At 41.3% G+C, this 250303-nt stretch overlaps 1 protein-coding gene across 2 annotated transcripts; it reads left to right on the top strand.

The window, feature by feature from the left end:
* The first annotated feature begins 81498 nt into the window (after positions 1-81498).
* LOC121496136 (synuclein alpha interacting protein) lies at positions 81499-231318 on the top strand. Of its 2 annotated transcripts, none has more exons than XM_041764428.1 (12): positions 81499-81959; positions 156046-156149; positions 169017-169089; positions 191050-191918; positions 193560-193739; positions 199529-199642; positions 207470-207595; positions 211314-211483; positions 217285-217371; positions 218175-219237; positions 220519-220589; positions 230756-231318. In XM_041764428.1, exons 2-12 carry the CDS (start codon positions 156093-156095, stop codon positions 230838-230840), a joined length of 2895 nt encoding a protein of 964 aa, XP_041620362.1. In that variant the 5' UTR covers positions 81499-81959; positions 156046-156092; the 3' UTR covers positions 230841-231318. The 2 variants fall into 2 exon arrangements, with proteins under 2 accessions (XP_041620362.1, XP_041620361.1); XM_041764427.1 differs by lacking the exons at positions 81499-81959; positions 220519-220589 and adding exons at positions 82287-82470; positions 96529-96557.
* Positions 231319-250303: the final 18985 nt, after the last annotated feature.

Here is a 250303-nt window from a genome sequence, read left to right as displayed (position 1 = left end):
AATGAGTAGCTGTGAGCAGGAGCACAGACACACTGGGGGCCGTGTCACACCCCATCAGACAGAATTACAAGTGGGCTGCACCTCATCTGGGCTGGCATTGTTGTCTCCAGGAAATATCAGAGCCAACTGTTGCTGTTTTTGTTCCATTCTCTTTTCCTGAGCAAGATTTTGAATTTCACAATTAGCACCATTATTATTTGGGGAACAAGAGGTTTCAGGTGGCAATTTCAGGCAACTCCTTAGTCTCAAGAAAAACTGGATTCCTTCCCATCCCTGTGCTTTCTGAAATAATGTCCCACTCCCTGCTTCCTCTGACCCAGGGAGACGTTTTTAATTGAGCTGTTGATCGGGAATCTTCTTGTCTCTATAAAATCACCACACAGCAAGACATTAAAAAAAAAAAAGCTAAGGAGTTAAAGTACTAGGACCATGTCTAACTCATACTCCCTTACCAAGAGCAGGAAATGCTACAGAGAAATTTCAGAACTGGTGCCAGCCTCATATGTCAGAAGATTGTTACAGTGCGATTCATCAAATGGGTGGAGGGTAGCTCTTTCCTTCTATAGGAGAAGTCCAGAGACTTCTCTATGTCCTCATAGGGGCTTATAGATGTTTTATTGTTGTAATCTAAAAGCCTGCCAGGAAGTTCTTTGCCTCCCCACCCATTGCCCAGGCCATGGGTTGTGAAACTGCCCTGTATTTTAAACCTTGAGTGTGCATTCATAGAGGCGAGGCTCTCCTGGGAGGATGCCAGGGTCAGGGAGGTGCTCTGCCCAGGAAATTCTGCTCCCCTGGGCAGTGCTGCTTTGCCGGCAGCTTTGCTTGAGATCTTTGTTCATTTTATGGCTGAAGTTCAGAGCCATCCTGGATCCACTGGGTTTCTACAAACCTTGAATCCATGATCTAACAGCACAGTCAGCTCCAAATTATACAAGCAAATTTATTGGACCTAATATTTCAGTCACACATCTCTGTATTATAAAAGGTTAAGTTAATTGCACTAATCATTCCGGTAGTTTTTTTTTTTTTTTCTGCCCTTTCCAAAGGGAGAAGAGATTAACTTTTAAAATGGTCTTCAGATACCCTCAAAAAAGGTTATCATCTTGAGAAAGACATAGCATCTAATAACCCATTGATGATTCAGTCCTTTTCATTTTGCTAGCAAAGATGACAGCATCGAATAACAGAGGTAGTGTACTGTGTGTCAGACACTGTGCTTAGAGCTTCCTATACTGCTGTGTATATAAATCTCACATCAACAGACAAGGAAATGTTATCTTTATTTTACATCTGAGGAAACTGATATTTAAGTATGTAAAAAGCTAACTTGTGGTCATGCTGAGCTCGAATCGAGGGATGAGATAGGGAGGCAAACTTGCGACTGTCGAGATCCCAAACTCCCTCTCTTCAATGCTATTTGTGTGCTACAGCTCGTCATTACCCCAGTGAACTACATGAACGAACAATCTGCCAAATGTGAACTGCCCTGTCTTTCAACAGCCATGCTGCATCCCGCCAATGTTCAGCAGGCCAGCAGGGGATATAAAGCAAAAATGTTGCCCCTGACTTTGAAATGAGTTGCTGGTTGGAGTCATAAAAAGACACTCTTATACCTGTTCCTTTCAAAGCGTAACCAAAAAATCCAAACAAACTCCTCCATCTGTAGGAATTATCAGGGGTGTGAGTTCTAGAAGTGGGAAACAACCAGCCCTTGTAGGAATGGTCACTTCTACAGGGAACCTTGTGTCACCTGGACGTCCATCATGGTGCTGATGGTGGAGACTCCACCCCCAGCTGACCTCAGCGGATCTGCAAGTTTTCTGTGGAGTTAAATCCAGAACAAGCTCATAGTCACAGCATCAGTCCAAGAGTTTCCGTCTATTAGAAGGCAAGTGGTCAAATCTCCCCATTGACAGGAAGGAGCTCACCTGTTCTCTGCCAACTGCCCTCCTCCCAATTAATTCACTTCAGTGCAGATATTTGTACTGTCAAAATAATTTCTTTAATGGTAGCTGACACCTCCGTGAGCTGTGGTCTCCTAGGTGATGACTAGCAGATACTCGATGAAGTCACTTGGTACTCTTATGCTTACTCTTCTCTGCCCACCCAGGCAGTTGTTGGCCCGGGGTGCATTATTATAGGCATGGGCAACAATGCACTCCCCCCAATGCTCTGTTAACTGCTGCCATAAACTTTTCATTAGATTCTCCTCTAGGAGGGGAAGTGGTGGGGGTTGGGGTAACTAGGTGATGGGCATTAGGAGTTCATGTGATGTGATGAGCACTAGGTGTTATATGCAACTGATGAATCACTAAATTCTACCTCTGAAACTAACAATAGGCTATATGTTCATTCATTGCATTTAAATAAACAAATACATAATAAATAAAACTTTAGGAATTGCAAAAAAAATTCCCCTCTCAAGGCTACAGGGAGAGTTTCAGGATTTCTTGATGCTCATCTGCACATTCGATTCACATCAGAGTTGCAGGGTATGTCTCCTATCAGCAGGGAACACTGGGGACCAAACCAGCGTGTCCTAGTAGAGGTGTGGAGAGAAAGAATCTCCTACGGTGAATAAGCATGGAAATGTGCTAAGTGCTCCACGATAGGGACTCTTCAGGCAGCCTCATCAGAATATCTGCTGACAGACAAGTATTTCCAACTGCGGTCTCGGGGATGGCTACCAGGTGACACCGCCTCGGCCTGGGGAATACTGACCGGAGTCTCTTCATGAAAGAAAGAAGATGCTATGGGCAAGCAGACTCGTTTATGAAGCAGGGAAGAGAGAGTAGAGCAGATATCCAATATCTTCTACCTGCTGCAAACAGCCCTTGGTCTTTCTGTCCCTTGTCCATTTGTGACATGAGTTGCATTTCGTCTTTACAGCCCTCCCTGAACCAGCCTGTGTGGCTCTAATCCTGTATCAGGTCAGGATTGGAAGTTCAGCCCCATGCCTTCTCCAGTCCTGAAGGATCCTTTCTCTCCTGTGGCGATGGCCCACCTTCCTTTATCATTTATTACTTTCCTAGTGACCCTCCAGCTGACCCGTATGACATGGTGCACTTGTCCCCCTGGTGCTACCCAGGCTCTGTGCGCACTGCATTCAGAGATGAGAAATGAGGTTTTCCTGCACTTGGAGGAAACAAACTCCTTGGAAAAGCAGGTTTCCAGTGGGGGCTAAACTGGGAGGTATAGAGAGAATATATACCAGGAAAAACACTTATCCTAAGATGGTACACCTTTATGCTTAGTCTTGCTTACATTTTGTTATAAAAACACTTAAGTAAACACAACACATAGAAAAAGTATAATAGGGGGATCCCTGGGTGGCTCAGCGGTTTAGCACCTGCCTTTGGCCCAGGGTGTGATCCTGAAGTCCCGGGATCGAGTCCTGCATCGGGCTCCCTGTATGGAGCCTGCTTCTCCCTCTGCCTGTGTCTCTGCCTCTCTCTCTCTCTCTCTCTCTCTCTGTGTGTGTGTGTGTGTCTCATGAGTAAATAAATAAAATCTGAAGTCTCATGTTCTCTACACCCAGGTAAAATCTATTCCTGACATCCTACTGGGGTTGCGCTTGAATGGTTTAAATTTTACCTACTAATTTTGGGGGCAAAAGATGAAGTTGGAGTGATAGAGATTGCTGCTGAGAGTGTAAGAATCCAGAGTATGTCTGATAACGCCTTTCAGTTCTACTTATGGAAACATGAGATCAAGCCAGCAATGGATACAAACTTCAAGTGTGATTAAAAAAAAAAAAAGAGTAAAACCTGATCTAGGCATTAGGGGGCCAGGTGCTATCACTGATGCACATTGATTACCTACAGCTGATGGTTTTCAGATGATTCCTAGTTGTGAGCTTGTTAGGCAAAATAACAGCTCCCAACATTACAGGTGCCCAGTCCCCCAATCCTCCTGAATATGTCACCTTACATGGTACAAGAGACTTCGCAGATGTGATTAAGATTGTAGACCTCGGGCAGGAGATGATCTCACATCATCTGAGTGGGTCCAATCTAAACTGCATGAGTCCTTAAAGGCAGAATAAGAAGGGAAAGAGCTGAGCCCGAGAGGCGGCAGTGTAAGGACTCATCACCCCGCTGCTGGCGGAGACGTGGGTAACTCTGTGTTGGGACCAAAGTGCAGCCTGCGTGGGCCAAGCATGTTCCCAGCTGACAGCCAGTAAGCAAACTGGAACCTCAGTCCTATAATCACCTGTTCCTGGATTTTGTCAACAACCTCAATGAGCAGGGAAACAGATTTTCTCCTGGATTCTCCAGGAAGAAATGCCACCCTGCCAACCATGTGTTTTTATCTGGTGAATCTTGGGTTCAACCCCTGATCTGGAGAGCTGTAAGGAAGTACATGTGTATTGCTCAAGCCAGTGAGTTCACAGTGATTCATTTTGGCAGCAACAGGCAAGGAATAGAAGCATCTATGTGGCATAGGGTAGGACCAATGAAACTATTGATCAGAGCTAAAGCTCTTGCATCCGTAAGGGATGCTGGCCACCTCCATGGCTTGCCTCATGACAGGATGACACAACCGACATTTGGTCGGGGCAGAGCACCCAAGGAAACTGGCTCCAAGATCTGCGACCCCTGAATGCCAGCTGTTTAGCAACATGTCACATTCTAGATGCAAATTTTTAATGCTCTACTTAATCACTGTTAATTTTAATGTGATGTTAATATGTTTAACCACAAAATCAATTGTCATATGCACATACTTGTTTTAATAATAATAATAGGGGCACGTGGGTGGCTCAGTGGTTGAGTGCTCTTGGCTCAGAATTGAGTCCCGCACCAGGCTCCTTGCAGGGAGCCTGCTTCTCCCTCTGCCTGTGTCTCTGCCTCTTTATTTGTGTCTCTCATGAATAAATAAAATCATTAAGTTTTAAAAATAAAAAAAAATAATAAATGGACAGGTGCCCCTGAATTATTTGGTCATTGACTTTTGGTGCCAATAAGCCCTAATGGCCTTGCCCTGCCCACCTGTCTATTCTTTCCACGAGTCACAGAGAGAAAAAGAACTTCATAATCTGAAATAGTAGTCATTGTTATAGGAATCTCTAAGGAAAGTACTGAGTGAAAAAATAGTCAAAAGATTCAAATTCTGAAAGTGCGGGTATGGTTTGAACTAACCCCGAAGTTCACTTTGGACTTTCCAAAGGGCTCTCCTGAGGGGCCATGGGCACTCTAAAAAGTGGGTTGGGCCATCATAGTAACTTGCTTAAGATGTAGGGAAAAGGTGGAAAAACTGATCTGAGGACCAGTATTCAGCCAAATGTTCGAGCAAGAGATTTGCCTTCAATGCTTTCCTCTCCCTTCTTTGAATCTTCTGGTTCTCTCTCAAAGTTTCTCCAGAATTTTATGGTGCCACATCACACCCACTGCTGTCCAGGCTTCTGTGTCCATTGATGCAAAACCTCAAGTGCTCCATGGTCCAGATAGCCCTCTACCACTCCTTCATTATTCTGCACTCCCACATTTCACAGCCTGTGCCCCTTTCACAACTTTTCACTAGTTTCAGTAAAACAAATTTGAGAAAGTCATTTCTGCAAAGATGCTCATGAAAGGTTATAGTTTTATGTGCTCTTTCAGGTGATGTAGTTTTTTTTTCCTAGTGTAGTTAACATTAGGTGATATAATTTTTTTAAGAGAAGCTTCTGAAAAATATTGTCTTTATCCAAATTAATGAAATCTATGTGGCAGGATTTCAGACAGAATGTCATGATAGGGGGTACCTGAGTGGCTCAGTAGTTGAGCATCTGCCTTCGGCTCAGGTCATGATCCCAGGGTCCTGGGATCGAGTCCCACATCGAGCTCCCCACGGGGAGCCTGCTTCTTCCTCTGCCTATGTCTCTGCCTCTCTCCCTGTGTCTCTCATGAATAAATAAATAAACTTAAAAAAAAAAAAAAGAATGTCAGGATGGAAGTCAAGAAGGCGTGGGGGCAGGCCTTTCCTTGACCATAAGGCTCCCTCATCATACCACACAGACCTCTGCTAACAGCACATCTCAGCAGGAGCATCTCTGACGTATCCATTTATAGCTCGTGTTTAGAGTAAGCTAACTGCTGTGCTAGACCCAAAATATGATGGCTGAAATAATGCCAAGGTTTATTTCTTGCTTTAGAAGGAGCATTGGCCAAGGGACAATCTCCCTTCTTCAAGAAACCACTCAGGGCCCCAGGCTATGAAGTTTCTGCCATTTTCAACATGTACCCCTCAAAAGTTGCCCTGGGACAGCCACTCCTTTCAGCCCAGTCGCAAGGAGAAAATAGCGCAGAGTCAGCTATTTGCCAGTTTTGCAGGATCAGACCTGGAAGAAATGCACGTCATTCTGCTCACATCCAGGGGCCACATCTCACCCACATGGCTGTGCCTAAGTGCAAGGGAGGCGGGGCATTGTTCTCACCATGACAGCAGGAGGAAGAGGTAAACAGAGATTTAGAGGAACAAGTGTGTGCCGTGCTGCTCTAACATAAATCTATTTCTGGCTTCTTGTTAGAGACCACTTTCCCGTTGGGAAAAATTGACAATATTTGGGTACAAACCCAGGAAAACCAGGCATTGTTCGTACCATCAAGGCTGATAAGTATGGCAAATTCAGGCCTTTTCTGAAAGGCCAAAGTTTTAAAAATTTCAGTCAGGAGTGCTTGGCTGGCTCCGTTGGTCAAGCATGTGGCTCTCCTCGGTGTCGTGAGTTCAAGCCCCACGTGCAGCATGGGAATCCACTTAACTTAAAAAATAAGCAAAGGGGCACCTGGGGGGCTCGGTTGGTTAATTGCTTTCAACTGAGGTCATGATTCCAGGTCCTGGGATGGAGTTCTGCATCGGCTCCCTGCTCAGAGGGAGCCTGATTCTCCCTCTCCCTCTGCCCCTCCCCCTGCTTATATATGCATGCCCCTTTCTCAAATGAATGAATAAAATATTTGTATTTAAAAAAAATTTTTTTTAAAGATTTTATTTGAGAGAGAGCAAGAAAGCGAGACAGAGCATGAACCAGGGGTGAGGTTGGGAGGTGGAGAAGCAGGTACCCTGCTGAGCAGGGAGGCCTACCTGGGGCTCAATCCCATGACCCTGAGATAACCATCTGAGCCAAAGGCAGACGCTTGGAAATGACTGAGCCACCCAGGCTCCCCTTAAACAAAATATTTACAAAAATAAATGAAATAAAAAGTTTCAGCCATATTCACACATCAGGAATGCCAGCAGCATCATTTAATACTGGAAGGAAAGATTTTTTTGTTTGTTTGTTTATTGTCTGAGGAAACTCCTTAAGGGGCACTTTTAATATACAAAGCTTAGCCTGGCTTTAGTCTTACGATGGTGGTTGCCACGATGAAGAGAGACACAGTTTTGTAAAGAAATGGGAATGGCTGCCTTCATAGAGGACAGAGCTCCGACTTTGGGGAATTTTTATTATGTTTCATCCTCTGGAGCTAGAGCTGGACAAAAATGAAACTGAAGTTCTGGACTCAGAACTGGGTCCAGGGGGCCTCCCACTTGTGTGAGGAGGGACTGAATTCATAGCATCGTGTCCGCAAGGCAGACAGAGGTGAGAAACAACTGGTAGGGAACTCTGTGCATTGGGAGATGGCTGCGGGATGCGGAAGCAGTGGTCACTGTTCCTAAGTTCTAGAGACTTCTTGCACGCATTTTCATTCCTATTGTGTATCTCCAGGCCTTCCTGCTGCCTTGTTGTTGGCTCTGATGGGGGGTGGGGTGGAGCTGTAAAATAAGAGAGGAGCTGATGTCCATGCAAACAGAGCAAGGAAACCCTGGGGCCTGCACAGAGCGTGCCCAGCTGCGGTTAGGAGCAGCAGCCGAGGCAGGTGAGTCTCTCCACTAATGCTCTGGGTCAGCTGTGAGGAGGTCGAGGATTTCTGACATCATCTAATGAGGGCTTAGATCTTGGTTATTCTGGCCAGCAAGGGAGCATGCAACCCTGAAAGGCAGGAGATCATGGGTAGAGGATTAAACATGCTCCAAGGAAATGGACCTGAACATCCCAAGCCTGCGTGTCGTCATGCAAACAGTGGTGTTCAGGCTCTGACTCCTGCAGCCGAATCAGACCAGGGAGCTGGCATGGTTAGGAAGACCTCAAAGCCGGCGGACTCTGGAGCTGGCCCTGAGAGAATGAACAGGTGGAGGCAGTGAGGGCCCCGAAGAACACCCCAGGAAAGAAACCCACAGGAAGCGTGGCCCGCTCCAAGAATTGTAGAACTCGATATGTTCTGTTTGCATTCACAGTTGGCTGGTTTTTCCTTGTTACTCCCTGGAGTTTGTCCCCAGGATTTCCTGATAATGTGATAAGGCTTGCAACTTTGCCTAAATCTGGTGCATTTTCTAGACCACAGCTTTCTAACCAGTGTGCCCGTGACTGGCGTGCCAACTAGCACGTTTCTCCCTGTGCCGCTGCAGGCTGTCTGCCTGGTGGTGGTCACCTCTGGCCGTAAGCAGCCTCGGTGGTTAAGGCTAGTGTACACAACCCGTGTTAGCATCCCCTAGATGTGCCGCCGGCCGAGCGCGCTGGGGAGCTCGCAGCCTGTATGTTGGAAAGTGACATCGACCGTGATAAAGGCGACTGCAGGGCCGTTAGACGGTGGCATCAACTATAAAAGAAGTTATCAAAGTTCACATTTTAGTTACTTGCTCTGAGTAAAGTGGCTCTTTCTCTTCCTTTTTTAAACATGCGTCCTTCCCAACTCCTATGACCAGTGTGGGCTTTTCTAGAGAGAGGACCCCTGATTCAGCAGATGGCAAAGCAATTCCACCTACGTTTCATTTTTTTTTTTTAAGATTTTATTTATTTATTCATGAGAGACTCACAGGGAGAGAGGCAGAGACACAGGCAGAGGGAGCAGCAGGCTCCATGCAGGAGCCCCACGTGGGACTCGATGCCGGGTCTCCAGCATCACGCCCCGGGCCGTAGGCAGGCGCCAAGCCGCCGAGCCGCCCAGGTGTCCCTTCCACCTACCTTTTCGCAATGAGGGACAGACGGCAGAGCCCTGGTGCCATCAGGGAAGGCTCCCGGGGGTTCAAGAGCCCCTCTGCTGCGTGTGGAGGTTCCGGGGACAGGGGACAGCAGCAGGCACAGCGGTCAGAGCAACAGGGGAAGCAGGATGAAGCGCGCGGGCGGGAACCCTGCGCGAGGGGGGCGAGTGGCCCGGGCGACGGTGCCTCGGTGCCTCGGTGCTTCGCTCTTCCAAGCCCTCGGCCGGCGGTGGTGCGAAAGCAAGTCGGCTGAGTGGCCTGGCTTGCCTGGTTTTCTTCAGGTGGGCTCTGGACACGACGAAGGAGGCACGCGGGGTGAGCGGACGTGGAGGTTAGGGAGCCGCGGCCGCCTTCTCCCGTTTGGTTCCCGCGCGTGTCTGGTCCCTAAGCAGGCTCGGGCCCGCGCCGTCAGTGCGCGCTCTGGCCAGCAGAGGGCAGTATTTGGAAGCCCTGCGCGCAGGCCGGGCGGCCCCGGGTTGTGCTTCCCGCGGCAGCAGATGTAGAAGGGGCATGCATGCACTTTCTGCTGAAGTCCTGTCGATGACTCCGTCATCTCCTCCCCTTGCCAACTTTTAAAAGGAATCGTAAATATTTAGGGTATAAATACCAACTTGGCTCCGTAGCAAGGCCACGTTTTGGCCGGTTCTCTGACAAAACCTACACAGAGCACAGAACGCAAACATCCAGGTCTTGCGAGTGATGCGGGCGGGACGGCCGCTTGGCTTAAACTGTGCCTGCTCTTACGGTGCAGTTGGCAAGTCGAATTTGTGTTCTACCCAAGTGTTTCGTTCTGTTTCCAAAATGCACACGAAGTTGATCGACTTTGGGGGGCATCTATTTGGCGTCCTGCCCTGGCTGGACAAAGAGGGGAGTATGCAGAGGAGCTCAACAAGGAGAGGCAGCAGGTGATGTGGATGGATGGCACAGGTTTGAAGGAAACCAGAGTGTCGTGGGATTTTTTTTTCCCCAAAGGTTTTTATTCATTTATTCATGAGAGACACACAGAGAGAGGCAGAGACATAGGCAGAGGGAGAAGCAGACTCCCTGGGGGAGGGGGGGGAGCCTGGTGAGGAACTTGATCCCAGGACCCTGGGATCAGGACCTGAGCCAAAGGGAGACCTCAACCGCTGAGCCATCCAGGCTCCCCAGACACCAGAGTTTTGTTAAAGGAAGAGAAAGTTCTCAAAAGCGAGAGCAGGGGGAAATAAAGAGCCAGGCGCCACAGTAGGTAGGCTTTGGGAATCTGGCAGTGTCCTGAGGAGACAGCTAAGAATGAGTTGGAGAATGAAGAATTCTTTTCAACATTTAGAGAAGAAATTGAGGTTACTTTTTGCTGATAACAGACTATGAAGCAATAAAGGAAGGGTTTGGGGACAGAGAACACAGTCTCATGAGTATATAATCTACATAAAGAAGGGACCCATGCTTGCCTTAACGTTCACTGTTAACATAAAATCCTTACTCATTTTTTGGACAAGGAGCCCCATGTTTTCGTTTTGCACTAGATTCTGCAAATTAGGTAGTGGGAGGTCATGGATACGTGGAGGTTTGTTAAAGTGCTACTAAGGAATATCCGGATCTGTCTGTGGATAAGAGTTTCCATGATGCATGGGAAAGCTTGGGTTTCTGGATAAAAATGTATCAATAAATGGATATCATTCCTAAGGAGATTAGTACTGATGGTCTTTTAGAGAATGGCTGTTCCCATTTCCAACTAAAGAAGGATTCGTGTGAGGGGAGGCAGTATTCCAGGACCACTTATTGTTTTGTGGGTCTGCCCTAGAGCGTGTGGGGACTGCCTCACTTAGGTTTAGGGGCACGTGGTGCTCAGTCCTTTCCTTTCTGCACCATAGTGTCAAGTGTTGAGGGAGGTTAAAGAGAGCTCTGTGGGCCTCCTCTAAATCCTGGCAATGCTGTATCTGGAAGAAAGACATCTTATCAGAAAGCAGTTAAACATCTGAATGTGGTAAAGTATGCTAGACTTTTCCTTTATGCTTTCTGAATATGATGTCAAGCTTAAAAGCCCTCTCCACTCCCCCTGCCCCAAGACTACACTGAATCTTAAATTTCTTTTTCTTTTTTTTTTTTTTTTTAATAGGCTCCCTGCCCAACGTGGGGCTTGAGCTTCTCTGAGATCCAGAATCACATGCTCTAGAGTGTGACTGAGCCAGCCAGGTGCCCTGACTCTTCAATTTCTTCTAAAAACATTTAGCTTTTCTATTTGGCCCTCAAGTCACCTGTGATTTCATGATTATATGGTATATAGTAAGGATCTAACTTTTTCTTCAATGAAGTGTTCCAGTATCATTTATTATTTTATCTCATCTATAAATGTGTTCATTTTTGATGTGCCATTCTGCTGTACTGACCTACTTTGCTATCTCTGCAACATTTTCATGCTGTTGGAAAACTATGCATTTCCAGTATATTCTGATGTCTGGCAAAGACTTTCTTTTCCACAATTTTTCCAGGTCTTCTACTTTCTTTTTCTACATGAATTCTAGAATCAAGTGTGTCAAATCGCATAAGTAATTTTGCTACGATATTAATTTGTATCGAATCGAAATGAAAACATTCTTTCAGGAAGAATCCCCATTTTTACAATACGGACTCTTTCCCAGAAACACGGTATGCAATTTATGTTTAAAATCACAAATCTTCAACTCCGAACTCCATTCACCCCCCCATGCTAATTTATTTTGCCAATAAAAATCTTTTTGCATGTTTTCTACTTTCTGCAGAACCCTAACATCTTTTCTCACAGCCATGTGTTTTCACATAACCGAGGGGCAGAGAATACAAAACAAATTAAGAGTTTGAAGCCCATGAAAACTTCATACTTAGAAATTTTCTAACTACTATGAGACTTTGTTCATTTCATAGATCTGTCTTGTTAAATTGTTTATTCTCTTAAGCGCTATGGAAAAGATTTGGAACGTTTTGCATTAGAGCCCAAGGACGTCCTTATCAACATTCCCTCTATAATCAGATAGTTAAAATATAAAGCCAGATGAAATTAAATGCCAAACATTGCAATTCAATATAGATTTGGAAAAGCACTCACTATACGTAGTGCACCGTATTGTTCAGAAAACCAAGACTTCCCCCAATACTCTTCTTGTAAAGTGAGGATATCTGGAAAGAAGCAAGTCATTTTTATTCCGCCAGTCGCTTATTCCACTGACCAAAGCTAATCAAGGCATGTGATTAATAATATTCCCTTAAAATTGCATCGTGGGAAGTGTTTTCACTTAGGCTTAATGAAAAACACTTGGAAGCAATTGAGCGCCGTGGAGAAGTGGTTAGTGATTATCCTTGTTTATGAATTAGCATGACGTTGAAGGCTAAGGTTTTTCTCTCCTTTTCATAACAATGTTCCATTGAAACCTAAACAGAAAGACTGACAAATGTCACAGGGCATCTAGCCTGCGAAAGCAGCCAGAAAGAAGCCAGAGATTCGGAGTCAGAGCTGGAAGACTGCATAGACGAATGGAAACGTCGAGCCCAGCAGGGGGCAATAGAGCCTCTTCTCTCTGCCCCCGAGTGGCAGGCACGTCCAGTTAGCCAGCTTCCCAGCCATCCTTAAGACAAACCTAATTTCAATCATCCCTGGTCTCCTCGTTGTTCTGGAAATGAAGGTGGGCAGAGTTGACGTAGAAGGGGAGTAATCGAAGTTGGTACAGAAAATCCGAGCCCTTGAGAAGGACTTTGCTTTTCCAAATCACTGGAGACTCCTATTCATAAAGAACATGGATGTTTCAATAGCCTCCGGGCGTGTTATTGTGAGGACTTTTCTTTCTTTCTTTCTTTTTTTTTTTTTCAGCTGGGAAGGGACAATAAAACTTTAATCAGCAATAGTTTTCAGTTTAATAGCAAGGCTCTTGGCAGACGAGTATGGCTTTATTAGTTCAAAGGGAGCTCTTTGAAATGCTTGAACTACTAATGATGGTTCGAAAAAGCAAGAATTAAAAAATCCCAAGTGTTCTCACGCAGAGCCCCTCACTGTGATGTTACTCACAAGAAGAAGAGGGAAACTTCTGGAGTGGGTTGGATTCATATTTCCAAGTCACACCAAAATAAAAGAAGAAATTATCCTATAAGTTATTTCTCAAAGATCTGCCCTGAAAGGAGAAAAGGCCTTTCTTTTACAGTCTTTGTGTGTTTTTTTTTAATTTTTAAAAATATTTTATTTATTCCTGAGAGGCAGAGAGGCCGAGGGTTAGGAGCCTGATGTAGGACTCGATCTCAAGACCCTAGGATCATGCTGAAGGCAGATGCTCAACCACTGAGCCACCCAGGTGCCCCGTATTTTTAAAGTATAGTTGGTGGAAACAACATTGACTTTGGAATTTACGGGAGTGAACGCAAAGCTCACCTGCACCAACTATTACCTATTATTATTACCTATGGGATTCTGGGTAAATTACTCCTCCTTTTTGTGCCTCAGGGTTTTTTTAACCTGTAAAATAAAATTAATATTAGTATTTACCTCATAGGGTTGTGAGTCATCAATGTGAAGCACTGCAATATTGTGATTTATAATAAGAAATATATACTTGTCCTTTGTTTTTGGCACAATGGTCATAAAACCTTTGGAATTTCCCAAGGGGTGAGAGGCCACAAAGGTGTCTCTTATTATGTTAACAAGGTGACTGGGTGGCACTTAAGGATGAAGGTGGTTGCCAGGAGAGCCAACCAGGTGATTAGAGGATTGGAATTATTGGTCCCACCACTTCCACCTTCTGAGAGGGAGAGAAGCTGGACCTTTATTTGGTTGCCAATAGCCAGTGATTTAATCAAGCCTGTTTATGTAACGAAGTTTCCATGAAAACCCCAAGGAACCGGTTCTGAGAGCTTCCTGGTTGGTGAACACGAGGCAAGTTGGGTAGAATGGCACAGCTGCCCGGGGCCTGCAAGCTCTGAGCCCTTTCCCCCACCTTCTCCAAAGCGTTTCTTCCATCTGGCCGTTCCTGAGTTCTATCCTTTTATAATAATCCAGTAATCTGGTAGGTGAAATATTTCTCTGAGTTCAGTGAGCTTCTCTAGCAAATGTATCTGACTCAAGGAGAGGTCTTTGGAACTTCTAGCTTACAGCCAATCACTCAGAGGCGCAGGCAAACTGGACTTGCAACTGGCATTTGAGTGGGGGGGGGCCAGTCTTCTAGGATGGAGCCTCTTACCTGTGGGATCTGACCCTGTCTCCAGGTAGATAGTGTCAGAATTGACTTGAATCGTAAAACACCCAGCTGGTGCCTAATAATTGGTGGTGGTGTTGAAACGACCTCCCAGCGCCACCTCAATCCCCTGCCCTTGGGGAATTGGATGTAGCCCGTGTAAGCACTTAGAACTGCGGGGAAGTCCTTAACAGACACTGACTCTTGTGGCAGAGGCCATTATTGCTCGATACCTATTTATTTTGTTCCACTACATTTCCCGGTCTCCTCTCTGCATTTATTTTAAAGGCCATGTGCTTAATGCAGCCCATGAACTGGAGCAGCAGGACTGAAGTACTTAAGAGCCAATAAACTGTTAAGGGTGCTTTCCTGAGGAGGAAAACTAGGAGGCTACAGATGGTAGAGCTCCAAGATGGAGGACAGCTGCCCCACGCCGTCGAGGTATGATGAGGTCCCTGAGATTTCAAGGTTAACTTGTTGCCACAACGTAAGGAAGACCTAAGATCCGACTATTAGAGTTCTTTATAATTATTAGTGTTAATTCTAGGTGATGACTAATAAAATGTTAAGGTAGAAGAAGTAGCGCACTGACTTTCGGTTCTTAATAAGCTGAATGTAATCTTCTGGAGAGTCAGGCCTTTTTCATAATTACCATTGAAACCCCAGTACCTGGAATAGTGCTTGGCCAAATATGTGCTAAATACAAAGTGTGAAGACACTGCATTTTCCAAGTACACCGCACTCTTAATATGTTGTGTAGTACACAAGAAATTAAAACCAGGTCTTGGGTGGCTCAGCGGTTTAGCGCCACCTTCGGCCCAGGGCGTTTGACCCTGGAGACCCGGGATCATCGAGTCCCAGGTCAGGCTCCCTGCATGGAGCCTGCTTCTCCCTCTGCCTGTGTCTCGGCCTCTCTGTGTCTCTCATGAATAAATAATAAAATCTAAATAAACAATAAAACCGATCTTCATCCTCAAAGAATATATAATCCAAATGGGAAGACAAATATATCTTCCCTTCCTGTTCCCACCCGCCAGGTACACAAACCAGTGACATTGCTGCTTCAATTGAGACACCATATTTAAATACTAACCTATGGAGGCCGAGAAAATTAAGGCCATTCCACCTCAAGTTTAGCATTAGCACAAGTACAGCCATCTTAGGCCCCTGTGAATAAGAGCTGAACTTTACCTTACTTCAGTTAAGCCCCATATTAGAATGAGAACAAAGCTCAGAATGCCCTTGGCAGGAAATCCCATATCAGAAAGACAACAGAGCTCAGAGAATCCCATATCAGATCTTAAGAAACTCCCCCACCCTTTCCCCCCCATATTGGATTGGGAAAAAAAAAATTCCTCCACCCCTTCTGAAAATCCCCTAGACCAGCCCATAAAAAACCCAGCTATAACCCACTTCGGGGTCCAAGCCCCTGTTCTGCTGTGTGGAGTATACTTGGACCCAAGCTCGAGCTTATATATAAACCCTCGTGTACTTGCATCGGTGTCGGCTCCTTGGTTTCTCGGATTCGCAATCTTGGGCAGAACAATGCCACAGACTCGAAGACATGCAGATAACAGTGCTCAGCCAGGGCAGCAAAAAGAGATAATACCTCAAGAGATTAGAGAAAGGCACCTGGATTAGAAAAACAGGTTAGCGAAATAGTTGGAGGCAAGATGCAGGATTCTGAATGGGAGGCTACACCTGCTAATGAGGGAGGACCAGATTTGAAGAATAACAAGTGTTGGAGAGGGGCAAGAAGGAAAATGGATGCTGGATGCCACGGTAGACCACCCAGATCCCTACTCTAAGACTAATGTAACTGTTCCCCAGTCATTTGGACTGTTATCTGCTGAATCTCTCAGCTGAGATCCTTCCAGAAATTGCCTTCAGCTGAAGACAGCCCTCTGGACCAAGTTATTTCTCCAATGACTGACTGAATTTAAGATACAAGCGCTGGGCCTCTTGCCTCCATGAAGAGGCAGTTTTGTGGGGCCATCCCAGCCCCACACATCCCATGGGAGAGCAAGAGGCCTCTGCTGTGATCGTATCATGGCCTGATGTCTCTCACTGCTTCCTGCGTCCTGTCCAGCTTCCCTCACTTCTCCCAAGATAGGAATTCCCAGAGTAGGCTCAGTACTTCCTGGATGCAAATCTCCACCTCAAATTTTGCTGTGCAACAGATGGTGTGGGTGACACAAAGGTACAGAGGGTCAAACAAGCCAGGAGGAGACTTGTTGCAGTAGGAAAAGAGAGTCCCTGGGGAACTCTGAGGAGGAGGAGGAAAGCCTGGGAAGAATTTGGCCTGTTAATGGAGGATGGCTGGAAGTGAAGATCTTCTATTTGGAAAGGCAAAAACCACTTTGAAGAATTCTGCTGAGTTATCCATGGAGCCCTTGAGTGCACTTCCACTGTCTAGACCCCCAGAATACTTGTTGGAATGTGTCTAGTATTTTGAAGTCCACTTAGGAATCTGAGCTGCAAGTCTAATAAAATAAAGAAATGAAATTCCTTCCTTGGCTCCATTTCCAATAGGATCATTTGACTGAAGATGAGTTTGAGGAATAGCCAGAGTTAAATGGAAAGTCTTGGTTTCTTGAAGAAAAATCTCACCATTTTGTGACCTTTCACACTGTAGAATTAGGATTCTGAGAAGGAACAACTATAAGCAAGATGACATCCTTATCTGGAGAGCTGGCCAGAGCTGTCTCATTCATCCTGGTCTGATCTTAGGGTTTGGTGGTGGCATTGGCCATAGAATAATAAACCAGCTGATAGCACTAGTCTGTCAGGAGACACACACACACACACACACACACACACACACACACAGAAAATCAGGGCAGATAGCCAAGAGTAGCTAGGTAGACTTAAGCTATGAAAAACATTTATCAATTAATATTGTAGATTGATTGTGGTAGCATTTTCAGACACACTTATATAACATTTAGGACATTGTCTCTACCCAAGACCTTTTTTCTCAGTTTTCTTCTTAACTCTTATCTCTTGGTTAAAGATGGCTGTGAGATGCTGGCCATACCGAAACATGGTGTCTTAAATCTGATCACTGTGAGAATGACGTTCATTTGACAGAAGCCACATGCAAATCTAATAAATGTTATCAATGGGGTTTTGGAAAATGACTATTTTGACTGGAGTCGTTTCTAGAAGTGTTGATTGAATATTTAAATAAGAACTTTGGGAAAAAGCTTTGCCTTCTAAAATGTTTTTATAACAGGGCCATTAGCTCAAGTGTGTTTGGCATGGTGTACTGGTGATCCCAGACTGATGGAGCAGATGTTATAAGGTGTAAATGAGGGAATTTATGTATTCAAAGGGAAAGAATAAAGGTGGGACATCCTTAGGACAGAATGTGTGCCATGAATGGTTTTGACGCTAATGAGCCCAGGAGGATGGGAATTATCTGCCTCCTAAACTCATTCAGCAAATACTTCTGGAGCCTCCATCTTGTGCCAAGCACTGCATGGGAGGGTATTGGGCAAATTTAGAAAGAATTAAAACTGATAAGGCTTTTGGAATTCAGAAAGACGAGAGAAAAGGCAAAAGAGATGAAGGGTTTGGGGAGAGGACAAAAACTAGTATTTGACAAATGAAGAAAGCAGGAAGTGGACGGAGTGGCCCCCCAGGGAGGAGAGGTTGCCCAAGTTTGATTCCCTTGTATGTCCCAGGTGTCTGCAGCTGCATTAGCAATCCTGTGATTTCCAGAACAGAGGCCTGTATGTCCTCATGGATTGGTTAGGAGTCTACCCTGGAAGAAGGCTGCCAGAGTTTACATCACAGATGGGCCACCACAGCCCTAGGACTTGGCTGGGTTCCTCCATCCTCCATCCCTCAGGTCTGCATCTGTATGATGGGGTCAATAGCAGCACCTGCTGGGATTGTTACTAGAACTTAACAAATGATTCATGTAGAGGGTTCTGCACCTTGCCTTGCATTCCCACAAAGTCCTAGAATAAAGGCCCACCTGTGCCGTGACAGCGCGCATACAGTGTATGGGGAGAGAGGACCCTGGGGGAAATGAAAGGCTACCTGTCCTTGAGATGCAGTCCTTCCAGAAGTCCTCCCTAAGTTCCCCAGGGGATGCGAACAGAGAGGTCACCCAGCCCAGCAGCATAAGGAGCAAAGCTGGGATACATTCTCTTTGGACTCTTCCGTCTCCCCACAGTCGCCCACGCAGACGTGTAATTTCTCTTCCTGTAAGTTTATAGCTTATAGGACGTCTTAGCTTCTGATAGACTGCAGGTACCTTCTGGAGAGACTGAAGCAATTTTCTCAATTTTTGCTTAATGAGAATAATTCAGCCTAAGTGCCGAGTCTGCATAAATACTTTCTGACAGATAAAACACTTTCTAAATCCTCAAGAGCTTTTTATTCTGCTTGAAAAATCCTTTCCACTATATGTGTGCCCTGAGAGCCTATTGTATGGGAAGGCCTCACCCCTTAAAGAACAAAGGCAACGCCTTGTTTTTTGAAAAAATAAAATAAAAATAAAACCAAACAAAAAAGACCAGGTTTAATTGTCCTGGGGGCCTGAGGCTCCCTCTGACTCAAATCTCCCCAATCCTGTCCACTTGGAGCATAAACGCATTAGCAGGAGCAGGAGTGAGCCAGATACTCAGGATTTCCCTGTCAGCACTGCTGGGTCTGTGCTTGACAGGTGACAAATGGCTTTTCTTCTTTCTTTCACCCTCGCAACCTCTGACATGTCTGAACTCTTGCTCTTGCGTCTTCTCTGGCCTTTGAGGGTGACAAAGCAGCTGCATGTTAAGCAGAGGTAAAGTAGCCTTTGAAAGGGTTATTTTGGCTTTCATACGTTCCAAATAAGTATAAAAAGAAGTGATTTAACTTGCCCCAAATGACAGTATATTCTGACGGGGGAGAAGAACAGCATATTTGGGGCTTTTCTCATCATCGTTTTTGGCATCGTTCCAGAGACACTAAAGCCCAGGGAGGGTAGGGGTGTTGGCCTCCTGCGTTCCCTTCTGAGTGGGGCACTTGGCTCTCTAACTCTTCACTCCTCTTCTTCCAGCCTCCTGACATTAGTGCGTGTGCGGGTTATGGACAATACTCGGAGAGATCTTGGTGTATTTCTTTGTGCGTGTTTTTATGTGTCACTTACATTAATAAAGGCCCCGGGGAAAAAAGCCTTCCAGAGATAAGACATTGGGAGACCATTCTCCACGAATCTCTGAAGTTTCTGCCCATCTTGCAAAAACTACTAACTGTCCTATCTTCTGGGCTGCATCTCTAAGGATGTTTGTAGACTGAACAGCCTTGGACAATATGGTACCTGCCTCTAAAGCAAAGGGCGGACAGGCTCGCTGCCCATTATCAAAGATCCAGGTTACCTGAGCTCAGGTATAACCACTGTGGCATAACCCAGTGCATGTCCAGGTGTGTTACGGCTTTTGTCACAGTGCCCCGAGGGACCTGGGGTTACAAGCACAGGAAAGATCCTGGGATTTCTGTGTTTAATATGCTGTTTATTGTCTCTGATCCAGGAGTCTTGTGTCTTCTGCCAACGTCCATGAAACTGTGGCAGGCTAACTTGTTTGTAAGGTACACCATCAGGCTCTTCCCAGTTCTTGATCCATAGTTCCAAGTTTAAAATGATACAAGGAGGGACGCTTGGGTGGTTCAGTGGTTGAGCATCTGCCTTCCGCTCAGATCGTGATCTCAGGGTCCTAGGATCAAGTCCCACATCGGGCTCCCCGCAGGGAACCTGCTTCTCCCTCTGCCTGTGTCTCTGCCTCTCTCTGTGAGCCTCTCATGAATAAATATATGAAATCTTTTTTAAGAATAAAAGTAAAATGATACAAGGAGATTTACTAACATACAAAACCCCTGACAAGGATTCTTAATGTGTAGATGCTGTCTCAGGCTGCTCAGGATGTCCCGGTGTTTTCTCAGATTCTCAGGAACTTACCTTGTGTGTGTGCGTAACAGGAGATGCATTCATTCACTGTTCTCCTTGGATCATTATTTCAGGAAACTTCCTCAAATTAGTAAAAACAGCATTCAACTTTTAAACCACTCTATAAATGTTATCACATCTTTGATCCATGCACTGAGGATGAAGTCCTATAAATGGCTAGAACACTTTGTGTTCACTAAGAATACAAATTGTGTCTCTGTTCCCAGTTATTCTGGTCCAGTTATTCTGAGTCACTCACCTATTCAAATCAATGTATGCATTTACTTAAAAATATATTTCACAGAAGTAAGACAGGCACACTCCTGCCTTCGTGGAACTTGTAGGTAGGTTAATGGGAAATATGATATTAAAAATAGTTACATAAAAATTTTTAAATAAGTTAAAAATAGTGCAAATGAAATAAAGACTAGGAAGTACTCTGAAACATGATAGAGGGTACAGTGGGTGATTTTTTCTTCATTATCTCAGATTTCAAAAGAAGCATCGGTTAGCAAAGAACTACACTGTGAAACTACAAAACTTTAAACAGTTGAAATATTTTTCTTTCCTTCCTTTCTTCCTTCCTTCCTTCCTTTTTTTTTTTTTTTTTTTGCCTTGGATCTTACAAACAAGAAATAAGAACTAAAATATCTATATTCTTCATTATTTTACCTAAATAAAGTAACATTTCCACTAGGTAAAGTGGATTTTTCTAAGATTTCATGAAAATCTCTTTAGAGAAAAAAGACATGACTTCATCAATCACCTTTGAGGAGAAGCTAAAGTTTGTTGGGCAGTTGTGTAGGGATTAGAAGCTGCAGTGAGTGTGGGAAAAGAAGAAGCACATTTCACTTCTCAGAACAGTAGGGTAGATTTAATACTTGAAAGAATATTCTCATCTTTCTCAACAATGTTTTATAACTATATTTAGGTGACTACAGCCTGTGATAAGCACCTGATCTGTTAATTAAGTTAATTGAAATACTAAGGAGAAGGGGAATGCATATAAAACAATAGCTAGTTACAAACATTATAAATTAAAATTCCAGAAAAGGAGAAACTTGTGAAATTTTCTAGTCACCTCTTGGCTTCATTAGATTCACAGTTCAATTTGAACAGAAAAATGGCAAAGGAGCTAAATGAACTGGTATTCTAGAGCCATAGGGAATAGTCTATGCATCCTATTTGTCTCTTTCTGTCCTTGTCTCTTTCTCTTTCTCTGCATGTATGTGAAGTATATTTATCTCCTCAGTTTCTTGAATAATTCAAACATTTGTGTTTTCATTGGAGAATTATTCCAAATTATGCAGATAATTTGCTAAAAATCCATTCTTTTGCCTAGTGTTGGTAAAGTTGAATCATAAAATCCAAGAAATAAAAGCTATTTTTAAGTGGGAATGAAGAAAGCATGGGGTAGGGAGGGATTTGATTGAGGGATAGTTAAAAAAAAAAAGGTATTATTATGTTCATCTAGATTAAAGGAACCTAATCCACTTGAAATTATTCTTTTAAGGCGGTGCCAGAAAGGAATTTATTTTTCTTTGTAGTAATGCTAGGACTTGAAATAACTTAACCAGTAATTAGTTACTTCATGGGAAAGAAAAATCTTATTTGTGTTTGCGTTACTAAAAATGAAGGCAAAGAAGCCAAGCTGTGGTAGACCAGTTGTCTTCATCTGTGAGCACTGGTAGATGTTTATCTGTTTTTCCTTGAATGCCACATATATATCCAGATGAGTCTGAAGACTAAATGCCAAAGCATACAGACTGACCCTCATTATACCCCCATCTATACCCTCACTCCCGGCTTTGCGTCTGGTTTGATGAAACCAAACGCAACTGTACTATACAACTCATTTTAGACAGGGATCATTCAATATAGAGTGTCGCTTGCTCCTAAAAATAAGCATCTCACAAACTGGTGTGAGATTTCTGGTTTGATGCCAAAGCATTGTTAGATAAGTATGTTTTCTCTAACAATTAGTAGCACAAACACTCTCTCCTCCAGCATTTCAATTTTGTGAGACTTTCATCTCCATCAGAGTCAGAGAAAAGTTCAAAAGGCTGCAACCCTTTGTTTCATTTCTTCAACACTCTGAGTGAGGGAATCCTGAGGGGAAGTATTAATGGGGGTAAAAGTCTTTCTTGTGCAAGAGGCTCTAAGACTTCATTAAACTGCCTGTGCAAATATCCATACGGTGTTCACTTTCTCTCTTCACATCTGATGTTGGCACCTAACTATAAAATTCTGCTGTTTCCTATAGGACTCCTGGTAGCTGTTATTACTTTGTCTGAATTATAACTTATAAAATGACTTTGTCTGAATTATAACTTATAAAATGATATAAACAACCAATCCCTGTTGTGATTTAATAAAGAAAATCCTCCTGCTGGATCCAAGTCAGTCTCACAGTGCCTGAACAGAAAACAATTGTCCTGGGTGTGTGTGTGTGTGTGTGTGTGTGTGTGTGTGTGTGTGTGTGAAAATGATTTAAACAACCAATCCCTGTTGTGATTTAATAAAGAAAATCCTCCTGCTGGATCCAAGTCAGTCTCACAGTGCCTGAACAGAAAACAATTGTCCTGGGTGTGTGTGTGTGTGTGTGTGTGTGTGTGTGTGTGTATTATAAAAAGATTTATTTATTTGAGTGAGAGCAAGCAAGAGAGAGTGAGAGAGCACAAGCAGGGGCAGGAACAGAAGGAGAGGGAGAAGCAGACTCCCCACTGAGCAGGGAGCCCGGCACAGGGCTCAATCCTGGTACCCTGAGATCATGACCTGAGACAAAGGCAGATGCTTAACCAACTGAGCCATCCAGGTGCCCCAATTGTACTGGGTTTATAATGGCATTCTTAGTACAATCTATCCCTACAAGAGTGAATCAAAGAGACACTACCTTGAGAATTTTGTATAGAGTAAACCATTCCCATTTAATGACAATTAAAATTAAAGCAAATGTTTTCTTCTTTATAAAGCTAACCTACAAAAATTTCCGTTGACAATTTATGTGTTGCGAATCGGTGAGGCCTTATAGACGGTACACCTTTGGATGCATTTTTAAGAGAGGTAGAGTACAGGCTCTTGGTAGGCTCTTGCTGTATTCCCTGTGTCTCCTCGGTTTATAAATATAGAGACATGTCCCTCAAGGATGGGTTTTTGGACCAGCTATATCAGAATCAGTGGGGGATTTTAAGAAATACTACAGATTGGAAGACACCATTTCCAGGGATTCTTACTATGAGGCACAGATTTGGAATCAGCACTATTTGTATCGCTTATTCCATTTCAAGATATGCCACATTTGGGAAACAGTGTTTAAATCCCTAAGATACTTCAGTTACTTTTTCTTAGAATGCTTTTTCATGAAAACATGAAGAAATAAAAGAACTTTTAACCATGCCACAATAAATGTACCATTGCTCTTTTGTTTGATTGGTCTGTATTTTTTCAAAGAAAATGTTGCGGTGGCAAAGCACTAGGTAGGAAGAGGCAGCTTAGGCAAACTTAGGTAATTTGTCAAATATGTTTTAGGTCCTCTTGGGCCCTCTCTTTGCCCGTGGTTGCCTAGGTGTCTCTACCAGTCAGGATGAATTAGGTTATACTGTGGAAACAAACAGCCCCCAAATCTCAGTGGCTTAATACAGCAAAGTTTATTTACTGTGCATGCCACAGATCCATATGATCGACTGGGGCTATGCTCCACACCATTTTCTCTGGGGCTCAGACTGACAGAGCAGCCTCTGTCTAGAACATTGCTGGTTATTATGGCAAAGTGGCAAAGAGGACATGATGAGTCATGTGCAGGCTATTAGGGCTTCTGCCCTGGGAGGGTCACACAGCCATGGCTGCATTCCTTGGGGAAGGGCATGTAATCCCCCAACAGGAAGAGACAGCAAATATTTGAGAGTGCACCACAATATTCTACGCTCAAGTATCTCAGAAGACTCTTCCTTGATGACTTGAAATACAACTCCCTATAAAACTCTTACTGCTCTTACTCCTTTCTTTTACTTCAAAGAACAATACTTAATTTTACTTCCTCTCAATGCCTTCAGTGAAAATCCCAAGAGTTCGAGGATTTTGTATTTTCCATTTACTATTGCACTCCCGGTGTCTGGAACATGGTAGGTACTCAATAAATACTGGCTTTCGGTTTAAGACCAGCACTACTTATTTTCTAGAAAGAATATTGAGCGTAGAATTTGAAGAAGAGAATGAAATCCATTCCAGAACCTGGAGCAGGAGACTTTGAGACAGCAGCAATTGCAAAGTCTGGAGGCAGGAACATGTGTGAACCAAGAGAAATCCCAGAAAATCCAGAGTGGGTAGATCCTTCCAGTCCAAAAATGAGAAAGAGGAAAGGAAGAAAGGGGTAAGAGTTCCCAAATAAGTCCAACCTTCAACAAAGTCCATGAGTTCTTAATGCTCAAGTATCATCCTTGGTGGCTTGATGTCTACCCTCCCGGTCCAGATGGGGCAGAGGCCCCACCTTCCAGGCACACTAGGGCTGAAACCCCACTTGTGGACCGACTAGGGGAGCAATCTTGCCACTGATGCTTTGCCAGATTGGAGTGGGACACCTCCCAAGGCTCTGAGAAGTCCCACCCCGCAGTTTGGGCTGATGGCCTCCCCTTTTGTACACAAGGAGATGGTGGCAATCATCTCTGAATCACTTTCAGGGTTATTCTTCCTTTGTCTTGAAGAGTAGTGCCCTGTCACTATTAAATGGCTCTTGGGTTTGGTCTCATAAATCCCTGAAGCCCTCATCCTTTGAATCTTCCAATTTCCTTCCCTTTCTTTTCAAATACCAGTTGTCTTGTTGAGGCAGCTGATTAAATCCTTGGTGTTCAGATAATCTAATCTTTTTACCAAAGAGATGGGCCACACCCTTGCTGTTCTCATATTTTGCAACTTGGATAGGCTGAGCATTTCTCAGATCTTACAGTTCTTCCTTCCTGCCTAACAATTCTGTCTTTATGTCACTCTAGTTGTCCCACATTACTGTAAGCAGTCAGGAGACAAGCCATACCTTCGCCATCTGGCTTGGAAATTGCTTCAGCTAAATAGGCTATGTCATTGCTCACAAGTTCTACCTTCCACAAAACACCAGAACAGAAACACCATTGAGTTAAATTCTTTGACACTTCATAATGTGGATTGCTTTTTCTCTGGTTTTCATAAACATGTTCCTCATTTCCTATTGAGACCTCATCAGAATGGCTATGATAGTCCATATTTCTATCCATATTCTGTTCAGGATCACTTAGGAATTATCTAAGAAGGTTAAAGATTTCCCTGTATCTCTCCTTCTCTCCTCAGTTCTTACCAGAGTCATCCTCAGTGGTCTGTTCAGAGAAATATAGGGTTTTTTTTTCTAGATGTACCTCAAAACTCCTCCAGCCGCTGTCCAATGTCCAGCTCTGGAGCTGCTTTGGCGTTTGCTAAAGTAGTATTTTACTCTCAGTACCAATACTTGTCTTAGTTCATTCTCACAATTCTGGAGGCTGGGCAGTCCAAGATCAAGCCATCAGCAGATGCTCTGTCTGGTGAGGACCCAGTTCCTGGTGGTTCCTGGACTACTGTCATCTTGCTGTGTCCTCAGATGGTAGAAGGGGTGAGGGAACTCTCTGAGCTCTGATTTATAAGGGCACTAATCCCAAGAATGACCTGATCACCTCCTACAGGTCCCATCTCCCAAGACCATCCTCTTGGGGGCCAGAATTTCAACCTATAAATTCTGGAGGGACACAAACATTCAGTAGAGAGGAAGTACATTGGTTATTTTCGCAAGAGAGACTTAAGTGAAGTGGTAAGGATTAAAAAGCTTGACTTGAGTGATAATGGAACCTGATAATTTGGAGAGCAAATACAAACTCTCTTAAAAGATTTCATTATAGGGGCTCCTGGGTGGCTCAATCAGTAAAGTGTGTGCCTTTGGCTCAAGTCATGATCCCAGTGTCCTGAAATAGAGCCCCGTATGGGACTCCCTGCTCAGCGGAGAGCCTGCTTGTCCCTCTCCCTCTGTTGCTCCCCCTGCTTGTGCATGTGCTCTCTCTCTCTCTGTCACATAAATAAATAAAATCTTTTAAAAAGAAAATAAATTAATTAATTAATAAAAGATTTCATTATAAATGGGAACATGTAGCTAAGGCCCGCTGCTTATTCTTTTCTATTGTAATTGTATCATTTTACATATTTCACAGTATTTTGAGAGTTCCACTTTTTCCACATATTTATCAACACTTGGCATGGGCAGTTTTTAATTTTAGCCATTCTGATGAGTATAGAGTTGTTGTTTTTAAAGATTTTATTTATTTACTTGACAGAGGGAGAGGGTGAGAGAGCAGAAGCAAGGGGAGCAGCAGAGGGAGAGGGAGTAGCAGGCTCCCTGCTGAGTAGGGAGCCCAATGTGGGGCTCTATCTCAGGACCCCAGGATCATGACCTGAGCCAAAGGCATACCTTAAAATGACAGAGCCACCTGGGTGCCCCTGGAGTTGTATCTTATTGTGGTTTTAATTTGCATTTCCCTGATGACTAATGATACTGATCATCATTTCATGGGCCTATTAGCCACTTGTATAGCTTCTTTTGTAAAGTATCTATTTAAATTTTCCACTTCCTTATTAGGTTTTTTTTTTTGTCTTTATAATTGAGTTACAGGAGTGCTTTATGTATTCTGGATACAAGTCCTGTGTCTGATACCTGATTTGCCAGTAGTCACCCATCATCCATGGCTTGCCTTTCTTTTGTTTTCTTAGTGATGTCTTACAGTAAGAAAATGTTAGCAGTTTTGAGGAGCTCCAACTTACTAATTTTTCTTTTATGCTTCATACTTTCGATATTCTGTCTAGGATAGAATCTATCTACCCCAAGGTTGCAAAGATTTTCTCTTATGCTTTCTTCTAGACATTTTCTGCATTTGGTGTATTCTATTTGTGTCTAGTATCTTTTTTGAATTAAATAGTGGGTATCATGTGATGTGAGGATTGATGCTTATATTTTCCCCCATGGATATCTATTTGATCCAACAATATTTGTTAAAATCATTTTTGTATTGAATTGCATTGACAACTTTGCCAAGACTCAATTGACCATATATACATACTGGCTTTACTAAACAGTTGGGCAGTGATCCTTCTTCCTCTTTATAAAAAATATATTTGAAGTAAGATGGGTGTTATTTCTTCCTCTACTGCTTGATAGAATCCACTAGTGAAATCATCCAGGCGTGGACTTTTTCTTCCTGGGAGGAGTTTGGTAACAAATTAAATTATTTTAATAGGTATAGAGTTACTCATTTGTGTTTTTCTTATGTTAATCTTGGTATGTTGTATTACTTTGGAAATATATTCATTCATCTCCATATTCCAATTTTTTAGCATCAAGTTATTTATACAATTGTCTAATTTTTCTCTAACATCTGTAATATTGGTAACCTCTTTAATTAGTAATGTTGGTGATTTGTATTTTTTTTTCTTGATTAATCTTGCTAGAATTTTGTCAATTTTGTTGACCATGTCAAAGAGTCAATTTTTGGTTTTGCTTTGTTTATTGACCATTTTCTATTTCATTGATTTGTGCTCTTACCTTTATTATTACTTTGCTCTTTTTCTAGTTTCTTCAAGTGAAACTCAAGTCAGTGCCTTTAGACCGTTCTTCTTTCTAATATAATCATTTAAAGCGGCATTTTCCTCTAACCCTTGTGTAAGCAGCATCCTACAGATTTTGAAATGTTATATTTTCCTTGTCATTCAAATCAAAAATATTTTTGGGTGGCTGGGTGGCTCGGTCAGTTAAGCATCTGTTTTTGACTCAGATCATAATCCCAGGCTCCTGGACTCCAACCGTATATTGGGCTCCCTACTCAGTGGGGAGTCTGCTTTTCCCTCTCCTATATTTCAAATCAATCAAAACAAATAAAAAATAATTATCCTCATGAGTTCATTTTTAACCTATGACTGTTATTTAATTTCCAGATATGTAGGATTTTCCTAAGATGTGTTATTTTTATTGACCTCTCATTTAATTCTTTATGGTCAAAGAACTCACTTTATATAGTTTTGATCCTTTTACTTCTATAAAACCATGCTCCGTGGCCCTATGTCTGATCTATTTTTGTCAGTGTTCTGTGAGCACTTGGGGGAAAAAGTATATCCTTTAGTTTTTGAATGTAGTTTTCCTTAAATTAAATCAAGGTGGTTGATAGTGGTGTTCAGGTCTTCCTTATCTCTAGAGGTTTTTTGTCTCACTGCTTTATTAGTTGCTGCAAGATGGGTATAAAAATCCCCCATAGCTCACAGCTGCACTTGAGATGTGCATGGGTTCATACTAATAATTGGGGCATGCTCCTCTCCAGCTGTCTCCCTGGGGTGCTTGTCACTCTCCAGGCCCAAGAGACTTGTTTTCCTCATTCCCCATCCAGATATATGGAGTATTTCTTGGTATTTTAGCCACTCATAGTTATCACTGCTGCAGTGCTCCAGAACCAGCTGCCATTGGGGCAAAACAAGAGAAAAGAGGAAAAAGGAAAGATTCATCTCTATACAGTCACTTCTTCCAGCTGCCTGCTTTTTTTTTTTTTTTTTTTTTTTTCCTTTTCAGGTGTCCTCAAGTAGTGTTTTGTTGGTTTTGTTTTTGTTATTGTTTGGATTTTGTAGTTTTTAGTTATAATCTGTGAGAGAAATGGGGCATGTGTGGATGGAGATTTTGTACCATGTCAATATTGAAATCCCCAAAAAGCTGTAGATGGTTTATATAGAAAAAGTTGTCTTTTTCACCAGGGACTCTGAATTTTGTGGCTTTTTTCCCTATAATATCTTCCTTTTCCCCCAAATATATAAAAATGTGTATATTCTATATTGTTTCTCTTAGCACCTTCAAAGTTCTTTTGTTTGTTTTTTGAGCATACTGCCTAATCCAACTAAAATTCATTTTGTGAATTTTTGTCATGGGCTGAAGTGGAGATCTACCTTTAATTTTTTTTCACTTTAAATGGATAGTTGTTCAAATACCATTTATTATTAGTATATCATTTTCTCGTAAATTTGTTTCTAGATTGTCTTGTTCTCTTGATCAATTGGATTACTAATTTCTGGATTGTCTGTGTTCTCTTTATCAATTTGATTATTAATTTCCCAATGTCTAGCATTATTATTTTAATCCCTTTTTGGTCATAATGTTTATTATTATTGCTTTATACTTACCAGGTATTCTAATTTTCAAAAGTATTTTTGTCTATTACTTTTCCAACATTTAGTAACTATATTAAACACTTTGATTATGATATATATTATTCTTTTAATGAAGTTCTAGTATTTTCTGTAACTATGGCAACAAATGTTAATGAGCCTTATTCTGGTGATCATTTCATGATATATGCAAATATCAAATCATTATTTTGTATAACTGAAACTAATGCAATGTTATGTCATTTAACCTCAGTAAGAAAAAGTGCTAGTATTTTATTTAGGGTTTTTGCATCTAGCTTTACAAGAACGGGTCTGTTGTGTTCTCCTCTTTTAATCTTCTACTCTGACTTTGTAAAGTCTACCCATAAAATGTTGTGGTCCTGGTTTTTTATTGTATTTTCCATTTTGTCTGTGTTCCTGGTCTATTCTGTTTTTAACTTCTTGATGTAATCTTATTAATTTATAGTTTTCTAGGAAAGTCAATCATTTCGATTTCAAAAATTGCTTCGGATAAGAATGTTCTCTTATTTTTAGAAGTTTTGATCTCTTTTTTTAAATATTTATTTATTTATTCATAAGAGACATAGAGAGAGAGAGACAAGACATTATACTCGATCCCAGGACCCCAGGATCACAACCTGAACCAAAGACAGATGCTCAACCACCGAGCCACCCAGGTGCCCCTAAAAGTTTTAATCTCTTTATCATTCCATTGTTTTTTATTCTTGGTGAGGTTACCAAAGTTATATTTATTTTATTAAAATTTTCAAAAAGGCAACATTTGAGTTTACCTGTATATTGAATTTATATATACTCTGTTGTGCTGTTCTTTTCTAGTGAATTAAGTTCTATTTCTATCTTTTAAATCCTCTTCTAGTTTCTTGGGATGTATTTTCTTATTCTTTTTCTAGCTTATGTTAAGTATTTGATTCATTTATATTTACTTTTTTATTAAATATTTTAAATACTATTTTTGGTTATGTCTATCATTTTTTGTGCTTTTAAATTTCAAAGTGAATAGATGTTCCTGTCTAGGTTTCTCTCTTTTTTTCCTATCCTTTAAGGGTTTTGTTTGTTTTGTTTTGTTTTATTGAATTTTTGTCTACTTCATATATATATTTTTTGTCTACTTGTATTTTTTAGAAAGGTTTGTTAGTCTTCCAAATCAGAATACTCTTTTTTTTTTTTTTGCTGGACTAGGCCCAGAGCATATATCCCAAATTACCTATAGATTGTATTTTTTATGGCTTTCCATAACCTCTGGAACTAGCTCAGAGTTCCAGGGGGAGAGAGCTGAAAAGACAATACCCACAGGTCCTTAACGCAATGCCTCTTCCATCATGTCTTTATCTCCCTAGCTAGAGCCAGATCAGCAGTACTCCTGGCAACCAGACCTTCTCTCTGGAGGTAACTGTATGTAATTAATGAGCAAAGCAGCCTCTCCATATAGAACATTATTTATAAGATTTCCTTGATGAGATGAAGGAAATGGGAAATTCCCTGGGGAAGGTCTTTGTATCCACTCTAAGCACTTCCTCACTTCTATAAGATACAAATGTCTAAACTGCTAAATACCAAATAACTTTGACAATAGGACCACCTCTTCAAAGGAAGACAGTTTGACTTATAAAAAAGGTTAAAAATGTCACGGCTTCAGAAAAGTTGTTCCAAAGTAAATTAAAATTCGAGTTTATTGTAGTTTATGGATTATTTTCATATGCACTGGATAATTTTGTACTAGCAACCATCCTGCGACAAAAGTAAGAAAGGCACAATTATCATCCCATTCTGATGAATACCATTGAGTACTAGGGACCAGCAGGGACTCGTTCAAAGTTACACATCTAGCCCAAGACCAAGTCAGTATTGGAGTGCCCATCTTATGCCAGCAAAGGTCAAGTTACTTTCATTTTACCTTAGCAGTGTTCTAAAACCTAGAGGTTCAATTTGCATGGGAAAGTTCTCCTTGGATTCCAATCTGTGCAGATGACAGAATTTTGGAAATGAATTACTCAAGTGTAGTTGTTGAATAGATATCAGTTGATTTTTTTTTAAATTTACTAATCAATTTTTTAATTGAGTACAGTTGACACACATGTTACATTACTTTCAGGTGTATAACATAGAGATTCGTGAACTCTGTGTGTTATGCTTTGCTCACAAGTGTGGCGACCATCTGTCGCCATACAACACTATTTCAATACCATTGACTAGATACTGATTGGTTTTAATAGAAAGGTGCTAGATCTCTTCCAGCTGCCCCTTCACGCTTTCTGCCATGCTTTGCACTCCAGGAGGCCAACTAACACTCAAAGTTATGAGCTCCCTTGCTCTTGGAGATTTAGTAGGATTGCCCAGTGGAGCACCAGCAGGATACCCAAGGGAAGAAGATAGTGAGGTTCAGGCTTTCATATCCATTTCCTCCCTGCAGTTTGATTTAAGCTGGCAAGGGAACTGAAGATTCCAGCCTTCTTCACCTAATTTTTTTTTTCCCTCTTCAGGTAGCAATTTCCTCCCTTTGACTTCTCAGGCCTATGTTAAGTATTTGATTCATTTATATTTACTTTTTTATTAAATATTTTAAATACTATAGGTATTTTAAAAAAGTGCTTTTTTGTTTTTTGTTTTTTGTTTTTTGTTTTGTTTTGTTTTGTTTAAGCAGCATTACTTACCCCCAAGTACTGCACCATCTTCACACTTCACTCTTCAAATCTTTGCAAAGGTCTCTTTTTAAACAATCCTCCAATCATCTAATTTGAATGTGCCAGCTGTTTTGGGGGTTTGGCTTAGTTTGTTTTTTGTTTTGTTTTGTTTTGTTTGTTTTTTTGCAAAGACCAACTGATAAAGAAAACAAATTACTATTACAGTTTATAGCTTAAGTTTAAAAAGATGGGGTAAAGGAACAAGTTTCCTGCCCAAGCCAAAAGCTATTCATATACTAACATCTGATTACTACAGTTTGGGAAAGGAGTTGGCTCTTTTAATATATATTCTTCTTTGGGGATTACACATTTTTCTGGACCAGAATCATAATCAAATCCAAAAGATTTCTATTACTTTGTATATTGTTAATAAAATCTAACAATAACAGGGGAAAAAATAGAAACGGAGACAACCTTTCAGTTTCCAAAGCAGAGTGAAAAAATAGTACATTATTCCTCATTCTGTTGCCCTGCAAACTTTTTTGCCATACCACCCTAAGAAATCCCTTGGAAGGGACACCTGGGTGGCTCAGCAGTTGAGTGTCTGCCTTGGGTGCAAGACATGATCCTGGAGACCCGGGATCAAGTCCCACATGGGGCTCCCTGCAGGGAGCCCGCTTCTCCCTCTGCCTGTGTCTCTGCCTCTCTCTCTCTGTGTCTCTCATGAATAAATGAATAAAATCTTAAAAAAAAAAAAAAGAAATCCCTTGGAAGATTTAGGTCCTCCTGATCCTGATTCTTTGGGGAGCTAAAGTAGGTACAGGGCACTTAAATGACTCACTCTGCAAAATCAGTATAAGCAGGGAATGGGAATATTGATTATATGTGAACAAGGGGATTGAAAGAATACATTTTTAGCAGGCATATATGTGGCACTTGAAGATCCACACATACACACATATGCATACACATCACACACACACACACATGCACACACACACAGCGCTAGAAAGGCAAACCAGCAGAGGAAATGTTATGATTCTCAGAATTCAGTCTGGAGCTTGGGGACTAGATGGGAATGGAGGCTATTACTTTCCTTCTGAGCCAGAGCAGGGTGATATGCTGACATGTTTGGTATTTTCTGCCAGTTGGCCACAATTTGGGTGGGTGGGAAAATAAACTTCATTCCTATTCTCCTCCCTTATTCCCCTGCCATGGGTTAATTTTGAATATAATGCCACAAGGAAGATTATAATTCAAAAAATAAGAAAGTAATCAAGCTACATAATTGCTTAATCAATAGAGAATAGATTTCCACTGTCAAAATGGAGTAGAGCATTATCTTCTAGTGGATTTGTTTTCCTGTTATTTGTACTAGAGGAAGACTGACTACATTTCCCTCTGTCGCATTTTGATGATAAGCTAGCAGGAGTGAAATCTAAATTATAATAGCCATGCAGTCACTAAAGGGTGTGAAGTCAAACAAAGCAAGAATGATCATTTCTGCTAACCGTTTTCAGTTTTAGAACAGTCTCTTTGTTCTCATTGAAGGTAATGAGATATAGTGGTCTATCAGAAATTTAAGTTTTAAAATTTGTCCTCAAATAATTATAGTTGCAGTTGCTAATCCTGTGGTTCCATTTTTAGCAATGCAGCAGATAGTACTCTGGACCACCAACTTAGAGGCACAAGTGTGGCATAAATTAATAATAAAACAATTTGTGTACCAGCCCTTTCAGGTTTGGAACAGGAAAGACAATGAGCACTTAGAAACTAAAGTTGTGATTGCCCAAATGAGCATTCTTTTCCTAATTTCTCAAACTCAGGAGAAATAGCTATGCTTTAATGAAAATTGGTACTTTGACAGCCATAGGCTTAAACATATTATTTAACACTATAACTACAGTTGCTATTTGAACCTAAAATACTTTTTTTTTTTCAAACATTAAAGGAGAAGATAGCAAAGAAAGGAGACACAAGGTGTAAAAAGCAGAAAAGAACATTCATATAGCAAGAAGTCTACTCTTTGGCTTCCCAATAAAGTAAACAGTATAATCTACTAAATAAAATGGCAGCTGGAAACTTCATACTAATACCAAGAAGAAGGCAGTTCAAGCTGAAAAAAAACATTTTATCATTTAATGATGCAGGTTAAAATCTACAGAGCAGTTATAATTCTGTGTTTCTTATGAGTAAAAATATGAATAAAATACACAATTACAGAAGATAAAGGATATTCTTACAGAAACATAATGATAATGGAAAGTAACACCTCTCTCAATTCTTTATGATAAAAAAGACAAAACTTAAATGCAGAAGATTTAAATAGTAATGTGTATAGCAGCAATTACAAACAGGCATTTGTCAAATGTGAAATTCTAGAAACAATAAAATGCATCTTTTTTTCAAGGACTAATAGATATTCATAGATATTTATCATATTTTTGAAACAGTTCCCAAAAGTAGAAATACTGTTAGGCAACATTCTCTGACCAAAATGCATTCAATGCTAGAACCAATTAAGAAAATTAGAAATAAAACAAAAACTTACCTATTAAAATTATTCTCAGATTAGAGAATCAGAGGTGCCTGGGTAGCTCAGATGGCTGAGCATCTGCTTTCAGCTCAGGTCATGTCGGGCTCCTGGTTCAGCGGGGAGCCTGTCTCCCTTTGCCTCTGCTTCTCCCCCTGCTCATGCTGTCTGTATCTCTGTCTTGAATGAATAAATAAAATCTTTAAAAATTTTTAATAAAATCACAATTACAGAATGTCAGGAAAATGCTAGTGAGAGAAAAACATTTTGAACTGTATACATTTATATTACTGAGGAAAAAATGGAAATACATAAATAAGATGCCATTTGTTAAGTGAGAAAAATGAAAACCAAAATAAACTCTAGGAAAACAGAAGGAAGGAATTTTTAAAAATAAGTAAAACTCCATGAAGAGGAAAGTGATAGAAATTATAAATGAATTTAAGATTTGGTTCTTGGGGGAGAAAAAAATCAAATACAATTAAATAAATTTTTACCAGTACTAAATATGAGTGAGAACAAAAGGGAAAGGAAAACACAAATTCATGAAATAAGGAATGAAAAGGGAAAATGACTACAGATGATGGGAAAATCATCATATGAAAATACTTTAGTGGCGCCTGGGTGGCTCACTTGGTTGAGTGGCTGACTCTTGGTTTCAGCTCCGGTTATGATCTTAGGGTCATGGGATCAAGCCCTTTGTCCCGCTCCTAGTTCAGTGGGGAGTCTGCCTGGGATTCTCTTCCTCTCCCTCTGCCCCTCCCCCGAATCAAGCTCCCTCTCTCTCTTTCTCCCTGTCTCTCAAATATATAAATCTTACAAAAAAATACTTTACACAACTTTATACTAATAACTTTAAACTCTGGATCCTTTTTTTTTCAAGAAGAAATAAATAGACCGCAAACTGTGGGAGAAATTGTGAATGTTGTCAAAATTTCCCAAAAAGCTTCTGACACAGAAGGAGTCTTTGGTAATTTTTTTCATTCTTCCAAGAAATAGATTGCTCCAATATGATTTAAATTTGTTCCAGAGCAACACAAAATAAGGAATTCTCCTCAAATTCTTTTATGACACCAGCATATGTGTGTGATAGTAACATCGAACAGATTCTCTCCCCCTCCCCCTTCCCTTCTCCTTCTTCCACACAAAAATTCTTAAATCATATATTAGCAGAGAGAATTTAGCAGTACATTAGAAGAGTAATACAACAGAACCAAGTGGGCTTAATTCCAAGAAGGTATCCAATTCAATATTAGGAAATACATTGATTTTTTTTCAATAAGACAAATCACAGTACATGCAAAAGGGTATTTGATTAAGGACCCAGTCCTGACTTAATGAAAATGTTTTTCATCTCCCAAAAAATTGTAAATAAGAAGATCGCCTTATTACAGTAATAATCTAAATTTGGCAAGAAAGATAATATAAGAAAGGTTGTATTCAAAATAGTAATAAAAACACTACATGAAAATAAAATACACATGAAAATAAAATGATTAACCAATGTTCTGGAGGAATGTAAAAGAAAACTGAAAAATTCTATGAAGGGACATTAAACACAATTTCATAAGTAAAAATACGTGCCATGTTTCTGTTTAGAAAAAGAATTTTAAGGCTATTCATTGACTCACTTTTTTCAGAATGAATATTCCATAATACACTTGTATTTCTGTTCAGTACTGAAGCAATGTTTGTTTAGAAACTTGTCAATTTTTAAAATTAATCTTAAAAATAGATAAAGCTAAGAAAATTTGGAAGGATCAAAAAATAACTATGAGAATGTCCTACTAAGATATTAATATTTATAAATTATGTTATCTAAAGCAGCACTGTTACAAGAGACACAGAAGCAGTCTGAGATGAAACATAATAAAGTAGCCAGAAATATACCCAAAGATATTTGGTAGTCAAATATATAATAAGGATGGCACTCCAAATTGGTGAGAAGATAAATAGAATTTCCAACAAGTAACAGCAGAATTACTGGCTAGGCAATTGAGTGGGGATTTGGGGGCAGTTATTGAATCCCTTATGGGAAAATAAGTTCAAAATAAATCAGAAGTTTAAATGTATACATAAAATTTTAAAAGATAAAGGGAAGAAAGGGAAAAAGCATGAAATACCAGAAGAAAATATGGCATGATGGATAATTTTATAGTCTTAGAACAGGGAAATCTAAGCAAAATAAGTAATTTAAGATATTTTGATAAGTTTGATTACATAATAATGTAAAGTTTCTGTATCATGAAGTAAGCTTTCAAAGTGAATCCAAAAACAAAATAGAAACTGAGAAATTGATGAGAAAGAATGAATATACTTGGTATGTAAAGAGCTCCAGCATATCAATGAAACAACCCTTCCAACAGAAATATGGGTTAAAAAGAAAACCCAGCTCTTTCACAAAAGGAGAAATATAAGAACTGATAAACATGGAAAATAGTTACTCTCACTAATAGAAAAATGGAAAAGAAATTATACGTATTATTTTTTTACTCATGAAATTAGCAGATGTTTATGTGACTGTAGGGAACACTGAAATGTCCCAGTCTGATTGGTGGGAATGTAATTCTATAGATCTCTGGGAGGCAGAGCAGTTGTATAATATCTTAAATTAGTTAGATACCTTTGGCCTAAAAACTCTACTTCTAAAAACTTTTCTCAAGGAGACCATTGTTTAGGTTAAATTAATATATTTGTGTGAGGATTTTCTTTGATGTGTTTAAACAAATCTATAACTGTTCCTCAGGAAATTGGCTCAACACATATACAAAGTATAGAACATTATATATCCAATAAAATAACAATGTATTGTTGTATATACATGTATATACAATGTATATCTGAATATAATTATCCCAAAAGAGGCTCATGATATATTTTTTGGTTGAAAAAATCGGGTTAAAAATACAAGGTAAAGAATCAAGTGAGGGGACACCTGGTGGCTCAGCGATTGAGTGTCTGCCTTCGGGTCAGGGTGTGATCCTGCGGTTCTGGGATCCGGTCTGCATCAGGCTCCCCACAGGAAGCCTGCTTCTCCCTCTGCGTGTGTCTCTGCCTCTCTCTGTGTCTCTCATGAATAAATAAAATCTTTTTTAAAAAAGTAAGTATGAAATTATATATAATAAAATCAATCTATGTAGATGTACACATAGAAATATACAAACATTTACAATCATGTATCAGTTATATTTCCCTTAAATACAAGTGACAGAAACTCAGTGCAAAGTGACTTAAGCAGAAGGGGAACTTTTGGGCTCAGCTGAAAAGAGCAGAGTTTTGGTTTGGTTTCAGGGTTATCAGGAAGAGACAGTTTTTCTCTGTTTCCAAGTTTCTGCCCAGCTTCTTCTCTGATGGTTCTGTTTTCAGAGCCTTTCATGGTGACAAAAGGGCTGCCACAGGTTTTTCCAGTACTCTCAATTTATCACTAGCATGAAAGAGAGATGTCTTTTTCTGATTACTCAGTTGACAACTCTAAGTGCATTGGGCCTGATCCACTAAGTTGGGATATGCGCCCACACCAATCAACTTTGTGTCATGTACTCCACCACGTATCCACATGTATATCCATATAGCCATATATTCATATGTCATAATACCTACAGCATGCAGCTTGAGAGTTGGATGGGATGGGGGTGGGGGAGAAGGAGAGACTCTAAAAAATATTGATGGTATGATTACCCGAAGAAGGGTAAGTAGGTGCTGAGTTACTAAAAGAACAAAAGAAGTTTACCTCCTTATGATGATGTTTCTGGACATATTTTTTTCTTCCTACTTTGGTGTATCATTTGAAAATTTACCATTTTTTTGATTAGCACAACAATGAAAACTATTACTATGTATCGTTTTTATATTTAAATAAACAGTAAGTCTATCTTTGACAGAAATAAAATATGCAGATATTTCTCTGATACATGCTATCTTTGCTCTTTTATATATCTGCCTTGTCTTTCACTTATTTACTCTCTTCCTATGAATCACTTGATATTCTTTCTGTTACCTTTCCATTGCCATTACTCAAGCTTCCAAGGCACATGCAAAAAAAAAAAAAAAAAAAAATCTTCACAGAAAGTAAAGGTATTTACCCTAGGAAGTATTCCAGAGAAATATTGGAGAAGTAGAGAAATAGGTGGAGGCTCCAGAATGTTTAAAGGGAGTATGAGTGGACTCATTTTGAGTTTCTATACCCATAGCAAAGGTTATTTTCTACTTTGCTCGCAAATGGATGCGTATTTGGCTGCAGGAGGGAAGGGTAGCCTTCCAAAGCGTACTGCATACTGACTTCTGTGAATGGTTTATTTGCATCAATGCCTCAAATACTTTGTGTGCACCTGAGTCACCTGGAAGCCTGCTCAAATGCAGATTCTGATCCAGTTTGTCTGGGCTGGGGTGCAAGATTGTGGACTTCTCACAAACTCCCAGGAGATGTCAATGCTATAAACCTATGTGCTGGACTTTGAAAAGGAAAGTTTGGATGACATTTTCCTATCTGTGAAGTAAAAACTCAAGCCAGCCATAGTCTGCATGTTTTTTTATTTTTGCTTTTGTTTCATTGTTGTTGTTTTTTAAGCAGGCTCCACCCCCAGGATGGAGCCCAACATGGGGCCTGGACTCAAGACCCTGAAATCAGGACCTGAGCTGAGGTCAAGAGTCAGACACTTACCTGACTGAGCCACCCAGGCCCCCTCTGCATGTTTTTTTTTTTTTTTATTAAAATGAGAAATATATTAGAATATACTTTTACCTATTCCAGGTTTATTTGTCTATGCTAGTATTTTTCTGTTTAGGGTTAAATTGTTTGAAAAATCAACAAAATCCAATTCTATGTTACCTCATTTTAAAGTAAGGTAAATACTTCGATGCACTCCCCCAGTCTCTAATGCAAAATCCCAAATCTGTTTTTACATTAATTCCATAAGGGGAAAAAATGCTTTCTTGCCATCTTAAATGCTATTTTTCTTGTTCTGGAACCAAAGATTACTCACTTCAACTTTGAATTACTCTGGGGTTATGGAAAATCCTTTCTTGCTGGAGATTTCAACAATGTGCTCAGTCAAGGGCAAAGTGAAGAGCTTAGTTTATTGCTGCCAACCAGCATGACTTGTAAGGCAAAAGGAGCAAGGTGCAAAGAACATCCCTTGGAGAAAAGAGTATTTTAAGATGTAGATTCCCACTTGTGCAAAATTGTGACCCCCTCCTCCTCACTCTGAATCCATGTGACCTTGGGCAGCAGACACAGCCTGGACCTGGTTTTCAACACCAATAAGGACTGGAGGCCCAAGCCATTTAACCTGTCAGAGGCAAATTTCTGCGGCTGCATGTGAATTCACTTTGGGTTACAAACATTTTTAATGATTTTTAATGATGTTTATGTTTTTAAACTTCACATACCCTCTCCAACTCCAGGCCTTTTGCCAGTCCCTCTTGGCTCTGCTGAGATTGATGGAATCTGGGAATCCAGATCAAAGGGCAGGAGTCTGCTTTGTTCAAAAGGAATGTGTGTGTGTGTGTGTGTGTGTGTGTGTGTGTGTGTGTGTGTGTGTAAAACAGAAACACCACTCTCCTATGCCTCCATTCGTTCATGTGCCTTTCTTTCAGCTTGCCCCAGGAACCAAATTTGCTTTGGGAAACTCCAGTAAGCAATTCCAAAATGGTAGCTGTGTTATAGTTTTAACCTAGGTTTAAGCCTCTCATTTGCTCTTGAGTTCCTGTGTCTGTTTTTGAATATGGCTTTCCTGCTGGGAGGGACCTCCCTTGGGACCTTGGGGCTATACAGACTGCATAGCCAGGTAACTTGGATTTTGGAAGCTTAACTGGACTCCCAATCCGTACTCAGCACCTACAACCACCTATGTCCTACTCTGGCCCCTCTAAGGCCACTGGCTGCATAATTTTCACATCCTTACTTCTTTAGCTGTGCCTCTGTGACAGTTACTGGCATTTGCTAATAAGATAGAAGGATGCAATAACAGAATTTGTAACAACAAAACCTTGTTGATGAAGAAAAACATCACCACCACATATATTTATATTTGCCAGAGACACAGAGCTTTTGGTAACCCAAAACATTTCCTTTTTCAAGGCTTCTACACAGTAAACAACTTCTTTTTTACTAGAAAATCATGACACTTGTTTGATAAGGTATGTTGAGTTGGCCATTGGTGCAGACAGCCAAAATCCTAACATGCAGGTTTATTTAGCCATTAGCCTTGCCATCATGATGGTAGGAACAGAGACACCCAGGGTGCTTTCCTGCAGCTTGCAAGTGCCCCTCTCACTTCCTTCACCCTGCCTCAGGCAGCGTGGGGACCTCTACAACTGCAGTTGTAGAGTTAATGCCTCCCGCATTGTACATAGAAGGAAAAAAAAAATCTTGCATAGGGATATGACTGGGTTTCAAGTGTATAAGAAGAAAATTATGTTTTAAGTTCATCGATCTTCGGGCACAAAAGTATTAAGGCTTGGGAGAAAACAAAAAAGATTCAAGTATGTTTCAAATAATCATTTATTCTAGAGCATCTGGCAAACATAAACTTGGAAGTATGGAGGAGCCTCCATGTTAACAATGGACACTTTCCAAAGAACAATAAGGGACATATATTTAAAAAGCAACAACAGCAAAGCGCAAACCACAGTCGTCTGCCACAGAAGTAATGAGTGCAGGAATTGTAAAGGACGGTGATAATAAGCGGAAGGTTGTGCCTTTAAGTCTTGCCAGTGAAACCCAATTTAATGAAATGAGGGTTTAATTATGAAAACAAAGATGACTTTCACTTCTATTTTTAATTTTATGGATGAGAAGTAAGCCTCAGAAATATGAAAGGACCAAATAAAGGCATCAAATGAGAATAACGTAAACTCCTTTTCTTGTCCTGGTTTGGGGGGGTGGGTGCTGCTGGGAAGTTTTAGAGCAGAGGATCCTTTGGCAAGCAAGAGATAAATAGAAACAAACTACAAGTCCTTGACTTTGCCTTTCGTGGCAAAACGCATGACAAAAACACAATTGAACGAGTCTGAGTTGATAAACAAGGAGGCAATTATTGTTCTTATGTGTTGGCTTCTGCAGCACATCTTGCTTAATAGAAGGTGCTGGGCAGGGAAGCAGAAAGGCCATTAAAACCCCAAAGTAGGGATTCTGAGAGTTGAAGTCCCACAGAGTATTTTTGATGACTTCAGGAAAGAAAATAACGTACATAGAGAGCTCTGTGCATGACAGAGATTCACTAAATAAGGATCATGATTCCAAAATGAATGCTGTGCCCTGTGCTGGACTGGCAATAACATGGTGAATCTAAATAAAGATTTACGGCTGAAGCCTTACAGCAAATTAAAATATTTAATACCAAATTTATTATTTTTCTGATATTATTTTAAAAGTGTTTTGGCGGGTGTGGGATGGTGAGGAGTGGGAGGAAGGAGGAGGGAAGAATTAGAAAAGAAAGATAAATGCTACAACAGTTCAGCAAAAACTGGTTAACGTAATTCAGAGCAACTTTGTGGGAGGTCTGTATCATATTTTTTACATTTTGTAATAAACCCCAAATTGTATTGGTCTTCTTTTTTTCTAAACTGGCAACTTTATGTGGCTATGTTCATCTCTACCCAGTCTGAATGGGCATCCACACAAAGCCAAAAGTTTTCAAAAAATTTTGTCTGTCTCCGGGATGTTTTAAAATGAATTTATTTTACTTTACATCATCATTAAGGAAGATTATTTAAACAGAGGCACAGTCAACTTTTTGAATGTTCTACCCTGCGACTAAAATTAGCAACTAAGCCCTTGAATTTAAACCATGCCAAGTTTTGGATCCAATCGTATTAACCTTTCTACCAGTTTTCCTGCTCAGTTTAATCTGATAGCCCCAAGAGATGGGTTCTGAAGGAGGGCCTGAGCTATTGGGGAAGGAAGTGGTTAAGAAGGAAGGAGGACATTTCTTGGCAGAGTGTCTGAAAATGCAGGGACTTTACTCAGGGCTGAAATAGATAATGCCTCCATATCACTGCCTCTAAGAATGTAATTTGGAGTTGTCAAAAGGCTTACCAGCTCTAAAATACCTGAAAGTCCTACCATAAGTTTAGTCCATAAAATACATTTGTTAACTAAACATTTTGGGGAAGGGAGAGAGGGGACCTATTATATGCAGAGTTTTGTGTTTTATATTCATGTATGGCTAGAGTAGGTGTAAAATAAGTCTTTGATTTCAAGAAGAGACCCACCTCACGTTTTCTAGACCATGTCAAGAATGCAAATGGAAGCCCACATACCATATGTGTAAATATTTTAAAGCCATAAATTAAAAATTTAAACAACTTTATTGAGATATCTTCAACAAGAAAATTGTGTGTACTTAAGACATACAACTTAATGTTTTTTTGTTTTTTTTTTAAAGATTTTATTTATTTATCCATGAGAGACACACAGAGAGAGACAGAGACACAGGCAGAGGGAGAGAAGCAGGCTCCATGCAGGGAGACTGACATGGGACTCGATCCCAGGACTCCAGGATCACACCCCAAGCCAAAGGCAGGCCCTAAACCGCTGAGCCACCCAGATGTTCTATAACTTAATGTTTTGATATAAGTATACATTGTGGAAAGATCACCATAGTCAAGCTGCCCCCATCTTTACATTAACGTTACATCTTACATAAAACGTTAAAATTGTGTTTTGTGTGTGTGTGTGTGTGTGTGTGTGTGAAGATTTAAATTAAGATCTAGTCTTTTAGCAAATTTCAGATATAGAGTATGAACAGGTATTGTTAATTATTATCATCACCATGATGTACATTATATCTCCAGAACCCATTCATCTTGCAAAACTGAAACTGTTCTCTTAGCCCCTGACAATCATCATACTACTTACTCTCTAGTTCTATGAGTTTGACTACTTTGGATTCCACATGGAAGTGAGATAAGTAGTGTTTGTCATTCAGTGTCTGCTTTATTTCATTTAGCATAATGCCATGCAGGTGTTGTTTTTTTTTTTTTTTTAAGCTGAATAAAATTCTTAATTTCCTTTTTGTGTAGCTCATTGTTAGCATATAGAAATGCCACCAACTCTTTTATGTTGGATTTGTATCCTGCAACTATACTGCATTTGTTTATTAGTTCTAACTGTCTTTAGGGTTGAATCTTTGGGGTTTTCTACATATACAATCATGTCATCTACAAACATTATTTTACTTCTTCCTTTCCAATTTGGTTTCATTATATTTCTCGTCTAATTGCTCTAACTAGGACTTGGAGTACTATCTTGAATGAAAGTGGGTATTCTTCCCTTGAACCAAATCTTAGAGGGAAAGCTTTCCATTTACCCCTATTGTTCATGTTGTTAGTTGTGGGCTTTTCATATATGGCTTTTATTGTGATGAGGTAATGTCCTTCTCTACCAGTTTTATAGAGTTTGTATCATGAATGGATATTGAATCTTTCTCAAATATTTTTACTGTACCTATTAATTAATCATGTGGTTATCTTTTATTTTGTTAATGGAGCATATCATATTTATTGGTTTGTGTATTTTGAACCATCCTTGCATCGCAAAGATAGATCCCACTTGGTCATGGTGTAGGATCCTTTTAATGTGCTATTGAATTCAATTTGCTACCATTTTATTGATGATTTTTGCATCTATGTTCATTAGGGATTCTGGTTTACAGTTTTCTTGAAGTGTCCTGTCTGTCTTTGGTGTCAGGGTAATTAGCAACCATAAAATGAGCATTCCCTCTTTTTCCATTTTTTGGAAGAATTGAAGGATTAATATAAATTAATTTAAAAATCAAAATTACTTTAAACATCAAAATTAAAGCTGAAAATGTTTAAATTTTGAAAACAGTGAAGTGTCGTGAAATAGTTTAATAAAAATAAAGGTATTTGCATTTTTAACACTGAGTATCTCTTTCATTCTCATTGTAAAGAATTAGTAACATGTTGCATGGTTGTTATGTCTAGACCTGTATATGTGAATTGCTTAATATTTCATCCACCATGGGCAACTCTTGTGAATATCGCACCTCCAGAGACATATACCAGAACACAAAGAGAAGCAAGAAGAGAGACTCTTGGCACCAAAAAGAAATGACCATAATACAAAAACCTACTGCATTCATCTTGTGTACAAGACAGAATTTGACAGACAGTTGATAACTTTGTCCTTTCTCTTTCCTAAGCAAATCTTGTCCTTACTTCAGAGAAACATTTGATTCTGACATGGGCAGGGGCACAGGCAACAGCCTTTCCCAGCATTCAAGAGCAGTCACCTTTGTTTTCAGGACACGAGCCAAGAAACATGGACAAGATGGACAAGTCCAGGTTCCCTGGACCTGAACAGTTTTACTATAAGAGCTGGTGATTAGGGTGACAGGCTACATTATGCCAGTCTTCAGGGTTAAAGCTCAAATGACTAAGCACCCACAGGTTTCTAACACAAATTTAGCATTTTGGTGTTTATGATATATGGGGCTCAGTAAAGCATAGATGCTGAGATGTGGGCTCTTGCCCAAGTCAAGGATGATCCACCACAAAGCCTATAATTTAGCAAGAGAAATAGACACACACGTCATGCATTTTATTCAGAGACCAAATGAAGGAATGCTGTCATAGAGGAATAGCAGTAATATCAACTATTACTGGCTCCCTGGGTGCCACTCTCACTAGTGCTTTATATATATTATTTCATATACACCTCACAAAACAGTAAATGAATATTGAAAAATACAGAATACAGGTGCAGAAGCACTAGGTGACTTACCCAAGTATGTATCAGTCAGAGGCTATATTTTTCTGTAGAAGTTTGCTAGATATAATGTTGTGCTAAATTTTATTTTAGATTGTTTAATACACATTCATAAAAGGCATCTTTTTTACCATTATGTTCTTGGCTGGTTTTGCATTCTCAATTTTAAAAATTCACTTATGTGTGTATTTATGTATGTATGTAAGTATGTATGTATGTATATATAAATAAAAATAGCTAAATCAAAATGTATCTGGGAATGTCAAAGACCAAAAATAGCCATGATAATTTTATGGATCAAAGTTGGAAGATTATAGTAGTGGACATTAAGACATATCATAAATCTGTAATTACCAAAACATTTAGAAAAGGGAAAACAAATCAAGGAAAAATTGTAGAGAATTCAGAAATAGGCCTAAACTCAAAAGGACATTTGATTTATGACAAAAATTGTCTTGCTCAGAGTGGGAAAAGGACAGTCTTTTCAATAAATTATGATAAGCCAATTGGATATCTATATATGAAAATAAATGAAATTTCATCCTTGGCTCATGTTGTACCCAAACATCAGCTCCAGGTAGACTGTAGTTCTAAAAGTAAAAGGTAAAGCCTCAGTGCTTTTAGAAGATAGCGTGGGACCTATTTTTCTGACCTTGAGGGATAAAAAGATATTCATAAAACAGAGCATAAAAGCACTAACCATAAAGAAAAAGAAAAACAAATTGGATAAGACAACATCAAATTTAAAATGCTCTTTTAGCAAAAAACAGTATTAACAGAGTGAAAAGCCAAGCCAGTATGTGTAGAAGACATTTTCAATATATATATATCTTTCAAGGATTCATAGTCAGTATGTATAAAGAACTCCTACAAGTCTCAATTACACTGTAACAAAATGGGCAAGAAATTGGAGGAGAGACTTCATAAAAGACAATATTCAGGGCACCTTGGTGGCTCAGACAGTTAAGCAACTGCCTTCAGCTCAGGTCTTGATCCCAGGGTCCTGGGATTGAGCCCCACGTCAGGGTTCCTGTTCAGCAGGGATTCTGCTTCTCCCTCTCCATCTCTCCCTCCCTCCTGCTTGTGTTCTCTCTCTCTCTCTCTCTCAAATAAATAAAGTCTTTTTTTTAAAAAAAAGATAATATCCACATAACCAACAAACAAGAATGTATGCAAACCCTTATTAGTCATTAAGGAAATGCAAGTCAAAAACCCAATGAAATATAATAACACATTTGCCAAAGGAACTAAAATTGTTTATATGGTGATTAATGCCAAGTGTTGGTATGGATGGGGACCTCTTGTATTTTAGTGGTTTGAATGTACATTGGTACAACCACTTTAGAATACTTATTTACAGTCTATATGAAACTGGACATGTTCTTATTCAAAGACCTAGTAATTGAATTTCTGCATATATCCAGGAGTAATGCATAAACTTGTACATCAAAACAATGAACCAAAGTGTTCATAGTACCATTATTTGTAATAGTCTCAAATTGTCCATTAGTAGTAATATGTATAAATATGTGGTGGTATAGTTATACAATGAAATGATGTGCAGCCATGAAAATGAATGAACCACAACCATATGTAATGACAAGGCTGAATCTAATGAGCATTATATTGCACAAAAGAAGGCAAAAAACACATTCTACTTCATAAACTTATTATTTTATTTTTTTGACACAGAGAGAGAGAGCATGCATGTGACGTAGAGGAGGGGCAGAGGAAGAGGGAGAGAAAGAATCCCAAGCAGACTCCCTAATGAATGCAGAGCCAGAGGCAAGGCTCCATCTCAGGACCCTGAGATCATGACCTGAGCTGAAATCAAGAGTCAGACGCTTAACTGACTGAGCCACCCAGGTGCCCCATCTACTTCATAAATTTAAAAACACACACAAACTAATATAACTTCATTAGGGTTGTGACTTCCTTTCGGGAGGAAAAATATAAATGACCAAAAGAGGCCATGAAGTGGGCCCCAGGGATGCTGGCAATGTTCCACTTCTGGACCAAAGGAGATCATTGTATAGAAGTCTATCCAAAGGGAGAGTTACAATTTATGTACTTTTTGGTAAACACTAAATATTTGAAATCCAAGTGTTTAAGTGCTGTGAAGGAATAAATATTAATGGAATAGGCAATAGGGAGGGAGTCAGGGAAAGGGTTATGAGGAGGTGACACAGGAGGGAGTCCTGGAGGATAAGAAAGAGGCTCACAGCTGGGAAAACCAAATGCCCTCTGCAGAGCTGAATGCCTTACCTCACTTACACAGGACAGAGGGTAGTTGACTGCTTAATTCATTACTGCTCCTGTCATCCATCACGGAGCAAGTCCCTGTACCACAAAATAAATGCATTTTTGATGGACTTCAGGACCGGGAAAGATTGAGAAATAGGAGAAGCTGCCTAGGAGGGTATATGTGGGCAGGGAAGACATTGCTGAACAGAAAGAGACTTGGAGCACAGCATGAGGCCACTAAGTGAAAGGAGGGAAAGGTGGCAGAGATGCCAACAACACAAAGGATAATGTTGAACCCAATCTTGACCTTCTTCACAACTTCGCCTGTCCTTATCTCAGACACCAAGGGGTAGAATTAGAGCCTAAAATATCAAGAAAAAAATGACCAGGTTAGAAGAAAGCATCTAAAGTTAGTCTCAAAATATTGAGTTGTGGGTGAACAACACACATGTGTAGAACGGTCCATGAATTCACACGAGCAAACCAACATGAAGGAATTGGACATACATCAGTAGGGTTTAGTGAGGAGAGACAAAGATGAAGTGCTCCATGAATAAAGATAATGTGAAAAGTAGATACTTTTGTTTGACATCATCTGGGAAAAAAAGAACCATTTTATTGACACTTCTCACCTTATAACAAAATTATTACATGCATAGAACTTAAGAACTGATGGGCCAAAAGAGGGGATGCAAAGAAAAAACCAAAAAGCCTGTGGAACGCCTTTCTGTATACTTGTCATTGATAATCTGAAGGCATGAACTAGGATCGTATTCAGAAATTGGACAATGCCCACATTCAGTGACATTTTTGCATTATTTCAAAAGCCCCAGATATGTTACTCCTCGGCATAAATAGGTTTTAGATACAAATCTTGAAGGTAGGTTTGCTCGTGCTCTTAGGCTAAAAATTTGGTGGAGTGAAGACTGAACATTCCAAGCTTCTGAGCCTGACAACAACACAAAGACTCCCGCATTCACACACAGCCAACTCCGGTGAAGCATTTGCGAGAATGCCACAGGGCCATTTGTCTCCTTCCCTCTGCAACTTTGACTTCAGGGGTTTGCTGTCCACACAAAGACTCAACACAGTCAAATGAAGTTTTGGTAGTAGAAATAGCTGAAATAAGGAAATATAAAATCCAAACACGATTCACATCAGAGATCATAGTGCGAAACTATAAAATTTACTTTTCCAGGTGTGAACCAGATGCTTTAAGATTATTTTAAGGTACTTTCTCTTCTGCAAAGACCTGCCTTTCAACATACTCTTAAGGATTACATATCGATGATTCACACTTGTGCTGAACACATTCCAAATTGCTTAGATAGGAGTTACTTCTAACGAAAACCAAACAGGGGCTTTTGAAGATTTATTTAACTGGTGTCTTACTGGGTGTCACTTATTTTCTAGCATTTTAGGAGAAAAATCTGACAACAAATTCAAAATATAGTGTAATATTACAACTATTGAAAAGTACTCAGTGATGTTAACTTAGAGTTAGTAAAGCAGGAAGAAAGAAGCACAAGTCTTGAGATATCTTTTGATGTATAGAATCCTTATTATACGTGATAATAGCTCATTATAAAGACTTCATCTTGGGACAAACAGGTGTGAAATAGTTGGCAAAAGAAATCTGATATGGTAATATATGCAAATGACAAACCCCAGTATCTTCAGTAAAAGTATACAGAGCCCAAACGTAAGGAAGAGATGTATAGATATGTAGTATACATATTCGGGTCAGGTTGAATAGAAATAAATTTAATTTAATTGCACTGTAAGTAAAACCGAGAAAATATCTGGTCCTTCCTCCAGAACTTTCCCACTAGGCCTATGTCATAAAAATAAATATTGGAAAAATATGGTATACGTCTATCATACAGAGAATATAAAGCTGCGAGCAGGACTGTGACAGACACCTTTGAGTCACAAAAGGAGACTGGTGTCAATCCAAAGCAGGAGAAAGCCCTCAGTGTGCATTGGCATGTCCCGCAGCCCCTGAACCTTCAGAAGAGCCGGGGAGGCATTTTTCTAGACTAATTGGGACGTGACATACCACTGCAGAATCCTCCTCCTGTCTGTGCGCGCTAGTTTCCAACGCCTGCCGCACAGCGATTGCACCCTGTGGCTTTGCTTCCTCCGGGAAACAGCGGATCTCAGGAGAGCTGGCTCTCAGCTCACTGCAGCCATGCCAGGGATGCATTTGCCAGACATGTGCCGGCGAGAAGCTTCTACGGGCTGTCTACCATGCAATTATCATGACCTCATTAGACAAAATCGCCAGGTCCACACCCACGAAGACCCTCCCAAGATAAACACCCGCCCCCCCCCCCCCTTGACCACTTCCCGGACTGGCCTCCTCTCCATCTGGGGCTCTGCCTCAGACCCCCATTTCCCACCTCTCACTCTGTCTGCCTTTTATTTTCCGCATCTTGCGTTCTCCTGCCCATCTTGTTTTCTTCCTCTTCTCCTCTATTTCCTTCTCCATGTTCTCATTTCCTCTCTTTGTGCTTTTTTGTTGTTGTTGTTGTTGTTGTTGTTAATCCTCCCTTCCCTTCTGTCTAGCTCCCTTGTCTCTCTCTCTCATCTACCTAGGTGATTCTTTGGGGATGGACGCCTCTCTGAGCAAATTCTCTGCAGTACGTTTTCACAGCTGACCCCAGTGTCCCATCCTTTGTCCCACTACATACCTCACCCTTGGCCCACACTGACTCTGTGTAACCCAAATGCAGTCATTCCCTTTGGGAAGGTAGAGTGTTTAGAGCAGTAAATACCCTTGGGAAATAAAAATCCTACTGATGTATTGCCATCAGCAACACCTTTAGGCCAGATTTTTTTTTTTTTTTAAGATGTAGTTATTTGAGAGAGAGAGCAAGGGGAGACCCAGAGAGACAGGGAGAGAGTCTCAAGCTGACTCCCCACTGAGTGCAGAGCCTCACATGGAACTTGATCCCAGGACCCTGAGATCATGACCTGAACTGAAATCAGGAGTTGGATACTTAACCCATTGAGCCACCTAGGCACCCCTAGGCCAGATTTTCAAGGGCCCTCCCTTTTCAGAGTCTCCTATACTTAAGGCTTCTGTTTGATTTATGTTTAAAGCCATGTGATGTGCGGTAAATTGTTTTCTGCAAAATAAGAGGCAGCAAGCCAATTTTATCTCATTAGAATGGAGACTGTTCCTTTGAAAATATGGCCAGAAATGTTGGTGCGATTGCTCCATTGTCAAGGTTCAAAAGACCAGGAGGTGGCACATTGCTAGGAGATTAAACATGACAGTACTGTGCCTATTGCAACCTAATGGTTTGGATACAAGACGTGAGAGCCAACAACTGATATCACTGCAATGGGTTACCAGGGCTTGCATATCAGGAAGGAAATGGTTAAAGTAAATTAAATCTAAATTGTGTGAAGGCATCATCTGCCCACTGCTGTTAAGTTGTTATACAGTCAGACTAGAGGAAAGACTACCTTGGAGCTCTCTGTAGTAGGTGCTCTGCTCATAGAGCAAATGCACACAGGGCCCCTACATCCACAAATATATGATGCCCATCCCTGCCCCTCTGTAATATTAACAACTGTGTGATAATAAATACTAGTATTTATTATCTAATAGAACTAATCTGTTCATTCTATTAGATAATTAGATAAATACTAATATTTATTATCTGATAGAACCAGGAAGTTAGAATTAGTTCTGTTAGGATAGAACAAATTATTATTGAAGAGAACCCATAGATTAAGTACCCATCATTTTCCCTTTCAAAATGCAAACTCTTTGATTTTTACTTTGTGAATTGTCTCGTGATAAAACAAGGAATTAAAAACAGTGCTTGGCTGTGTTAGTCCTGACCAAATTTCAAATGAAGCCAAATGCTCTCACTTTGCTTGAACCAGACAAGAAGTCAATGCCTTTGTGTTTTTTTCTTGAGTCCTATTAGCTGTTCTGCGATTCACAGCTAAGGATGTGATCATGGCATTCTTTTCTGTGATTAAACCAAATTAAAATTTACATTGCCTGCTTTTATTTTTCTTCAGATTTTGTTTTTTTTTTCCTTCAGATTTTGTAATTAGATAAAAAGAACATGTTTAGCATTCAGGGAATTATGATAATGAAAATGACCCCAGCCAGCCATGATGGCACTAAAAATATGTGGTTTGCTAATTACAAGAGGAAAAAAAAAATCTATCCTGTCAGATTAAAAGCCTCATTTCTTAATGAGCAGCAAGCTCAGAGTTTCTTTGTCTGAAGTATATCTTCAAATCAATTGTTTCCTTTATATCAGAGTCCAGAGAAACTGCTTTTGTTACTTGAAAAATTCAATAGAAATTTCTAGCAATATAAGAAATATTTTTAGGGGCGCCTGTGTGACTCAGACAGTTAAGCATCTGCCTTAGGCTCAGGTCATGATCTCAGGGTCCTGGGATCGAGTGCCACATTGGGCTCCTTGCTCAGTGGAGGAGTCTGCTTCTCCCTCTCCCTCTACTGCTCCCTCTGCTTGTGTGAATCCTCTCTGTCAAATAAATAAAATCTTTTTAAAAAATAAATATTTTTAAATGGTCAAGGGCACTGTCTGAAATTAAAAGAATGTTATAGATACAGGTAGATAGATACAAAATCTCAAGACATTTAAATATTTCCAAATCAGTGTAGAATGTTCACAGTGAAGGGTGGTTCTCAAATTTAGCTCCACAATACCCGGAGGGCTTATTAAAACACAAATGGTGGGCTCACGCCCAGAGTTTCCAATTCAGCAGCTTGCATTTGTTGCAAGCACAGGTAATGCTGATAGTGTTGGTCCAGCGACCACACCATGAGAACCTCTAAGCTAGGCCAACTCTCTTGATCTATGGACTAGGAACCCGCCATTTGAAGATGGCGCCAAAGGCTGCACAGCTTGCAAGTGGATGAGGTAAGGAAGGAAACTGGCTCTTCTTGCTGCTAGTTCTATCCTTCGTCTTCTCCACCAGGGAGTTTCTAAATTCTCCTGTGCATCCACCATGACTTGGGGAACTGGTTAAATCACAGACCATGATTCAGTAGGTCTGGGGTGAGCTCTAGGCTTCTGTGTTTCTAACAAGCTCCAAGGTGCCCATCCTGCTGGGCCACAGATTGACTTTGAGGAGCAAAGTCTTACGCTGTGTTTTGCAATAGTGTTGGCTTTTTTATGTGAATCACTTACCCTCCAAAAAAGGTAGGATACATTTTTTCTAATATAATATATTTTAGAGAAGTTTTAAGTTCAGAGCAAAATTGAACAGGAAGTTCAGAGATTCCCCACGTACTCCCCACCACTACACACAACCTTGCCCACTATTAACATCCCCAGCTGGAGTGGTACACTTATTATTGTTGATGAACCTACACTGACCCATCATTATCACCCAAAGTCCATCATTTATATTAGGGTACACAGTTGTTGTTCTAAGTTCTATGGGTTTTGACAAATGTGTGATGGTGTGTATCTGCTGTCATTGTATTACACATAACTCTTTTGATGCCTTCAAAATCCCCTGTGCTCTGCTCATCCATCCTCCCCTAACTCCTGGCAACTACCTCATCTTTTTTACTGTCTCTATTGTATTTGCTTTTTCCAGAATGCCATATACTTGGAATTAGACAGTATGTAGACTTTTCAATATTGACTTTTTTCACTTTTTGGTTCTTCCATTTTTTTTTTATGACTTGATAGCTCATTTCTTTATAGGCTGAATAATATTCAATTATCTGGATATACCACAGTTTATGCATTAAAGTACTGAAGGACATCTTGGTTGCTTCCATTTTGGCAATTATGAATAAAGCTGCTATAAACATCACGTGCGGGTTTCTGTGCACACGTTTCATCTCCTTTGGGAAAATACCATGAAGTGCAATTGCTGGAGCATATAGTAGGAATATGTTTAGTTTTATAAGAAACTGCCAAATTCTCTTCCAAAGTGGCTGTAGCATTATGTATTTCCACTAGCAATGTATGAGAGTTCCCATTGCTTCACGTCCTCACTAGTATTTCATGTTGTCACTGCTCCAGATTTTGATCATTCTAATATGCATCTAGTGGTATCTCATTATTATTTTAATTTGCAATTCCCTAATGATATATGATGTTGGACATCTTTTCCTATGCTTATCTGCTATCTGTATATTTTCTGTGGTGAGTTATCTGTTAAGTACATTGGCTCTTTTTAAAATTGGTGATGCTTTTTTAATTCTTGAGTTTTAAGAGTTCTTTCTATATTTTGGATAAGTCTTTTATAAGGTATGTCTTTTGCAAATGTTTTCTCCCAGGTTATGACTTGTCTTCTTGAATTGTTAAAAGTATCTTTTAAACTACCTTTTTATTACATCAGAAAAAGGAAGAATACTCTGAAAATGTTGAGTATTTTTTATGGATGCGTTTTATTAAATAGCCATTTGTCACTAGCTTGTATATGTATCCATTCACTCAAGAGCCTCTATTATCAAGTGCTCTCTCTGTGCTAGGAATTTGGAACACCAGAGTCTTAAGGCCTAGTCTCAGGCGTCAAGTCTAGTTAGGAAGACAAGTATAAGATGAGAAACAGAGTGTGCACTGTTGTAGGTGTGACCACAAGTCATGTATATAGGAATGGAATGAGTACTGGAGGGAAAGAGTATTTAGAAACAATTTTCGAGAGGAGGTGACTTCTGAACAGAATTTAAAGGTCCACATGGGAGTTGAACAGATATTGAGAGGGGTATGGAAGAGAGACAGACATTCCAGACCGACACGTCACAGAACTTAAGAGCAGAAGAGGAAAGGTCTGAAGACGAAACACTGACTAAGGTTTATTTACATCTAGGGAGACCAGGGAGAAAGATACAGCAAGACTGAGTTAGGGCATCTTCAGAGACTTGGGAGATGCTAAGAGCCAGAGCTAAATTTAAAAATAACATAGAGTTGGGGTGCCTGGGTGGCTCAGTGGTTGAGCATCTGCCTTTGGCTCAAGGCATGCTCCTGGGGTCCTGGGATTGAGTCCCATATCAGGGTCCCCACAGGGAGCCTGCTTCTCCCTCTGCCTGTGTCTCTGCCTCTCTCTGTGTCTCTCATGAATAAATAAATAAATAAAATATTTAATAAATATAAAAATAAAAATGACATAGGGTTACCTATTGATTGTTCTTGGACTACAATAGGCATAAACAACAAGCATCTAGCTTCTTATCAGATTTGTAGTCTATAGAAAACTCAATGCACTATAGCTTAGTGGACTGATTGTTAAGGCAGACATGCTGGCTATAGACCTCAGGGACTCATATACATTTAAAAGTTGCAGTTTTAAAAACACTTTTCTTTTAAGCAATTAAAACTTTAACACATGAACAACCATTTTAAGTGAAATATACTTGAAAGCAATCCAATGAAACAGACTCAACTGGTCAGATTGCAAGCTTTAGGAGGGCAGGAACTGTGACTTAAATTCATAAGCTCCTGAAGATTAATTAACTGGGATTTTTACTTCTACTCTTGCCCTTTATTTACTTCTTTTAAAATGTTATATATGTGTGTGTGTGTGTGTGTGTATGCATATTCAGATGTGTATATATGTATTTATTACCTATATTTATATTTATCCAATTTTGTATGTATATAAAATATACATAGATATTTTTTGAGAAAGGTCTTGTTTTCTCTCTACATTTATTCTCCACTTAGCTCAGTTGCAAACCTCTGCTCTTTTTGGCAGCTCTCTTCTCTTTAGGGAGCGATCTTTCTCTGACTCAGACATTTCTGCCTTTCCCCCTCTCTCCTGTAAGACCTCTACCTAAATTTTCCAGCTATATTTCAGCTAAAATATCCCTTCTTTCCTGTGTGGGTTATTCATTTTTCTCCAGTTTATTTTCTGCTCTGCAGTTTCCCTACCCTTCCCTGGAAGAAAGACCTTTTATAGAACTTTTTTAGTTTTCAACATATCTATGCACAGTGATTTAGAGTTATGTTGCAAATTGTCCTCAAATATAACTTTTTAGTTGGAGATAGAATACTTGTAAATACCCCTCAGATGGAAACTGAAGTTAGGTGTGAACTTACTCCATGCCAGTGAAATGATTTTCCTGTTTTCTGTCTAAACTTTGTGTGACAAGAAACACTTAAATGCTAAACATTGTTACCAATTTAAAGAATATTCTAACACATTTAAAATAATATTTACAGACTGGCTATTGTGTCAATTCAGAAACTGTTAGCTTTTAATATGTAAAATATAAATATAGAAAAATATACTGTTGCAACTATCCAGCAGAGGAAAGAAATAATGAAGATTAGAGCATTAATCAGAGCAATTGAAAACAGGGAAACAGTAGAGAAAAATCAATGGAAAAAAAAGCTAGTTCTTTGAAAAAAAAAATCAATAAAACTGATAAATCTCTAGCAAGACTGACAAATATAAAAGGAGAGAAAAGACACAAATCACCAATATTAGGAACAAAATGGGGACTATTGATAAGATCCTGCAAACATCATGATAAAGGATTACTACAACCCACTTTATGCTCATAAATTTGACAACTTAGAAGCAATGGACCTGAAAATCACAAGGTACAAAACTCAGCCAAGATGAAATAGGCAACCCGAATAGTCCTACAAACATTAAATTGAGCTGGTAATTTAAAAGCTCTTGAAAAAGAAAGTTCTAAGCACAGATGGTTTCACTGGAGAATCCTATCAAAAACTTAAGTAATTAACACCAATTTTACACAATCCCTTCCAGGAAATAGAAGAAGAGGAAATATTTCCCTGATCATTTTGTGGGACTAATACTACCCTCATATTAAAATCCGACAAAGACAATACAGAAAAAGAAAATTATAGGCCAATATCGTTCATGAGCTTCAGTGCAAAAATCTTCAACAAAACATTAGCAAATCAAATTCTGCAATGTATAAAATTAATTATGTATGGTGACCAAGTGGGATTTATTCCAGGTATGCAAGGGTGGTTCAACATTTGAAAATCAATATAATTCACCATATCAACAGGCTAGAGAGGAAAGATCATATGATTATATCAATTGATGCAGAAGACGTACTCGACAAAATCCAATACCTGACTGTGACAAAAAGCCTGGGCAAACTAGGCATCGAAGGAAAACATCTTCAGCTTGATAAAATGCATTTTCAAAACACCTAGAGCTAATATCGTTACTCAAGGCAAAGATATCCATTCTCACTGTTCCTATTTGATGTAGGACTGGAAATTCCAGCTGGGAGAGAAATGAAGGGAAGAAGGAAGGAAAAAAAATAAGAGAAAATCTTTGGTAATAGATTAATAACAGAAAATCTGATAACAGGTGTTACCAGGCAAGAGTTCTGAGACTTGATACCAACGTCACAATCCAAAAATGGAAAATTAATAAATTGGACCTCATCAAAATTTTAAAATTTTGCTCTATAAAAGACTGTTAAAGGGATGAAAAACAAGCTATAGACCAGGGGAAATATTTTCAGAGCATCTATCTGAAAAACGACTGGTATCTAGGATATGTTGCAGCACTCAAAACTCAATGTTAAATAATCCAATAAAAAATAGACGGGGCACCCGGGTGGCTCAGTCGGTTAAGTGTCTGCCTTCGGCTCAGGTCGTGATCCCAGGGTCCTGGGATCGAGTCCCACATCAGGCTCTGTGCTCAGTAGGGAGCTTGCTTCTCCCTCTCCCTCTGCCTGCTGCTTCCCCTGCTTGTGCTCTCTCATTCTCTGTATGTCCGATGAATTAATAAAATCTTTTTTTAAAAAAGGATCAAAAGACATGGAGAAGTATTTCACCAAAAGGATATAGAGATGACAAATAAACATGTGAAAATATATCGGCCATTAGGGAAATGCAAATTATAGGCACACTAAGATCACTACCTACCCATTAGAATAACAAAAATAAAGAGCAACGACACCAAATGCTGGCAAGATTACAGAGACTCTGAATTCACCCGTATGTCACTGATGAGGATGGAAAATGCTATTATTACCCTGGAAAATAGTTCGACAGCTTCTTACACATCTAAATATGCAACTAACATATGACCCAGCAATTGCCCTTGGGCAATCCCAAAGACTTGAAAACTTATACTCACAGAGACACATTAATGGGTGTTTTAATAATGGCCAAGAACTGGAAATAACACACATGCCCTTCCACCGGTGAATGGTTAGACAAACTATAGTATGTCCATATCATAGAATACTACTCAACAATGAAAGGCATACCCTCTGAGAACACGGATGAATCTCTGGGGAGTTACGCTGAGTGAAATAAGCCAATCCTAAAAGATTACATGCTATATGATTCCATTTATACGACGTTCTTAATATGATGGAATTATAGAAATGGAAAGGATTAAGTGGATGCCAGTGTGAAGCAGTGGGGTAAGTGGATATGGCTACAAAAGAGCAACCAACAGGCTGTTTGCCTGTATTAACAACGGTATCCTGGTTGTGATTTTGTACTATAGTTTTAGAAGACGTTACCACGGAGGGAAACCAGGTAGAGTACATGGGACCTCCCAGATTTATTTCTTACAACTTCATATGGACCTCCAGTTATTTCAAATTAAAACTTAAAAAAAATCAGTTCTAATCTTTTCCTATTTTCTAATCATTTAATGAATTTTTCAGCAATGCAGAAAAGACCTAGGAATCAAATTATAATTCTATGGGGAGGCAAATGGGACTTATTAATCTGTTTTATGGAATATTGACTAATGCTTATGATACTAATGACATACACTGTAAACATGAAGCTCTCCTTATGGGGTCTTGCAAGACAAACAGAATATGGCATTGCTCCCCCAGATCCCATATGGAACAATGTGGTGTGAGAGAAACCAAAAGTATATTGGGAGTGAATACAATCTCAGATTCTCCGTGTGAAATATTAACAAAGTGGCATTTCTATATTAATCTCCTCCAAACTATGGCTTTACATGATGTTTCTTCTGTCATTACTACTCAGGCTTATTCATGAGGATTTTTTTCTTTGATGATGGCACATTTACCAACAGTAAGATAGTTAATGTGGGATTGTTTGTTAATTGGAGTGATTCTATAATGCAAAATGAAAATCTCATCATTTCCACACAAGGAAAATCACACTCGGAGTATCCAGTCTAGGAACTGAGGTCTAGGATTGGGTGCTGCCACCACAAGATCTTATTTATTCTTCACACCATCACATATGGACCTTGACATCATAGATAACATGCCATTTGTTTATTCTGTTATCCCTTAATTTATTCAATTTTATGTTCACATATTCAACTAACATTTCTCAAGAACAGAGCATATGCAGAAAATCATGCTGGACACTGAAGTAGAGCAGAAAGGTAAATAATGCTGTGCCCTCAAGCAGACTTCAAAGGAACACACATCCAGAAATATCAACAGTGCAAAATAGAAAGTCTTAAATGCCCTAAGATACAGGCTATATAAGCAAAGAGCAGTCGGCGTTCCGAGGAAATGAGTCTTTCCAACTCATGGAAACTAGCTTTACAGAAAGAATGATGTCGGGTGGAATTTTTAAGGAGGCTAGGTTAAACAGACCGAGAGTGAAGGTTTAGAACAGAGCAGGAGTCAAGGCCGTCTGGAATTGCCAAAGAGGAAGGTGAGGCCACCTGTGCTGGAAAGGGATGGACTTGATTCCATCTCTGACACTTGTTGCTCAAGCTTGCTTGGATTTGCAGGGACACGTCTGTGACTACCGTGCAGTGATGCTTCTTTAGCCATCCAGTGGCTTTCTTACAGGTACCTAGTTCCTTATCCATAAGATAAACTTTACAGAAATTAAAGAATGACAAAACTTGAGTACCTAAATAAATACATCATCTTAGCGTTTTCCCTGGCAAGAAGATAGAAAAAGAGAAAGTGGGTGCAAAGTGTAGCAGTCAGGAGATCAATGACAGGCATGGATTCTGTGTGTGATGGTGGGGATGGGTGTGGCTAGGCTTTAGGAAGGTACTGAAGTACCAAGGGAGGTTGTGCTGATGTCCACAGAACAAGAGAACTGGATACTCCTCAACATAGGGTATTACAAGGAGTAGATCTTTGCCAAAGTCAGTGTGATTATACATCGGTTGTAAATTTTTTCCATGTTTGTGGCTGTTTGGACCCAGCGAAGTTCAGGTAGTAAATAATTTAAGTACATATGTCGTTTACTATTAATCCTCTAAAGAGTTTAAGGGGGGGCTGGGGTTTTTTTTCACTTGTATATTAGTTCATTGAGGACTTCTTTTCTTCTTTTTTTAAGATTGTATTTATTTATTCATGAGAGACACACAGAGAGAGGTTGAGACGTAGGCAGAGGGAGAAGCAGGCTCCTGGTAGGGAGCCCTGTGGGACTCAATCCAGGAGCCTAGGATCACAACCTGAACCGAAGGCAGACGCTCAACCACTGAGCCACCCAGGTGTCCATGGGGCTGTCTTTTCTGATGCTCATCTGTACACTTTCATATTAGATGCTTAGTAAAGTCTTAACATCAGTGTCTCAAAGTCTTAACAAAGTATCTGCTCACAAATTTAAACCTTCTCTTTCCCTGCCTCCCCAGAACCTGGCCATCCCCCAAATGTGTGTGTGTGTATTTGTGCATTTATGTATTTGTGTGTGTGTGTGTTGGAGTACAGAAGGAAAAAGACATAAAGGAAGGAAGGTGATCGTACCACATGTGAACTATTGGAAAAGTGATCTTAAATTTCATGGAAACTGTAAAGAACCACTTCCAATAACTGGAAAGTGATTCCTATCTTAGTAAAAAAATAGCAAAATACAATGTAATGAGCCTTACAGTTGTGAAGTTATGTGCGGTTTGAGTGTGTTGATCAAGTCCCAGACAAAACTGAGTGATTCCTTTCTTCAGATACTTTTAAAAACCTCAGGTTTTGATCTCGAAAAATTTTTTAATGTTAAAATAGTTGGCTTTTCTTCTGCTCCACCTCTAATTTGACTAATGGGAGACATAATAAGAACAACCTATAAGGAAGGTCTTGAAATGTAAACACAAAAGCCCTGCATGCCCCTTCCTGCTCCTCCCACTTTCTAATTCCATAGAGATATTGTGAATTCGTATAGCAGACCTGTTTCAATCAGCACACTTCAAAAAAAAAGGAAAATATTCAGATCAACAAAGAGTGTTTTTAATTTAGCCTGATGAGCTGTATTTCCAACAGCCATGTAGATAGGAGGCTTAAGAGGCATTTGCTTACACACACACACACACACACAGGCACGCACACAAACCTCCCCGTCTGAAGCAAACTCTTGTAATCACAGGATTGCAGGACTGAACTTCTTGGGAGACATGCCATCTAAGAACCCACAACTTCACAGAGAAGTTTAATTACTACATTGCCCCATGGAGCTTACCCTCAACTCTGATGAGTGGATTTCATGTTAACCTTATAAACAAAATGTCTAAACTCTTACTGCTCAGAATAAAACATGGCTGTACATTTTCTCTAGCAATCAATCCAACATGAAGAACCTCCAAAGAAAACAATTGCTTATGCGCTGATGTGGTAATGTCAAATACCACATCCCATGCAAAGAGATCCAATATGAGTTTTTTTCCTTATGTGAAGGTCTAGTTCACTCACCTGAACCAACTGGCCTCTGATATACATTACATCATGAGCATGAGATCAGAGTTTTCTTCCATAGATAATACTTTATGCAGAAACATATGAAGACTGTGGTTCTCTGAATAGCTGGAGTTACAATTATTTTAAAGGGTGCATAACTATTTGAGTACAAAGTTTTAAAGCATTGGTTCCAAATTATGAAGTGTTCCACATCAGACAAATCACTCCATATGATGATGCGTGACAATTATTTTTTTAGGGACTATATTGGTGACTCTTATCCTGACACGTAGGTTCCTCTTAAAATCTGTAATTACCCTGGTGTCCAAGTAGGAACTGAAAGGTAATTAAGAACAATAGTTAGAGTTCACACAGGAGACTAAAAAATCCAAGGAAACTGATTGTTTGGTATCTTTATCTTTCACAAGTGTTAACAGATTGGAATTGTGGGTTTGTAGTTCTTGGCAAACATGTTTATTTTGTACTGATGGAAATATTTGGCTCTGCAAAACGTGTTTTGGTCAGGTAGACTCATAACCCAGGCCATCCATCACTGGGGTACCATCAGGACTAGGATTGTTTGGCAGGTGGAGGAGAACATGAATTCCCCAGGATTTGGAGCAAAGAGCACCCCCTGAATGAGCAGGCATCTGGGGTGGTACAATGTGGCCCAGGTGCTGACAGCAGCTGTGGGCTAGTTCCTACTTCCCTATCCGAAGGTGTATATCTGCACATCACAGAGTGACTCAGACCTTCCCCTCTGTGCGCAGGACCACCACTACTTTGAAAAGTGGGAAGAGGGACGCCTGGGTGGGTCAGTGGTTGAGCATCTGCCTTCACCTCGGGGTGTGATCCTCGGTCCCGGATCGAGTCCCACATCGGGCTCCCTGCATGGAACCTACCTCTCCTTCTGCCTGTGTCTCTGCCCCTCTCTCTCTCTCTCTCTCCCCCTCTGTGTGTGTGTGTGCCTCTTATGAATAAATAAATAAAATCTTTTAAAAAGATGAAAAGTGAGAAGAGGCCCGCTGCAGGTCTGAGGGGTTCTTGAGCACTTAGGGACACCCTGAGAGGGTGGGCCATTCTAACTTGTGCCATGCTGGGCAGTCGGAGGTCTCAGCGGACTCAAGGGCATGCCCTGGACCTAGAGTAAGTATCTCCCCCAGTGGTCAGGCCACACCATCCTCACTCCCCTGACAGGCATGGTCTCTGGGTGGCCCACCTCTTCTTGAATCTAGGACAGCCCAGTGCAGTAGATCTGACCATGTAGTGGTTGTGATGGGGATGGGGGTAGATGATAACATTGCTACTCCTGACGTGGATGAACACAAATTTTCCTCTGTGGGTTGCACTCAATGTAAATGACAAATTTTCCAAGTTGTTCTCTGCCTACCACAACTCACAGACCCTAAGACTCCTGTCTACCTGCATGTGCAAAAATCCTCCCTCAGAGGGGGAGACAGGGGAGATGCAGGCAGCCTGAGGAGTTGGCTGGATGTGAGGCTGCAATGATGCTATGACAGCAAACAGGGATACAACGTAACTGCTTGTTTGAACTACCTCTTGGACACCTGTCCCAGGGTCATCTGTCTCCACCCTGACTTCCATTCAAACTATACAAACTACACAGCCCGGAAGGTGAGCAACCAGCTGGTACATCTCTGTGGTAACAGCCTTTTGTGGTTAGATCAAACGTGACAATAGCTAAAATATCTTCCCATTTTCTTGGCCCTGAAGGCGTTCGTTATGCTTAAAGCCCTCTTTGCCTTTCACGTGCATCCCGGTACTATTGGGGACCAGCTCCTGATAGAATTTCCCAGCTATTTTGGCTCATGTTAAAATCCTTTCACCAGGTGCTTTGCCTGTTCCAAGGATATTTGTTTTGGAACTGCCTCACTGCTGACCCATTAGGGCAGATTTGTATTTTCACAGTTCGTGGATTTATGCCTCTTCATGATGATCTGTGCACATCCAGGCACCTAGTCATCAAAGCACAAGAGAATAAGGATTCTACACTCTTCCTTGGAGACTTAGGCCCCTTTGGTGTGAGCTGGAGGGGCCATTCCTATTAATAGATGAAAGATGAATTTGACGGCAAGACTATTTAAAGATAAGCTCTTGCAGTGTACACATAAAGCTGGCACTTCAGTTCCCAGTTTTGGACTGTCTGGGATGAGGAGGAATGCTGCAGCCCCAGCTGCTTCTTATTTGGCTCACCATGAAAAAACGCCCCCCCTTGGAATGCCTTCTTTATAGGTGTCACATGGTTCCTGCAGCTGAACCACTTTTTCTCTAACTTGGCTGTTTCACATGCAAAATATTTTGAGTCAGATACACATGAGCTCAGAGTACCTTAATTTCAATTTTCTAAGATAATATTTTCAAAAAGAACTTAAAAAAAATAAATAGGGAGAGGCTGCCTGTAGGGCAAAGGGGGTCAAATGTTTCATGGCGGCTTCATATCGAGATCATCACTGTGATGGTTCCACAGTTTTTCTGATAATGTTGTTTTCAAGGTCTAGGCAGTTTTATGTGTAGGAATCAAGAACCTAAACTGTTGTTGAAACATTATGCTAAGAAAGAAAGGAAAAGGCATGTGCCTTTGTAAAACCCAAATACAATGATCCTAGACTGATTTTTCCTCCTAATTTCTCAGACTTTTATTAAGAATGAGAGTATTTAATTAAAGTTCATTACATACATATTTTAAAAAAATATCTTGGGACACCTGGGTGGCTCAGCGGTTGAGTGTCTGCCTTCGGCCCAGGGCATGATCCTAGAGTCCTGGGATCTACTCCCACATCGGAGTCTCCAGACGGAGACAGTGACAGAGATTGTGAGAGAGAGCACAAACAGGGAGGAGAGGGAGAAGCAGACTCCCTGCTGAGCAGGGAGCCTGAGGAGAGAAAATGAGTGGGAAATATTAGTGAGGGAGACAGAACACGAGAGACTCCTAACTCTGGGAAACGAACAAGGGGTGGTGGAAGGGGAGGTGGGCGGGGAGTTGGGGTGACTGGGTGACGGGCACTGAGGGGGGCACTTAATGGGATGAGCACTGAGTGTTATGCTATATTTTGGCAAATTGAACTCCAATTAAAAAAAAAAAAAAAAAGAAGAAGGACTCGATCCTGGAAGCCTTAGATCATGACCTGAGCCAAAGGCAGATGAGCCAGGCACCCCTGTTGCATAGAGTCCAGGGCTCATACTTGGGTATTTTGAGTGGGAGAACCAACACTCTAGACTTTGAAATATGCTAAGATTAATGAAAAGGAAGAATTTGAGGAAAACACATTCCTTAGCGACTCCTCTCGCACCACCCCTGGGTTTTCCTTCCTCTATACACATAAGCCGAGTCTCTTTATTCTGCATCAGCTCTTCTAGGAATAAGCTCCTTGAGGATCCCAGATCTGTGATCCATTTTGACAGCAGATGCAGGGAGGTGTGTACTTGTGGGGACAAATTCAAAATGCCTGCCTTCAGGTTGTCCTCAAGCCTTCAGGAGCCACCCTTCTCTTTCATACCCAAATACCTTGGGTCAACATTCCCCATTATTTTCACAGATTTCACAAAAGGATTTGTTTTCCAGAGTATCCCTTTCTCTGAATTCTTGTGCCTCTGTGGCAGCCTACCCCCTTTTATATTTCCTCAAGCCATTCTAGACAGCCCAAGCGAGGGCTACCTTCTTGTACAGAGTCTGGGGTCACTGCTCACTTTGTAGTCTATGGTAATAACATCCTCTGGAGCACATCTAGGAGTAAATGGTATTCCTGACACTGGGCAACATAGCAGCTGCAAAGCTGCAAATAATAATAATAACAATAATTTTTTAACTTTCAAAAGTACTATTAATGCAAGATAGAAGTCAACGGAAAATGTTCTGGCTAGTAATAATTATGTCACAGAGTGGAAGACCCTTTGAGGCTAGTTGGGTGGAAGAGGAAGGGCTCCACTCTCATAGCCAAATAGATTCAGGCCATTAGCGTGTTTTATTGAAAAAAAAATTCTTGATAAAATTCTGCCTCCCTCCTAAGCCTTTGCTTCAAAATGCTAAAATGACAAGTATTTTTATTGCCTTGCCAGATGGTTTGAAGAGAAAGGAGGGAAGCATGATCTGAGACCATTGGGATGATTTAGGACTATGGCAAAGCCCCAGACTGAAATCCCTGGATTCATCTCCTGCTTGCCACTTCACATTATAAATTCAACCTTTCTCAGGCTGAGAGCAATGGGGAAATGCAGCTTTCAGAAACAAGTTTCTCTTATCTATCCAATGTCAGCCAGTTGTTTACTCTATTGATTTAAAAATCTCCCTCCTGCCCTAGGTCTTTCTTACATTGCCAATTAGCTTGTTCCTAATGTCCTGTCACCAACATTAAGATCCTCCGATCAGGGATTTATAACTGCAATATTATTTTGGTTAAATTTCTTGAGATGAGAGGTTTTCCCCTACTGTGTCATTCTTGTCTTGAACGTGAACATATTTAATTGAGGGAAAGGCAAATAAATTTTTATTTTATAACTGATATATGAGAGCTTAATGCAAGCTAAATCAAAGTCTTCAATTATTTTTTATCCTTCAAATAGCTACTTTGTTGAATATAAAATTGATGTTGGACCTATAAATTTCCTTTATGTTGTGCTGAAGCTATACAAATTGAACAAAGGCCTTTGCCTATGGAAAAATGAGAAAGTTCTGTGTTTAGGTATAACCATGTCCGAAATAGTTAAGTAGCCAGGAAAATCTCCCCTGGTAATAAGAACATCAGTCAGCTATTTCAAACTACCTTATAAAAGGACTTAATGGAACTATAAGGATTGACCAGAGATTAATCAATTGAATTTAAGTACATATTTAGAGGAAACATAGCAGTCTGTGAAGTGAATTTCTACTGATATTTAAGAAAAACAAATAGATCACCTTTTTCCTAACAATCTTGGATTAAATTCTCTTCCCTAGGATCCTAATCAAAAATCACTTATATGACATACTGCATTTTTAGTTGCTGCGTGGGAAATAAGATTGAAATCCTACAGAGTCTAGAGAGCTTCCTCAGCTTCTGATGGGGTCACATCCCAATACACCCATCATAAATTGAAAATACCGGAAGCCAAGAATGCATTTAATACCTAGGTTGTGGCTTAGTGTAGCCTACCATAAATGTGCCCAGAGCCTTTACAGTAGCCTACAGTTAGATAAAATCATCTCACACAAAGCCTATTTTTATCACCAAGTGCTGAATATTTCATGAGATTGATTGAATACTGTGCTGAAAGTGAAAAACAGAGTGGTTGTATGCTGATGGAATGGTTGTCAGTGTGTTGGCTGTTTACCTTTGTGACCGCATGGCTGACTGGAAGTGGTGGCTCCAGGGTATCACTGGATGACAGGGTATCACACTGCACCTCGCTGCCTGGGCAAAGATCAAAATTCAAAGTACCACTTCTACTGAATGCATATTGCATTTGCACCATGATAAGGTAGAAAAGTTGTGAAGTCAAACCATGGTATGTCCAGGGCCATCTGTATACTGTTTAAAGAAAAAAACAATCATAATATGAAACAGGGAATATAAAGGTATAAGAAAATATGGGACTGAATTGAGAAGACAAAAAAAAAAAAAAAAAAAAGCCATGGCTGGATGTTTTATTCAGTTGGAACAATGCTGTCTTCTTCATCCCAATTTGACTCATGTTGTGAGGTTTTTTGGTTTGTTTTTTGTTTTTAGCTCCCTTGCTGAACATAACACGGTAGGCATCTAAGTGAGGTTCTATAGAAGCAGTCAGCACACCTAGAAACTCATGTGCCTTCGAAAAGACAGGGGCAGTTCAGCCCTGACAGAGTGAGAGGTAAGTGTGAGGAAAGTCATCAGTAGAATCCACGCATTGCAAACACCAAGATCTTTCACTACCCATCTCGTGGACCGTCAAGAGGCTGACTTATGTGGGAGAATGTTCCCTGGCAGAGGTCTCTTCGTCTGCCGTGGGGACGAGTGTAATGACTGCTAAGTTATAGTTGCAGCTCTGTTAGGATATTCCATGAAGTTTCCTGTCAAAACGGCAAAGGCAAAAGGCCAGCCTAGGTTGGTGTGGTAGGGAGCTGACTCTTAATGTACTTTAAGGAATTTCTGAAAGCAACTCTGTCCCCGACTGCCTCTCACAAGAAAGTGCCTGAGAGCCTCACCACAATATTCATTTCTTTTACACAAAGGAGATTCTAACCAGATTTATGAGGAGCCTGTTAACTACACACATGATCCAAGAAATGTACCCACAGCATCCTGCACTTATGTGAGTTTATCAGCTTTACTCCAGATTCCATTAGGATCCAGATGGAATGGGACACAAGACAAGTATGTTTTGGTGGCATGTGTTGGTTGGAGACAGAAAAGTCTGGAAGGTAGTATACGGTCCCGATCTAAGAACAAAGTGTGGTCCCAGACAGACCAGCCCAGGATGAGGATAGTGGATTTCTAGAGGTAAGAAAGTCAGGACCTATTTTGACAGACAGAGGGTAGTTGAAAAGTGAAGTGAGGTGGTCCATTTACTTGACATAAGCTTTGCCTACCCCACAGTTTTGCAGCCAAGCACTGGCCTTGAGTAAGGAAGGGACCCTGCTTTGACAGCAGCCATTTACGACTCATTGATGATTGCCAGTGAAAAACAAAATAATAACCCAGAAGTCTGGTTGACCTGTGCTTCCAGTGCCATTCTACAGTTTAGTGGGCGACAGGACTCTGCCATCAGGAATTGTCTTCCTCATCAGCAAAGAGGCAGGCCTTCCTGTTTTTACTGGCTAGCGTTCATTGGCCAAATCATCTGCTAATATTGGAGATTTCACTAGAAAATCGTCTCATGTTATTTTCTTACTTTGGGTAAGAATTGAAGAAAATGGAATAGAAGTGTAAGTGGGCCCTGCTGCCTCTCTGGCGCCTCAGGGGAGGTACCAGCACATCCTGGGCAACTCACGTTGTCTGAGAACAAGAGGTACACATCAGTCAGTGCATTTTACCTCCCAGCTTCAGACACGAAAATGCCAGCATAAAGAAAATTAAGCCAGATGATAACCCACCCCAAGAAGGGATCGCTTTTTCAACTTCCCCTACCTGGGGAAGCTAGAGGAAAATATTACAGGTAATTGACTCAGGCTTCAATCGTGTGAAGTGTCATAACCCTCCCTGCCCCCCTCAAAAGAAGGGCTGATGCTGTCTGCAGGTTTAATAATGATACAAAAGTGGGGATCCCTGGATGGCTCAGGGGTTTAGTGCCTGCCTTCAGCCCAGGGTGTGGTCCTGGAGTTTCCGGATCAAGTCCCACGTCAGGCTCCCTACATGGAGCCTGCTTTTCTCTCTCTCTCTCTCTCTCTCTCTCTCTGTCTCTCATGAATAAATAAATAAAATCTTTTAAAAAATAAAATTTTAATAATGATACAAAAGCAAAAAGGGTCTAAACTATTTTTAAACCTCTAGAAGTTTCCTTGGAGAAGAATCCAAAGCGGAAGATAAAATAAATGAATCTTGTCCACTGGCTGATTGAACAGTATCAACTGAATTGTCAATCCTGCCCTGGCAAATGGCCCTACAGAATTCTGAATTGGAAGTACTTATAAGCCTCTTGATCTAGACAAATGGATAACAGGCATCTGCCCAAAGGTGAAGAGCTGTTTTCCTAACTGTCTTATGTGGTCATTGATGGAAGCTGACAACAAAAAATGGCAGAGATGTAGGTTAGGAGGTCAGTCATCTGCCAACATCTGTAACCCTAGGGAAGGCAGCTGCACACGTGTGGTTGTGAGTGTAGACCTCATCCATCCTGGGCCAGATAATTTATATCCATGTCTCTCTTCATGTCACACTTCAAATCATGCCTCACTGCTGTGTATTTCATGAGACCCAGTGTGTGTGCACACAAGCATGTATGCAAGATGAAGATTTTTTCCTGATCACTAGTTCATAGTTCGTAAGAAACTACTGTAACAATAATAAAAGTAATCATAATTTAAAAGAGGGAACAGTATAATAGATTGAAGGTTGTTTTATCTCTAGTTCTAATAGCAAAAGCAAGCAAAAAACTAGAGACAGACTAAATGTCCATCAATACATTGAAATATTTGTGAGCCACTAAATATAAAACGAGGTAGACCTATACATTTTACATGAAAAGATGTCTGTAAGATGTTTTCAATTAAAAAAAAAAAGTTAAGTGGGGAACAAGGTGCCAATTCTGATTCAATTTTGTATTAAATGGAAAAGAGATACTTTTTGATACACGCAAGGAGAAGGATTGAAAGGGTACATTCAAACACACACTTGAAGAAGAGGTTTGAAAAGTAAGGTTTGGATTTTTCTTTTCTAACGAATTGACTTCTTTACTAATATTTCTTTAAAAATGAGCACATATCAGTTGATTGATTCCTTAATAGTCATTTTTTATTTAAAAAAGAGGGAAGTGGCAAAATAGAAAAGCAATATGGAAAGAACTGAGAGAGACGGTTCAAAAACGTGCACTTTTGCCTGCAGAGCACCTTGTATGCCAAAAATTGTCCATTTCATTGTGATGATTTAGTCAGTGTTCAATTCCAGTGGGTACGATAAGATTGATAGTCTCTTTAGAATTTCTGACTGTGCGTGTGTAATTTATGCTAACTCATTGAGAGAAGGAAGGAGAAATTATGTCATCATTTCCACTTTTCCTCTTTCTTTTCTCTACTTTGGGAGGCCCGTGTTATCCTTTTTTGTTTTTTTTCCCTCTTTTCTTTTTCTTTTTTCTTTTTTACAGTTTTTATTTGCTCTTGAACTTAGGGTACTAGCTGTGAGTCTTTTGACTTTTGATTACTCGTGACAGAAGTCCAGCTAAATTAACTTACGCTGAAAAGGAAAGCAGAGTGGGAATTTGGGGATCACGTGAGTAAGAAATCCAGGGGCTTACATTGTTTTCTTTCTTGGGATGCCTGGGTGACTCAGTGGTTAAGAGTCTGCCTTCGGCTCAGGGAATGATCCCGGGGTTACAGGATCAAGTCTCACATTGGGCTCCCCACAGGGAGCCTGCTTCTCCCTCTGCCTATGTCTCTCTCTCTCTCATGAATAAATAAAATCTTTAAAAAATGTTTTTCTTTCTTTTTTACCCCTCCCAGTAGTACCTTTCTCTTTGTTGGCTCCATTCTCCATTAGGCTCTTGGGGGAGCAGAGATGGCCAACTTGGCTGCCCTAGATTCATGTCACTCTGACAGCTAATAACCCTATAGAACAAGAGAGAATGCCTCTCTCTCAGTCGCTCAACAAATCTCCCATCCCTCTGCAAGCTCTAGGGCCACTAGAGAGTGAGAGACTCTGATTGGCTAGTCTTGGCCATGTGCCCATCCCTATGGTGAGGGAGGTAGGTCAAGTGATAAACAGATCTGTCCATTGAGGAAGGATGAGTTCTCCCTTTTCTACCCCAGAAGAAAAATAGCTCTTACTAGAAGGGAGAAATTCTGCTAAGTAGGCAAAAACTACAGATACACACTAAACATGGGGTTTTAAAATGTGTCACATTCCAGAAGAAGAAGTAATAGAGCCTCTCTCATCTTCTTGGTCTTCATAAATTCTTGGATCTCTTCCCTCCCTAGGCTTCCAAAAGTTCTTTAAAACTCTCTCACTGGATGAGAAGACATGATTGCCAGTGATTTTCTTCCCTTGTGTATCTTATTTCGAGCAAAAGGCTCTTTCTCTGTCTTGCCCAACTATCCTGTCACTTGCCTTCCAGTGATTTATCTCAAAAGGAAACTCTGGTAAAATGAAAAATTCAGATTTTTAAGATTTCCTATTTGATTACAGGGGAAGAAAATACAGTCTTTCAGATAGCCGTTTTAAAAGTCTTGAGCTGGTGAGTTTTGCATAAAAATAACTTATGTTCTTTTCCCTGTGCCAGCAGTCCTTTAAAAAAAAAGCAGGTGTTCCGGATACTGGAGATGACAAACGGCTTTATAACTAACACAAGGAAGAGCAGAGGACAGTGAACTCCTCTGCCAAGTGTTAGAGCCAAGGGCAAAATATTCCAAAATGGATTTTTCTAGAACTATTTCAAAACAGGGGAAGCCAGAGGATTAGTAAAACAGTGAATATACAGTCTGGTCACTTTGAAGTCTGATGTATTAGCTAGTTTGCTAATGGCGTACATTTACACAGATCTTTTCAAGGGAAAAGACTTTTCCTTCAGCCAAATATGAAGGTAGGAAAGTTTTTTCCTCTGTCCTCAGCTCATGCTAAGCATCATCAACATCTGTTACATAGTCCACATGGAGTAGAGCTGTTGCCATGAAATTTTCAGGGTATATATGGGGTGTCTTATAGCTCACTGATTGCAAAGGCTTATTTTGTGCTTGTTCAGTTGTTGTTTTGGAGGGAGGGATGGGGAGGTGGGGTATAGGTTTGGAGAATTATGCATGCTCTTTTGTTTAAAAATACTCAAGCAGAGATGCCTGGGTGGCTCAGTGGTTGAGCATCTGCCTTTGGCTCAGGTCATGATTCCAGGGTCCTGGGGTCTAGTCCCGCATCAGGCTCCCCACAGGGAGTCTGCTTCTCCCTCTGCCTATGTTTCTGCCTATGTGTGTTTCTCATGAATAGGTGAGTTAAATCTTAAAAAAAGAAAAACAAAGTGCAAGCAGTCAGAAGGACCCTCAGTCACTGGGCACAAGGATAAAGTACTCTCTTGCTTTATTTTGCTTTTTTTTTTTTTTTCTGTTCCTGGTTTCCTTCTTTGGAAGCATCTTTAGAGCACCTCAGTAATTTCCTTCCAACCCTTATTGATGAGTTTTCTACCAAGCATCAATTTTTCCGGTACTGTATAACTGTCACATCCTTCTGTTACCTTCCACCTAAACCTAAACCTGGTTAGCCACCTGTTTTTTTCCTCTGACAACACTGCCACTCATTTATGATAAATGCCATTCATTTTGATAAAATGGTTTAGGATGGATGTTTAGAGAACAGGCATGGTGAGGTCTGTTCCTAGAACAGAGCTGTCCAATAGCAATAGAATGTGAGTGGAATGTGCAAAGTTAAGGGTTGAAGTATTGGGATTTAAAAAGTTTATAATGAAATTAATTTTCAGTATTTTATTTTAATCCAATATATCCAAACATTACACGGTGATTAGTGGGATGTTTTACACTCTCCTCTGTACTGAGACTGTGAGATCTGACATATATATCACACTTACAGCATGTCTCAATTTGGACTAGCCACAGTTCAAGTGCTCAATAACTACCTCTGGCTAGTGGCTGCCGTACTGAAACACGCAGCCCTACAGGGACCCTGTAGCCTATACTTAAAGTATTTGCTGTGGGCTTGTTATGCTTTTTATATAATACTACATAGTTCTGGGTAGTTCAGGATGCTGTGAACAATAGATTGGGTTTTTTCAAAAATGCTCATTTCCTCAAATCTGTACCAAGATTCCAAGTTCTTTTCCCCTCGTCAGTCTCGCTTAGTAAAGCCATTGCCAAGGTCATGACAGATGTTAGAAAATGTGGAATGTTAGAGCTGAGGAAACATGCTCCAAATTTCTAAGTCACAATTCTTAAATTCCACATTAGAGACCAAACATTTTTAGATGAGGTCCTTCATTATTTATGATTCTCATAGACCTTTTCAACCCCTGCACGATTTCCTGCTACCTCACTTGCTCTGGAAAGTATTTTGTGTTCCAGTCTCAACTGTTTATGGTTTTGGAGCAATTAATCTCCTTCCCACCTCAGCTGCACACGTTCAATAGATTGATCTTCATGACAAAGAGGATGCCAGAGGAGCTTCCACTTTCTCTGAAGACTTGCTGTCTAGGGATGAGCAATATGCAGTGATACTGTCCTCACAGATGCTTTGCAAGCACTTTTAATGGGTCGGCATTTCTACTTGTGTTTCCTGAATGTATGGTTAAGGGTGTTGTTGTTTTTATATGCAAGGGGTGCCAGTCCAAGAGATAGATTACTGTGTCCCTCCTTAAATCACTTAATTATTTGAGAACTACTTTGAACACTCTTTTGGTTGCTTAGTAGTTGCTTGGATGGGTGCTCTTCAGTTCCAGCTGGTTTCTCTGTCTGGGACTCTCCTCTCACGGTTCATAGGGTTGGCTTCCTTTCATTCTTCAAATCTCAGAGGCCTTCCCTGACCACCCAGTGTTATATTAGATCCTTTTCTTTTTAAAAAAGGTTTTATTTATTTGAGAGAGAGAGACAGAGAGAGAGAGAGACAGAGAGATAGAGAGACAGAGAGAGAGAGACTGAGCACAAGGAGGGGAGGTGTAGAGGGCGAAGCAGACTCCCTGCTGAACATGGAGCCTGATACAGGGCTGGATCCCAAGCCAAAGGCAGACGCTTGACTGATTGAGCCACCCAGGTGCCCCAGATCCTTTATTTTTCTGCCACAATAATCTGTTTTCTGCCTTCATAACTCTTAGCAATACTGAAATATATGTGTTATGAGTATCTATAAGGGCAGTCTGGTGTGTCTGTTCTCTTCACCCCCAATAAATCCTAAACAACTAGTACATTTCCCAGTGCACAGCAGGTTCTCAAAAATATTACTATGCTGGATAAATGCATAACAAGATACTTCGCATTTTTCCAAGAACTATATTTTTCCATTTCTACCACATTAATGGTAAACACATCAAAATCATATTGTCAGCCCTAGAGTTAAAGATACTGACAATGCTTCTCTCACTAAAGATGTTTCATTTTTCAAATTACTTCTTCATCCATTCCTGATTTGTGCATCAAATCGCCAATGGAAGTCTGGGAGAAATATTAAATGTCATTTAGAATCCAAAGTTAGATATCAAATTACAAGATCCGCATTAAAAAAATAATCTTAAATTGACAGAGTACCAGTGACAAGACTTAAACCCAAACTGAAAGGTTTCCCAAATAACATTTCATGTAATCTCAGTGATCATAATAAAAGTAGAGTCGTGGATAACCATACACATACTGCATAGGAATCCAAGATGTACTTCTATTCTGGTTTAAGGAGCAAAGAATCCTAGTGCTATTTAATGCCATGACACAAGCAGAGAAGTAGTGAACTTCACAGCCAGCTAGAATAGCAGTGGGCTTTAGAACCCACATTTCCAGGGAATTCGCGGAGGTGCTATTGGCTTTCCAGAGTTCATTTGACAAGTACCTATTAATATTCTTAGTGTGTTCAACATTAAGTTCTCTTCGCATGTTGACTTAATCAATTATCGTAACAATCTGGCGACAGAGACACTCCTAGTGTTCCATTTTGTAGTAGTGGAAACTAGGACCCACCCACATTAACCAGCTTTGAGGATGGTACGAGATGAAGCTAAGATTTAAACTCAGAGAATTTAACACCCAGATCAGTGTGCTCAACCTCTACACTCCAGGGTTGCCCTAGACTTTACATTTAACAATACTTAGTCTATCAACAATGACATCTTTTTCTATTCTTCCCACAAACCACCTTTAAAACATTTCCCATGATTTACAAAGAAGATTTTTCATCAGCCATCAGCTATCCTCATCCAGTTCAATAGAATTTAACTTTTCTCCCCTTGTTTTCTCCTAAGGAAGACCATATGTCCCCAGGCTGAGGACTTGGGAACCAAAAGCTATAAATTTAGAGAAAAGAGTAAAACTCACAACAGAGTCATATCTAAGAAGGCTGAAAACCTTGCTTCATTTTCAGAGTTCTTCTTTCCCAAAGCTGTTTGGACATAGAATTTATTCCAATTTAGAACAGAAAGGATTATAATTACTGATGCATTCCTTTCACTGATGGCTTTCTTCTGCAACTTAGAGGTAACCAGTTCTAATGTCTTTGCATAGCTTATCCAAGGGGAAAAGTTTTCGTTATATTAACCCACCAGAAGCTGTTTAGAGACAAAGCCAAAAAACCAGCCCATTACAGCTTTAATCCCCATGGCATCTAAATCCCTTTGTTGCCATTGGTTGGGATGAGCATCATCTGTAAGCCTATCCAAACATCACCAAACACCTGGGTTTGGTCTCAAGGTACAATAGGTAAGAAAAAAGGTGAATTACTTACAAAGACAACAGGAACTCTGAATCCAAGTGGATATATATCACAGTAATATTCAAAGCAAGATTAGGTGCTATAGTAAAATGATTATCAAAATGAAGAAGACGACTGTGTAGATGCCCAGAGGACCAAGTGTAATTAAATACACAGTGCAGTAACAATTGATAAGTAATCAGTGGAACGCGTTTTCCTCAGTCTCACATTCTACAACTGGGGCAGGTTCATGGGAAAGTGGCATGGTGTTCGGAAGTTGACCTGCATTCCTCTTCAAATCATTTAACCACACTCGCTGACCTGCATTCCTTTTTGTAACCATCTAATCAAATTCATTTCAAATACCAAAACCTCCAGTTTGAGATTTAATCGGTGTTTATGCACACGTGCAAAATCTCTAGTGTCTACATGTGCCCTTGAGGACGAAGAGCACACGTTTACAGAATTTCGCAAGACCTCTCAGCCATAGTGTTTCATTCTTTTTTTTTTTTTAGTGTTTCATTCTTAAATTAATTCCTTCTCTCTTCTCCTTTCCCTCCTCCCTCCTGCTCTCTCTCCCCTCCCATTCTTAAAGAGGTCTTTAATCTGTAGTAATTCTAATTGTTGAAAGCTCCCATCCTGCGCCTAGTTTAGGAATTTCTCTCTCCGATTGTTGGAAAGTAGTGTAACCTGGTAGGCAAGTGACTAATGTGGAAGTTGTGGAAAATATATTAATCCCATGGCAGAGCATAAAGAATCTGGCTGAGTATTTAATAACTAAGATATTGTTATGTACAGGTGTCATATTAGGAAAGCAATTATGCTGACCTATGCTGACTGTTTGGCAACTTACACCATTTTCATTTATCCCTAACTAAGTTGGATGCTCTGGTGTAGGAGGGCTATTCATGTCACCAACAGAAAACACAGACCTATGGAAAAGTTGAATAATGAGACCGCACAATTTGAAGGATTTAAAATACTCCTCGATTATTGTTGTAGAGCATTAGGAATTTCCCTTGCAGACAAAAATGTTGGATGTAAAAGTTTCCTTCAAAATAATCATCTTATGGTTAAATAACAAGTCTTTGGCATCCATTCATGTCAGTGACTAGGGTAGCTATTCATGAAGATAAAAAAGGCAGTAGAATCCAAAAAGGACGAGGATGGTATCAAAGCCAAACACAGGCAAATAAGATTGATTTTATTCAGGTGCTTGCAATAGGCTCAGCACCCTAAATCTGAATATAGGAGTGTTTCTGCAGGGGAATTTTGTGTTAGACTTTTGTAGGGAGGGAGAGACCAGTGACAGATGGGATGACTTACAGTTGGGATTGTTTTGAGATCAAGGAAAGTCTAGATCAATTAGCCGAACAGGAAATGTTTTTTTCTATGTCTAGCAAATTTCAGAGGGACAAACAATTTAATCTCAGCTATTCATTCATGAGACAAAGAAAGGGAAGTTGGAGGGTCTGTGTCTAGTCTTGTCAGCACGTTCAGGCAAAAGGGGAAAAGTCTGTGTTTAGCCTTGTCCTAGGTAAACAAGGGAGCCACCTGCAAATCTTAGGGAGTCATGAGAGAGAGGGGACCATGCGTTTTATCAATTGTATGGGGGAAGTGGCTCTTTGGGGTAGCCATTTCTGGGAACACAGAAAGGTGGGGGCATTTCTCATCCCCTGCTGATTTCTGGGAGCACCAGTCTCAGGCACATTTCACCATTGTCAGTAGCAGCCTGATTCAGACTGGAGGCGCCAGCGGACAGATAAGGAGATGGGATACAACCCAGGGGGAGTCTGCTCAAAGAGATCTGAAGGCAACAAGCCACCATGAGAGGGAAAAGGCTTTCAATAAAAAGTACCAGGGAAAAGGTGACCTATTAATAAAGATGATGTGAATGGAATCCCTGGGAAAAGAGACCAGTCCTTTGGTTTGCTGAGGAAATAACACTTTTAAGTTAGAACTGAAGGATTACGGATGAAGCCTAAGAATGGGCAGTCTCTCCGGGTCGTAGGTGAAGCATGAACCCAAATGAACCTAGGTAGAAGCAAGCTCTAACCTCCAAAAATCTGGCTATTGAGTTAAAATAATTATAGTTAAATCCAGTTATGAAACTTTCATACTGCCTGCCTGAATAGAGTCTGGATGCAGAGTTCCTCTAGGCATTTCAACAGCTTTACAGATTCAGGTTCTCTCTGCTGGTAACTCACTCTGGAAAAGGAGCACAGAGGAAAGATCGTGGCCCCAAATCAGCTGATTTACCAAAAAACCCTTAGCCGCTGGCAGAGTCTCTGTATTTTTGCCCCAGGCCGCCTCCGAACCACATGTCAAGACACACCTTCACCTGATCGTATTTTTGCACGATTTAATGGTTTCCATTTAATAACACCAACAACGAAACTTCCAAGGATCTGTAAGAATAGATAAAAGCGTAGCAATGGGATTAATCGAAATCCCAGGATAATCTCAGAGAATCAGGTTAACAATCCATAAACTTCCTTCTACACCAAATCTTTTATTAAAGCTGCTATATTATAAGCAGCTAAGCTGCAAGACTTGAATTTCATCTCCCTTCCAATTCTAACTGTATTAGAAGTCTAAGATCTAGCAAAAGGCTAACAGAGAAAAGGAATATTGAAGGGGGAAAGAAAATCACTGGAAAGTGAAGAAACGACCATAGAAAAGAGGTCAGGTGAGGAATGCCAAGTTCCTAGTCACACTCCGCGTAGGCATGCAGACACACAGGAGGATGCGGCAGAGATGAGCACTGTCTAAAGAACATGATGACGATGATGAGGGGAGTGGGGTTTGTACAGGAAAAAGGAAGCGGGGAGAACCAAAATAAGTACGTCCTATAACCATTCCTTTCTCTCTGAAACTTCAAAAACTGGGTTCCGGGACCCTTGGGTGGCTCAGTGGTTGAGCATCTGCCTTCGGCTCAGGGTGTGATCCTGGAGTCCTGGGATCGAGTCCCACATCAGGCTCCCTGCGGGGAGCCTGCTTCTCCTTCTGCCTATGTCTCTGTCTCTCATGAATAAATAAATAAATAAATCTTGAAAAAAAAAATCAGAGAACAACTGGGTTCCTCATCATTCTTTGTTGTTCACATTTCTTTACTGTGGTTTTGGCAGTTACTTTCTGAAGAAAGTAAAACTGTTATAGCATTTACCTTTCTGTTCCACATCTATTCCCCTAGGTAAATGCTATGGCGTTTAGGTAAAATATACAGAGTATATTTTCCTGTTTCATCTACAGTGAAACGTAACATGTTCACACTTCCTCATCCTATTATGTACCAAATATTCTGGATATGTTGTAGGATGTATGTCCTTGTTCTCTTGTGGTTGGTGGAGCCATATGACTAGTTCGGTCCAACGAGTTTGTAAGCAGCAATGACCTGTCTGACTTCTAAGCTACAGCATATAATTCCTGGTTAAAGACACTCTGGAGTTCTCTTTCCTCATCACGTAAGTGATATCGCTGTTTGCAACTTGCTCCATTTGGTTGAAGTCTTAAAATAAAAAAAGATGTGAAGCAGAGATGCAGCTAACCTGGACTTGTCCTGTAGGGAGAGCAAGAAATACATTTTTATAAATCTATGAAAGTTTTGAGTTGTTGCATGATTGTTACCACGGCATAACCTAACTCATCCTGACTGATAACAATCGCATTTACAGGAGAAGTATGGTCCTGATTCTCCATATAAATACTTCATAATTTACTTACATAAATTTGTACAAGCACATGAAACAAACTTGACTCCAAAATAAAATGATAGTCTGCCCCAACCTATAGTTCTCAACCAGAAATCAGAAAGGACTTCAAGCAAGACTTCCCTCGATGACCCAGACTGTGCAATGAAAATTAAAAATCTGAGCCTTTAACAGGGAGTTAGAAGTTTTAGTAAAGTAAAATCTACATTTAAAGAATAGGGAAAAAAAGAGAATGGTTTTCTGCTTGATCACTGACAGTGTTATAGCAGGTTTATCCAATTTTTGTCACACAATAAAGATATATTATGAAAACTGGGTAAAAGAAAAGAGGCAGATGTTTAATTGTAATAATTGAATGAACAATTAGATGTCAGCTCTTTGGCAGATGATATACAGTGAAATGCACTTTGTACTAATTATTTTCAGTAGCTAACTCTTGAGTATAAAAATGTGCTCAGTGTTGATGATCCACATATGAGTAATATGAACTCCCTGGCATCTTGATGGGTACTGACAGTTGAATAGTAGGGGATGAGAAATGGACATGAGGGGCGCCTGGGTGGCTCGTCGATTAAGAGTCAGACTCTTGATTTTGGATCAGGTCCTGATCTTAGGGTCCTGAGATGGAGCCCTGCGGGGGGCTGGAGGGGCTTTCCACTCAGCAGGAAATCTACTTGCCTCCCTCTACCCCTCCCCCACCTCCACCCACCTCTGTGCAGGCTCTCAAATAAATCTTTTTAAAATTTTTTATGTTTTATGTTTTTAAAGATTTTATTTATTTATTCATGAAAGAGAGAGAGGCAGAGACATAAGCAGAGGGAGAAGCAGGCTCCTTACAAGGAGCCTGATGTGAGACTCAACCCCAGGACCCTGGGATCAGGACTGGAGCCAAAGGCAGACAGACGCTCAACCACTGAGCCACCGAGGTACCCACCCCCTCTTTTTTTTTAAAGAAGTGGACATGAAGCAGAAATATGCTAACTGCTCTTAAAGGTGCACATCCTTTAAGGTGCAGTGGTAGGCATGGGTGGAGAGTACTCTTTAAAGGGGTAAATGGTCCAGTGGCTGTGGTTGCTAAGCCATCCCATTGGTACTAACTAGCCTACCCATGCAGCTGCTTGGTTAGAAAACTGCGTATCAGAGACTGGTTGATAATAAGAAGATAAAGGACTAGGCCGAGTAGTTTATGAACTTGATAAAAAGTCAACATGATGTTGAGAAAGCCGGCTTTCTTGGCATCCAATCTAAAATCTAACAAGTCTGTTCCAACCCAACAATTTCACTACTTCCACATTTTGGTCTATCAATTTGTGGTTTAGGATTTAGCAACAGATTGCACGGAAGAAGCAACTAACAAACAATCCAAGCAAAAGCAAACTTGTAGACTATGTAGGAAAGTATATATATAAGCATAGGTTTAAATCACAGTGTAAAAATAATCACGCGGAAACAATGGTAAACATGTAATCAAACACATGTTAGAAAGAGAATAAACCGTTAAGAAAAGCACTATTAAAAACAGGGGGAGATATCTGAAACAACATCTCAGAGACTGCTCTTTTAAGCTTTGGCATGTTACTCCTTTCGCTACACAGAAAGATAATTTTTTTTTTTCCTGGGACAACCCATTTTCTGTACAAGCGACACCATCGGTCCCCTTCTTGTTGAACCATTTAAAGTGTGTTCACACTTGGCTCATTGTTAGAGCTAGTTGATGTTCAGGGAAGTGGGGAAAAGATGTGTATTTACTATTCTTCAACAAATTACTCCTTCAATAATTAAAATCTGCTTTATCAAAATGGGTGGTAAATACCAAAATATTTAATAGGATGGCAGTAGAACTATGCTCTCTGTAGATCTCGTCAAGGATGACACCAATTTCCATCCATATCTACTGGATGGAAGCAAAATGTGCTTTTCTCAGAGTTTATACTAGGCAAAAAAAAAAAAAAAAAAAGGAAAACACAAAAAACAGTATTTTTATTTTAACCAGATGTGAATGAATTAAGCCCAATATTTTCAAGTATTTTTAGTGCCATATGATGTCATCTGACTTTATATTTTTTTACGGAGGGATAATGTGTGTTTTTAAAATTGTGAAGCCACTTTCCACGCATGTACTTAAAGTCTTATATATGATGAATTACAATACACAGATTACAGCACTGCAGGACACACTTCTGGCAGTTTATGTCAAAGAGCAGAGAAAGAGAAATTTAATTTCTTAATAGGAAATCAAATTACAAGCATGTGAAATGTCTTCTGCTGGCCTTTAAGGTAGTCCTCATTTCTGTAATCGTTGTACTTGTGCAAACAGGTCCAGAGCTGGGCTGCGGCCCTGCTCTCCCAACCCTCCAGTCTGCCTGGCCCCTGCCAGCAGAGCGGCCCCCGGACTCCGCAGGCACCGTGTACGGTACTGCCCTGGTCACGGGGAGAACTCGGTTTTGCACAACCAGGTCGTGTCTGGTTGCTATGTATTAAATATATATCAACATTAACATATGTAATAATACGCTCTTCTAGGCTATTACTATCTACTACGTTATTCTACGCGGCAAATACATTATCGATGATGTATTTCCAATGACAGGCTCACACATGCTACGCATCCCCAGTGCCGTTAGCCCAGATAAGCGCAGAGTTTCCCGGGACCGTGGCGCCACTCCCGCTGCCTGGGACCTGGCCAGGGAACAAAGAGGCTGGAGGGACGAGAACTCGCTTCCTCACACTTTTCTCTGGGGCAACGTCAGGCAAGCGGCCACACCCGGAGCCGCGCCGGAGCCGCGCCGGAGCCCAAGCCGAGCCGGCGGCCCTCCGGGGCTCTGCGGAGCGAACTTCTCCGAGTCATCTCTCCTGGGAGGGAGAGTCCGTAAAACCATTTAAAGCTTTCCAAAGGGCAAAAGAGAGACGGTCCTGAGCCAAGGTCACCATAAATGCTTCCACTCTCCCTGATTTCATTTCGGAAATAAGGAGGGAAAGAGGCGGTCACCGCCGCGGGCTGGCCACACGCCCCTCCAGCCCCCCGCCTCCGCCCCCCATCAGGAGAAAGACGCCGAAAGTCAAGTTCCTAGGACCGTAGGGCCCGCGGCAGATGGAGCGTCGTCGAACTAAAGAGCCATTCTTTCCGACCGAAGTCTCCATCCAGCACCCACGCTCCAGCAAGGGACGTCCCGGGCCAAGCCCCCTTGCCGTCCCGCCATCCACCGGCCGGCGAGGTCCGGGAGGGGCGAGCCTGGGGCGCGGGGGGCCTGGGGCGGGGACCTGGGGCGCGGGGGCGGCGGGGGCGGGGGGGCGGGGGGGCCTGGGGCGGGGGGCCTGGGGCGCGGGGGGGCCTGGGGCGCGGGGGCGGCGGGGGCGGGGGGGCCTGGGGCGCGGGGGGGCGGGGGCGGGGGCGGGGGGCCTGGGGCGGGGGGACCTGGGGCGCGGGGGGGGCCTGGGGCGCGGGGGGCGGGGGGCCTGGGGCGGGGGGACCTGGGGCGCGGGGGGGCGGGGGCGGGGGGGCCTGGGGCGCGGGGGGGGCCTGGGGCGCGGGGGGGCGGGGGCGGGGCGGGGGCGGGGACTCCGTGCCAGCGCCGCAGCCTCTGCCAGGGCTGCTCGGGCTCCGCGGTGTCCCAGGACCGTGCCCACCTTCCGCTTCCCCTCCCCGGTCCCTCTTCCCGGTTCAGGCTGCACCGCCGGACCGTTTGCGGGACCAACGAGGTGGCAGCGGCTGACGCGTGGATCCCGGTGAGGGGCGACTGCATTTCCAGGGGGAGAGGCCGCCGAGCGGGAGGGGGAGCGCGGGGGGCGGGGGAGACAGAGGGAGGGGAGCGGGGGCAAAAGTAGGAGGGGAGGAGCGCAGCCCCGCTGGGAGGCTGCAAGGGCGGCCGAGGTGAGCGGCCGGAAAGGTGCACGGGGAAGCGCAGGTTCGCGGGCCGGAGCGGGCCGGAGCGGGCGGGCGGGGGCCGGGCCGGAGGGAGGGTCGCTGTCAGGGGGCGCGGGACCCGCGGCCCGGGGGGGGGGGGCGGGGACCCGGGGCGCGCGGCGGCTCCCGCAGCCCGGGCGGTGTGGCCGCGCCCCGCCCCGCCGCCCCCTCCCCCGCCCCCCCGCGGTGCGCCCCCCGCGCCGGCCGCGAGCCCGCTCGCCCCGGGGCTGCCCCCGCCCGCGCGCGCCCGTTGGGGGCCGGGGGAGCGGCGCCGGCGGCCCGGCCGCATTGTGACGTAGCGGGGCCGCGGCAGCGCCTCCGCCGCCCGCTCCCGCGCCCGCGCCCGCTCCCGCTCCCGCGCCCGCTGCGGCGCTTCCCGCCGCCGCCGCCGCCGCCGTCCACCCGCGCGTCCGTCAGTCGGTCCGCGCTCCCGAGTCGCCGGCGCGCCGGGCGCCCCCGGTGAGTCCCGGCCCCGGTGAGTCCCGGCCCCGGCGGTCCCGGCGGGCGCGGCGGGGAGGCGGGGGGTTTCCAAGTTTGCAGCGGGCGCCCCGGCGGGGGTCGCCCCGCAGCCCCGCAGCCCCGCAGCCCCGCAGCCCCCGGCCCCCTTTGTGCCGCGAGCCCCGGCGGCCCGGGCAGCGGCGGCGGCCCCGCAGAGCGGGTTTGGGGGCAGGTCTCTATAGTAACGGCGGCGGCGGCGGCGGCGGCGGCGGCTCCACTCCGGGGAAGGGGGGCAGCCCCCGCCCGGCGGCCGCAGGATTGTTCTTCCTCTGCCGGTGCCGCGTGCTCGTGAGCCTTGCCGCCGCCGCACGTCGCCTGGGAGGCAGCGATGGGCAGTGCCCCGGCTCCCGAAGCCCAGTAGCGAGGGGCGAAGTAACTACCAGCGCCAGTAGCAAATAGCGACCCCGAGAAACGCGCCCGAGGGCCCCGCGGTTGCTGCGGCCCAGGGGAGCCCCCGCGCGTTCCCGGGGCTCGCGGGCCGCGGTGCAGCCGGGCTCGGAGCTGCCCCGGGCGCTGTCCCGCGTCCCAGGCTCGTCCGCGCCCATCTCAGCCGGGAATGTGCCTCTCTCGGCCTTCCCCGCTGCGGATGACTTTCATCTGCAGGTGGTGAGTGAGGTGAGCTGGCATTTTGGCTATTGTCAAATGCCACGTTTTGTTTATTTCATTTTTACGAAAAGAAAAGAGGGGGAAAATTACGAGCCATTCCTGGCAGCCATACAGTTTCCACAGGAAATACTAGCATTCTTTGAGGAGCACGCTACTGCTTGCAGCGAAGAAAGTCTTGACGAAACAAAAAGGCAACAGCATTGTTGCTCATTTTCAATGGGCCGCTAGGAGGGCGGGGGGGGGGTGGGGGGCGGTGGAGGGAACGTGTTGTTTTTTCCTGCGGGGACGTTGCTTTCCTTGGGAAAGTTCATTGAGGAAGCATTACTGTCGGTGTCCGTTTTTCCCCGGCCGGCGGCTGGGCCTCCCCACTCCTCCGGACTATTACTGACAAGTGCCCATCAAAGAGCCTGGAGGCAGGCGAGAGCCCAGAGGAAGGGAGAGCCGGCCGCTCGGTGCAGGACAGGCTACCCACACACCACGTGCTGTGGAGCCCGGCCAGGGTGCAGTTTGCAAAAATGAAATAAGGGCTGCCTGGGGAGGTTTATGAGGATTACATGTGTGCAGAGTATGTCAGTTCTCCAAGGTGTCACTCTAAACACGTAATTCTCAAGCACCACTTTCCTTGCTGAATCTGCAGGAAGGCAAAAAACCTATTTCTCTTATTACGGAGCAGACATCCCAATTGGGAATGGGTTGAAATCTGTATTTCATTTGTACATATTGAAATTTTAAAAGGCAAAGAGAACAAGGTCTAGGAAAGCAGTATGCTAATGTGTTCACTTTGGTGGGGGGGGGGGGGGAACATCTACTGGCTACTCCTGTAGCAGCTGAATGTTAATTTAAGTTCAGTGTGGTCAGAGTGTAGGGAGACAGCTTTAAGGGCTTCTTAAAACTATTTGAAGGAGGTGTGACATTTTGCTGTCCATCACAGAAGGCTCTTCAGGACGCAGTTTTAACTGAAGATCACCCATAACCAAATACGAAGGAGTTCCCAGGTCTAGGTTCGGAAAGAAGATGATGGTGCCTCTCTTAAGGATCGTTTAGACATCTCAGAAACGATATATAAAAAATAAGGGATATTACCTTGAATGAATACATTCAAGCTTACAAGCTTCATTTTTTCCATAGGAAGCATTTCGTGAGGAAAGGCTACAACAGAGTAGATTCCAAGTGATGCTACATTTATTGATTTGACATTTACCATGTGTTGATGTCCGAAAGGAAGTGACCAGAGCAAATGAATCTCTCTCTACACCATGTCGCAGCTTTGCTAATTCCAGGCAGCTGTTCTGCTGCAGGTGTGGGTGGAAATGTAGAACAGAGGCCAAGAAACTTTGTGCTGTTGTTTTGGAAGGGATTGTAGTAGTACTTTACTGCTCTTAAGAGGAGGGAAACCCACACAAACGTCTAATACAAACAAATGATCTTTGATATTATCAGAGAAAGCCTGGAGCTGTTTTTCTTGCCAGATTTAAGGCATTGCTTGTCAAGAGAGGAAATCTCCCAAGGAGCAGGTGCACTATTATAAGAAACACAAGGGAAATTCTCTTTTAAATGCAAAATCTAATTGAACAGCAACAAGAGAATCTGTGACACTCTTAGAAGAGAAGCCTTGTTTTTGGCAGTCTGTCAGGTTATAGTTGCAAACCACATAGGAGAAATATGTGTCTTGGGAGAACAATAATATCCTGGTGAAAATGAAACAATTGCTTCTGTGAAACTTTTACCCTTATATATTTGTTTACTTGTGCCCCCTTTAATTGATATGCAGATTTAGCTACAAGGAGTAATTTACTGAAAATGAATCAATAAATAGGTTACTTTTGTGATATATGCTTTGCATGATTTTGCACTTCACGTGGATGAGATAACTAGATTTCCTGTTTTATGGTTTGCGTCTTCCCTCTTTCAAGCTTTAAATGTTAATGATCAAAATATGTGTTGAAATGATGACTAGGAGTTGATAAGACCGATGGCTGGGCCCTGGAAAAGCACTGTTTGATTCCTGATTAGTTACAATGTATTCCCTTTGTGCATTTGTGGCATATAAAAATACAAAATGCACAGTCTCTTCACAAGGCACTTGGAAGACATAGGAAACATGAAAGATACTTTATGATCCAGCCCCCAAGATGCTAACTAGTAATTGGAAAGGAATTCTGAGGATAAAATGACCTAATCAGCTCAGATGTTTTATAAGTTATGTGTTGCTGCATAACCAATCACCCCAAAATGCAGTTGCTTAAAGCGACTACTAAAGCTCATGATTCTGTGCTCAGCGGTTTGGGTTGAGCTCAGCTGGGTGGTTCTTCTGCCGATTTGACAGGGTTGCCTCAGACATCTTCAGTCCACTAGTGGGTGGGCTGATGGCAGGATGATCTAGGATGGCTTCACAGTTATATCTGGCAGTTATGCTGTTAGCCACGTTAACCGGTGACCAGGACACATACCTCCCAGTTTTTAGCAGATTAAGTTGGACTTCTTTACAGAACAAACACTGTACCAAGAGCAGCAAGAGAGCAAGTTTGAAGCCTATGTTACTGTCCCATTGGTCAGATGGGATCACAAGGTCACCATGCCTTCGAGGGGTCTAGAAAGACTCCAATTAAAATGAGAGGCAGCCACAAAAAACTGTAGCCCCCCCCCCCAATTTACTACATGTTTGAACCCTTGTTCTGCCAAATGTTTTTTGTTTTTTTTGTTTGTTTGTTTGTTTTTTTACTAAGGAAGAACATACTTAGAAGACGGGAGAGATTAGTGGAGCCTACTTGTGGGCAGCCCAGAATTTAGGTTAGGAAATGACCTGTACATCATTGTCCCATATTCTCTGTTCTGTAAACCTTAGGTAGTTGAGGAATAATGCAAGGATGGTAAAATTTTAGTCACAGCCTTCTACCAGTGGCATCAGGATTGTTTGGAGACGGTAGACTGGTGGCAGAATCAGCAGACCGTTGTTTGAAGGTGAGGAAGGCTCTGGCAAAAGTAGAGGCAGAAACAATGGAAAGGAAGGCATCACTCTGGGAGATCCCATATTTTAGGATTAGGTGACTGATGACAGGGCATTATTGAGAGCCTCCAGTCAAAATCATTCTGAGATTTTCAAAAGCTTAAGTGGCTGAAGGAACAAGTGTGCCGTCGTGAGAAATAGAGAAATGAGTAAGTGATTTATTTGGGGGGAGGAGAAAAATTCAGTTCCAGAAAGGCTGATCAAAAGAGATAAATTGAATGTGAAAGTACTTTATAAGCTGCAGAGTATGCTATGAACGTTAGCTAGTGCTTAGTGCTTAAATTGCAGCGAATTGTATAGACTTGAGTTTCTCTCAAGAAAAGCAGCAGAAAACAGAAGACAACCTGGAGGACACCCCCACGGGTCAGAGGGAAGTCAGAAGAACCACTTTCAGGATGGAATCGGAACTGCTGTGGGGTCGCGGGAGTAGAAACCCATGTTTGTTTTTCTGCAACCCACAGCTAAAGGTCTGCCCTTGCACTTGGCAGACCAGCAAGGAGAGAACCTTTAGGGGTGCCTGGGTGGCTCAGTTGTTTGGGCGTCTGACTCTTGGTTTCAGCTCAGGTCATGATCTCAGAGACCTGAGATCGGAGAGAGAGAAAAAAACCTTTGGCCCAGTTTTAAAGGCACTCATACTGCTTGGCTGGGCACGTTGTTTGGCAGAAGGGGGCACACGATGGGCAGTCGGTAGATGCTTCCTCAGAGAACAATGGAGTACTGATCTCAGAGGTGGGAATGGATGCAGGGTAGCAAAACCAACAAATGCCCACCAGAAATAAACCCTGGACCATTTATTCCTAGCCCCTGAGACTAGGGGACAGGATTCAGGCATACTTATGTAGAGCTGTGGGTACGTTAATAATAGCTAAACCCATGCTGGTGTCGGGGTCTTTTCATGGCAGGAGAGTAGAGAAAGAAGGTCCAGTGTCATGCCTCATCCAGGCTCCTCCATAAATGTTTTGGTTGTTTTATTAGAGGGGAGAGGAGTTCAAAAGACGTTCACCGCTTTTTCACCTAAGGGCTCAGTTGAGGTGCCGCTTCGCCAGCCTTGTTTTATTGATGGCCAGTCTGAAATTCAGGTGGCGTCCTTACCATCGAGCGCAGCTGTGGGCCAGACAAACACCTGGCCTCTCTAACATCGCACAATTAGTCTGAACAGCACGCACAGCTGCTCGTTACAGCAGGACCTTGGATGGACCAGCTCAAATCCAAACACACACTTTTATAGTTTCTTTTGTACAAGTCTGAGAACCCTGAAGATATTCAGTAAATGTTAAGTTAATGAGTGAGTGTGCCGTTATCTGGTGCAGTAACATTTTCTAAAGCAGTCTGGTTTGGCCTTTCATTAGTCACAGTAGAATTTGCTATAAAGTCCAGAAATGTCTTTCTTAGATTCAGATGTTTCAAGGTACAGTTGTCTCAGTAATGTGGGTTTTTATAAGCCATCATTCACAGAAGTAGACTCTTCTTTTTTGAGACACAATTTTCTTCTTATCTTTATCAGGGCTCTTGGCTGCAGGTCACAGAAACCCGGTTTATACTTGCTCCAGCCGGAAGGGGCATGTATTGGCTCCTGTCTGGGAAAAGTTCAGAAAGAATCCAATTCTGATTTGGGTGGTGGCAAAATGGTGGTAAAATGGCCATCAGCAGCTTCAAGCTTAACCCCTTCAGGAAAAGAGAATAATTTGGGATTAACTCTAATTAGTGGGCACATGCCCATCCCTGAACCAGCTTCTATGGCCGGGGATTTGAAACATATGACTTGGCTTGTCCTTGATGATGTGCCCAGGCCTGGAGTCCTTGGGAATGGGAGGAGCCATCTGTGTGTGGAGGCCAGGGGGCAGATGGGGTGATATAGGAGCTGCATGGTAAGGTGGTCAGCAAAACCTGCACTAAACCAGCTGCCCTCAGAGCAGGAAAGGGGTGGTTCTTAAACAGAAAGTATCGAATAGAGTGGGTGCCATGCAAGCAAAAGAGTAGATGGCTCTGCCATCTGTTTTTCCTGGCGGACACATCATCCTCTTACTCTCCCCCCAAGCCGTGAACCTGGGAAAGGTCCTGATCTCACCTCCACCCAGTCACCGGGACTTCCTCCTCTGTCTCTGTCTTACTCTTTCCCCTGTCAGTTTAGAGTTAGAGCCTCATTGTTTCACCCTGCACAAGTCCCCTCTGATAATTCCACATCCAGTCTCTCTACTTCAATGCCTTCCTCCCCACCATGGCCGGAGTGCTCTTTCTAAAGAACAAATGGATAAAATCGAATCAAGGAAGTGCCTCAGAGCAATTCATAACTCCATAACCCTGGGGGGTGGGGGAAGACCAGGCTCCCGAAACTGAATTCCATGGTTCCTGTGGTTCCCCATGGTTCCTGTGGTTCCCCATGAAATGGGGACCCTGCCTCCTGTGGCCAACAGTGGGTGAGAAGGAGGGAGGTGTTCAGCAAGGTTTCTTCCAGCTGCCCACATTATCCTGGAGCTGAATTGTGCCACCTGAAGGTCCCTCCGTGCTCCATTTTTCTCTCATTATCATGTTTTTGCCTGTGCTTTTGTCACTACGGAATGAATCTTTTCTCCTTTCTTGACTTCCTTGACTTTGAACATCCACTCCTCCTTCCACACTCAATCCAAGCGTTGTTCCTGCAAGAAGCCTTTGCTGAACCCCCCCGGGGGCCTGCCCAGCCCTGCATCTACTTTGCTGTGTGGTTCTCCACTATGTGTTACGACTCCCTCTCCCAGGGTGCTGACTGAGACAGCTGCACGGTGCTCCGTCTTTCTGTATCCCTGAGCCTAGTGTGGGGCTCTACACCACAAACGTGCTCAAGAAGCTTTAGAGCAATGAATGAAAACTCTGTGCTGAGTCATTCATCTTGGTGATTTTCAAGGTTTCTTCTGTTTCCTTTAGCCCAATTCCTAAATTTGCATCCCAGAATGTTGGCTACAAAAGCAGGTTCTCTTTGAAATTGCTGCTCAGACACTTTTTAACGGTTTCCCCGGAACTTGGTATGCTCATTGCCTGCTTGGTCTCTAACAGTTACCTCAAAGAAGACACTGAAAGATAACAGTGGCCCAAAGTCAGTCTGGAAGCTAGAATGTGTGGCTCAGAGATCAGATGAGGAATACTTTTTTTTTCCAGCCATAAAAGAGGTTATTTAATAGTTAATATTTATGAGGCACTTACTCTGCATTGGGTGCTTAACAAATGACTTACAATTATTTTCTTATTAATTCTCACAGCAGCCCTAGGAAGGAGGTATTACCATGATCCATCCTTTTTTTGCATACAAGGAAATTAAGATTTACAGAGTCAAACAGGCTTGCTTACCACTATAAGCCCTCGTCCTGGAGATTGCCCATCTGTCAGACACTTCTCTAGGTTGTTGAGGAGTACAATCAAACTTTGATTGGGCTCTTCCAATTCATTATGATTTTTGTTATTATTGCTCTAACATGAAATGACCACTTCCTAAGAATAAAACATGCCACCTGCCTCCCTTGGCCTTTGAATATGTCAAAAAGGCTTTGGAGAAATATGTATTTAAAGCATTAAAGGGGCACCTGAGTGGCTCAGTGGTTGAGCATCTGCCTTGGGCTCAGGTCATGATCCCAGAGTCCTGGAATCGAGTTCTGAATCAGGCCCCCCCACAGGGAGTTTGCTTCTCCCTCTGCCTATGTCTCTGCCTATCTCTCTGTGTCTCTCATGAATAAATAAATAACATCTTATAAATAAATTTAAGAAGCAGTGAATATTCCAGTCCTGTAGGTGAAATTAAAATGAATGTCTACTTTAGAAGACATTCTATGATTCTGTAGTTGCCAGATAATAAAAGCCTCCTATGAAGGTTTCTGCTATGTATAATAATGCAAGCCTCCTGAATAGCCAGATTGAAGTCTTAGTTCTGAGGTTCCCTCAGAAATGAAGTCCATAGGGGATCTCTGGGTGGCTCAGTGGTTAAGTGTTTGCCTTCAGCCCAGGGTGTGATCCTGGGGTCCTGGTATCAAGTCCTGCATTGGGCTCTCCACAGGGAGCCTGCTTTTCCCTGTGTCTCTCATGAATAAATAAATAAAATCATTAAAAAAATGAAAGAAACGAAGTCCATAGATAGGTAAAAGTAGCCATAGCTTTCATCAGAAAGTTTCATCAAAACTTTCATTAAAGTTTTGGAAGCCACATAAACTCAATGTTTTATTTTTTTATTTTTATTTTTTTTTACCTGTTTTTAGTCTGGAAGCCTGTTGAGGTTTAGATGAAAGCTATGGGTACTTTCCTTGAAGAAAATAGATGTGCACCCACACATCTGAATTCAGGGGTTTCCAGGATCTGTGGAAGCCCATTTGTGGATTTGCTGTGGACAGACACCAGGTTAGAAACCTTATTTCAAAGCTGTGATCCAGAAGAAAGATACTAGCCGTTGTAGTACATTTACCTTGTGCTGCAGGCCACTACTTAGGGAGTTTACCCCGTGCCAGTCCTTTCTGAAAGTACAGAGCAGCTAACCACCCGTCTAAGATGTGGATGATGAGCCCTGTTGGAAGGGAGGTGGGGAATGAAGTTAGGGGAGGAACTCAGTTCCCCCAGCTACCAAGTGGCGAGAGCGCCATCAAAGGCAATAACTTGCACCTGCATCACCTGCATCACCTGCTACAGCACGTAGCCTCCAACCTTGCTCCTCTTACCTCCCTGCACAGAGAAGCTGGGCCCCAGGTAATTCCGAGCCTTTGTTTGCCCTGACTCCCTGTTGGAAGTGGGTAGTAGGGCCACTTCTGCTGCAGGAGCCTCCGGGACTCACCCAAGCCAGAGCCCACAGGGTGGGCAAGGTCTTTGCACCTCTCAGCCTTCCCCTGTGATGACAGCTCACACACTGAGCGGACACCATCCTCTGAGATGCAGCACTGCTGCCAGCCCTGGCCTAGGTGAGCTCCTTGCCCATTGCTGAGGGCTCCTTGCGCACTCGGAAACATTAACTGCATGGGAACTCCACCGCAAACCCGGCTGCAAAGTCTTCATTGGAAAACCCACCCCCACCCCCCATAGACAGTTATTTTGAACCTGCTGTATGCTGGGCACCTCTCAGAGCTACGGTCACAGCAGCAAGCACATAGATGGGGTTCCCTAGCTCATGGCATTCCCGTCTAGTCTATATCTAGCCGGGAACAGGGGTCCTCATTTCCAGCAGCTTCCTTTCATTCATCGAGTACAATTATTTTAGGAACAAGGAAATGTAAAGGATTGATTCTACTCCACTTTCCATTCTTTGTAGCTTTACATCTCTAGGCACATAGGTGTCTCCTTCTGTAGCACTCTCCTCCTTCCTCTAGGATGTAGAGAGTGCTTCAGATTTCCAGAGACTTCGTAGACAGAGTAACAGGGACCCCGGCACACCCGTGCATCTTAGCCCCCCCTCCTTCTTTGCAGATGAGAGGCAGAGTGACCAAGTGACTGGCCAGATGGGGTGCAGCCCAAGCTGGCTAGTTGGTCTGGTCCCCAGCAGAGCATGGCTCCCTCTAAAGCACAGTCTGCTTCTATTTTTATTTGTGATGTGATTATTGTCATTTTTGGTCTTTATGTTGCAGTCTTGCTGCTGCAAATGAATCTGGCAAGTATGTACTGCTCAGGAAGCAAACACACTGCCAGCCCCTGCTCCGTCTCTGCAGCCCCTGAGAGGCACCCCTGGGTGCTCTTTCCGGCACTGTTCTTTCTCCCTACTCACCCACCTGCACCCCTACTTGCCCCCCTACCCGAGCCAGCCTCCCAGGTTTTTTCCTCAAGAGTTGTGGCTGCTTAGAACAGAACCGGCAGTATAGAAATAATAGATCCGTGACTGTGAGCCACTTAGGTAATTTCAGACTTTCTAGCAAGCACATTAAGAAAAGTAAGAGGAAGCAGGTTGAAATTCATTTTAGTAATATATTTTATTGAACCCAGTATATCACCAATATTAGCATTTCTACACATAATATAAAAAAAAATTCTTAACCAGATACCTTTCAGTCTTTCCATACTTTTTGAAATTTGGTGTGTATTTTATTTTTAACTCAGACACTGGACACACTTGTGATGCTCCGTAGCCACATGTGGCTTGTGGCTCCCATAGTGGACTCCAAGCTTGGGCTCTGAGGAGGCGTGGGGAGTCCTAAGGGCAGACTCAGCGACTGCGGCCTCTGGCTCCTTCAGCAATTAGCTGGAATGGCCTCTGTGGCCCCTGTTGGCCATAGCTGACTGCGCCCCCGATTGTGGGCTCCTAAGGGTAGGGAGTTCATCTGTCATCTTCCTGCCCCCAGTGAGGAAGGCAATGTTTAAGTGGTCCAAGGTTGGCATTCCATGCATTGGGAATTAATTCATTAGCAAATGAGGAAAGTCTGTTACCCTAGGAACTGCAGGCATTGGTGTGTGAGGGCTTGCCTAGTGTGACCTCACTTTGCCTGTCACCACCTGGCTCTGTCCAGTGCCCCAAAACTGTGTTTGAGTCAGACTGGATGGATTGGAAGCCTCTACAGAGAAAAGGGATGTCCCAGCCTAGAATTCTTCTGAGCTTCTGCCTGTTTGGTTTAGCTTCAGACTTCACCTCTTTTAATGTTGAGCCCTAGGGCAACTTGCACACAGCCCAGTATGTTAATACTTAAAGGTTTTATTTAACAGGATAACACAACAACAACCACCCAAACCAATAGGATAGACCAAATACAAAAAAAAAAAAAAAAAAAAGGCCAACTGATATCCAGAACATTCAATATCCAGGGAAAAATTGCTGTGTCAAGGAACTGTAAGAGTCATCATCATGAGAGCTTTCTGTTTCCAGTGGTTTCAGAGTCATCATGCCTCCTTGGGGAGAATGGGAGAGTGATATCCTGAGTAAATTAGCATCTGCACACACAGTTTTTAAATTTTGCAAGTGCTTCAAACCCACTAATGTGCATGTGCGTGTTTTGTCCACTTTACCCCTAACGGTAAATGTCACTTAAAATAATTCATATAACCATGTCTCAAAGATTGGCACTCCCATAAAGCCATACTAACCACATATTCAAATAAATGCATGGTTTGAAAATGGAAGAAAATATTACTGCTTGATCTGTTAAGTCATATAAGTATCTTACGGGATCCTTGTTTCAGAGGAGAGCATGGTCCAATTAAGGAGCGCCTTGAAGTAGAAAATGGAATCAGGCATAAACTGTTTTAACGCTGATGACCGGTTTCAACCTAAAAAGCTCATTGACCTGCTTGGAGGTTTTGTTTCTCAGAGCTCACCCAGGAAAAAGTAAATCCTGCTGTGACACACTATGAGGAGGCGGGGCGGGGATGAAAGAACCTTAGAAAATGTTTGAACAATTCCTCAGCTAAACTATTTGGAACAGTTTGAAGACAAAGGTAGCTTGCCAGTATTTTGTAAAGTAGATTCTAGAAAAGTTAAAAAAAAAATCATAGCCTACTTCATATACGTCATATGATAGATAGCTAGACACTAGCCACGTTTAAGTAATTTGAAGATCCCTTCCTTCATAAGTCAAGGATGGTTCGAGACAGACAAGGCTTTACATCTGCTGGCTCCAGTTTTGAGAATGCTGCTTTCATTTGAGTCTCTTAAAAAGGAACTTGTGCCTCTCAGTGACTGTAATGTACTTTGTCCAACGCGACGGCTCTGGTGTGCTGTGTTGGTGTAATTGAAAACCTATAAAAAGGCTGAGAGCTACTTTTGAATTGGCTCGGTGTACTTGGACTGGATCTGTCAAAGTGGTGAAAGGTTTAAAGGAATTTTCATAAATGAGGTCTCCAAGCTGTGTTTTAACCATCGAATTCCAATGAACTCCAAGTCCTGTGAACTCAGAGAATAGCGCCTCAGAGAAGAGCAGTCATATCAAGATGGAAATAAATGATTCATTTTCATTCCCCGGGTTCTGCAGACATAAGCACACTTAACTGCTGATCATCATAATTTAGCAGTACTGTTGTGCACTAAAAATACAATTTAAAAGTCTAATCTTTAATTAAATTGAGTACTCACAGATTAACATGGTTACAAATCTTGGGAGCTGGATATAGCACCATGTTTACTCATGTTGCTAGGAAATAGCAGAGCTCTTTGTAAGCTGCTGATTGATTTGGTAAGGAGAGGGATGTGGGCTTCTCCCAGCATGGACTTGATGGCTTCTTCTCAGTTTCTGTTTCATGATGTATGTAAATGAATGTCATATAGCAGAAACCCTGCACGCTCAGAGCCTTTTTTGGTGACAGAAAACACAGGTGTGTGCACCTGAGTAAACATTTGGGAGATGTTGAGAAGGGTGATTTTACCATGAGCTCTTAGATGAAATAAACATCATCAAGTGTTTGGGTTTTTAATGAACTGAATTTTTTCATTTGTTAGAATTATCAAGAAAAGGAATGGCTCTTTAAAATATAATTACCACGAGGCTAATTGACAGTTTTGCATTCTTGCCATTTGTGGGAAACTGTGAAATTAGTACAGAAATTTGATACAGGTTGATGTTTTCCAGAGTCATTAAAACTTGCATGTAGGAAACCAACTCCGCTATTCTTTTTTTTTTTTTTCTCCTTTCTCTCCCCTTGGCAAACCTCACTGCATGACACATTGTACAATAGTTTTTAAAAATGCAAAGCTAATGCTTGCACAGCATGAAAGGGAGTTGCTGTGCCAGCTCACTTGCCTTGTCCCTGAAAAGACGAAAGACTTCTATGTGCTATTTCAGTCCGGATCAGGCAGCAAAGAGTGGTCTCCTCAAGCTCAAAAGTAGAATTGAGAAAAAACCCACAGGGAAAAATTACTAATTGATCTGTTTGAAGCAGGTGCTTATATATGAAGCCAGAATTTCAAAGCAGAAGCCCTTTTTAAGAGATGGAAAAATAGTAGAACACTTGATTGTCTCCAGGAACAACATCAGGGTTAGGATACGTATTATAGAGTTTCAGCCTGTATCTAAGTTCTCCTGGGGAAAAGGAAAGGAGTGTGCTGCCAAGGGACAGGATCATGACTGTAATCCCAGATGTGTGCCCAAGACCTCTCAGTAATTAACACATTTTTCGCTTCCCTCTGTATAACTGTTGACTCATTACTATACGAAGTAGTTGTTGATTTTGGTAAGAATTGTTTTCCAGTATCTAGCATAGTCTCAAGTATGCACTGTGTGACCAGCATATAGTATGTTGGCTGAATAAATGAACCCTTCAACGTGTCTTGAAAGTAAATGTATTAATATTATGAGACATACGCCTTAGTCTGTTGCTGTAAATAGAGGCCAAGGACTTCTCTCAAAGATAAGCATGAGTCACTTGTGTTACATATACTCAGAACATCCTTCCAAGGCAAGACACTATCAAACGAGTGGGCAAAATGCCATGGGATGGAAGGTGTCACTGCTCAACCACTAGTTGGAATAGGTGATGGATTTGTAAGAGGTGAGAGACCTGCTATTGCACAACTTTTCTTGCAAGAAAGGAATTTGGGGATTTGACAGTAATGAGATAGAAAGGTGAAATGAAACTAGCATACATATTACAAGTTTCTTGGGGGTGGCAATTATTTACAACCATCCTGTTTCCCCTGACACCCAATAGCATGCTTATAAATGGTGTGGGATAAAGATGGTGGATAGGAGGCAGCATCCCATACTGCTTATGAACTTGAAGCTTTTCCCTCAGAGCAAGGCTTGGCTCAGTCTCTTACAGTGTGTGATTACAGTCTCTTACAGTGTGTGATTTCACAGGCTTACTGAACTTCCTGACATTTTGATCTTATTTCTTCTTTTACTCACAGATACTTATTGATTGCCTCATTTATCCGAGGTAAGTTTTGGGTGCTTGGGATAAATGGGAAGAGAGGATATCAGGTTGATTCTCTTCCTTTCTCCACCTGCTCTCTGTGCTGAGATGTTTGAACTAAATCAGCAGCTCCTTTATCTCTGGCTTCTGGTTGGGTCTGGCCAGTGGGAAGCATCATCAGGACTGGAGCAAGCCAGTGGGAAGAGAGTTTGAACTATTGACTTCCTGGATTCTTTACCAGGTTACCTCTTGGTCCTGGCAGGGAGCCAACTCCCTCAGGTACTTTCTGAATTCTGGTAACTGTGCCCTCCTGCAGATGCTTCACGCTGGTAATCACTGTCCTTGACCCTTACTAGCTCACTGTGCCATCTCTTAGAGTGACTCCAAGCCCTGCCCACACCTTTGTGCATGGCTTCTTTATTACACCACCCTCACATTGCATTTGTGTGTGCCACCTGTGTGCTGTTGGGAACCTGTCTCAGAGGTCATGTGAGAATGACCTGATTTAGGTAGAATTTAAAACAGTGATGGGCTCATTGTAAGTACTCAACAAGATTAGGTATCATTATCATCATTATGTTTTTTCTTTTTCTCTCTCTTTTTTTTAATGGAGTATTGGGTTTGCCATAATAATTACTACTGCATTGTTTTAACATCTTAAAAAGGTGAGAAGAAAGCAAGTATCATGTTGCAAAGTTTAAGAATAGGAAAAGCAAAAGAGAGGAAGATCAAGGCTTAGTGTCAGCAAGCACTTCAGTGGCAGAGCTAAAAAGTAAATTAAAGATTTTTGACTTGGTTTCACTGTAAAGGGTACATAGTTACAACATATCTGGAAAAGAAAGTGACAACTTTGAAGTATTTAGTCACTTAAAACATAACCTACTTGGGATAATTGGGTATGCTTAATGTAGCAAACCCTATTTGTGACCACTAAAGAATAATTGGGCTGAATCATGGATGTCTCAGCCTTTTCAGCTTCATTACTCTAAGGGCTGGGACTGAGCGTTTTCATACTCCTGCCCTCCTGGTAGTTTCAAGATATATGGTCCTCAGGACTGAATTTCTTTAGGCCCTTGGGTATAGATGTGCATCTCTATAATCAAAGCTGAATGGGAGGCCAGCATTGTGATACTCATATAGTAGCTATTATGCATATACACATTTTTCTGACTTCTGTCTTCGAGTTCTTCTTAAGTCACATAAAATAGGTCACCATGATATTTAGAGTCACCTTGTCTATAACTTAGAGTGCACTCTGAAACTGTTGGTCAATAATGAATACTAACAAAATCCCTGAAGAGTGAGGGGCCCAGTTTGAGAACAAAACTTCCTGTGACTCCTTTCCATTTGATGATAAATCTGTCGTAGTTGTTGAAATTTCAGACTGTATGGATGTATCTCTCAGTGGCTTGGAAAAATTGTGTGAGTGTTCTCAAACTAGAGAGAATGAATTTCAGAAATGTCTCGTTTTTACAATTAAGTAGAGTCAGGGGAGGAATAGCAATTTGAAAGGCCTTTTGATGTCAGTCCAAATAAGGATTTATATATTGTCCCTTTTGTTCAGGGGGCTGAGTAGGGAAAAAACACATCTCCTGTTGCCAGAATTGCTGATGCTTCTAGAAGGAATGATTGCCACTTGAACATTTGAATCACTTTTTATGCTTTCACGTTTGCTTTCAAATCAACCCCCAGGTAGGCTTCCTGCCTTCTTTCATTATGAAGAATATACTTTTCACCTATTGAGCACTTAGCAAATACAAAGTTTGCTAACTGTTTATCTATCATCTGTCTATTTATTGTCTTTAAAGTGTTTTTTCAAGGTGAGATCTTACATCAAAGTGCCATCACGATCTCCTGGTTGATCCTAATGAAGCTTCCTACTGCTTCATTTCAGCCTTCTACTTGTGCTTAGATTCCATCTCTGGCTACTTTTTTTTGCCTTGAGTAAAATACAGTGGCATTTTGACTGAGAAGAACCAATGTATTCATAGTAATCATTATTCTAAATGATTATACTGTTGTCACCACATCAGTTGTGTTGACATGAGTACTCGTAACGTGGGAATAAAATTAAATTCTTAGTCGATCATACCAAAAATATCACGTTACTGTACCCAAAAACCTTCTGTGGCTGCTCGCCAAACAGAAGTAGTCATGGGTTCTTTAAAGCAGGGTAACTGATGGTGTTTGCAGATGGAAGACACATTACACAGTCATTCTGTAAACATGCTTTGGTATCTTTCCCTGTGTAGATGCAGTCTTTTCCTTCTGTGAACTTTCTGCCTACTGGAGGAGAAGCACTTGAATGTCTGGAGTAGAGTTGTGAGCAAATTCTACATTAGGAAGGAGGAGGGAGCCATGAACTCCACCTAAGTTGGGCAGGAAGGTGATCAGATTATCAAGGACTTCCCAGGCAAAGTGACATTTGACTGAGAGTTCAGGGCCAAATGAGGGTTCACCAGGCAGAAAATTTAGGGGAGGGCAATGGGTCTGACAGACTTGTAAAGTTCAAAGTATTTTGATGTGACTTCACAGTAAGATAGATGGTGTGGAGTAGCAGGACATAATGTCAAAAGGATGACTGGAGCCAAATCTCAGTCTCTTTCCCACTACATACAAAGGGAGTTTACGTTTCTTTGTCAATGAGTGATACTAAACAAATAATCCTACACAGATTCTTGTGTCATCCATTCTGAAGGTTGTCACCTCACTATCACCTGTCTTGGTGACTTCCAAATTTTTCTCTCTAGCCCAGGGCTAGAGATCCTCTTTGTCTTCTGGTCACAGACAATGTGATGTTTCATCAGCTCTCAGAGTTTATACCCCCAAAGTAAATTCAACCTTTCCCTCAAAATCTTGGCTCTTCTCCCATTTTTCAGTTTATTGAATGGGCCCAGCTTTCAAGGAAATTATCTGTAATACTCTGTTCTTTTAAGCCCCCCCCCCAGTATCTCCCAGCATTCCAATACTAAATAAATCTTGCCTTATCTGTTCAGTTACTCTCAACATCATTGACTGTTTTCTATCCACATTTCTAGTATCTTTATTCAAGGTGTCATCATTGTTCCTTTTGGTTACCATAGCAACCTCTCAACACTTCCCTACCCCTTTCTGATCAGCTCCCACACTATTACCAAGTTGATCTTTCTAGAATTGATTATATCTGACTGTGCCAGTAAATTTGTAGTAGGTTTTCATTGCCTATGGATAAAATAAAAAATCCTTGGCATGATGTCCAAGCCCTCACAATTGGCCCTGCACACCTGTCCAGCCTCATGGGTCCTATGGCTGATCCCCCAGCCCCCTCTAGACCGACTCAGTAACTTGAAGCTGCTTGTAATTTCCAGTCTAGTAGTCTCCTAGGGGTTGTCTTGTTCTTGTTCCCAGACTTCTTACCCTGTGAACTCATTTCCCCTGACCTCTGCCTCCACCCAGATTGGGGTGAGGTGTTTCCACAACTGCGTAGTGGTAGATTATTGACTTCTCCACTAGACTCACAGCTCCTTAATGCTGAGCTCCATCCATATCTCATGCATGTCTGCCCTGTTCTCAGTGCTTACCTTCATGTCTGGTACAGAGTTGTAGCAAAACTAATAGTGTTTATGAAGCACTTATTATAGAACAGGCAAAGTGTTAATTTATTTACATACATTATCTCCTTTAAAGGGGAAGAACAAGAGCAAGCTATGTTTTAGTAAGGGAATGTGGCAGAAAAGTGCAGATTGGGTAAGAGATTTCTTACAGGGAGTCAATTCAGGGTGATATTTTAGCAATTGAGAATTTAAAAGAAAACTATATTAGTGTAGAAGCAATAAACATTAAGTGGAGAGCACTTATAGTGATTCTTATAGATGATGGATGGATAGATGGGTGGATGGATGGAGAGCTCAGCACATGTTTCTTAGAACTTAACTTTAGGGCAGCCCGGGTAGCTCAGTGGTTTAGAGCTGCCTTCAGCCCAGTGTGTGATCCTGGAGACCTGGGATCGAGTCTCACATTGGGCTCCCTGCATGGAGCCTGCTTCTCTCTCTGCCTGTGTTTGTGCCCCTCTCTCTCTGTATCTCTCATGAATAAATAAATAAAATCTTTAAAAAAACCCTTAACTTTAACTTACGAGTCTTACTAATTTTGGTGTGATAAGTATTAGGACTAGAGCAGCAACTCTCTGATGAAGGTACAGAAGCAGCCTGTATGGCAACATCCTGGGAGGAAACCAAGTCCAAAGCAGACATGTTGTAAGAGATGTAATATGGGATGGCTTTTGAAAATAGATATATAAAACTCTATGTATTAGGTTCAAAATAAACTGTTCAAAAAAAAACTGTTCAGGTGGATGTGAGAGTCTGTTATATAATTTAGAATATTTTTAAATAAAAAATGAAGCTTCAAGAAAAGGAATTGTAAACTTAGAGATTGTAGGCAGAGGATCATGGTCAAAAGCAGGGACCCCGGAGTCAGAGTGCCTGGTTTGAATTTTTGCTCAGACATTACCAGCTGTAGATCTTGGGTCCAGTTCTTATTCTCTGAAGTGACAGTACCTTCTCTGTTGGGGTGTTGTGGGATGTGGCGGGTGCTCACTGGTGTCTGGATTTACCTCCTGGTACAAACTCATTTCTTAGCACTAGTGGGAAAGGAGCATTTACTGCATTTGTGCTTCACTTTATGTTTTCAACTGGCTTCAGTTGTGTTTTGTAGATGAGTTAGAAGAAATTTTGCACGTTTTCTATTAAGAATGGCAATTTTATATTCTAAAATACCCTGAAAAAGGACCTTGTTAGCATGTAGCCTGAGTGCATTTGGCTCTTCCACACAATTCCTGAAAAAAGTTGTAGTGTGGACAAATGTTAGTGGTGAACATTTACTGCATACAGTGTATTGGTCCCTAGTGTATCTAGTTTATTCCTGTTTGACGGGATTCTCAAGATCATTGGTTTTAAATGCTCACTGAGCCCTGGTTTTTGCCATTTGTTGTTTTGGCTATTTGTCAAACATCTTAACAGGAAGAACCCTTAAAATATGCCATATTCCAAATGTCCAGAAGACTAATTAGTGCCTATATATTTCAAGGGGAAAATATTAGGTCCTTAAGGAGATTTGCCAGGGAAATCAGAATGCCTAATAATGAATGAATGAATGAATGAATGAATGAATGAATGATAAACCCCTGAAGTACAAACCTAGTGAGGTCCTTCTACTCTCTGCCTTTTTGCTTTCCCTGGTTTCCATACATTTGGCATCTTTCCTCAATTCTATTGTTCTCTATACCTTTACCTTGTATTATTTTTTTCTCCTTTAATACTTACCCCAACTTATCCCATGTTTATTTGTTTTTCTTACTGTCTGTTGTCTTTTCTTGCTGTCTTGCTATTGTCTCTTCTTACTTATTGTCTTTTCTTACTGTCTACACCCCCACCTGAATGTAAGCCAACATGTGCAAGACTTGCCTTTGTACACTGCCGTGTTCTCCAAAGCTAGTAGAGTGGCTGGCCCATAGCAGAAATTCAGCAAATATTTATTGAATGAGTACATGTAGAGTGAGAAGCCTGTGTTTGGTAGAGAGTCTTCAGTAGGTTATGTGGGCACATCAGTGTGTTCTTATAAATATGGTTTGCTGAAATTATTGGGATGCTTGCTCATGAAAACATAAAACAGAACTTGGAAAACCAGAAGTACCAATGGAAAAATTTCTAATAACTCTCCAACTATGAGGCAATGATTTCAGATTTTGGTGTGTTACCTTTCATGTATTTCATAGCATAATTATATGTTTTCTTGGATATCTTATTTTGTACCCTCCATGTTTCAGTTAGTACTGTGTCATCAGTATCATTTTATGTTTTTGTGAAAGTGTTTGTAAATGTTCCTGTTTAAAAATGATGAAGTAAAAGTACATTTTTTTGCCACCTTCCAAACAACAACAGGAATAGTGAAATACAGAGAAAAAAAATTCATCTTTAATGAAATAAGTCATTAGCAACAACCCCAGAGCACTTGAAGTACACCTGCAAAGTGTGTCATGTTCGGGTACAGGTTAAGGAAGAAGACATAAGAACCCATACTTATCTTATCATCTTAGACCTTGAGCAAGATGCAGATTTCCTTCAGATTCCATGTACTGCTGTAAAGGACTTCTCTAGAGTCCCTGAAGTACGTGACAAGACCTAGATCTGTGGAGAGACTGTGGGAGAAGTTGGGAATGGCTCTGTCAACACCCAAGTGCCACCACTGAAAGGCAGGAGGAACTGGAGGAGAAACCATTCTGATGTGCTATTTTAATTTTCCTACCCCTGGCTTACTGGCTCAGGGAGCCTGGTCAAAAGACATGCAGAAAGGAGAGAGAACAGATAGCCAATGCCCGTAAGGTCTTTGCTACAAGCCACCTTGGAGCATGCCTTGGATGGAGCTCAGGACATTCTGGAAGAGCCAGCCCTGGCTTTTAGGGAAGTTCATTACTTATTTTAGACTCTGAGAACATACTAAGACACTAAATAGTATTTTGTATTTAGACAATTTAGACACTAAATAGTTTTTCCCTGACCTATTTGGTAGAGAGACACTGCCACTAGGGAGAAAAGAACCCATTAAGATTAGAAGTAAGAATGAAATAGCTGAGCCTGTACAAACTCTGTGTAGTTTACAGAAAGAGGTTAGTACAAAGATAGGAGCCATAAATCAAAGATTAAGCAACATGGCACAAAAGGGCATGTGTTTCTGTAATTGTAAAATGAGCTTTGCAGCAGAAGGTGAAGGCAAGCTTTTCAAATTTCTGGAATGTCACTGTTTATTTATGAGCCAAGATAAAACTCATTTTTAGATAAATGACTAAATTGAAATACTATAATGCATACCATTCAAGCACTGTTATGGTTTAAAAATGTGACTATAAAAATGTCACATTATCGCGGAACCTATTTGTTGGTTAGGTATTTTTCGAGTCCCATCTACTCTGTTTATCGACTCCCACTAGGTTTCACTACTGCCTGCTTTGGATAGCCAATACACAGTAGCTGTTGTAAAAGCCAGCTACAGGCTTTTCTACTACACAGTCTGGAAGATCTCAGGACCTCGTGAAACCATAGCTAAAATTGTTGACCATGATGTTCAATGAAGAAGATATAAGAACTCTTCATTGACAGAGACCATTTACCGTAAAGCCATGGGCTCCTCAAAATTCTAGGTCAAGTTTGATTTGAAGCTTTATTTATTTATTTTTTATTTATTGGATTTACATCTTGCATTCCAGTTTTTCTACCACTGCCCTTGAGCGCTCAAGCTATGATGACATCTCCCTACCATATTTAACCAAGGCAGAGCTTATTCTAGAAGAGCACACGTCCTGCGTGTTGTGTACTTTGCAGGATATGAGTTGAGATCCACCATCAGTATTAGTAAATTGCATTTTACATGTTCTCTGAGGCTGCAAATGAAATGTTTACAGGCAGATGACAATAAGAAGTCAGAAATACTTGGAGATGGAATCTATGATATGGTGGGCAGGAGGAGATGGCGGCCCCAAGAAGGAACTGATCAGCGTGGAAGATTCGAGCTTTGTGAAGAGGAGAGGAGTGAATCACAAGGATGAGTCAGGAAACACCATGAGAGGATGCTGTAGCATGCTCACATTCTCCAGGGTAGTTACAAGAAGAGGAACTCCAGGAAAATGAAATTAGAATGGCAAACTAATACTGGCAAAAATATACATACGCCACATGCATGTATAGGTCAGCAGATTTCATCTTCAGGGTAATTAACCCAGTGATGGTAGGAATGATTAAACACCTCCACTATATAGATTGAAAAAAAAAATAGCTTAGAAAAAGTTAAAATAACTTGCTCAGGTCACACAGCTAACAAGAGGCCCCGCTTGGGATTTGAGCCTGGGGACCTTAGATCAAATCTGTGCTCTTGACCATTATCCTGTCTGGTCTCTTTCAGACATGGGTGACTCAGATGATTTATCAAGAGTCTAACTCTTTAACTGTTTATTGTATGAATGGGTTGGCAGGCAGATCTTTGTTCAAGGTCAACACCTGAGTAATTCATACTCATGAAAGGTCCAGCAGAGAGGTGATGAGTTAGAGAGGGCACATGAGTTCCTGTCAGTAGGATTAGGTAGTAAAATTGAGGGAGGGAAAACATAGGGCAGATTACAGAAAATATTTTAGTGGCAAAGCCTTATCTGGAAAATGTGGATTCATATTAGAAAAACTATTTCTTGTAAAAGTTCTATTTTGTGATTGAAAAATATCTGATTAAAAACCATACTAATGTTATGTACCTCTGTAGTCTGGATTAAGTAGCATATGGAATATTGCATTGTCACTGCTATTCGAATGTATAAAACACTGATTTGGGGTAAGTGTTCAGTAATTTGTCGATTATTCCCTCAAATTAGGCCCCTTTGGGCAAAAGGGATACTAACCCTAAAGGTGTGGATTTAGTTATTGCAGTTTCCAGGAAATGTTATTAAATTGCAAGAGATATTATTAAATCAGTGAACATTTGGCTGGAGGGTACTTTTAAATGCATTTGACAAAATGCCTTCACTCTAAACAACTAACTCAGTTGAAAGGGAGGAAGACTTCAAGGCAACTCAAATACCTATTTTCAGGCATTTTTTGTTTCCATTTTCTTAACAACCAAGATACTCTTGAATTTTATTTCCAGTTAAAATTTTAGGCTTCATCTTTTAGTGGAATATCGTTATTGGGGTGGAGAGGGAAGGAAACAGTTCTGTAGAGAAGTTTAAGTTGACCGATTGCCAAGGACCCAAAAGATCGGCTTCCTCATTGGTCATGTCTAAGCATTTGTCTTTACAATATCAAAATAATCGTTCATTTCTACCAACCACTCAATTTTGTGGACACACAAGCAAAACTAATCATTGGGCTTCTTTTCTCTCATCTATTTCAACCTAAAGCACCCATTTGAGGTTGTAGAGACCACAGATACCCCAGCTCTTAGGAAACATAAAAGATGACTATGTGATGATGGTATAAGATATCTGATCGCAGAAAACTTTAAAGCATGCTGAGAGTTGGCAGATGGTTCCTTTGGACTATACTGTTGCATGTCAGGTGTCTTGGAAACAAAGTCTGAGTAGGAAGTTGATCAGAGAGTTCTCTTGAGATCAACCCCTGTGGGAAGTAGGGAGGGAAGCAGAGGTGAGCAGAAGTAGGCGTGCTCAGATCCAGCCAAAGGCCTCAGTCCATGGGTAAAGCACTCTGAAACCAGGAGGGTCCTTCAACAGGGCATCCAGTTGGGGCAGGAAGGCCTGGCCTGTGTAACTCCATGCCAGCCAGTCATTGAAGGCAGACTGCCTCTGGAGAGTGGCTCTCTCCAGCCAGGGACAAGTCCCAGAGAAAGCAGACAGTTGAGGGCAACATCCTTTCTAGCAGCCAGGGAAGTTAAGTGCTCTGGGCTATAATAAATTATATAATAATTAATAATTATTAGCACAGTCGTGCTATCGATTACTAAACTATGACTATTATTACTAAACTATGGCCACTTACCAAAATATTTTGAAATTTTGGGAAAACACTGGAAATAATTAAAAATAATATGTACATTTTATTCTTGACATTTAGGTTATATATAGTGTTAACACAGAAACCTCATTTTACAAAGAAAATCTCAGAGGAATTTTGTTACTTGAATAAGTCCGGTTTTGCTTGGAAAAGGGGAGGAGGCCCTATCTTTAGTTACATACTGGTTATCACAAGCATTAGTGTGCATGTGTGCATGAGCATGTGTAATAGATAGAGCCACTTTTAATCTTGGGCACCTTATGGGGAGCTCAGTGTATTTCATCTGTGTGACTCTCCTGTGAGGAAGGTACTAGTGTCCTGATTCTACTGATAAATAAACAGACTCACAGAGGTCAAGTGACTGGTCCAAGATCACACAGCTAATTAGTTGTGTAATCATGACTCTAAATCAAATTCACCTAAATCAAAGCCCTTTTTATTGGTCCTTTGCTCCCTAGTTAGTTCTAATCCTTGAACTTTGGCCAGAGATTTTCTGCTTCAGTAGATAACTTTCTACCCTTGTTTTAATGATGTCTCATCTAGGTTTTTGTTCTTCCTAACTGCAGAAATTTGATATTTAAACTGGGAGTGTTTATCACATTTGACCCTTGCCACAACCTCTGTAGATAAAAGGCAAGTATGTTTATCCCCACCTATCAAGACTGTAGAGTGGATGCAGTAGCCCAACATCCTGTGAGCATGGTCACTTCTGGGATGGCTCTTGTCCTGTGCTTGTGCCCCATTTAATAGATGAGTTAGCAGGTAAGGGAAATTCATGATGCTAAAATGTGGGAGTCAGAGGTAAAGCTGAGTATACTGATTCCAGAGCCCATGCTTGATTTCTCCTTCAGTGAGATTAGCCTGGGAAAGACTCTGTGTGCATGTCAGTGTGTGTAGTATGTGCAGAAACAAACCAACCTTTAAATGACCCTACGTTATAATAACTTCATTTATGATGATGTTTTGGAACTAGTAAAAAGAAATTATTGGAGTGGCCACTAGGAAAAATAGAAGCATATCAACTTGAAGTATGTGACTTTGGGAATGAATTGAAACCTTATTTAAATTAGAGTAACTTCCTGTGGGCTTCTCATTCAATTAGGATGCCTGAACTGTGTTGTCTTACACTGTGTTCTATATTCTGAGAAAAAAAGTTCCTGCTCCCTACAGTTGCATCAGGTTACAAATGATGCAACATTTCTTTTGCTCTGTGACAGTCGGCTTCCTCCAGTTGGTTTGACAGCACAATTGAAGTAGACAAGGTTCTCTTCTTCCTTTGCTTATTTTAATAGGGTACGGCTCGTGTCAGATAATCCAGGAGGACTTTAAGACATTCATCAGATTTTCATATAATTTTTCATCTTCTATAGTAAAAAAAAAAACCAGGAATGAGAGTCACTGTAGTATTTTTCGTCACATATATTCTTTGATGTAATGAAGTAAATGACATAATCTTAATGTGAGGTATTTTATGTCTTTGCTCAGGCAACTGTTACTTTATTCATATGTCTTTGGTTTCAGCTCAGACCTTAATTTAATGGAGGATTTCAGGAACAGCTGGATGGAACAGACATTTTTTCCCATGATGGATGCAGTGTTCCATATATATTGTGTAATTCTGCATTGGAAATTATTAGGGATTTTAGTATTAAAAACAGGTGATAATATGTTTGCTTTTTGAAATGCAGAAAGGAGGATATTTTTACATAAACATACAGAGATTTGAATATATCATGGCCCTATAAACACACATGTGTGTGCATTAACAACTGCGAGTCAGCCTGCTGAAAAATACACATTCACAATTTATCTATATTAATCTAAACGCCTGCAAACTGGATTATCACTACTAGCAGTCAAGGCCAGCTAAGGATTTATTACTCATTTTTTACTATTCTGGGTATTAAAATGGTCACAGAACTGCAATAATACTGTTTCATATTTATACATGCATATTATCAAGTTATGCTGACACTGACAATTTATAAACGTTTATGAATGGGAACCACATGAAAGATATTTGAGTTCTCTTTTTTGTTTCCTACAGTGAAGTCAGAAATCAAGGACTAATAAAATACCTTGAATTCATATATAATGTACAACAATTTAATAAAGACTTTTGGGTCACAATGTTACTTTAGATTCCTATAGTATTTGAATGAGGTTTTGTGTGTCATTTGAGTCTGTTGGCCCAAGTCTTCAAGGGAATGCTCATTTCCTAAAACCTCTTTATCAGCTAAACATAAGAGTTGATAGCAGGACTCCCATGCACCTCTGCTTCTAGGGCAGGCGTACTGAAGTCTTCTGAGTACAGAGTCAGAAAGAGGGAAAGGGAGAGGGGCTCAGATATCATACAGTGGGGAGTGGTGTTAACTGGCAATTGAGTGGTGTAGGTATGGTCTGAAGGAGGCAGCTGGGTTTGTGATCACTTGGGAAGGTAGTGCCAATTTTTCCACATCTGATTTTTAAGAGAAGACAAAAATATGGTTGTTTTTGTAAAATGCCTTATTTTTAGAAGACTGGAGTAGGCCAAATCAACCCAGTATGTGAGCTACATGTGGCCCAAAGGCCTCCAACATTCATATCCTCCCATTAGTCATAAAAACTGGAATCCTGAGTTGTCTTCCATTTTATATACGTGGGGTGCCACTATAGTTTTTGTAGGAAAATAATCTCATAGAATCTTCAAAATAGAATCAAAACCAATTTTGGATAGGCTGAAATTTTCTTCTTCAAGTATTAAAAAGAAATCTCCCCAGTTTTCTTGTTTAAGCCATGGATATGTACTTTTCAGCCAAATAGAGAAGGAAGGGGTGGGAACCTGTTTTATTTGGGATTTTGTCTTTTACTATTGATTGGTCCAAAATAGGATACCAAATTTCCTTTTTGCCATTTATATCTCAGCAGGAGATTTCCTGTCTTGAGTCAAGCCTTTGTGGCCTGTTTTTTTTTTATCTGATCATTTGTCCATCTGATAGCCTTGATATGTTTTTATAACATTTTTTTTTTTTTACAGAAAATGTAAGTGCTATTTATGGAAAGCAAGCCGGTCGGCTGTGAAGGGTCTCTGGTGATTTCTCAAGTTGTTTTCACGTTCGACTGATACTGGCTTCTAGAACAGAAGTCTGGGAACTAGCCCTGAATGTGAGATCCCCGAACATGGGTTTCTTTCCTTTCCAAGTCTGTCTTCAGGGGCAGAGAGAAAAGATGAATGAGGATGGAAAATAGATGCGTGTCGCTGAGCGGGAGGTTAATTATATTAATTTCAGCCTCAACCCAGCATGAAGACCATATAATAATCTATAAAAAATGGAATGCCAACAAGGAGCCAAACTACGATTACCTTTTTTTTTTTTTTTCCCTGAGAGCACAATATGTTAGAGTCATCAGGAGCTCATAAATTGCCCTTACAAGCAGTTTAGAAAAGGATGCTGTATGGAGCCTACTTCAAATTGGAAACTGTGGGGAGATTCTTTTCCCTGTTGCACTTGAGGTATTTTTTCCATGTGTTGAGTTTCATTTTGGTGGTTCGTTGGAGAGCATGGGAATTCTGCTGGGCTTCTCCAGCCTGTGATAGATGAGGAGGGGTCAAGATGCAATTGAGTTATTTTAAATACTGAAGAGCCAAATGTAAATAGTACTCTGCAGTGCTGTTCCCTCCTTGTAGATGTGAATACAGGGATCCATCATGGTTCCCCCTCATTTGCGCTAAGTTACCTGGTGAGAATTACATGGTGGATGAGAATGGGAATCCGTAGAAGGAGTGATGAAACATTCCAATTTCTTCCAGACACCAGCCTCTCCCTTCCCTCATTAGGGAAGCTCTGGTTCTCTCCTTCATCAGTAAGAATTACTGGGCTACAGACCAGTGAAGACTGTCGACATCTTGAAGCAGAGGAATAGTTTTCAGAATATTTACAGCACTCGTGAAAGTAACTCAGAATGTTGGGTGATCTGCCCTCAAAGTATTTGACTTTGTCCATTGCGCGTATTATCTTCCCTACTTACTATTACTTTGTCTTACAAATGTAATTTCAATGACCCCCTTTGTTGAAACCCGGGAACACTTCTATTTCATTCTTCCAAAGAAGCGCATGATCCTACAATGCCGCGGAAATCTTGAAGCAAATTTTACTACCTCGTCACCTGTGTCTAGACAAATTTATTAGGCACTTGCTGATGGTGAGTAATACCTGTTTATTAAGCTGATTTTCAGGCTGCTTACATGAGAGCTTCCATAAATTAGCTTTAGTACCTTAGAACTTAAGCTTAAACAGAGATTAGGCATTCATAAATTGAACCAAGTGATCATGGTCTAAGACGGAAGAAAAATGTCTTTTAATGCATTTTTGGCCCTCCACTCCTCCCTCTCTTTCAACCCCAGGAGCCTGCTTTACCGTAGGAAGGACATATTTAAAGTTAAAATCTCTAGTGCCAGAAGTTTCTACGTTATGTCTTGGCTAACCAGTGAGGATAATCAGCACCTTGTCTCTCTTAAAACTGACAGGATACATTTTTAAAGTGTTGAAAGAGAGGTACACAGAGCTTGCAGGTTGAGCAGTCTCTTCCCTGGCCTCCCGGAGATTGTGAAACCTTAGTTGTTTTTAGTTGTCAGGGTAATGAACTATGGTCAGTTAAATAAATGGGGCTACTTTAATGATTGGCATTTTCTAGCTAATACGGAAGAATCTGAAGTGCACACTCTGAACTAGAAAAATTGACATTATTCCTCACGGTGTTCATCTTGTTTGGTTTTATGGTACCTTTTCTGAAAGGAATAATCCTTTTCCCAGTTGGGTAGACTTGTCAGCTGTTTACTATGTTAAAAAGGCAAACCATATAAGGACTCAGATTTTACCTTTTGGAAATTAACCCAGTCTTATATTTTAGATGAATGTTACTTAACCTCTGTACTCCAACAAATGCAATGACCCTCCCAATTTACTTGGCACTTACATTCAGAAAACAGTAGCATTGTGTATGCCTCTTGTCGCTTTAAAATTGTGCTGCCTTCAGGACCTCTTCAGAAGAGCAGGAAAAACCTTTGTCTCTTGGAGATCTCTGGAAACCATTGTCTTTGGACAGGGTCCACCACTTGAAACCCACCCCTACTATCTTGGAAATGCTGGATAAGAAGAGATACGTGGTGGTGCAGTGGGAATAGCCAGCACTTACGTAAACAATACCCCATCCTGAATTTCCAAAGTCCTTTGTCTCTCATAAATTCACTTCTCAATTATGTCATAGAATCAAAAGTTCAAGGATTATAACATAAACTTTAAGACCACTTCTCTAGCAATTTTAAATACAACATGCTTTCGATCTGCAAGCCACCTTTCTTTCTCTCTCGGATAGAGGGACTAACTTCTGTGGATGGAGATGCTTGGGGTGTTTTGGATTTTAGCTGTGTATGCCCAGCTGCATGTTCTCTGCACCACTACTCTGGTTGTCGATATTAATACACTCCCAAGTAAGCAGTTTTTGGGTTTTCCTTTCCTCTTCTTCTACTCTTCTCTTGAATGGTTGATCCACTCTTGTCTGGTTGCCCAAGTATTTACATCAAAGGGTGGAGAAGACTGAGCTGGGTGGTTTTGGGGAGGAACCAGCACTGCCCTGTTGCCTCCTGGTGGGCCTCACTGTTCCCAGTACATAGGTCCTTATGTAGTGTCCGCAGGGATGACAATTGCCGGCTCCCAGTGCCTCCAGCAAGGTAAGATCTGGTATCTCTTGGCCATGATTCAGATTGTTGGAAATGGATTTAGATGCTTAAAGAAAAGGCACAATCCTCTCAATCCACGTGCACCTGCTCATCATAATTGAAACCTATGGAGTGCCCAGTAAAGCTCAAGTGTTCTCAGATGATGTCTCATTTATCCTCATAATAGTCCTACAGGAAACTTTGATGACCACTATCCCCAATTTACGGATGAGTTATGAGGCTTATAAAAAGTCATGGAACTTGCCTCTAGTTATTCCTCAGGTAAGTGGACTCAGCCCTGACTTTAGAGCCCAGGCGCTTACCACTGCCCTGTGTCCTCCCAACTGTCTCTCTCACCGACACGTAGATACCTTCCACAGTGTTAGCTCCTCATCCTGTCACTTGTTTTCATGGCAACAGGATGATAGCACGCCTTGCTCTTTTTCCAGTGGCAGAATGTTTAAGATGCGTTGTTCTTAGAGATGGCTTGTAAGTGATTTTTTGCAATGGATATGTGAAACTCTATCTCCATATTTGCCTTAAGTAAGAAACAAAATAGAATCTCTCTCTTTCTTCCTCTTGTACTTGTGATTACACTTGAATGGTAAGAGATGCCAGGGCAGATGGCATCTTAAAATAGTGTTAGCAAATATGTTCGCTAGTTAAAATTATAGAAGTTTTTCATACCAACCAAATTTGCCAGTAACACAATGAAAACTGAATTTTTAACGCTAAAACCTACTTGGGCACTTAGCTCTTAAACTCAGCCAACAAAGTGTTATTTTCTGCTTGCTTCTTAGGTGTAGAGCGCAAGTACTTAGAGAACTAAATTCTTGCCAGACAAGTCATTTTCTTGTGTTCCTCTTGATCTTCCCTCCTCACAATTAGTGCTGTCAGGTCTTTCATTCAATTAGAAACATATCATTAGAGTAGGAATACGTTTTTAAAAATTCAATAATTCGGACTGGGGGCTGTTGAAATAGCACCATGTTCAGTTATGGGGTATTTGAAAGAACAAGAGTTTGGCTTTTATGTGGAAGCAGTTATTTTATGTGAAATAGTGAGATGTTAGTAATTTTATCTTGCTTTAATTGACTACTGAGACTGTTAATGTAAATAAGCTCTGCGTGGATATTCTTAATGGATCTTCTGCCCTTGTTTTCTCCTAGGTAGGTATAGTGAGGCTTTCAGAGAGGCCAAGCGTGCCTTGTCTTCAGTGGCAAGATTTCTTTCTCCTGACATTTCAGTTCTCCTGACCCTTGGGGCGATCATTTGCTGTTGTGTGGCTATCCTGCTGTGTTGTAGGATACTTGGCAGCAGCCCTGGCCTCTACCCAACACCACCTTCCTCCCAGTTGTGACAGTCAGAAATGTTTAGAGATCACCAAGAATCCCATAGGACCACATATTACTCCACATTGAGAACCATAGTTCTTTGGTTCTCCAAATGAGAAACCACAGTTAGGGATCGAAATATCCACTCTTTAGATGACCAAGCTGAGGTGGAGAACATGCATAACATCTAAAGCCAAATGGATTTGTTTTGTCTTTTCAGACATCTCTGCCCAGCTGTCATCTTACCAAGCCTTCCATAACCACTCTGTTGTGAAGTAGTACAACTCTGATGACCATCACCATCACCCTCGCCCTGCTCTACTCATCTTTCTAGCTTCCTCCCCAATCCAAAGTTCCATATTTAATGCTCTGTTACGTTTCCCCCCCATCAAAATGCAAGCTACAAGAGAGCAGGAAATTTGTGTTACATTCAGCACTATAACTGCACCTAATTTGCAACCCATGAATAATTACTGGATAAATGAGTTGATTATTTAGAGACGCTTGCTGCAAAAGGTAGAGTCAGAATATTAAAGAGCACAGATACAGCTTGAAATAAATTGAGAGAATTTTTAATGAGGAAGCATGGCTTCAAGTATGACAGTTCTACCTAATGGTTTTATAATTAATTATTCTACAATTGAGACTTAGGTTTTTTTTTTTTTTTTTTACTTCATTTGATGTCATTAGTTACACTAGAGTCTATTTTTCACATCAAGAAAACAATGGCTTCAGATAAAAGAAAGAGCTGTAAGGGAATGAAGGAAAGCCCAGATGATGCATGAAGTGGGAAGACACTAGGAAAATCCCGACATTTCTTACACAGTCTATGAAAATATATCAGTAAGGAAAAGGCAGTTAGGTAGTTTCCCTGGAAGGAGTAAAAAGACCAGTACAATATTCCTTTGAACGCCTGTTTTGTCGTCACTGAACTCAACAACCCATGTTTGGAATAGAAAGCAAATAATAATTTCTCCACTGAGAGTTTAAAATTTTCATTCTTTTTTTTTTTTCAAAACTCTTCTCATTTCATACTTTACTTTTTCAGCTCCCTAAGTGTAAGCAACTGCAGCTATTTTTAAGTACTGTTACACTCAGCCTTTCTTTTGAATTAAAATAGTTGCTTTTAATAGGAAATCTGCATTTCATCATAAAGATGGAACACAAAATCCTGGGCTTAGCTATAAGGCCCCAAGATGAATGGGCTAAAATGCTCTAAGGGTAGCAAAGAGTAAAGATACACACTTGACCAAATGTGTTTTAGTAGTGAAAATTATGGACATGTATCCTGGCAAGGTGAAGAAAGCAGCCCATTCAGGCTGTGCCCTGAACACCATTGAAATTTTATATAACAAGAATGACCACCCCGGCTCTGGGCAGACGCCAGAATTCACCAGATCGTCCACAAAGGGGCTGTGATCATTTATCTTTCCAAAAGTGTTTTTATCAAAGCTCTTGTTGATCAGAATGCCCTGGGGTGTTTTGTAATTATGCCTCTTTAGTTCTTTCAAAGAAGGTCATATTTCTCGCTTTTAAACAAAGGATGATAGAATTATTAAGAATCCTGGATTTGTTTTGTTTTCCTTTCTCCGTATCTGCTTCCTGAGATAGATGTGAAGTCCTGAAGAGTCCAAGAGGACGGCCCGAGGGCTGTGGCTTGGGCACCTGTTTGTTGGCCATTTCTTTTATTTGCTGAGACTTGGAGGGAGGTTGACCCACCGTGTCTCACACAGCGTGTTACTGGCAGATCTGTCACACCTGACGCCTCACGATCTCTGCCCAGTGTTATTCCCATCATCCTCTACTTAATGGTATAATGTGATCCTGTCTTATCCCTTGTGGATTATAACTTCGCTCAACCCCTGGAGTCAGGATTTTTGGTAGAGTTTGATAATGATGATAAGACGAGTGGAGGTGGTGGGGAACAAAGAAAAGAGAGAGCTGCTGTTCCCTTAAATTCTGACTGATAGCAGAACAGTTTAGGAGTCTGTGCACTCACCAGATGTGCTAAGTTTCCTTTCGGTGCAAAACATCATAATAGGTGATATGGGAGATACAGAGATGGATATGATCTGGCCCTGCCCTCCAGGAAAGCATGCCTTCTAATTATTTTCTTCCTGGAGTCCGTCCAGGGCAGCCCATCGCCAAGGACCTTTCTGGAAGTGGTAGAGATTCAAGAAAATCATGCTCCTGTGACTTTCGAATACCCAATAAAATTATACTGTATGGTTTCACTAGTAGCATTTTTGTAGGTCTTTAGAATCCAACCTCTCAGAGACTTTTTTTAAACTCAAAAATGCATTTCATTTATCCCACGATTGGGTCTGTGTGGCTTTTTATTTTCTAAGTACATTAACATCACTAAATGAGGTTAAAAGTGGGATTCCAGTGTTAGAGATGAGGAAGAGACCTTGTCTCAAATAGCTGATGTTTTTTCCAAAACTGGAATGAAACTTCCTCCTTTCTCTCTGTTGTAGTAGAAGGCATTTTGACCAATAATTTGCAACTATATCCTGTCTCCTGTACAGCATAGATTCTTTGACTAAAACAGTGTAAGAGCTGTAAAATTGTTAAAGATGCCCTAGACAGCTAAAGCAGTGGCCACTTAAATACATGTCTTCCTTCTTGCCATTGAATAATAGGACTCTTGCATTCTTTCTTAAAAACTTGTTGGAATTTGGGCGAGTGAAAGTAGGGTTGATATGGCCTATTTTCAGGCCTTCCAACATGTCTGGTTCATACTAGTATAAAGCTAAGAAGTAAATTTTAAAACCTTTTAGTAGCCACATAGAAAGTAATCATTTTATTGACTACCAAGATATTTGAACTGTGGGGTTGTAAGCAAAACTAATGATACGGATATAATTATGGTTCTAATGAAAGCACTTGTCAATGGATTGTGTAGGGTTTTTTCAATCACATTAACTATATTACCAAATAATTAGAACAGAGTTTGAGGCAAGCTTTCCAGGAATGATTCCCAGATGCGAGCAAGCTAATTTTTATCATTAGATTGGAGATAACATTTTAATTCAGCTAGAGAGGGGAAAAAAAAGTACTTCAAGAACCTTCAAGAAGCCGATGTTATTTAACTTTCTTCATTTTCCCCACAAATTATTTGAAAAGATAGACTATGAATTCTTTGTCATCCATAATAAATTACAGCTTTCTGGAAGGCCTGTGTGAGCAATGCTTTTTAAAGCTTGCTAGGATAAAGTGGCAGTCATAGCATCTTTACCGCAAAGAACATCTGTTTACCAGCCCTGCTTTCTTTGCCTGGTTGTAGGAGTGCTTGAGGGAATGATTTCTTTTTTGTGTCTTGACAGGCTCCTGTGCTCAAGGCCAGACTGCAAAGATAACAGTAGTGTGTGTGTCTGTGCGTGTGCATATGTGTAGAGCATGCTGAAATCAGAAACATGCCACATAAGAGTATGTTTCATTTCAGTAGGTAATTGGAAAATCCTTGATACTATCACAGATGTGTAGATACCCTCAATTTGGGGAAAGAATTTAATATTAATTTTCCTTTGTCTCCCTTCTAAATAAGCTCTCAGTTTCTAGACATGCATTACCTTTCTAACTAAACTAATGCATTCACAGTGACACCTTGGAATCATGAGCACCATATTCAGACAGTTCTGTTTGTGTCTTAGTTGTAGAATATTGTGAAAAGAAAAAGTATCTTCTGCTTTTTTCTTCCTGAAATAGAACTATGAAGTTATTTAAGGGAGAGAAGAGTTGAATTTGGGAAACCTCCGTCCTAATTTTTCCCCAATACCATTTTTATACAAAAAATAAAAGTATTTCTCTTCCTAATTCTCCCTTTTCCCCCAGCCTTTGAATATTCAATATTACCAAGCATGTAATGAGCAAACCAAATTATCTTTTGTTTTTGCTTCTTAAGTTAAAAGTGAATTTCAATAAGCATTATTCTTTGATTTTATGTACATTTTGTTAAGTTTCTGGGATTCCCTCCCTTATATCAAATTCCAAGGGACATAACACCTGTCATTCAAAATATTTCAATACTTGGGAGACAATTGAAAATTTTTAGATTTCCATGTATTTGATATGTTGCTTAAAGAAGTGTGAAACATGAAAACCACTGTTTACAATGTTTATTCATTAATATTAAGATATCTTTGTTCGTTAAAAGAAAGATGTATAAACCTGGCTTTCACTTTTTGGGACATAACTGTCTAGGGGATTCTGGTGGTTTGTTACACTGATGTTCTCAAATAAGTGGTATGGTAAGCCCTCAGTGTCTGAGTCCTCAAGTTCAGTTACAAGGTGAGCTGTCATAAAAGGGACATATTCACTGAAGCAACCACTAATTATAAAAATAGCCTTCAAGAACTCTGTCAAGTTAATGTCTCATTTAATCAGTTTTTGGCTCGTTATAAGATGCTTATAACAATTTACTGCAAAACTGCAATGCTAAAAATACGGTGCACGTATAATCCCTATAACCAAAGCACAGTGATCCACAAATATTACTTATTTTTTTGGTAAAGGCTTTATTTTGTTAAGTAGTGTCTACAGCCATCGTGAGGCTCAAACTTAAAATCCTGAGATGAAAAATCACACACTCTACCGACCGAGTCAGCCAGGCACCTCTGCACATAGTCTTTAATTCAGAAAAATTGATGTTGGAAAACAGCATGAGGATATCAGTCGACATAAATCCATTGATAAATGAGGACCCGTCAGAGTTATACCAATGAACGGTTTAAAATGAGAGAACTAAAATGGATGAGTACCGAAGTTAGATGTTTCATATGAGAGTTATTTCGGAATCAAGGGGATAAACTCTTGGGAAAATTAATGACTTTTTGACAATTCTTTGCACACGATTCCAGTTTAGGCAGAATTGTTGCGTAATTTTGTCAGAAAAGAAAAGTTTTAGAGGCGTCTGGCTGGCTCAGTCAGTTGGGGATCCAACTTTTGATCTCAGCTCAGGTCTTGATCTCAGGGTTGTGAGTTCAAGCCCCACATTGTGCCCTGTGCTGGGCATGGATCCTACTTTAAAAAAAAATTTTATCCTGAAAATCAACTTATAAAAAATTTTATTTATTTATTCATGAGAGACACAGAGAGAGAGAGACAGAGGCAGAGGGGGAAGTAGGCTCCCCAGAGGGAACTTCATGTGGGACTTGATCCCAGGACCGCAGGATCATGACCTGAGCCAAAGGCAGACCCTCAACCACTGAGCCACCCAGGTGTCCCTGAAAAACCAACTCTTGATTCAATCTTTACTCCAGTTCATAGCCGCAGTAACAGATTAAACTTAATTCCTTATGATATAATTTTTTGGTGAATTTCTTTAAGATAATAACCCCGCATGATTTTTTTTCACTCTTTCTCTGAAAAAGTGGATTGGCCGTTTCCTGTTACCAATTTTCTTTTAATAATGAAAACCTCCTGCATAAAGCCACCACGCTGAGTTCTCTATCACCAGTAATTATGAGTAGAATGTGCCTTATTTGAACCTTGCCTTTAAAACCCTAATTATTTCTTTGTCTCTTCTCAGAATATTAATTTAGCACAGTGGTTCTCAACTCTGGCCACACTTTAAAAATACTTGAGGAGTCTTTTAAAAATACTGATGGCCTGGCTGTGCTCCCAGAACATTTAAATAAGAACCTCTGCGGGGTGGTGCTTGAGGTGAACTCTTTCGAAAATTTCCCCTGTGATTCCAGAGAGTACCACTGATAGAAAGTACACCGCAAAGGTATTACAGCTTCCAGCAGTTAGCTTTACAACCAAAGAAAAGGTAGGATATGATTTTTCTCCCCTTCCTACCTTGTTTTTATTACGTTGAAAACTTCTAAGGTTTTCCCTCCTATTTGGATGACTGGTCAAATTTGAAAAAGTAATGAGAGCATACTACATCTTTTTCTTGACAAGAAGGAAGAATATTCTTAATGGAGGGGAACTCATTTCTGTATTTTGAAAGCTGTTTCTTTAGTTTGTCTTCTCCCTTGTGTTTGCTCTCTCTAGAGAAAGTATTCTGTCCTACTGGTGTTTTCTGAGACATTGAGGACCCCTGCAGACTCCTCACACCTCACCCTTCTCATCCCCTCTCCTCTGCCATCCCATCATGCAACCCAGACACACAAGTGTACTCTCTGTTTCCTAAATCGGTGGTGCTTCATCTAGCCATAATGCTTTTGATGGAACTCTTCCCTGCCCTTGACTGTCTTGCACATCTGCCTATCACAGCCCTCCTGGCCAGCCTGGAGCACAACTCCCAACTTCCAGAGCCCTTTCCACCCCCATCAGCTGAATGTTCTCTAGAAAGATCAGCTGCCTTGTATTCTTCCCTACGTGGATTTTACAATTTGCTCACACTAGAGAGACAGTAAGTTCTTCATTAGGGAAAGACAGAAAAGAATGTAATGGCAGGGAGAATCTCAAAGTTGCATTCAACTGTAATAGAAGAGGACTCTAAGTGTCATTTAAGTGTCAAGTTGTGTTTTCTTATGTTGTATTTCTGCATTCAGAGCAAATTAAGAATGGCACTGTCTGAATTCAGGGGTCTATCTCAGCTGAAAGACTTGTAAATACATAAATACGTTTGCTGATTTATATGTTTTAGAGGAAAGAGATGTAACAGGTAATTGTGTAAGTTCCCATCAAACACAGAAGATAATTTCTTTTTTAATTCAGTTTCAACTGATGGATTTTTAAAAAATTGGGCTGACAAAAATTTTTAATACCATTACTTTCCTTCAGTGTACTCTGGCTCTGATAGTTTAGATTGGTGCATTCCTTTCGTGCCCAAAGAATAATGCCTTACAAAGGGTTTATAAAGCTTGGAGTTTAGCTTGAATCATTGTTGATTACTAGGAAGGTCTTATAAATCATCTTTCTGTATTTCAGCTGAGATTCTGACTCACAGGTTATCATTGACTAATCTTAATTGTATGCGTTTTGGGCAACAATCACGTTATTTTAGTTTTTTTGTGCTTACGTGCACCGCAAAGCCTGGAGGGCACAAAATATGTATGACGGGGTCCCAGCCTCTCTGTGGCAAAAAAGTGGACCCCAGATGAGAATGTGGAATGAAGGGAAGGTATGAGATGAGCTCTCTTGCAGTGAAGTAGGGAGATAGATTGGGTGGTACCAAAGGATTTCGTGAGGCTTAACAGAAGCCAGAACACCAAAGACCATGTAATAGCTAAGACATTCAGTATTTATTCTTGCTTATATTGTTGAGTGCTGTTTACTTTCTTTAATCCTGAAGAGCCTTGTTAGACACATTAACTATGGGTCTAGTGCATCAATTACAGTAACCCAGATCTTATTTTACTCTATCTGTGCTATCGTGCCAACATTTTTCTACCAATTCAGCATATTTACTTTGGTGTTTTCTGGGATGCAAAGTGTTACCCTTCTTCATGTTTTGTTAGCCTGTCTAAATTCTGTTTTGTGATATCTTCTCCACTCATTTTATGTCTTCTTTTCCTGCACTAAGAGATGGGCTTTTTTATTCCAGAGGGTTAGTTTAGAATGTGAACCAATTAAAGACATCTTATTTCTTCTGTAGTGGTTTTGCTCTTAGCATAACCAGGGAGCAGCTTTTTATGTTTTGCACTTAATGTCATTAGGACCCAGACAGGCCTGAACAAAGGGCAGTGTGCAACATCTTCTGTCTGTTTGGACCCAGCTGTAACTGGGATGTTTGTACTGACCTCATCGAGAAAAGCTGGCTGCTTAGCAAACTTGGCCAACTGTAGTTTGAACCAAAAGAGTTTGTATACAGTATGTTGGCTGCGTACCAGAAGACCAGATGATTGCCTTGCTCAGAAAGAAGGGTCTGTCAGTGATGATGACCTCTTGTTTCCCAAAAAGCAAGACACTGTGATCTCACCTACTGATACCTTCTCAGAGGCAGGCCACATCTGATTCATCTAATGGCTGTGTTGGAAGCAACGAGATCTACAAATGATTGGCAAAGTGCAATTTTCAAAATCTTGGATGCTCATTGTTTGTTACTGATGTTTTCAGAAATAAATTAGTACATTTTGTTTTCTGTGAAAGCCACTTACTATCTTGTCTCTGTTCCTCTTATCAGATTTCACCCAAACCCTTCCAGAAAAGTGAATTCCTTGTATATCCCTTCTACCTTTTTATCGAAGATTACACGACTGCCTGTACAAAAATCTCAAAGATCTTCACAAGGTTTCCAGGGTTTTTTTTTAAACTATATGTTTATATTAAGCCTTCTTTTTAAAAAAGGCTGAGATTTAATGGTTTCTTTTAAAATATTAGGGTTTTTATTTTTAATAGGGTTATAATCTACTTTTTTTGGCTAACTTGTCTTCTCTGATTACTGGGTTTTCTACTTCTCTTCCTGAAGGACAAATTACAAATAAGGGATTCCAGCAATTTTTTGATTTGCAAGATTCTGTTGTATAATAAACAGTAGAAACCTTCCTTCATAGTTCTCTATGGAGGTAGAAAAATAATTACCACAAAAAAGGTTCTTGGAGTACTTTTAAAAAATGCTTTTAACCTCTTTAAAATTTCAGATAGCTTTTACAAAATACATTTAGTTATTGACATTAATATATATGAATTATATATATGAATATAAACAGTATATGTTATTGGTTTAAGATCTGACCTTATGGAATCCTACTCTAATGAAAGCCAAAACTTGGAAAGTAAATATTGTTTACCTTGGTTTATTTATTTTTTATTTTCTTCTTCTTCTTCCTCCTTGTCCTCCTCCTCGTCGTCGTCCTCCTCCTCTCCTCGTCGTCGTCGTCCTCTTCATCCTGGTTTATAAGTCTAAAAACAAAGCTTCAGAGATTTGTTAAAACTTTAGATAAGTTTGCTCAATTTTGATGTCTTGGTTTCTTTGGTTTGCTAATTAATGTTCTTGTTTACAAAATCAAAGATCATTCTTCACTTTCTTTGTGATTGTGCCATATATCAAAATATTTTTGTCTAAGAAGTACTTTATTTTGATCATATTATATCTGATCATTTAAGGAAGGTAAAGGACATTACGTTTCTCACTTTTGAAAGAGCTAAGTTTCTTATTTATCAATGTTTGATTATTTTTGAATGTTTCTTGTTACTTAGCTTAAGGAACCAAATATTTGAAAGTCACCCCTGATCCTATCTTAATGAAATGTATACATTTCCTTTGAGAACTTTTTGAATTTTGCTCCCCAGTTCAGATTTTAAATACAGAAAAATAAATTGGCAGGATATCTTTTACACCTAAAACAACTTTTGAGATTTCATAGTCATGGGAAATATGGCAAAGATACATACTTTCATCTTATGAAAGAGAAGTACTAGAAATAATTAGTTTGGGCAGCCCTGGGTGGCTCAGCGGTTTAGATCAGGCTTCAGCCCAGGGCCTGATCCTGGAGACCGCGGATCCAGTCCCACTTCAGGCTCCCTGCATGGAGCCTGCTTCTCCCTCTGCCTGTGTCTCTGCCTCTCTCTCTCTCTCTCTCTCTCTGTGTGTGTCTCTCATGAATGAATAAATAAATAAAATCTTAAAAAAAAAAAAAAGAACTAATTAGTTTTGTTTGAAATGTTACTATTGTAAAAGTTCATGGGAAGAGCTGTGTAGGGATGCCTGGGTGGCTCAGGGGTTGAGTGTCTGCCTTCCGCTCAGGTTGTGATCCCGGGTCCAGGGATCGAGACCCACATGGGGGAGGCCTGCAAGGAGCCTGCTTTTTCCTCTGCCTATGTCTCTGCCTCTCTCTGTGTGTCTCTCATGAACAAATAAATAAAGTCTTAAAAAGAAAAAGAGCTGTGTAATAAGCATAGCATCTTAGCCTTCTCTATGTTATAACTACAAATAAGTTGTTTTTAATATAAATATTTCTGATTTTTATGCTCTCATGGGAAGTTCCTGGATATTTGTCAATTCCCCCACCTCCCATATTTTAATAGACATTTTTAAAAAGATTTTATTTATTTATTCATGAGAGATGTGGAGAGAGGCAGAGACATAGGCAAAGAAGTGGGCTCCTTGCAGGGACGCAATCCAAGTGGGACGCAATCCTGGGACCCTGGGGTCATGCCCTGAGCCAAACACAGACGGTGAACCACTGAGTCACCCAGGTGCCCCCAATAGACATTTTTTTTAATTTTATTTATTTATTCATGAGAGAGAGAGAGAGAGGCAGAGACACAGGCAGAGGGAGAGGCTCCATGCAGGGAGCCTGACGTGGGACTTGATTCTGGGTCTCCAGGATCAGGCCCTGGGCTGAAGGTGGCGCTAAACCGCTGAGCCACCCAGACTGCCCTAGACATTATTTTTTAAAACAGTTTTAGATTCATAGCAAAATTGAGAGGAGGGCACAAAGATTTCCCAAATACTTGTTTTGCCCCCAAAATGCATGGGGTGTCCCATGATCAGCATCCCCCACCAAAATGCTGCATTTGGCACAATTGGTCACCCCATGTGTGCATATCATTGTTATTTAAAGTCCATAGTTTACATTAGGCTTCACTCCTGGTGTTGTACAATTTATGGGTTTGGACAAGTATATAATGACATGTCTCCACTCTCATAGTATCACACAGGATACTTCCCCTGCCTCATAAATTCTCTGTGTTTTGCCTGTTCCTTCCTCTTTCCACACAGCTTTCTCTTGTCCACTCTGAACCTTGTGGGAAAAAAATCAAGCTTTTTAATCACAGGTGAAGGACAAGAAGAAAAATCACTGTGGGCAGATTACAGAACCTAAGACAGTTTTGGGATCCTTGAAAAGAAGCTATTAGTCCATCCTTCCAACAAATATTTCCTTTCCTTATCTTTGTTCAAATGAGTTACAGGCTACTCAAAATCGCCCCACTTTACAAATAAATATTTGGTTAACTATAGCTGATACGCTGTGGCTCTAGCTGAGCAATCTATTAGAATTGTAGGCTGTTGGGAACTTTATCGTGGATGGTTCTGGCATCATCAGCCGATTCCAGTTACTCATTTTTAGTGGATACAGAAGCCCACGTCCATGGGAACTCCTTTAATACACGTGAACAAGGAGGTATAGTGTGGGCTCTGCTTTTAGCTCTTTTTTTTGTGATCAGTTGTATTGCCCTAGATGTTTTCAGAAGTTATTGTTCTTGTCTCTTGGGTTAGTAATTAGCATCAGTGGAATTTTAAAGCTGGAAGGAGTGAACAGTTACATACGACAGTGTGGATGAGTTTTCCAAACGTTATGTTGAGCGAAAAAAGCCAGAATACTGTGTGGTTCCACTATGTCACGTTAACAAGGCTACTCACCTGATGATGTTGGAATTCTGGAGAGTGGTTGCCTAGGGTCAGGGAGGGGACAATCACTGTACTGGGACAAGAAGAGAGCTTCAGTTTGTGAAGATTCATTAACTTATAATTAGGATTTGTGTACTTTACAACCAAAAGCTTAAAATAATGGTAACAATCGTGAGATATAATCCAGAGGCTTGGGAAGAGAAATGTATAAAGCATAGACAGTATGGGGTGGGGAGTGGTTTAAATGGGTGTCTGGTGCAACCTACCTACCCCATTTGAGTTCCCCTAGAGACCCTACTACATTGACCAGATTACTCAGCTACTTGCTGACAACATTTATTAATTCATGCTACACATACAGAACATGTACCATGTCCCAGATAGGGGCCGAGATGCAGGGCATCTTAATAGTTTACTTAATATAGTTGGGAAGCAGACTGATGCAGCCAGACTCTGTCCTCGCAGAGTTCAGAATTCAGGTTTTCCAGTTTGACTCCATTGCATGGCTTGGCCCACACAAGTAGACATTTGAGTTTGTACTTCCTTGATTCACGTTAATTTTCCTATTTCAGAAAACTAGATATTTCATTTCTTAAGGCTCAGACTAGAATTTCATTCCCACTTCTACTTGTTGCATGTTTCACTGTGTTCAAGGAATAATGTTTTGAGAATCAAGGGCCCTCCGCTCTTAACAAGAGACACTGGTCATGCACTGAGGCTGTGTTGAGAGGAGAGGGAACTCTTGCCCAGGCCTCTGGGCTTGGGGCTGGAGTCATCCCCATCATTTCTGGATGGGTAAACTCACTCCCATCACTTGGCTTCCAGGCTTGTCATTTGAGCAGGCTCTCATCTGCATGTCAATGAGGCTGAAAGCCCTTGGAAAGAATTAACTGGTCTGGGATGTTGATGCAACTTTTCAGCAAAGGCAATTGAAGGGAAAGTTGCCCTGACTGAGCTGATTGTCTTGGAGCAGATATATAGTGAAGTAATCATGTTAATATTATGTGACTCGGGTTATATGATATTTTCAATGATCAGCCTAGTAGGAGTTTAAACATGAGCAAAAACACAAACTAATCAAAAACAGTAAATGAAACATCCCTTTTAAAGCAGATCAACTGGCCTTTTAGTTATTTTTATACTTTTTTATTCAGATTAAAGCCTAGGACAAATTCATATTTCCTTCAGTTTATGAGCCGTGTTTTCTATTGCAGTTTTAAACCAACAATATTAATTTCCAGTTGTATTTCTTTTCCTTTAGGACTAATTAAAGAAAACATGTTTGTTTTTCTAGGCATTACTCCCAAATCTTCAAGTGCCAGGATATAAATTCTGGTTTTATGTTCCAAAAGAATGTTTAGGTTTTGAGATCATATAATCTTTGGTAGAATGAAAGTTTGTGTGTGAGGGGGTGCGTGTGTTCTTTGTTCACAAGCTTAGCCTCATACCATCGACATTTCTAGAAAGGTAAGCAAATTCCACGCAAAGACTATCCTGTTAATTCTCCACAGGTTATTAAAATAAACACCCAACAAGTTCAATTTAGATTTAAAACTATGAAAAAAAAGATTTTAAACTATGTTTTAGAGGCCATACATTTAATAGGTAAGATATCTATATTCTCTTATTTGTGTTATTGTTCTTCATGTAGAAGGTAACTTCCTCCAGAAATTCTCTACAGAGCTTGATTTCCAAGTTGTTTCAAATTGCGAGGCAGTAATAGGAGATTCTTCATGATCTTCCTTCTGAGGAAAGTTGAAGCAACTCTGTGCCAATAATAGTATACAGTGAACCCCCCCCCCCCGCCTTTCTATAGACTGATTGGGTTATATACCCAGTGCATGAGGCCAAAATTATGTCTAGTCAAAATGACCCTTGAATGCCTGTTAAATTGCCCATGAAATCCACCTTCCCATAATCCCAGAGCTTTGTTTGAGTGTCAGACGAGGTATGACCACACTCTAGGAAAAGTAACCCTAGAGAGGCACCTGGCTTGGTAAGATCCCCACACCATGAAATACATGAGAACCCAGTCAATGGGTGGGACAGCTGATTTCCTGTCTTGAATCCCTTGTTCATTATCAGGCCTAGACTCATGGAAGTGAACAGAGAGTGGAATTTCCTACACTAGGTCAGTTGCTTTGCTTTCTTCTCTCTTTTCTCTGTGGAGTTACGTGTAAGCTAAATGTGTGCATGTGGTAACATCACCGTATCTATGAAGCCCCTCCAGGGCTTTTCTGTGCATAATACACCAATGGCCATGTCAGTTGTAAACACTTGAAAAGAACACATGTAATAAGAGATTTCAGTGGTCTCTACCTCAGCTCTGCTACTAGATAGCATTTGATTATGGTTTCGGATAACTGCTTTTGAAGGTAGGTAGCATTTATGCATGTTTGAATATATAGAGATTGTATTTAGTACTATGCCAAAGTGTATTTTGGCAACAGTAGAATGTTGTACAAGTTGGCTTCCTTTTTAAAAGGTCATTACATAGTTTTTATATGCCTAACGTTCAAGAAGTTCTTTTGGATCAGCCTGAAGTCATTGGACATACTTTACTTAAAATGTTATTCACGTATACAGACACACACAGAGACTTCCTCACATTCCTGATATAGGCTTTTCTGGCTTGACTAGGTCTTGGAATTGGAAGCTCTAAGATTTTTCTCCTGCTGCTCAGGGTTCAAAGGTCATTCCCTCCTCAGAGTTTGGTGATGTTGGGATAAGCTTTACAGCTGACTTGGGAATCCTCCTCCATCTCCCCTTTCTTCCTCACATAAGCCCGTACTATCACCACATGCCTCTGTCACCAAGCCAAGGCCTGTTGGCTCCACCCTCCTCGTGTGTACTGAGTCTGGCCCTGGTATGGCAACAGACAAGCCACTGGAAGGGGCCTGGCTCATGGTACTCTCCCACTTGAAACTGCTCCCAGGCTTCCCTCCACATCAGAGTAGATTCGGACTCCTTACACCTCTGCCTGCCTTTCCAACTCAGTCCCTGGTCCCCTCAGACTTGCTCCCATGTCCTCCATACTGGCCTTTGTGGGGTTATTCTCACTTCAGGCCCTTTGTACTCTGAGTTCCCTCTCCTTGTAATCCTCTTCCCCCACATTGTGTGTGGCTCGATGCCTTCTAGTATGCAGAAAGAGCCTTTTCTTGACATACCATGATTAAAAGAGCCCAGCCTAAGGGACACCTGGGTGACTCAGTGGTTGAGCCTCTGCTTCAGTTCATGTCATGACCCCGAGGTCGGGGATCGAGTCCATCCCGTATTGGACTTTGTGCAAGGAGCCTCTACCTGTGTCTCTGCCTCTTCTGTGTCTCTCATGAATAAATAAATAAAATCTTAAAAAAAAAAAAAAAGCCCAGCTTCCCACAGTCACCTTCAGCCTGCATTAAAAAAAATTTTTTTTTTATTGCACTCATCTAAACCTGAAAAGATTTTATGTCTACTTAGTTACTTATGTGGTGTCTGATTAATCCTTTGGAACGGTGCTGTCCCACATGATAGCCACTGGCCACTTGTGGTCATTTAAGTTTAAATGTAAGAAATTGAAATGCAAGAAAGAAAGAAAGAAAGAAGAAAGAGAAAGAAAGAAAGAAATTGAAATGCAATTTGAAATTGAGTTTCTCAATTGCACTAGCCACCTGCCAAGGGCTCAGTAGCCACCTGTGGTGAGTGGCCACTGTATCAGAAAATGCAAATAGAGAACTTCCCCATCTTTACAGGAAATTCTGTTGGATGGCACTGCTTTCAAATATGAGTTCCCTGAGGGCACCAGGCCTACTTTGCTTGTTCTCTGCCAAATGCCCAATGGCTGTGTCCCATACGCGATGCTTAGTGGATGAGGGTGAAAGAAGGAAGAAGTGGGGGGAAGGGAAGAGCCTTATATTTTTCAGGAAGAGGTATCTTCATGTCTCCAATCCTTCTGCACTCCAAAATTAAGTTGCATGATTAAAATATGTTTCTTAAGGGGAAATATTTAACCATCATAATGGACCCCTTTTAGTATTTCTCTGTTTATCATGTTTCACCTGATCTTAGGGCCTCACTTTGGGGACTCCCAACTACAAATAAAGGCATGACTGCTGGGAGAAAACATATTTTTCCTCGTCTTTTTTCAGCACAGTAAACCATTTTCCTGCCTTTATCTCCAGGATGTATGCACAGTTTTTTTCCCCCTCATTAGGGCTCCAGTTCCAAAAGTTAGAAATATGGAATGTGTCTCCCTGCAGGTTATTTGTGTGATTTATCTGAATTTACCTTTCTGAAAGTGTCTGGACAGGGTATGGACCTGCCACCCTCTGTATCATGCCAGACTGGGGAGACTGGGTGCAGTGTGAGGTGAGGCCTGTGGCTGAGTGCTGATTAAAAGCAGCACCTTCCCTCTGGCTTGCTTCAGAGCTAAGACCCTTATAAATTGTTCCTGTGAACTTTTGAACTCAGAGAAACTTCTGAATATATGTAAGAAGAAGTAAGATAATCCAGGACTAAGAATTTGTGTCTTCCTCCTAACAAATCACATCTATAGAAAAATAAGGTTGATTCTTGGCTTTTTAAGATTTTCATGTAATTTAATGTTTTAAAACTTATCCAAAACCTTTAAACATACTTCAGAGAAAGTTTTTAAAATATATTTTAATACACAATTGTCTAGATAGGAAATTGTTCCATGTTGTAGACATGAAAATGATTTTCAAATAAGGATGGGTTCAAAAACAATAATTTTTCTTTTTGCTTTAAAACAGCTCATTTAAGCCCACAATAATGTACTAAATCATGTTCTGAAGCCTAGATAACCAGAAATTTATTAGATTTGAACTGTCACAATAATGTCAGAACTTTTAAATTTTTGAGCAAGTTTCATGTTGAGTGTTCCTTTGCTCTGAGTAACAACATGAGGTGTTGAGTAAAACAAAAACGCTTTGCAGATCTACTGTGCCTTTCTTCCTCCCGAAACTTCCTTCCTAACGAGTTAGTGAATACTTTCATTTAATTAGACATACAAGAGAAATATAACAGCTATTATTTGAAAGTTGTATTTATTTTTATTGGAAAAGGTAAAGCATAATATGCCTTTAAAAGCTGAGTGCTAAGCAGTCTGAATCTAGGTTTGAAGATAAAGATTTGGTCTCTAAGCTGTGTTACTGGCCACAAATAATACTCCTTTTAGCCTCTCAAGAGGAGGGGGATCTCATGCTGCAAAGATCCTATGTATGGAACATGCTACAGCTTGGGAGAACCAATTGGATTTTAAGAACCTCTTTATGCACACAGGGCTGATTATTTGCCCTTGTGGTGGGGCTCTGTCATGCAGAAGTGGGGAAACATCGTTTCAAGAAGCACCTGTGACCACTTTCTCAAAGTTCTTGGGTTTTAACAATTTGATGTCGGAATTGCTTTTGGCTCATTGAGTCCTGAAGATTTAGTAACATAGGCAGCCTCTCTACTCAGAAGAATATCCCACACCAGGCAAATTCATAAGAATGCTTGGAAGGGCTTCAGATGTCTCTAGCAGTCCCTGTTGAACAGAATGTCTGGAACCACCTTGGAGCTGTGCATCTTCTGTCTTCCTGACAGGCTACACAGCTAGTCCCAGAAACTTTTTCAATTTCTTTCTTGTGGAGGCTGGTAACGAATAGGGCTGTATTAGCAACTGAATGGAAAACTGAAGCTGGTTCCCAGCAGCTCCAATATCCTGCAACCAAGTATATTGTCTTCTTAGCATAAAGTGGAAATAATCTTAGGCTCTTGTGGATTGTAATTCTTTCTCCACCATTTACTTGCTCTGTGAACTGATGACTGTCACTGAACCCATGTCTGTTTTCCTGCCTCTAAAAAGGGGTAATTGCACCAGCTTTGCAAAATTGTTATAAGTTTTAGAAGTCAGGCATGTAAAGTGCCTGGCATGTGATTAATTGCTCAGAAAACAGTGCTGTCTCTTTAGTTTCATGAAATTCATTAGCTGGAACTCTTCTTGGAGAAGAGAACTCTGTTTTTGGATTGCATTCACTTAGCACTTAACTTTTATTTTGTGATGTCTCCAAGTTACTCCATGAAAAAAAAAAAGTATGATTATTTGTACCAGAGCTCCTCATTATCTGAGAATAGTCGGGTAGTGGAATGAAAGACTGTTTAAAGTGAAGTCACTAAAAACTGAAACATGTCTTCCTGGTAAACAGTAAAGCAAAATTAATGAGATTTAGGTTAGAATGAACTGGCAGTTGATTCTTTCAACAAAATTACACATTCATATAATATGACATCCATCATTTTGTGTTTGGTTTTGCAGTATATAACAATGGTCATTTTTGCTGAGAGAGAGAGAGAGTGTGTGTGTGTGTGTGTATGTGTGTGTGCGCACACGCATGTCTTTGGGATTCACTGATTTATCCAAAGCTTCTCTTTATCATTTGATAGTCAACTCATTCTCTTGTGAAACATCTATTAGACCACCATCCTTATTGATGTGTTTCTGAAATTAAGACCTGCTTCAGCTTCTCTAGTGACCTGATGTAGATTTCAAAGCATTACTCCTCAGAATCGTTGTTTCTGATTTCAAGAAGTCTTTTGTAAGCTTTGCCATTTAACTTCCAATCCACTTACATTGTGTCTGTGTTGAACTGAAGGAGGGTTTAAAACCTCCCATAGCCAGTGTAGGGTCAACTTCCAAAGATGTTGATTTAATGGATACAGAGCCTTGCTACTTCTAAGCAGGGGAGGGATACTTGGGAGGAGGAGTTTTAAAAACAGTCAATTCATGAATGTTTTCATGTTACGATGACTTTTGTATCACTGCACAACCCTAAAACTGTGGGAGGCTGGATAACCAAGCATCCCTGTCTGTGTAGGATGATTGTCATCCCCTAATGAAGAAGAGCTGTATCACTGACCTAAAGGTCCCCAGCATGACCTAAAGGTCCCCAGCATGAGCAAACATGCTGTCTCCTGGGTTTTCCAGAACAGCTTTTCCATCAGTACCATTTAATCTTCTGCTTCCACATGATCAGTTCCTAAGGACAGTCCAGACAGAGAAAAGGGAAAGATCTTGCTTCCTTAGCCCTGTATCAGCACAGTCAACTTTTAACCATCTATAAAACTAGCCAGTAATGTTTTTTTTAATGGCCTTTGTCACCTACTACTGGAGAATAGATGCAGTTTGGGGACAACTAAGAATGTGTGAATGTTCTGAATTCTAGCCGCAGAGTCCTGATTTCCAAATCATGACTGACCTTGATGTGCTGAGTAATTTTGCTTATCATTGGAGATACATAGTTGATCTATAACTGAGAAATAAAAAATAAAAGCAGTTACAACTAACATCTATTAAGCACTATTATAAGGACTTTGCCTACATGGTCTCATTTAATCTTCACAATATCCTCAAAGGTCAAATGTGCCTATTTTATAGATGAAGACACTTGGGTCCCTGTCACTTAAAAGCCTGTGAACATTGGGTGAAGGTAGAAATCTAGCAAGAGTATGGGGTGAATATGGATGTTTTTGCCCAGCAAGGTATGAAGGTATACCAGTATGGATCACCACTGTGGGGTGATATGTTGGAAATTCAAGAATCTGGTGTTTTCTAACCCCAAAAATGGAACTTATGGTGGAGAGCCAGGTTTTTCCATTGTTAAGCTCAGCAACATGCAGGTGAGCCAAGAACTCAGTTGGAGTTTGACAAATGAAACAGAGATCCAACTGAGGCTGAATGGAACATGAACCATACGCAGTGGCCTTGGCAATTCCTCCCCACCCCCTAATAATGTTATAGCAAATACATGCAAATAAATTAAATCACACAGCTGCATGTGCTACAGCTAGTTTCGCCTTGCGAGGATAGACTTTGAAAAGCTTGACAACGGTTTGTGACTCAGACAAAAGACATGTTTAAGAGGGAAGGAATCTATGTTTAAAACATTGTGTTTCCAGGTATCATGGCTTCTGTTGTTTGTTTCACTGACTTGGTTGCACAGAATGTCAGCAATCCAATTAGTCCCCTGTCCATGTTGTCTCGTCTTGCCTTTTCTACCAGTTGCCATTGCTTCCCAGAAGGGTCTTGGTCAGAAGTGACAGAGCTCTTCCTAGACCATGTGTAAGGTGGCTGAGATTGATCAGGACCCTAATGGTTGAAACTAGCTCCCTTTGCCATACCTCACCTGGAAGAGTTAGGCCCAGGAAAAGGGAAAATGGGTATAGAACTAAAAGTAAACACAAGCACTGAAATTGAGACTCCCAACATAACTTAGATTCAGAAGGAAAAGGAAGAAATTTTACAAAATCCCAATTTTCCATAACACCTAGAACAGTCCTGGAAACTGATGAGTTAAAAAACATTTCTTGATTATTTTAAAATGGTCTGAAGCTGAAAATTTTTGTAAAGAAACACTATATAAAATGTATCTTAAAAAAATAGGTGGCCTCTATATTTCAACTTCTTATGCAGGTATTGATGTGAAACTTTTGATGCACAGTCTAAAAAATTGTATTCAAAACATGTATTATTTGTACAAACATCTCCTCTGCCTCCTTGTCATGAGAATGGATCTCCCTGTATGGGTGCATGTCTTGCTAATAAAGTCATCTCAACGAGGTGCTTTGGTATGAATGTATGGTCAACAGCCAACTTTAGGTCAGGTTGCTCTAATGTCAAAAAATAAAATTTTCCCCACTAATTTCATTTCATTAATTTGTATTACTATAATTTATTTAATTTTCAATAAATTCAAAATATGCAGCAGGCAGACAATTCAGAAGATGTTTTCTCTTTCCAGCACACCATTAAAAAGTTGTACGGCCTTAAGCAAATCACTGGTTCCTTTTAGATGTAACTTCCCTAATTCATAAGCTGATAAGACCATGCTAGATAATCACAATTTTTTTAAGTACTTTAATTTTTTTTAGTTTAGTTTTATTTTTTTAAGATTTTTATTTATTCATGAGAGACACTGAGAGAGATGAAGAGACATAGAGGGAGAAGCAGGCTCCATGCAGGGAGCCTGATGGGGGACTATATCACGCCCTGAGCCAAAGGCAGACCCTCAACCACTGAGCCACCAGGTGTCCCTAGAATAGTTTTAGATTCACAGCAAAATTGATAGGACTGTGCAGAGACTTCCTGCCCCCACACATGCCTAGCTTCCCCCATTACCAGCATCACCCACCAGAGTGGTGCTTTTGTTACAACTGATGAACCTACATCGACATTTCTTAAGCATCCAAAGTCCACAGTTTTTACCTTATACTCTTGGTGTTGTGTAGTTTATGGATTCGGACAAATATATAGACATATATCCCCAATTACAGAATCATACAGACCTTTTTCACTGCTTTATAAATCTGTGGTCTGCACATTCATCCCTCTGCCCGTACCTCATAACCCTGGCAACCACTGAACTTTGTATAGTTTTGCCTTTTTCATTGTGTCATATAAACAGGATCATACAGTATGTAGACTTTCCAATTTCTTCTTCCATTTAGTAGTATGCATTTAAAGTTCCTCCATGTCCTTTGATGGCTTGATAGCTCATTTGCTTTTAGTGCTGAATTATTTCCCATTATCTGGATATACCCAAGCTTATTTATCCATTCACCTACCGAAGGACATCTTCATTCCTTCCAAGTTTTGGAACTGTGAGTAAAGCTGCTGGAAACCTCCCTGTGTGTATTTTCGCTTGGGCATTGTTCTCAACTCCTTTGGGTAAATATCAAGAAGCATGATGGCTGGATCTCATGGTAAGAATATGTTTAGTTTTGTAACATACCGCCAAACTCTCTTCCAGTAAGGCTGTACCATTTTGCATTCTCACCAGAAATGAATGAATGTCCCTGTTTCTCTACACCCTCACTAGCATTTGGTGTCATCAGTGTTCTGGATTCAGCTCATTCTAGTAGATGTATAGTAGTATCTCATCATTGTTTTAATGCCATTTTCCTGACACCATATGATATGAAGCATTTTTTCATATGCTTACTTGCCATCTGTATATCTTCTTTGGTGAGATGTCTTTTAAGATCTTTGGTCCATTTTTTAATTGGTTGTTTATTTTTTGTATTACTGAGTTTCAAGGGTGCTTTGGCTCTTTTGGATAGCAGTTTTTTATCGGATGTGTCTTTCACATGTATTCTCTTCCAGTCTGGCTTTCCTAATCATTCTCTGGAAACAATCTTTCACAGAGCAGGAGTATTTGATTTTAATGAAGTCCAGTTTATCAAGTATCTCTTTTATGGATTGTGCCTTTGGTGTTTTAGCTAAAAAGTCATGACCATACCCAAGATTATCTAGGTTTTCCCCTATGTTATCTTCTAGGAGTTTCATAGTTTTGCATTTTACATTTACTATGATCCATTTTGAATTAATTTTTATGAAGAGCATACGGTTTGTATGTTAATTTGGGGGGGGGCATGTGGATGTCCAGTTGTCCCAGCACTGTTTGTTGAAAAGACTTTCATTGATAGATTGTATAGCCTTTCTTCTTTGTCAAAAATTAATCGACTATATTTGTGTGGACCTATTTCTGGGCTCCTTACTCTGTTCTATTGATCTGTATATTCCTTTTTGCCAATACCCCACTGTCATGATTACTATAGCTTAATAGTAAGTCTTGAAGTCTGGTAATGTCAGTCCTCCAACTTTGTTGTTCTCTTTCAATATTATATTGGCTATTGTTCTCCTTCAATATTATATTGGCTATTCTGGGTCTTTCACCTCTCTATATAGATTTTAGAATTAGTTAATTAGTACTGACAAAATAACTTGTTGAAATTTTGTTTGTGGTTGCATAGAATCTACAGATCAAGTTGGGAAGAACTGACACCTTGACAATATTGAGTTTTCCATGAATATGGACTCTCTCCATTTATTTATTCTTCTTTAATTTTGTTCATTAGTATTTTATAGTTTTCCTTAAATAGATATTTACATACCTTATTAGATTGATACCTAAGTATTTCATTTTGAGGGTGTTTGTCTTTTTAATTTCAAATTCCACTTGTTCATTGCTGATATGTGGGAAAGCTATTGACTTTTGTATATTAACCTTATATCTTACAACCTTGCTATAACTGCTTATTCTAGGAGTTTTCTGTCAATTATTTAGATTTTTCTAATCAACAGTCATGTCATTGGTAAGCAAAAACAGCTTTATTTCTTTCCAATCTGTTTAACTTTTCCTTCCTTTTGTCTAATTGCATTAGGTAGGCTTTCAGTGTTGAAAAGTAGTGGTGAGAGAGGACATCTTGGCCTATTTCTGATATGAATAGGGAAGCTTTAAGCTTCTTATCATTAAGCATAAATGTTAACTGAGAGTTTTGTAAATATTATTTAAGTTTATGAAGTTTGCTTCTATTCAGTAATTCCTAAAATAATAGTTTTCATCGATATTCTCCAATGAAAGGAAACACAGAAGAGAATAGTAGTAAAAGAGGTACATGTAAAACATTTGGATGAGACATGTGAACTTAAAATCATTCTCAGAAGAACATTCTTTTAGGTGGTTTTTTCCCCCCTTTGATTTCTGCCTGCTTTGTTGCCCTCTCCCGACCCTTGGTCAGCCTTGTTTGGTATGTTCACTATTGTTAAATCTCCATCTTTTACTAACTGTCTCCAATTCTCTTTTTAAACTATTTCAAAACCATGAGCCCTAAATTTTTTTGGAATAATAACTTCGATTTTATGATACATGCCCTGCCCCAAAATGCAGTTAGTTATTTCTGATATTTATTTTAACTGTATTAAGCTATGATTTGTTTTGTGGTAAAACTTCCTGCAGTACTGGTACAGAAAACTTTGAATGCCTTCTGTGGCTAAACTAAAGTTAGCTTCTTACAAAAATATCCCTGTTTGGTTTCACTGGACTTTCATTCACTGGACTTTTTATTCATTCAATAAATTCTTGAGTGCCTTCCATATGCCACAATATGTGCTGTGCACGTGGCTTCTGGTGGACAAGATAAAGATCTCATCATGAAGGAGGCAGATATATGAGTGTATAATAATATTAAGTTACTGTAAGTACACTGAATATAATTTGCTCAGGAATTTTGCACAGAGGGAAAGGTAGGTAGGTACTCTGAACTTAAGGTCAGGTGTAGATTTGGACACTTCATAAAGAGTTACTTCCTAAGTCACCCCCAAGGTAAGTCTTTAAAAGTATGTTTAAAGGGTAAATACAGTGAATTAGTTGGCATAAAACACAATAACCAGAAACCACTCTAGATATTTCAAACAGCAGGAAATGAAAATAGGGTATTAGTTACTTCATTGCTGGAAGAGCTAGAACACTAAACTAAGCAAGATGAAGATCTCCAGTCCTGAGATCAGCAAAGGCAGAGAAGCCCCACCACTCCTAGGGTTGAAGGGGGCAAAAGAAGGAGGTCTGTTACATTTTCAATTTAGGGTAGTTATGCCTTCTATCACAATTCAGAATGATGCTAATAATGCCTGGCTTGTAGGAGCTGATGACATGTAGGAGACTCTGACTATTGGAGGGTGTGTGTGTGTGTGTGTGTGTGTGAGAGAGAGAGAGAGAGAGAGAGAGAGAGAGAGAGAGAAAGAGAGAAAGACAGACACCAAATTCCTTCTCTCTACCCTCTAATCTTTTGCCTAGGCTTGCCCTTGGCCAGACCTACCAGGAAGCCAGTCAGCTGGCAAAAGAGCTTAGGAAACACAACAATCTGAGAGAATGGATCTGAGAATAAATAGGCATATGATTGCCCTATTCATTGGCAGATGAAAAGGCAGAGGTGGGATTTGGACGTTTTGAGGTGGTCCTAAGAGGAGGAGGATATACACAGAGTTTTCAACATAAGCTCAGGATGTGGAATAGCATGGGATATGCACAGAATTTCAATGTCCTTAAGATTTCCAACGTGAGTCAGAGATTCATAGGAGGCCCCCAACATGATTGGCTCCTTGTGACTGGTAGAAGAACTGGCTGGCTGTCTCCTAGGCAGTGGAAAGACACTCAACTGTTTTCAGTAGGCCATCTTTATGTTTTAAGTCACTTGGACAGTTGTGTAGACACAGAGAATGATTTTGAAGAATGGAAGTGTACTAATATTTTTGCCTTTAACTTTGTCATTCTCTATTCATTCAACAAACTGTGAGAGAAAGCTATAGTAAGAAATAGAGGAATGGAAAGGATCAAAATGTAATTGACAGGATGATTGAATGTCAAGAGAGCGAATGGGAAGGACCAGGGATGATATCCAAGTCTCTAACCTTAGCTGAGCAGAGGGTGATGGTGTCCCAAGTAAGGCTGTTTGAGTTAGAGGCCTGTGGGACATCCAGAGAGGGATACCAAGGAGCAGGTGGCTGGCTGTACACTAGGGGTCAGCAGTTGAGCAGGAAGTGGACCAAGACTTTGGACCCACAGGGAGAAAAATATTGGACCTGTAAAGGAAAAAGAGAAAGAAAGTAATGCAGGTCCAAAGGTTATTGAATTTAGTATTTAGGAGTTGATCGTGTTCTAAGTCATCTTTAGAGAAAAAAGCAGTACAAACTCAATTGTGAGTTAAGTCAAAGGACACAGGAAAGTGATAAGTGTGAAAATAGATGTCTCTTGCTAGAAGTTTGGATGAAAGGGGAGAAAAGATGGAGTGGAATCCAAAGCCAGTATGAGTTTTATTTGTAGTGTTGGTGAGACTTGTGGATGTGTGGTCAGGTGCATACAGCCAGAGATGGGCTTTTTCTTCAAAGGACTGAGTAGAGATAGAGACACGGGGTCTCAGGGCTGGAGTCAGGCCTGGAGAAGGTTGGGGGATTTTTCCACAGCTGCTTGCCAAGGAACTGAGCCCTGTGCTGCAAAAACCGTGCATTTAGAAGCCCGGCCTTTGGCAAAAAGCCATGTAGCACCTTCTACTTACAAGAAGAAAGCACCTCTGTGACTGCATGATTTTAGGACATAAATATTCACTGAACTAGTGGTTGTAAAACACTTTGCCACCTTCACCTTCAGACTGGGTTCACAATTTCACTGAACCTATGATCTCATACCCATGTATGTAAACAAAAATGTACGCATGCATACAGAGATGTATACACTTGTATGCTCTTGTATACGTACGCGCGTGTGCATACACACACACACACACAGCTGGATATATTTCAGTGTCCCTTGAAAACTCCATATTAGGAGCCTGAGACTCAGCAGATTTGCCTTGAAAAAGCTTTTGCGATCCATACATGATTGAACTTAGGGCTTCAGGCCTCAGATTCCTAGGGACAGCCTTTGTCATTCATAGATTGGCCTGGATATTGACAGAGTCACTGCCGCCTCCACTCTACTTTCTGGTTGACTGGGCCTTTCGGCCTCAGACATCTGGGGACTTCTTCTCCGGCCCCTCTGGTGAGGTGCTGAGAGCTTTCTCCATGCACCATTAAGCTGCTTCTCTAATGTTGGCAGCTCCTCTACTGCCCGCCTTCTGTACTCTGATGTCATGCCTTCCCCAGATTCTGCTCACAGAACTTTTCTTCCCTTGGTTCTTCCTTCTCATACACAGCAAGGAAAGGTACCACCGGGCAGGTGGACTTTTTCATCAAGGCCTAGTTCTCAAATTCTCTCATCTTTCACTGCGACCAGATTTCTTCAATCATTTGAATCCAGTATTTCTCCAAATTAGAGTGACTCGAGGCCCTGCCAACCCATTGCTCTTTGGAGCCACACCACCCTTGGGGGGATTCCGGGATTCAGTTACGTATCAGCTGGAACCAACTGGGCCAGTTACTTAGGATTATTGGAGCTAATAATACCTTGTAGGTTATTGTGAGGATTTCAGGAGAAAAATGTGTATGAAGGACCCAGCTCAGTGCCAGGCTTAATCAATCTTCACTTGCTTTCCCCACCCCAGTGGCCTGGAGCTCTAACCCACATTTCCCAGCACTTAGCACACTAATATAATTAGCAACATTAATGTATCTAAAAGGCAATTACCATTTAATTGCTCTGACCCCAACCAGCCTGAAGTTCCATTCCATTCACTCTAATTTGGAGCTAGGGGTTTTTAGTCCTACTGGGGCTGGTCACAAAAATCACTGCCTTATAGAGAATTGAAAATAACTTCAGGCAGCCATTGATGACAAGGCACAAGATTTGGTAATTCTCTCCATTATGCTCTATATAAAAATGCAAATATCAGTTTGCTCCTGGCCAGTGAACAAATCAGACAACTTCAAGCAGCAGCTCTCTGTGACTTGGTGAATTATGCTGCCTGGTTAGATCAGCCCTGCTTTCCAGAAGGCATGCCCTGCCCCATATGTGCTATATGGATCTTCATTGAGAGAAATCAGTGCCCTTGTGGAGATTCAGACTTAGAATCAAGTTTCAGGCATCTCTTCTTAGAAGACATTTATTTATATTACATACTCAATTTAAAGGAATAAATGCCCTTCCCTCAGCCTGCAAAGTTTGTTTATCTTAGCGCTACTGTGAGAACCTAACGTCCAATTGAAGGCGGCATGCTTTTTTCTCCTTCTCTGACCCAGCATTGCCTAAAGTAACAGCAGTCTCTAATCAAGGGGAACCCAAAGTACTTTGAGACTTTTGAATCCCATCTTTAATATTAGAGCTGCACATGTGCATTTGAGGAAACCTAGATTGCCCTAAGCCACACGGAAAGCATTTACATCTGAACCACTTTACATGTGATTGCGAACCCCAGGAAAATCTAAATAACTTTAGCAGTTGGCGATTTGGAAAACAGCCTGGGCCGTATAAATTTCCCCTTAGTTCTTTTCTGTTAAATCTTATGCCAAAGTAAATGGGAGCCGTGGAGAACCTTTGAACTCCTCAGGTCTCAAATGACCTCAGTGAAGCTGGATTGGCAGAAGCAGCGGTGCATTTCCAAGGCAGATCTTTCTCTTTCCCTCCAAGGAGTGAACACGAGACAGTTACCTTCCTAGGTGGAGGGTGCGGGATCGTGGGGCGTGGGCCTTCTCGCCTCTTCGCCCCATCAGACCAGCTGGTGCCTCTGAGAAGTGGGCTTTATGCCGGGCGCCGGGCAGGAGCGCCTCGCTGCAGCTCTTGGGGATCCCTGGAGCTGGCACACAGGCTTCTTTAGCACCTCCGCTTCACAATTTGGGCAGCTTTTTCCCCTTCCTGTCCCTTGCAGAAAGAGCTGTTGGAAGTAAGATAGATCCGAGTGCAGGACCACCAGGAGGCTTCCCATTTTCCCATTTCCTCTTTTGTGAATTGGATATTAAAAATAGCCCTGCCCCTGTGAGCCCCATTTCTCTGAATGTTTCATCCTTGTCCCCCTGACCAGTTTATTATCTTGTATATTGCCTTATTTATTAATGATTAATAACGATTAATAATTATTTATTTAAATGTCTTATAATTAATGTCCTAACAAATAGTATGTGTAATAGGACAGCATATATATGTAACATGTATTATACATGAGTGTGTCCTTAGGACTAGACCATATTTTGCCTCTCGAAGGCAGAGGCAGTGGCAGTGGACCTTCCTCCCTAGAGTCCAGTGCCATGCTGGGCACAGGATACATTGTCAGTAATGTGAGTCCAGTCCTATGAAGGTAGCTCTTCAGCCCTACTGTGCCCTACGTAGAGAAAAATACTGCTAGTCAAGACAATATTCACAAAAATTAGTTTTACTTCCCTTGTATTTTTTTCTTTATTTATTCATTAAAGACATACAGAAAGAAGCAAAGACACAAGCAGAGGGAGAAGCAGGCTCCCCCATGGGGAGCCCGATGTGGGACTTGATCTCAGGACCCTGGGATCACCCCTGAGCTGAAGGCAGATGCTCAACTGCTGAGCCACCCAGGTGCCCATTCTCTTTGTGTTTTAATGGATGCTTTTTCTCTAGTGTAGGAATAACCCTGAAGGAAAAAAATAACACGTATTTTACACTTTTGCCCTAATGATGTTTGCTAATCCTTTGAAAGACAAAAAATATTTATGTCAGCATTTACTTTTTGGGGTGAGGGGGTGAAAGGCCTGGGGGGTTTCTAAAACATATTTTTATCCTTAGCCCTCAGCTCTGAAAAGTCAGTGTTATTTGCCATAAATTGTTACTATTTGGGCATATTTGAGAAATCGCGTCACATAGTTTCTTCATGTGTTATCCCCAAATCAAATCTCGAATTATGATTATAGGCTCATGATTTTATTTTGTCTGCTAGTTTAGGGTGGTTCTTCCTCGCTCTCCAAATTCATTCCAGGCATTCATTGTGCATCTTTAAACATGGTCAGGAATGGGTGGGACGCTCACTCCTTCTAGAGACAGCCTTTCTCTGCTCCCAGTCAGGCAAGAAGATGGAATATGTGGTGTGTTTAAAGATCTTTATGGATGTGGAAGTCTAAGTGCCCAAAGTGTGTGTCTTTGGAGGAGGGAGGACATTTACATCCAAAAATTTGCATGACTTGTGTCTTAGAAACCCAAGGAAACTCTCCTCAAACGGAGTTTGTTAGAGGCTCTGCCTGTTGGGTATTAGGGGAGGATGGAGAAGAGTCAACAGAAAATCCAGAACCTGACAGCACACATGTGGAGGCAGTGACTTAGAACCAGTGGTTTGGGAATCTGTGATATGTGGGTTTGATTCCCATCTCCTTTACTCGGTAGCTTTGAGCAACTTACTTGCTAGATTGGTCTTCAGTTGACTCAGTGAAATGAGAATAGTATTAGATATTAAATAAGATTAAATTTATAAAGGAACACACCAATGAAACGCAGTGTCTGGCCTGAATTGGTTTAAAATAAATGGTAGCTGATGTGAGCATTATTATTGTGTTATTACTGTTATTTTTATCACTGTTATTATCACTTGTATTATAAGAAACTCAAGAGTGTCTATTTGACAGACCGCAAATAACTACTGAAGTAATGGATGTTTCAGGGAAGAAGGTGGTAGATTCTGAAGTGGCTACTGTCTTAGTAGGCAAATAGGGACAAGGAGTTTATATTTTTTAAAAGATTTTATTTATTCATGAGAGACACAAAGAGAGAGAGAGAGACACAGTCAGAGGCAGAAGCAGGCTCCCTGTGGGGAACCTGATGTGGGACTTGATCCCAGGACCCTGGGATTATGCCCTGAGCCAAAGGCAGACACTCAACCACTAAACCATCCAGGTGTCCCAGGATAAGGGGTTTGATAGGGACCTCTCCACACTCCACTTCCTCCCCCACTCGCACCCCCTGAAAGCTTTCTCACTTGCTAACACTGCTGTAAGCCTCTTACACACACCCTTACTAAAGGGGTTGGTGTGTACCAAATACTGATCTTATCCTTATGTAGATACAACGTCTGCCAATTTCTTCTCTCTCTGAGCTGTATTTTACTCGGGCTAGTGTTGTCCTTGTATAGTATGGATACAGGGCATATACAATTCTTTCCCCTCACCGAAAGCCCTGATTCACAGCGTTTGATAATATGTGTGGTGTAGATTCTCCCAGCATACCCAGTTTCAGGGTCCCAACATGAAGCCACTGAACACAGAGTTGGGAAGAACTGTGCATGGTTGCTCAAGTCAGGGCAGGCTGTGTCCAGTACAGCACCGAGGCAGCCTGAAGCATAAGCCGTGACAGCATAGAGTGGGATGCTCAGTAGCCGAACCTAGACATAAATGCAGTAGAGGGAAAGTAGTTTGTCCCCGGGATGCATCATTATGATGTACTTGGCCAACAGAATTCATCCAGAAAGTGAATTAATGCCAGATTACCTGAATGACATGTTTCAGGGCCAATTTTCTGTACTTGCTCTGTTATTCTCCAAACATTCTCAGGACAGAAATATTTTCCTAGTTCTTCTGCATTCTGGGGGATGAGGAGGTAGGAGGTCATTACCTCCCTCCTTTTCCCACTCCCTCCCTCCCTTCTTTATTACCTCCCCTACTGCCTTTGAGAGTGTTTCCTTTCATCTCTTTTGTAATGTCAACAATGCCACCAGAGCTTCAGAAAAGATAATAGTATTCCTGCTTTGTGGAAATGGTAGAGGTAGTAGAAAGCTGCCATACATCATCAATCTGCCTCTCATTACGTTACTGTCACTTGTAATTTGTCATCTTGTCATTTGGAAATCCTCTCTATATTCAGACACCCCACTTATTTGTTTATTTGTTTGTTTTTCCCCATTAGTAGAGGCAATGATTTCAACCACTGGCCACCTTACCTTTGCTGTCACAAGTTTCATTTTATTCTCTCCCCCAAGGGTGTTGGAAACTGTACCACCTTGTATCTAGGAAATTGCATGATGGTGGCTGTAAATAGATTTCCGAGAATTTTTAATTAAGTGATGATACCTAGAGCTTTTTCATCATACTTTGGTCCCTGGAGATGATAAAACAGACTCCTCTAGGGAAGCTGTTCTGTTTTCTGCCACACATTGTTGGAGCAAGCAGGACTCAGTTATAGGCCACCTCAGAACTGTTAGAATGATACCAGTTGATGTTTTACCAGCGACCAGTTTTGTCAACGTGGTGGATTAAAAGACCCAGGTCTCCTCGCTAAGAAGCTTTCTAAACGTCTAATGACTTCAACCGAAGAGGAGACGTTTGGGATAACCAGTTTGTCACTTACCATGAGGCTGTTTGCAGACATGCTTGAGATCATTGCTTGTACCATCCTAATCCTTGTGAGCGTTGTTGGAAACGTGTGTTTATTTTATTCTACGAGGAAATGTATCACTGGGCGTTTCCAGACCTCCTTTCTTCTGATTTTCTGCCTTGTATTTGTCCACCTCCTTAAAAACTTGGTGGTGAATGTCATGAAAATTGTTTATTCTTCTGGTTTCATGTTGGATTCGGCTGGCTGCAAAGTTGTGCACTTTACAGCTGCCCTGACAACCTCGCTGGCCATCTGGTTCGTGTTATACTTTGCCTTGGTCTACCACCGGAAGCTCTACCACACTGTCCACCCCTCGAGTAAGGCTCCCAACCTGGATCATCAGGGGCATTCTGCGAAGGTGGTGTGTGCGCTTGTGGTGGCTGGGGTGGCAGTGTACATCCCGGTTTTGCTTTGCACTACGAAGTCGGAACACCGGAGGGTGGGAAATCAGACAGACCCTTGGTCTCCTAACAGGCTTTACGTGAGTTGCTTCCTTTACTTTGGAAATAAGCAGATGGAGTTTTACTATGGGAAAATATTTTTGGTTCTGATCGATATTCTGCCTCTAGCCACCTTAGTCTTTGTCTGTTTCTGGATGTCTGTTCTCCTTTTGGAAAGAAAGAAAATGACATATGGCAACATCTGGATTGGAGATGATGATTCAGAAATTGAAATCCTTAGAGGGGCCAAGTTCAGTATTTTATTAATGTGGCTGGTCACTCCACTTTGGATTTCTCACTTTATCTTAGTCTATTTCTTAAAAGACTTGGCAGCCTGTGTCTTTTTTCCAGCTGTTCTCACAGCCCTTTCTTCGGGCTTCTCGGCTCTGAGTCCTTTCCTGCTCATGTCGGTAAACTACAAAATGAAGTTGGTGTCCTTCTGTGGTGCCAGAGAGGAAAAACCCACACCTCAGCCTGCAGAGGTCATTCTTTCTCCATATGCTTAATGGCAAAGAACTCAGGTTTTGTTTTTTTTTTTTAATTCAGTTTTTATTTTAATTCCAGCACAGGTAAAGTACAGTGTTCTGTTAGTTTCAAGTGTACAATAAGTGATCCAACAGTTCCATACACCCCCCTGTGCTCTTCACAAGTGCGCTCCTTAATCCCCATCATCTATTTCACCCATCACCCCCTCCCCACCCCATCCCCTCTGGTAACCATTGGTTTAAAGAACTTGCTTTGAATCCCTGGGAAAAAGGCCTTGATCCGGGAAGGTGCAGCTGAGGCTTCCCTAACCCTCCTTGCTAGGCGGTTTTTGCAAGGGGGCAAGAAGATCCCCTGCTCTCTGAAAATAGAGCTCTGGGAGAAATGGCAAGAAAATAACTCGAACATGAAATTATTAAAAGCTAAAGAAAAACAGTCATTGGGACTCTTGTCATTTGGGACGATCCCAAGGTTTTTAATGTAGAAATTCCAAAGTGACTGAACAAGGGTCACAGTCTGGAAATAAACTCAATGTAACAAACGTATTAAGTATTTACTCTGTACGAGGTATTGTATTCCAAAACAGCATATTGTTGAAACTGAGGATAATACTTCCTAGCTGAGTTGCTTGCTGATGGTACTTGACACTAATCTTGTGTTTTCATCTTCTGTTTTCCTTAACATGCTTTGCCACACATTGAAAATCATTACTTAAGTATGCAGTGTTCAGTTTTTGCACTATTAGTCATCTACGTGGGAAGCAGACTGTGTTAACTTTCCTTCCTCTAAGTGTCTTTAGTAAATTAGGGATAGATGAAAGCATTGGATCAAAGAATTAGTGTTTGCTTCATCATAGTCTGCGTTTATGCCTAGATGTGCAAATATTTGGTTACCGAGCTATTCTTGTTTACCTACATCTCAAGCTATGTTCTTCTTCAGAAGAAAAGTCATTTATTTTATAGTTTATTTCCTCTTTTGGTTATTAAGTTGGTAAGTTTTAATTGGAGGAATTCTCTGACTTCTGGATTTGGATTCAATAAAAATAAACATATGATAATCATTATTAAACATACATGGCCAGTGGGGCACCTGGATGGCTCAGTCAGTTAAGGTCTGCCTTCAGCTCAGGTCATTATTCCAGGGTCCTGGGATCAATCGAGCCCCACATCGGGCTTCCTGCTCATTGGAGTGTCTGCTTCTCCCTTTGCCTCCCCCCTGCTTGGGTTCATGCTCTCTCTCTCATAAATAAATAAAATATTTCTTTTAAAAAGCCTACATGGCCAGGATTTTATTTTTCACAGTTAGCCAGTATAGCCAGTTGGACTGCTTAAGTTTCAATGAGTAATTATTTTAAATATTTTATAATGCATACATGTGTAAGCATTGGATTTTAAGCTAATTCTCATTAGATTCTAATTTTTTTCAGTTTCCTTCTTTATTAGTAGGCATGGAATTTATTGTGCTGTACTTTGAGTGACTGGATATCCCTGTATTGAGATTCTTGCTCTAAAAAGGCTGCATCTAAAATTATAAACCTGGATTTCATTAACAGGAGAAACTTAGAACATCTCTATTGCCATGAAGTGCCATGGAGAAAAGAAATTTTAAAGTAACCAAGGCCTAAATTTTCTAGGGTTTCGTAGGCGGGCGTCTGTCCCTTGTGTAGCACTGGGAATTAAAACACACACACACACACACACACACACACACACACACAGAGGCTTAAGGCCTTCTAGTTTTCTGGGTGGTCTTCATGGGAAATGCTTAGTGGAGTCCACGGAGGCAGTTTAATCAGGAGGGCACTAGGCATGGATCCTGTATAATGAAGTTAACATCTGTGGACATGGAGGATGTGGGGAAGAGGTCACCATCTTTTAATTAAGTGCAGATGTAGCCAGGGCTGGGATGAGCTATTGATCTTAGTTCGCAGTTCTCAAATGTGGTTCTGGGACCAGCAGAATCAGCATCACCTGGGAAGTTATGAGAAATGTACATTCCCAGGCCTCTACCCAGCCTATTGAATTGGAACTTCTTAGGATTGGACCCAGCAATTTGCTTTAATAATCCTTCTGAGTGATTTTCATGTGGGTTGAACTTTGAGAACACCAGTCTAAGGTTGCTCGAAAGTTTAATCTCTACAAACACGCAGAGGTAGGAGAACGAAGCCAAGATGGTAGACTCCTGATGGAGCCTTTAATGCTCTCTCTGCATATTTCTGTTATGTCTACCTCTGTCGAAAAGGAGATCAAGATTGTCATCTGTATTCCATACATTCTCAATAATAATTTCCAAGCAAATCCACTGTAGAAATCAAACAATCTTTGCAAAATCAGGAGTAAAGCATGACCACTTCAGGTGCGCCAAAAATTTGAAACTTGGATTTGGATAGTTTCCTGTATGTATCTGAGTAAGAGATGCAGTTCAAAATTACTCCATAGTTCCTTTCCAGAAGCGGGTGCAAGATGCAACTGGCTAAGGTCCAGGCTCAACTTCCCAGTGGTAGAAATGTTTCCCGTTCCTTCCCAGGTATTTACTTTTTGTTTGAGCCTCATTAGGTCATAGTTTTGTCCTTGTAGAATTGATAATTTTTCATCTACAATGGAGAGTAAATCATATTTTCACTGAATGAACAACATCCCAGTTCTCTTTATAAATTATTTTCTTTTTTACTCTCTCTAAATTTCCACTTTCCTTCACTTGTGGGATCAGGGTGGCAGATGAGACAGGACTGGGGAGGTCCAATGGAGATTGTCACAGCAGAACCCTGGAGAGGGGTCCAAGTAGGGTTAGGACTGTCTTGAGGTCCCGGCCCAGTTTCAGGGATGTTCCCACTGCCATCTCACACCACAGAGAATGTTTGTGTTAAGAGGCCAAGTCTTCCTCCTTGCAAATGCAGGGGTCCCATCTTTTACACTCAAAAGATCCCTCCAAACCTCTAGATGAACAATTTATTGCTGGCGTGGTTGTGATCTCATGAAGCAACCTGTTCGATTTAAGCCCGTTCCAGTTGCCATTAGTAGGAAGTCTGCAGGGATTGGTATCTCTAAAACTTGCTCTTAGATCTACTCTTGGAGTCGAGTCTTGCTTTTACATGGTGGCTCTTTGTGGTCATGGAGGGAAAGGAGATTCAGTTCTCTACATTAGATGGTTCCTTAGCTGTGCCACATGAGACGGAGCTTTCCAACCACCAGCTGTCCTGACTTCCTTACTTTGTCTTGGTACAGAACTGTTTGCCTTTGACCTTCTTAAGAAGTGACATCCAGAACTGGACCCAGTATAATATCTTTGTGTTTGGGAGTATGTCTATTTTTTCCTGTTATACAACCTTTTGTCTTGCGCAGCTGCTATAAGCATGGATTCTTTTCAAAAAGAATTTCAAACATTAAATTTATTTTAAATCTATCTTCTCTCACATATACACATACAAATTTAAAAGTACCTCTACCTCTTGGCTGAACTACTAAGGTCTTTTCAAGCTCTAAAGTCCTAGTGTAAGTTGGTTTGTTGTCAGCATGTAGATTATAGAAATAATGAAATGACTCCCAAATCATTTGCAAGAATTTTAAACTACAAGCAAGAGCTCAAAACTACCAAAAGACCAACCTTTGTAGGGATTTGTCAGAGCAGTCCTGACCTCCAGAATGGGGTTTTCTAGTACAGTGCTATCTTACTTGCATTTTTAATAAGACATAAAGGAAAGATGGCCATAATCATTTGTGTTCTTTGACGTGAAATCAAAGTATTAAACCAACTGGCTGTGGAACATAATATTTTATGGACCAGTTCAGGGATCTCTCTGGGTAAGGGGTGTTAGGTGCACAAAGATCGTACATTTTTCTCTCATGATGATGATCATGCCTACCATTTTTTCTGTTTAGACTCTGCTGGAGAGGGGAAAGAACAATTTGTTTGGCATTACAGTTTGTAACCACCCAAAGCAATTCAATTAAGGACTAATAAGGATGTCTATGGAGTTCTGACCCAAATGGTTCAAAGACATGCCCATGTTTCAGAGCAATCTGGAGGGCAAAGCAGAGGAGTCTCAGAATTAGTGGCAAGTCACTTGTCTGAGCTGCTTTTCTCCTTTTTCTCCTCCTTAGAAGTATTTAATTTGGGCCAAACATTCCTGCATTTTCCCATCTGTAAAGTAGAAAGGAGATGACTGCAAATCATGGTATACACACTCTGCCTCCTCACGGACTTACAATAAATAAAGTCACATAAAAACAATATGACTTGAAAAAAATCAAATGTCTGATACAGGCAAAGCATTACTTTTACCTCTGCAGTTTTGACAAGCTGGAATAAGGGAAAGAAGCAAAGTTAACATCAAAAGCTCTGGCTGTGTGTCCGTGAGGCAATTCCAGATCCTCTCTGAGCCTAAATTTCCTTATCTCCACAAAAGAATCATGAAGAGATTTGTCTTTCAGGACCTTTGTGAAATATAAATGGGAGAGTGTATGTAGAAAGAAGCACATAGGGCCTGGATATAAAGTTTGTTCCAGATAGGGCACCCAACCCAGACCCCAGGACAGAGCTTCCTTTGCTTCACTACTGTACTGTGGGCAAACAGGAAGTGCAGTATCCCTTCCCCGAGAGCTGGGGTAGGGTCAGTGTTGTCTCTTGTTGGATAGCAAACATTCACTTGTGTTTTCTCCAAACATGCCAGAAAATGTGATATTCCAAGAAAATGTGCTGTATTTACACTCTGACTTTGGAAATAATCCCCTGACCACCCCCAATTTACCACTCTGGCCTTCACCCTTCCCAATTCCCTTTTTGCACAAAAGCAGCAATAGGTGCAAAATCAGTGTTACCTATCTTACTGGCATAATTCTTGGCTTTGGCCCATGCTGTCACCACTGCCTGGGAGACCCCCCCCACGCACACCCTGGGCCTCCAGCTCCCCTCACCATTCATACCCTTGTCCCTCAGCATTCATCTGAGACCTTATCCTTCGCAGGCAGGCCGCCTCATCTCCAAGGTCTAGATTGTGTGTCTCAGGCTCCTGTGTTTTCATTCCTCTGAACGAGGACCACATTTTATTGTGATGGCTTGTTTTGTTTTTCTTTTTTTTTTTTTTTTAAGATTTTTATTTATTTATGAGAGACACAGAGAGAGAGAGGCAGAGACACTGGCAGAGGGAGAAGCAGGCTCCCTGAGGGGAGCCCGATGTGGGACTTGATCCCAGGGCCCCAGGATCACACCCTGAGCCAAAGGGAGATGCTCAACTGCTAAGCCACCCAGACCTCCCCCTGCTTCCTTTTTAAAGAGATGGCTTGTTTTCTTAACCTGTGTCCCCTTATACTGTGTGCCCCACACTGGTGTGGAGAGTGTGCACATGGAGGTAGTCCCTAAATGAGGAAGCAAGAAGTGGGTGAAATCTCCAGAGCATGTGCTCCCTCCCCTCCCTACCTTGTATCCTTCTTGTCTCTTCTCCACTTGCCTCTTTCTAGTAGAAATGTCTTGTCTCTGTCATTTTTCTGCTTCAGGACTAGGCATTTAGCAACTGCCATGGTTCTGGCCACTGTTGAATCAAAGAGTAAAAGAAACTGAATCCAACATTTGGAATGAGTTGCTTCCTTGCCAGCCAAGCTACCGAGCCAACTGGGGACGGCATTTCATATATTTCACTTTTTTCCACTCGTGCCTTGCAGTCCTTAGTTGGTGATTTTTTTTTTTTTTGGAGCTCTTGTTATATTAAAGGAAGTAAATCCAGTATCTGTGTGCAAGCTTGCAAACTGAAAATGTATCCCAGTACAGATTTGGCTCTTGGTGTGTGTGCGTGTGTGCGTGCACAGGGGGGTAGGCTGCTCTGTTTTCCCAAGTACTAGTGAATTAAAGAGCAAAGAAAGAAACTGTGATGCAAATCTATTGAGGTTACCTCATCGCCGAAAGTACTCTGCTCATTTATTTTGACAAGCCCAGCTCCAGTTTAATTACCAGGCCTTCGTAGTCAACTGGTAAACGGAGCACTAGTGACTTTGGCAGGAGAGGAGAGATCTGTGTAACACGAGCCTTCGGAGTGAGTCCATGCCGACTCCTTGTAAAATGGAGCGAGGCCCTACGTTTCAGGAGAATTTCAGGAGAGCAGGTTAAGTAATGTGTGACTGTACTCACAAATCCGTGAGCCTTTTATGAGCCAAGCACCCCGGAATGTGTACATTAAGTGAGTGTAGCTTCTTACAGAAGGTTTGTTGGCCATTCCAAGCTTTTTCCACTTAATGATGCCATTAGCCACAGATTTTGGGAAGTCTTCATGTGGAATTACGTTTAGAGTCAATTTTCAAGTCAAAACAGAAAAATTATAAATGTCACCTGAAGATGATCAGTATAATACAAGAATGGGGTAAGGCTATTTCTTGCAATTGCTTGCTTCCTTTTTATTATCCATTTGGACCCATAGTTCCTTTGAGCTCTTTCCCCAGACTGAATCTTCCCTGGAAGGAAGTGGTTGGGCCATCACTGAGGTCCCTTATGAGAGGGTGACATGGTGTTGATAGACCCATTAGGGCCATGAGCCCCTTCTGTACACTTTAATAGGCACTGGGGGGACTTCAGTTTTTGGCAGTTTATCAAAACTCCATGAGAGTAGAAAAAAGTCCTGCCTCATCTCCAAGGTCTAGATTAACCTGTGTCCCCTTGAGACATTGTGTACAATTGGTGCTCGTTGTCCTTTATCTCCTCTAGCTGAGCATCTGCTCAGAGTTTGGGTGATGTTTCTCCTGATACCTCAGGCACATCAAAAAAGAAGGGAAGGTGTCACCAACAGCTTCTGCACAGCATACAGGTCCCAGTCACCTAGCCCTGTGTCCCCACAGTCTAATATGTTCTTTCTTTTCCTTCCTATAAATTTTCCTACTGAGATTGGTAGCACTCAACCATTAGAAAATATTTTTATTTTTCTATCCTCCCACTCACTATCTAGCTTAGATCTTCATTTCTCCCCACCCTTAAAAAAAGTTAAACACAGAATGTACCTGCCTAAGCAATTAACAACTTGAAACTTGCTAACATCCATGAGGACAAAGGAAAAGCCCTGCTGAGCCTGAAATGGAATTTTAGTGAGTCACCAGTACCAAAGGTAGACAGATCTTGGAAGAAGGTCTGTTGGGGTGAAGGGGGCAGTAATACAAAAGAAAGCCCTTATGACCTCAGAACCTGGTGCAAGTGACTACAGCTTGCAGGGGCAGGGCTGATGGGGATGCGAGCACAGCACAAATTTATAAATGACGGGGTTTTGAGATCCCAAGGCCAACTATAAGGCATAGCAATAAAAATCTCATGTAAAGGATTTGCAGCAAGACCACCCTTTTTGGGGAGGCTGAGAAGTATTTTTCACCTCAGTGTAAACCCACTCTCTGGGCTGTGCGTGAATTTAGCCATCATGCGTCCAAGCTGCTAGTCTGGCCAGAGGGAGGATGGCCTTGGTTGTCTACTGGCCTTGCACTTGACAGCACTTGTGCCCTTCCCTCTGGTCACAAGAGCAAAGGGAAAATCTACAGCAGCGGTCACAATGAAGCAAGAACCCTTCCTTCCTCCACTTGTAAAATAAAGGAAACGTAATCCCCACCTTGCAACATTTTATGACTTTTGTGAAGGTTTTCTTTTCCGAATCCTAGGAGAGAACATGGAGGCTGTGTGAAAGTATAAATTATAACGAGCTGGTAATTTATTTGGAAGAAATTTTATTGTTCCTGTTGTGGCATGAGAATTTAAAACAATCTTAGAATACAAATTTGATCTCGGAATACAGACGAAGTAAACATTATTTGGCAGGAGGCATGAGTAACAAAAAGAGGTGGCTATGATACTTATTGTTTAATGCTGAATTTCTTTGAAGGCTCAAACACTCACATTCCCCCCAGAGTGGGGCAGGGCTCCTCAGTGAGGAGAGCCAAAGAAGGGGAGCTGGTGAACTGGGAGCCCAGGCCCATCTATGAAGCAGCTTAGCTCCAGCCAGTTGTCACAGGGAATGTGGATCTGTGTTGGCCAGAGCTTCAGATATTTTTTAAAGCAAACCAAGTAATCCAGAATTTTATGTGAAATCACCCAAGGTCTACAAATTGGCAACTAACTCAGTTTTTTTGAAAAACACTGCTAGGGCCAGACACATCACATCTGTGGGCCAGACTCCACTCATGGGCCTCCAGTGTGTGCCCTCTCTGGCCGTGTGTATTCCCTTCAAGCATGTGGTCAAGAAAGGGGACACCCTGGCTTCCAGTGTGAGGTGGAATGTGGGGCAGGATGGTGCCACTGGGTCAGGATGAGAAAAGCACCTGCAACCCAGCTCAGTTTCCTTATCCTGTTGGATGATTTTCAGCGGATGTGGAAGCCATGTAATGACCACTGGGACAGCTGGGGTCTCACTCTCTACTGAAAAGGAGCAATGAATATTGGGACTGTGGCCAGATTGGTGAACCATGGGGATTGCTGCACTCTGTAACTGGGGAGGTTAACTCTTCCAGGGTGGTACCTTGAGAGAGAGAAGCCCTGAAACCAGACAAGAGGAATTGAGTGGTAGAGAGAATAAGGCATTTCCAGGAGATGGCTGCACGGGAAAGCCCGTTAGGAGAGGAAGGTTGTGGATGCTATGGACCCCTTTGTCTGAGGCTGCACCCCCCAACCCACTGCAATAAACATGGGCAGTGGCCCAGCTCTTCATGAGCTGGAACCACTGTAATTCTTGTCTTCTGGTCTATGGAATAAAGACTCTCACTACTATCTCTAAGTCTAAACATGAAGATCATCTGCTTTAATGTCATGCTTTATATTATCCACTGGCTATGTCCCATTAGAATGACTGCTAGAGTGGATATTGTTGTTTATGTTATCAGAACACCTCAAAAAGGGGCTTGATGATTACTTGTTAATTTGTCTCGTTAAGATGTGTTCATGTGCATTTTATATTTCATCTGTATGTCTATATATTTAAAGATCCGCTCGATCTTCAGTTTCAATACTTTTTCTTGCTTCGTGAAACTTTGTTTCTGGTGATGTTATTTTTGTCTGCACCCCATCCAGACACCCACATCATCTTGTGCTCACCAAGACCACAGGAATAGAGTCTGTAGGTTAACAATTCATCGTGGAGTATGGATGTAGTGAAAAGAAACTAGATTAGAAGAAAGTTGGCCAGTTGATGAGCTAGAATCCATGTAGTCTAGATTGTCTCAGAATCAACCAGAATGGAAGAGAAAGTCATTTTGTGTAATTTGCAAGTATGAGTGTGCATTTTTTTCTCTGAAAATCTTTGTCAGGATTAGAGGAAAAGTTATATATTTTTTACCAAGCAATTTGCTTAAGAATCTACTTTTAAATTTCCATAAATAATAAAAGTCCTGGATGTATATGTATATCTAAAAAGTATATAACAAATACAATAATATGTAAATATATAAAACATTAATATTATTCAACATTATTTATTAAAATGATTATAATTGCATTAATTATAATTATATATTAATCATATGTAATTATTAATATTATGTTAATTTTAATACATAATGTAATCTTGATATATAATATTATATATAACAAATACAAATTGATTTCATTTCATTTTAAACCTTAATGTGATTTCAAAAATTACTTTTTTTTTTTTTTTTTAGAGAGAGGGAAAAGGGGGAGGGAGGGGCAGAGAGAATCGTAAGCAGTCTCCAAGCCCAGTGCAGAGTTCGACTCAGGGCTCTATCTCACAACGCTGAGATTATGACTCAAGCCAAAATCAAAAGTCAGACGCTCAACTGACTGAGCCGCTCAGGCGCCCCTGAGAGAGCTTTTAATATTTATTCTAAGTGGATAATCTCATTCGAACATGGTGGTAGCATCCTAATCTTTTCTTGGATCATTTCTATATCCACTATAATTAAAAATATATAAAAATGGTACATGCTGTGGGAAGAGGAAGAGAAGAAACACTGGAAATTAAGTGACAGTTTTGAGTTATGAAGGGCAAGTGATTTTTCTCTCATTTATTGTAATTAAGTGATTTGTGCAGCTTAAAAAAAAGAAAAGATCTCAAAATGGCAAAGCAGTGCCTCCAGAGTAAGAGTTTCCTTTTCAAAAATAGTCATTTTTAAACTCTTGATCTTATATTAATTACACCCAGTTTCATCATTAATTAAACTCATTTTCCTCAGCCTGGACTTCTTTTCACTTTCCAGTAATATATTCCTTAGTCTTCTTATTTCTCTGTCTAATCAAGATAACCCTTGATTAGAGAACTGAAAGGGGAAAGAATAAATTATTTCAGATGCTCAATTCTGAGCACCTCAGACAGTTTCTATAATAAGAAAGACCAGTTAGGGTAAGGGGACCCTTGTTGGCTCTGTGAGTCAGCTCTGCAGGAGATGCTGTGCACTCAGGCACTGCCCGGAGATCTATATCTCTGTTCTTGACATCTGTAGGTGCCACTGCCACCACCAATGGTGATGATGATAAGTGATGGGAAAGCAAGCTGGGAGGTGATGTATCTTCCTTGACAGATTTAAAGGGTTGCTACAGGCAGCCCTGAGGCAAGTGCTGATGGAGGACATTCTGGCGCCGGCCTCAGGTCACTGTGGCACAGTCAGGCAGAGCTGTGAGAAGCCCGGAGCCATGTGGAAACTCTGTGGTTTACATCTATGCCTGGATCCTTCTTTTTGAAGATGGGAGAAGCTGGGGGAAGGGGTGAACTGGACGTTGGCCTACAAAATCTGAAGTAGCCATTACGGTTGGTTAGTTGGTCTCTGTCTTGTACTTGGGTTATTTTTGTGGGGATCCACTGCTTACTGCTCCATGCTCGGCTTCCAAGGATATGCCCATAGTAAACATCGGGATATAATGAATATCCTAGATTTTGAGGCGTGCTCCCCATCACCAAAGCCCTGCTTTCACCCAGGGCATGGTAAGTGCTAGGTGTGGGCTGGGTGCATCCTAATACTGGTCACTGGGGAAGCAGCTGATCTCAGTCACTGCCTTGGCACAAACAAGTGAACACAGATGAAGTGAAGCAAAGGACCTGGGGTGCTCCCCAGGGAGCCCGAGGAACTGAACTCCCTGCTTCCAGAAAGCCAGGCAGGGACATCAGACGAGCAAACGTATGCTTAAAGGCAGCACTAGCCCCCAGTTATCCCACTCATTTTTGTTTATTTAACTATAGATGGGAGTTTGGGTTATAAAACAGCTAACTCATTTGCTTTTCTTTTTTGCTTTTGTCTTTTCCAGGACTTTTATAAGTATTTGACTTTACTCAAAATGTGCAAAGAGGAATAATGGAAGCACCTGAATACCTTGATTTGGATGAAATTGACTTCAGTGATGATATATCTGTAAGTAGCACTTCTTGCAAGCGATGCTTCAGGAGATACTGCTTTCACCTACATGGGCTGCTTTTTTTATAATCTGTATATCCTAAACTCTCCCAGTCGTGTTTAGCAGTTGACAGCCGAAATCCCATGTGGCAGACAGTGTGGTTTTGGGGTCTACTGGACTAAGAAGTGAATCTCACTTGATTGTGTGTGTGTGTGTGTGTGTGTGTGTGGTGGGGGAGGGGTGGAGTGGGAAAGACAGTTGGCCTTACTGAGCCTCCCCTTCCTAATAGGTTTCCTTGTTGTCAAAATTATTCATTGAGTAAACATATAAAGTGCCTGTGGATAGCCCGTTATTAACCCTATCAGTGATAATTCCCTTTATGTGATTGGCTTTGCCACAGCCAGCGTTCTCTGGAGTTCACAAGGACACGGAAGGCCAAATTATTAACTGATGAACAATAAGAGGAATCCTTCCAGTCATTTTAGGTATCAGTGCACAGGTTGGATGCTTTTGGGAAATGCTGAGAAAGAGTCATGTGTTGATAAGGACTGGGCCACCTGCTCTCTGAGGCCCTGCTTAATCCTGTAAAGCTATGGGCTGGTGAGCTGCTTCATTCCCACAATAGCCACCAACTTCCTGCTGCCTCCAGCTTACCCCACGGTGGCTCTGAGGGGTCCTCTCTGTACAAAGCCTGGCTAGAGCTGATTGTGATTTACCCCGGGCCACACAGTTAATTCTGCCACAGGGGCCAACTGGCAGCCAGGTTGGTTTCTCAGCCCCCAGCTGGATTGGAATGATGGGAAGGTTGATGTTTCTGAACCAGCCGTATAACTTTTCTTCTCACCACCTCCATGGTCTGGAAGCTACTTTCCATCACTCTCTCAGGGCATGGAGCTTTGGGTCACCACTAGAAATGGTCTCAAAAAGTTAAGCTTCTTTTCACACACCTCTGGCAATGGACTAATTTCTCTACTTTGGTATTCATTTTGAAGTAAAATTTGCATTATCTGTAAGCACTGGATTACTAGGGTGAGTCTGATGAATGACCTGATTTATCTGACCCTGGATGAGTCTTTGGGTACCAGGGGAATGTAAATCCAGCCTCTCCCTGTTTTAGCTTCCAGACAGTCCTTATTGATCCTCATTATAAGTAGAGGAAACATGCATTATGATTAGGAGTTCAGAGTAGCTCTCTTAGCTTTGATAATGAAAAATTTTTAAGAGCATAGGCTTTGGGAGGCAGCAGTCAGCTCCCTCCTTTGCTCTGGCCTTTGCTGACTGTGCATGATAACTTCGCCTCTCCCAAGATACCCACCTAACTTTTAAGGCTGTTTTGAGGATTGAGTGACCCAATAATATACATGGAGCACTTTGCTTGGCATACAGTAAGTTGCTCGTAAAGTAGCTTGTGTTATTATTTCAGTGAATAATAACAATAATATTTACATGACCAATGGTGAAGAAAGAACTCAAGGGAGAGAACCAGGCATCACGTCAGGACTTTTTTTCCTTTTAAAACACAATAGAGCATTTGTATTTACAGAAGAATCATCTGGCGGCAGCCTATAATTTTGATGAATTAGGGATCTCCGCTTGAAAGATAATAAAGCGTGTTAAGCAATAGCTGGCACCGTTTAGCAAGTCAGGGATACAGAATTATGTAAGAGTCCAGCCTCTACAACTTGACCACTTCGGAAACATAAATAAAGCTAGTCCATTTGTAATTGTGTAGCTGCCCTCAAGCCTTTCCCCCATCCACTTTCAATAGGTTTCTATTGTTTGGATCTTTAACCTGCCTTCACAATTAAATCAGAAGGAAAGAAATGGCAGCCATGGAATGGTTGAAACAGTAATGGCACGCACTTACTGATCGCTCCCTCGAGGAGGGGCAGGATCTTGTTGAATCCATGCAACAGTCCTGGGAGGTAGAAATGTATCATGATCTTCATTTTACAGATGAGCATACCAAAGCATGGAAGTGTTGCCCATCTTGTCCAGGGCCACCCAGCTCACTGGAAGTGCTCTGTCTCTGGAACACCTGCTCTGGGTGCAGTACTTGACTGCCTCCCTGGATGAATATAGTCTACTGCAGTGGTCTTCAGGGTTGAAGATTTTACCCACTCCCCAGGGGATCATTTGGCAATGCCCAGGGACATTTTTGGTTGTCATGGTTGGGGAGGGGTCCCACTGGCATCTAGTGGGTAGACACCAGGGATGCTTCTGAACAATCTAAAATGCACAGGAAAATCCCCTGTAACAAATACCTGACCTACAATGCCGGTAGTACTGAGGGTAAGCAATCCTGTTGCGTTTGTTTTTTTTTTTAACCACATGAAATTTTAAAAAGCTCTAATATGGCAACCTCTATAACATAGCAGATTATTTTATAATAGCTCTGTTGGATCCAGGCTCAGTCTTTTAAATGTGCCAGGACCGTATTCTTAGATACTAACTTTTTGGGGAAAGCAGTGATGACCTCTTTAATATTGAAATGATTGTTCTCTGCCTGTTTAGGTAAACTAGCAGCAATAAATGTTACAACTGCTTTAAGAGCCAAATGGAGGGACGTCTGGGTGGCTCAGCGGTTGAGCATCTGCCTTCGGCTCAGGGTGTGATCCCGGTCCAGGATCGAGTCCCACATCGGGCCTCCCTGCGAGGAGCCTGCTTCTCCCTCTGCCTGTGTCTCTGCCTCTCTCTCTGTGTCTCTCATGAATAAATAAATAAAATCTTTTTTAAAAAAGCCAAATGGAGGCTATTTAGAAGCTGACGTTTGTAAAAGTAGGTGTGTTCAACTTGCTCATTCACTGGCATAAAAAGAATGTAGTCAGTCCCCCATAAACATGCCATTACTTTCAGGATTCCATAATCTCCATCTCTGACAGCCCTGACGTCTCTTCCCTGGTTGAGTGGCAGGAGTGGGGAGGAAAATGCACAATACATTTGAAAAAAGATGTTTACCAAAAAGATGCCCAAGCTCACAACTGCTCTTCTTCCTCTCTAGCTGTGGCCCTCTGACATCATCTGTTCTCTCTGTCTCATCATTTTCCCGTCTGGTCATGAGCCTGGTTCTTGTTTTAATTAAAGCACAAGCTGTATGTTGGTTCAAAATAGCAACTAAAACTTTTTTGCCTTTACCTAATGAGACAAAACCCAGAAGGCAATCAAATTATTTTGAAGCTTCCCAGACTCCAAAATAACGTTCATCCTTCACAAACGGTGGGGTTTAAACTACACGTTCTTGTAACCCTGCCATCTCAACAGAGAGAACATTGCACAATCCCGGCAGGTCCGGGAGGGAGATGACGACACATAGAAACGCCACAGTGCAAAGCAGGGCTTTCCTGTCTCTGCAAATGGGTTTGCAGATTTCTTTCTTAACTCCTATGGAAGCTAGACCACTCTCTTAGAGAAAGAAAAATGCGCCTGAATATTATTTTACCACAGGGTTCTTTGTAGTCATGGTGTATATGTTTTATTAAGAAAGGCCAGGGACACCCGGTGACTCAGTGGTTGAGCGTCTGCCTTTGGCTCAGAGCATGATCCCGGGGTCCTGGGATCGAGTCCCACATCGAGCTCCCCCCTGGATGCCTGCTTCTCCCTCTTCCTGTGTCTCTGCCTTTCTCTCTGTCTCTCATAAATAAATAAATAAATCCTAAAAACAAAAAACAGAAAACTGTATGACCACTTTTCCTTCCCCTTTCTGAGCGACTTGGAGTAGGGACTCTGGACCAGTCCACAAGATGCCATCAGTTTTCCACATTTGGTACCGTGTGATTGCAAATTGCTGTTCAAAAATAATGGCATTGGTTTATGTTATAAATAAAATATAAAACAAGATAAAGAAAAAAACAGGCAGTTCTCTTAATTTTATTGCACTTGGGCTTTCCCATCTGTAAATGGTAATAATGAGCTACCTGTTGCCTGAATCTTATGGAGAAAATATGAAATTTTATATATGTATGTATATAAATACATACATACATCTTTATAAAATACACACATATGTATACATACATAGCTCTACACATACTTATATGTGCATACGCACATACACATGTAAATACACACACAAGTGAGGATATACTCTCTTCCTCTATTCAGGAAGAATTTTTTTTTGCCACTTTTCCTCACCACCAGGACTCCAACTTTGGTGAAAGATGACATTTTGTGACAGCCTTTTTTTTTTTTTTTTTGTGCAAGTCACATGAGATCAAGACAAACAAGTGTCCTTGCTCTTCAACATCCCCTTTAAGCCAACCGGAGGAATAGCACAGAATTATGTGGATTCATCTCCCTAAAGAGACTGAACCATTGTCTGATAGGAAAATAACTTCTTCTTTTTTTTTTTTAAAGATTTTATTTATTTATTCATGAGAGACACAGAGAGAGGCAGAGACATAGGCAGAGGGAAAAGCAGGCTTCCTGTGTGGAGCCTGAAGTGGGACTCGATCCCAGGACCCTAGGATCATGCCTTGAGCTGAAGACAGATGCTCAACCATTGAGCCACCCAGGTGTCTGGGAAAGTAACTCCTATGGCAAACAACTCTCCTTTCAGTGGGTTTTCACATTTTTCCATCCTTGCACTAAAATACCTGCCACCCTCTGGTTTGTGTGCACCACTTTTTACTCAATGTAAAATACTGATGCTTCCCAATATTTCATTCCATTTCCACAAAGTAATTTCGTAGCAGCAGGAGGCCCCAAGAAACGGCATGGGGAGCTTATCAAGTAGACTCAGGCAGAGAGTTGAGTGGGTCAAGAATACAGCTTTTGCCCCGATTTTCAGAGCGAGAAAGAATGTGAAGTTAATCAAGGTAGAAAGAACCTGGCTTGTCTCTCTTCTCTAGCAAGAAGTCTACCTGAGTTAGATCCTATCATGATTGCTTCTGTGCCTCCTAGAAGGTGACCAAGATGCTCTCACGTGGCCTTGGCCCCCTTTTTACCATCCTGTCCCTCAGCCCTGCCCTTCTTGGCACTCACTTGCTCTTATCCACACTAAAACTTTTCTTAGGGCTTCTTGGTACAATCTAATTTTATTGGGGGTCCACATGTTCTTTTTGCAAATGTCCTGTGTTCAAGTCTAGATTACCTTTCACTCCTCCCTTTTGCGGCCTCTATTATCAAAAGCCTCCTGCCTTGTTCTGCTATCACATGTCATCTGTGTTCTCTTGTATCCTAACACCTGCCAGCAAAGGAATTAAGAATAATCTAATCCAGACAAGATGAATTACATGTTCATGTCCCATAGGTAGTATAAGAGCCCAAGACCGGAACCTGGGCCCCGAGACTCCACATCTTGGACCTGATACCTCTTCCTGAGAAGGTGGAAATCAGCCTTATAGAGTGATTTCCAAGAATGAGCAATTGCCAGATTTTTTTTTTTTTTTTTTGCTCTTCCTTTACTCTGCAGATAGCCCTCAAAGATCTTATCTTCCCTGCTAGTGAGAGCATGTATTAGATTCACGGTACAGTTAATTTACACAGACTATTTACCTCTTATGTATGGCTAGACTTTATGCTGATCCACTCAACAACGTGCATTAAACGTTTACAGTGTGCCAGGAGCAGTTCTAGGTGTGGATGAATGACACAGGCTTGATCTATGTTCTCAGAGTTTACAGGACCCTATCATAACAATTGAGCCTATTATGAAATGTCAGGTTAACTTCATAGAAGGTCAGATTTAATTACAATTTCAAGCTCCATTCTTGACAGTCTTTATATTCCTCTGGTGATTGATTATTGGCTCACAATTAAAACTAGACCATCACTGAATCATAACAAGGATTATAGCCAGCCCTGTGTCCTGCTTCCAGTTAGATTTCTTTTAATCTTTCTTTTGTAATTTTTAACGTTTGCCTCAGTAGTTGCCATTGCTTTACCTTAGCTTCTAAATGCTCATTTTTTATACTTTTTAATGTAAATAATAGTAATAGCTAGCATTTATTGAACACTTACTATACATCAGACACAACTACTTGTGTTTTACATGATAGCTCATAATCTTCACAGCCATGCTCTGATAGAAGTAGCATTATTATCCTGTTTTACAGATGAAGAAACTGATAGAGGCTAAGTAATTACTATTAATTAGTGGGAAAATGGTGAAGCTAGGATATAATGTGGGCGGTTTGGCTCTATAAACCATGTGGGTAACTTCTGTTGAAATGACTTCTGCTGGGCCCTTTGGTCACCTCTGGTTGGCTCTGTTCATCCAGCTCTCTTCTCATCCATGATCACTTCTCCTAGCAGAAGGGGATCATTCAGTATTATGCTATCTCACCACCTTTGCCAGTGTGGACCTTCATCTTTTGCCTGACTGCATGTTAGAACTATAATGCTATATGTGGTATATTCTGAAAATGGTCAAACAGCTACTGAGTCTTCCCAAATACCAACTGTAAAAAAATCTCAGCATAAAAGAATTTGATTATTAATTTAAAAAAAAAACTCTCTTGATGGAATAAAAACAAGGAACCAGAACAAAAATGCATTTGAAAATAGGATTATTTCTATTCTTCTCTGACAAAGCCTAAATGTAGAAAGAAATGTATTTAAAGCAGTCTAAAAATAAATAAATAAATAAATAAATAAATAAATAAACAAACAAACAAACAAAGCAAGCAGTCTGGGATGAATTATATGAAAATGTAGCTCACCAGTACCTGCATTGTGTAGAAATGGAGGCTAAAACTGTGGGCATCAGTATGGTCACTGTGAAATATGGAAATGTGGAAAGAATATTCCAAGGACACAGAGCTGTGCAGAAGTTTGTTCCACATGGTATGGAGAAAAAGAGGCTTCTACAAAAGAGACTGGAAAACAGTTTTCAGAAATAGAGGAGGAATATTAAGGGAGCTTTGAAGGGAGAGAGGGATCTAAAGAATTTAAGGAAACAAGTGGCCAATTGTGGGAAATAGGCCATTATAAAGAGAGGGATAGATTTTCCAGTGAAGGCCCATTGGTGGCCATAATAAGAGTGGGGCCTTTGGGGCAGTAGAGTGGAAGCCATGTCATGGTGGCTAGAGGGGCAAATGTAAGAGACAAGGAAGGGGAGGAAATAACCACAGCAATTCTTTCAGAAAAGATGGCAGTGAACACAAGAGCAAGAAAGCCTGTGGTCAACTGGGGAGGCAGTGTGTCTTGAGGCGGCAGGGGTACTTTTTTGTTTTTATAGGATTAGGGGAAAGAGCCGAAGACAGTGGCTGAGGAGAAGGAGAGAAGAGGGATGATGGCAAAGCCCGAGCTCTGAAGGCATGGGAGAGGAAGAGGCCTGAGCACAAGTGGAGGGTTAGTGGGGAAGGGGTGGACTGTTAGTGCCACATGGTTGCCATCATCTGTGGGGAGAGCGTCAAGTCAGGACATGCCTTCCTGAACTGGAAAGGCAGGCCACCAGAAAGAAGGCCTAAAGTGCAGAAAAATACTACACCTCTGAAAATCGCACTTCAGGGTGTGTCTGCTTTCACCGCCAGCTTTGTGTCTACACATGGTTGCTGTTTCGTTGTGTGCCTATTGAGATGCCTGCCTAAATTTTGGAAAGCTTTGTGAGGAATCGTGAATTTCAGGATGGTTGTTTGGATGACTGGCTTAATTGTTTCTTTTGGAAACGTAATGAGACCTCAGTTGTTTAAAGTCTCTAACTTCAAAAGGTGCTGGGGATTTTCATTCTTTTATTCTCTGTGGCTCATTACCATTTGAGTCATGTCTGCTTGTTCACCCAACTGGCTCCAGCTTTCTGGAGTAAGGGCCAAAGCCTTTTAGTCCTGAACAATATCTAGGGTGGTCAGAGATCCTCATGGCTCAGTGTAGAAATAATGCATGGTTATTATGAATCCCATGCATGTTCAAGCTATTTTGCATGGCAGAGTGACAAAAGTGACTGGCGCAGGCTGGGATGTGTAGGATTGTCTTGCGTCATCTTGACTCTAGTTTGCGAAGCTAAGCTTCAGTGTCAGCCCTTGGCTGTGGACTCTTTTGGAGGAGGAAAGACCAAAGAGAAGCCAAATAACTTACTGGGACAAGCTGGGCTCTCCTCCTTTCCAATCCCAGCTCATCTCCCTCCTCGGGTCTCTTTAGTTGCCATATCTTGATCTGCTGAGCTTAAAATCAGGAGGGGAATGAAGATGGTGAGAGAAGAAGGGCCATATACACACATGGAAAACAGGTTGGAGAAAAAGATAAAAACATTCAGCATCATTTTAGTGCTTGCAAACTGACTTGACTTGGCTTTGGCGTTATCTCACATGATTACCTGTGTTCTACATGTTAAGAAAGTGAACCCCAGAGATATGAAATGATTTATTTGTCCAGAGCCCCAGTTAATAAATATCAGAACTGGAGCCTAAAACTAGGTCTTCTGGTTCCAAATCCATTGTCCTTCATGCAGAAGGCTGAGACATCAGCCACTACCCATCCTATTAATCTGTTAGAATTATTTTTCTTGTAACTATACCATGATTGCATCCCTAGGCTGGTAATAATGGGTCTTTCTAGGAAGGTGAGTGCCATATAAATATTAACTGCTACTATTATTCTTTTTATTATTGCCACTAAAATTATGGTTACATAGGGGAATTCATTTTATTCAGTTCAGTAAGTGCCCAGTATCTTTGGTAAATAAAATATTGTCCATATCCTCTAAAAGCAGAGAAAGCAATGATGGGAACATATAGGTGAAATATCATGTGATAGAATCTGTAATGGACTGGTACCTAAAATATACGTATAAAGCCATTGTTCTTGAATGTTAGCATGCATCAGAATCATCTGGTTGACTTGTGAAAATAAAGATTGCTGAGCTCTGCTGTCAGAGTTCCTAGGATGGGGCTCAAGAATTTCTAACAAGTTCCTAGATAGGGTTGATGCCACTGGTCCAGACATCACACTTTGAAAGCTGGAATTACTTCCATCTGGGAGGGTGGGAGAAATTTTTGTAAAAGTGACTCCCAGACAAAGCTTGAAGAATTAAAAAGGGTTTGCCTAGTGAAATTGGTGGAATGGCATTCCAAGTAGATAGAATATCATGCATAAAGGTATAGACAGGTAGAACAATAGATCGGAGATCCATAAGAAATTTCACTTTGCCGTAATCACAAGAAGTGGACGGTGCTAAGAGAGAAGCCTGAGCTCATGGAGGGTTTCACATGCCATGCTAAGGCTTTGCCCTGTAGCCCATGCAGAGCCCCTGAAGAATATGAAACAGAGAAGCAGCTTAGTCAAATTTGCATTTTAGAAAGCTAATTAATTCTAGTGCAAGTATGGAAGCATGGAGGAAATACCTAAATATGAAAAAGCTACTTTGAACATCTATAATATGCCCAGGGATTAATCAGACATGTGCTTGTCTTGATATTTCAGTCAAGTAGTTAATAAGACCCTGTGTGCCATGCTTACATGCATGTCCAAGTAAGGATGGCGATCCTTTGTCTCCGGCACTTTTGGGAGCCAACATAACACCTAGGAAACAACAGCCCACAAAGCAAGGCAGTATTTTCCCAAGGGCAAGGAAGAGTCTTTTAGGGCTGAAGCAGTTAGCCAGGGTTTCATGCAGAAAGCAGAGTGCAAGCTGGCCTTGCAGAATGCTGGCTTTTCCCTGGCCAGAAGAAGGCTTTGCAGGCAAAGAGGACCCTAGAGTAGAGAGGTACAGAAGGTGGCAGTAAACTTCGAATGCACCCAGACATTGAAGAAGCAGAGACAGCTGGTCAACCCGTGGCTTTTCTTAGGACATGATAGAGGAGTGGAAATGAAGTTAAGTTCACAAAGCCTAGTTCTATGGGAATAACCTCTGCAAGGTTTTCTTTAAAAAAAAAAATAATAAGCAACATATAGAGCTAGGAAATGTAGTGCTTTTCAACCATCTGCAAGCCCCCTCTCTCTTATCATCAAGGATAATAGGTATCAGGGGAACAGAATACAAAGGCAGGGAGTAGGGGCAAGAGACAGGGAAATACATTGGGCTTTGGTTCTGATAGGGCCAGAATGACAGTGGTTGTTGCCCAGGGAGTTGGCCATTGTCCGGGGAATGAGGTGGGTTGGCAATCAGACAGCTCCTTATAAAAGGCCATCTGTCCTTTGCACTCAGATGAGGGCCTGGGAAGCCCTCCCTTTCAGCTCCCCGATGGTAGTACAATGAGCTCGTGCAAGGGAGACTTCCTGGGTCATTTGCTTATTCAAGGATGTGCACCTATGAAAATGCTTTTGCATATTAGTGTTGCAAGTTGTGTGTTTCCTCTGCTCCTCTTCCCATCATGACCTAACTGTACAACATTCTCTTAAGCTCTATCTTCTATCCAAAGAGCAGTATTGGTGCTTACTGAAACAAATACACAAACTAATGTTTTCCTTGTGTCTTTATAAAGGATGGTGGATTTGTTCACAGTGTAGGTTGGAGTCTTTGCTGAATTGGCCATTCCATATACCCTTACAGTTATCCAAAACTCTGATTTTCTGGCCAACACATCATCCTTTTCTGAGATTGCTGTACTTGCGATTTTCATTACCAGGAGCAGCATATGACTTTTTCTTCAAGGTCATTATTCCCAAAGGCTTAAGATGTATGCCTTCACAGATGTGACTTTCTCTATGCCAGAGGTGGACACACAAAGCTGCTGCGTGGGATGTAGGCTGAGGCAGTGGGTGGGCCTCAGCGAGGCTAGTCCTCTGCCTGTAGCTCAGTACCCACCCCAACCAGGCAAATTTAAACCCTATTACATTAAGAGTTACTGCACTCTTCAGACCTTTGAGATCACATAGGAAGAGCTGAAGATATAGCTAATAATTCAGCGATCCTGACATGCCTGACTTTGGGGTGAGAGGTAGCAATTAGAATGCATGTGGCTGAAAATACAGAAAGCAGCATACCCAGTTCAATCAAAGGTATATCATTAAGCCAAGTGAGCAACCTTATTGAATTTATCATTAACTATATTTAAACACAATCCATCTTAAATTCCCCGTTTCTAAAATTTTGTCTTGGAGGAAAAACAGAATAAAACAGGAGAGGGGGTGAGACTCTGCCAAAGGGTGCTTTCCTTGGGCACATGGCAGCTGAAACAAAAGCCCCAATTTTAATTGAATTATAAACTGTGTAATTATTTAACCTGTACCAGCTGGTCTCAAGAAGCTACCAGATTCCTTAGAGACCTTGTACTTGGCGAAGAACATAAGGTACCTTATTAGTAACAAGAAAAATGCCTTCTGTACCTGTGTTACCCCCCAACCCCCAAAGAACGTACTGTTAAAGGGGAAGAATGTTTAAAGTTCATTTTTGGTTTAAGAGCCAGTCCTCCCTCCTTCTGAGTATGTGAGGGGATTGACTAAAGCACCTGTGGCCTCCAAGGAATGGCCACCATAAACAGGATGTTATTGCATCAGACAGGTAAGAGTAATTTCTCTAATTAGTCATTTGAGATTTCATTTTTCACTTGGAAGAACTGGAAATTTAATTTGTTTGTGACATGCAATTGGCAAACTGACTGTAGCTACAATTGCCCCTCCCTCTGTCTTGCTGTCCTGACATCATGTGAAAAGCACTGGGGAGTGGGGTGGGGGGGTCTCGATGTAGACACTTCGCTTCATCTATCAACATCAAGCTAACTAAAGTACCTTCTTATTGACAAATGTTCGCCAATTACACATTCCTCATTTGTAATGCTAGAATAATCCTAATGAGTTTCCCATGATCATTTTTCTTTCAGATTAAAGGTTTCTTCTCAATCCTCCCAAATTTTGCAGCAGTGAGGTCATTCATAGTATATTTTCATTTCCATAAGAACCTTGTTCCTAATGGTACAGAGCAAAATAATTTTAGGGAGCTATATTTTATGAATTAATGTATGATCAAAGATGGTCTGTTTGATTAAAGAAATAGTTCATCCCATCTATTTTTGTTCTAAAACATCCTTTTCTAAAAGGAAGATTGAGTGGCATCAAACATAGTCCCCATACATCATACCTATTGATTTCACATTTGTTTTCGCTCTTCTGGTTTTATGCCCCCTCGTGTTGTAATTTGTTATCCTGGGAGCTGGCCCCTGAGTCGCTACTGGGTTGGTGCTGGGAGGTGATTTCAGTTCAGACTACTCTGTACATGAAACAGATGAGCTTTCAGACACAGAACCACGCTCCTCTTGCTTTTTATAACGTTCCCCGCTGCACCCCCAGTATTTCCCATGGAGCTCACAGATGCCACAGAGTAAGATCTCTGACAAGTGGCAACGTGAGAGATGTTGGGACGGTCCAGCCAGCATGGCCACAGGTAAGGCTCCTGGCAGCCCTGGGTGCTGCAGGAAGCTAAGGCCTTTCCCCTTGGCTCTTAACACCTGGACTCAAAATGCAAAGATTATACACACCTTCTGGAAATCCCCAAGGCCACAAAATTCTTCCATCTTCTACAAACAAGTAGCAAAAGTAACAGGAGATAGAATGCCTGCTCGGCTCCCACCTTCCATGTGAAAAGCAGGACCATATAGCCCCTCTTTTTTTTTTTTAATTTTTTTTTATTTATTTATGATAGTCACAGAGAGAGAGAGAGAGGCAGAGACACAGGCGGAGGAAGAAGCAGGCTCCATGCACCGGGAGCCCGATGTGGGATTCGATCCCGGGTCTCCAGGATCGCGCCCTGGGCCAAAGGCAGGCGCCAAACCGCTGCGCCACCCAGGGATCCCCATATAGCCCCTCTTAATGCATATCTGCTTAGATGCTTCTAGGCAGAGCTTAGGATGCCCCTGAGTCACCAAGCAGCCCATCTGGGATAAAATCAGACGGACTTTCTGGATACACACATGTTGTACTCAAGTATCACTTCCCATGTTGTGCTTTTTCTGGCCAATTTGAATGTTTTAAACTCTTGCTTTCTTCCCTTTCTGCTCTGGCTGCCCATCCAGTACTCAGTCACATCACTGAAGACCATCCCCGAACTGTGCCGAAGATGTGATTCACAAAGTGAAGACAGATCAGGTGAGTCTCTCACCTCGTCCCTCTCCTGCTCCTGACTGTCAGAGCCTGGAGGGCCCCAGGAAGCTGTTTCCCCTCACCCTGCCTGCTCCTGCCTTGTGAGGCTTCTCCCTTCGTGCCCCTACACACACACACACACACACACACACACACACACACACACCCTCTGCAAACAGATGTTAGGTCATCCTCCAAAGTCTAACGGGACAGGGAGGCTCTAGTAAGGACTCGGCTGTATACAAATAAATGTAGCCCGTCATTTCAACAGCTCCAAACCACAGTAGACGCAGCAATTTACTAAAAACCCGAGAAACCATTGGTGACAAAACATAATGATGCAGGCGCCAATGAAAAAATGTTGGATGCATTCACTACCCATATGGCAAGGACCAGCTTGGAATGGTGCTTCGCCAGAGTCTGAAACCCTATCAGGGATGCGACATGATAGGATCTGCAAGAAGGCATACTGTAACAGTTAAGATTAAAGCGAAGCTTTGGAGTTTAATAGTGTAAACTAAACAGAGAATTATGGCATATAGATGAAAACCAGCTGGTTGACCTTTCTCCTTGCACACGCCCCCACCCCTAGGAAAAAAAAAAAAGGACATTCAGGGTTGTTTTTCCCTCTGTAAATCAAATTAAGCCTCTCTCCTTTTCTCTCTGTGATGGGCAAAATGAAAATTAAAAAGGATGTCGATGGGGACGATACCGTGGCATTGAACTATGAAAGGATGTTTATTGTTTTTCGAAGTAATTGCTGTAAGGCATCACCATTAATTGTGCCAAAGCTGGAGCTCCTCTGATAGTAGCTTGAATCCTGAGAGCCATAGGCTATGGAAGGCCCAAGATAATCCTGAGATTGTATGTATCATGTTTCAGAATAAATAGATAGATGGCCCTTACCTGGACAGCTACTAGAGTATTCTAGTAGCTTTCTCACAGAAAGGACTTGCACAAGACTAATTTACTTGTCCCCTGGAAATCTCATTTACTTTGACATTTTGCTCAGATGAGATGGAGCAAACAGTCTTTCAAGGTTTATTTATCTCTATGGTTTTTTTTGTTTGTTTGAGTAAAAGTAATGTTTTAATGTTTGGGTCAGAAACACAGAGGATAGTTCTAAGTTCCCATAAAAGTTCTCATTTACCTTTAGTTTTCGGAGGGTTGTTTTTTTTTTTTTTTGGTTTTGTTTTTTAAATTTCAAACACACTCAGGTTTCTGTCAGATTTAATAGAGGCTTTGGCCACAAGGCTTTAGGGATATGCCTCCTTACAAGGCATCCTCAGGTTCCAGGCTGGATTGCTGACTGGTGCACCAGGGCCATGACTTGGGTTCATGTTAGGGTTCAATTATTTATCAGCTATAAGCCTAGAACCTGAGTCTGATCAGCTACAAAATAAAGAAGAAAGAAAAATCTTTAAAAAAAAGGCAGGGAAGGGGGGCACCTGGATGGCTGAGTGGTTGAACATCTGTCTTTGGCTCAGGTCGTGATCCCAGGGTCCTGGGATTGAGTCCCGCATCTGGCTCCCTGCATGGAGCCTGCTTCTCCCTCTACTTAGGTCTCTGCCTCTCCCTCTGTGTCTCTCATGAATAAATAAATAAATAAATAATCTTTTAAAAAAGCAAGAAGTTTTTGCTTCTTGCCAACTATTAGGATCAAATTAGGTAACATGTCTGAAGTTACTTTGTAGATACACAGGATTTTCTTCTTTAATTAGAGCTGGGGAGTAAAGAGAAGAAATCCTAGCAATCACGTGTACAGTGCTCAGTGTGTGAGGTCCTATTATAATCCCTTTACTCACATTAACTTAGTTAATCCTAAAATCCCCATGAGCTGGGTACTTATGACGTTTATATTATAGGTAGGTAAACTGAGGCAGAGAGCGGAGAAGTTAAATATCTTGACTAGAGTCACACAGCAATTAAGTTGCAGAGCTGGGATTCCCCCCACAGCAAGTCTGCCTCTGGAGTGGGTTCTCTTGTCCACTACATATACATATACTTCTCTTCAGACAGCTTGATTGAACAGCATTCATTTAATTTTAGGATATTATCCTTTTAAAACTTAAAAAAAAAATCAGCATTTTCCCTCATTGATGAAGTAGTGAATTTCTCTTCTTGGTTCAGTAGCAGTTCTTGCTAACCAAGGTAAGTGAATTAATGAAAGCTGTTAAAAATAATTTTTCCTGAGGCTGGTTCATCCCGTTTTCTCTAGGTCGTGACTCCTCACCACTTGCACAATAGGTGATGTTGGACATCTCTTCTCTGGTTGAGGAGGAGGCCAATTTCAAGTTCAGAAGCCTTTAAACTTCACCCAGAGCTAAGACCCAGTGCTCAAGGTCATTGGCAATAATTAGACCTGACAGGAAATAGGTGCATGTGGGCAAGACTAGGGCCTCTTAATGGAATCACGTGTATACCTCCAGTGGAATCACATGTACACCTTGTTTGAAGACTGTCAAACTAATAGAGCAAGAGTAATCCTAAAAAAAAGAACACGTAGAAAAATCCATCTCTCCATAGCATCACTGGAGATGATCTGTGAGCTCCTTTGAAAGAAATCTCAACATAGTGAAGATTTTTCACAGCTAGTTTCTGAAAGAATTGAGCCATTACCAACTAATTCCAAGGGCACCCAGCTGTAGAAATACCCTTTGCCCCCTTTTTGTCTTCCTGTGTCAGCCACCTAGGAGGAGCTTGCACCAGGAGGGCTTGCAGATTTTCATTTTTATGGTAATCTTTTTGAACAGATGGCAGCAGAAAGCACACTGGCCTCTGAGAAGAGTCCACACCTTCTTTTGGATGGGGCACCCTCTGGAAAAACTTTCCACCCAACCTCCTGTCAGTTAGAATATAATCTACCAGATAAAGGCTCTTTATCTTTCTCAAGTTTGTTAAGCAATTTCCATTTTGTGTAGGTTGTCAAATGCAACCATCCATCCTTGCATTAACAAGCCCTTGATCAGATGTTCTCAGACCCATTTGTTCTTTTATTTATTCCTCCAGCAGATAACTGAATATTCCCCATCATAAGCACTCAGGACGAGGTGACAAATAAGACGTAGATAAGGCACGTGTTCTCAAGATGTTTATGCTCTAGGCAGTGACCAAAAAAGGCAAACAAATAAATAAATAAACCAGGTCATTTCACACAGTGATAAGAGGTGACTCAAAGCAATATGATAGAGTAACTTTGAGGATTTGGAGGAGGGCACTTGTAGGTGTCTGGAAATGTTAGAAGGACCCAGCCAGTGACAACCAGGAAAGATCTTTGAAGGCAGAGAAAGTAGCAAGTACAAAGGCCCTGAGCCAGGAATGAGCTTAGCATGGATGAGGAAGAAAAAGAACAACCAATCTGCAATCGTGTGATCAAAATGAACGTAATGTCTGGGAGAAGGTCAGGGTCAGAGTCTGTATGGCCCTGTCAGTCATGTATGCGGGCATGGGTTTTATGCTAAATGCTGTGAAAAGCACTGCCGGCAAGATTTCAGTTTGTCTAAAATCTTACTACTTGGAGCCTCGGGGTGCAAAATCATTAACTCACAACAGAAGAAGGGACCCAAAAAGCATCTAGTCAGAGAGCGTGAGAGAGCATGTGAGAGTACAAATAATACAGCAAATGGGTAAAGTGTTGATGAATAAAGGATAAGATATATACAGGCACTCTTTGTGCTGGTTTTATTTTTTAACACTTATAAGTTTACTTACAAATGGAAATAATTATTATAAATAAGTTTTTTAAAAGGAAAAAAAACACTTACTTAAAGTCCATCAGATCTTCAGAGGAGATCCTTATTATCCTGCCTGCACTTCACAGCTCCAGTGACAGAGTTCGCAGTGTCAGGAGGCTACCCACCGTAATGACTCATTTTTTCATTCAGCTGAAATCAGGGTTCTTCAAATTATCATCCCTCATCCCTGGTTCTTCCTTTGGACCCATAGTGATGGGCAACCTGTCCTGGACAAGGTGCCACTAAGTATTTGAAGATGGCAGTCACCTTTGTCTCATCTTCTCCAGGTTGATATTTCCTTCCATGGTTTTAAGTCTATCCTGCTCATCCTTGCTCTCTCGTGGATGACTACAAATGAGCAGCATCCTTCTTAACATGGAACTCTCAGAACTGAACCCAAGGTTGCTCCCCATGTGGTCTGAGGAGATCCTGCCAGATCCTCATGTCAGCATCCAGGACTCCCCACCTACCTGTCCTGCCTTCCCAAGGTTGCTCCAGAGACAACACTCATGCCTGTCCTCTCTGCCTGTTTCTCAAGTGTTCTGAGAGGAGCAGGAATGTCAGAGGAGCCTGTTGGTGGCTTTGGAAGCCCCTCTGTGAGACATATGGCTCGGAGTTCACCCCTCTTTCTCCCTAGACCCGGGGTCACCCCCATGGTGGGGTCTGAGAAAGGCAAATGGCAGTGTCCTCAGATTCCTGGGGCAGCCTCCCACTACCTTCCACTAGCTGTGCAATGCACACAAGCATGCCCTAGAGGTGCTTTCCTTTAGCTGAAGGCTTTGACTCCTATCGAAATCTGCACTTTCAGATTTCTGAAAGGAATAATATTTGACAGGAATAATATTTTCAGCTATCCTCTATGAATCACACTGCACAATGACCGAGCTTCAAATTTCTGTAAAAAAAAGTTTCGAAAAAAACGTGTGAAAATATTACAGATACCACAAGAAGGCAAGAGAGAGGTGAAGAGCTAGAAATAGGACCTTTGAGAATAGACTTGGCCTCTCTTTGGAGCTGCTCTTGAGATTCCTAGGTGTTCAGTATCCCAAGTCCTCCATAAACAGCTTATATGTCCTCCGAATAATTCTCTGAGGGAGGACCATTATTATGCCCAATTTCTTGATGAGGAAACCAAGACTCCTAGAGGATAGTTTGCCCAAAGTTCTGGAGCTGGCAAGTCTAAAACCAGCTGTGCTGACTCCAGAGCCCTATGAAGTTGAGTCAACTGAGTAATTATCGTCTGAGGAGTCACATGTGGCTACTAGGGTGAAGCAAGGATTAGCAGCAAGGAAGTCATGTGTGAAAAACTTGCCCTTCTAAAAGGAAGTTATTTGCGAAACATTTGCACATTTTCTCTGCTTAATCCCCACTGTTCTCGAGTAGGAGAAGGGGATGGCACAAGGCAGTGGGTGTTAACTCTGCCCTACAGTTTTCTCCAACAAGGACTAAAATATGTCGACATATGGTATTCAAATCAGACATACTCAGTTTCATTGACTTTGAGTTTTCTTTTATTAATTCAAATACATGTTTGTTTCGATTCATGGCGCTTTAAGTGTCTTGTGATTCTCTCGAAACATGTATCTGCTAAGCTCATTGGATCATTTTCTCATGGAAGAAGGCAGATAAATATTAATGCAGTTCTGGGTCCAAGAACAAGACACAATGAGGATTGAAAACTCAGTTATATGACAGTAATAAATGGCCCCGGGATGGGTTGAGAGGAGATTCTGAAAGAATTTTCATACCTACATAACCTGGACTATAATTTGCCTGATAGTGAGTAAAGGAGAGCCATTCTTTTTAAACTTCATATCTGATACCTATCTGGTAAAAAAAAAAAAAAAAAAAAAAAGCATTTTGGTTGTAGACTTAAAAGCCTTGCAGATTTGCTATATTTTCAGCCCCTCTGAGTGCAGATTTTGTGACAAACTCTGAACCTCTGAAAATATGTGGTTTTCTAAGATTTTTAAGGCGTTCAGCCAACACCAAAAATAGTAAATAGACATGAAATTTATCCCCTTGACCCTTCTGTAACATAGCAGATGATGCTAAATATGTAAACCCCCTATTCTCCATTTTATTAAGGTTTAATGCTAAAAGCTTGCAAGCGAAGGTCGATGGGGTGGTTTAAATTGTAAAGCCTGCTCATGACTCCATCTCACATGACCTATTGCAAAATGGACTCCAAAGAACAGGGCAGCGCATTTCAAAGATCTCACTTTAAAAACACAAACACTTCAACCCAGCACAGCAAAGAATCCAACACCTCTGACAAACCCTCAGTTTATCTCACCACAGTGAAAATGTACATACAAGCAAAGCATCTAGATGAGAATGCTATCAAGTGAAACACTTATTTTTATTTCTCTTTAACAAAATTATGCTTCCCAAGGTGATAACCATCCATTATAAAAAATGAAAAGTAAAAACTATAGCTAATCCTGTTGTCAAAACAAAATGTGACTATATTTATTTTAGCATTTCTTTCCTCAAGGCCTAGTTTTTGTTAGAGTTATAATCATCATGCAGGGAAAGTTTGCTGCTCTTTTCTGCGGCTATAGCATGTGTGTAGCTATTGTGTCAAATAAAGCCCAGGACTTAACCTGTGAAGGTAGACCTGTCCCCTCTGTCCAGAGGGAGAGACCATCTCTGGCCTTTAATCCATTAACATGTAGCTTCTGTTTCTGAGAGGGCATAAGTCAGTGTGAGGCAAGATAGGAGCAGAGGAGGTGATAGTATAGTTAAAAGGAATACTTTGGTCGCGTTGCGAGTAACAAAGGTGCTAGAAGGAGAACTTAAATACATCACACCCTTGGCTCTTCATCTCGTCATTTGAACATGTCTTGGCTTAGCCAGAGCTACAAGCACCACAGCTCCCTGGTTTTCTAAAACTTTATAAGTATTGTGGAAATAGGAAAGAAATGAGACAATATCAAAGGGAGAGGAACCTTAGGGGGAGGAGACCCAGTCTCCTCTCCCCTGATATAGTTCATTTTTAATGGCCTCTGAGAAACATGTCTTGCACCCTCAAAATTGATACAGAGATCTTGGTAGAAGTAACTTCAGGAGTTTCTGCAGGAAGAAAGGATGAAACTTTGGAAGCAGGGATAAGCATCATTTGGGGGGGGGGGGGGCAGGGAAAGACATGAAACCAAGGGATGAGGAAAAAAGTGATACAGAAGCCAAATGCCGGGATCCCTGGGTGGCGCAGCGGTTTGGCGCCTGCCTTTGGCCCAGGGCGCGATCCTGGAGACCCGGAATCAAATCCTGCATCGGGCTTCCGGTGCATGGAGCCTGCTTCTCCCTCTGCCTGTGTCTCTGCCTCTCTCTCTCTCTCTGTGTGACTATCATAAATGAAAAAAAAAAAAAAAAAAGAAGAATCCAAATGCCTTGTACCTTGCGTGGCCTCCAAAGTTCATTCCTGTCATAAGAGAGAATGGTTTCCCTGTCCCGGCTACCTCCTTTGCCCTAATTCCTCCCTTAAACAAATAAAAGTCACAAAAGAAATTCAAGTCATAGAAACAACTCTAGAATCTCGTTGAAGGATCCTTGGAGAGAGTAAAGAGGCATCTACAAAAGTCCAGTCCTTCTAGGGTGCAATCACCATCCACATCAGCTGGGAACTTGTTGGAGAGGCAGGCTCTCAGACCCCCTGATCAGAATCTGCATTTTTAAACAAGCTTTCCAAGTGAGGTGTGCATATTCAAGTTTAAGGAGCAATGAGTTAGGATGCCTTGGTAATGGATGCTAATCCAGGGTCCATGATGAGTGTCACTCCATGCTCTAAACTGAGCAGTAGATCCTTGAGGTGGTTTTCCAGACACAATGGGAAACTCCCTGCTGTGGCCTTCAGGTCCTGAGTCATCATATCCTGATCCAGCAAGCTTCCTCCCATGCCCTTCTCCCCCCACTCTGTCTGCACATCACAGAACCTTCTTCAGTTCTTCCAGCGTGTGTGTTTTTCATGTTACATTTCCTGCTTCCGCCTCCTGGGTCACCTCTCGAGGGCCCTGTTACCCGACTCCTAGACCACCATGTTCCAACAGAAATATAATGCAGGCCACTTAAATAATTTAAATTTGTTCCAATAACCACATTTTAAAACTATAAACAGATGAGATTAATTTAATATCTTTAATTTAACCCAATAAATCAAAATGTTATTTCAGCATGGACCACTGGCCACATTTTAACTGCTTAGTAGCCACAGGTGTCTAGTGGCTCCCTTTTGGGACAATTTGAGCCTAGATTATATTAGCACTGCTCTCCCAACTTTATGATCTCCTAGTTCCCTGTAGTTTCCTCCTTTTTAAATATCTGTGTCTCAAAAAATTATTAACAATATGATGCTAGTTTAATGTCAGTTTTCTCTAGAAGACTAAATGCAGTTTCTCTTGTTTATTAGGGAATCCCCAGTGCCTGGCACTGAAGCCATGTGTATATCTGAGATATGGGTGGGCAAGTGAATGCGTGAAAATGCAAAAAAAAAACCCTCCCTTCTTTGGGTTCTGTACCATAACTGAGGTATGGGCCAGCTCATCATTTGCTTCTCTTCATTTGGTGTGACACCTTAATCCTTCAGCCTCCTCTTTTATCTGAACTATCAGTATCTTTCTCTCTATAGGGTCATTTCCCTCATCATACAAACACTTTTCTGATCACCTCCTGTCTTAAAAAGCAAACAAACAGGGGGTGCCTGGATGACTTAGTCAGTTAAGGATCAGACTCTTGATTTCAGCTCAGGTCATGATCTCAGGATTGTAAGATCGAACCCCACGTAGGGCTCCACACTGGGCAAGGATCTTGTTTATCATTCTTTTTCTCCTACCCCTGCAGGCATCCTCTCCCTCTCTCTCTCTCTCTCTTTAAAAAAAAGGCAAATAAACAGTACCCCCCTTTCGTGGCTCCCACTCTGGTTCTCTGTTCCTTTCTCTCCCCACTTCCTCTCACCCCCTTCCAAATACAACCAACTTGCTTTAAAGAGTTAGGGAAACCCCCATCTCCAGCCCTCTCTTGGTCCTTCAATTGAAGTATCTCCAATATGACCTCTACCTCCCTAGGGAAGGCTTCCACATTGTCACATCTGTTGACATGAATACACGCCTCTTTGTTGGCCCCTACAAATTATTTGAGACTATTGGCTTCTTTCTGGAAACATTCTCCTCTCTTGGCTTTGTGATACCACTTCTCTCCTCCTTTTTCTCCCAACACTCTGAAATCTCCTTATCTCTTTGCGAGTCCTCCTTCTCTACTTCAACTTTAAATATACAAGTGGGTTCTGTGTTCAGTAGGACCCTCTGTCCTCTCAGTCTCCAAGTCTCTCTGGGTTGGGGGCTCATCCACTATAATGGCTTCAAAAGTCACTTAACATGCTTGCCTGGGCTTCTAGCCATGCCCTTACTTGCCAACGGTATGTCTTATGTTGGATGTCTCATGGAATCTAAAGAGGAACCTTTGAATGCCATTCCCCAACTTCCTCCTCAGATGCTCCCTCAGTACTGGGGATTCAGTTTACAGATACACCGGCTCAGTAACTGCGGCCAGAATCCTTCCTCTTCCTCGCATTCCATACCAGCCTATCACCAGATCCTGATTCATCTGTGCTCAAAATATATGCCCATCTATCCCCTTCTTTCCATCTCCTCAGCCACCACCTAGGCCAAGCCACTTTTATGTGTCATTTGGGTTAACAGTATGAACTCGTCTCACCCATTTCTCCACCACCAACCCTTGCCCATCCTGTTTCCCACAGAGTGGACTGAACCGTATATTTTAAAATGTGAAGTGGATCATTTCACTTCTCTGTGAAATCCCCCCAGGACACCCTATTTCTGTTAAAATTATTTGTTGTGACCAGGAAACCCCCAAATCGGTTTGGCCCCTGGCAGCCTTCCCCAATATCACCTTTGATAGCTTTCACCCTGGTTCACTCTCCTCTAGATGTAAGAGCTATAGAAACTACCAGATTCTTTCCTGCTTTAGGCATTTGAAAATATGCTTCCTTCTACACAGATCTCCACAAAATTATCTCATCTCTTGTATTTTCCCTCAGATTTTCACATAGTTGGCAACTTCTCCTTCCCCTGGTTGTAGCCTAAATGTCACCTCCACCATGAGGCTTCTCAGCTGCTCTCTACTCTAATATGCTATGTGTTCCCTTCAAAGAACCTTTCATTTTGTAATTTCTTATTCATCTGTATACTTGCTTTACTGTCTGGTTCCCTCATTAGGACAGGGATTATGCCTATTTCATTCACCTCTGCACCCCTAGAACCACATACACAGAACCATGTGCAAATGTGTTTTGAATGAACGGACCCTATATGAGTATTTTAGCATTCTGTCAATTTGACATTTCTGAACAAGCTTTATTATATTCCTGTATCTCTTGCTTACATGCTGGACTGCTACATTCAACCAGTTGAAGGAACTGTCAGGTGAAAGAACAAGCACTTCTTGGAACAAGAGCTTCCAAGCACTTCTGATCAGCACCCTCTGCTGCTTAGTCCAGGGCCACACCACCCTGAATGCACCTGACCTCATCTTGATCTCCAAAAGCTAAGCAGGGTCCGGCCTGCTTAGTACTTGGATGGGAGACCCTTATTGCTTAAAAATCTGTATGGTCCCCCTTATTCAGAGAAAATCAAAATATCCTGGCACTCTACGCATTTCTATTTCACATGATAACTGGTATTCAAAAATGATAGTTAAGTGCCAACCTTCGTGCTCAGGCCTTGATATGCATTATCTTGAATGTGTGGTCTGTGCTATATCTGCATTTGACAGGGTCGGAGAGGCCTGAAATCTCCCAGCAAGCCATGCTAGAACCCCTATTTTAACAAGACTACACAACCCCTACCCCATACCTGACCCGTCCTACCAGCACCCCTTCCGCCCCAGGCCCAGTGAACAGGGTCAAGCGGCCTTCCCCCATCCATTTCACTTGGATATGCCCCCTCCAGCTGATAGGCCACTGTGGCCTCTTCTAAGACTTCTGACCCCCTTTCCCACCCCGGAATCTCAAGAAGTTCACCTGTTCCTTTCTTCTGGCACTGTGCCCTTCCACCCTGTAACGACAACTCCTCGTTTCCCCCTCTAACCAACTTCATGGAAAGAGGTAAAAAAAAAAAAATCTTATCAGTGATAAGATGACTCTAAATTTAGGCTAATGCCACTAATGATAAACAAAGTAAGGAAATTCTTCCACTCAGCTGTTTCTAAGAAAAGTTGTTAAGAAAAACTATTTTCTTAACTTTGCTCCCACCCAGAAGCTTCTTAGTAAGTGGTTACCAAAACCTAGGCAGGGAGCAGAGATTGGGATTTAGATCCACATGAATCTGAAATGAGTACAACCAGATTTTGCCACTGGTTGCTGGAATTCCACTTACCTATATGTGACCCAAATAGAGAAAATACGGGGGCGCCTGGGTGGCTCAGTCAGTTAAGCCTTTGGCACAGGTCATGATCCAAGGATCTTGGGATTGAGCCCCACCTCAGGCTCCCTGCTCCTGCTTCTCCCTCTCCCCCTCCCCCCTTCATGCTTGGGTGCACACATGCACATACGCACTCTCTCGTGCTCTCTGAAATAAATAAAATCTTTAGAAGAAAATATGAGCTGCATGTTTAAGGAATAATTGTAGTTTTAATAAGGCAGTTATGCCCTTTATGAAAGGAAAGCTGGAGTTAGGAAACCTCAGTTTTGGTGGAAGAGTCAGCACGCTATGTGATTTGCAACATAACTCTTAAAACTTACAGAGTTCTCATTTATTTCAAGTGAGAATATGTAAGAACTGCTCATCCATCCTGTAAGAGTCTTTGCATAAACCTCTAATGAAATCACATACAGAAACGATTTGTTGTACTCAATCATAGAAAGCTTTATGCAAATATATGATATTAGCAATTTTAAAATGTTAAACAGAGTATATTTCAGGAACATTCCAATTAAAAAACATCATTTTGAGAAATTCTTAAAATACACAGAAGGTTTTTCCCCCATTGTTTATAGCAGTGCTTGTAAAGTGCATACAGAGCTGTACCAGAAGACAGAACAAAGTAGCTCTGCCATTCATTCATCCTGGGGAAAGCTTCTGTCTGCACTCGGCTTTTGTTCCACTGTACCTGCTCTTTCTCTCTGAGGCCTTGTAACTAAAAACTGGGGTCCAGGTGGGAGCTCTTGTGAACAGACCCCAGGAGGGCTATCAAGAGGAAGAGAGGGCCTCAGGCCAACTCTAGGCCTTGCTCCCATTTCTCCTCCCCTTCAGACTTTAAACTCTGTTCCTCTCAAAATGAGACCGTGTTACACTGACTTAACCACTTGGCTTCTCATGGAAAATAGAATCAATTTAACTTTTCACCAGGGAACAGTAGGGAATACTCTTTCTTACACTCTGAAGACACACCCCCTTCTTTTTCCTTCCTTGGGCCTGAAGCTCTATTTTTAATGTAAATACCTCGCTCCATCTTTAGAAATAAAAGAATCAGGCATTGGGGGAGTCACCAGTTGGAGATGGAGAATAGTGAGACAGGGAGTAGAGTATGGACTTTCCAATCCTCGCCCACCTCCATCTGCCTCCTCTTCTCCCTCACAGAAGAGCAGTAACTTGGTGTTCTTTGTCCTGGACAGTAGATCAATCCAGTAAAACATCGCCACCTTCAGTTAAAACTGGTGTGTGTCTGCACTTTGCAGCAAGCACGCTGAGCTTCCAGATACCACAGAGAGCAAGCTCTCCCCCATTTCAGTGCTGCTCTGCTTGCTGAGTGTGGACATGGTCCCTGGACCTGTGTCTCTCCCTACAGTTCAGCGCAACAAGGGAGAGAAGGAAAGAAAGGAGCCTGGAACGTGGGCCTGGAGTGAATATAAGACTTTATGCACTTGAAAGGTTTTGCTCATGGCAGAATGAAGGTCAGCATACTTTCTAGATGACAGAATGACTCTGAAACCATGCACTTTCTTCAGACCCACCAATTGCTATTCTACATAAACTGTACTTTTGAAGCTCAAAGGTTTAGGGTTGTCAAAATTTTGAGCCTGATTTCATGATGGAATGTGCCTCTTTGGTGAAGTATATTTTCTATCTAGTGTAGTAAGGGCCTGAATATTTCTGTGAGTTTTCACAGAACAAACAAACAAATAAAAAATGGGTACAGATAGGGCACAAAATTATATGAGCAAGTCTGGACAATTCTGAGCAGAGCTGGAAATAATGAAACACAAATCTGACACTTTCAACAGCTGCTTGACACCAACAGCCACTTAAAGTCAGAACTTTAGAACCAAAGCTGTGAATCTTTTCCAGTAGTATTTAATGTCTTAATGTGAATAAATCAGGTGATATTTTTATAATGAGAAAGTGCTCTGTTTTCCCCCTTCTTATTCATAAAACCCTCAGTAAAGGGTTTCTGGCATCAATGAAAGAGATGAACAAGCAATTCCATGGAACATTCCAGAAACGTGCATTCCTCACACATGTTCTTCCCAATATAATGGCCTTGAACAATTCTCCAAATCCAGAGTTAACCAGCTCTTGTTTTGGATCAAGTTACAGTGTAGTCTCTAAGGATGGTGTAGAAGAGCACCCAGCAGGTCATCCACCCTCAGACTCCAGACCCTTCTTCCAACTGTCATGAGATGGTATAAGTTACCTGTCAGCATTCTTTATAGACCTGAGATGTTTGCAATAAGTGGGCCCACTATTTATTGCAAAATGTAAGTTTATTGTGAGTTAAGGAAACTCATGAGTAATGCTGACTCCCGATATTTCCTAATGTCCCTCCCTTAAATGCAAAAAATAGAGGAAATGGAATGTTGGAGAACTTAACAGGTATGTCCTTGAAGGTGGCTAGACTCCTGGTAGCTGTAGACATGGAGCATATTGTTATGTACATTTTAAGGCGATTAAAAGTAAAACTGACCATTTTATTTCTCATGAAAAATATAATTCATTTACCTTTTACAGTAAATAGTAGGGAAACACTATTTTATCCTAAAGACATACCCCTTTTCTTTCTTTTTTTGATATCTACAGCTGATTTTCTAATACAGACACATAACTCCATATATAGAAGTAAAATAAATAGGCATCTGGGGAGCCAGAATTGATATTCAGTCTTAAAAATTGGATCCACCATTGCAACAGCAAACTGTACATTATCTTCCTAAGAAAATACTAATTTATCAGTCCCAAGAGCCAACGAGTTGTTCTGTGTCAGCAATCAGCTTAGCCTCATAATTATAAATTTGTAAGATCTGTTGAAAGACATGGATCCAGAAGAATTATAGCGTTTCATAGTGAGTCACTTAGAATAGAGAGCCCTGTTATTTGTAGACATTCCATATAGTCATAGAAATTTAGAGATGGACCAGGTCTTAGCAATCATATAGCCTAACCCTTTTATTTTACACATGAAGAAATCAAGGCTTGGGACTTATTGTAGGAAATATATGAAAATATTTCGATATGCAGCACATCTAAATGTCTGACTATCTTCAATACATTACTAACCTGCCTTTGAAATATTCAACGCGATGTGCCCAAAATGGGACGAGTGACTCATTGTTACAAGACTCATATTTATGTATTGTACTTTGCAAATTGAGTCTAACATATTCCTTTCTTCCTTTCCTCCCACCCTCCCCCCTTCATTCATCCGTTAATTAAAAGATAAGCCACTGGGCCCCAATATCTGTGAGATGCTATCCTAGACAGATGGCTGGTTATAAACACAAGGAGTTTCATGAGCAATCTTTGCCTTAGAGGAACTTTCAAGACAGATAATGAGACAGATGCATGTGTGAAGAGTTGCAAAAGAGCTTCACAAATATACAACTCTAGGGACGGGCAAGGATATCTCAATTGTTTGCCGGGAGAGTTGGAGGAAGTGCACCATGGAGGCAACCCCCAAGAGGATGCTCATCAGATGAGTCTTGTCTCAGGCAGAGAAGGCAGTAAGGGCATTGCCAGAGAGGGAGGGGAATCTTGCCCAATGGCAAGATGTGGCAATGATGAGTGCTTAAAATGAGAAGATCAATTTGAAAATAAATACAGGCATAGCTCCTTTTATTGTGTTTCATTTTTCTTGTGCTTTTTAAATATTGCATTTTTTTCTTACAAATTGAAGGTTTGTGGTCATGCCGTGTCAAGCACATCTGTCTGCGCCATTTTTCCAACAGCATTTGCTCACTTCGTGTCTGTGTCACGTTTTAGTCATTCTCATAGTTTTTCAACTTCTTTCATTCTTACTGCATTTGTTAGGTTGATCTGTAATCAGTGGTCTTTGCTGTCACTCTGACGATTGTTTCTTGAAGCCCTAGGAGCCACACCCTAGCAGATGGCAAACCTCATTAACAAAGGTTGTGTGTGTTCTGACTGCCTCACCAAGTGGCCATTTCCCATCTCTCTCCTTGGGCCTCTCTGTTCCATGAGACATACCAACGTTGAAATTAGGCCAGTTAAGGAGGCTAATTGATTGGGTGGCTCAGTAATTGAGCGTCTGTCTTTGGTTCAGGGTGTGATCCCAGGGTCCTGGGATGGAGTCCCACACTGGGTTCCCCACAGGGGGCCTGCCTCACCCTCTGCCTCTGTCTCTGCCTCTGTGTGTCTCTCATGAATAAATAAAATCTTTAAAAATATTTAAAAAGAAAAAAGAAATTAGGCCAGTTAATAATCCTCCAAGGGCCTCTAAGGTTCCAATGAAGAGAAGAGTTGCATGCCTCTACTTCAAACCAAAAGCTACAAGTGATTAAGCTTAGTGAGAAAGGCATGATCAAGAGCCAGGACAGGCTGAAAGCTAGGCCTCTTGCACCAGTCCAGTTGTGAAGGCAAAGGAAAAATTCTTTAAGGAAATGAAAAGTGCTGCTCCAGTGAGCACACGAATGATCAGAGCACAAAACAGCCTTATTGCTGATACAGAGAGAGTTTTAGTAGTCCCATTAAACCAGCCACAAAATTTCCTTAAGCCAAAGCTTCATCTAGAGCAAGCTCTAACTCTCTTCAATTGAATGAAGGCCAAGAGGTGAGGATGTTGCAGAAGAAAAGTTTGAAACTAGCAGAGGTTGGTTCATGAAGTTTAGGAAAAGAAGGTGTTTCTGTAACAGCAAAGTGCAAGGGGAAGCAGCTCATACTGCTGTAGAAGCTGTGGCAAGTTACCTAGAAGATCCAGCTAAGATCATTCATGAAGATGGCTACGCTGAACAGCATATTTTCAATGTCAATGGAACAGACCTCTTGTTGGAAGAAGATGCCATCTAGGACTTTTATAGCAAGAGAGGAGAAGGCAGGTCCTGGGTTCAAGGGACACATGACTCTCGTTAGGGGCACTGTAGCTGGAAACATGAAGTTGAAGCCAGTGCTTATTTGCCAGTCTGAAGATCCTGGGTCCCTTAAGAATTATGCTAGATTTACTCTGCCCATGCTCTGCAAATGGAACAAAACCTGGATGATGGCACATCTGTTTACAACATGGTTTGCTGAATATTTTAAGCCTACTGTTGAGACCTATCACTCAGAAAAAAAAAAAAAAAAAGATTCCGTTCAAAATGTGACTGCTCGTTGATAATGCACTTGGTCACCCAAGAGCTCTGATGGAGATGTGCAATGAAATGAATGTTGTTTTTGTGCTGGCTAATAGAACATTCATTCTGCAGCGCATGAATCAGGGAGTCATTTTGACTCTCAAGTCTTGTCGTTGGAGAAATATATTTTTGTAAGGCTAAAGCTGCCATAAATTTTGATTGCTCTGATGGCTCTGGGCAAAGTAAATTGAAAACCTTCTGAAAAGGATTCACCATTCTAGATAACTTGAAGCACACCTGTGATCCATGAAAAAAGGTCATAATACCATCATTCACAGGAATTTGAAAGAAGTTGATCCTGCCTCTCATGACTTTGAGGGGTACAAGATTTCAGCAGAGGAAGTCACTGCAGATGTGGAAACAGCAAGAGAACTAGAATTGGAAGTAGAACCTGAAGATGTGATTTAATTGCTGCCATCTCATGATAAAACTTGAGTGGATGATAAATTGCTTGTTACGGATGAGCAAAGAAATCAGTTTCTTGAGGTGGAATCTACTCTTGGGGAAGATGCCATGAAGAATGTTGAAATGACAACAAAGGATTTAGAATATGACATTCACTTAATCAAGCAGTGGCAAGGTTTGGGAGGATTGTGTGCAATTTTGAAAGAAATCCGACTGTTGGGTAAATCCTATCAAACAACATCATATGCTACAGAGAAATCATTAGTGAGTCTATCAATGTGATAAACATCATTGTTGTTTTACTTTAAGAAATTGCCACAGCCTACCCAGCACTCATTACCATGATGGGTCAGCAGCCATCTACATAAAGGCAAGACCCTCCATCAGCAAAAAGATGACGACTTGTTGATGGTTAGATGGTTAGCATTTTTCAGCAATAAAGTATTTTTAGTTAAGGTATGTACATTGTTTTTTGGACCTAATCATGTTACACACCTAATAGCATGGCTATGACTTTTATACACACTGAGGAGCCAGGAGATGCATTTGACTTGCTTTATTGCAATATTCCCTTTATCATAGTGGTCTGGAATGGAACCCACAATATCTCTGAGGTACACCAATAAAACAAAACAAAACAAAACAAAACAAAACAAAACAAAACAACAAAAATACCCTGCTACATCCTATGCTAAGGAATTTAGTTACTATTCTGAAAGCCAGTTTCCCAAAACTTAGTAATTCAAGTACTGTTTCCACAATATGTTATGTCCAAAGCCGCCTTATGTTATTTTTGCTCTTCCTGTAAACTACTTGTACTATTATTTGTTTAACATTTTCCTCAAATGTCTTATTTAAATCATACCTGTTTTCAAAAGAAATTGCACATCGGTATTGTAAGTGGAAAACCAGTGTCACTTGCAGTTAATTCAAGGTCATTATTAAAATGAATGTGATAAAAATAAAACATTCCTGTTAACTCTTTTTTTCTGAAGGTCTCCTAGCCTGGGGTCTGCAGTCTCATTATCTTAAAGGGAGATGGTAAGTTTTGGAAAGGAGTTAAATTCACTGTAGCACTAACTTGAGACTCCTTGAGTTAGTTAGTGGAAGAAAGAGAGTAGAATGGCATATAGCTTCCTTACTCTGTAAGTCAGAAGTATTCGCATGGCCATTTTAGATACTGCAGAGATATGCATGCTATGTAGGGGTAAATCTCATAGACATACAGGGCCACCTGAGGATTTTGAGCTAAGTGACAAAATCCAACCTATATAAAGAGGGATAACTTGACTATAAAAGGAGACCAGAGAAGTAGCTAGAACTTTGTAAAGGACATGGAAAGTTTCCAAAGTGGTCCAGTCAGTATAACAGGATGGAAAAGAGGAACCAGATTTGAGAAAAATCTGTGATTCTCTGATCAGGCCACAGCAGGAGTTGGTGCCTGGAGGGATGAGAGATGCAAGTAAAGGAAAGAGAAGAGCCAGCGATGCTCCACAGAGGGATTGCTTGGCAGACTGCGTGAGTGGTCATGTGACCCAGGCCAAGTTCACAAAGAAGACATAGTAGAGTGTGTGTGCTGGATGAGTAGGAGAAAGGGAGGGAGCAATAAGGAAGGAGGTATGCCTCCATTACATGCTCCAAAGTCCTCTGCTTTGGAACATGCTGCCTGTGACAAATAGAGCACACCCATCCTAGGCTCACATTAAATGCTTTTGAAGATACAGGGAAAATGTGGATGGTCAGCAGGCAATTGGAAACCAGCTTGTTGGAGCTCAGAGACATTCTCAATGCCAGTTAGATTGGAAGAGATCCCCATGGCCTATAAATCAGCCTGAGAAACATTTGCATTTACCTACCAACCATTTCAGAAAATTTGTGACATAATCAGGTAGACAGGTTTAAGGTATACTAGACGTGTTTACTTGCGTAAGATGTTAAAATGAATCCATTCAACCAAAAAGTCATTAAAGAACTTTGAAAAGACCCTATTTATGTAAAGTAATCTGAGTGTTTTGAGTGATAGGTAAATTGGACACAGACCCTGTTCTCATAGAGCTTGTAAAGATCTAATAAGATAATAGATAAAATTTTCAGGGATTTAAAACTTAACCTATGAGGCCTTTATTCGTGACTTCCAGAAAAGAAGTTTAGCCCCAAAATCTCTCTAGTAACTATAGCATAGTATGAACTTTGTTTCCATGTGTTAAAAGAAATTGATGACAGTGTTGGGGTGGAACAACAGTATAAATGAAATTTGGGTAGACTTACAGATTTGAAAGTTATAATCTTGTCAATCACTAGTCGCCCCTTTTCTAACGTTCTGCTTAAAATGCTCATTTTTCCAACTTAGAAATAATCTAAAGTTTTGTCATATGTCTTATAAAAATTGCCCTTCCTTCTCAGATGAGTACTATGTAGTAATAAATTGGAGCATTCTCATGAGACTCTCTAGAATAATCAATTTCACAAAACTGGTACTTTTTTTTCCGGTCAAGAAGACACAGACTAGAAAGCATAGACTTCACTCAGAGCCTAAAAAAAGTGCCCGAGGTTTGAAAAAGAGGAAGGACAACAAGCCTAATGTTGATGCCCCTTCCTCAGTTTCTAGGCCCTTCTGTGGAAAGAAGTGTTTTCACAAGACTCAGACAGAATTCATTTCCATAGAGCGTTCTTAATGGCTCCTGTCAGTACAAAACAGCTGGGAAACATATGGTATCCATTTCCCTGTATCACTTGGAAAAAATTTCACATGTAAATAAAGCCAACATAAAAGAGAAGCCCTTTGAACTCACGACCTTATCCAATACCTAAATATATTGGTACAATGCACTCGTTGTATTGGTCTACTAAGTTATGTGACTTTAAATTTTTTTTTTACAACCTGAGATACACATTTTCAAGAAGTTCCAAAGGAATCAAGGTAATTGGCAAAATATTAGCAAACACGATACTTAATAATGAGTATCTCTGAAATGCCAAGGAATATATACATACACACATACACACACACACACACACACACACACACACACATGTTGGCCACTGTATTTTAAGCTTTTCAGAAAAGTTGATGGATAAAATTAAAGGCATATTTACACATTATAAACTTTATGTCTGCTATCTCTCTGCTGTTTTAAATAAGTAACCATGTGTTCTTGCAAGGAAGAGAGAAAAGCTTGGCAGAAATTTCTGGCAGACAATTTTTCATAGCTTCACATTTTTAGGGGAAAATGGATCTATAAAGGATAAGAAACCTTTTAAATTTATAATGGACCAACTGGAATTAGTCTTTGCCTTTGCATATTTACGTTTCATAAATAACTTTAGAAAATCCAGCTCTTATTGGTGATTATCACTCCTCTGAGTTTATTAACAGGACTTTTGTCCCCTGTGATATGAAGCCGTAAATCCCTGAGAAGGATGCGCTTTGGGCATTTACAAGGAGATTTAATGCGTTGTGCAAAGTGAGATTCAAATTCAAATACTAGCATTTGTTAATTGTCTGCTCTGTGCCAAGTACTGTGTACAACTTAGAGCCAGAGCCAGTGAAAGGGAAGAGAAGCAGCAGCTTAACAGTATCTAGATACCTTCCTTCCCTTCTGGAACATTCCTTCTGAATACCTGTTCCCTACTGGACAGAATCCAGGTCTCCCTCCACAGCTCATAGTATTTTCTTTGTAGATTTTAAAAGTCTCGGAACTAGACCAATTAGTGCAGATTTTCTGAAACCCTGTGCCAAATTGGGGTCTGTTTGGGGGGAAAGACCCCACCCATCAACAGTTACAGAGCATTCAGGCTCAGAACAGTTACTCTCACCTCCTTAGCTTGCTTCCTTTTAGAACACATCGCAGTAGGAACAGTAATGACCAGTGATCTAAATTTGAGGTATCTTTAATAACTTGTACACTCTTTTCACCCCCAGAAGTAGTGGTAGGGACTGTCCTAGAAGTTACAGACCTGAATACACCCATCTCTTGTATTTTTTGCTTGTGTCCTAATAGCCAAGTATGCACACAAACATATGCTTTTGGATTAAATACTTCCTACCTAATGTTGTTCCAGAAGAGAGAGAGATGGGAAGCCCCTAGTTGGAGGGCATATCCTGAAACCTCTTCGTTTTGAAGGGAGATGGTGTGAATGTAAGTGAAAGGGGAGGAGTCTATAAATCAGTGCCTACAAGTTTCCAAGGGTGCTGGGTCATCTGTCTAGTCAGGAGAGTGTCCCAGAGAGGAAGCATGATCATCATGATGGAGGAGGAGACCCATGTTCTGTCATCCTGCTCCAGGAGAAGGCACACGGTAGCCTTCCATGAGGCTAATCGAGAGATATGGTGGTCTTATCTGTAACCTCCAGATGCATTGTTGTTTCACAGTACCATCCTCCGTCTCTACCAGACACTTACTCAAATGCAAACCAATCTTAAAGCTTTGCAGAAAAATTAGAAGAAAGAGAAAGAAAGAAAGAAAAAGAAAGAAAGAAAAGAAAAGAAAAGAAGAAAATAAAAGAAAAGAAAAAAGAAAGGAAAGGAAAAGAAAAGAAACAAGCCTAACCTACGCCATCTCACTCTCCTTTTGCAACCTTCCCCTCCTGGTGGTTCCCAGCATTGCCAACACTGGAAGGGCAGTCTGGAATCTTACAGCAGGGTTCCTTTGTGAAGTGTTAATACATTGTGTCACTCTGTCACATGCCAGAGAGCACTGGGAAATGCCCCTGAGCGATGGTTCAGTGGGAGACACATCTGTGGTAGACAATCACTCAATGGGTCACAATTTCAGTTTGCCTAGTATTAAATAATTTACCCCATCTTTATGTGGGACTTCTTAATCTTTAGGGGTACACAGATACATATGTATGCATGTGCTCGTGTGTGCGTACATCCCTCCCCTCCCCAAACTAGTTTGGAAGTTCATTTAACACAGAGGATACAACCTCCCATTTCTGTTTTTCAGGATGGTGACAAGTATCATAATCCTTCCAAAGAAGAATAGTTATCCAGAGAATGAACCTAAAAATCTGTTTTTTGCTTTTTTCCATTATTACTCCTTTAATAAATTTTCAGCCATTAGGCCATAATTTTTATCACTCACTATTTTCCAGTGGTAAGGATAAACTGGTTTATGTATGCGTTTCCTCTTAAGTCATACCCTTAGGGGCTTTCTATGAACATAATGTGAGTGGATTACACCTGCCTGCGTGACCAAGATATCTTCAGTGTTTCCATTTAATATTCTCTTATTTATTTCTAAACAGTTTCTAGCTCGAGCTGGAATTGCAACGTGTCAGCACTGATTACAAACACACAAAAGCCCACAGGAATCGCGGATGTGTACAGTAAGTTCCGTCCTGTGAAGCGAGTTTCCCCACTGAAACATCAACCAGAGACTCTGGAGAACAATGAAAGTGATGACCAGAAGAACCAGAAGGTGGAGTACCAGAAAGGGGGTGATCCCGACCCAGGCCCCCAACCTGAGGACCTCAGCCCTGGAGATGGAGAAAATGGTCCCCAGAGTAAGAGCAGCGAGCCCAGCACCTTGCTGGGGGAACTGGAGCATTATGACCTTGACATGGATGAGATTCTGGATGTGCCTTACATTAAATCCAGTCAACAGCTTGCCTCTTTCACCAAGGTGACTTCAGATAAGAGAATTTTGGGTTTGTGCACAACCATCAATGGCCTTTCTGGCAAAGCCTGCTCTCCTGGAAGTGCTGAGAGCTCACCATCCAACATGACACCATTCTGTGTTCTTTCTCCTGTGAAAAGCCCACACTTGAGAAAAGCATCCTCTGTCATCAGAGACCAGCCAAAGCTCTCCACAGAAGAGTCTGAGAGCTCGCCACCTCTGGTGAAGTGTGGCTCTGCATATGAGCCTGAAAACCAGACTAAGGACTTCCTAAACAAGACCTTTAGTGATCCTCATGGTCGAAAACGTGAGAAGGCAACGCCAGACTGCCAGCTCAGGGCCTTCCATTTGCAGTCCTCAGCCACAGAACCCAAACTAGAAGAGCAGATTGGGGGTGGGAACTGGACCAGCTCCCAAGGCCAGGAAGAAAGGAGTGAATATCTGAAAAAAGTGAAAAGCATCTTGAACATTGTTAAGGAAGGACAGATATCTCTCCTGGTAAGTACGATCTAATTCAGATCTAGAGACTCCAGTTTTACCGGCTCCATTCATGAGTAACAAAATGATGATGCTTTGTTTCCATTCTTGCTTCATCTTTACTCATAGCTTCAGCTAAATGATGTGTCTTTTGGATTCTAAAAATGCAAAGTTAGGAGATTAACACAGGGGGAAACAAATGGCTATAGAGGGAGTGTTACTCTGCTTTAACTATGCACAAATTTGACTGGAATAGGACTCATAATCTAAAACAAAAACAAAACTGAGCCCAGCCCTTGCTTTAACGTGAATCGTCCTGTCTTTCTGTTCCCTATTCAAATGATTCCCAGTGCGCTCACTCAGGTACTTGTGGGTATGTCAGTTCCTTGTTGATGGTGGACCTGCCAGATACATGAACAGAGGGTCTTCTGTTCTATCCCGATCATTATTCAGAAGAGTTGGACTAGGAAGTTGAAAGCATTTGCAGATAGAAGCTTACCCTAGAGCTTGGCTGCCCTCTGACCTACATTGAGTTTTTACTAGATTCCAGCTCTGTGTGTCTAGGGAGCATGAAGAAGCTTTTCCAAAGACTCTGGTCACAAAGTTAACGTGATGTAAGAAAAGTCTGTTCTGCTTAGGCTCAGAGAGAGCTCAACTGAAATCACACTCCATCTGCCTGCATTGTTCTTTTCTGGCTTCCAGACTTGGATCAAACAGTAGCAAGCCTGGGCTGATACTATGATGTTAATTAAGGTCTCACTCAAGAAAATCATTACATCTTGGCAATTCCACTTAGGGTAAAGCCATGCAGAGATAAGTACAATGTGCCTGGTCTATTATCACAAATCTTAACTATTGTTGTAGGATGAGAAGATTAAACAATTTTACTTTTAAAAAGTAATAAAACATTTTTTTTTCCTCCTGAAAATAGCTTTTCCATTTCTCTTAGTTCTTCTTCTCTTTTCTCTCTCTGGTTCATTCTTTTCTTCTGTCCATCCCATGTTTTCACGTTTCCCAAATGGTAACACTTCACAACTCACCCAGCAGTCTCTATCCACATGTCATATGCAGGGAACTAAGCTTCACTAGAGGTGAGAACTCTGATGGTTGGGTTTGGCCTCAGGGTACCCCAGGGTCTGTTTGGGGTGAAAGTATTCTGGAAATACCCCATGGTAGCTCTGATTGTGACAACCATCAGATAGCTTGCAATCAAAGCCAATTCTCAGTTGTTCAAGGCAAACCAGATGGTTGAGAGAAGTAGTTCCTTCATTCAACAAACCTACAACAGAGGATAAAACAGTCTGGCTGTCAGCACTTAGCAGTCGAGTGGAGTAGACAGAGAGGGAACTTGCCAATTACCATAAATGTCATTGTAGTTGTTTAGAAAGCCAGCTTGGAGCCTCTGCAAGCTTACTGACCTAGCCCTTACCAGGTCTCCCAGGAAGATAAGCCCCTTGAGAATTCATGTTCTAAAGGACAATATAGCAAAAATTGTAATGGAGAGTCATTAAAATTAATAGTAGGGAATTCTGACTTATTAAACACTCAGGATTGCCACCAGAACTTCTGGAAGCTCATCTCTTCCTCCCAGTGCCCACAGCAAAACCCCCACAGCATATTCTGATTATTGACTTAAGTGTTCTAACCTTACTGTTTGTACAGCCACACCTCGCTGCCGACAACCTAGACAAAATTCACGACGAAAGTGGCAACAATCTCCTACATGTGGCCGCATCACAGGGACATGCAGAATGTCTCCAGCACCTCACGTCTTTGATGGGAGAAGATTGCCTCAGTGAGCGAAATGCAGAGAAGCTGACTCCAGCGGGCCTGGCCATCAAGGTGATTGGTTGGGGGCTGGGACCAGCCACAGCTAAAAGTTGGATTTCTGTTTTTGAAGATTCCTAGTGAGCTAAGTTGCAGAAACGCGTATAGGGAGAGAGTAGCATGATATACCAAGCAAATGGCAAATGAGCATACTACATTTAAAGAGAGTAATCATTTCGGTTACAACTGCTTTGAGCTTTGGAGACTACATTCCAATTTATCGTGCAATGAGGGTAAGCTTCAAATCAGCTAATAAAGGGAAAGGAAAATGATCTATTGTGGTTCTCAGAACTTTTGTTATTCATAGTGACTGCAATTTAGATTTTTAACCACACCTGGATTTATCTGAGGCTGTTTCATTTTTTCCTAATGTGAGTATAATGAGAGAGACAAATGAGGAAAAGGTGTATTTTAAGGAATGATAGCTCTCAGGAGTATTTCAGATCCTAAAGCAGGCTTCTAATGGATCACATCTGAAGTTTAAATGTCTTTCAGTACCAAGAGTTGTTCAGAATGTCAGAGCTGAGTTTTGAGCTTAATGTCGACTGGGATAGAGTTAAAACTTAGAAACTGTGAGTCAGGGAAACATGGACTTTTATAGCACTGCAGTGAGGGCCTCTGTAAAACATAACACATCACTAGAAGTTTAGCTATTAAACTACAATTACTTTTAAGATCTTTGGCAAATAAATGTAAAATTCAGTCATATTTATGAAGAAGCCAGAAGTTCAGGGAAATATAATACATCTTGTGCTTCTGCATATGTGCTCTGCTTTACATAATAGTTATGTCTTCTACAGGCTGAATAATCATAATTTTTAGAAATGGAATTATTTTGAAATTTACTAGAGGAACTTGCTAGTTAAAGAAATGTACTTATGAATTCACTGAAGAACATGCTACATTTGAAAAAATGATTGCTCTCCTACCCCTAACATATCTTTTATGCAAATCTGAATTTTTGCATCTTCAATTTATTTACCATTCAGAGAATTTTTTAAAGATTTTATTTATTCATTTGAGAGAGAGAGAGCATGCACACACACCCAAGCAGGGGGAGAGGGCAAGGGGAGAGGGAAAAGCAGAGTCCCTGCTGAGCAGACAGCCCAATGTAGGCCTTGATTTCAGGACCCTGAGATCATGATATGAAGGCAGTTGCTTAACCCACTGAGCCACCAAGGTGCTTCATCATTCAGTAAAGTTTAATGTATTAAAAGTTGCTTTCTGTTTTATTTAATTTTACTCAACTATAATGTATTATTTCCAAGATAGTATAGAAAATAATACTTTTTTGATAAAATAAGAAATTTATGACCCTGGTAGATATCACTTTCCTTTAGTGATTGTTCCTATGGCACATTAAGAGCTGAACTGCCCGCAGCAATCATGAAGAAAGAGATATTAGATGCAAAGTCAAAGTGCCGTGTAGTTGAGTTCAACAATGTGTACCAAGTCCACCAGGAACTGTGTTGGGTGATGGCAATACACATTTGAATGAGACATAATCCCTTTTCTTCAGGAGCTGATAGCCAAGTACGTAGGGCAGGTAAGTTACCAGTAATTCAAGAGCAGGATGGCAAATTCAGGATCTCGTCTTATATCAGAGTCCTGTGGGAAGATAGGGGTTAGATCTGGTCATCAGTAGGTGTGGGTCAGTGATAAAATATTCTTACAATGCCAATAAATGTTGACATTTGTCTTGCTATTTTAGTGTTTATAAAATATAATTCTCATTAGCTTTCCTAACTGCTGGTAGATTATGGAGTATATCGTGGCTGTGTAGTTGGGTGAGGAAATTTTTTCTTCATTTATATGCCCTAGTACTTGTTTTCATAGATTAAGAATCTTCAGGGTAGGACAGTACATAAGAAACTTGGTGGTCATTAGGCCAACCCTGGGTATAAACTCCTTCTACGGTATCCATATTGGTAATTCATTCTTAAATTCCTCTAGTCAGCATACTGCTATCACATAATCAGCATGTAAACTTGAACTTCAGTGTTTTTGGTTTGTTTTAATGAAGAATGCACATCAAGCCCATAAGACTCAAAAGTTCTTATGGATTTGGGGTCTCAGATTTTTCATATTTTTAATTCTGAACACAATGATATAAGAAATGGAAATCTTCTGTTTCTTCATTTAATCTAGAATTTACAAAAGAAGTTAACACAAATATTTTATAATAAGTGCCACCCCCCTTTGGAAATCTGTCCTGACCCCAATCCTGCCTCAGTCCATTCAATGTAATTTGATAGACATTGGTGAAGTCGAGGGAGTTCTAGAAGTCATCATTCTTCTGTTTTAGGACCTTGTTTTGAACACCAGTGACCAACTGATGGCGTTTCACCTCATTAAGCATAGTTCTGAGAGCCCAGCTGTCAGTAAAGACAACAAACTTGGTTCAAACAGGCAGAAGTTGCTGAGATAATGTGACTTGGCTGACAGGAAGCAGAGTCAGAGATAGGGTATCAAATAAAAAGATTACCTGAGAAAAGGGGCTTTGAAGGCTTAAGAACACCTCTCCCCTACCCTTAAACTTCTTAAATGGAACATTATAAATTCTTATCAGTTACACTGCAGAATTTATTGAGGGTTTTCTGGGGAACCCAACCTGAGGTACTGTGGCAGTCCAGGACATTTTACTAAGTGCCCTTTGGGAACAGTTAAGGAAAGTAACTGGAAAGAAATCTAAGGTGAGAGCAGTGTGTTTCTAAAATGAGGCAAACACATTCCATTGTTTTAGGAGCTAAACAGACTTGGAGTGAAATAACCTTAGTTTGTTTTTCATTTCTCATTCAGTGCTTCTGATTAAGCTCAAAGATAACATGTTGGTCTTATGAGAAAATGACTTCAAAGCCATAACCTACTGATGTGACTTTTTTTTAACATTTAGGGAGTGATCCCAGATTCAGGCAAAAATCTCCTGCTAGAATTAATAACATTTGTTTTGTTTTGTATTTCTATTTATGGAAAGAGATGTGTTCAAAATCATGGTAGTGATATATTTCCTTCTGCCTTTACAGCAGCATTTTATTATTTAATATACTTATTCAGACATTCCCTTCTTGAATAACTAGACCTAACCGACATCTAACAGAACATTCTATATCCAACAACAGCAGAATACACATTCTCCCCAAATACAGATGGAACATTCTCCAGAATAGGCCATATGTTGGGCCACAGAACAGGTTCGATGAAGATGAAAGGAGTGGAATCATACAAAGTATGTCCTTTAACTATAATGAAATGCAATTAGAAATCAGTAACAGAAGGAAATTAGAGATACAAGTATCTGGAACTAACACACTCCAAAATAATCATTTATCAAAGAAGAAATTACAAGGGAAACTGAAAAATATTTGGAGATGAATGAAATTGCAGTATATTATCACTTAAGATGCAACTAAAGCAATGCTAAGAGGGAAATTTATAGCTATAAATGCCAGTATTTAAAAAAAGGAATAAGAAAGATCTAAAGTTAATAGCTTAACCTTCTACCTTAAATTTGAAAAAGAAAAGCAAACTACATTCAAAACAAGCAGAGGGAAATAAATTTAAAAATTCAAGGAGAAATAAATGCAGTGGAAAGCAGAAAAAAGAAATAGAGAAAGTCAGCAAAACCAAATCTGGTTCTATGAATAGATTTTTAAAGATCAGTAAACTTTTAGTTAGATTGACCGAGAAAAAAAAAGAGGACTCAAGTCATTAAAATCAGGAATATCACCTTATATTTCTGTGTTCTGTGTAAATGCCAGTCGATAAGAACTGTCTTCCCTAGTAGTTGCTCAATCCAGTTCCCATTCCTTTCTTTATTCAGAGAGAATGAAACACATTGTATCACAGTTTTATTTTAATCCTGGTAGGAAACAGTTGGCATGCTCAAATTATGCAATTTGAAGAACATCTTTTTTTTTAAAAAACTATTTTTTTTAATTTTTATTTATTTATGATAGTCATACAGAGAGAGAGAGAGAGAGAGGCAGAGACACAGGCAGAGGGAGAAGCAGGCTCCATGCACCAGGAGCCTGATGTGGCATTCGATCCCGGGTCTCCAGGATCGCGCCCTGGGCCAAAGGCAGGCACCAAACCGCTGCGCCACCCAGGGATCCCTGAAGAACATCTTTAATGAAGGATTCAAATACCAAAGGATGATGGGTGAGGTGTAAGGAGCCCAAGAAGAAAAGTGCAGTATCCTGGAGATCAGAGCAGAGCACTATTACCACCTGAGAGCCTGAGGGGCCAGGGAGGGTCACGAGCAATAGAGAGGGCTGAATGGAAGAACTGGCTGATTTTTTTACCTTTGACTGGTAGAGGGACACAGCAGCCAACGGCACCCCTGTGGGAGTTGGGAAAGCCAGAAAAAGAGGGGACCTTAAACTCATTCTCCTTTCTTGGTGTCCTGCCCAACATTCTCCATCAGTCAAACCCAGGGGGCAAGGGAGGCAGCCCATACAGACCAACCTCCCCTGACAACAAATAGGGCAGAGGAAGGAAGAGACAAATCCAGTGTGGTACCTGGAAGCTATTGAGCACCCACCTGATCCTGGTGGATTCCCCCAATGGAAGAATAGTTTCAGCTTGTGAACAGTTGAGAGCTGACTACTTGAAATCCCACTATCCAAATAAGCGTAGATTTAAAAAATGAGCAGATTACCTCTTACATCTCATGTCTAGAATAGACTTCCCAGACTCCATGGCATGGTAGCTCTTTTCTCATGGGCTAAGGCCCCACACTTTGTAAACCAGGAAGGCAGCTGAATGTCTCATTTGTGTAACAAAGGATGTAAGAGAGTGCACTACCAGTAAAAGGTAACAAGTGTTGTATCCTGATTAAGTTCACATGCTTTGTCTTATCTGCTGCTCTCAGTAACTTTATGAGGTAGTTACTACTATCCCTGCCATTTTACAGATGAGAAGACTATCAGAGAGGAAGCAACTTAGTCAAGGTCTTGTAACTAAGTAGTGTATTAAGGATTTAAATCCATTCAAGTCTGGGTCCTAATGACTAAGTTATTTATACATGTCACAGGTGCTTTCCTGGTTTGTACAATATGGGATCTCAGCATAGGAGGAAAGAGCCAGTGTGGGGACAGAGTCACCGAAGGCTTCGGTGAAAGTAGCAGTTGAGCCAGTGTAATGTTATTTGCTCTTTCTTTATTTTGGAATCCTACCATTTCAGATTCTCAGGGTTTATAAAAGACTATTCTAAGAGCTAATGAATAAAGAAATACTGATATATTCATACAATAGAATACTTGTCAGCAACAAGAAAGAACAAACCTTTCATACAAGCAGAAGCTTAGATGAATCTCAAAAGAATGAATACTGAGTGACATAAGTAAGACCCAGAAGATTACATACTCTGTCTGTTGTGATAGAAATCCCATCACTGGGGCAAAAATGAAGACCTAAGACCAGAGGAGTCCTAGAAATTTGGGGGAAGGGGAGAATGAAATGTTCTGTATCTTGATTGGAGCAGTAGTCACAAGAGAGTATATATTTGTCAAAAGTCCTCAAACTCTGTACTTAAAGAGGGTAGAGTATATTTTATAGTATACAATTTGTGCCTCAATTTGCCTGATTACAATTATGAAAATGCATTTTAATAAAATTCCCCCAACTGATTTTGAACCATAAGCACAGACCAGAGATAAAACAGATGATATACTGCAAATAAATGGAGCCAAATACAAGAACCAAAATTCATGCGATTTCTTCCCTTAGCAAAATTACCATCTATGAGGTGTTTTTCAAACATGCATTACCTTGAATTTCTTTCTTTCTTCTTCTTTCCAACCTAGAATGGTCAGTTGGAGTGTGTCCGCTGGATGGTGAGTGAAACCGAAGCCATCGCTGAGCTGAGCTGTTCTAAGGATTTCCCAAGCCTTATTCATTACGCAGGTTGCTTTGGCCAGGTAGGAAGAATTTTTAATGATCATATTTATAAGCCATTATTTCCTTGTAATATATTTTAATGAAAAACATGTTTAAATAACCTAAATATTCCATAATTAAGGTATTGGATAAATAATGAAGCCACATACCTATGATGAAATTTTATGAGAAAACATGGTCATTATATAATATTAAAATGTGTGATACAAAACCATTCATAAAATTTGGTTACCAGCTTTGAATTCTGGAGAGAGAAGAAGAGAAGTAGGTGATAAGACTACAGAAAAAACTGTTACAACATGTTTATAGTAGATATCACTTAGGGTAGAATTAGAAGTGGCTTTTATCTTCTTTTTTGGATTTTTCAGCATTTTCCAAGTTTTCCACAATAAGTGAATTTAATTTTTGTCAAAAGGGAAAATGATAAATTTTCTTGTACCCAACATTAAAGGGGAAATCTTCAGTAAGTCAATAATTAAGTAAGTCTCCCTCTATTAAAAATAAACAAACACAGTAACTATAAATGTGTCTCAGTTACAACCAGTTTCTACAATAGGAAATCCTGGTATGAGTAATTGATGTACACAGATCACAGTCCAGGGTACGGAGTAAAAAAAATAACCAGTAACTCCCTTTGAGAAGGGTAAGTATAAATTATATATGTATTTTAAATTGGAACCACAAAATGCCAATCTCAGTCTTAAAAAAATAAATAAAGTCAGCACTGTATTAAAATAGATTTAATCATATTTGTTTGTGGCAAAGAAAATTGCTTCTCGTGCATATAACCATATCCCCTTTGGCTTCATAAACTTTCCCAATGGCAGTAAATTGTGGTATTGTCAACAAGAGATTATGCTTTTTCGAGCATGACAATCTCAAGTTCAAAAAATACCCTTGGAGAATATCACTACAGTCTTTCTCTAGTGGGAGTCCATGTTTAGGTGCTAGCTATTTGGTGCCATGGTGACTTCAGTTATATACATACATATTAATATGTAATGTTTCCAGTATGTGCCAGGCACCAGGCCATCGGGTTTTGCATACATTATCTGACTTGTTCCTTAAAACAATGCTGTTGGATTCTATTGTTCTTAGCCATTCTGTAGATGAGAGTGAAGAAAGAAATTTAAGTAACTTGCACATGCCTAGGAAGCAGAGATTGCATCTCAGCTGAGACCCTGTGACTAGAAAACCAGATCCTGTTTTGTCTCGCTGACGTAGATAATTTGTTTAGCCTGTTTACAGCAGCATTGATTAGCTGAGGAAGACTTTTTCACAATGTTAGCTAACAACACACTGTGATACACAGCTCATCAAAGAAGGGAGTACCTGGCACTAAATTTATGAGATGAAGAAAGAAGCAGGAGGAACATTTAAAATCTGTCAAAGTTAGGCTGATCTGGGAAAAAAAATTTTTTTTTAAAAGCCACTATCTTTGAAATAATCACTCCATTCTCTCTGTGTAGTGTCCTTGCAAGCCCCAGCCACGGAATTCTACCAACAACCATGATAGTTAATGAGCATTTGCTAAGGATGCCCTTTTTTGTTGTTTATACTGGCAAAGGGGAGAATAGAATTTTCAAGTGACCAGAAGAATGTCATCACTGAGGATCTTCATAAATCATTTTTGGTCTAAAATGGAATGTTATTTATTCCCAGACTGCCTGCATAAATGTTTCATATCTCTGATTTCATTTCGCTCTTCTAAAGCCTCACAAGGAATTTCAGATACCAGTGGAAAGACTACCTGCACTTTTGATAGGGCTTGCCAAAGAAAAGGAGGAAAGGATTGCATCACTGTGCTGAGACTCCAAGTAAATAATTGGGCTCCCGGCATTCTTTGTCTTGGGAAATGCTGCTTAATGCATGCCACTTTCTCCGTTCAGCTCTCGCAGTGGGTTTCTCACAATTGTGAACCTACTGGGACAGAACCAAGAGCAGGTGCCCTTTCTGGGACTGGTGGGTGATGGCATGGCCTACTTGACCAGACTCGAGGAAAATACAGAAATGGGTGACCTAATTGAAGAGCCATGTCAGACATTTGCCTCATGCTTGTGTCAGCATCCAGGTGGTTATTTCAAGCTGATAAGCATTGTTAATGACCTTGAGTCCAGTGTGGAGCAAGGCCAGCCCACCAGTGCCCTTAGGAGAGCATTCCTATCCATGTGGAAAGCCTAGAAGCCCTTTAGAGCTGTGAATTCTCTTCTGTCCAGCCATTCTGTGTCCTCCCACAGGCACTTATGTAACAGATAACCTGCGGAGATGCTGAACTTGGAACCAGGACAAGGCTAATATTTTCACAAGGAAGACTATTACCAAAAAGTTTTCTAATGGATTCAGCACATGCAAGTTTTTCGATATCAGGCAGGCACTTGAGCGTGTTCTGGTCTTGTTTCTTGAGTAAATACCTCTGGAAAGGATAGTGCAGAGCAAAATTCCTCTCCTGGTTTATTTTCATTGCCCTCTGCCCCTCATATAGATTCTGAAAGACCGGGCTCTCTCTAACTCCCAATTTGTGTCCTTTTTCTTGTAAAAATGACCTTAAAAACTCCAGTACCACAGGGCAGCCAGCAGTTTTTAGTGGTCTCCTGGAGTGATAGATCTTTGGGTGATTTAATCGATTTTCCTCATCCTGACACATGAAATCTCAGAGGATGCAATTATTTCATGGCCTGATTGTCCGGAGCAGAGGCAGCCATGGGGAGCGCCAAGGCAAAAGCTGTGGAGGAAACTCAAGGATAAAGCAGGAATGGCCTCCAGTCAGCCTGCTTTGCTGTCCCAGGAGAGAGATGTTGCTGGCGAAACAAGTGAGCCAGAATGGTCTCAAGACAGAGCCACCAGCTGTGCAACTGGGGCTGGGTTCTTTCACCACGGAGGTTCCAGCATGCTCATGCCTGCCCCCAGCAAAGCTGTTGCCCTTCACTGCATGGGGATTCCAGCCCATTCTGCCCTGGACATTATTGGCTCAGTGGACTCTGTGTTACCTTCAAGCATCAAACCTTGTGATTGTTTCAGTCCTGAGTCTTTCCTATGACTTTTGGTAAGGAGATCCTGCTACAGAAACAAGGTCCATCATAGCATTCGCCATATACCAAGGGCACCTTTGCCTGCGCTGCGTGTGTTCCCCATTTTAAATGTTGGCCCTAACATGGGTGGGTGGGCAGGTACTTTTTGGAAAAAGAAAAGGCTCAGTTCCTATGAATGGTCACAAACAGTGTTAGGCATGCTGGCAAGAGGGATTCTTCAACAGGCTACATGTTACTGTTTCTCTGCAATCAAAAAGGCAAGCTATTCTCTTGACTTCTTTCTTTCACCATCCTGGGGTGGAAATCAGGAAACCATGTGGACAGTGCTGTAATTGCAGATGAAAGCAAAATAGAAAAGTCTTTGATTAGCATGAGCATCTATCTGCTCTCCAAGGCCAGATCTCTGAAACAGCCTCAGTGACACAGAGCTCCGTGAACCCACAGGATGATGGGCTGTTAACTGTGCTTTCTGTGACCCAAGGGGGTGCCAAATAAGCATGTCCATTACAGAATCAGGGGTCATGGGTCAGTGAGTGGTTGTGAATGTTCATACTCAGTAGAGAGAAAGCAGAGACCTGAAGAACACTGACTCTGTATCTGGGTTTAAATCGTAGCTCTACCACTTACTAGTTTGGTGGCCTTGAAGACATTTATTTTTTTTTTAAAAAAGGAACTATCTCTCTGGGTGTCAGTTTCTTCATCTCTAACATGGAGATAAAAGAACCTGCTTCACCAGGCAGCTCTGAAGACTAAGTAGAAAAAAGCCACATGAAGCGCTGCCCATTGCTGGCACAGAGCAGACATAAATGTTGGTTCTTAGGATTATTGGATGTCTTCCAATTTCCTATTTTTATTGATATCAATATTGTTCAGTTTATGTATTTTACCATAAGTAAAGCATAAGGGAAACTTGGCAAAAAGAATTATTTAGACCTTAACCTATTTAAGAAATCCTTGGATATATTCTTTTTTTCTCACATTTTATTATCTCTGGATTCTCCATTTATCTTATCATAAATGACATCATGAAATTATGGCTTGTCACTTTTTTATACTTCAACATCTCAAAAACCAGACTGAATCCTAGAATTGATAGCGTATTAGATTTGATGATATACAATTGCAGAAAAAGCTGCCTCCTTTAGGACTTAGTTATAACGAAAACTGTAGAGACTGTATTGATGCTAGTAATAAACCTGTGTCACCCTTTTCAATTACAGTTTTTATTAGACTTTGTCCAGAAAATCTTGTAAATTACATGTTTTAATTGCCTCATTAAACTAATTGCATTGCTGTTAAGAACACAGAAAATACACCAATAAACAGGTCACTGAAAGAGCAGAAAATCCCCAGAAGAGGAAACCAGGACATGAAGGAAGTTTTTAGTCAAGAGATGAAAACTGAATGTATCAATGAGTGTGTGAGTAAATGGGTAGAATGTTAAGTTGGAGAGGCATTCTGTAAAACAGAAATAACACAGAACAGCCTCTCCATCCGTATGACTGCATTGGATGATCTCTGAAAGCAGTACTTATGAGAAAAATTAAAACCAGAAATTACATTCTTGGAGCACCTGAGTGACTCAGTCAGTCAAGAGTCTGCCTTTTGCTCAGGTCATGATCCCAGGGTCCTGGGATGGAGCCCTACATCAGGTTCTCTGCTCAGCAGGGAGTCTTCTCCATCTCCCTCTGCAGCCGCCCCCACCCCCAGCTCTCTCTCTCTCACTATCTAAAATCAATAAAATACTAAAAAAAAAAAAAATTACATTCTTCTTTGAACATCTCCCTGACACACACATGCACACATGCACGCACACACATGCGCATGCAAGCACAGGAAGAGAGCACTGAATGTCTAAGAAAGAAGGTAGACTCACTGAATATATATTTAATACGCATATGCATTCATAAAGACCCTTCTTAGTTGGAGAAGATAGTTGTATTTATTCTCTTTATTGGCTATTTCTCCAATAAGCCACTGTTTGAATTATAAGACCATCGATTTCTGCTGGCATGTTCTCCAGAATCCGAGCAGAAAGCAACATTTCTCTGAGAGCGGATGCTAAATGTGCTTTTACCAGAACCCGAGAATTCAAGAATTTTTGTTTCCATGAAATTTATCAGTGAACAGATGGATTATGTCGCTTCTTACTACAGTACATTGTCGGGGCAGCCTGGGTGGCTCAGCGGTTTAGCGCCGCCTTCGGCCCAGGGCCTGATCCTGGAGACCCAGGATCGAGTCCCAGGTCAGGCTCCTTGTATGGAGCCTGCTTCTCCCTCTGCCTGTGTCTCTCCTCTTCTCTCTCTCTGTGTCTCTCATGAATAAATAAATAAAGTCTTTAAAAAAAATAAAAAATAAAGTACATTGCCAACTTCAGAACACAAAACTGAATTTGGGGTGCTGGGCAAAGACCTTCCTTGTTCTGAACAATAGAATAATGGTTCTTCCTTTATATAAATCTTGCATATTGAATTGGGTAAGATCTCTAATTTTAAGGAAGAATTTTTCATGCCATCAGAAGAAAAGAAGGCAGGTTCTTGAACAATACGAATTGACTTGGAAGACTATTGGGAGCCAACGCAGCTCTTGCCTCATACAAACCTTGGCCTGTTTGACCAGATTTTCAAGTCACTGCAGAGTCCAGGTCTCTAGATTCTTCTCCATGTTTATACAAGGGAAAAATTCCTACTCTTTTGAAATGCAGTATTCTGCTTCTGACAACCCTATTATTAAAAGTCAAAACACTGTGAATGATGGCAAAGGGCATCTTCTGTAGAGGTGGAACAGACTTATCCACTCTAATATTAATTGAATCTGAAAAATGTGAAAATATGCCTGACAAGAAGGTATATATAGAATATTTCAAATGATCTTGCAATCCTCTGAACTTGACTTGCTGAAGAAAGGGGCTGCTAGAACATCAGAGAATATATACTTGTCTTCTTTGGCTTTTGGATTTGTCAAACAAGGGTGTTTGAATTGGATAATTCCCTGAAGTCTCTCCCACTCTGCAATTTTAAGATTCCATGACTTAATATCATAGAGCAAGCCAAGTGACCACACGCTTCAGAACAACCCACTGAGGTGGCAGTACTGTCCTTTTTACCGTCGAGTCATGGCAACCTGCCCTCTTAATGTTTCCAGATCTTCACCATTGGCTTCAAACCAGTTGGTTGTGTTTTCTCATCCCGCAGTATGTCCAGACACCCAGATCTTTTAAGGAGTTAAGATCACACAATAGAATCATCTGACTCCAAATCAAAGTCATACTGTTTTTTCTCTTCCTAATTAGAAAAAGTAAAGAAAGTTGTTCCGCCCTGTACAGATGAAACATCACCCATGCTGGTCCAAATATCAGCCCAACTTTCTTCAGTTTGCCTCTGAAGAAAAGGACAAGCATATCTGCATACCCTTGTCCAGATTGTAGCTCCCAGCCCTGGTCTCCAGGCTCTGCTCCACCTCATTCTCCACGGATGTTGAGGGTTTCATGTTGTACAGCGTCTGTCTGCTTTTGCAGCTGACACTCCATCTGCTTTTCCTGAGTGCCTTCTTGGTAGGTTATAGGTATTGATTACATGTTTCCCTTCTTGTTTTTTAGGGGTCTTACTCCTTGCTCACTCACTTGAAAAGAGGAGTAAGGTGCAGATGTTTGTCCTGTCCCTGATGTTGCCAGTGCCTTCAGTGTAAACAGTGCCCTGCACCTCCCCAACGAGGGCTGAAGCATTAGAGTTGGCTATTTTTATCCAACATTCCTTTAGCAGATTAGTTGGCATGTTCAGAAGGTGAAGGCAAATTTAATACAGAAAAGTATAAAAGTTCATGACCAGTCTGAGCAAGGAACTGGAAAAAGAGGGGAAAAAAAAGAAAAATAGAAAAAAAAAAACTTTCAAAGGCTAAGGAGAGGTTCAAGGCTATTTCAAACACATGATCATTTTTTTAAATGTCAAATTCCACTCACTAAACTTCATGCTGTTGTTTTTACCACTCTTATATTTTTTTAACATTATATTTAATTCTTCTATTTTAAAACGGTGAAATCCCATCCCCCTGCTTTCTCCTGAGGCCAAACATAACATGAAAATACCACAAAATACTCAGTGGGTAAAATGCAAACGGATTTTGACAACACGCTGAGCGCACTGTGTCCTTGCTCTTGAAAGGTTGTATTCAGAGCATTGAGTGCTCTCCACTTAACAGGGAATAAGGGAAACCTTTCCTTTTGAAATTTCACTAACATTTGGTCAGAAAAATCAAGAGCGTCCTGGTTTTCTTTCAGTGAGGTTATCTTATGCTTAACAACTTAAGCTTTTGTTTCTCCTTGTCAGTCTGTTGATTGCAGGAGGTCTGGGATCATGAAGGCGGGGTTGAAACATTATCAGCTTCAGAGGAGAAGCTGGTTCTCCTAATGTAATATTCTGGAACCCGAAAGACAGCATAACAGAGTAGCAAAAACATTGCCTTAGCATGGAAAGACTCAGACCCTGGCCCCCACTTTTGATCTGTCTAGCTGTGTGACTTGGAGGAAGTACTCAAAACTTTCTGTAAATCAATTTTGCATCTCTTGAGTAAGTAAGACAAGAGCATTTTTGACATAATTTTCCACTCTTCAACTTCTCTGAGCATTCCTCTTTCATGGACTTGAGCCAGAGAGATGCTTGGATTTTCAGTTCAGAATGAAGGGTATGTTCTGCTGATATGATAAACCTAGGTGTATGAAAGCTTCTCGTGTTAGAGTTTTGTTTTCCTTTGTCTTTTTTTCAGACTTGCTACATGATATTCATGATATTCCATTAATAGCAACTGTCTTTGTGTTTATAGGAAAAAATTCTTCTTTGGCTTCTTCAGTTTATGCAAGAACAGGGCATCTCATTGGATGAAGTGGACCAAGATGGCAACAGCGCAGTCCATGTAGCCTCCCAGCATGGCTACCTCGGGTGCATACAGGTACACAGACTCTGCTGCTTTGAGGAGACAAATGAGTTCATCAAGTAATGAAACAAAAAATGGAAATTTTGTTTGCTGGAAGAAATGTGTAGATTAAGTCAGCTTTTTCTGCTATAGTAGATAATAAGGAATTAAGTTGATATATTCGTATATCCAGAAATCCACAGAAATGTTGGCATAAAGAGTCCTACAGGTTTCTCCTTGAGTGTTGCAGGATGTCAAAAGGGACTGGAGAAGGAGGGCTGTGGTTCCCCCTTTCTCTGGGGCAGGGTGGAGCTTCTCAAATGCCTTCAGAAAGCCCCAGAACTGATTACAGGGAGGCCTCAGATATACCATTATGGTTCCCCTCAGCCCTCAGGCAGGCTAGGTAGTTTGGCAGCCTCTCCACCCAATAGCCTCAGGTGGCCTCATCCTTGTAGTCCTACCTGCCTCACATATGTTACCATGGTCTGTGTTTGTAAGAGTGTAAGATTGAGGAGCAGAGCCACAGAAGAGGTGGGGAGGTTCCTCCCTGTGCCCCCAGCCACCTGAGAGAGTATACAGGAGGATTGCTTAGAGCATGTGGAGTTGCCACAAGAAGACAAGTCAGAACCGCACCTCTCTGCCGAATGTTTTGGTGTACAAAGCTGAGCCAAACCTAGTGCCGCCATCATAGTAACACGTGGCTGAAAGCCCTGTGGGGGTCCTCAGAAGGTTGAGGTATGTGTGAATGTAAAAACCAGATCGATCCTTTGACTTAAAAAAAAATGTTAAGGCCCTCAGTGACAAAGCAGAGAGAAGGGGACCAATGAGAAGGAGGAGGAGCAAGGAATGACCTTGTGAAGGAGGGAAAGGCTTTACATCGGAAACGAAATTTATTTAGATTCAGCCTGGATTTTATTTTATTTTTTATTTTTTTTTAAATCATTCTTTTCTCTTTTTTTTTTTTAATTTTTATTTATTTATGATAGTCACACAGAGAGAGAGAGAGAGAGAGGCAGAGACATAGGCAGAGGGAGAAGCAGGCTCCATGCACCGGGAGCCTGACGTGGGATTCGATCCCCGGTCTCCAGGATCGCGCCCTGGGCCAAAGGCAGGCGCTAAACCACTGCGCCACCCAGGGATCCCCTCAGCCTGGATTTTAATTTATGAATCATATAATGCATAATTACCAGCCTCAGACCAATCTCATCATTCTTATCATGGAAAATGACCCAGCATCTTTGGATGCATCCCACACCTGCCCAAGATGTAGGAAAGCCGTTTCCTGACTGACACATACTGCTGAGGGCCATGATGAAAGAAGACACTTGACCTCACTGAGCTCACATGGTCCTAGATAAGCTGTGTGTATGTAGCACCTCTAAGAAGGCAGCATCCTTCTTTGCCTTATTATGTGTGGCTTCTTTTATTGCAACTCAGTGTGCTGACTCAACAGGAACTTCTTGGCTTCCTGCCGTATGTGGGTAGACTGTATCCAAAAGAGAAACCCAGGCAGAGAATGAGTTGCTTGGGAAAGGTAGAGGGGACCCTGGAAATGACAGGGGAAGATCTGGAAATGCTGTCACTGGGAAAGGCAAGGGAGTAATAAAAGCAAAAGGCAAGAGGTATCTAGAGCATCTGCCCTTTGGAGAACAAAGATGATGGGAAATATTCCAGGGCTCTGGAAGTTTCTCCATTAATGTCGGCAACATGTGCCTCTTCTCCTTGAAGGCATCACTCTGTAGAAGCAGGGATGAGAAAGGAGAGCAGAGAAAGAAAGAAATGTTTTTAAATGATTACCAGTATCTACAGAAGATGATAGGGGTGGCGTGACTTTTTGTGGTGGAAAAATAATTGAATATAACTGAAAACTTCAATTTTGTCTGTTTCACAGAACACCCTACTATGTCATAGTCTTGAACTTTTTTTTTTATCTGCTAATAAGTGGCTGAAAGCCAAAGAAAACCAGCTGATAGCACTAATTCTGTTTAAGATTTTGCTTATTTTTCTTTTCTATGTGAAGAGAGGCTGTCTGTGCTTGCGGACCGTTCATCTTTCCACTTCACACAAATGATATTTTTGGCACTAGATGCCGTGGCTGTGGAAACTTGGATAATCTTGGAAGCGGGTCTATCCACTGGGTGTGAGATTTAAAAAAAAGACACAGACCAAGGGTAGAACAGAGGGTGAGCCCCTTTGAGGGGAGGCAGAAACTGAGTATAGGAAGCTCAGGGAGGGAACTGGCAGAGGCCAGAGTCAAGGGAGTGGGAGCAGTGAGTGCTGACAGGGATGCTCTGGGTGGGCTGTGCCACCGCTGTCAGGTCCAAGGCAGTGGCTTCGTGGTAGATCGGCCTTTCATGGTGCTGGTCATAAACCAGAAGATGATGCTCCTTGTGATCTCCGAGTTTAAGCAATCTAGGAATTTAAAAATCCTAATTGTCTCTTCTAAAAACAATACCACCCTTTCCTAATAGAAACCCAGAGGTCCAGTCTCATCTTGATGGTGTCAAAGGAGGTGTCAGATGGTGGCAGCTGATTAATATTGATGTAACAGCTTTTTGTGGCATCTCATGTCACCAGTAGAACTAGAAAAGAATTTTGATTTTTTTTTTAATTAATGATGTCAACCACGGTCCATCAAGTCTCTCTTCTTTCCTAACTGATGCCTTGGCCAGATTCCATAAATCTTGGTGTTACTTCTGATTCAAAGTATTCTGCTCTCCAACCTGAATAAGACTCAGGCTTCAAGGGAGACAGTACGAGGACGGAGGCATGCTTCACTTTGTACACATCACATTAGCTCCTGTTCCCCTCTCTCTGCTGGGCTCAGTGTTGGAGACCAGGAGGTAGGAGAGAAAAGTTAACTGTCTCTTTGCTTAACTGGCAGAGGTCATGGCATGCTCCCCGAAAGTCATCGTTGCTTCTTTGGTGCACTGTGGTGGGCCATTCATGTCCTCCCTGGCAGCCTTCAGATGCTGACCCTCTGCTGGGCATGTTGGATGAGGTCTTCAGAGGGCTCTCTGGAGCCTCCCCACAGATACCTGACCAGCTTCACATCCTCCTCATCCCATACACTTCCCTCTGCCTGTGGCAACTCACAGCTCTTGCTGCTGGAGACCTCTCCTGTAGTGGGGTGATAACAAGCTTACCCCAAGCCCCCGTGCACAATGTCTGCTCAATCCATGGGTCATACCCTTGCCAGCTGCATGGAGGAAGTGTGAGCTGCTTCACAGCCTCTGCTGGTCATCTCTCCAGTTCTTTTTATTTTTGATGGGGTAGGCTCAGCAACAGATCACATATGCTCCCTAAGCAAATGGGAACAGGTAAACAAAATTCCACTCTCTCCTTACAGGCATCCCCAACTTTATGGACCCTCCCACTGAAAGGGACAAAGCAGCTCACCCCAGCCACTGCCTCCTCAGGGGACAGACCCCTCAAGACAGCAGCAGGCTCTGCCCCTCACAGATCCCAAGGCTGGGTGGGATTGGTAGTGGTAGGACTGGTTCTGTTGCCAGTTTGTAGGCTCCAAGGGAGGTGTCTGATATCAACCCCTGCAAGCTCACCAGAGGCTTCTTGTACAGAATGATACCCTTCACCCCCTTCCCCACCCTGCTATGGGCTCTGGTAACTGGTGTTGGGTTAATAGGAAAAACTCCATTCACCTTTCTCTTACAGTCAGTAAAAAATGTTGCATGGGGGGAAATAATGTTGCAGGGGAGGTTTTGTCACGATCACATGTCTCTGCATTTTCTAATAGACACTGGTTGAATATGGAGCAAATGTCACCATGCAAAACCATGCTGGGGAAAAGCCCTCCCAGAGCGCCGAGCGTCATGGGCACACGCTGTGCTCCCGGTACCTGGTGGTGGTGGAGACCTGCATGTCGCTGGCCTCTCAGGTGGTGAAGCTAACCAAGCAGCTGAAAGAGTAAGTGGCCCGTGCTTTCCGTGCAAACCAAGTCTGGCTTGTCCTCACTTGGCTTCATTTTGAGCCAGGAGCCTTGGGAATCTCCCCTTGTGCCCAGTGTCCAGGAAATTCCTAGTCTTCTTTCCATCTTCTTTTCTTCTTCCGTCCCAAGTCCTGCCAGCCAGCATTCCTGCTATGGGTACCATCTCTGCAGAGGCAAAATGATACTTAAGCAAACAAACAATGCAGAGGAGACTTCCCAAGCAGGGAATTTGAGGCACATCAGATGAGCGATGGCCTCTCTCTGTGTGCACATGCACGGCCTGATTACTTAGCAAGCATAGAAAGTACATATGCACATCATCCCCAAACTCTGTCCTTCACATTCTAGGAAATCACAAAAAGCTGAGAGAAAAGAAATAAACAAACTAGACATGGGCCAGTTTCTCAGTCTTTCAAAAGAAAAATGTATACTTAGGGAATTACAGACAGGTAATCTGGCAACTGTCACCAGTATATTTATTACAAAAATGAAGTGGACAATTTGTGAATCCTCAACGTAAAATAGCATCTGGTCAGTGTGGTGTTATGCAAAACCCTCTTGGTCTAGATGGAGCCAGTTCTGTTCTTTTTTTTTTTTTTTTTAATTTTTTTATTTATGATAGTCACAGAGAGAGAGAGAGAGAGAGAGAGGCAGAGACACAGGCAGAGGGAGAAGCAGGCTCCATGCACCGGGAGCCCGATGTGGGATTCGATCCCGGGTCTCCAGGATCGCGCCCTGGGCCAAAGGCAGGCGCCAAACCCCTGCGCCACCCAGGGATCCCAGCCAGTTCTGTTCTTGATGAGATTATCAAACTGGTTCCTGTTGCCTACGTGGATGGCAGAAAGCATTTCTAGGAGATTATCATGATATGTCTGAAGAAATGGGAATAGAAGAGAAGCCATCAGGTAGGTCTCTAGCGATACAAAGAATCAAGGAGCTGACACTACCTGAGTAGGCTAAGGTCAGCCCTTGGAACACACCAGCCAAAGCACAGTTGCCTGGGGCACCTGGGTGATTCAGTGGTTGAATGACTGCCTTTGGCTTAGGTCATGATCCTGGGGTCGTGGGATAGAGTCCCACATCGGGCTCCCTACATGGAGCCTGCCTCTCCCTCTGCCGATATATCTGCCTGTCTCTCATGGATAAGTACATAAAATCTTTTTAAAAACAACAACAACAACAACAACAACAAACTACAGTTGCCTTACTGGGAAGGGATTTCCTAAAAGCCAGAATCAGTATTCAAAGTCATGTTGACAGATTAGGAGGATAAACCCAAAAAATTGGATTTTAGAAGCAGAATATGAAGTGTTTTAAATTATTTTTGAAACTACTCTTTTTCCTTTTCTACCTTCTGAAAAGAGAGCTTTGGTAGACGGGAGGCCTTCGAGTGTATTGCAGGTGTAATCATACAGCAGTATGACATGCAGCAGTCCTCAGACCTGCTGGCTCTTCTCTGAGCTGAGAGAAACCATCTGTCTACTTTTACCCTCTTGCCTCAGAAACCAGGTCTATGTACCCTTCAGGCCATCCCCTACTAGAATACTCTCTTTAATGAGCTGGTAAGGATTTTACTAGACATGAATAAGATTTCAAAATTAAATATTAAATGGGTTGTCTCCAAGTGTCCTCTGTCTAGTTACACAAAACTCCCCTAGGATAGGTGAGCTAAGTGAGCTTCAAGGACTTAATGCAGTTGAAGGGAAAATACATGCCACCTCACAACTCAGTAGGTTACCTTTCCACAGTGAACATACTCGTGCATATGTCTTTCTGTGCATGTGTAAGCATCTCTAAAGCTAAGTTCCTAGAAAGGCAATTGCTAAAATGCAGGACATACACATTTAAAATGTGGATAGATGTTGCCTAATACCCTTCCAGAAACGTTGTAGCAGTATCCATCCCCCCCCACCCCCGTGTAGTGTATGGACGTTCGGAGGAGCTTTAAAAAATCCAATAGAATGGGGTTTTTTTTTCCTAAATATTCATACTCAGAGGAAAAAATCACAAAACACTGTCCTCAGTCTCTGTACCATGGAGCCTGCAAGCTCCTCACGGGCTGCTTTATTGGTGAATTATTCAAGGTCAGGGTCTTGGCTGCCCTCTCTGTTGATGAGCCCAGAATAAAGTACACATGTACACTAATAGATAACAGTTCTTCCGTTGTCTCCAGAGCTAAATGCTGTAGACAGTTACAGGTTGCGCTGGAGACCCTGGTCTTTGACTTACTGTGTGCCTCCAAGGATATTGGCAGAATTAGAAGTGAATGGAGAAGTCCACTTAGGATAACCACCTGACCCTGTGTCCTTCAGACTGCAGGGCACAGACAACACAGAAAGGTCCAGGAGCAGGGATGAAAAACATGAGTTCTTCCAGTCCAAAATTCTGAGAGGCAGTCCAGAGTGCCTTTTCCTATTAGAGTACCTTTACTGAATCTTTATAGTTAATAAACATAATTACTGGGGTGCCTGGATGGCTCAGTCAGTTAAGCATCTTCCTTCAGCTCAGATCATGATCCTGGGGTCCTGGGATTGAGCCCCACATCAGGCTCCCTGCTTAGGGGGTTGTCTGCTTCTCCCTCTGCCCCTACCCCCTTCTCATGCTCTGTCTGTGTCTCTCTAATAAATACATAAATCTTAAAAAAAAAAAACTTGTTAATAAATGTAATTACTGTTTAAAAAATGGCAACCTTTAGCTCCATTAGCAGTCCTAATGTATAAGCCGAGATATTACAGATTGAATTATTGCCCCCCCACTCCAGCAAGAGTAGTTTGGAGTACATCAGAATATCCGCTTATTTGGAGATAAAGTCTTTATAGAAGGAGTCAAGTTAAAGTGAGATCGTTCGGCGTGCCCAAATCCAGTATCACTGGCATTGTTGTAAGGGGGAAATTTAAATGTGGGTACACACACACACACACACAGGGAGAACACCATGTGAACATGAAGTCAGGGATCAGAGTGATGCATCTACAAGCCAAAGAATGCTAAAGATTGCCAGCAAACCATGGGCAACAAGGAGAGAAGCACGGAACAGCCTCTTTCACAGCCCTCAGAGAGAACCAGCATTGTCCACACCTTGGTCTCAGACTTCTAGCCTCCAGAGCTATGAGAAAATAAATCTCGGTTGTCTAAGCCCCCAGCTGTGGTGATACTTGGCTACGGTGGCCCTAGCAGACTAGACATATGCCCACATATGTTCACACGGTCCGTATACTTTTAAAAATTCGTATTTCACATGATCACACATTTAAAATTGGGCAGTCCTTGCTGAGGGCCTCTGTAGAATCTAGAGAGAGTAGAGTCCTTTTTTTATACCCCATTCATACCTGGAATTCCGATCTGCAGTTAACCCAATTGGCACCAAGTAGTTTTCTTAACTGTATCATAATTCACTTTGACACCTAATAAATCCTTTTACTGTAGACCATAATCTTGCTTGATCTGCTCTAGCCCCTCACTATTTTTTTTTTAAAAACTTGACTTGTAATACCAGCTTGCAAAGTGAGAAAAGTAGAATGTTCTTATTCTTTAGGGTTAGCAGACTATAGACTATGGGCCAAATCTGGCCCACTGTCTGATTATTTTAAATAGTTTTATTGGAACCCAGCAACACACACATTCATTTACCTATCACGTACGGTTGATTTCACTCTACAAGAGCAGAGTTGAGTAGTTATGACACAGATTGTATGACTTGTCCTGGCTCAGGAGAGGGCCTACTGTTTTAGGCATATGACTCATATGATCATAAGCCTAAAATATTTACTATTTGACCCTTTAGGGAAAAGTTTGCTGTCTCCTTCTGTAGATAAGTTTTCAGCAGGTGAGTCACAGAATGAGTGAGATAAATTGTAATCACAGACTTTACTTGTCTTAGGGATTAAATGTTAGGAGTAAGACTGACCACGTTGAAAAACAGAGTATTTGGGGGAGATGGAAGGGTGTCATCCCAGTGTGACCTCACAGAATTAGATTTAGGCGGCCAATGGTTGTTGAATATGTGTGGTGACACTTGGTGAGAAGAACACTGGGCTTCTTCAGGCCTGGATTTAAGGTCTGGCAGTCATTTGAAGAACCCTTGTGACTCAGGGCGCTTGGGTGGTTCAGTTGGTTAAGTGTCCAATTCTTGATTTCAGCTCAGGTCATGATCTCAGGGTTGTGAGATCAAGCCCGTGTTGGGCTCATGCTCAGTGGGGAGCCTTTTTGAAATTCCCTCTCTCCCTCTGCTCTTCCCCCACCCCTGCAACCCACTGAGGCACCACATGTTTGTTGACACGCACTGTCTCTGTAAAACAAACAAACAGAACACTTGCAAGTCATTCATTTAGTTCTATGTCCTGGCTCAGGAGAGGGCCTACTGTTTTGCTGCTAATTGTATTAGTTTTCTATTCCTGTAACAAATTACCACACACCTAGCAGCTTAAAATAACACAAATGCATCTTACAGCTCTATGGGTACAAAGGCCAGAATGGGTCTCCAGATTAAAATTGAGATGTCCACATGGAACACTCCTTCTGGAGGCTCTAGAGTAGGGTGGTTGCAGAATCAGTTCCTTATGATCATAAGATCAAGGTCCCCTTCTTTTGCGGCTGTCAGCAAAGGATCACTGCCAACCCCTAGAGGCCAGTGTATTTCTTGGCCCATGGCCCCTTCCTTCATCTTCAGAGCCAGCAACCACAGATCAAGTCTTCACACTTTGAGTTGTCTCTGACCTCATCTTCTACCTCCCCCTCAATGTTAAAGATTTGTGATTAGATTGCATAACCCATAATAGTAATAACCCAAGATAATCTCCCTGTTTTTTTATCAGCTGATAAACCTAAATTCTACCTGCAACACTAATTCACTTTTGCCACAAAGGGTAGCATAGTCCTACCTTCCAGGGATTAGAACATGATAGATATCTTTGAGGGGGGATCACCACCCTGATACGAGAGGTCAGTAAATACTGCTTATTCTTCTATGAGTCAGAATCAGTTGGCTTTGATTTTCTCAAATCCTGTAATATGCTTTCTAAACAGATTTCAGTTTCTCTAACCTGTGGCTTTTAATTTATTTTCTTAAATTTAAAGCACATTGTATTCACATGCTTTAATCTCCAGAACAAATTGAGTGTTGCTATACTGTGCTTCCCTTCATGTAAGAAAATACCAAGTTATTTAATTGTTTTTACCTAGTACAGAAGTAGTTGTGTTGTTTTATTTTGCTCTTTTCTGATCACTAAATTAATTCAATTACTTTAAAGACTTCAACAATTTAGAATGAGTATATAATATATATAAATATAATAGAAGTATATGTTACAAATAATATATATGTGTTATGTAGAGAAATTTCTTTAAAATATTATATTACACACAGTATTTTGTAACTCCCTTTTTTACTTAATATATGTATGTATAGGTATATATATAGTGTACTTTATATATGCACATATATTAGGGAAGCATTTTCTATCTCGTAGATACTGAAATGTATTATCATTTTTAATAGCTGCCTTTGTGGAAATAACTAAATTATTCACTTAGTCTTGTTGATGAGCATTTAGGTTGCTTACAGTTTTTTGCTAATATAAATAATAAGCATCCTTTTCGGTACTCTGTTGTTTCCCTAGGAAAATTTTTGTACTCTAAGGATGAAAAATATGCACATATGTGTAAGACTTTGGGATTTGTTGCTATTCATTGCAAGTAATCATGTAAAGGTTTATACCTACTAATTTATAGTATTGGCTGGGTATCAGAGAGCTTATATGTTTCCGTTTGTTTTTCCTAGACAGACAGTGGAACGTGTCACACTGCAGAACCAGCTCCAGCAACTTCTAGAAGCCCAGAAATCAGAATCACTCCTTTCCTCACCCAGGTAATATCAGGAGTAGGAATGGTGAGAGTTCTTAGTGATCTTTAATCTCTGAGCCTTCTTTTGGAGTTGTAGAAAAAATATCTTTACGAAGACAACAGTATTGTATTTTTATAAAGAGGAAAGGAATTGAGACCATACAGGGGGAAAAGGCTTTGGACCTAAAGTCAGAAGACCTCAGTTCATCTCTGGCTCTGCCATTTCTTCATTCCCTGATTGTAGGCAAGTCACGTGCATCCTGGAATGAAGGGATCTTTCAGATCCCTTCATTTCTTCATCTGTGAGATAGGAATAAGGATGTATGTAGGTTCATAAGATCGTTGAAAATGGGGATCCCTGGGTGGCGCAGTGGTTTGGCGCTTGCCTTTGGCCCAGGGCGCGATCCTGGAGACTCGGGATCGAATCCCACGTCGGGCTCCCGGTGCATGGAGCCTGCTTCTCCCTCCGCCTGTGTCTCTGCCTCTCTCTCTCTCTCTCTGTGACTATCATAAATAAAAAAAAATTAAGAAAAATAAAACAGATCATTTAAAAAAAAAAAAGATCGTTGAAAATGAGAAAAATGATAAAATTTGCACAAAATTGCTGCATAAACAATCAAATGGTAGACAAATTTAGCGTCATGGCATTAGGTGCGAAGCACTATACGTTGGTCATGGTTGGCACTACAGAGTATTTGCAGATTGATTTGCACAGACATTCAGGGATTATTCGTAGTCCTGCCCTGTTGATTTGTTGTAAGTCGTTTGTGGCAGTGAAGGAAATCAGTGATAGGAAATAAACCTCATATGTTCTTCATCATCTTTTAGTTCACCATCCTCCCCAGCTTCCAGAAGGTCCCAGTGGAAACCTCCAGATGTGGATGATGAGTCTGTAGCCAAAGGCAAACCAGGAGTCCAAGAAGGGATTCAGGTTCTCGGAAGCCTGTCAGCATCCAGTCGAGCTAGAGCCAAGGTGAAAGACGAGGATTCTGACAAAATTCTCCGCCAGTTACTGGGAAAAGATATCTCAGAGAGTGTCTGCACCCAGGAAAAGCTCTCCTTAGAATTCCAGGATGCACAAGCTTCCTCCAGAAACTCAAAGAAGATCCCAGCAGAGAAGAGGGAACTGAAATTAGCTCGGCTCAGGCAGCTGATGCAGCGCTCCCTGAGTGAGTCTGACACTGATTCCAACACCTCTGAGGACCCCAAGAGCACGCCTGTGAGGAAGGCTGACAGGCCCCGACCGCAGCCCATCGTGGGAAACGTGGAGAGTGTGGATAGTGCAGAAAGCTTACACCTGATGATAAAGAAACACACCTCGGCATCGGGACGTAGGTTTCCTTTTGGCATCAAGGCCTCCAAGTCTCTGGATGGTCATAGCCCATCTCCCACCTCAGAGAGCAGCGAACCTGATGTGGAAGCCCAGTGTCCCGGCTCAGGGACCACTCCCCCAAGCCAACCCCCGGGAGACCCTACTCAGCCCAGCCCTGACAGCACTGCCGCCCAGAAAGTGGCCATGAGCCCCAAGAGTGCCCTCAAGTCTCCATCTTCCAAGCGCCGGACATCCCAGAACTTGAAACTCAGAGTTACCTTTGAGGAGCCTGTGGTGCAGATGGGACAACCTAGCCTTGAGCTAAATGGGGAGAAAGACAAAGGCAGGACCCTCCAGAGGACCTCCACAAGTAGTGAATCAGGGGACCAACTGAAAAGGCCTTTTGGAACCTTCCGATCTATCATGGAGACACTCAGTGGCAACCAGAACAATAATAATAACTACCAGGCAGCCAACCAGCTGAAAACATCCACGCTGCCTTTAACCTCACTTGGAAGGAAGACCACAGATGCCAAGGGAAATCCTGTGAGCTCTGCTAGCAAAGGAAAGAATAAGGCGGTGAGTGCTATTTGGAGAATATCTCTTTTTTTTTTGCTTTTGAATTCACTGTGCTATTCCTAACGCTACAGATGGTTGACCTTTGCCACCTTGAGGGAATCCCCAGAAAAATCCCAAAGGGATGCGTGGAAAACCAACTGCATGTGTTTTCTAATGAGATGTGTCACATTACGGTATATATGCTTTGCTCTTCCTTTGGAAAACACTCTGAGAAAGAAAGATTACATCATAGGACATCATATTCTGGTCCCCTGGTTGCCCTAAATAGTTTGATCCTTGAGGGTTAGGACTCCTAAACTGAGAGGCATGTCTACAAGGTCAGACCACCAGTCGATGTGAAATCTTCCTTGGCACTGATTCTTCCCTGGCAAGAGTTTATTCTCAAACCCAGTTAAAGAGCACATAAAGAGATACTCTGTTTCTAAAGATTTAAGTACTCAACTTTGGAATGACCTTTGAAATGAATACACCACAGGGACCTCCGCATTGGCATTTTACAACACAAACCCCTAAGCGTTGATCAAGATAATGCTATAGTGGTCTGAAGCGCTCAGTACATGAGGGATGGCAGAGTGGGCCATGAAACTACATTTTATAATTGCATTTTCTGGAAAACCATGCACTATAATCTGTGGTTTAGAACCAGTGAATAAGAGATATGAACATCTTTTTAGGCGATGTTTCCTGTGTGCTCTCTGTATCCCATGTGATCCTCCCCCCACCCCCCCAAAAAATAGTGTAGCAACCAAAATGTACAACTCTGAGGAATGGAAGGACCCAGAATATCCATCCTTGCAATCTAGGCAGTCACAACCTGCATAAGCAGTTATTTGTCATAAAGTAAAATTCCATTACAGAGAGGCTTAAGACCTGTCCAGATTCCTTTTCAATATCAAACTGGAGCATTAGTTAATAATCTCTCTGATTAATGCCAGTTTTAACTCCACGGTGATTTCCAGCATGAATTGTCTTCGTTGTAAAGGACTTCAGCGGGTATGCATTCCAGCCAGAAAAGTCACACCCGTGCCCCCAAACGCCAGCCCCTTTGGGTGTCACATGTCCAGCCTTACCTGCTCAAATAAGACTTTCCCAGGTAACTTAATGGGTGCTGTCACTTAGGAGGGCAAGAATGATCTCAGCGGCTCCCTGTGCCTCTTAAACTATGTGTGAAGCTTCTGTGTGCTAATCTGCTTCCTTGCGTGCCTCCTGTTGACTGAGTCGTGTGCATGCGCCGAGCTTTTGTTGCATGTTTTCAGATGATGTTTAATTGCACCTCTCTAGGAGATGTACGGCAGCTGCGTCACCCTCTCTTCTAACCTGCTGACCGAAGAGCCTCTGCGTAACCATGCACGGTACGTGGTGCTAGCGGGTGCCTCGGCAGCGGCATGCCTGTGCTTCCAGTAGCCTCACCTTTTTAAATCACAGTACCAGAGCAGCCTTGGCAGGAGCTGATACCAAGAAAGAAGAAAATGCCCCTTTCCCCACCACCACCACCACCCCCCAGTAGAAGCAGCCAGTCTTATAATGGGGCCTTAGAAAGGGACCGAGCGCCCGATTGGCGGGGCTTTATTCCAGCAGCAGAGGAGTCTACTCAGCTTACAAACAGGCTGCGTCTCCAGGTTGACTTTGGCTTTCAGGCTTTGTTTTAATGGAGTCAAGTACCAAGTAAGTATAGACATTAAATTTCCTGTCCCGGGCAGACGGAGTCGATCTCTGATCAGAATCGGAGCTGTGAAGCAGAGCTGAGGTTTTCTTTCGTTGCTGATCCCAGACTGAAAGCTCCTTTCATCACTGAGCACAGGAGAAGCAGGGCCCTGCCATCCTGAAGTTGCTCTAGCCGAACGCTGGCACCCCCATACCCCGCGGCGCACCCGGCCCGGGGCCGCCCCAACAGAATGGTTACGCTTCAAAATGCACGGTCTGTGCACAGGAAAGGATCATCTTCAAAGGTCCCCAGTGGCCCAGGCGCCTCCCTGGGCAAAGTCCTTCTGCTTTCTTTCCTCCCCTGCCCCCCAAGGAAATGTGAACTGCTCGCCCCAACACCCCCAGAAGCAGGAAAAGGAAGGAGTGGATGGCGAGTTCCCACTCTCAATGCTCCAAGACTGGCATCTTGCTGAAGAAACCCCCCCAGAATACATTTTAAGGGAGACTGTCTCTTTTAAGTCATTTGAGCTTGCTTTATTTTTTTTTAGAGATTTTATTTATTTATTCATGAGAGAGAGACAGAGAGAGAGAGAGAGAGAGGCAGAGACACAGGCAGAAGGAAAAGCAGGCTCCATTCAGGGAGCCCGATGTGGGCCTCGATCCTGGGACTTCAGGGCCCGAGGCAGATGCACTGAGCCACCCAGGTGTCCCTCGGGCTTGCTTTAATATAAGTATTTAAATTAAAAGAAAAAAAATAATAAAATAAAATTAATTAATTAAAAGAAAAATATAGCACACCTTGCGGCACCCTCCCCCAAATCCTCTGCAGTGTTTTTGCAAATGTGTATATGTTTGTCTGTAATGATAAACACACCCCAACGGGGGAGGGGGGTGGTGTTGTGAGCATCAACTTTAGTCCAGAATACTAAGGAGCAAGAAACGTCACTCTTCCTCCCTCCCCCGATCCCTGTAAGTCAAATCTAACCTGCTCCAGCTCTCTGGTCAGCCTAGAGGAAAGCATATCTCAGTCACTTCAGGGAGTACCCCGGAGGTCTCATTAATTCAGTACATCCAAGGAAGCACCTTGGAACTTAGGTATTTACTGGTCACCAGCATTCAGCTTAGGTCAGGCCCGCATGGTGCTGGAGTCTGGGCTACTTCTGGCCACCCCAGGGCAGGGAATCTTGGCCAGTTCTGAGTCCAAGGCCTGAGGTAGGAAGGAAATAGAAAAAAAAAATGTACTTTCCCGTCCCAGATATGGGTGCCGGTCCTCCCTTTCTCTCAACCTCCCCAGCCCCCTACCCTTCTCAGTCTCAGGTGAGCTTGGGTGTGTCCTCTGGTACCTGGAAAATTCTGGGTTTTTGTCCTTAAACAGAAGTCACCAACAGTACCTTCAGGAAAGACAGACCAAAGACTTGGCAGACTCTTGGGAGGGAGAAGAATGCCTCTCATCTCTCGAAGGTTCTCACAGTACCTGGAAGTAAGACAGCAAGCATTACAGTAGATTGCCCTGCCAGAAATACTTCATCCTGTCTTTTCACAAGCAAAAGAACAAAGCTGAACAGTCCTCTATAAAATAATTATAAAAGTCAGAGACCAAATGAGGCTTTAGGGCTACTGAGCTATCCAACCCTCGGTTAATACTTTCTACTCAGTTTAGGGAGCAGTCCTTCGGAAGGCTGAGCTTTGAACCTCAGAGTCACTGGCTTTATGGATTAACAGAGTTTGATTTCAGCGGTAAACAGAAACCCGAAATTAAAAATACTCAGTGTATTTAAATAAGCAATCCTGAACCCTTCCCCTCCCTACCTTATAATTAACCCCTGCTTGATCATGGTTTCGGCTTAACATGTGTTCCAGAGAAAGTGAAGAGTCATCGTTTGCTCACACTAGAGAGGGGAGGTTTCTCAGATTCACTCACAATTACATAGAGGCAGAGAGAACTGGCCCATGTTCACTCCTTAGATAAGATAAGGAGGGATGGCTGTCATGGAAATGAAGCTCCCTCGGAAAAATCAACACTAGCTTGAGATCATGGGTGTGAAAAACATCTAATTGACTCTAGTGCTTGCTTCCTTTTGCCTAGGGGACCCAGAGAAGGAACATCCCACAGAGAGATACAATATAAAAAGGAATCTAGGTGCTCATCCCTCAATGATGCCTTCATATCTTGGCCCAAGCATTTACACAAATGCTAAAGGCTTGGACAGCAGAGTTTCCCCAGGATTATGTACCTTTGGAAAGCAACAGCAGTCATTGGGTTGGAGTTAGCATAATGGCTGAACATTATGCCACCAAAAGGCCTGATCACTATGGCCCCGGGAGAAAGAGTGGAGCCCTGGAACCAAGAGCAGGCATACCCTGGAGTCATATTTTAGTTCCTAAGAAGTGTTTATTTTTCCTGGTAAGGGAAAAATATGGGCAAAAAATACATTTTAAAGAATATCACCTCTGTGTGGGGGTTCTGTTTGCTATTTATTTTCCTAAATTGGTCACAGCTTGATAGCAAAGAATCTAAATTTCTTTTCAATGCCCTTTAAAATTAGATCCAACTCCATTACTTTGGACAGCTTTCCCAGCGTGTTCTGAGTGCAGAGGACGACTTTGTTTATAACAAGCAGATTTATCTTTACTTTTTCTTATCAAGGACAAGTTGGTTTTGAGTTATTACAACTCTAAGGGAATGTTTGCAATTCCTTGTCTTAAAATGCCAATAAGACATTAATTTCCCAGAGTTTAAGTCTAAGCAAGACCTGTAACATGAAGTGGGCTTTGAATCCAGCTACCAAGAGGCAGAGGGCATTATCCCCTGGGTACCACTAGTCACACCCTCCCTGATCACTATGACCCTGTGGCCTGAAACCTGAGTCCTAGCACCCACACGAGAGCAGACTTCTTAAAAAGACATCAAGTAATAAACACCATAAGTGTGGGTTTTATTGCCAAGGAATTAGCCACATGGGAAATTATACATCCAGAGCCAAGAGTTAGTATTAGATATTTTGCATAGATGTCAAGGTTGTTCAATAACCACTTTAACAGGAGTAGTATATTTGGCCCAAGGTGATATGAGGTGACCCCAGTAGGGCGTCGAGTTCAGGGTGCCCAGTGCCCACCCCCACCAGCACGCATGTACATGCACACACACACACACAAACACATTTATGTGCTTACTGTCAGGATATCACACTAACCCTAATCTTGTCTCTAATTTTTTACCTTCGAGTATTGATTTTTAACCCATATGCTTTTTAAGAATTCTTGAAGGAATGTGTAATTACTTGGTCTTCATTATGTTATCACGGCTCTCTGATACATGTTGATGACTTCGTTCTAGAGGGACCTCCCCAGGACCAACAGTCCTACCAATGTAACAGTTCAGAAGAGTTCAGAAAAGTTGGTTTAAGTGCTAATACGAAAAGGGGATTTAGTGATTACAGACATTAGCATTATTGCCAATTAAAACTATAGTTTTGACTTCTAAGCCCTGATCTCAAGTGTATGTTCCTCTCTAATATACTGGGGTCTAGAGCCAGTCCATCAGTAGGAGTTGATACCAGTCCCCCGAGGTGCCTTCCTCTACTCCAGAAACCCCTAGAACCCACCTGGTCTTCTGTCCCTCCACTTCTCCCTTGTGTCTCCAGGTCCTATGTTCCCAGCACAACTCTCGTCCCTCCCACTCTCACTTCTGCCTCCTTAAGGTTCATATTAGTTTCAGAGGGAAACCCCATATTTCATACTGGAGCTTTTTGTCCCTAGGACTTGGAGGGGAGAGGAGACCCCAATCGTGAACATTTCTCCAAGGGCAGGCTCTCCTCCGCAGAGGCCACAGTTTTGCATTGTTGGCTCTTGCATAGTAGAATTTTGTGTAAAGAGGAAAATACTCATGTTATGGGAGGTAGTTACTCTTAACTACCAGAGTAGTTAACTACTACTACTATCAGACTCTCCCAGTGTCTCAGCCCAACTTAGCAAACTCTTTATAAAATCTGCCACGGTTCCCAAGGTTGACCAGAGCATGATTCGCAAATGGAGTTTCTTTTCATATCCTCCATATACCCACTGGAAAAGGAGAAAGCATATTCTGCTGCAGGAAGACAGTGAAACATAGCTTAGTCTCAAAGTAGGATGAGTTGAGACACAGAAAAAGCCATAACAACTAAGATCTCACATTCAATCTTAAAGCACGGCCCTTGGAAGGCTGGAAATGAACATGTGGAACAGCCATGACCTCTAAGGAGGAGGGCATGGAGGAAAGACCTTCCTTCGAAACCAGACGCATCCCACCATTCTTTCAACATGTGAATCCTGTTTTCAATGTAATCACAAAATTGAAGAACAAACAACTCGTTTGCCCCACCCCCGTCCTCTTAACCTCCCTCCCCCACAGCCCAGGTTTGAACTGTATAATGTCACAGGGGATACTGTCCTGTTACTGTCATATGTGCACCACCTCTGCCTCCACAGGGGTGTCTCTGAACATTAAAAGAGCAGTGCCTGTCTATAAACTCTTAGTAAGGCTGCAGTTGCCAAGAAGCAGCTATTCATTTGAGGTTTAAAAGTCCCGGATAGAGACTTTACCCAGACAACTTGCAGTACCTTCACCAAGCATCCCCACTCCAACCACAGTCATTTGGGATTTTCCTCCCCACACTGAGAACAGTGCAGATACATTACGCTTCCCGAACACCACATCCCTGGTTTGCCAGTGCACGCACTGCACCAACGTCTTTCACTCTAAGCCAGGCATTTTGCTGTGCCAGCACGGGGCATGCTGACTTCATAAAGGAGATCAGAATCCAGAGAGAATTAAAAAAGATACAGTTAAGACACAGTACGCTCCATGAAATGTAGAGGAACTTCATGAGAATGGGAACCCTTGACAGCCTCCCCACACACCCCATCTGTACCCGCAGTGTCTAGCCTGGTACCTGGCACATGCTAAGAGACTTCATAAATATTTAGCGAGATGGAGAGTGGAGAGAGGAAAAGGAGAAATAAAACAAAAACGACTGATCCTGTCATCCCAAGAAAGAACAGTGCCCTCCGTATAAATCTAGGCCCTTTGATTACAAGCCCACCTACACCTGCAGTGAGTTTTAGTGGGAGTACTTTGAGGGCCAATGTTCATTCTCTGAACCAGAATCCCATTTTGTAGTAGATGGGACTTACAGATTTGCTCTCAGGAAAGTCCTGAAGGAGGTCACAAAAGTAACAAAGTCTCCCCGTTTTGGTTATCAGTGAAAATGCAATGCTTGCCCGTGGACCATTTTAAACTAATCCTCTAAGTAAATAGCTGTCTGGTCACGATGGGCTATGGAAATGTGGAATCTATGCCTAGATGAATCAGCAAGTCAGATTACTTGCAAAACTGTTATTTAAATTTAAGCCTTTTTTTCTTCCCAATTTTGGTCACTGAGAATGTGATTTCATATCCAAAAATGAAATCAAGGAACAGCTAATTATCTGAATAATTCATGCCAGAATTACCCAAACACTTTTGTTCTTTTGAATACTGGTAATTCAGGACTAGGTAATTGAAGGATTCAGGGAGGCTTGAATTTTCCTGATATTATTCAAATAAATGCCTGAAATATACACTCAGCTCTAATCATGCTGGGTTTTATCCTGCAGAAAGTGTTCTTTTTAGTGGTCTTGACCACAGCACCCCTTATATTTAAGTAGAAATACTCTGTTAATGTCTAGATGATATTATCCTTAGACTACAGCCTAAGCTTTCTTTTTAACTTTTATTTTTCATTTAATTTTTTTTGTCAAAGTTCTATAGGTGTATATGATAGTCATGCTAAAATTCTAACAAAAAATGGCTCTCCTCTGCCCAACCTACCCTGTTCTGTATTCCCACTCCCCTGAATCAACAACTTGGCTTACCTTCAGATGTATTCTCTAGTATTTGGTATTGCTCATACAGATATTCTCTCTGTTATCTATCAGCACTCTACTCTAGAAAGTAAAGTGATAGCTAACACAAAGCATTTACAGTGTACCAAAGAATATTCCAGGTGCCATATGCATATTAACTGTTTTAACCTTCACAGTGACACAATATGGTAGATACTATTATTATTAAATTTTGCAGATTTGAAACCAAGGCACAGGGAGATTATGCATCTTGCCCAAGTTTACACAGTAATGATAATAAATTATGGAGCCAATATTCCAAAAATCTATATTCTCTACGATGAACCAAACTTGTCTAGCTCTATTTTAGCACCCAGCACTGCCCTCTCCCCCAACACACACACAAACACACACACACACACACACACACACACCTATTTCCTCTTCCCACTATTATTAATACAATTGTATCACTCTTTGGGATTAACTCAGTATTTGGTGTTTATTATTACTATGGCTGTCTAAATATTAATCACACTAGGTCCATGCAGTATGTGGTACCGCATTTCCTTTCTAATTATAACCTTAATTTTTTTTAGGAGAAAATAATTTTGACTTCACAGTTCACAATTTATTTCCAAACACTGTGCTAGAGGCAGAAACCTTCCTTCAGTGTATTCAGGCAAATTAGGTGCCTCTCAGTTTGTTCATGGAGACAACCTCTCTCCTCTTGCACAGTCTGGATGGCTGCTCTGTGGAAGTCCCATACAGCTGTCTTCCTGGAGTTTCCCACATATATTATTCTGGGAATTCCTTCTGCTTCTCCTATGTAGAACCTTATTTCCTGAATTGGTCTTTTCCCACTTTGGGTTTATGCTCTTGTTTTGGTAAACACATCTTCCCACCCTAGGGAGATGAATGTGTGCAAGAGACCCATTCTTGAGACCTTGCCTGTATGAAATCATCTCCGCCTTGCCCTCAGACTGGATTAGGTGTGTTTGGCTGGATATAGAATCCTAGGTAGGAAATTATTTTCTCTCAGAATCTCAAACACGTTTCATTTTCTTCTTGCTTCTAATGTATCTGTTGAGAAGCTCTATTCCTTGCTCATTGCTAATCCCTTGGAAGCTATTATAATTTTCTCTTTATTCCCAGTATTTTGATTTCTTGATACTTTGTCATAATGCTATTTTCATTCCTAACATGTGGGCACTCAGCAGGCTTTTTCAATCTGGCAACCTATATGCTTCAGTTCTGGGAAATGTTTTTGTAAAATTTCTTTGAGAGTTTTCTCCATTGCAATTTCTCTGTTCACTCTTTCTGGAAACTGTATCATTGTAATGTTGGATGCACTGGATCGACCCTCAGATTTTCTAACTATTTTTTTATCTTTATCCATATTTTTGCTTTTTCTACTTCTTTTAGGAAAGAACTGACCTGGACCTTCCAACTTTTCTAATTTTTTATTTTTGCTTTAATAGTGTTAATTCCTAAAAATATCTTGTTGGTTTTCTTTTTGTTTCCTTTTTGTAGCATTGCACATGCAGTACTTACTTAAATTTTACAATCAAATTCAAATGTATATATTTTTTTCTTTTCTTCCGTTTTGTAGTAAAGGTGGTGTGCAATACACACAGTCTTGCTCCTTTCCTACCTTCACCTAACACACAAGACCTAACACCTTCACCTTTATGTATTAGTATATAAAGAGTTTCTTTATTCTTTTACATAGCTACATATTATTTCACTGTATGAATGTACTATTTTTAATCCTTCATTTTATTGAGATTCTGGTCTTCTTCTTTGAGTTATAGCAGCTCTTTATATTTTACACATTAGGAAGACTAACCCTTTGTAATATGGGTTGCAGACATTTTCCCAGTTTTTCTTTTCTTGTTAAAAATGTCTATAAAGTTTTCATTGTCTCCCTATGTTATCTCTATTCACTTTGACTTCCATTTCTCTGTTTATTTTGGTCCCTATCTTTCATAATAGCACTTTGCTCAGATATCTGATGATCCCTGACTTTATATTCACTAAATCTGAATAAAAGATCCAACTTTATGGGTGAGGCTTGTTGACTGGTAGATGTTGCTTCACATGCCCTGATGAGGGTGACTTTTGTTGGGAAAGTCCCTGACAGTATTTGCAGGTCTTTTCTCTTGGCCAGTTGATTTCTCAAGTTAAGGAAACTCCCATCTCCTACTGGGGCCCGTAATCTGAGTGCCAAGAATCCATGAATCAGACTAGTAGGAGATGGGTTGAGAATTCTATTATCACTTTCTCACTTAGGGAGAGTTTCATTTAATCTTGTAGTTTCCACCTCCTTGAGCTGAATTCAGTCTCTCTGGCTGATGGCTTGCAAATAGTAACCTCCAGTCTTCTTTCACATTGAGAGATAGTCACCTGCTACATTAGTTCAAAGAGGTAAGCTGATATATATACTGCTACTTCTAAAAATTTTTCAGATAATCCCCATTTTCAACACCCACTCAGCACCTACTGTCACCTTCAGAAATACATGATGCTTCTAGTTTCTGCATCTTGAAGCACAAATCAGTTTGTTGGGTTCCCTGCCCATAGGCTTAGGTTTCTGCATCTTTTACTCTGCTAAATCAATTCCACATGCCCATCCACCTTCCTGTTTCTTAAATAGTGTTGGTATTTTGTCTATTATCATCCCCTCACACTTCCCTTATTCATTTAGGTTTATGCCTTTTTTATTTCTTTTTTAAAAATTCAATTAGCCAACATATAGTACATCACTATGCCTTTTGTGTTTCTCTGTTTTCATTTTAGTGTTGTTTTGTAAGAAAAGGGTGATGAATGTGTGTATTTAATCCACCATGTTTAACTGGAAGTCCCTGAAACATCTTTTAACCAACCAGGTTTTTATTTCCTTCTTCCCTTTCTTGCTCATGAAAACTCTTTAAAATTCTATTCAGGGGCACCAGGTTGGCTCAGTTGGTAGAACATATGATTCTTGATCTCTAGGTTGTAAGCTTGAGCCCCACATTGGGTGTAGAGATTATTAAAAAATAAAATCTTAACAAAAATGAAGTTCTATTCAGAGGAATAAGTAAAGTAAGAATTAGAACTTCCAGATGGTGATGAGGATCAAATATTTACCAGAATACTGAGAATAGACTACATGGTCTTTGTAAGTAAGCATGATTTTGAGCCACTAAAATCCCACTTGAGGCTCTCCATCCAAATATATCTTCATGTTAGCAAGTAGCATTACCGGAAATGCTTTGTTTTTTGTCTGATATAGCAACAAGAAGGCTATAATAACATATAATATATAATATATAAGGTATTAATGTGTAGGCTCATCCACCTTCAGGAGATGACTTCTCCCTGGATGATTTTTATACCCAGAATGTGAGTAATATCCCTTAAAAACGAATGCATCTACCCAGAGGGGAATTCACTTCAAAAGCACAACCATTCTAAGGCTTAAGCTTGTGCTTCTTTCCATAGGCTTACCGAGGTATCAAGTATTGAGGGGAGTGGGGAGGAACCAGCATTATTATTCTCTAGTTTTTTCTATTTCCCATAGACTTACCTATTTATGATCTTCCAACAGTAATCACACACCCAATAAAGCATATTCTTTAGACGATTAAGACTCAAGCTTATTGGACGTTAAAGATGTCAACAGTGAATCCATGTCAATAAAATATAAACATCTCTTGTTTCCACTTGACCAGCACTCCTATCCTTACTATTATATTTGACAAACTTTGACCTGAATTGGATAAAATTCACTTGACTAGAATTTTGCCTGAATTCTAACCAGCATATTGGAGAAACTACTCCAGAGCCGAATTAAAAAGTTTTCACAAAGTGTGTGTTATTACATGACTATCACTTTTATTGTTTATAGTGTTCTTCAGTGTGGTTTGTATGAGGATAATTTCCATTTTGGGTAAGCTGTTTAGTGGTGGTGTCTTGTAACTTGACCATAGTTTTATCTAATTCTAGCCTTTATGGTTTTTCTTCTGCTTAGGCATAATGACATCAGTAGAAAAATGAAGAAATCCTACAGCATACAGCACAATGCTGAGCCAGAGCCAAAAGAACTCTTCTTGTAAATCACTTTTTTCTTATCTCTCATTGCCACCCTTTGGACACCATTGGAAATTTCTGGACTATCCACTGTGGAAATAGAATCATGAGAACAATGTCTCACCAGCAGAAGAACAATATCAGGATGCCTTAAATTTATAGTAGCAGACTATATAATACACATTTTTGGGTGATATTTGTATATATATCTTGTTTCTAAAGAAATGCTGTTTAAAAGCATGATTGGGCCAATGTATGTTTTTTAAGATTGGATTGGTTCAGCTTACCCACACGACGTCCGCCAAGCCACTGGCGCCATCTTGTCTTTCATCAGTTGCATGGGTGTTTGCTAATGTTGACTGAACTTTTGCTTTCCCAATACAGTGGGCAGTTTGGGCTCCACTCCTCAATGAGACCAGGTCAGTGGTATTGTTTTCTGTCAAGAGTGTTTTTTTCTGTCATTTCTACTTTTTGTATAAAGGAAATAAAACAATGTTAACAGCACCTAGAAGCTTGGGGTACCTACGTTCCAATAAGCTTGTGATGTTCTGCTTTCCAAGGGACCTTGAGCGTATTTTGATTGCTGATATTTTATTTCAGGAACAACCTGCCCGATTTAGCTGTTTTCCCATAGGGGTGAAATAAAACATTCTAGTTTTCATTAAGTACTAAAGGATCAGACAAGTATATAAAGTAAGTCAATTCCTTCTGTCTTCTCAAATCCCGGCGTTGACATGAGAAAATACTAATGACAGCTAAGGATTCAGCCCCTGCTTGGGTCACTTTTTCTGTCTAGAACACATTATGAGACCTGTCTAATCCCTTTAGGAGACAGTGTGGAGCCTGCCTGGGTTTATAACAACCCTATTGTTGATACAGCCCTTTCAATCCATGTAAGCAGTAAGTTCCAGATGGTTTTGTCCTATCATATAAAAATATATTTCTGTTGAAACTTCAAGAGTTTTATTTTCAAAGTGTTGGCATTGCCCCTAAGAGGCCTGTCAGATTTTAGTTTGGAAGTCAAGTGTGTTCTTACCAGTAGGAGGGAGCCCTGTATGCTATTCACAGCTACTGACAGTGTTAACTGCCATCAAATGCAAACCATTCTGTATCCTGGTGGACAGAAGAGGCCAAGGTACTGAGTTAGCAGGTAATCTTGCATATGTGGGTCATCTGCACATGTGGGCTTGACAAGATGCAATGAGATACAGAAGGAGGACCTAATATTCAAGTGCCTTTTATGTACCAGCCGTGCTTATGTGGAGATATTACTACTACCATTTCATAGCTTAGCAAATTAAATTTCAGAAAGCTTAAGTCCTACATCCAAAGTAATACTACATGTAAATAGCAGAATTGGCTCTCATGCATCATTCTCACTGGACTATCCTCTCTGTCCTGCACTGTGCCATCTCTCTAGTGTATTACCCACTAGACTAGTACACGGGAATCATGAGTTGTGATGTTGGCTCTACTTCTCGATAACTCTTTGGTCTTGGGCAAGAAACACTGCCTCCTTAATAAGTCTAGAAAAGGGGGAGATTGGCCTATATACATATCTAGGAGGTAAGTTCCTTCTGACCTACAAAGCAACATGTCTAGGAATTCAACCAATTTGTTCTGTTCTTGTTTGAGTCTTCCGGGTTCCTGTCCTTACAGCCTGGTGCCCTGTGTGGTTCTGTGTTGCTCATATTGTCTGCTCCTCAAATGAGATGCCCTATTCTGTTTTTGGTCCCTTGGCCTCAAGGACCTTCTCTGCTTTTTCATATTTCATTGCTGGGTCCTAGTGTTGCAATTCTAATAGAGAATATATGGCCAGCATGTGTAAAGCCTAGATTCCTGTGCTTTCTGCTCGGTGCAGAAGAGGTGACCATGGTGTCACACATGAGCCAAGCTTTAGGACTTAGTCCTAGAATGAGGCTTGCAAAGGAAAGGGACCCAGAGAGTGCCCTCTCCATTCCCCAGAAGCCCTAGCTTTGCTCTGAGACTAGATTTTTAAACTCAAAAGTTGAAAGGAGGGGTGGGCATTCTGCAGATTTTAAGAGTCAGAAAAGAGTTCCCAGTTAAATGTAGCAGAAAAAAACAAGAGTTTGAAAGAAAGAGATGCCACCTTGACCTAGAAAACTGGCAATTCTGTTGTTTATTGACACAAGCATTTCAGATACCACAGTACTAAGCCCAGAAGCACAGAGAATTTTTTAAAGGCAAAATAGGAAAGTCAAGTAGATTCAGATGAGCCAAACTGCCAAGACAATGCATTCTGTGTTTATCGATGTTGTTAGGACACTAGAAATGCTGATCCTTAAATCACGCATGTATACTATCTTTACCATCCAAGTTCCTTATGAAATGGATAAATTATGCTTGCTTGAAATAAATAGAAATGATGTGTTCCTTACCACAAACTCAGTTGTGTGCACAATTTGTAAAATGAAAACACAGACTCTTATTTCTTTACAGAAATGGAGACACACTTACATGTTAAAGAGAGAGTGTGTTTCCTTTAAGCAAGCGGAACTTTGGGGCCTCCACCCCCCTCCCTCCCCCTGGGCTAGTAAAATGAGTGAAGCTCTATCTGCCTGCCTAATTACATGCAGCAGAGCTGGAAACTCAGCCCCACTGTAAAAAAACTCTCTCAGCATCTGTCAGCGTCTTTTAAAGACTGGCTGCTTTTATGTCACTAAAGGGACTCATTTTGCCAAAAGTTCAACACATCAAATTAAGAATGTTTCTTAGAAAAGATAACAAGATACCAAACCTTCACCACTTTGAATGGATTGAATGCCTATTCCTTATTCTCATAAAACATTAGTATCAAGACCTCAACTCTGAAGAACCTTCTAGATGTGCATCATGGGGTTAGGAGTGGGGATGAGGACTCTCCAAGGGTATCTATCATCAAGGAAATTTTGAAAGTTAATTTTTTTTCTCAAAGTGAATATTCACAGGCAGCATACTGGATGGCACAATCTAGAGAAAATAACTATAAAATATTTAAATAATTCCCTGAAAGGCTCCCTGATACTAAATGGGTTAAATGTTATCTATTCAGAAGCCATCTATGAGAATAATCTGAGTTAAGCTGATATGGCCAAATAAGAGTAAGTGATCCATGGCAAAAGGGCTGATACCATTTCCCCACATGAAAATGGAGTTCATGCTGTCTGCTGCCTTGAAACTCTCGTTTGTTGATGGATCTCTCTATAAGTCCTGTGTTATCTCTAGTATTATTTCCCTTTATTTCTCATTACATAGTTTAATGTAATAAAGGAACACTTGATTCCTGTCTCCTAATGAGATCCTATGTTCATTGATCTCCACAAGAATCTTTGTCACCTCTCCTAGATGGTGGTTAATAAATATCTACTGGCAATTTTTGTCACTATTTTTCAACTACTGCCACCAGTATATCCATCTTTGTTTCTTCTAATTTCTTCCCCATTCTTCTTCCAGCCTTTCCTCCTCTTCCTCTTCTCTTTTTCTCTCTCTCCCTCCTGCCCTCACTCTCTTTCCTCTGCCAACATCTCCATGCCCCATGTTTTCCCTTTGTTTGCCCTAGGTCCCCAAGATTTGGAAACCCCTTTTATGGGCTCTTCCTTGGAAGAAGCCTGGCGAAATAACTGCAGTAAGTAGAAATGTGCTGGACCCAGATTTACAACGACAAGTAAATCATCTCTCCCTTCTTGCCGCAGTGTGTGACTAGAATGGCATCTTTGTATATGCTGATTTGGTCAGAAAACTCTGATTGAGCCCATGCCAAGAGTAGGGCCCCGTGCTAGGCACTCTTTTAGAATAAAAAATAACGAGAAGTTGATATTAACCATGGTGGGGGCACACAAGGATATGTAAGTTAACAAATGGTGTAATTGGAGGGACACGTGGAAAAAAAGTATTGTGTTTGATTCATAGCTTATAGTTCTCAAACTTTCCTGCATATTGGAACCACCTGGGGGAGCTTTTAAAAACTTGTAGTCCAGGGGCACCTGGGTGACTCAGTCGGTTAAGTATCCAACTCTTAATTTCGGCTCAGGTCATGATCTCTGGGTCGTGGGATCAAGCCCTGAATTGGGCTCTGCACTCAGGGCAAAGTCTGCTTGGGATTCTACTTCTCCCTCTGCCCTTATCCCCCACCCCAACCCCCACTAAAAAAATAAAAAATAAAATGTGGTGTCTAAGCCAACACTATAGTAAATAAATCTAACCCTCTGGGTGGCACCCAGACATCAGTATTTGTAAAAACTCCCCCCACAATTCGAATCACACAACCAAGATTTTTTTTTACTTATATATTGATGAGAGACACAGAGAGAGAGACAGAGACACAGGCAGAAGGAGAAGCAGGCTCCCTGTGGGGAGCCTGATGCAAGACTCGATCCCTGGACCCCAAGATCACCACCTGAGCCGAAGGCAGACACTCAGTCACTGAGCCACCAACACCTCACCACTCAAAGTATAGCCAGGGAACATTAACACTGGCATCAACTGGGAGCATATCAGAAATGCAGGATCATCTGATACTCACCAGGGCCTCTGCTTCTAATTTTGTGATGCTATGAACTGCCAATTGAGACAATATTTGAGAAGACAGAAAAAGACCCTTCCTCCAGGAAAGAGGAAGAATGATGAGCCCTAAACCTAGAGTCAGATATGAAGAGAGTACTAGGTGTTTTTTTTTATAAAGATTTTATATATTCATGAGCAACAGAGAGAGAGGCGGGGGTGGGGGGGGCAGAGACAGAGACACAGGCAGAGGAAGAAGCAGGCTCCATGCAGGGAGCCCGACGTGGGACTCGATCCCAGGTCTCCAGGATCACACCCTGGGCTGAAGGTGGCGCTAAACCGCTGAGCCACTGGGGCTGCCCGAGTATTAGGTGTTTTAGGGAAATATCACCAGAGTCATCATACTCTTCTGTTTAGTGTGTCCATATGTCTGATGTGTATATATGGAAACCCTATTCCATATGATAATCTCATATGCAGAAAGTTACAAATCATATAATTATAGATGAGGCTTCTTTTCCTGGCTGGGCCAGGTAGAAGAGAGGACAATCATTTTTCAACAAAAGATGAGGTCATTGCACTTTTTAAATCCTACTGGGGGAAGCTTTTCTATTGTTATTTCTCAAAATTTTCCAAAATCTGTATGTGATCAAATCATCAGAGATCTACCCACCTGGCCATGGCAAAACGAAGACAAAATCCCAGTAAAGCAGGATAAAACCACTCCAGGTACTACCACTTAGCCACGACTGCAGGGGCTTCCCATGTATGCCAGAAAGACGCAGGGTATATTTTATGACTTCGTGGCACAATACAGTGCCACATTGTATGCCAGAAACATACATCCCTTTGTTTACACAACACACAGACACACACACGAACACACGCACAGTGTATGTCTAACATGTGCACAGCTCTGTCCCAAGTGGTAGAAAGGCAACCATAAATCTAGAGCAATAAATGCTTATTCCTTTTTGATGAAATATGGAGAGTCTGCTTTCAACCGGATCAATTGGGAAAGCAGAGCAATCTGCTGTGATGTTGTGCTCATATGCACATTAGTATTTTATGACTCTTTTCTTTCTATGGAATTTCTGTGGAATTCTATGAAACTTGTTCCTTCTGCCCACTAGGAACAAGGAAGAATTTAAATTCTATTATTTGTGGTCAATGGTGCTAGTTGTCTCCTCAACATCCTTTCTCTCTCTCTTCCCAATTAAGAGAGGCCAGTGAAATGTTCTCAGGTGAAATTACTTTACCAGACGCCCTGGATATTAGCAGTGGTCATGTGACTCGGTTCTGGCTCAGGAACAGGCAGTAGAAATCACAGAGTGCTTCAGAAAATGTCGGGGAGGAAGAAGTTTGCCTGCTGTTTATCTTTTGTGGCTTATGCCTTCTCCTCTGGGGCAGAGCAGTGCCTCTTGCAGCCACAAGAACAAAAACTACATGCCAAAAAGGGGCTAAAAGAAGAGAGAAGGAACCTGGTTCTGTGAGCAGCTGTGCTGGACTGTCCCCCAAACTATTTGAGTAAAATAAAGCTCTTTTCCCTTCTCTCTGGCTTCTGGTAGGAGCAGCCAAATATAACACCCAACTGAGGTACTCATCCTACAGAATAAGGAGTTTATACATCCAGGTTCTTGGAATAAAGCAGCATTTCACAAATTATATTCTGTTGACCACTAGCTCTGGGAAATAGTTTAGCTGTGCTTCAGCATTAAAGTATGTTGTGCAAGTTGGGTAAATGATGAGTAGAAAATCCCGGTAGACTGTGCTGGACCACCTTTGGAAGTCTGGGACTTCCACACCCACTCATGGGCGGCTGCTGGCCCAGAGCCCTCATGGGTTAGCCTTCTCAGGGAATTGCCCTCGGCCAGAGAAAGCACTGGGCCCAAGAGCCCACCCCTTCTGAGGACAACTTGTATCCAGTGAGTGGTTGCCGTGGAGGTTACAGCCCCAGCCCCTCACCCAACGGGAGACAACACCAAAAAGCTGTCCCAGGTCCAGCGCTCCCCATGGCTTTCAGCCAATTTCCTCTTCTGCTTTGTCCTGTGCTTCTCCTCCTCATCCCCACCTCTCCTCTGGTCCGCCTTAGGTGTTGAACCCAGGAGCCAACTGTAAAAACTTCCTACACACTCATCTCCAGGTCAGAGTCTGTCTACCAGGGAGCTCAATCTGTGACAGCCTGTTAGCCTGTGCAAGTCTTGAAGAATCTCAGAGTACAAAAGCAACTCATTTAATTGTGTTTGGTGCTTCGGTGGATCTGTAAACCAAAGGATTTTTCTCGTTGCAACACTTGTCACATTCTCCGTGATTTCTCTTAATAGGAGTTCAGGTCCTAGTGGGATCAATTTTAGATCTTTGTATATCTAGGAAATTTATTATGATAAAGGCTGAGGGCAGATCAAAATTCATGTGTCAGGGCACAACTATTTAGCCAAATTAAAAAAATATATAGCCAACAGTATGATCTATTCTAACATAACTTCATTTGTTTGCTAAGAATCTCACATTGATACTTAGCCCGTAGGCCTTACAACTGGATCACAACGTTCCCAGGGTCCTTCCAGAGGCCTCAGGCCTAGACATCATCCATCAACCTCATTTCACTGCTGGGGGTTGGGCTCCATCCTAAGTCCCCAAAGAAATGTTGTCTCTGAGCTATGACATTTATCAAAAATCAATATAAGAAATGGCCATACAGAAAAAAAGAGGTTTCTATGTATTTTTTATAAAACTGTTATTGAAACCATCATATATTTTCAAAGTCAATGGCTTTATAAGAGACCATAAAAGAAATTCTTCTTAAAGTTAGTGCTGGGGGGAAAATCTGCTTGTATAAAAAAGCTGGCATGCTTCTTTTTATAAGCTAATAAGAACCTTATATAACTTGTGTTTTCCTTTTTGTCTTCCCTGCCAGGAAAAGGTCAAAAGCAAAGTTTGTATTCAATCTCAGTAGCAGTCCTTAGCTTGTTTTTTCTAGCTGTACCTGTGCCAACTTTACCCCCTTCCTTTGTCCTTATTTCTTTATGCTTTTTTTTTGAAATATATCTGACCTATAGTATGGTATAAATTGAAAGCATTGTATACATGTACCTTTTTCATGGTTGTAACACATCTGATTCTTCTAAGTCATTGCTAGTCCTGAAAGTAAGTAGACTGAACTAAATTTGTTGCTTTGGGTTTTTTTTTCTCCCCACCTTACCCTCCCCACGCTGGCTGATCATTCCCTTTATTTACCCAATGATAAAACCCAAAACAACTATGCGTACAAGACCATGCTGACTCAAAATGTAAGACAACTGTTAGCTTCAAGTTGTGCATCACTTTGCAAGGATGGGAAAAGTCATATACACATATATGTAAAGTGCAAGCCAGAAACAATATGTGTGGTGAGGGCTAGGGAACAATGTTGCTAAGAGGTGAGAGGAATCCAGGAATCACTTAGAGTTTGGCTGAGGCCAGGCAGGTGCCCTGTAAGGTTTGCATTCAATAAAGGCAGGAAAATACACTCAGATATAGTGATGGGCTACTCTGGTCCCCATGCAATGCTATTATCGAAATGAGACTCATAGATCTGAACTCAACATTACGTATCCACAGCCAAGTGGCCTGATTGGTAGCCTGTCCAGTTGAGAATCTTGGCTGCTGTTCATTCTGCCCTGAACTTGACTAAGCAATACTTTCTAACCTTCAGGCAGGTGGGCAGAGATTCAGAAGTGAGTTCTCTGTATAATTCATCTAGTCTTCTTGCTCTAACCCAGATGCAGGGCCGTGGTTCTAGACCCTTAGAGCCTTTACCCTTCCTCTGTCGGTACCATATGTCCCCCCTTGTGAGGGCCATGAAGTTAGCCCTGCTGAGCTGCTTCTAGAGAAGCTGCTGTGGGATGTGCCTCCTGCTCCATTGTGTCACTCACCCCAGGGCCATAATTTTCCCCAGGTTCTCTGGGACAGTGACTGAGCACAGCAGGAGTATTGGAACTCGGGCACATCTTCCTGCCTGGAGACTCTTCTAAGGGATGGTGGTGGCCTGGGGCTCCCCATAACCTTGCCACCATTTTCTCCACAATATGCTGTGGTCTGAGGTCCTTCCTACATGATACCCCACCCCCTTCCTTCTCTCCTTCCACATGTGTCATCCCGCATCCCAGTCTGAAGGCTCTCCCTGGCTTCTCCTGCCCCTCTTCTTTATTGTTCACAGGCGGGTCCCTCAAGGAACCTCTTCCACATCTCCATTTTGGTGGCTGTTTCTTTGATGACCTTAACTGACACATTCCTTGACCTTCCTCCTATGTCTTCCTCCCTTTACTCCCCCTTACCCTCCATTCAAATCTCACTCTCCTCTTGGCTTTAGCCCAGGCTCTCCTTCTCTCCTTCCCCTGCTAGGCAGGGTGAAGGGTGGGGTGGGGATGGTGCCTAGGATTTTACAGGTGGAGGTAGGTAGGGCGATGGGTCTTCCCATAGCAAAGATGAACTTGGTGCTCCTATGGATATTGCCTGTAACTGACACTGAGTCTTCCATAATTTGAGTTTATCACAAAAAGCCACATTCTGTTTCCTTAGGCTCCATAGGTTCTGGATGCAAGGACCAGGTCTTGGCTTGGTGGGAGAAAGAGAGGGGCTGGTGGAGCAGGGAAAAGTAGTATGTGATGGAGGAAAATTCACCTGACAAGTAAAGCATGTTATCTGAGTTCAAAGAAAAGAAGAGTCCATGAAAGGTGAAGAGAACTGTTTTTTAAAGATTTTATTTATTTTATTTATTTATTCATGAGAGACACAGAGAAAGACAGAGACATAGGTAGGCAGAGGGAGAAGCAGACTCCCTGTGGGGAGCTATATGCAGGACTTGATCCCAGGACCCCAGGATCATGACCTGAGCCACAGGTAGATGCTCAACCACTGAACCACCCAGGTGCCCCAAGAGAACTTCTATTTTACATTAAGCTCCCCTCTCAGTGCTTTTTGGTTTTGTTCCTTTTGCATTTATTGACCATTGCTCAAAAAAATCTTGCTTTTCAGGGGTGCCTGGGTAGTTCAGTTGGTTAAGCATCTGACTCATGATTTTGGCTCAGGTCATGATCTCAGGGTCATGAGATCAAGCCCTAGGTCAGGCTCCATGCTCAGCATAGAGTCTGCTTAAGATTCTCTCTCTCTCTCTCTCTCTCTCTCTCATAAATAAATAAATAAATAAATAAATAAATAAATAAATAAATAAATAAAATCTTTTAAAAATCTTGCTTTTCATGGGTGACTAACTCATACTCCCTTCTCTCGCCTTACATCATTGGTCCCCCTATGTACATTAGTTCAGCACAAAGAACACATAAGCGAATTGCTAAAGTTACTCATCACTAGGATTTATTTCCCTTGCATTCATCTCTATCAAAAGAGGTGTATTTTTAAACATAAATATATTTAAAATTTTCATAAACTTGCTCCAGGCAGTGAATTACAGGTACAGGGAGTAAATACACAGTTCAATTGAGAAGTTACTGGTCATTCTGTTACTGAGAGGGTTGGGTGCCTTCTTCAACCCACGTGCAAGATGTATAGTCACAGCCAATTTGCAAAACATGTAGAGACTTCGAGGAGAAAAGCACCATTCTATTCGTGCCTTATCTAGATAGACTCCTGGCATCCTGGCTGCAGACCTCTAGGTTTATCTGGATCTGCATACACATCTGCGAGAAAAACCCTGTGATGTCACATTACCAGCAGTTGCTGGATTGTAATAAGTCTCCAGCAGGAAGCACTTTATCCTAAAGTTTCAGAATGGTCACGAGAGAATGGAAAGCCCTTCTTTCTGCGTGTATCTACAAGAGCAGCTTTCCAAGGGAATTCCTAGCTATTGTTCCTTCCCAGACTCACATTGTTACAACTAGGAAAAAAATCACACCTCTAATTTCAGCACCACTTTGCTAAAATTTATCTTGGCCCAGCGGACCCTTAAAAATAGTTACTTTACTTGAATATCCTTCAGCCTCCTTGTAGACAAGCTTAAAAGGCGGAGCTTCCTCTCCTGTGCCCCTTTTGTTTTCCAGACACACGACAGACTCTAAGGAGCACACAGCCTGCCCTACACAAAATGTTCAGCAACAGAGTCGGCTACCTCATTAAGTAAATCTCCTTGCCTGGAGGAAACGAAGTTAAAATAACATTGAGGCCCATCCCCAAGCCCGCAAAAGAGAAAAAATGTTAAAAACCAAGGCTGAAAACATCCTCTCTTGTGCAATGAGTATTGCAGAACAGCCGTCAAATGGAGTTTCTAGCACATATTCGCATTTTCCTAAACACAGTCTCGATCCCGCAGTCTCCTTATATGTTGTAGGTCCGGCTGACATTCACCCCTGGAGGGTTATGCTGGTGGAAACCATCACTCAGGAAGTGGCTTTGCCAAACCCGCTTGTGATGATATCTTCTTACTGAAAGGCAAGAGCACCATTTCTTCTGCTTTTCAGTAATAAACACCTGGAGAGGAAAAACATGGTACTCTGAGCAGAGACCTGAGAGGTCGGCTGCCTCCCAGCACTTGCTGGAACCCGTGCACACCCCCCACCCCAGGTGAGGGAAACGTGGGCTGTGCTTATTAACCCTCCAGAGAATGAGATCCCACCGTACCCCTCAGTAACTTCTCTGAGTTAAATTCGTGCCAGCTGTTTCTTCCAGGCCTACTCGTTGCAGTGGGCCTAGCTTCCGAGAAAAGCTCCCATTCAGACTGACCGCAGTGACCGTGTCGAGTACCCAGGAAAGTGCAGAAAAAGAGAAAGAGGGAGAAAGAATCAGCTCTAGAAGGAGAGAACTGGAAGAGAGAAATTAGATAACACTTTGGGTGTTGAGTATAAGCATTGGCACTTCATGTTGCAGCCATGAAAGTACTAAAAAATACCCCCTCAGAAAGCCATGTCTTACTAGTACATGAGGGGTTCAATAAGATGAGAGCCACTCTAAAGGTAATAAACTTTTCATATTCCTCTTGACCCAGGGAATAATAATGAAGGACAGAGTTCTTGGGGTTATACATCATTTTGTTGGTGTGTTTGTCATAATTCAATGTCTAAGGCATCACACCTACTTAGCCAATTCTTACTGACAAATTTGTACTCACCAGGTGTCATTTTCAGACTACTGGTGTCGGATCCTCTTGAATGAATTTAGTATAGTACCCCTAAAATCCTAGTTTAGGTACTCTTCTCTCCCTCCTAGTTGCCACAAATATCTATTACATTGGAATTACCTGGTTTGTTTCCATATTAGTGTGCAACATCGAATATGGCTTGTTAGCATGGTTTACCATATTTTCTGGGCATAACTGTTTACGGGAAAAACTTGAGATGTGTACAAGGTTTTGGACATGTGACTCATATAAACTGGAATAAGAGCGTTGTTGCTAAAACCTAGGGTTTGCTTTGAAGCCTCATCACAATGTTCCTGGGAAACCATTAAGCAAAATGCCCTGAAGGATAGGAAAAATCGCATTGAGCAATAAAATGTCAACAAACTGCAGAATTTGAACATCAAGCACTTTCATCTAAACATGCCCTTCTCTCCTTTCACTTGGCAGGGGTTTGGTTTTTAAAAAGTAATAAACTCTAGCACTCCAGTTGACCTGGGGATGTGTTTAAGAAATCCAACCCTAGAGCCAGAAGCATTATGACCTTTAATGTGGACTCCCCACCTCAGAAAAACCATAGAATGAGAAATATAAACAGAAAAGGAGAGCAGAAATCTATGTCTCAATTGTCTAGGTCTCAGATTTTTTTTAGAAGAGGGTACACAACTAAACTCCTGGCCAGAAGGAACAACCTTAAATCTGTTTAAACAGGTGTCTAGTACTTAGTGTCTCACGAACAGCAAATTAATATAACCATAGCACAGTGTAAGAAGGATACAAACAAGGAAAACCTACCCACAAGGCTGTGTAACCTCATAAACCTGGGGCAAACACAGTTTGGTCTCAGAACAGGACTGCACTCAAGAAAACAGCTTCCCACAACCAAACGTAATTTCAATAACTCAAACCCTTTCCTTAGGATTCCTGAGAATCATAAAGGGGATCCGGATTCAAAGACCATAATATTTATGAAAAACCCTCTTTCTTTTTCTTCCTTCTCCCCCTCATGCCGAATGCCAATCCTGGGCCCTTCCATTCACAATTCCCCATAATTCCTCTCAACACATCACTCTCCTCTTTCTACCTATCCTCACTATTTTCTGTAACACTTTATCATATATACGGTCCTTACCCCTCTTGTAGCAGAAAAAAAAAAAAAAACTCCTACTTGTAGGAATAAAAACAATCATAATCCATCATTTGGCTGGATGGGGAGGGGAATAGATGGCGATCATCCATCATTCATAATTTCATCCCAACATAACTGTGTCATGAGTAAAGACTACTGGTGGGGCAGGTCTGTATCTTCAGTATACCTTAAAATTGAGACCCAAAAATATCTGAGAGGCATAATGTGGGTACATTATGTTTGCAGAATTCTGTAGAATATGTTCACCTAGAAAAACTCAGGTGTATTCAAGCACAGAGAAGAAGATCTCTCTTCTCTAACTCAGAAAAAAAGGAATTTCATTTTGGAAAGACAAATATGATAGGTTACCAAATGGAGGTCTAGAAGTTCTCAGAGAAAGAAGCCCAAGAAGGCATCAGGTGCCCTGGGAAATGTCACACAGTTTGGAGTAGTATATCGGCATTTGCTTGTACATGACTGGCATAAGTTTTCTCATAGGTACTATGCTACCAAATCAAGGGTAGTGAACCCAAATCCTAGAAGACTCAAGCTGTGACCTAATCAAGCGAAACTGACTAAGTAAGAACTATGACAGCATGGAAGGAGCCTTCCCTATCTTAAGTAATTACTCTTTTCCCACTAATTCTCATCACATAGGAATGTTGGCTTAGTGTTGCCAGATTCCCACTTGCCCAAGAGAACCTGAAAATCCAGATGCTATATGTAAGACCCTCCCCCTGCAATCTTGGATGTTGGCAGTCGACTATTTTTCATCTCTGTGATTGCCAAATCACCATGCCTAAGAGCTGATGCAGCGCACAGACCACATCAACTCTGGGGGAAGAAATTAACTGTGTAAACAATGTAGGCTCAGGTCTAAGAAGTCAGTATCAAAATGGAAATTACCTTGAAAGAGGATCCCCTTTACATAACAATCCCACTTTTTTAGAAAGCCATACAATGAAAAAAATTCTTACACAAAAACTAACATGTGAGGATACTTATCACAACAATTTGTAACTGAAAAAAAGGGAAACAACTAAGTTATCCAACAGTAGGGGCTTAGCTTAAATAAATTTTATGTGATATATCCATAATGTGCTAAACTCTGCATGAAAAAATGATGCTGTAGAAATTATCAGAAAGATGTTCCTGATATTACTGTTAAGTCAAAAAGCAGAGTATAGAGTATAATTCCATTTCCTTATGTGCTTATATGTTTGTGTGTATATATCCTGCTCAAAGAAGAATTTACAAAAGAAATTAGAAAAAGGCTTTAAGTGAAAAATAGTGAAAACACAATATATCAACATTTGTGGGATGCAGTGACAGCAATGCTAGGTGGCAAACTTTTAGATTTTTATGCTTATATTAGAAAAGAAGTTTAAAATCATTTATATAAGTTTCTACATTAAGAAGAGAAGCATTTAAACCCCAGGTAAATAGAATGAAGAAAATAATGAAAATAAGAGCAGAAATCATATAAATAAATTTTGAAAATATTTTTAAAATAAAAAGAGAAAAGTTTATTAAATTTTTTTAAAAGAGCAGAAATCAGTGAAAAACAAAATAAACCATAGAGAAAAATCTGTGGGGGAAAAAAACCTAGTTATTTGAAAAGATTTGTAGAATTGGTAAACCTCAGGCTGATCAAGGAAAAAGAAATATCAGCAATGAGTCATTTTCACTATAGACCCCATAGCCTTTTATAATGATAATAAGAAAATATTGCAAATAATTATATGACAATAAATTTGGTACCTTTTAGAAAAAATGAACAAATTTCTTGGAAGACATAAATTGCCAAAAATTGACACAAGAAGAAATGGAAAAATCTGAGTAACTATTTATATCATAGAATCCTGTATCTAATATATAAATTGAATTAATATTTTTTTTTTTAACTTTAAGAAAACTTCAAAACTTCAAGATAGCTTCACTGGTTGACTCTATCACACATTTAAGAAATGATGCCAATTTCATAGAAACTCAGAAGCCAAGGAGGGGAAAATATTTCCTAATTTATTTTTTTTCCCTGATTTCAAAACCAGAAAAATAGATGAAAAGAAAAGAAACCTATAGATAAATATTCCTTATGAAAATAGAAACCAAAAATCTTCAATAAAATTTTAGCAAACTGAAGCTAACAATACAGAGAAGAATAATACTTCCTTACCCAGTGGGGTTTATTTCAGGAATGCAAGGTTTTTTTTTTTTTTTTAAAGATTTCATTAATTTATTTGACAGAGTGACAGAGAGAGAGAATATACAAGCAGGAGGAGTGGCAGGCAGAGGGAGAGAGAGAAACAGTCTCCCCCGCAGAGCAGAAAGTCCAATGGGGGACTCAATCCCTAGACCCTGGGATCATGACCTGAGCCAAAGGCAGTTGCTTAACCAACTGAGCCACCCAGGTGCCCCACAAGGTTGACTTTTATAATTTTTAAATCATTCAATACGATGTACCACAATACAACAATGAAAAAGTATATGATTAATAGATACAGTAAAAGTATTTGACAAAACTTAATATCCATTCATGAGTAAAAACTTTTAGCCATTGAGGACAAAAGAAACATTTTTAACACAATAAGCATGTTAGAAAAGCCTACATTCTACATATTGGTGAAAATTTTTCTACTTTCCTTGAGATTAAGATTAGAAATAAAGCAATTTAATTGCTGCAATTCAAATTATAATGGAAATCCTGAACAACAAATGTTGGAGAGGATGTGGAGAAAGGGGAACCCTCTTGCACTGTTGGTGGGAATGTGAACTGGTACAGCTACTCTGGAAAAGTGTGTGGAGGTTCCTCAAAGAGTTAAAAATAGATCTGCCCTAGGACCCAGCAATTGTACTGCTGGGGATTTACCCCAAAGATACAGATGCAGTGAAACGCCAGGACACCTGTATCCCGATGTTTCTAGCAGCAATGTCCACAATAGCCAAACTGTGGAAGGAGCCTCCGTGTCCATCGACAGATGAATGGATAAAGAAGATGTGGTTTATGTATACAATGGAATATTATGCAGCCATTAGAAAGGACGAATACCCACCATTTGCTTCAACGTGGATGGAACTAGAGGGTGTTATGCTGAGTGAAGTAAGTCAATTGGAGAAGGACAAACATTATAAGGTCTCATTCATTTGGGGAATATAAAAAATAATGAAAGGGAATAAAGGGGAAAGGAGAGAAAATGAGTGGGAAATATCAGTGAGGGTGACAGGACATGAGAGACTCCTAACTCTGGGAAATGAACAAGGGGTAGTGGAAGGGGAAGTGGGCAGGGGGTTGGGGTGATTGGGTGACGGGCACTGAGGAGGGCACTTGATGGGATGAGCACTGGGTGTTATGCTATATGTTGGCAAATTGAACTCCAATAAAAAAATTTTTTTAAATATATATATATATATATATATATATATATATATATATAATGGGAATCCTGGCTGGTGTATTAATGTAAGGAAAAGCAATAAAATGCTTGCAACTTGGAAAAGAATAAAATTGTCTTTATTCACATATCACTTGATTGTGTACATAGAAAATCCAAAGGAATCTACAAGGTAAGCTACAAGAATTAGTCAGTGTTGCACAGTCTCAGGATACAAGGTCAATAAACATAAATAAGTTGCATTTCTATGTATTAGCAGTGAATAATTGCAAAGTGAATTTTAAAAATATTTTACAATAGCATCAAAAAATAAGAGACTAGAAGAAAATTGAACAAACTACATGTAAGACTTGTACACTTACAAGTAGAAGAAAATTAACAAACTACATGCAAGACTTGTACACTGAAAGATAAATTGAAGACCTAAAAGCACAGGAATAAACTTCGTTTATGGATTTAAAAATTAAATATTGTTAAGATGTCAGTTGTCCCAAATTGGCCTGTTGTTTCTATACAATCTCAATCAAATTTATGAAAGGATTTTATTTTTTCAGAAATTAGCATATTGATTTCAAAATATATAAAGAAAAATAGAAAGAAAAAAAAACAAAAAAGAAAAAAAAAAACAAAAAACAAAACATATAAAGAAATGCAAAGGACCTAAAAAAGCCACAATAACTTTGAAGAAGATGAGGATTTATACTCCTTGAGTTCAAGATTTGCTTCAGAACTACAAAAATAAGACCACTGTGTTGGCATATGGATGACTATATAGATCAGTGAAGCAGATTAGAGTCACAAAATAGACCCACATAAAAATGCTCAATTGATTTTTGACAAAAGTCTCAAGGTAATTCAGTGGGAAAAGGATAGAATTTTCAAGGGGCCCCAGGACAATTGGATATCTGTGTGGATGTGAGGGTTAATTTTATGTGTCAGTTTTGGCTGGGTCACAGTGCCCAAGTATGTAGTCAAACATTATTCTGGATGTTAGGGTTTTTGTTTTCATTTTTTGGATGAGATTAATATTTAAATTGGTGACTGTGTGAAGCAGACTGCCCTCCCTAATGTGGGTGGGCCTTATCCAATTGGTTGAAAGCTTTACTAGAACAAAAATGTGCCCTGAGCAAAAAGGAATTATACCAGCAGATGGTCTTTGGACTGGAGCTCTAACTCTTCCCTCAGCCTCCAGCCTCTGCTTCAGATATTGAACTTTCCAAGCCTCCACAACCACATGAATCCATTCCTTAAAATCTCTCTCTCTTTCTATCCTCTGTCTCTCTTCTTTTCTCCTCCTCCTTCTAGACATCCCTGACCAATACAGTGGATAAAAGAAACTTGAATGCTAGAGCATAATAAAAATGAACTCAAAAAGAATCATAGACCTATATACAAAAGTCTAACGTTTGAGGGGTGCCTAGGTGGCTCAGTTGGTTGTGTCCGACTCTCGATTTTGCTTTAGGTCATGATCTCAGGGTTGTGGGATTGAGCCTCACGTCAGGCTTTACACTTGGCAAGGAGTCTGCTTGAGATTCTTTCCCTCTGTCCCACCCCATGCTTGCATGCTCTTGCTCTTTCTCTCTAAAATAAATTAATCTTTAAAAAATGTTTTTTAAAAAAGTCAAATATTTAAAGAATTAAGCATGGGAAAAATACTTGTGACCTTGGATTATAAGCAAAGCTTTTTCTAGACAGAAAAAAAAAATGTCACTCAGAATTAAGCAAAGTAAAAATTTTCACTCAGCAAAATACACCACTAATATAATAAAAGGTAAGCTATAGATAGCATAAAATATCCCACAGTACATATTTCTGAAAAGGGATTTAAACCCAGAGTATATAAAGTACTGTTACTTGATTTTAAGAAGATCAGCAAAGTATCTGAACCAGTACTGCACAAAAAAGGCAAACAGGCGACAAACACACACTTGAAAAAGTGCTCACCATCATCAGTCATTAGGGAAATGCAAAATAAAGCAAAATTAGACACCACTGATAGAAACATCATCTAGTCACAAGAATGGCTAAAATGAAAAACACCAACAATAATGCCAAGTGTTGCCAAGGACGTCAAGCCCTGAAACTATCTTACACTGATGGCAGGAACACAAACTGGTATAATGTGAAACATAGACCAACTACATTTACTCAAGAGAAGTAAAAACATACCTACAAAAAGCTTATGCCAAAATGTTTACTGAGCACCTGGGTGGTTCAGTGGTTTGAGCGTCTGCCTTCAGTTTAGTCATGATCCTGGGGTCGGGGATTGAGTCCTGCACCAGGCTCCTCACAGGGAGCCTGCTTCTCCCTCTGCCTATGTCTCTGCCTCTCTCTGTGTGTGTCTCATGAATAAATAAAATCTAAAAAAAATAATAAGTTTACAGAAACTTTATTCATAATAGCACACAACTGAAAAAAAGCCCAAATGTCCATCAACAGTTGAACGGTTAAACAAATCTTCATACATTCATACGATGGAATACTACTTAACAATAGAAAGGAGCAAATCTGTGCAACATACAGTCATCTCAAAAGCATTTTGCTGAGCAAGAGGAGCCTAACACAAAAGGACATATACTGTGTGATTGCTTTACAGAAATTTCAAGAACAGCCAAGTAATCTATATTGATGCAAAAAGAGTACTGTTGTCTGGTGGATGGATCTGGGCGGTACGGGGGTGACTGCAAAGTAGCATGCAGGAAATTTTACATGTGCTGGAAATGTTCTGCATCGTGGCTAGGGTGGTAGTTTCACAAATGTGTATTTCTTTTAAAATTCATGAAACTGTAGAGTAAAGATGGATACATTTTATTGCATGTAAATTATACTTTAATAAATTGATAAAGTAGATTTTTAAAAAACATTTGCTTAGGGGGTGCCTGGGTGACTAGCTATTTAAACATCTGCCTTTAGCTCAGGTCACAGTCTCAGGGATTAAGCCCTGTGTCGGGCTCCCTGCTCAGCTCAGAGTCTGCTTGAGACTCTCTCTCTCCCTCTCCTTCTTCTGCTGCTCTGCTCTGCTTGTGTTCTCTCTCTCAAGTAAATAAATAAAATCTTCTTTAAAAAAAATTCGCTTAAGACTGTCCCACTCCTGGGATCCCTGGGTGGCGCAGCGGTTTGGCGCCTGCCTTTGGCCCAGGGCGCAATCCTGGAGACCCAGGATCGAATCCCACGTCGGGCTCCCGGTGCATGGAGCCTGCTTCTCCCTCTGCCTGTGTCTCTGCCTCTCTCTCTCTCTCTGTGACTATCATAAATAAATAAAAATCAAAAAAAATTATAAAAAAAAAAGACTGTCCCACTCCTGAGATGCCTGGGTGGCTCAGTGGTTGAGCGTCTGCCTTTACCTCAGGTCCTGGGATC

The sequence above is a fragment of the Vulpes lagopus genome, chromosome 7, assembly GCF_018345385.1.
Source record: "Vulpes lagopus strain Blue_001 chromosome 7, ASM1834538v1, whole genome shotgun sequence".
Lineage (NCBI taxonomy): Eukaryota > Metazoa > Chordata > Mammalia > Carnivora > Canidae > Vulpes > Vulpes lagopus.
The sequence above is the reverse complement of the archived record's forward strand: the minus strand, read 5'-3'. Positions and strand labels throughout refer to the sequence as shown.

Excerpts from the sequence above, each read along its gene's own strand:
- LOC121496136 (XM_041764428.1), top strand. The coding sequence starts at position 156,093 with ATGGAAGCACCTGAATACCTTGATTTGGATGAAATTGACTTCAGTGAT. Across the intron at positions 191,919-193,559 it reads AAGGACAGATATCTCTCCTG|CCACACCTCGCTGCCGACAA; the intron begins GTAAGTACGATC and ends CTGTTTGTACAG. Across the intron at positions 219,238-220,518 it reads GCAAAGGAAAGAATAAGGCG|GAGATGTACGGCAGCTGCGT; the intron begins GTGAGTGCTATT and ends GCACCTCTCTAG.